The sequence below is a fragment of the Pararge aegeria genome, chromosome 24 (genome assembly GCF_905163445.1).
Source record: "Pararge aegeria chromosome 24, ilParAegt1.1, whole genome shotgun sequence".
Lineage (NCBI taxonomy): Eukaryota > Metazoa > Arthropoda > Insecta > Lepidoptera > Nymphalidae > Pararge > Pararge aegeria.
The window spans coordinates 2675275-2963632 of NC_053203.1; the positions used below are offsets into that span (position 1 = coordinate 2675275).

At 37.1% G+C, this 288358-nt stretch overlaps 6 protein-coding genes across 17 annotated transcripts in view; 2 read left to right on the forward strand and 4 right to left on the reverse strand.

Annotated features, from left to right (window-relative positions):
- Positions 1 to 11824: 11824 nt before the first annotated feature.
- On the reverse strand, positions 11825 to 69197 carry LOC120634477 (protein MON2 homolog). Its single transcript, XM_039905094.1, has 40 exons — positions 69005 to 69197; positions 67793 to 67924; positions 66185 to 66367; positions 63510 to 63639; positions 62687 to 62787; positions 61102 to 61227; positions 60157 to 60236; positions 58862 to 59018; positions 57787 to 57901; positions 56305 to 56436; positions 51083 to 51179; positions 50190 to 50318; positions 49815 to 49897; positions 49336 to 49469; positions 48683 to 48802; positions 47641 to 47845; positions 46423 to 46556; positions 46149 to 46260; positions 45392 to 45433; positions 43719 to 43846; positions 43109 to 43210; positions 42647 to 42757; positions 42116 to 42291; positions 40461 to 40623; positions 39160 to 39298; positions 37147 to 37289; positions 35365 to 35472; positions 28598 to 28732; positions 26594 to 26735; positions 25850 to 25952; positions 23883 to 24027; positions 23145 to 23315; positions 22304 to 22414; positions 21213 to 21316; positions 20227 to 20375; positions 19316 to 19423; positions 18665 to 18764; positions 17075 to 17187; positions 15937 to 16101; positions 11825 to 12318 (listed from the first exon to the last, which is right to left on the reverse strand). The coding sequence occupies exons 1-39, from the start codon at positions 69122 to 69124 to the stop codon at positions 15995 to 15997; spliced, it is 4890 nt and encodes a 1629-aa protein (XP_039761028.1). The 5' UTR covers positions 69125 to 69197; the 3' UTR covers positions 11825 to 12318; positions 15937 to 15994.
- Positions 12583 to 14505, reverse strand: LOC120634628 (piggyBac transposable element-derived protein 4-like). Its single transcript, XM_039905360.1, has one exon. The coding sequence runs from the start codon at positions 14503 to 14505 to the stop codon at positions 12583 to 12585; it is 1923 nt and encodes a 640-aa protein (XP_039761294.1).
- Positions 51803 to 54849, forward strand: LOC120634476. 2 transcript variants are annotated; one of them, XM_039905092.1, is made up of 4 exons: positions 51803 to 52025; positions 52090 to 52204; positions 53615 to 53769; positions 54664 to 54849. In XM_039905092.1, exons 2-4 carry the CDS (start codon positions 52152 to 52154, stop codon positions 54837 to 54839), a joined length of 384 nt encoding a protein of 127 aa, XP_039761026.1. In that variant the 5' UTR covers positions 51803 to 52025; positions 52090 to 52151; the 3' UTR covers positions 54840 to 54849. The 2 variants fall into 2 exon arrangements, with proteins under 2 accessions (XP_039761026.1, XP_039761027.1); XM_039905093.1 differs by having other exon boundaries at positions 53637 to 53769.
- A 7224-nt stretch (positions 69198 to 76421) lies between the features above and the next one.
- On the forward strand, positions 76422 to 144871 carry LOC120634507. 5 transcript variants are annotated; one of them, XM_039905175.1, is made up of 35 exons: positions 76422 to 76704; positions 77813 to 78005; positions 95096 to 95212; positions 97865 to 97996; positions 101346 to 101489; positions 102510 to 102594; positions 103088 to 103190; positions 104278 to 104380; positions 104852 to 105024; positions 105982 to 106092; positions 107107 to 107216; positions 107962 to 108119; positions 108306 to 108394; positions 109319 to 109462; positions 110227 to 110391; positions 122508 to 122607; positions 123389 to 123489; positions 124428 to 126412; positions 127299 to 127513; positions 128048 to 128194; positions 128827 to 129040; positions 129420 to 130284; positions 130718 to 130824; positions 131149 to 131223; positions 132378 to 132581; positions 133539 to 133724; positions 134388 to 134503; positions 135445 to 135528; positions 136540 to 136671; positions 137930 to 138002; positions 138229 to 138324; positions 139204 to 139472; positions 140700 to 140870; positions 142635 to 142797; positions 144667 to 144871. In XM_039905175.1, exons 1-35 carry the CDS (start codon positions 76610 to 76612, stop codon positions 144714 to 144716), a joined length of 7275 nt encoding a protein of 2424 aa, XP_039761109.1. In that variant the 5' UTR covers positions 76422 to 76609; the 3' UTR covers positions 144717 to 144871. The 5 variants fall into 5 exon arrangements, with proteins under 5 accessions (XP_039761109.1, XP_039761110.1, XP_039761112.1 ...); XM_039905176.1 differs by having other exon boundaries at positions 139243 to 139472; XM_039905178.1 differs by lacking the exon at positions 135445 to 135528.
- Positions 143247 to 160225, reverse strand: LOC120634508 (trypsin CFT-1-like). Its single transcript, XM_039905181.1, has 9 exons — positions 160162 to 160225; positions 157636 to 157754; positions 157281 to 157366; positions 156548 to 156612; positions 155138 to 155337; positions 153652 to 153811; positions 153162 to 153313; positions 145832 to 145915; positions 143247 to 143932 (listed from the first exon to the last, which is right to left on the reverse strand). The coding sequence occupies exons 1-9, from the start codon at positions 160196 to 160198 to the stop codon at positions 143924 to 143926; spliced, it is 912 nt and encodes a 303-aa protein (XP_039761115.1). The 5' UTR covers positions 160199 to 160225; the 3' UTR covers positions 143247 to 143923.
- Positions 160226 to 194068: 33843 nt separating this feature from the next.
- LOC120634466 (inositol 1,4,5-trisphosphate receptor) overlaps positions 194069 to 288358 on the reverse strand; it is a 105098-nt gene continuing 10808 nt past the window's right edge. The window contains exons 2-61 of one of the 7 annotated variants that reach the window (XM_039905069.1): positions 274911 to 275031; positions 274137 to 274207; positions 272217 to 272338; positions 269261 to 269380; positions 267181 to 267298; positions 264587 to 264699; positions 261221 to 261451; positions 260414 to 260523; positions 259819 to 259968; positions 257946 to 258030; positions 255946 to 256106; positions 253348 to 253513; positions 241066 to 241209; positions 240400 to 240544; positions 239973 to 240129; positions 238336 to 238462; positions 237767 to 237945; positions 236977 to 237132; positions 235476 to 235673; positions 233945 to 234051; positions 233609 to 233632; positions 232919 to 232998; positions 232415 to 232525; positions 231800 to 231951; positions 230399 to 230446; positions 228987 to 229146; positions 228579 to 228717; positions 227253 to 227377; positions 226695 to 226850; positions 226326 to 226463; positions 225328 to 225531; positions 224468 to 224583; positions 222314 to 222449; positions 221307 to 221469; positions 220868 to 221007; positions 217655 to 217775; positions 217101 to 217243; positions 216824 to 217014; positions 216304 to 216415; positions 215744 to 215849; positions 214795 to 214821; positions 213622 to 213762; positions 212969 to 213060; positions 211797 to 211923; positions 210885 to 210995; positions 210187 to 210329; positions 209691 to 209871; positions 209221 to 209450; positions 208719 to 208817; positions 207438 to 207575; positions 206687 to 206879; positions 204397 to 204519; positions 203533 to 203705; positions 201672 to 201836; positions 199336 to 199513; positions 198136 to 198353; positions 197324 to 197489; positions 196459 to 196619; positions 195811 to 195975; positions 194069 to 194559 (exon numbers count right to left, since the gene is read on the reverse strand). In XM_039905069.1, coding sequence (XP_039761003.1) covers positions 194467 to 194559; positions 195811 to 195975; positions 196459 to 196619; positions 197324 to 197489; positions 198136 to 198353; positions 199336 to 199513; positions 201672 to 201836; positions 203533 to 203705; positions 204397 to 204519; positions 206687 to 206879; positions 207438 to 207575; positions 208719 to 208817; positions 209221 to 209450; positions 209691 to 209871; positions 210187 to 210329; positions 210885 to 210995; positions 211797 to 211923; positions 212969 to 213060; positions 213622 to 213762; positions 214795 to 214821; positions 215744 to 215849; positions 216304 to 216415; positions 216824 to 217014; positions 217101 to 217243; positions 217655 to 217775; positions 220868 to 221007; positions 221307 to 221469; positions 222314 to 222449; positions 224468 to 224583; positions 225328 to 225531; positions 226326 to 226463; positions 226695 to 226850; positions 227253 to 227377; positions 228579 to 228717; positions 228987 to 229146; positions 230399 to 230446; positions 231800 to 231951; positions 232415 to 232525; positions 232919 to 232998; positions 233609 to 233632; positions 233945 to 234051; positions 235476 to 235673; positions 236977 to 237132; positions 237767 to 237945; positions 238336 to 238462; positions 239973 to 240129; positions 240400 to 240544; positions 241066 to 241209; positions 253348 to 253513; positions 255946 to 256106; positions 257946 to 258030; positions 259819 to 259968; positions 260414 to 260523; positions 261221 to 261451; positions 264587 to 264699; positions 267181 to 267298; positions 269261 to 269380; positions 272217 to 272338; positions 274137 to 274207; positions 274911 to 274993 — 8232 coding nt within the window. In that variant the 5' untranslated portion in view covers positions 274994 to 275031 and the 3' untranslated portion in view covers positions 194069 to 194466. The remainder of the gene's footprint in view (positions 194560 to 195810; positions 195976 to 196458; positions 196620 to 197323; positions 197490 to 198135; positions 198354 to 199335; positions 199514 to 201671; positions 201837 to 203532; positions 203706 to 204396; positions 204520 to 206686; positions 206880 to 207437; positions 207576 to 208718; positions 208818 to 209220; positions 209451 to 209690; positions 209872 to 210186; positions 210330 to 210884; positions 210996 to 211796; positions 211924 to 212968; positions 213061 to 213621; positions 213763 to 214794; positions 214822 to 215743; positions 215850 to 216303; positions 216416 to 216823; positions 217015 to 217100; positions 217244 to 217654; positions 217776 to 220867; positions 221008 to 221306; positions 221470 to 222313; positions 222450 to 224467; positions 224584 to 225327; positions 225532 to 226325; positions 226464 to 226694; positions 226851 to 227252; positions 227378 to 228578; positions 228718 to 228986; positions 229147 to 230398; positions 230447 to 231799; positions 231952 to 232414; positions 232526 to 232918; positions 232999 to 233608; positions 233633 to 233944; positions 234052 to 235475; positions 235674 to 236976; positions 237133 to 237766; positions 237946 to 238335; positions 238463 to 239972; positions 240130 to 240399; positions 240545 to 241065; positions 241210 to 253347; positions 253514 to 255945; positions 256107 to 257945; positions 258031 to 259818; positions 259969 to 260413; positions 260524 to 261220; positions 261452 to 264586; positions 264700 to 267180; positions 267299 to 269260; positions 269381 to 272216; positions 272339 to 274136; positions 274208 to 274910; positions 275032 to 288358) is intronic. The other 6 variants (XM_039905073.1, XM_039905071.1, XM_039905070.1 and 3 more) reach the window with 6 other exon arrangements.

A 288358-nucleotide genomic window follows, 5' to 3' on the forward strand; every position in this document is an offset into this window, starting at 1 on the left:
AAAGTACGCAAAATAAACTAGCCTAGCTATTTCAACGTCAGTAATCTGTCTAATTTTTCTGACTGCGTAGGCAGCCGAGCTTAGTTTACCCGCTAGTGAATCTATATGGGCACCCCACTGTAGCTTATTATCCAAGGTCACGCCCAGAAAAACTGTGGAAGTCTCTATTTTTAGTGATTCTCACGGGATAAGTGTATTAATAAATTAATTTGGAAGGATATTTATGATATTTATATTTATAATTGTAATACAAATCTGATTTCAAAATTGTAATCGGAATAGAAATCGTCAGCAGGATCATAATCTGAATCATGAACATAATCGTCCTACTCGCGCAAAACACAACTCTTGCTAAATCCGGCGCCTCTTGTGATTGGCCGCTAATTTTCACGCCGCCGCAGGCGAGAGTTGAACCTCTTGCTCTGGCTTAGGTTATGGGTTCAGTGACTGTATCGCAAGTTCCGTTTACGCGCCTAATTCGATGAACGAACTATTTCTGTGCAATGTTTAAGGTTAGCGGTCATTGAACCAAAGTTATATTTATATCATCTCTCCCACCGACTTTCGTGTGCATTTATACTTCCAGACACAAAAATAAGAAGTATCGTAGCAAAAGTGGAAGTGTGCGAAGTGGAATATCATCAAAGCCAAAGTCAAAGATTTCTCTATTCAAATAGGCCCATAAATGGTACTTTTGATTTGAACGTACGTTACATAAAAAATGTGCCCAAGGTATTCTCAACGTCATTACCAACCCATTACCGGTTCGCTACAGGGCATGGTTCTGGTCAAACCGATACGCGACATCGTACCGGAGCTAGTCAACGCCGAAGCCAGACCAGACCAGAGAAAATTCAGAAGATATAAACTCCCAAAATGAACCTGCGAACCACCTTCCACCCGCAAATTCTCAATCTTACCACTGCGCCAGCAAGGTTGTCAGAATTCAATTTAGTAGCGCCATTGGTATCCGAAGCAGTGATAGCGCATTGGGTAGGAGCTTGACTTCACTTCCGGGGGGCCGAGTTAAAATCCCAGCTCGCACCTCTAACTTTTCTAAGTTGTGTGCGTATTAAGTAATTAAAACATCACTTGCTTAAAGTTTTAAAACGTGTTTTAAAACGATAGCATAAGTATTACCATCTACTGCGCTCATCAACCCGTCTACCCAGCGTGGTGATTTTGGGGCAAGCACTCCAGTTGGTTGGTTTGAAGCAGTGATAGCGCAGTGGGTAAGAGATCGACTTTACATTCGGGGGCCGAGTTCGAATCCCGGCACGCACTTTTCTAAGTTATGTGCGTTTTTGAGTAATTCAAAATATCACTTGCTCAGTGGCGTGCACTTCATACATGCACAAAAGCACTGTCTACCCTATAATTTATACATAGCTCGTATAGGAGGAGGATTTTCGCCATTCTATGCAATTTTCCTGGTAAGGAAGCCAGTGCACGCCACTGCACTTGCTTCGACGGTGAAGGAAAACATCGTGAGGAAACCTGCATGCCTGAGAGTTCTACATAATGTTCTCAAAGGTCTGTGGAGTCATATAATCCACACTGGGCCAGCGTGGTGGACTACGGATGGCGGTAGTACGTACTTCCCTGAACGAGCTCTGTCATGAGAAGCTACTAGTTCTACTAAAACCATTGCTAAAACCATGGAAATTTTAAGTTACCTGTTAAGATTTATATGATGCACCACTACTGCGCTTTCATCAATGGCCTGTACGAGTCCACTGATGGACTAATGGCCTCTGCCGGTATTAGATTACTAAGCTACGAATAAATATAAAAATAATTTAATTTAATACCGGGAGAGGCCTTTTAGTGGACTAAAATGTATTAATATGTATTAATATTTATTTTCATATAATATATTCTATAGTACCTAATATTATTTGTTATATACATATGTGCCGAAAATGAAAGTGAAATTGTTCATCTAAAGACTGCATTCAATTGATAATTCGGGCGTAAAACGATTTTGAAACTTTTATTTAAACTTTACTTTTAAACTGTAAGTATTAATGCACTCAAGAATGTACCTACATTTTGTACAAAGTGTGAAGAAATCAGCGCGAAGTCGACAGCCGGCCTCAAAATAACTTGAACGTGGCATGCCGCATGGAGCCGAATGCTATACATAGGCATGCCAACTCCATACCTACTTACTGCGTCGCGCGGGAGTGCCACTTTTCTTTATGCGCTATATGTAGCGGTTGAATTGGTCTCTAAGAAAATTATCGTCTTTAAAGCTGTTGTTCTCATTCTTCGTCTGCGTTTGTAACGGTTTTTTTTACAAATCCCTTGAGAACTGATTGTTATCCTGCAGGGCAGGAGACATTTTTTCATACGAACAAAGGCCAAAAGCATATTTTCTACCACAGCTTTATTAACTCTCCGAGCATTGGCGCACAGGTGGGAAATTAAAGAAATAAATATACTACGACAGTACACACATCGTCATATAGGCTGCTTCCATAGCTTGTGTTATGGGCTTGTGTTAACACAAGCTACGCTTACTTTGGGGCTATATGACGATGTGTGTATTGTCGTAGTATATTTATTTATTAAATATGTAATACTAAGAGACCCATTATCGGACAATCAAGTTTCACTCAACATTATATATAGGTATTTTTATGAATGATATACATAAATACTTATAATATACAAATAGACTCCCAGACACTGAAAAACATTAATGTTCATCACACAAAAATGTTACAGTTGTGGGAATCGAACCCACGGCCTTGGACTCAGAAAGCAGGGTCACTGCCCACTGCGCCAATCGACCTGCATGCATGAGAGTTCTACAAAATGTTCTCAAAGGTATGTGGAGTCCACCAATCCCCACTGGGCCAGCGTGGTGGACAGTGGACTACGTCCCTAACCCCTTCTCATTGTGGGAGACCCATGCCCTTTAGTGAGCCGGGTCGATATGATGAATATACCTACGTGTTTATACAATAAAAACCGAAATAATACTTTAGATGCTTTTGAGGTACATTGTTTAATGTCTCTGAGACTGAAATGTGAAACCCAAACTATTGCCATAGTTTTTAGTGAAGGAAATCAGATACAGCCCTAACATCAAATGCAAAAGTAAAATCAAGTGACTCCTAAGAGAGGTAAGGTTCCGTGATGAGATGACGATGGGAAATCAGAAAAGGCGGCCGCCATCTTGATTTGGATATCTATACGACCGCGTTAACTCTGACACGGAATCTGTATTTAAAAATAAATGTTTTTGGTTACTAAGGAGATTGCTTTCAAAAACGATGTCTGGGCATCCGTTTGTATACTAACAACGAATATGTATTCAGAATAAAAAAAAAAGTGGGCGCCATCTTGAAGTTTTTGGTTAGTCAAAGTCAATGTCAAAAATATCTTTATTCAAGTAGGCCCATAGGTGGCACTTTTGATGCGTACATGAGAATTACACGGTAGTGTGATGATGGCGATAACCATATTCGTAAACATAAATCTAAAGCTACGAGGGTTCCAAACGCGTTCTGGTCTAAGAAGCCCACAGCAAACTTAGCGGGGTGTTTTTTTTTATCACTATCTCACATTGTCATTTAAAATTATTAGACGAGCAACCTGGTTAGAGTAATAATAGTTCACACCCTAGCTTTTTTATCGATTACGTAGTCCTTTATACTATAATAGGACTTTTCTACAAGCTTATAATATCGATAAGCTATTGAACCGATAGCTTTGAAAATCGATATCTGGGTGTCCGCTTAGACACCAACAACGAATTTGTTAGCAGAATAAAAAAAGTGTATACCATCTTGAAGTTTTTAGATACGAAGCAGATTGCTTTCAAAGTCAATATCTGGGGTCAAAACCCAATTTAAGTACTTTTGTAGAAGAAAAAAAATCCCAACATAAGTCTACTTCATATTTCAAAGCAGTGTATCTCTTTAAAGAAAAGTATGATTCACTCCGAAAATATGATATAAAATTTAAAATAGCAATACGAAACGTCTTGTCGCGCTCCCTTTTTTCAATTCGTAAATATTTGTTTATTACGATTTTGTCGTATTTATGGTCCGATTTTCCTTAATTTCACCTGCTTCCGCACCGTGTCAGATCTGTGCCGCTGTCTCCGGTGCTCTTGACGTCGTTATCTTATCAGTAAGAGGCAAACCGAAAAAAATCTTGTTTTGTTTTTGCAGAGGCATATAAAACCAAACTTCACATACAATTTTAAACCAAAATGGTACCAATGTGTCACCATATTAAAGGTAGTGTTTTGAAAACCCCGTTTATAGCACATTAGCTCTAACACTATAACACTTGCGGCTCAGGTTGATGGACATAGGGCGTGTACTTTGCATACCCTGCGATGTGTTGCTGTTTATAGGGGAGGGTTTTCAGAGACGGATCCATCAGCTTGGTCTGTCAATTATTACAATAAATAGAAAGAGTTAAATAAAACAATTAATTTTCACGTAATAATTTATTTTCATAGTTTTACATTCGTCACTTTGTCTTATTTGTTATTGATGGAAGCTTTTAGGGTTATTTTTTTACATTCAATACGGTAAACTGAGACCTATAGAGTAATTTTTCTCTCATGCGAAAATCAGAATTGCTAAGTGTACAATTTCTATTCGACTTTTAGGTGAGAAGTGGTGAGAGTAAAAAAATCTTTTGTTATGTGAGCAATTCATAACATAAACCTTCTTACACTCAACACTTTTTGAATGGTAACAAATTATAGGTAGATAAAGTTTAAAAACCCGTTGGGGGGGTCGAATTTTTAGTTAGAAAAAAAAAACAAATAAATATAAAGAAAATGTCTGGATAATTCATGGCATTGTATTTTATTATTAAGTTTGGATTCTTATATAAGAATTTACAATGCGTTTTCTCTATAGGTTCTTGTTGCTACATTTTTTTTTCTTCAAAATATACAGATAACGTGGCGATAAATTCAGGTTATACATACAAATGGAAAAATAAAAGTTGTGCTAAATCGCTGAAGTACGGACGTTAGGCGTGGAGAACCAGCGCTATTAAAGAGTGGATCCATAAAAGGCGGTCGCTGTTATATCTATCTCTTTCGCACAATATACGGACGAAAATTGCGAGAAAGAGATAGCACGACATCGAACGTTATAAATAAAGATTAAATATACTACGACAATATACACATCGCCATCTAGCCCCAAAGTAAGCGTTGCTTGTGTTATGGGTACTAGGATGTCTGATGAATATTATTATGAATAATACACACAAATACTTAGAATATACATATAAATACCCAGACACTGAAAAACATTCATGCTCATCACACAAACATTTTCCAGTAGTGGGAATCGAATCCACGGCCTTGGACTCAGAAAGCAGGGTCGCTGCAAACTGCGCCAATCTGCCGTCGAATATTTATATAACAATCAATATATATACCCTTTATTTTAAAGGTTTATTTTTACGTGTCTCTGTCGCTCGCGTACAAATATATTCTCGTCCCGCTCACATGGGATTGCAATCTATAGATTATGAATCTCATACATTTCCGTAGTTCAGGTTACACCAGTACAGTATGGTACTTAACTCTGCACAAATTTCTTTTTGTGACTTAAACATTGACTCACCCTCATACCAATCGAATAGCCAATCAATGTTTACTATTATGAAAATTAAGCTTAATTTGCTATACTCCGCGAAAAGCAGGAGATTCTCCTGCTTACCGCGGGTGCAATTCGAATGCCTTGGATTGACCTTCGCTTTCAGAAACTTGGTCGCATAGCAAATTAAGCTTAATTTTCATAATATATCATGGAAGTAACGCCTGCTCCTATCCAATAATCAATGTTTACGTCACAAGGTAACAGTTAAGAGTGCGTTTACGATTAGAATTTAATAGAAAACCAGGGGCCTGTATATCAGACTAGCGATTTAATAATCTTTATTTGGATAAGGAATCACAATATAAAATCACGAGTCATTTAAATAATATAATTAATATACAAAAGTATTATTTACGCTGGACCGAATACTGTGACAGTGTAAGTCAGCCGTAACAACTATGTAAAACAGTGGAATCTCTATAACTCGAACCTCGTTAAGTCGAAATCCTCAGTAAGTCGAAACAAAATTGCCTTTCCCTTCCGCTGAACACCTAAATACGCGGTATCTCGAATTATTTAGACTTTGTAACTGGAACAAAATGTTATTTCCCTACGAAGTATTGATGAAACATATTTATACTCTATACCTAACTAGAATTTCAAACTCCGTAAGTTGTACTACGTACGACTCCGTATTTTACTAACTGTAAAATATAATGACGTCTTACTTGGGATTCCCCGAACAATAAAATCCAAAAGGAATGTTCGGGTTCGGGGCTTCTAATCTATTGTTTTTGTCTTGTAAACGTGCAATGAATGAATACATTCATGAAACTTTCTAAGTAACACATAAAACGCGCCTCTGTAAGTTGAAATTTCAGCAGTTAAGTCATATGTATCTCGAAGTTCTTCAATAAAGGTACCTAAATAGGCTGCATGAACGTCAATATCTGAGGACTTCGTCTCGCTTAAAGCAGTATTATTTTAATCCATAGATTAATTAAAGAAACAAAATCCTAATTTTAAAAGCATCATCGTTTATCAACAATAGTCTATAACAGTCCCTGCTGGACTAAAAGACTCTAACAACGGGAGTCATATCGACCCTTTACCGGCCCACTACATGGCACGGATCTCCTCCCACAATGAGTAGGCCGTAGTCCACCACGCTGGCCCAGTACGGATTGGTGGACTCCACATACCTTTGAAAACATTATGTAGAACTCTCAGGCATGCAGGTTTCCTCACGATGTTTTCCTTCACCGTCGAAGCAAGTGCAATGGCGTGCAGTGGCGTGCACTGGCTTCTTACCAGGGTATGCATACAACAGGAAAATTGCATAGAATGGCGAAAATCCTCCTCCTATACGAGCTATATATAAATTATAGGGTAGGCAGTGCTTTTGTGCATGTATCAAGTACACGCCACTGAGCAAGTGATATTTTTAATTACTCAAAAACGCACATAACTTAGAAAGTGCGTGCCGGGATTCGAACTCGGCCCCCCGAAAGTGAAGTCGAGCTCCTACCCACTGCGCTATCACAGCTTTAAACCAACCAACGGGAGTGCTTGAACCAAAATCATCACGCTGGGCAGACGGGTTGATGAGCGCAGTAGATGGTAATACTTATGTTATTGTTTTAAAATAGTACTGCTTTAAGCGAGGGCAGTAAGTCCCCAGTGGCGTGCATAGAGGGTATGCACAGGGTATGCAGATGATACATACATACTTAAGGGTAAGCTTTTTATAACTCTTACAATGCCTATCCTTAAGTTATTAATGACTCGTACTGGTGATTTTCTTAATTTTGTATCATCTGCATACCCTGTGCATACCCTCACAGCTCAGAGCACGCCACTGTAAGTCCCCTATAATTCATAATATCCTGTGCAGAACGCACCAGGAATAATCGTTCAGCGCAAATAAACAGGCGACCAACGAGCAGGATCTTACCTACCAAAGACGCCACCAGGGCATTTCAAGGTTACGTATATAAATTATTGATCTCCATTAACTCATTTTTTTTTGTAGACACTCATCTTAAAATCCTGATTATATTTACTGTACTACTCGACTATAGTCAATTTAGCCGTGGAGCGAATGTAAAAGAACAAATGGTAGGTCGTTCGCCTAGTGAAGGGGTAAATAACATTTTAATCTTATGCAAAAATAAAATAATATATTATTTGGAATAATATATATATAAAGTAAAGAAATACATAGTATTATATAATAGATAAAAAAAAAAATCAGTAGATAAACATCAGAGTGCGAAATCTGAGATTTTCTATATACTTTAACTTATATGGAAAGTTAACTGAAAAGAGCGCCATCTATTGACAATACGGTTTCCCTTCGATACTATATGAATCGTAGTTATATAATAATAAAAATATAAATCTTTTTTTTATAAATTTTTAAGTGTTTTTTTTTCTATTATAATTTCACTGCTGAAAATTTAAAAAAAAAGTATATATATAAATTATAGAATATAATAATATCGTTAATTGAACCAAAAACTTTTACTTTCACGCCTCCGAATAAGTAAACGTAGGTAAATTTTCTTGCACTTCGCACTCTGTAATAAATTGAAATCTGACACTGCATCAGCTAGATTTTATATGGGACTGTATATAGTACATTATTGATCGCGAATAGCGTACTGATTTCATATACCTACACCGTTCTACGTAACTATACAAAAATACTATTATAACATCACTTTTAGGTTATGTTTACAACTAGCGAAGCCGTAACAGAGCGACTCTAGTGAAGGTCAAACTAAGACGTTCATTCCGTGGACGCTAGTGCAAAACTAGCGTCCCGCGTTCAACCAATCACAAGACGTTTCGTTTTGAGCAAGAGTGGTTATTGGTTGCGTGTTTGCACGCAATCGCGGACGAAATTTGAATGCCTTGGAATGACCTTCGCTTTACGAATCTTTGTCGCATTTTGCGTTAAAACTGGCTCACTGAAGTTTAATTCACACGTTGAATTTCAATGCTCTATAAATAAAATCGAATAAAAAAATTAGGCGACTGACAACGACCCTTAGTAAGCACGATCAGTCAGTGGCACTGTCAAATTTATTAGCCTTGAAATTTAACGCCTTCACTAGTGAGCAAGTTATTATGCACCTACTTCGATTTGCTTCGTATTCTAAAAACTTTAAATTTAATTTTAATTTAAAAAAGTATAACTATATATAACTATTTAATATTAAAAAATAATTAGTCATTGTTAAATCAACATTTGGCTCTAAAATACTTTTTAGCATTAACCTATAGAAGTACGTTATCATATTATATCATATATGGCTTTAACAAGAAGTAGCATGAATTATGTACGTTGACAAATAATGTACTATGTAGTATAGAGTCGTCATCACATAGCATGTTAGCGGACTACGCGTTGTTGTCCACGCTTGCTGTGACAAGATAGGATACTGGAAGTTATCTTGACATAATTATATAGTATAAACTAAGCATGAGATTTGATCACCCAGAATCGTCATTTCGTTTACGAGTATCGACTGTAACAACGTCATGAAGTTAATTTTGTTTTATATACAAAATTTTTACACCGTAGTGAGATGATGGCGATAACTACATTCGTAAACTTTAGCTAAAGCTACGAGGGTTCTAAGCGAGCACAACAAACTTAGCCGGGTGAGTAAAGTCGCACACGCAGATATTACAACGTCGAAATGAGAAATGACTCAATGTCCATTTTACTTAGACGCCACTGTATAGATACACTAAAACCAATTAACGCAATAATCTCATGCTAACGGTGTAGCGAACGTAAATATTACGAATCGCTCCGGCAAATTCAGTACACGCAGTATACTAGTAAAGATATTATTGGACCTCTCTAGAACGTAGTACATTATTCATTCATTATTCAAAGGTTATGTATTATTATTTATTGCCTATTGCTAATTAATTAGTGTGTTACTACTTGTAAAATTGTGTTACTATTGTAACTATAACAATTTTTATCATTAGCTAGTGCCTATGGTAGTTTTTATGTTATAAATACAGGTTTAGGCCGGCCGCATATTATGTAAACCTGTCTGTCGGAAAGAAAATCTGACTCGCGTCGAATATACGCTTATATATTTTGGCACAAGACCATGGAAACAATAAGAATGTCGCAGGATGATCCATTCATAAATTTTAATCGACCCCACAAAAAACCAGAAATTCGCGACAGTATCTGGTTTAAGAATAAATGAGACTTAAATAGCGACGAGATGTCCGAAATGGAAGACTTCAATTCGGAGGTTGGAAATTATCCTTTTCCAGTTAGTACATAGGTATATAGGTAGTCTCGCAGTGAAGGTTAGTGCTTAGATGGCACGCGAACTAAGCTCCGTTTAGCTGAAACTTATTTTTTGGGGAGAGTGGAAGGTTCTCCAGAGCGCGTCACAAAATTTTCTACAAAGTGGTAATATGCGGCTGTCCTTATGCTTATCTCACATCTGACCGCATCGAAAGAGTGGCATGCGGCGATTTTTCTAATGTCTTATATAAAGTTTATTTTACAAACAGTGATTTTTTTATCATGTATCATAGATATAATATAATTAAACTTTTGGTAACAACAACGTGGTTGTAAGGTATTCTAATAAAAGATGTCAAAAGTTTAATTAATACTAAAAACATTGCAAACTTCAATGTAACATTTCTCTGTGTACCCCATTCTAAAGTCCACGCAGAGCACGAAGTCGCGGGCTTAAGCTAATTAAATATAATAACAACTTACAGATTTATCTGTTTGTCACGGCGTTTAGCTTTTATTTAATGTTCATTGTATTTTTTGGGATTTCTTCCAAGAAAGAATGGAAGAAATTCCTTCTTACCAAGAATGTCTGCGATCGCGAAATGTTTAAGGAATTCTTCGAAGATCCTGGCTACGCCTGGTGGGAGGCTTCGGCTATGGCTAGTTGCCACCCTACCACAAAGACGTGCCGCCTAGCAGTTTTGCGTTTCGGTACGATAGCATGTAAAAGCATAGGGGTTTAATATAACTGTTATACCTTTAACATGCTAGAACGCTACCGCTCGACTTATGGTAAATAATATGCACTCCTAAACTGCATATAACTAACCATCAGGTGAGTTTGAATGGCAATGGCAGCCCCGTACTGGTAAGCGCAGCGTTGGTCGACCCCCAACGAGGTGGACAGACGACATTAAGCGCGTCGCAGGTAGCCGCTGGATCCAAGCGGCTCAGAATCGTGGAACTTGGAACTCCCTACAAAAGACCTATGTCCAGCAGTGGACGTCTATCGGTTGATGTGATGAAGGTGAGTTTGCAGTTAGGGGTTAACTTGTAGTAAAATAAAATAAAATAACCATCCGCGCTAGGAGATAATTATGTCTACCGTTTTCTCGTCTGATTTCTATGAGATAAGACGAGAAAATGGGCAATGGCCATTTTAAATAAATCTGTAGGAATAGGACCCGTGATCTTAGCAGCATAACTTCGCTTTCTCAGACATTCTTTGTGGAGAGACACCCTTATAAATGGTATTACGTATGTCTGAACAAATCGGCAATTCAGTACACAGCGCGTCATGTAAAAAGAGCACTGGCGATATCACTGCGCAGGGTTCAATTTACACATATGAAAACCGAGGAGCTCGGGGATCCGATGGATGATGGGGTCCCCGAAGGTGCTAGAATGTGACCCCGAAATGGAAAGCACAGTAATGGTATATCCTAAGGGCGACATTAAACGAGCCGCAGGGAGTAACTGAATACGAGTGGCACATAAACGCAGTGAGTGGAAATCCTATAAGAATCTATATCAGTGGAACTTTGGCTGAGATGATGATGATGATGCCATAAGAATAACGGTTTTTCCCCTATAATAATAAATAAATAAATAAATATACTACGACAATACACACATCGCCATCTAGCCCCAAAGTAAGCGTAGCTTGTGTTATGGGTACTAAGATAACTGATGAATAGTTTTTATGAATAATATACATAAACCCATTTTCATCACACAAATATTGTCCAGTTGTGGGAATCGAACCCACGGCCTTGAACTCAGAAAGCAAGGTCGCTGCCCACTGCGCCAATCGGTCGGTTATAGACCACCAAGCTGGCCAAGTGCGGTTTGGTAGACTAAACACGCCCTTGAGAACATTCTGGAGGAACGCACTCTGCACGTCTGGAGAGCTCTCAGACGTGCAGAGTGCGTTCCTCACGATGTTTTCCTGCACTGTTAAAGCAGTCACCGTTACATAATTGCTTAAATTAAAAATGCACATAACTCCGTAAAGTTAGAGGTGCCGTGTCGGGGATCGAACTGGGTCGCCTCGGAATGAAAGTAGAAACCTTACCCACTAAGCTATTACCGCCTATAAATCAACATACGATACATAATATAATCGCAGTCATATGTAAGCAATTTTAAGAAATTGTCTTCAGCGTAGGACGATCGTCAGAGTTCTTTTTACTTGACGTTAATTTTACTAACATAAGTTATGACACAATTTTATAAATACACGCTATTTTTTTTATAATACACAATACATTATATCATAATCTATATACAAATCAAACGTCGCTACGCAATTTCAGCTCACTTTGCACTTTGTTTAAAAACAGGACCTATTATCAGCGTCATAAGGTTCATTTATTGAATATTTGATACACTGACGTATTTCTTCTATATAACATTTTCGTTTAAGATCCCTGCGACATCATGACGGCACTGAAACAGAAAATAACATTTAACACGTTCCCTGTCCGCTGAACCACATATGGCTCAGGAAACTTGCCCTTGGAAAGCACTAATACGTTCCTGAGCCATATGTGTGTCAGGGGACATATACAACTTCTATAGCGATTATTTCTACGGGACGCGCTGGTACTGTACTAAATATGCATGGGACGTGCTAAGACAATCATATAGTAAAGAAAAACGCCAAGACGTACGGAAAAATATCTTTATTTTTTACGAAATTACACTTCCTAACTAATTATGTTTGTTTTTGAAACATGGCAAACAAAAGGTTTTTTTGCATTGCAAACACTCTGTATCTACGCGTTTGACTTGTTTAGCAGCAGTTTCCCAGCTTGTACCATCTTTTCGCAAGTCTTCGTAGCATCCATTACAACGTTTTCGGATAATTTTATTGTCCTCTTTTCGCTGAATTTTTGATAGAAAATGTTGATTTGTGATCGAACTAGTAGACGGTCTTGGACTACTCAGTGTATTGGCATTCGTATCTGATGAATTGTCCAATAGCAAGAACTCCCTGATAATCTCTTGCTGCGCCTGTAATATCGTTTTGCGAGATTTTCTGTTTGCAGTTGGGTGTAGTTTTTGATACAATAGCGTGGCGTTTGTAACCGACGCACAAATCAAAACATCCAGAGCAATCTTCTTATACCACGCTAGAGATTTTCTTTTAGGGTCGTAATAGCTTGAAAGCTGGTCCGATAGATCTATGCCCTTCTTTCTATCATTGTAGAAAAGCACTGCTGTCGGTTTTGATATTGGGCGGTACCCAGAAGACATTTGCATGCTAGCGTCGTGGCAAGTAGATATCATAGCGACGTCACGTTTGTCTCTCCATTTCAGCACAGTGACATTATCTTTCTGACGAGCAACTAATTCACCTTTTTTGGGGCCCATTTTCTTTATTTTTATTGCCCATGGAAGGTCAACCCTATTTACTCGTAGAGTGCCGCATAAGTCTGTCTTCCGCTGCAGCAAATATTTTGCTAGTCCTACACTGTTGTAGAAGTTGTCACACACAACAACCCGTCCAGTGTCTAAAAGTCCATCGCATAACTGAACTACGACACTTCCCGGCTTGTCCAGATCAGCAATTTCGGGATCGCGCCCTATGTAAATGACATAGTTCCAGACAAATCCTTCTTCTGTGCAGAGCTTATAAATTTTCAAGCCATATTTGTGAGCTTTTGATGGGTTGTATTGACGGAAAGATATCCTCCCTCTAAATGGCATCATTGATTCGTCAATAACAATACATTCACCAGGTGTATGTAAACTTTTCCAGTTGTTGATGACAAGGTCTAAAAGTGGCTTTATTTTGTACAAACGTTCCTGCGGATCTCTGGGAGCTTCATTATCGACAAAGTGCCAACAACGCAATATAGATGAAAAGCGATTATACGACATATTTACATTGTGAAAAATTGGATGGTAATAAATCGCGTCTAATTTCCAATGCGATTCCAATGTGGGAAATTGTACAATACCCATCAACATGTACAAGCCGATGAATTTCATTATATCAGCTTTTGTCACGTCTGTCCACCGATTCATACGGCTATGCATTGATATATTGGTGTTCTGTTTTATTTGTATTGCATACAAATTTGTTTGTGTGACCATAAGATCTAATACCTCATCGGTCACTATTTTTCGGTAAATGGATCCAACAGAATGTTCTCCTTGGATGTGAAGGGTTGAGCTTGCGGTATAAGGAGAACGTGACAATGGTAGTACTTCCTGCTTCCAACCATTTTCCTCATCAATGTTATTTATTTCCTGTGGAGAAAGCCGCATAACCTCACCAGCTGTCCACCTTCTGGGTCTAAGTGGCTGCGATACGCTGCTCGTAACTGGTTGGGGCGGATTTATAACGGTATCGGGCGAATCTTCAGGTGAGTTTCTACCATAGTCACCATAAAAGGCCTCGGTAACAATATTTGAACGAGAAAACTCACCTGGATCAAAGTCTGGATCGTTTATATCATCATCAGCAAAAATACTTGGTTCCTGCAAACCACCATCCGAATCGACAAAATCCGGCTCGTCTTGTACATCACTATTTCTTCCACTCGAATCCGTGTCGTTATCGCTCAATTCGAAGTCACTTTCTTCCAGTATTTGTCGCAATTGCTCAGTAGTAAGTTTACGGGACATTTTCGACAAAAAAACACACGATGATGAACTTCAAAACAACACAGAAATCAATCATGAAAATCAAAAAGTAACGGACAGATTTTTTGATGTCATTGACAGTGACATCAAAAAATATGTAACACTGACATGTTTGTAGATAAGTAGGTATTACCATAAGTTGTATAAATGTATAATTTGTACATATAAAGTGTAAAAAATCAATAAATAATTATAAAAACCACTATAAACTTCCCTGAACCACATATGGTCATGAACGTGCAGAAACAAAAATGACTCTCTACGCTCCTGAGCCATATGTGTTTCAGGCTAATAAAAAAAACCGGAAGTAGGTATCTACTTCCGGTTTTTTTTAATTTTTTTTTTTATTACTTTGACAACATATTAAAAGTATTTTGCAAAAAGTATGTTGGACTTGTCATTCAATTTTGCATTTTTGTTTGGGACAGGGAACGTGTTAAGAAAATATCTAACAGTACACCGCAGCACAATACAAATTCAAATTCAAAATGTCTTTATTCATGTAGGCCTATCACAGGCACTTATGAAGCGTTCATACATACATGTTTACATAATTGCAAGGGGATGGTGATAACTTCATTCGCCAACTTAAACCTAAAGTTACGACGGTACCAAACGCGCCCTGGTCTAAGAAGAGCCCACAACACAGTTAGCCGGGTATTTTTTTTTTGTTATCACCATCTCACAGTAAATTTATATTAAGCTATGAAGCTAGAGCAATTCACACCCAAGCTTTTTTATCGTTTTACATTTTAGTACATTATGAAACAAGTGTGGTAAATTGAATTTAACACTCGAGGCTCAACGCTACTAGTTAACTAGTTAACAAATAAAACTAGCTATATTATATAAAAAAACTATCTGTTGAGAAGTGTACATAGGAAACGAACATCTTTTGAGATGTTCGTTTCCTATGTACACTTCTCAAACACCTGAAAAAATCGCAGTAACATTTGTGTTACTGCGATTTTTTCAGGGAGTCGTTTAAAGACTTTAAATAAAAGCTATTTTTGAAAGTAAACATTAGAAAACAAATGCCATTTTGTTGTGACTAGACGGCCGATTGGCGCAGTGACCCTGCTTTCTCATCCCAAAGCTTCAGAGCGCAAGCTCTGAGCGAGTGCGATAAGGAAGTAAACAGTGGAATGATCAATGCACACACTTTTCATACGACGTTTTTCATAACACTTTGAATAACAGCCTACGCGAAGGTTGAATTCAGAAAATGGCTGACTATTTTTCTGTCTTTCCATTGTACGGACTTTTTTTTTATAATTTTACTATATGTTTATGTGGTGTACAATAAAATGATGATGAAAATCTGCCGCTGTCATGGCACAAGGTGACCGACTTGCGTGTTTGTTTATTGTCACGGCCGACACGAACAAGAAAAAAAAAAAAAAGAAAACTTACTCGTGCCGCGTGCCTACAGGCGCGTGCCCTATATGCGCACGGTGTAGAGCAGGCGGCGCTAGAGCGGCGGGCTCAGCAGGGCTCCGAACTGCAACAAGGCCTCCCGCAGCGCCGGGCCCGCGCCCCCCGCACCGCCCGCCAGCCGCACCAGCGACGGGTACACGTCTGCGGACCGCAAGGAATTAGCCGCCACACGGTAGGTGCGACGCAGCCAGTGGCGTGCATAAAGGTTATGCAGATGGTATAAAACGAAGGAAATTTCCAGTACGAGTTTAAAAAACTCAAGGATGGCCTTTTGTGTGAGTCATAAAAAAAACGTGTGTGTACTTAACAAGATAAAAATCATTCAAAAATGTTATCTTTCGCCTTATTCTACGTTTGTAGAAAAAACTACACTAACAATAGAAAAAAGATATTGTTTGAATTATTGAAAGTCAACTGTCATACCTTTTTTAGAAAAACTAAAATGTTGACTATAGCTAACGTCATGGTGTCGGTTATTTGTGACGATATGCGCGCGCATCTTAAAAATTTACTCTCACTATTTTTCCATAACGCGCCAAAAGAAGTATAACTTCAAAAACCAACCCTTGAGTATTTATAACACGTCGGTACTCAGTGGCATGCATAGAGGGTATGCACCGGGTATGCAGATGAAATAAAAATATCATTATTACTCATTTCTGATTATTGTATTTGTATTCTTAAAATATATTTTTTTTTTAATTGTATTTTTGTAATTTATTTTTTATTTTTTAAAACAGTTGCACACTGTCTACTGTGAAGGGTCTGTTTAATGAAATGTTTGCTTGTTATGTACCCACAATTTAGCAAAGAAATAAATATTATGATTATTATTATTAAAATGAAGAAAATCTCCAGTACCAGTTTTATTATACCTAAGGATAGTCATTGTAAGAGTTATAAAAAGCCTACCCTTAAGTATTTATTACTCGTACTGGACATTCCTCATTGATATCAAGTATGAATTATTTTAAATTTATTGTAACGCAAGCCGGGCTTTTCGGCTTGTATGGTAGTACCGCAACTGCCCTTCTCATTGCGGGAGGAGACCCGTGCCCTGTAGTTGGCGGGTGATGAGTCGATACGATGCTTATGTACCAAGCCTCAGACGTACCTATAAGCCGGTGCCACGCCGCCGCGTCCACTCGGGAGGGCGGCGCGCGTTTCATCGCGGCTGCCAAGGCCGCTACGGCGCGGAGCACGAACGATATCTCCGAAACTTGATGCCTGTACAACAATGCTTCATTAAGTCCAGGCCGGTAATACGGGAATTGACGCCCGATGACGACGATCTCTCTGGCGCAACGGCGCAACTGTGAATTCCGTCCCGGGTAATTTTCAATTTCTGAATTTCTGGTCTGGTCTGGTGGGAGGCTATGACCGTGGCTGGTAACCACCCTGCCGAGAAAGACGTCATTATCATCATCACTTCAACAGATTGAAATCCACTGCTGGACATAGGTCTTTTGTAGAGAGTTCCAAAATCCACGGTCCTGGGCCGCTTGCTTCCAGCGGCTCCCAGCAACTCGTTTGATGTCGTCTGTCCACCTTGTTGGGGGCCGACCAACACTGCGTTTACCTGTGCGGGGTCGCCATTCCATGAAAGACGTGCCACTGAGCAATTTAGTGTTTAGGCGTAGAAACCTATTAGGGGTATTAACTACCACACTCCCTAAAAGATTAGCCCATCACTTACCACCTGGTGAGCTTGCAGAAAAAAGATTAAATGTCACTCAAGATGTCGAGCTACGACGTCGCAACAGTGTTTTTTTCCTACCTTGTTTTATTATGTAAAAAAACCCTATTCGGGCGGTATCACCAACGGGACAACAGGCAACATCAATCAATGTGTTCTAAAATACATACAACTGAGAATTCAGTTATGCAGCTAAGCAGCATTGTAGCAATGCTGTGTGCCGGTCTTAAGGGCCGGGCGTGGTTGCTGATGTGATTAAAGGCGCATTAGGCGTAACACCTACGCCTCAAATTGATGGACACAGGGCGGCATGTTGCAGGACGTATTCCTTGCATGCCCTGTGAAGTATTGCTCCGTTTACAGGAGATGGTTTTCCCCCTACTAAGTTTCTACAAAAATTCGCCATAAATAACTTTTAAAAAAATGGTTGGACTTTAGGTCCGGAGCACAACACAAGCTCAGTGGAAGATCTTCCTGCCGATACAGGCAGTAGCTCCCTTACAATTGGTGACCCGGACGTGAACTAATATCGACGTACGCGATGCACGCATTCCTGACGCACACAAAGACGCACGCACGCACGCACACGCGTAGTCATCAACAAACTGCGACATATCGAAATCGATCCTCGACTACGGTGCGGCGTCGCAACGCAAAGACGCTTCCCTAACTCGTGTAGATGGTTGCAAGTCTTGCATGCGATAGGGCACCGTGTGGCATACCAAGGATTTTTATATGTCGAATGCCACTGTTGCTTGCCAAGTCCGCTTTCATCTCACGAGATAGAAAATTAATGTTAAATTGTTATATTATATTGGAAAAGAGCAACCGCTGAGTTTTTAGCCAAATTCTGTAGAATTTGCTTTGCGAACCGGTAATAGTGTCATTACAAACAGACAAAGACGCCTAACTAAAAAACAGATCTTGAATTTTTTGGATTATTTTATATGGTGGTGTCGAGACTGCCAAAATTAATATATGATTTTCATTAAGAAAAAGCTTTAATACCTGGGAAGTGGTTCTCCACTGTCCTCATCTCTGTTGTACCTCGTTATGACTTCTTGGAACCGATCCAATAGAGGCATTATAGCTAAGGGGTCACTGTCATCTGTAAAGAAACAATCTTAAGGTGAAATCACATCCTCGTCCGAAAGGTATACAACGGGTTCCCTGGGCGTCTAACACAGCCAACAATAGGGACATGCTGTGGTTCTTTTTAGTTCGGGTATACCACCTTTAGAGGGGGGAGTCCCACATAACCTCCGTCCAATCTCCCAAGGGTCGGAGGTAGCAAAAAAGCTTTTTCATGAAGCCAAAAAAAAAAAAAAAGTAGAAATCACATCTTAATATTGAGCAATCCTTACTTCCTTAATAATAAATGCGAAAGTGATAAATCCTATGAGACGGATTAAGCAGCCAAAGTCAGACAAACTATAGACCAAAGCGGAGACAAAAAAACAAAAATTTAAGAACTCTCTTTGCTAAGTCCATTAACGCCCGAAGTTAATTATCTGATCTTATCCAAAAAATGGCATGGCAGATTGAATTTAATAGCGCTGTCCTTATCTACAGGGGACAGAAGATAAAGGTTGGCACTACACAATTAATTGTCTCATCTAAAATTATTAAATTTTAAGCGGAATTAATAAGATAACTCACTTTCGGAGGCATTCATCGAGTCCATGTCTTCGAGCATAGAGAACTGAAGGAGTGTTTCGAAGCATGTCCGCGCGAACTCCTCTCTCTCTTTTAACTCTTGTTCATTCTCTGTTTTAAAAAAATAATACATCAGTTTATATGTTGTTTTTTCATGCAGTAACATTTTCCATAGCTAAAAAAGATAAGTTGTTCATGGCTATATTTCTGACTATATGTTTATCGATTTTACTTATAAAGTAATAAGTACACAAAATAAAAAAAAAAATTGTATCTAGCTTTCTTTAAGGTATCCTCAGTTATTTATTAAAATGTTGTTATTAAATTAACTGCAATTTGGGATTACTGTTTATTTTGGTTAGGTTTTAATTAATTTGAGCTAAAAAAAATTGCAAGAAAGAGTACGAAATCGATAATGGAAAAATGCAAAGAGCGGCCACGTAGAATTGTGGGTCGCATTTTAGTTTGCACCGTTCTGAAATTGAATCCGTTATATTTGTTGTGAGAAGTTCCGCAGGGTGATTACGTATCGGTATACGGTAATGACGATGAAAAGTGACGTTTGAAAATTGCAAGATTTACGCCTGTCGCAAGATACGTAATCACCCTGCCGGTTTAAGAATAAATAAATAAATAAATATACTACGACAATACACACATCGCCATCTAGCCCCAAAGTAAGCGTAGCTTGTGTTATGGGTACTAAGATGACTGATGAATCATTATATGAATAATATACGTAAATACTTATAATATATAGATAAACACCCAGTCACTGAAAAACATTCATGTTCATCACACAAACATTGTCCAGTTGTGGGAATCGAACCCACGGCCTTGGCTTAGAAAGCAGGGTCGCTGCCCAATGCGCCAATCGGCCGTCCTAGAGATAGAATAGAATAAGATAGAGTTACGTGTGTGCGGCTGGTGACGGTGCAACGAGCCGGCGCGTACGAGCGCCAACAACCTGCGTGCGTGGCGCGCGGGTGCCCTCGGAGTACCTCGCAGTACCTCGTCCCGCACCACTCCCACCACTTCCCGCGCCTGCGCGGTGCCTCCAACACTGGTACGCGATAAAATAGCTATTTATGCAGCTTTTTTTATTTCGCAAGTTAGCCCTTGACTGCAATCTCAGCTTGGTGGTAAGTGATGATGCAGTCTAAGATGGTAGCGGGCTAGTCTAATTGGTGTCTACGCGACATCGCACCGGAGAACATAATCGCTTAGCGGCACGTCTTTGTCGGTACGGTGGTAGCTAGTCGCTGCCAAACCCTCCCACCAGACCAGACAAGAACAGAGAAAATTTTTAAATTATATTCGGGATAAAAGGTAGCCTATGTCCTTTTCAATGTCAAAGGCTACATGCGTGCCAAATTTCATCCAAATCCGTTCAGCCGAAGATTCACACTTTCATTTTATATTATGTTATCTATATATATAAAAATGTTATGTTTGTTTGTGTACGTTTCAAAAACTCATCGAGCTGAAATTTTAGCATGATATAAAATACGCATCAAGGATTGTTTTTATCTATTTTTCTCAACCATTCAATCACAATGTGCCCCAGCGAAGCGTGGCAGAGTACAGCTAGTATATTATAAATATACATATAAGGTAGGAAGTGGGATTATGAGCACCGAGTTAAGTAATTGAATGAGCGTGGGGACACTGCCAATTGCCCAACACAATGCCTTGGAGGGCACTCAATCCATCTGTCCGGGTTATTGTCACTGATCTTAACTAATATTATAATAAAGCTGAAGAGTATGTTTGTACGATTGAACGCGCCAATCTAAGGAATTACTGGTTGTAATTTGTCATTTTGTCAACGAACTTCTGCGTGTCTGACGCCAAATCTTCTTGGAAATTTAACAGCTAGATATTAGAGTACAAAACTTACGGTGGCTCAAACATGAAAGTCTCCAATACAGTTGGCAGTATCTCCCAAAATTCGTTGTACTCGTCTGGATTTTCTCTCGCCAAGGGCAACCCTGTCGCTAGCACCTACAACATTAAAACGGAAAATTTAGAACGAAACATTATCATTTAGTCGGTCGTGTCTTGTAGTGACAAGGGGGAAACTGTAATCAAAAAAGGGGTATACTATTAAATCTGTTGCACACAAAATAATAAAAAAGAGCGTATACTGTTAAATCTGTTGCACACAAATCTCTAGACTAAACTAAATTGGCATGTCTAAAAATAGTGAGTACCTGACGCAAAAACGAAGGGGTGTTATAGGTTAGAAGTGCCTGTGTGTCTGTCGGTAACATCGTATTTCCCCGGATGAACCGATTTTGATTTTATTTTTTTGTTTGAAATGTGTATTAGTCGGGTGTGTTTTTAGCTATGTTTAATGAAAATCTAAGATGGCCACCGCTGCAATGACGGATTACACACTTCTTCACAAGACTCTCATGGGTATCAAATAAAAGAGCTTGACTAGTAGAATACTATACACTATGTCAAATTTCAAATTCAAGATAGCCGCCATCACAAAATGGCGAATTACATTTGGTTTTTTCCAGTCTCTTAATATAGGTGTCACATGAAAGGGCCTGACTAGTATAACAATGTACACTATATTGAAAGTCAAGGGCTTTTGAAGATTGTTAAAATGATGGCAATACTTTAAGACTTTTAATTTAGTTTAATTATAATGCGGTGAGCCACAGCTTTCAAGAGTTTTTGATTAATATACAATGAGTAATCGAATTACGATATACTGTTAAAGGGTGCATAAGTATATTTCATAAAGAACAACCCTGTGATTCAAGACAAGACAATCAAAGAAGCATATTTATTTTACCATACAAACTAAATCAGAACATTCAAAGTGCTTACTTACAGACCACCCTAATGAAGATAAAAGACCGACACGCGCAATTTACCTAAGCTATATGCATTTTAAGTTTTTTTTAGTTTTAGTTTTAGTTAAACACTATTTCTAGCATGGTGAATAGGAAAGTTAATTCTATAAAATCAGTGAACCTGTAGCAGTAACGAGGCGATTTGTGTGGGCTCATCAGGTTGGTCGCGCTCTCGGTCGCTGTTTCTGCGCCGCTTGTCCGGAGTACATTTCTTCACGGCTGCGTGCAGCGCCTAGAAATTAAAACAGCTTTTGTAGTTATAGAATTTTTCTGGTCTAGGATTTCTTATGAAATCGCTCAGTTAATAATAAATTTGCCTATGGTAGTGTCAGAGGAAATTCAGAAATTTTGAATTCCTATATTCGTTTGTATATCCGGCAGTATGAAAAAATATTTGGATTTGACACAATAAGTTCAGGTGAAGACATTTTTGAGAAAAGTACTATAATAACCTTGGTCACATCTATGCATTGAGGGCATGATAATCTATTTCTTCTTCTTATTATAATGTAAACGATATTTTTGTTACTTTTTAGTTTAAAGTTAAGTTAAGTAAAAGTAGTGTAGTGTAATGCAGTGTAGTGTAATGAAGTGTAATGTAGTGTAATGAAGTGTAATGTAGTGTAATGAAGTGTAATGTAGTGTAATGTAGTGTAATGTAGTGTAATGTAGTGTAATGTAGTGTAGTGTAGTGTAATGAAGTGTAATGAAGTGTAATGAAGTGTAATGTAGTGTAATGTAGTGTAGTGTACATAGTGTAGTGTAGTGTAGTGTTATGAAGTGTAATGTAGTGTAATGAAGTGTAATGTAGTGTAGTGTAGTTTAATGTAGTGTAATGTAGTGTAATGTAGTGTAATGTAGTGTAGTGTAATGAAGTGCAATGTAGTGTAATGTAGTGTAGTGTAGTGTAGTGTAGTGTAATGAAGTGTAGTGTAGTGTAGTGTAGTGTAATGCTTACGCACCTGCAGCAGGCTGGGCAGTTGGTGCGCGCTGGGTGCGGGCGCGGCGCGGTACAGCGCGGCGGCGGCGGCCAGGCAGCGTGCGGCCGCCGCTGGTTGCTCCTTGGCCGTGCCCGCGAGTGCGGTCAGCGCGCCGAACATCGCGGGCAGCAACTCGTGGCGGCTCAGCGCTTCCTGGGTTATTGATGTATACAATGCTTGTCATCTGTGTCAGATGGACGTAATAAACTAGCTACGGAGCGATACGGTAGTTTCATTCTCACTAACCGACATCCCATCAGTGGCTTGCATAGAGGGCATGCAGGTGATATAAAATGAAGTAAATCTCCGGTACGAGTTATTAAAAACTTAGCGAAACGTGCGTACATGGCCGAAGATCTGTTCGGTGTAGAGTATAAATATTGAAGAAATTATAAATTACAACTCCTGCTTTACGCGAAGTATTGCCAATTAAGCTTAATTTTCATATTATAAATAAAATTTAAATAAATAAATATATTACGACAATACATCGGCATCTAGCTCCAAAGTAAGCGTTGCTTGTATGAGTACATATAAAATAGAGATAAACACCTAGACACACATTGTGTGGAAAATGGAAAAACATTCATGTTCAACACACAAACATTTTCCAGTTGTGGGAATCGAACCCACAGCCTTGGACACAGAAAGCAGGGTTCCTGCCCACTGTGCCGATCGACCGCAAAAAGACTGTCGAACTTAGAGAAAAACATTAAGTACCTTATGAACAGTGTCGAGGCAGTGTAACGCGTGCAGGCTTACGGGCGCTCCGCCCCCGATGCCGTCGATGGCGGAGGCCGAGGGCTCCACCCCGCACACGGTGGACAAGCACTCGCCCAGCTTCTGTACGTCCGCTGCCGTGAAGCTGAAAATTATTCAGACATTTTAACTTATAATCGCACTATAATTATGCCTCATTATAAGATATGTTCTTCGAGATTTTAAATAGCTCAGCGTGCTATGAAAGAGCTATTTCTTGGTATTTCTTTGAGGGTTAAGGTCCGTAACGAAGTGATTCGCCAACGAACGAAAGTAACTGACATGGACCTTCGGGCTAGCATGCTAGTGGCAGTAGGCTGGTCGCGTTGTCAAAGGACCGATGGACGATGGAGTCGAGAGATCCTCGAGAGAGGAGACCAGAGACTGGAGACAGCGTCTCGGCAAACGGAGTATCGGGCGCCCCCCAACTAGGTGGATCGGCGACCTCCGAAAAGTGGCAGGCATCGACTGGATCAGAAAGGCCGAAAGTAGGAATAATAAATAAATAAATATACAACGACAATACACACATCGCTATCTAGCGACTAGCCCCAAAAAAGTGTAGCTTGTTATGTGTACTAAGATAATTGATGAATATTTCTATGAATAATATACATCTCTATACAATAATATACAATCTGGTAGTTTATGTGTATATTACATAAACTACCAGACACTGAAAAACATTAATAATCATCACACAAACATCTTCCAGTTGTGGGAATCGAACCCACTGCTTTGGACTCAGAGGGCAGGGCCAATCGGCCGTCAGTTTAACCTGCTAGCATCTTAAGACTGCATTATTATGAGGTTAGGAACCCGAAATAAGTTAATGGTACATATGAGCGGGAGAGGGCGAAAACATCAACACTCCACTCTCGCAGGAGATCTACAAAGCGCCGGAGGGCAATCAATAACCTCCGGCATGAGTTGCAGGCCTGTGGGCAAAAATAAAGGGGAACCCCGAAAATGACAGGCCCGAGATAGCGGCGTGCCATTTAGCATGCGCTTCCCTGGAGGATTCGGCAGCGACCGGGCTACCGAGGACGGAGGAGGTTGGTCTCAAGAGGGACACACAAGAGTTTTTAGTAAGTGCGAGTCCCACATCACTCAAAATCAATTCAAAATTCATTTGTTTCAAGTAGGCCTAGTTCATAAGCACTTTTGAAATGTCAAATCAGTCTGTTTCTAGTTACCACCGGTTTGGAAGGCAGATTCCACCAACAAGAAACTCAGATTCAGAGCAGATTGCTCTTTTTCGACATAATTTTATACTTTAACAATATTTAGAATTTTTCTATCATTAGAATTTATCTTTAGAGAGATGAGAGCGGAGTAGACCGCTTTCAAGTAGCCTTGACGTTAAGGAATTCATGAATCATGTTGTAGACACGATATTTTTTGAACGAAATTTATTTTAGTACATTGTTTAAACTTAGGTAGAGCGTTGATAGCCCCGAGAGGATTTCGACTTCACTTTCGAGGAACCAAGTTCGAATCCCAACGACGCACCTGTAAGTTATGTGCGTTTTCAGCAATTAAAATATCACTTGCACACCGTTGAGTGTAGGAAACCTGCATGCTTGCTGCATGTTCTCCATAATGATCTCAAAGGTGTGTGAAGTCCACCGATCCGTACTGGGCCAGCGTGGTGGACTACGGCCTTAACCCCTCATTGTGGGGGGAGACCCGTGCTTTGTAGTGGGCCGGTAATAGGTTGATATGATGAAAGGTAGATCTGATATTACCTTCGGTATCATGTTAAAAAAGCATATATCCATCTCCACAAAGGATTTCTTTCCTTTTCTCAGACGATATGCAGATATCACTAATTTATGTCCTCCAATACTCCGGAGTATTTCCTCCCACGGAGTGGTACGCGTCAGGTATTTTCTCTGCATAAAAAAAGGCCAGTGAATTGTACATACGTGGATCGAATATGCTGGAAGATTAGGGGGAATATCTGCACAAGCGTGGTCAGGAAGTTGAGTGTCGGCGCATACAGCTCCACCGGCTTGCCGTCTTCTTGCACTGAAAGAATAACAACAATTTGGTCGGCAACGTGTAAAACACTTTACTTTTTATTCCATTACAAGTTAGCCTTTTAGTGCAATCACACCTGATGATGAAGTCTAAGATGGTAGGGGGCTAACATGTCAGGCAGTTATATTAAACCCATAATCTTAATCGGATTCGTACTGGAATGCTAAATCTATTAGCGGCACGTCTTTGTCGGTACGGTGGTAACTAGCCACGGCCGAAGCCTCAAACGATAAACACATTGCCGAAAGAAAACGTTGCTTGTGTAATGGCTACTAAGATAAATGTTGGATATTAAAAAAAAAAAAAAAAACATTCACTTAGCTCGCAACGTAAAAATTTGGACAAGAAAAAATGTATTAGCTGTTCATTTTTCAAAATAAATATCTTATAAACGAGCAATTCTTGTATAAATAAAATTGGAATATCGGAATCGGCTCGAACGATTTTCATGAAATTTAGTATACAGAGGGTTTCAACAGGGGGCGATAAATCGATTCAGCTAGAATTTATTTATATTCGAATCTCAGAATCATTTATATTGGACATACGACTATTTTTTTAAGTCACGGACGAAGTCGCGCGGGTCCGCTAGTAAATAAATAAAGTGTCTAAAAGATTGATTATGTTACCAGGGGCATTGCTGGCCAGCCCCTCGGCGATGGTGGTCCAAGCTGCCCAGGCGGCGGGCCACACGCGCTTGGGCGCTTCGCCCTCCGCGCGACCCGCTGCTGACACCACCTCCTGGAAGGACTTGAGCGCTGCCACTGACACCTGGAGAAAACGCACTACCATTTACCCAACTCACCACGCAGACGGACATCTCTCATCTCTTATCATGCGAACTGAAAAAATATAGCCTAGAGACATAACAACATGTTGTTGTATGTATTTTAACATCTTATTTGTATATGTTTATTTTTGTTATTTATTGTTATTAGGTACACAAAACAGGTAATAACTAAAAGTACATCTAAATATAAGTAATAACAAGTTTCGTTCTAAGCTGCAACGCAAAGTATGTGTACACAACTTGGAATTAAATTAAACAAAAAGTAAAGATAAAATTAAAGTTGAAACAAAAAAGAAACACTTAATTTCCCTAAAGATAATGTGGAATATAGCTTAATAATTTGATTTAAAAAAAAAATATATTCTTCTGTTAAAAAAGTCAATATTACTTCATGCTAAATCATATAATATATAATGTATAACATATGTTCATATAAAATGTATATACATATTTATACAACGAGTAACGAACAACGTGAAGGATTAAGTTTATTTCATAAGGAATCACCCTGTAAAAATATTAAATATAATAGAAGCATATTTATTTTTTGCATACAAACGAATTCAAAACATTCTAAGTCTTTAGTTATGACAACCCTATTGCAGATAAAAGAGAGACACCTGCATAGTACTTTACGCGACGCGTATCTAACAGTCACTTGATTTTAATTGTGCATGTGATGTTTGGACTGTATATGAAAAAAAAAGGCAGTGGTTTACTTAAACACTATTAGGTTTACGGTTTCACAAATAAGTCTCAGAGACAGTACATAATGTACCTCTAAAACCAGCTTAGTATTATTTCGGTTTTCATTTACACGTTGTATATACAATATACATATCTTCAATCAAGGATCGTCGTCGAGTCATCCTAACAATGTGTTGCATTGTGCTTTCAATCTGTCTCTTATCTATTATACTATGTTACCTTGACGTACGTCAAACTAACACGCTGTAAAGAGCAAGGTTAATCTACATAAGACGGTTTTGATAATTTTTGTAAGAACTAATATACTATGCCTAAAAATGACGATAGTTAATCGCAATACGTACAAAGTATTTACGTATGATAGGTTATTTACGGGGAAGCAACTTGTTACAGCGTTTTCTTCTGGATGCTTTACTTAAATAAAATATACGTACGCTGAGAATGTAGCTTTCTATAGACAAAACAATTAAAAACAATTGTCAGGAAGTTTGGAGTAACATAACCTACTTTTTATTAATGGGAAACAAACAGTTTCCACGGGATTTGTAAAAAACTGTAATAAACGCATACGAAGAACGTGGGCAATAGAAAACTTACGTTACAAAACTTTTAGCTTTGCTCTTTATAAACGGATGTTGTAGGTCATGAGACTTCAATCCAAATCTGTAGCAACACTTAGTCAATTCTCAAAGTTGTTATCATATTTTGATTTTGATTTTAAACAAATTGTCTAAAGCTGTTAAAGATTTACCATTTTTTAAATTCACGGCAAAATTAAGTGACTTGTTGGTTGATAAATGATATTACATTACATACAAACGTACAAAAATCCTTTTCTTTTTAATATTTACACTTCCCAAACCCTTTCTTTTTAAAATTTTATTGCACTCAATGAGAATTTGTCGTAGGTGCAAAAAAGTAATAATAAAAATAATGTATGAGAAATATAAATTTTGTATGATACAATAATATCATTTTAATAAATATAATAATATATATCAACCCTTCTGAGAGTACACCCCTGCCCTGTAGTGCGCCGAAAATGGGTTGATTAACACAATTTTCTTCATAACATTAGTATAATAGTATAGATGAAGTTATAAAAAGGCGCGTGCTAACGACGAGCGAGGCTTACCTCGTGGCTTCGACGTAGAGCAAAATCGGTTATGTAGTCGAGTAGGGCTGCCCAGGACCTGTTGAAGTCCCCCACCGTAGTCAGCAGCTGGAACCTTGAGTGGAACACCCTCGATACACCTGATAAGGTCAGCACCTGCATACAAACAAAATGCTCATACAGGATTACTTAAATGATAAAAAAGCTTCGGTTTGAATGATCTCTCATGTCTCTCTTAATCGTTTTTTCTCCTTCTAAGTTATGACAGTCTCTAAGTGGGTCTACAATATTACATTTATATGTTTTTTCATTTTTTGTTTAGGTTTATAAGAGTTGTTGTTGTAACCTGTTGATTGCCCATTAAATAAATAAATTAAAAAAATATATATATAAATGATTGCTTTTGCAGAAAGCTTTTTCAATAGTTTTAAATCACAATGTGAGATTGTGATAACAAAAAAGAACACCCGGCTAAGTTTGACGACCTTAGTAAACAATTTTTGGCTTTGCATTAGTTGAAAGGACGGATAGTAACATAACCTACTTTATATTAATGGGAAACAAACAGTTTCCACGGGATTTGTAAAAAACTGTAATAAACGCATACGAAGAACGTGGGCAATATAAAACTTACGTTACACAACTTTTAGCTTTGCTCTTTATAAACGGATGTTGTAGGTCATGAGACTTCAATCCAAATCTGTAGGAACACTTAGTCAATTCTCAAAGTTGTTATCATAATATGATTTTGATTTTAAACAAATTGCCTAAAGCTGTTAAAGATTTACCATTTTTTAAATTCACGGCAAAATTAAGTGACTGGTTGGTTGATAAATGATAAATTACTTATTATTATTTTATTATCCAAGAACTCTATTACTCGGTAATAGAGTTCTTGGATAATAAAATATAATTTATTTAGGTACTAATTTAATTAATATGTTATTTTTTAATTGACATTCCATGATTATCATTTTTTTATTCCATACAGTAAATTTATGTCAAGTTTATTATATTCAGCTGAGATATTTTGATTATTTTGATGATTTTTTAGTTATTATAAAAATGAATTTGTGTAAATAAATGTTTGCATGTCATAGATTTTGACTAAACATGTATACCTACAATGTTTTATGCAAATAAAATAATGTAAGAATTGAATTGAATTGAAGTGGTGAGCGTATTTACCTACGTATCACGAGGTTCTAGGTTCGATATTATTAGTATTAAATTTTTATTAGAAGGTTTTCTGAATGGAAGCTCGGACTCATGAAATAAGCGATATCCAATGTTCATCCACAAGCCTCGGAGAGCACTGTCAGTACCGATCACTATCACTAACACGTGAGAATGATATGACTGTTAAAACCCCTCAACTCGAATTGAAGCATCGTGGTGGGTCTATTCTCTGAAACATTCTATCATGAGCGAGAAACAATGTGCTCAGCAGCTAGACTATAATAGACCGAGGATGTTAATTGTGATGTTAACTTAATAAACCTTAAGACATTCCTATTATAATGTTAAGGATTACTTAAACGATAAAAAAGCGTGGGTGTGAATTGCTCTAACTTCATAGCTTTATATTAATTTACTGGTGGCTGGATGGTGATAACAGGAAAAAAATTACCTGGCTAATTTAGCTGTGGTATCTTCTTAGACCAGGGCGCCTTTGGAATTCTCGTAGCTTTCGGTTTAAGTTGGCGAACGAAGTTATCAACATCCTCTTACAATTATGTAAACGTATTTAACGCTTTATAAGTGCCTGTGATAGGCCTACATGAATAAAGAAATTTTGAATTGAATTTGAATTTATTTATATTTACAAGAGTTTTTTGCATAAAAAAAAATACATCTTCATATTTATAATCGATCGCTAAAATTCAAAACAGACTTTGAGTATGAAGTGAAGCGATATTAAAAACAAAACTACGATCAAGTGATAATCGTTTCCTTGAGTTAACGAGTTTATTAGAGCGATTATTTATGCACTGATATCGTCAGTTATTCTTGACGGCTACAGAAGGCCAGTTCTTGTCACACTTATCGCATGAGCCATCAAATCGCGATGCGTATAACTATAACTTTAATAATACTCATCGCTGCATCATCGTTTTGTGATTTGGATTTCAATTCTAAAACGAGAAATTTTGGTGTCGAACTGTTGTATCACACTGTACAAGGTACAGATGGAAACTTAGCGATATCACCTTATGCTATTTGGTATTTGCTAACAAGCATGGCATACCAAACCATGGGAGTTACCAGGGAGGAAATCTCGGAGGTGCTTTTATTAACGGAGGACCGAAATGAAGTCCTGGAAGGGTTTATCTCTCTGAGGAGATTGCTTGTCGTGAACGAAGGTGTGAATATAACGTTATTAAATTTTCTTTTTTATGACGAAGGTTTTCTCGTAAAGTCCGATAGTCTAAGGATGTTGGAAAAGGACTTTCGCTTTATCACTCGGCGTCTTAATTTTGCCGAGCCACAAATGGCAACAAATTCAGCGCTAAGAGCTTTGCAGAAGTATGGAGTTCCGTCTCCTCGGAATTTTATAAGGACCGAGGATTTCGTTAATTCGACGATGATTATGTGCAACTATTTATCATTTCAAGCATCGTGGTTAAAGCCATTTAACGTATCAGAGACATCTAAAATTTATTACGGTAATGAAGATAATGTTGGAACAAGCATGATGTATAAAAGCGAAAGATTTCGTTTCTCAAACTTTGATTCGTTGAAGGCTTCTGTCACGGAATTGCCTTATGAAGGCGACGGCAAATACTGCATGCTTCTTATACGGCCTTACAGCGGATACGACGTCGATGAAGTGTACAGAAATATCAGGACAGTCTCAATAAAGGACATTCTTGCCAAACTACAAAGTGACGTCGAGGAGATCGGCTTGAAACAGATCCTGGTAATGTTGCAGAAGTTCAAAATCGATTTGAATTTAAGTTTGAATGAACCTCTGTTTCATATGGGTCTTACTAGTATGTTCGATCGGGATCTCGCCAATTTCGAAAATTTTGGAAAAGATGACATATATATTTCTGAAATAGCTCACAGAGTCACCATTGATATTTCTGAGACCCAAACCATAGTTTACGCGACTACGCCTTCGTATTTAGATAACAAACCAATAACATCGAATGAAACTACATTAAAACCTTTCATTTTCGTTATAATAGAGAAGTTTACGGCGACTGTACTGTTCGGTGGATCTTATTCTAAAATTCCATATGCAGCCCATATTGATGGCGTAACATCATTGTAGCGTGCCTCAAAATATGAATAAAATGACCTGAGTCATGCGGCTGCGATGTTTGCGCCGCATATAGATACTGGCAAGTGTCGATTACTTGCTGTGATAACAGACGTGTCTTAGGGCTATATAAATAAGCGTGGCATAACGTTGAAATAGATATGCAGTGTTTTTTCAAGCCTTGACATTTGAAAAGTGCAGTCTGTAGTATTGTGTAGTCAGTAGCAGTTATGCCGAAATTTTGCAAAGCAAAAGCTTGCATCTTGGAAACAGAGGCAGAAAACTTTTATGATTAATAATCTGATGCGAGCGAATCCGTGCGAAACAGTTCGGTAACATTCACAAATTAATCACTAAAAACTGTCTTACAGTGAGATAACCGCTCAAAACGTCTTGTTAAGATTTTATTTTTTTATTTTTTACTCTTATTGATAGCAAAGGTCAGTTCAGTTCATTTTATCAGAACAGCCGGTACTGTACGATGTATAAAAGAGTACCTATACTTTTAATATTATTTATCGCTGCATCATCGTATGGTGATTTAGATTTCAATTCAAATGCAAGAAATTTTAGCGTGGAACTTTTATACCAGACCCTACATCATACTGATGGGGATGTAGTTATATCACCATATGTTATTTGGTCTATGCTAATCAGCATGGCATACGAAACTTTAGGCGCCACCAGGGAGCAAGTGTCGAAAGTGTTTTCACTGACTGAAGAGAGAAGCGAGGTCGTCGAAAGGTTTATAAATCTAAGGACATCGGTGCTCGTGAATAATGGTGTATTTATAAATCTCCTAAATTTCATTTTCTATGACGAAAACTTTCACGTACTTCCGGACAGTATTAAGAGGCTAGAAAATGACTTTCGTTTTATTAGCCAGCGTCTTAATTTCGGGGAAACAAATCAAGCAGCGAATGCAGCGATGCGAACTTTAAAAGAATATCGCGTACCGCTTAGGACTTTAATAAGGACCGAAGATTTCGTCGACTCAACGATGATAATGTGTAATTATTTAGCATTCAAAGCGAAGTGGGCGAATCCATTTAATATATCCAACACAATGCTAGTACAATATGGAAATAAGACCAAAAAAATGATGTCAATGAAAGGTAGATTGCGGTCCTCTAATTTTGATTCATTGAAGGCAACAGTCACTGAGGTACCCTACGAAGGTGATGGTAAGTACTGTATGCTGCTTATAAGACCACAAAAGGGATACAGCATCAAACAAGTATACGGATATCTCAGAAAAAACTCATTAAAGGACGTCCTAGTTAAACTCGAAAGTGATGCCGACGAATTTGGATTGAAAGATGTCGAGGTCAAGTTACCGAGGTATGCAACTAATTCACGTGTAATTTTAAACAGACCACTGTTTAAAATGGGACTCTCTGATATGTTCGATAGTAATTTTGCCAATTTCGACAATTTCGCTGACGATAAAATATATATTTATGAAATCATGCATAGAGTGACAGTTGTAATCACAGAGTCTGAAACTATAGTACATACGACTACTCCGGCGTACTCTTTTAACAGAGCATTTCCATCGGAAGAGACTGCAGTAGCAGAACCGTTTGTGTACTTCATAATAGAGAAGACTACAGCGACTGTACTCTTTGGTGGATCTTACTCACGAATCAGTTTGTAATAGACATGGACATATAGATTTTTATAGATCAGTTTTGGACTTAATAATAAAATAAAATTGAGCATTCCAAGGACGCACGGCAGATGGGAATCAAAACTATTTTGTTTTTTAAACGATGTTTTTTTTTACGTTTTATTCCTCTACAAGTTAGCAATCTATCTTATAAATCGATCTGCACGCAATCTCACCTGGTGTTAAGCGATAATGCTGTTTAAGATGGTAGCGGGCTTATCTGTCAAGGGTTTGGCAGTATTATTGAACCGTTAACTCTTAACTCTTAACTACACCAAATCAGAAAACCTTGGAGTGAATTTAATATCTAAACACCTTCGTGAAAAGGTATTATGCTACCTGAAACTATATATGCGCCAGTATATATTTTATATTATATTCCACTGCAAGGGGGCCCTTGACTGCAATTTCACTTTCTGGTAAGTGATGATGCTTCCAAACCGGGAACGGGCTAACCTGTTAGGATTATGGCAGTTATATTAAACTCATACCCTTAATCGCTTAGCGGCACGCCTTTGTCGGCATGGTGGTATCTAGCCACCGTCGAAGCCTCCTACCAGATAATAATAATAATAATAAATTTATTTAATTCATAGTGGTGAAAACAATACACATACCAATTTAACATAATTTATCTAAGATACAGTTTTCTTTATCAAATGAAGCAAAATATAATAAATTAGTTTAAAATGGTTGAAACAAAAACTAAGCTAAAGTCTTGCGATTTTGTGTTGTAGCTCTTGTAATATTGGAACACTGCATGCATACGTTATACAGTATGCATTCGGGGCAGCGAGAAACCTGTCGCTCGTATCTACTGAGCGACGCGATGGCTCGCAGTACAGAATTACCTACACTGGATTTATTAGTGTACTACCTTCTGTATACTGTATTGCTTTTTAATGGTTAAAATATGATATTGTATATATTTAAACTTATTAGATTTTAGATAAATGTGCAGCGTCCACTCATGTGAGTTTCAGGATGCGAAGAATACTAATTTTAGTAGTTTGTGTAATAAAAAAATAATAAAAATTAACTGTTCCTTATAGAAGGTATCAGTTATTGCACATAATAATTTATAACTATAAAGTGTTACAATTTCGAAAAATATAATTATTTTTTTTTTGGTACCCTGGTTTTGAAAATTACAAACAAATAAGCTTCATCATCATCATTATCATCGTCATGTCAACCAATCGACGTCCACTGCTGGACATAGGTCTTTTGTAGGGAGTTCCACAACACACGGTCCCGGGCCGCTTGCCTCCAGCGGCTCCCAGCGACTCGCCTGATGTCATCTGTCCACCTCGTTGGGGGCGACCTATGCTGCGTTTACCGGTGCGGGATCGTCATTCCAGCACCTTAAGACCCCAACGTCCATCGGTTCTCTGAGCTATGTGCCCCGCCCATTGCCACTTCAGCTTCGCGACTCGCTGAGCTATTTCGGTAACTCTAGTTCTACTACGGATCTCCTCATTTCTGATTTGATCACGTAGTGATAGCCCTAGCATAGCTCTCTCCATAGCCCGCTGAGTGACTCTGAGCCTTCTTATGAGGCCCATAGTTAGCGACCATGTCTCTGATCCGTAAGTCATCACTGGCAACACGCACTGTTCGAAGACTTTAGTCTTCAGGCACTGAGGGATTCTGGACGAGAAGATGTCACGAAGTTTCCCGAACGCTACCCATCCGAGTTGGATTCGGCGGTTCACCTCTTTCGAGAAATAAGCTTAGGACACAGAATTATTTGATGAAAAATGTGGTAACTAGCCATGGCCGAAGCAACCTACCAGATCCTATAAAAGGTTAAAAAATAAGCTGCAAATTCCGTTTGTGTGTTAGTCGGGTTACCTGTGTCTCCGCCCACTGCTTCTGCGCCGTGTTCCGCGTGTGATGGATCAGGATATGCTCTCCGGTGTCCACCTTCTCCGAGCTGGCGATGTTCGACTGCTTCTGGACCTGGTGACAGATGCCTCAAAACAATGCACACTCCATTTTTTCTAACTTGTCTTTTTATGGAAACAATCTTTTTATCACTATTTAAAAGTTTGATACTAATCAAACATATTTTGTTTATGTTTAAGTGACTTTTTAAATATATGAAAACAATCAAAATAAAAAGTGATTTTCTTTATGTAAGAGTGTTTTTATTATTTTCTTTACATTTTAGACCAACAAAAAGGTTGTTTACATTATTATGGTACGGAAGCTAGCAACGTTTGAAAAGTAAGAATTTAGGTCAGCTGATTTTGTGATATGTCGTCCTTCTTGCACTTTCGGTTAGAGTCTGGGCTATCTGGCTGGCGGTAGCGGTTAAAAACATTTTAGAAGGCGTAATTTTTAATTTTTTGTTTTTAAATAAGTCTACCTGAAATACTTTTTTATTGCCAGACATTTTTGACAATGCTAACTATGTGCCATAAGCAATTTTTTTTTTTTATAAAAATTTCAAAGTTTTTTATAATGTCTGTAATTTTAATATTATGTTATTTAAAGATAAGAAAAACTTAAAATAAATTTGCCAGACATTAAATCGATTAAGCCTTAAATTAAAATTAAACAGTGAATTACACAGAATTCTTCGTGACTCTTTATGCAAAGTAGGTAGGTAGGATGCGCACTAATGGACGCAACCACTACCGCCAGCAAGATAGCCCAAACTCAAACCGAAAGTGCAAAAAGGACGACATATCACAAAATCAGCTGATCTAAAATTCTTTCTCAAAACGTTGCTAGCTCCTATACTATAAGACAGATAAGAAAAGATAGACTTTTAGACAATTAAAAAAAGGTTTTTTTGACAAAATAGTAACATTTACTTTTAACTTATTCGATGTATTCGATCGCTCAGCGGAGTCCCGATACGTTAATCGAACCTACGAAAACTCGATCCGAGGTTTACCATTGAAGCAGTCAAGGAGTTCTCTTATATTATGTCACTACAGCACTTTGGTTGGGTTTTCCATTAAAAATTAATAAAGTGGTGTTAGCCTACTAAGAACTTTCTTTTAGGGCATCGAGTTTGATCTCCGGCGCGCATCTCGTACCTTTTAGGGGTTTTAAGAAATTTAATACATATAAGATGTTAGGCGCCTTTACTTTAATTGTACATGTACACACCTATGATAAATATATAAAATAAATATTTTGGTAGTATTAAGTAGAAAGGTGAAATGTAATTTATAAGATTGTAAATAAAGGCTATATTTATATTTAAGTTTTAACGTTGAAGGAATACATCGTAAAAAACACGCATGCCTGAGAGTTCTCCATAATATTGACAATGGCGTGTGAGGTCTACTTATCCTTGTTTTTCGTACGTTGAAATATTACGTTGAATAATAGGACTGTTGGTTTTGGATTTCTTTTCTTTTGATGGCTGAGACCAGGAAAGACAGACGGTCTCTAGACAGGCGCTGTCATAAAAAGCTCTACTACAATGGTGATGGCTGGCTACAGATGATGCAGTGGCGTGCACAGGGTTTTTGACCAGGGTACGCATAAAGAAGGAAGATGCATATAAAAGAAAAATCAAATAGAAAAATCCTTAGCATCTATGAGCGATACCAAGATTTTAGGGTAGGCAGAGCTTTTGTGCATATACGAAGTGCACGCCACTGAGCTGATGATTACCTGGTCCAGCATGGGGAAGAGCACGGCCAGGAGCGCCCGCCAGGCCGGCTTGCTGAGCAGAGTGCCGTGAGCGCCGATGCAGCTAAACAGCGTCTGGCTGGCCGCGCGCCGCACCGGCGCACGGGGCTCCGTGCACAGCTCACCTGAGCGGCGATAGACAACGTGTACATGAAAACGTGTATTTTTCACAATTCCGCTCTGAGTTATAAGCGCAAAATTAAAAAAAACTGTTTGTTACTTAATCCTCTTTTATTTTTATTATACATAGTTTATAGTATCTTTTGTATATTTTTTAAATTTATCTCTTTAGTTTTAGGTTCTGTATATTGAAGAACGTCTATATTTCATGATGCATGCAGAGTTAGCCTATAAGTGGGGTATACGATTTACAATTCAGAATATTACCGTTATGTTTATAATAATTTTAAAGCATTATATAACGTTGGCTTCCTAAATAAATAAATAAAACCGAAATATTACTTCACATGCTCAAGAGATACATTATTCACTGTCTCTGAGACTTATAATATTATACTTGTACAGTTTACTAGGCTTCACAAAATTGCAAATTCATTCAAGGTCAATTGTATATTATTTTATAACAAATCACCAAATGAAATCTTTGAGATGTCTCTCAATAAGTTTGGAACCCTCGTAGCTTTAGGTTTAAGTTGGCGTACGAAGTTATCACCATCACCTTACAATTATGTAAACAAATATGTATGAACGCTTCATAAGTGCCTGTGATAGGCCATGAATAAAGAAATTTTGAATTTGAATTTGAATTTACGAGTATAGGTGAAACCGAAACGCTAATCGTTTTTGAGTAAACCACTGCCAGTTTTTACTAAAAGAAATCAGCCCTAACATCACATGCAATATTAAAATCAAGTGACTCCTGTCACTTTAGTAGGTACGCGTCACGTAGCGTAAGTACTAGGCGTGTGTCGGTCTTTTATCTTTAATATCTATCTGTCATAAGTAAACACTAGTAATGTTTTGAATTCGTTTGTATAGAAAAATAAATATGCTTCTTTTCATATAATGTTTTTGCAGTGTTATTCCTTATGAAATGTTATTATGCACCCTTCAACAGTATTTCATAATTTGGGTGCGTTATATAATCAACAATAGCCTATAACAGTCCACTGCTGGGAAAAAGCCAACGAAAGGGTCTCTAACGAAAGGGTTTGCCCGTAATCACTATAACAATTTGTAAATTTATGATATGGTGAGAGGCTTTGGCCGTGGCTAGATGTCGTGTAGAAACCGATTAGGGGTATGACTGCAATACTCCCTAACAGGTTAGCCCGCTACCATCATGCAATCAAGGGCTAACTTGTAGTGGAAAAAAAAATAAAAAAAAATATTTGGCAAGCAGTGTATGTAAGTAAATAAATAATTCTAATTTTTGTAATTTTTATTAGTGTTTTTACCTACACTTGGAGGAATTCTCAAATATATAAATTGAAAATGCATATAAAAAAAATTCTCGAATCCTGTCGGTTCCGAAAATTGTTATATGCATTTTCAATTTATAAAATAAATAATTCTAATATGAAAATTAAGCTTAATTTGTAAGTTAAATTAAGCTTAAGTTGTAAGTTTTTTACGGAGTGTAGCAAATAAAGCTTTATTTTCATAATATATCATGGAATTCCGAAAAGTAACGCCTGCTTCTATCCAATATCCAATAAATAATTCTATAGCATGCCTCACGGAGCAATCCGCCATCGCAGCGCAAGTTTGGGTAGCTGCTGTGGCGAGCTTGCTACATTTCCACACATAAGTTTCACACATTCTAGACACTTCGCTGGAATGAACCATGGTAAATTCAAATTCATTTATTTCAAGTAGGCCTACATTATAAGCACTTTTGAAACGTTAAGTCTGTCTGTTTTTAGTGACTCTACCTCCGGTTCGGAAAGCAGATTCTACCGAGAAGAGCCGGCAAGAAACTCAGTAGTAACTCTATTCCAACATTTACAATCATGGTACGTAAACATCACTCACTGAGTCGTATGTAGAGACACATCCACAGTCGGTCGAGCGGTGGCAGGTCTGGCTGTACGTCCGGCACCGACACGGCGTCGTTGCTCAGCGCCGCCGACAGTTTATCCCGATTGTGGTACAGGTAGTCCGATATGTTCCACTGGGGACAGAAGTTAACTTTCATTAAATAAATGTGTGTAAAACACTTTATCTATCACCATGATCATCGGAACCGTCAACCAATGGACGTCTACTGCTTAAAAAACGGTCTTCTGTGGTAAGTTCCAAATAAATAAATATACTACGACAATACACACATCGCTATCTAGCCCCAAAGTAAGCGTACCTTGTGTTATGGGAATAGATAGCTGATTTAATATTTTTTTATGAATATAATACAAATAAATACTTATAATATACAGATAAATATCCAGTGTCAGAAAAAAAAATCATGTTCATCACACAAACATTTTCCAGTTGTGGGAATCGGACCCACGACCTTGGACTCAGAAAGCAAGGTCGCTGCCCACTGCGCCAACCGGCTGTCGCGTTCTTATCACGGTCTTGTGCCGCTTGGGTCCAGCGGCTTCTTGCGACTAGCTTGCTGCCATCTGTCCACATCGTCGGGGACTACCAACGCTACGTTGACAGGTGCGAGGTAGCAATTCTAGTACCTTGGGACCCCAACGTCCATCAGTTCCCCTAGCTATCTACCCCGCCACTTTAGCTTCCCGACTCTTTGAGCTATGTCGGTAACTCGGGTTCTTCTACGATCTCCTCATTCCTGATTTGATCAATTCGAACACAGCTTTCGCTATCGCCCGCTGAGTGACTCTAAGCTTTATTATGAGACCCACAGTAGCTTTATCTATGTTAGTGTATAATTCTGGGACTAGTTTGAGTTTTTCTACATACGCTAATTTGGTCGGACGCGTGAAAGTTAACAACGATTTGTATGGCGTCGAAAGATTACCATCTGGTTGTAGCAACGGGAAACAGAATTGTCACTAGATGGCGCGCTTTCGATCCCATAAAAAACGTAGTTTACTTCCACGCGATCCAATCTTATACTAAACCCCCTGTGGGCCTGTACTATAACAATCGGAAAATGTTATATATAAGGAACACATGATATAAACAAGTATAGCGGCCAACGCTTGGCGATATTCGGACTGCGTCGAAACAGAGCGACTCGCGTGAAGAGGACATAACGCTTTTATCTTACGTGACGATTTCTACCAGTTACCTAGGGCAAGCTGGGTAAATAAAGTTACACTCTCAAAAACTTGTCATATAAAACAAAAGCCAGTTACAATACTCACCATAAGTCCCACGGCTGTTAGACTAATGTTGAGCTCCTTGGTCTGCCTGGCGAAGGCGGCGGCCGCGGCTAGTACTCGCCGCAAGCACCGCGGGCCGGCACATCCTAGAAGATCCCCTGCCACCAGTTGGGCGCATTGGAAAGCTGACCGGACCAACTGCTCGCTGGAAATAAACATAGTGTTATTAAAGAATCAAGAATTTTAGTGTCTTTTATGCAATTATGGCATACATTTTCACTTATGCGCCATGTTCTGGAGTTGTTCTTGAAAGTTACAAAGCAGAATTTACTCCAACTGTGAGTCTACTGCCATACACTCGGTTTAGTATTAGAAGAGGGCTAGGTTGCGTACGCATTATTCGGCTATAAAGTGTAGGGACAAAGATGTTGGGATATCTATAGAAATCTATTTTTCCTTCATCGAGTATGAAACCGCCTTCGATAGAGTAGTACTTCTTCATGTGAAATTGATGTTTTTGTGCTTCAGAAAAGGCTTAGTCTTTAAAAACTGTCAATTTATAAAAAAAATCTGTATTGAAAACAGTGTGTAAATATAAAGGTTAATGTTAAGGAGGGAGGGTCAACTTGGGAATTTGTTATTTCTTAATTTTCACTGGTGGTAAGCGATTTAGTGTTCTGGTGCGATGTCGTGTAGAAACCGATTAGGTGGTATGACTACCACACTGCCTTACAGGTTAGCCCGCTACCAGCTTAAGCTTTATCATCATTTACCCCAAGGTGAAATTAAAAAAATATCTAAATTATATAATTTATTTATTTTATCTAAATTATATATTAATAACAATATCATTTATTGCAAGTGGACCCAGTTTATAAGCACTATTGAAACGTCAAGTCAGTCTGTTTTTAGTGACTCTAACCACCGGTTCGGAAGGCAGATTCCATCGAAGAGAGACGGCAAGAAACTCAGCAGATGGCTCTTTGGTGATATTGCAGTCAAGGGCTAACCTGTAGTGGAATGATAGTTATAAAAAAAGACGGCGCCAAAATAAGAAGAAGATTATGGCATAAAAAAGAGAGTTCTCTATATTTTAACGCTTGGCCAGCGTGGTGGAATACGGCCTACACAACGCGCATTCCGAGATTCCCTGCACGGCTAGTATGGGCAGGAGACAATCACATCCACGGGGAAAGGATACAAATTTATTATCTCTTACAGCTTTATCAAATCTTAGAGCCAAGTGCATAAGTCGAAATAATATCTAAATAATATATGTGTAGTAAATAAACGGGGGTAAACTTCTCATATTCTATGTTCCCGTACTATTAGCAGATCGATAGCAGATTAACAAATTTGATCTTATAATAAAACGTAACAAGTTGCGTGCTACAATCTGGCATTCTATGGCATGCAAATTATAAGAACACGTTATTTATAAAATTATTTTTCCAATTTATACAAAATGTCAGAAAATTAAGGTTTCAAAAATTGTGAAATTAAATTACAATGCCAACTTAAAATTAAATAATGTAAAGTAAACCAAAATATAAACCTAGAAATACAATAATTTAAGCCTTTGATTTTGGATATTCGTCTACTAAATAAAATTGCTGAAGCATAATCCATTTACCCCAGTTAGGGGATATAATTTTAGTCTCTCGGCCGAGCTAGCCTAGCTAGTGCTAGTCGCGCACCTGTGGTGGTCGCAGATGGCGGAGATGATCTCCATCATGAGCGGCCAGGCGGCGCCCAGCTGGTCGCCGCGCGAGTGCAGCAGGCGCGCGGCGCAGTCCAGCTGGCGCGCGCGCACGTCGCAGTGGCGCACCGCGCACAGCTCCGCCAGCGGCTCCAGCACCAGGCGCGAGCGGGCCTGCGCACGACCAGCCGTTATAGTGCAATACATATAATTTAAGTATTTGTTTTTTTAATTTATTCTAAATGTATGTTTTTATTCGCGGTGCTAGATTCGTCAAGTTTATTTAGTTTTGAATTTGTCGATATTTCGACACAGTCGCATGGATCGTGGTCACGACGGGACTGCGTAGGTACGAGATGTCGAGTCCCATCGTGACCTCGATCCATGCAACTGGGTCGAAATATCGACAAATCCAAAAATATTATCGTGGTATGTACCCGTTGAACTATATTTAAGAAATGTTGATTAACCACGAAAATCTTAGTTTAAAATCTTAAATAAGTACAATGTTCATAAAATAAAAAATTACCTCAGTGACGAGAGCTGGATTGTTGTGATGGTACTGGAAGGCTGCTTGTACAAGATACGTGATGGCCTCCACGCCCCACTCTCTCATACGAATGTGCGGGTGTTGGCATACCTTACAAAAGGATTTATATTGTATATTTAATCAAGCTCCTGCAAAAAGATCGAGAATAAAGAGCAGTTACGGAGGAGTTCTATGAAAGATCCTAAAGATTCTATAAGCATTTACTAAGACATGATATATCAGGCGAAAAGGCTTTGATGGAAATGCTATAACACTAAAGTATAGCACTCATCATTATTCTTTATTGGTATCTTCGTCATTAGCGCATAATTTAATGTTGAGTCAGGACCAATTTGTCACTGCAGGACATAAATGGACGTTTTTCTTCAATCCGTAATGTTAATTCTTTACCGATCTTTATCGACAAGATATTGAGCGGTCTATATTTTCACAACAACTCACCTCTAGCAAATGATTGGTGATGGGTCTCCACATTACTTCTATTCTGTGCATATTCGCCAAACCTGTTTCCAAAAGTTTCGCCACGGCAAACAAAGATGGCTCCTGCAGGAAATTAAAAAAACATTTTTAGGGACGCTTACAAAAACTCCGGATGCGGTGATTACCTTGTGTATCCTTTCAATGGAATCTATTTCAATTCCCGGCAAGCAGCTCTTACTTTTCGGAATTTGAGTTTCGAAGAGCATTTTGAGGAATTAAATATCACTTGGCTTAACGGTTTAGGAAAACGTCGTAGAAACATGCATGCCTGAGATTTCTTCATAATGTTCTTAAAGGGGTGATAAGTCTACGGCCTCATTCTAAGAGGAGACGGCTTGGAATGGGCCGGTAATTGGATGACATTGATAAAGATGATAGAAAATCATAAACATTGGCTTATTAAAACTGTATTTTTGACGGCTGCGTCCAGCGAATCTCTGCGCCAGTTTTGATATAATCTGTTCCCCAACTCGGGTGTCATAAAAACATTACTTATTTATTGCTATATAAGTAAATAAATAAATTACATTTAATGTCCACCTCCCAGAGACTTAAAAAATATTACACTTACTCTATTAGAGTAAGCTAGCTCCATGGCCTCGTTGGAGAGTTTGCACAACGCGTCGATGAGGTGATGCAGCGCCTCGTCATCTAGATTCTTCGACGCCTCGAACACTCGAGACAACATGGCCGATAACGCTGAAAGAGATCACGATATAGTTCTCTCGGTCTTGTCCGTATGTAAGCTGATTGGTAGATGATATAACTACCCGGAAGCGAAGGGAAAATAATAAAAACCTGAGTCTACTTAGTTAAACTTTCCATGGTCATATCACATTTATACCAAGATTTGTATCTCATATTTTTGTAGAAGAACTAAAAGTTGTTCTCAATATATCCTTCCTACTAAAGATGTTGTGTAGCGACGTATTCATGACGTAGTTCCTTTATTTGCATACACAAAAAACCAACCTATTGAATTAGTGTCTTCTCTTAACATGGGTTGCAGTTCCATACACATATACATCGTGGCGCATAAATTGTGATAGGACAGTTCTTACTGATTTGTAATAGTATACTATTCCTTAAAACGAGGACGGGTAAAAAATTTCTATGTAACAATTGGCTGCAATTTGATTTTAAATAAGTAAATAAGCCATGCTCATTCTCGAAGCACCGCATCCCATATTTCTTCGACTAAATTTATTATAATTACGTCATAAATACTACTAAAGTAACATTTCAGATACATCCTTATTTGATTTATATGTGGTATCAAGTTATAAGCATTATTCAGAACACAGTGCGCAATAAATCAGAACGTGTTAAATATAATAATTGACCGTTTTTTAGGCAAAATAGATAATGTATGATTGGTATTGTTTTATTTCTGGTATAATTACCCTTGTATAATCTCGCATGTAAAGCGTTTTTTTATAGTAGCCACGTTGTGCATTGCATGGCCCGTTATAAGGCTTTATATTGTAGACCAATCATACAATATGTGGAAAATATTTCACATGTGAACATTTGCTATATGCGTGGCGGTAGAAAACAAATTGGTGCAAGACAAAAACAAAGATTTAAACATGGCCAGCAAGCTCCATCCCAGAGCGCGAAGACGGACAAAAGCGACCCCTAGCGGCAAGACGTGTTCAAACAATCTAAAATCTACTTTATTGTGTAGCACTTATAAGTAGATTTTACAATGCCTTACCAAACCAAAGTTTGGAATACCAATATCCCAGAATCTGTGTGTGTCTATTTGGAATATAGATTTCAAGAAAGGCATAATTTTATTTCACATATTGCTATTTTTTTGAAAACATCTCTACTTCTTCCAATTATTATATTCCACTTCTAAGTATTATATCTCAATTCTGAATAAAGAAAGATTCTTAAATCTCTATCTCACTTTGTGCGGGGCTGGCATCCTCGGCTTGACGATAGACTAGTCTTGGTTTTGGCATATTTTATACGATCGACCGCCCTGTCTAAGGTCAACCCTCCTTGAGAATGTTTGTGTTGGTGGATTCAACAACACCTTTCAGTTCAAATGGGTATAGTTGGAAATCTGTAACAATCTGCCTAGTTCCCATTTCTGGGATGTTCAAAATATCAATCGCCGTTATTACAATAGGGTGTTTCTTATTGTACCGAATGAATAAAATCGTGTATGAAAGCAGACAAAGTGTTAAACATTCCAAATAGGCACAGAACATGTAAAAATCACGTTTTGTATACCACTCATGACTCCGAGCGATTCCGCCACGGGAACTTGCTGTCCTGAAAATAATTGCTATTACTACACTGGTGAACTTTACGTATCAACTCATCCGTACTATTGACAATTTCTTTACACAAAAACTATGAGAGGGATGACTGTATATCCCTCCTAGCTGTCACTAATAATGCCATCGATGCCATAAATTTCTACCCTACGTCAGTATTTGATGGTCAGAATACATTAAAAAATAAAGGGGATAAAAAAAATAGTAGGAAATTGTAAACTCGACTGTCTAAAATCGGTAAAATATAATTACACTTGGGGAATATGGTAAGATCTGTTTCGATGTCGTTATAAATATTGATAGCTTCTAGATCTTTGTCCCGTTATAAATAAACGTTGTGTAACGTTGAAGTAGTTTACATAAACTGACTGCCATCTTCCATCTGCCAAAAGTCTAGAGTTGTCACACTCAAGACTTTTTGAAGATGATGTCAGTCTGCCCAGCGTGGTGATGATGGGTAAATACTCCCATTGAAAGAGGCCTTTAGTCCAGCAGTATAAGCTATTGACGATGTAAAAAAAAACACTACGTATCTATTGCGAAGTTACGCCACGTTTATGAAAAACGGGCGCTGAAAGAATTGCTGTTATATATGATAGTCATAGATTCTAAATACAGACAGGGTTACAGCTACAGGGTTCAGAAAAGATCGGTTAAAGAAGTATTTTCTTAGAAGAGACAAACTTAGGAATATAAAAAATGTATCATACCCGGAAGGTCGGCCATGACAGCTGAAGTGCTCATTACGGCGTTTGCGTCCGCGCTCGCCCGACTGGCTTTCATGCTACCGCCTGTCGAAGGTTTCAGGCCGAGAATCCAGACCTTAAGGAAATCTATATATTAATACGTGAATACTTTTTCGAAAATTGCACGGACGAAGTGAAGGATTATTTCGGTTTTCATTAACACGTTGAATACTTAAAAAAAAAAAAAAGTGAAGTGAAGATAAAAACTTTGTGCGTTAGGCAGCAAAGAGCACAGTACCAGATGTTGCAGCGTGGTGAGCACGGGCAGCCACGCGTGTTGCAGTGCGTCCCCGTCGCGCCGCGCGGCCGCGAGCAGTGCGCGCATGGCCGTCACGTGGCGTGACGTCACCATCACGAACGACTGCTGCTGGCCTGCGACACGTCACACTTGGCTTCACACGCGAACTACTCTGTACCCATGGCTTAAGACTGCAGATTTGCACGCTCTCAATCCTACATGTGTCTACGGTAAAGATATTTTTGTGTATATAGGTGTATAATATTATATAATATAATATAATATAATCCCTACTAATATTATAAATGTGAATGTAAGTTTGTTTGTTACGCTTTCACGCAAAAACTACTAAACCGATCCTCATGAAACTTTGTACACATATTCTTGAAAGTGTTAGAAGTAATATAGGATACTTTTTATCCCGACATTAAGCTCGGTTCCTTTGGGAGAGGGGATGAAGTAAAGTGATTTATACCATAACTATGACAAATTTTGAACCGATTTAAATAATTATTTTTGTACTATGGAGGTTATAACATGTGTTTAATTTTGCCCAGACTGTGGTTGGAGATAGAAAACAGAACTTCTCAGCGGACAGCAGCAAACCCCTAATTTAAGGCTTAGCGATACTGAATACTTTAACTAAATTTAATGCCACATGAAAAAATCAAAATAAAACGCAAACGAAGTCGCGGGCAACAGCTAGTAGGTATATAAACACAAAAATATCTCTACCGTAAAGACATGTAGGATTGAGAGCGTGCAAATCTGCAGTCCGTAAACATCATTCTAAATAGTAGACCACTCACCTGTGCGGTGGTAATTTATAACATTGTTAAATTTTTTTTTGTTTCATTACAAGTTAGCCCTTGACTGCAATCTCACCTTGTGGTAAGTGATGATGCAGTCTATGGATGGTACCTGTCAGGGAGTATGCTAATCGTACCCACACAGTAAAAAAAACTAACTTTAATAATGCAATGCTAAAATAGATAACTTCTTTTTTTATTTAAAGAAAATATTTGAAGATGCAAATGACCAAGAACACGTTCCGCACACGTGACCAATCCGTAAGCACATGAGGCTTAGCGCTTACGCCGCCTTTTTAGGATGTTTTCCTTGCATGCCCTGCGAAGTGTTACTCACAGGCCATGATGTTCTAGGTCATCTGTTTGATCTGAGAAATAAGAAGAAGCTAGCGTATCGCCACTGCCTTACCCGTAGGCTGCGAGCACGGCAGAGGCGTCCCCACCCACACCACGTGGTGGCGCAGGTCGGCGCCCGGCGCGGGCGAGGGCCGCGCCGCCGGCCACGGGCACGCCAGCGCCGCCAGCGCGCCCAGCACGGGCACGCAGTACTGCGCCGGCAGCGCGCAGCGGCACAGCGCGCCTATGCAAGCGTCGCGCGCGTTGGTCACGCCCATCTGCCCAACACACTTACTTGGAACCACATCGCGTGGCGTCACACCTATCATCATCACCATATCCACCCATTTACCGGCCCACTACGGGCCACGGGTCTCACTTAGAAAGAATCAGGACTGTAGTCCACAAACCTTTGTGAACATTATGGAGAACTCTCAGGCATGCAGATTATCTTACGAAGTTATCCTTCACCGTTGAAACATGAAGTATTCTAATTACTTAAAACGCACATAACTTAAAAAAATTAGAGGTGCGTGCCGGGATTTGAACTCGGCCCCTCAAAAGTTCCCACTGGGCTATCACCGCCTCGTCACATCTATACAAATAAAAGAAATTGAAGTTTGTCATCACATGCGGGCATTGGAAAAGGCTATGCTCCGTAAAAGAACTCGAGTTAAAATCAAAAGAACTAGCCTACTCTAAAGAATTGCTTAACGAGACGTGAAGCTACAATGGCGATGGGCTGGGCACATAGCTCGGAGAACCGATGTACGTTAGGAAGGTGCTGGAAGGACCACGCACCGGAAAGTGCAGCATTGATTGCAGCAGAGAAGAAACCTGCAGCCCAAGACTGTGGACTTTAAAATCCTCTACAAAAGACCAATGTCCAGTAGCTGACGTGAACTGTTTGATATGATGATGATCCGACACAATGGACCTAGCTCAGCGATAACGTTTCAATTCGTACCAGTTAAGCTAGCTAGATCGATAATGAGAAGAATTAACACACAAAAATTACTTTAAGTCTGACAGATTTTTGCCGCTCTTTGGAAAAGGCCTATGTCCAGCAGTGGACGTCCGCTGACTTTCATTATGATGCCACGTCTGTTAATTACCTTTCCACTAACTCTAGCCAAGGTCTGTATAGCTCGCAGAATGTTCTCCAACTCGCCGATGCTCGCTTCGGCCAGCACTGAGAGGCCCCACACTAGACCGCACCATGACGACTTTATGAGCTGCAAATAAATAATAGCTTTAAACCAGAATCGATGAAAGTTTAGCTTCTCATATTTATCCATACGTAGTTCTTTACTTATGTTGTCTTAAATTTAAAAAAAAAACGTTAAGGCTTTGTAAATATCTTCAGCACAAGACTTCGGAAGACAGTCTTGTCAAAATAATAAATTTTTCTTATTTTCTAATTGTATCTGTCCCAAAAACCTTCGGGCTTGAGGACACGGTTTAACTGAGATTGCGCTAAACTTTGTCGCTTGCTTCCCCACCAAGAACATAATAATTAGGCTACATTGTTACAAATAAAAATACTATTTTTCGACGCCTTTGATCTCGTGGTAAACGACATAATATAAAGAGACAGCGACATTGTATAAAGAGTATTAAGGATCCTAACTTCGTAGATCACTAACTGTCCTTTCTTTTCCCTGCATTTATCGCACAAATGCTCGGTTCAGACGGGTTTTTCTGACCTCTGAATGACTTAGACTACAGTAAGGATACTCTATGCCAGACCTGTGTCCAGAATTCTCACCTGTAGTTTGAGCTGCCTATCCTTGTCTTCCGCGTCGGGGTCTATCTTTTCCACAACATTGGAGTTCTGGTCTGCTTCCACGGCGTGACCATTATTCGTTATTTCAGTTTTGTTATCTAAATTATTCTCCGTTTCTGAGGAGAAACAAAAAGTTTTAAAAGCGAAATCCTAAGCGGTGCGCTACGGAACAGTTAATTGAAGCACACCCTATAATAGCCCTGGGTTCTTTCTTTGAATGGAACTTTACACACAACGGAACCAACCCAAAGGACAGGCCCAAATGGAGTTGTGGTAGAGCTTTTGAGGCAAAACTCGTCCGTAGAAGTACCAATGCGTATTTCTGGCCCCAAACAGCATTGTAGTGTCCCGATCGAAAGGCGTGGTTGCCGATGTTATTACAGGCAGATGATGGCTTAACACCTGCGCCTCAGGTTTATGGAGAATGATTAACTAGCATGTATTGTGCTTTTGATACTGACCTTTATGATTATTGGTTGTTTTATTGGAATTGACTTCTTGTTCTTCTCCGTCGTTTTGGGAATCATCGTATAGTTCTTGCAATCTACAAATGAAATTCGTTTTAGTTCGTTCGATCACAGCATCTAGAGTGATTAAAGGCTTTATTCGTTTTTTGAATGCCGGTTAAACCACGGTTGGGTAATTGTTTTGTCACGCTCTTTCAACTGAGAACCCTTGGAAGGTGTTCTCATTTGAACGGTGACGACACATTCAATAACTGTTTTTCGTTATTCTTCTACGTTTGTTTGCAAAGCCACAAGTAAGTAGCGCATAGAACAAGAAAGGCGATTTCATTATTTAAAAATATTGTGTGAAATTAAAGAGAAATTGCATACCTGAAATACTCCTTGCCTTCTAGTGAGATGGCGATGGAGCGGATGATCTCCACTAGACAGGCGTACGCCACAGAGATGCCGTACCCCTCCTGGATACTGGGCGCCTCAGTGCGATCCAGCATCTCAATACTGCCCATTATAATAAAGTCCTTTATTTTCACGCATTAAGTCTTAAAATAACTTTAGCTTATTGTGGCTCACCATCTCTTGTATTACACAAGTGTATAATACTTGTATTATACAAGTGGGACTCCTGAAAACTAACAAAATAGGTCCTAACTTGAGATTTTCTAATTAACCATTGAATACGCCACTATCCATCTCTCGGTGATGAAAGTCTATTAATACAATTATTAGACCTTAATCACCAAGTATAATGTATTAGAATGGTTAAGACAAACCAAATGAGACCAAACTTGAGGGCTTTCATAGTAACCATTGAATAATTCTACTTTCCACCTCAAGGTTACGGTATAAGACCATAATTATCAAGTGTAATAATACATTAGAATCGTTAAGGCCAACCAAATGAGACCAAACTTGAGGGGTTTATTAGCAGCTTTATGAGATTTCCAATGTCCAAATCCACGGGGCAATATGGTACTCTCATTACCCTGTGTAATGTATAAGAATCTTTAAAACTAACAAAACGAGCTGAAACTCGAGGGGTACTAGTAACTGTTGACGAGTTACACTATCGACCTCCCGGTTCCATCATCAGATCAGCACGATGGGAACAAATGATTGTATCGTTACAACACACATTCGCTAAGTACCGATTCGAGAGTAAGAAGTTGATAAAAAACGATTTTTAAGATTTGTTTACAAACATTGTAATTTAACTTAACTAAATAAGCGTGTTAGAAAAAAAGGATAAGAAAAAAGTTACTTACTAAATTGACTTTGCAGTCCCAGGTTCAAATGTTATACACAGAGGAAGCCAAACGCCTTTCCAATAGAATCCTGCTTGTTGAGGGATGCTCGATGAGCCTAAAACAAAATAATATAATCAATATCATGATTATCGGAAACAAAAGAAATTTTTAAAATAAAAATCTATAGTACAGAATTTGATACCCGTAAACGAGTGGCATAAGCATAATTTTGCTATGACGGTTTAATGTTTTGATACGCGAAAGCGACTCAAAGTGCGCGAGCGTTCAAATATTTCATAAGATTACCAATTTTTTGTGACTAGTTTGGATTCGTCTATCTATTTAGAAGACGGCTGCATTTTTCGGTGTCGATTCGCTACTGCAGCACCTTGGGAGTTGGGACACAACTTCTATAGATTCTCTGAGCTATGTGCCCCGCCATTATCACTTTAGCTTCGAAACTCGTTAAGCTATTTCAGTACTAGTTAAAGTTTTTCTACGGATCTATTGATATCAAATTTGATCACGTAGAGATACTCCCAGTCTTGAAAACTCTGAGCTTTATTTTGAATAAAGAGACCATATTTCGGAGCCATAAATAATTACTGGCAACAAGCGATTTCGAATACACTTCCAATTTTTTTATAATGTTTAAAAAAATATAGAGTGTTTTGTCAGATTAAAATCTAAAGGGCCATGACTCCCAACGACAAATATGAAATTTATTATTATAAAAGAAACGCGCAGTTTTTTATAATAGTTTTGTGTGTTTTTGCAATTGTGTCATCTTCTTATGGAGAAGTCAGCCACAGAAGTAGTAAGAAATTATTACTGACCAATAATTAATCTAATGCTATTTTATACCAACAATATCTTTGATAAGTCTTAATTGGCCCCTTGGAAGTATATTATTTTAAACTATTTTTTACAAGAACATCCTATAAAATGTGTAACGATTGAAGTATGTAAATTTAATATTGATTAGTGTTATACTAATAAAGATCAAAATTACTTTCTCCTTATAGCGAGAAGATCCAAATACAATTACATCGTGCGGTGCACGCGTCGCTTCACGCCCGGGCTTTGCATGGATCCAGTTATCCCGGTATGGACCTTCGTCTTCCACCAGCAGAACTGCACGTGGGTATTGTAGATATAGAGCAGTATTTATCGGTGGCTTTGACTCTTATGCCCGTTTTCACTAAACCTAGGTATCGCCTAAATGGAGTGCCTAATGATTTAGGCAATGTCTATACTAAAAAAAGTTTCAACAACTCTCGAGGTTGGTGCTTTGGAACTATTGGTGAAAATTTGATGTATGCCTAGTAATTTCCTTTCATTAGGAGTCACTTATTTAGGCATTGCGTTGTTCGACGTGCATGAAAACGTGCATAAGGCAATTTTTAAGATCATATAGTTAAACTTGCTCATGACAGTCGTATCGGTCTTTATACTAAACTTTTTTCCATAAACTTGGGGTGGCCCTTCTTTCCCAGAATTTTTTACTTATACACTTTATTGGTACAACACAAAAAGAAAAGGACAGCAAAAAAATAAACTTTAAAAGTAGGATACAATAAACGGCCTTATTGCTTAGTTGCGATCTCTTCCAGGCAACCTTAGGGGAGAAACCGAGGTGGATTACGTTCATTAAAATAATTACACACTAATACTTATCGACACAGCAAACATAAAATAATATGAAAAACAAATCTAATATGACTACTTATTGTTTGAGGTCTTTATTGTGACGGCCGATTGGCGCAGTGGACAGCAGCCTTGCTTTCTGAGTCCAAGGCCGCGGGTTCGATTCCTATGACAAAAAAAATGAAAGAAATGTTTGTTTGATGAACATGAATGTTTTTCAGTGTCTGGGTGTTTAATTGTATATTATAAGTATTTATGTACCTATTTTTATGAATAATTCATAAAAATATTCATTAGTCTCATCTTAGTACTCATAACACAAACTACGCTTACTTTGGGGCTAGATGGCGATGTGTGTTTTCGTAGTATATATTAAAAATAGTGAGTGAGAGAATTTATAAGCTTTAGGCTCTTCGTGCAATACGAATCCGTAGGGTTATTACTTATGTCATGAAAGTCTTGCGAAGTGATAATAACTTGGATCGACAGTGAAACTTGGCCATCGAGGCACGGCTATTAACAACAGCAATTCCTAGAAACATGGCACGATTACTATCACTTCATGTTTCGTTATGTTACCTGGTACCGAAAATAGATACAAATGTTAGGTTCGAATCGGTAATAGATTTTTATTGTTTCATTTTGTATTTTGTATTGGTGTGTTCAATAAAGGATTCAATAATCAGTCAAATATAAAAAAATATCATTAATCTTATCCAAAATCTACAGATGGCACATTGAATTTAGTAGTGCTTTCCTTTTCCTACTCTTCTCTGTAGATAAGGATAGCACTACTAAATTAAATCGGCTGTCTGGTGATTTTGGTTTTGATTTTATTAACTTTCGGGGTTATATCAAATGCAATGATGATTCTGGGATATTCTGACGCGATTTTCCTTATAGTGAACGTTACGGGTGTCCCCAGGACTGGCGCACGAATCGCTTCACCACACACGCTAGATGCATGCGTCGATGCAAACCGCTGGTCGACTTGTACTTAGAGATACTGTCTAGGGAGCCACGTAACCTATCTGCCTATATACGCTCTCAATCTTGGGGTAAGACATTTTATGCTATTCTTTACCAACCCTGTTAGCCATTCTGTCGGGTTTTTATTATTATTTTGGGGTTAAAAGGGATCAAGGCACGAATCGGGAGACCTGGGACAAAGGTAGCTTGATCACGTGACTTCGGAATTCCCAAACATTTCGTTAGTTTCCGATAGCCTTAATGATTATAGATAGTCAACAGATAATATGTGTGTTTATAAGATAATGAATATAGCAGACGTCGTACGACCAACGTTCCGTAATAAGTTAATTTGTATAATGTCAATTATTTTCCTAACTTCGGAAAGAGCAATAGACTAGTAAGATTGTAATATTTTGAATGGATAAATATACTTTTATTGCACACCACAAAAAGTACATAAAAAAAGAAAAGTATAACAAAACAACGTATACAGTTTTATATTATTTGTTTGTTATGTTACGCCCTAAGTGGGCAGCCAATTAACTATATTTTTGACATAGAGTTAGTTGAAAGAAACCCGGCTATTTTTTTTTGTTTCCTAGGGAAACAAACGGTAAAAATAGATTGCTTAGTTAGGTCGTGAAGGAAGGGCAAACAAACCGATTAACAGTAGTTTACTTTCAACAGCAAATATTGTGAGACGGACATTTTTCACGTCAAAATTGGCACTTTTAGGAAAATAATTATGGCAACATAAGTATTATAAAGTTTTTTGTATTTTTATTTGTTTTAATTTCATTTTGTTGTATAATTTTCGCTTGGTACTTAATTCCCAAGCAATTGTGGTTAATTTTATCGTTTATATATAACTAAGTTGTGGTAACTTCATTGGTTTTATGTTTTATAAAAATACGGCATTACTTTTATGTGTAATAGTACAGTTTGTTTATATTGAAAAGCTAATAAATAAATAAATATAGATAAGTCAGCCAGAAGAGATTCAGGCGACGATGCAGACGGTACCGACATTGAAGAAGATGAGTACGATCCTCCAAGAATAGAGCATAATCTAAATGGCCCAGCACCAACGTTGGACGTTAAAACCGCTGATCACAACGACTGGGCGGTGACAGTCGATATCGATGACGTCAGATGATAACATTGATTTGACGGCCGAGTGGCGCAGTGGGCAGAGACCCTGCTTTCTGAGTCCAAGGTCGTGGGTTCGATTCCTACAACTGGAAAATGTTTGTGTGATGAGCATGAATGTTTTTCAGTGTCTGGGTGTTTATCTGTATATTAAAAGTACCCTGCAACCTACCTTCCACTCACCATCAAGTGGGCCATCTGTTTGGACCGTCAATTAATACCATAAAAAAAAGACCTTGAACACGATTATTTTAATTATTAAAATAAAAAATTATACCATGTTGTTTTATAACCGCCTTTTTGTATTTATTGATACGGTATATATGTCATAAGCCTAGTAGCCTACCGCAGGGTGATTACGTATCTCGCGACAGCAATGCGACAGGCGTAAATCTTGCAATCACTGCTGTCAAACGTCACTTTTGTTTATTTATTATATGGAAAAGTGACGTTTGACAACAGTGATTGCAAGATTTACGCCTGTCGCATTGCTGTCGCGAGATACGTAATCGCCCTGCCGGTTAGGGAATGTCGCTTATAACTTTTCGAAGTTATGTGCGTTATAAAAAATAGGCATGATGAGTAATTTTCTAAAACTGCCAGATGATGTTCGGAAGTATCTACTATACCCAAAAAACATCTTATTTTTTTCAAAAATTAAATGTTTCGATATAAATTGCAAATTATATATGTTTTTAAATATTTCCCACGAAAACGCACTTGTGACGTTATACGAAAATTAGAGCTTAACTAATTCGTTGTTCCAAAGATTTTCTAAAGATAGCGAAAAATGACTTAAGATGCATGTGGTTTTTATTTCCTATCGGTAAACGTTCGATTTGCGAATTTTGGTCTCACAACACTCCAGACAGCCATTGGTATATCGACATGTCTACGTAGACCTGGCACGCATCATCTGTTGCCAAAATAAGTATAAGCCATAGAATTATGAACATACAGAACCCCCTTGCGCGCACGTCTCACTTCGCACCTGCGGAATGTTGCTAGTTCACAAACTTTTTCCCATTTTCCCAATTTATGGTAAACGTTTAGAACATAATAGGTTGAATAAATAACTGTCAACTGCTGAATGTTATGACTAACCAATTATGAAAATTAAGCTTAATTTGCTATACTCCGCGAAAAGCAGGAGAATCTGCATGGTGTAATTAAAAATTTCTCCAATCCTTATACTTCACACCAACTGATCTTCAACAATGTACCCTCTACGCACGTTTCGCTCCGAAACCGGAGCATCCTCAGGAGATGTTGACTTTACAATGAATAATTGTTAAGACTGTGACTAACCAACTGTGCGAGAAACCCTACTAAAGTGGAGTGGTTTCTGATGCTACAATATTAGTCGTGTACACGGTAACGGTACGGTTTCTGTGTGTTCTTAATTCTATGGTATATTCGTTTTTTATCAGTCTTACAGCGTCTGTACACTTTATCGACTTGAATAGACTCACCGGCAGGCGTGTTAACTTGCGAGGCGACGAACAAGCTCTGCACGTACGCGCCCAACGCGTTCACTATGTCTTGGAATATGTTCGTGGCGTGCGGTTTCATGTCGTAGCATTCGCAGAACGCTTTCAGTAGATCTGCAGGAAATATTTCGTCATCATCATCCCATTACCGACCCACCACATAAATCAGGAATGTGGAGATCCGTAGAAGAACCAGAGTTCCGACCTAGTGCAAAGAGTCATGAATCTAAAGTGGCAATGGGCGGAGCACATAGCTCGGAGAACCGACGGACGTTGGATGTCCCGAGGTGCTGGAATGGCGACCCCGCACCATTAAAAGCAGCGTTGGTAGACCAACCCAACCCCCCCGCCCCACCCGGTTTCTACGCGACATCGCACCGGAACACTTAATCGCTTAGCGGCACGTCTTTTTCGGTGGGGTGGTAACTAGCCACGGCCAAAGCATCGCGCCAGACATGACCACAGAAAAATTGGAAATTATAGATTCCCGAATTGCCCCTGCCGAACCGAACCCGGGACCTCTTACTGGTACTGGTGGTGTTTACAACTTCTCACAACGTACCTATGTCCAGCAGATGGGAGATTTTCCACCTACGCTTACTTATTCGATCGCGTGAAAGTTAACTTAATTTATATGCAATCGAAACAGCGCCATCTAGTGACAGTTTGGTTTCTCAGTATTGAACTATACGGCGCTGCTTCGATACAATATAAATAGAAGTTAACTTTCACACGATAGAATAACCTCACACTTGATACTCTGAATGAGAAGAGTTGAGGCCAGTGGCGTGCACTTCATACATGCAAAAAAGCACTGCCTACCCCAACATTTTCATATAACTGGCAACGGAGGAGGATTTTGCCATTATATATCATTTTACTGGTTGAGGCCGTAGTTCACTTTTGCTACGTGCGGATTGGTGGACATCGCACACCTTTGAGAACATTATAGATAACTCTAAGGCATGCAGGTTTCTTCAAGTTCGTTTCGTCGAGATATTAACCTTTCACCGGTAAAGTGCGTTATTTTTATTACTTTTCTCTACGAAAGGAAAGTTTATATCTAGTATATGCATGTATACAACATATAAACTTTCCTCTTGAAGAACTATATCTATTGCTGAAAACTGCATTAAAATTCGTTGCATAGTTTAATAGGCTACTTTGTCTTATACTGTCTAAAGAGTAATAAATTTTTTTTAGCAATTTAAATATCACTTGCTTCAACGGTGAAGGAAAACACCGTGAGGAAAGCTGCATGTTCGAGAGTTCTCCATAATGTCCTCAAAGGTGTGTAAAGTCCACCAATCCGCATTGGGCCAGCATGGTGGACTACGGCCCTAACCCCTTCTCATTGTGGGAGGAGACCCGTGCTCTGTAGTGGGTTAGTATGATGATGATGACGATGAAGAGTATGGAGTCATACCTTGAGCTAGTGCGGTAGCAGAGTGTAAAAGAACTAACCTGGCTGTACTGTCATTCGGTGTAGCACTTCCAGGGCGAGCGCGCGTTGCCACAAGGGTTTGTCGGGGTCCAGGAACTTGATCGTTAGCGAGAGAAAGATCTCGCATTCCGTCACCTAAACAAACGACTGATAAACACAGGCTCGCCCGCACACTCGTCAATATTATTGATAAAAAATTGCGTATCTATATTATGCAAATTAAGCTTAATTTGCTATACTCCGCGAATAGCAGGAGAATCTGTATGGTTTAATTTATAACGGCCGAGTGCCGCAGTGGCCAGCGACCCTGCTTTCTGAGTCCAAGGACGTGGGTTCGATTCCCACAACTGGAAAATGTTTGTGTGATGAACATGAATGTTTTTCAGTGTCTGGGTGTTTATCTGTATATTATAAGTATTTATGTTTATTATATTCATAAAAAAATATTCATCAGTAATCTTAGTACCCATAACACAAGCTACGCTTACTTTGGGGCTAGATGGCGATGTGTGTATTGTCGTAGTATATTTATTTATTTATTTATAATTCCTTCAACTCTCATAATCCACGCCAAACAGATCTTCGGCAATGTACCCTCTACGCACGTTTCGCCCCGCAATCGTAGCATCCTCAGGAGATGTTGACTTTACAATGAATAATTGTTATTCAAACATCCCGTTGGGGGAGGCACTTAGTCCAGTAGTAGACTGTTATAGGCACATTACAGAGGACGCTGCTGCCCCGCTCTCTGTTATATTCCCTTAGTCGCACCGTACGACATCCGCGGGACGAGGAGGGGTGGTAGTACTGTATTCTGATCTGCCACTTTTTAATAAAAGCTAAATAAAAGTGCTGGAATGGCAGCCCCGAACTGGTAAGCGCAGCGTCGGCCCCCAACGAGGTGGACGGACGACATTAAGCACGTCGCAGGTAGCCGCTGGATCCGAGCGGCTCAGTACCGTGGAATTTGGAACTCGCCACAAAAGACCTATGTGGCGAGTTCCAAATTCCAGCAGTGGACGTCTATCGGTCGATATGATGATGAAATAAAAGTAAGCAAAAGTCCGAGAGAAGGTAAAAGATTTCCCCACTCACGAGCACGTTGTGGTACTTGTGTATGATGATGGACACGAGCCGCAAGAGCCGCATCGTGACGGGGAAGTGCGGCCGCTCCCCCGCGCCCCCGCCCGCCGCCCCCGCCGCGCCCGGCGCCGCGCCGCCGCCGGGGATGTGGGGGGAAGAGAACGCCGCCCTGGAATTCATACATTATTCTTACTTCTGTAGCCCTCAGTGGCGTGCACTTTATATATGCAAATAAGCACTGCCTACCCTTCTCTATTTGTATGTTACTACCATGTACCCGCTTTATGCCTACCCTGTTAAAAAACCCTGTGCACGCTAGTAGCCCCAGTAAATGATTTGCGAGGAGTCTTTCTCGAATATGGAAATACTTGAACAACGGAGTAAAATGTATCTTATTTTAATAATAAGTACGGTTAATGTAGGGAGATTAATTTTCAATTGGCAAAATTCAATCTTAATTAAATGTCACAACTGATTAAAATAAACACTATAATAAAAACAACACATACAATAAAATTAAAATTGACAGTAAATAAATGAATTATGTTAAATTAATAAATTATCAATATAATAACCAATCCAATAAAATGTTCCATGTTTCATAATTCATATAAAGAATGCAAATTATTTACATTATAATAAATATTCTTTAACATCATAATAATATTTTTCTACTGAATTTATTCTTAAGCATACATGAAATTTCGATTAATATTTTCGAGAGTGGTTGATACTTTACTATAATTTTTTACAGCCAAAGCGCAAGTAAATTTCAAATATGTACTATTGCACCTTTTGCTTGCATTATAGGTCAAAATTGCCATTATATTTAGCTCGGGCTTATGGAGAGAACGATTGTACAATAAAAGTTCAAAATGCTGATGACGAAACGAAGTCTCCACGAGATATTTAAATAGTATATAAATTTTAAACTAAAAAAAAACCTGCGTTTCAATCCATGTAGTGTAAATCATTCTTCTAGTCAAGCCCATTCATTTGATACCCATGTTGAGGGAGTTGTGGAAAAAATCGTAATTTGTCATTTTGTGTTCTTAGCTTTGTTTTATGAAAAAGCTAAGAACACTCCCGACTAATTCACCTTTCAGACACAAAAAAAATCAAAATAGGTTCATCCGTTTGTTAAATACGATGCCACAGACAGACACACACAACAACGTGAAACTTATAACACCCCGTCATTTTTACGTCGAGGTTTGAAAAAAAACAAATGGCACGGACTAAGTTGCCGACAACAGATAGTTGTTCTAATATTATTTACCAGAACTCTGGAATATAGCCAAGCTTACCTATACTTGACATTCGGGGAAAACAATCTTATGATCAGTGCACACACATGTTCTTTTAGGAGAAACCGGAACTCTGATATCTGAAATAGAATATAACAATTAGAAATCAAACTGATATTATAAATGCGAATTTATGTCTGCTAGTTTATTTCAAATTCAAATTCAACTGTCGCTATAAATACTGATGTGAAAGGCATATACTAATTTCGGCATCGACGGTAGGAGAGCCGTAGCTTAATTGGAAAAAGCGCTCAGGCCGCGATTGCCAGAGAGTCGCAGGTTCAAATCCTATCGGTTCCGAAAATTTTTATATGCATTTTAAATTCATATCAAGTAAGTATAATAGTAAGAGGAAATGCTTTTGCAACACAGTTGAGAAGCATTATCTATAAGTACCTAACTATAAGGTTGTGAAGACAGAAATAGTCGCACTAGGGTAATCTTAGCACAAATCAATTTATGAGCTCGAACAATTTAGCTACAGCGAGGCTGCTAAAAATGGAATTTGTATATCATTCATAAAATATTCATCAGTTATCTTAGTACCCATAACACAAGCTACGGGCTTGGAGCTAGATGGCGATTTGTGTATTGTCGTAAGTAGTTTATTTGCTTATAACAGGCAATTATGAATCGTTCATACCTATATGTTACCAATTAAATTTAGAAATTTATGTCTTAATTTTTTATTACTTCAATAATTTTTAATATTGCTCAGAGTGACTGCAGATCTTATAATAAACTTTATAATAAAGATAAGGGCTGTCAATGTTAGGCGATAAAAAAAAAAGTTATAAAGATTCAATTTCCTCCAAATCAACCTGTATGGGTATGAAGAGGCCAAATACATCAAAGTTGGCCGAACAAGGGAATCGAACTGACAACCACATGATCTATAGTCGAACATGTTAATAACTATACAAAAAAGGCTGATAAACTGCTTACCTTAAAGAATACGTCAGAGAAGTCAGTCAAAACAGTGTCCAATAGCTCCAGTCCAAAAGTCTTTGGTACTTCTGATATGCCGACCAACCAGTTCGCCGCGTCGCCGTTTATAAGTTGAATTATATCCTGAAACAGCGAATAAAGGATTAGTCAAACTAGAACCATGTCAGGGCAGAGTAGTCGACTATTTTGTAACACTCATGCCATGGATGGATGGATGGATGGATGGATGGGTGGTTGGATGGATGGATGGATGGATGGATGGATGGATGGGTGGATGGATAGATGGATAGATGGATAGATGGATAGATGGATAGATGGATAGATGGATGGATGAATGGATGGACGGACGGACGGATGGATGGATGGTTGTTACGCTTGATTGATTTATGATGTTGCCCGCATGATTCATAAAATACCAAAAAACCGCGTACGAAGCTGGTATGTCATATTACTTGACCGTGTAACGTCATCGTTAATGATATCTTGTACACAATTACCCAAAAAAAGTATAGTAATGTTGGTTCAGAGTTTATATATGTGTTCATGTATGTATATATGTATGAGTTTATTTATTTCACCATAACTTCTAAATGCCATGAATATATTTAGCTGTATGGGGTATATTTAGAAAACTCATATCATCCCAGGTGGCAACGGCTATTAACCTATGGAAGCATCCCAACTATAGATATAAAAATACGGTATAAGTAATACTAAATGGCGATAGAAAGGTTTAGGCCTTAGTCCACCAAGGTGGCCAAGTGCGGATTGGTAGACTTCGCACGCCTTCAGAACGTTATGGAGAACTCTCAGGCATGCAGGTTTCTTCACGATGTTTTCCTTCATTGTTTAAATCGCTATTGTGATAGTGATATTGAAATCGCTTAAAGTGAAAACTCACATAGCTCCGAAAAGACGGTGGTCTCCACGAATGGAAAGCCGAAGTCTTACCCACTACAGCCTTACAGCAAATTAAATGGAAAACTCTTTAGGTTCTCTGGAGAGGCGAAATCAAATTTGTTTTCCAAAACATTCATCAGCGCAGTTAGGCAAAAGTATTTTTAATATAGCACCTAAGAGTTAAAATAAATTACCAGAGAGCTGACTGACAAAAATCTTAGTACATATAAGCTTAAACATGAATTAAAACAATATCGTATTGGAAAAATGTATTATTGCTAAGATGAGTACTTTGCTGGTACTTAAGGCCCTAAATTAAATTAATTGTAATTATATAGCATCGGACATAAAATCGACATTGTCATTTAATTAATTTATATAATTGACGGAATCTGAATGTTATTAATTATTTATAAGTTAGAATTTGCTTGCCATTAAATGGATTATAACATTGTTCGGTATAATTTTTGTAACATCTGTAATTTTACATGTTTTTTGCAAATAAATGATTATGATCAGTGGCGTGCACAGGGTATGCATAAAGAAGGAAGATGGCAAAAAAATTAAAAATCCTTCCCCTTTATGAGTTCTACAAAGATTTTAGGGTATGTAGTGCTTTTGTGCATGTATGAAGTGCACGCCACTGATTATGATTATAGATTTTTCTATGTCTCGAGGTTACCTGTAGGATGAGATACGCATCAACCGCGCATGGCTTGAGATCCTTTGGTGCTTTGCTGTTTGCTTGCATTCTCACATCTGCCGGATTTACTTTCAGGGTACCTGCAAAAATATAGTATACAGAGTACAAGTGTTTCATGGAGAGAAAATGGTAGCTCAATATTTAGACATCAATTAATTACAGGAGTTCAAATATTGGATAGAAGCAGCAAATTAAGCTTAATTTACTGTACCCCGCGAGAACTGAGTTTGGTGCCATGGCAACTGTTTCTTGCCACGTATAACTTGAGTACCTTCGAGGCAAGAGTGAATAGGCTTTTTCTAGGCAAGCGTGCTCCAGCTTAAACCTCAACATTGTTTCTAACGGGAATGATTATCGTCAAGCGCTGGCCTATCATTGATAAAAAAAAAAAGAAGCAGGAGAACCTGTATTGCCCAAGATCTGTTTGGTTAATACCTTTAAATAGGTGGATAGTTTTTAAGTTATATCTATATAAATTTGATTTGTTTGACGACTGATTGGCGCAGTGTCCAAGGCCCTGGGTTCTGTTCCCACAACTGGAAAATGTTTGTATGATGAACATGAATGTTTTACAGTGATTATATGTATATATATTCACTCCGACATAATAAGTATTTAAGTATATTATTCATAAAAATATTCATCAATTTACTACGCTTACTTTGGGGCTAAACGGCGATGTGTGTATTGTCGTTCATTTATTATTCATGTATTAACTATTTTTAGGAAACAAACGGATCCCATGGGATTTTTAAAAAGCCGTAAAAGACGTAGCCGTTAAGAAAAATAAATTTATATATACCATTAGCTTCAGCCAGTGCCCTCTCGAACACTAATGCCACGAGCTGGCGGACCGTCGCGGCGGCCGCGTGGCTCGTGCTTACATCGCGGGTCTCGCTCGCTGTCACCATCCGAATGCACATCACCATGGTCTGCAAAAAAACAGCAATTATTCATATAAGAGAATATGAAGTAAAACGTCTTTGGGCGCCAGATTTTTTTCTGACAGAAGCTTACGTCAGACGTCTGTGTAGTTTAAAAATAATGGACTGGTCGTAAGTATATGAAATGAAAAAATGAAAAAAAAATGAAAAAATTATTTATTTGTTATCTAAATTTCATTACAAAACAATAGGCTAAGACCTCCATTTAAGTTTGGAAAAAACCTGTATTTGGAGGTCTCGCTCTTTCCGATATAAAGTTTACACATATACTAATAACATGACTTAACCAATTTAATACATTTTATAATTTTATACTTTTTTTTTTGTTTAGAATTTTTCAAAATCAATCATGCAAGCATGCAAATTTGTGAGTGTGTGTGTGTAAGTGTTTGAGTGTGTGTGTGTTTGTTTATGTGTGTGCTTTTACTTTAGAATCAGGAAGAGAGATTCTGTCTCATCGTACGTTAATGATTGTATCCAATTTGTTACTGTTTTTTTACAGTCATGCAGTTTCAGTGGATAAATATTCAAAACTCTATTTATTCTATTATACAGCAGACAAGATTGTTTCTTTAGTTGCCTAGAGGCAAAGGCTGTTTTTGTGTTAACTGTAGAGACAATGCGACTTTTTGTTATTTTATTTAAAGTTATTGGATCAAAGTGTAGTGTTTTATGAATTTTTAAGATTACTAGGAGTATATATAATTGTCTGACTGTTAGGACATTGCTAAGGGCATATAATGAGTTAGTGGGATACCGAAAACACTTAAAATGCATGACCTAGACTCGTTGCTTCTTGACTTATACGTCAGCAAATATCATAATTATTTCCAATATTTTCAAACGGATCAATTGTGAATAGCAAAGTGAATAAAAATTCAAAAGTTTAAAAAAAAATATTTTAAAAATCTCTAAACATACTTGTTTATTTATTACTTTTGAAATAAATAAATTATGTATAATGTGGGTGGCTTTACGAATTTATACTCAGAATGGCATGGTCTCCGAAATTACATTGGTGATAGCTTAGTGTAAAGAACTTCGGCTACTGAGAATCTGAGAATTTTCCTCTGGGTCCGCACTGGGCCTGCGTGGTTGGTGGTCATTGTGGGAGGAGACCCGTGCCCTGTACATGACCGGTAATATTATCATTTGCCGAAATTACTGGCTACATGTTTTTATATGATTCCTTAGGTAGTTTTAGTAATTAACAATACATCATTCATGTTCATAAAAACATTTCTAAATTTAAGAAAAAATGTGACTGCAATAATTTAAACATTAGAAGTAAGAATAAACTTACAGTGCAATATACTAGGTTACATAAAATTCATAATTCGTTTAAAGGAAATTGCATACAATTCTACAATAAACTACCAATTGTCATCTTGGAGATGTCTCTTAAAAAGTTCAAAGTTTGTATTAAACGTAAGCTTATAGAAAAGTCCTATTATAGTATAAAGGACTACGTAAACGATAAAAAAGCTTGGGTGTAAATTATTGCTCTAACCAGGTTGCTCTTCTAATAATTTAAAATGACATTGTGAGATGGTGATAACAAAAAAAAAAAAAAACACCCGGCTAAGTTTGTTGTGGGCTTCTTCTTAGACCAGGACGCGTTTGGAACCCTCGTAGCTTTAGTTTTAAGTTTACGAATGTGGTTATCGCCATCATCTCACTACCGTGTGGTTCTTATGGACGCATCAAAAGTGCCACCTGTGGGCCTACTTGAATAAAGATATTTTTGACTTTGACTTTGACTTTGACTTCGACATTTATTACAGGGAATTAATTAATTATACAATGGATGAGTTACTCAATGGCAATGGTTGCTTCTAATTCTTAGCACACCATTTGATTTCTTTCATAAAAGAATAAATAAAATAAATAAATACATATACTACGTCAATACACATATCGCCATCTAGCCCCAAAGTAAGCGTAGCTTGTGTTATGGGTACTAAGATGACTGATTAATCGTTTTATGAATAATATACATAAATACTTATAATATACAGATAAACACCCAGACACTGGAAAATACATATGTTCATCACACAAACATTTTCCAGTTGTGGGAATCGAACCCACGGCCTTGGACTTAGAAGGGTCGCTGCCCACTGCCCCAGTAGGCCGTCAATAATGACTGTCATCATCATCATCATCATATGAACCCATTCCCGGCCCACTACAGGGCACGGGTCTCAACCTACATTGAGAAGGGTTTAGGCTGTAGTCCACCACGCTGGCCCAGTGCGGATTGGGGATAATGACTGTAAAATAGAGATATTCAGATATTGGAAAAGATCAACTGATGAGTGTGAATTCTTGATTTGTCTATATATGGGGCGAGTTTTGAAAGCACTTTATGAACAGAAAACTTTTTCATATGATGCCTCAATTTACATTTGGGGTTATCAATAAACAAAGTAGCTTTTTTAAAAGAAGGGGTCAAAGCTGTAGTCCACCACGCTGTCCCAGTGCGGATAGGTGGATCTTGAGATATATTTAAAAAATATTAAATCATTCTTACCCTTGCAAGAGTGTCACCGTGCACCAAATCTGATGTGGTCATCAACAGAGCGGCAGTTTGTAGCAACTTCAACTCGAGCATGTTGGCTTGGCCGAGGTTGTAGAGGCAGTCGACTACATGCCTTGCTCCTTTTGCATCAATACCCTGCTGGGCGATTAGCCTTCGAACTGTACCGAGGCAGAACTGAAAGATAAACATGTAATAGAAATAATTCAATTGTGCTTGAAACTTAATCTTTTGCTTCAACGTTATCTAGTATAGACGGCTTACTATCAACACTGAAAGCAGCAATTCTTATTTTAAGGACATAATATCTGTCATTATCTAATACTAGCAGACCCGCGCCACTTCGTCCGCGAATGAGACGACTTTAAAAAAACAATAATCCGATATACTTACTACATACTTCCGTCGTTTGGCGTAACGTTTACCGTTTACGCATCGCACGCATTAGAATCTCTCAAAAAGGATATTTTATTGCAGTTTAGACGGCCGAGTGGCGCAGTGGGCAGCGACCCTGCTTTCTGAATCCAAGGCCGTGGGTTCGATTCCCACAACTGGAGAGTGTTTGTGTGATGAACATGAATGTTTTTCAGTGTCTGGGTGTTTATCTGTATATTATAAGTATTTATGTGTATTATATTCATAAAAAAATATTCATCAGCTATCTCAGTACCCATAACACAAGCTACGCTTACTTTGGGGCTAGATGGCGATGTGTGTATTGTCGTAGTATATTTATTTATTTATTTATTTTAGTTTTCGCCCGAAATTCCAATATAAATGAATCCTAGCTAGATCGATTTATCGCCCCCAAAACCCCCTGTATTTTGAATTTCATTAAAATCGTTGGAGCCGATTCCGAGATTACAATTATATATATACAAGAATTGCTCGATTAAAGATATAAATTTCTCGTCTTATATATAAAATTCTAGTGTCACAGTGTTTGTAGTTAAACTCCTCCGAAACAGCTTGACCAATTCTCATGAAATCTTGGGTGCACCAGTATGTCTGAGAATCAGAGAATAACTATTTTTCATCCCCCTAAATATGGTCAGCTAGTATGTAATAAATTCATGCTAAAATGCAATATTCATTTATTTCAAGGAAGCCTTCTTATTGGCACTTTTGAAACATGGTGACGGTAGAAATACTGAACCAGAACAGAGAGATGCCTTGAACAATTTAACCTTCTTCCTCCCTGTTTTATGCTTTGTCAAATGTAGGCTAACAATTTTGACAGCTCCCAATAAGGTAGTAAATAATCGTTAACGATTAATGATTATTATTTTCATACAACTTGGTAAGTGTGTTTTAATAAATATATACAAATAAAAGGAAATTTTATTTCATGCATGTATGTCTTTATTTATATTTAATATTTTTAAAACATACTTAAAAATAAATAACAGTAATAAAATAATCAAGAGCATCAGGATAAGACAAGTAAGAAAAATTGTGAATTTTGCCATTCACAACACACTAGTTTTCACGCACTACAATCATCTGTTGGCTAATACCTTAGCTACATTGGATATGTATAGAAATCTAAACTGATAAGATTTATAACGATATAGTACCAATAGGTAGTTATTTCACAATTACCTGTATTATTTTAACATCCTTTGATTCACATCCTTGCACTAAAGGATATAAAATCTGATTCACCACTCCATATAAAGAGGCTTGTGGATTATTTGCAGCTAATGTCAACTTCTCTATTGCCTCATCACATGCCTGGAAACGAAAACCAAACTTGTTTTAATATTGGAGAAGATGGAAACAGAGAGGCTGAGAGAACTTGCTGAGAGGCACGCAATACATGATGCCTGCAGTAGGCTGTCTTGACTGTGCTTGTTTTCTACAACTCGTAATGGGCACCATAGTAATATTGACTCACTATATTCCTTTACACATATACAAATATACTACAATAATACACATATCACCATCTTGCCCCAAGGTAAGCATTGCTTGTGTTATGGGTATTAAGATAGCTGATGAATATTTTTATTAATGTAATATACATGTTCATTATACGATTTTCCAATGACGCTGCCCACTGCACCAATCTTCTGTCATAACTATTCCAACATTCTATTACTAAACATTTCCACATTGTATAGTAGCAGATAAACTTGGCATTAATCATGTTAAATAACCCTAGTGCTATAGTGGTGCCAATTCTGACCTAACAATTTAGTTCAGAGAAATCTCTGAACACATACCATTTAATGGGCACTAATATCCTTTTAAGACTACTGTAGCTGTACTTGTAACACTCTAATTTATTAACTGTATTTGGAAATTTAGGCCTCAAGGTACCAGGTATGTTTTTGTCATAGGTCAATGTGCCAACACACAGTAACTGTGTTAATTTATAGGCAAGTATATCTCTCCATATACATGCCCATACATAAATTTTCTTCTTCTATAGGCGTTTTGTAGCCTCAGCCTTTATGAATTCCAGGAAATAAATGTTGCTAATTCTTGTGCACACAAATCTCTAGAAGCTAATGTAAAATGACATATGTTCTAACTAGTGCTTTCATTATTTTTAAAATTTATCCTTAGAACACAAAAGCTAGTACAATAGCTATTTAGTAGTTTTTTTAAACTTTGTCTAATTAATTCTTGTTTAAAATATTATCCCGCAGTAAAAAGTGTCGGGTGAATTTCATCAAAATTGGCTCAGCTCAATAAACAGATAGAAAGTGAAACAAAGTTTCGCATTTATAACATCACTTTATAGAAGTGCGCATGCATTGCTAAAGTTACCAATTATTTTAGAAGATATATTTAATCAAAAAACAATACTTCTCTGATCTGAGGATATTTCTTTTTGGTTTCCAAGCTTAAAGTCCTAAAATCATTTTGTAGAACATCCATAAATTTCTTCGTGGAATCATCACCGGTAACAGCGCTGACGAAAGCCATGTTTTGATATTAGTAATTCTAATTAGTTTTCCCACATCATATTTCTTGAAAATTAAACAAATTAAAATGTGCCATGTACACAACACAACTCAATCAGTCACAGATAAAACATATCAAAATTCGAATCGACATCACAATTTTCGTTCGAAAACCTCAAGCCATTGACCCTGTTAAAAGATATTATTTATTTTGAAGTTGCTAAATATTTTATTTTATAGGGCGATTGCTTTTAATTTTATGATGAGGACGAGATATAATCTGCCTGCATACAATCAAAACTTAATAATACACAAGCACAAACACTGTTGACTGCACTATTTAAAAAAAATACGTCTTATACATACTTTTTATTAACATTAGAATTAATAAAACTTAAAAGGCAATCAATATGATAGGCATAGAATATAGCATGCTGCGTATGAGCAGTGTAAAAATTGTTCATGCGTGAATTATTAGTATTCTGTGCTTCGGGGTTACCCTGCTCTATTAAATGTCAAATTATATATATATATATAAATATATAACAAAACAAGACCGGCTAATAAACGGCTATGTGCCTTCGCTTGGTCCTGTATCTAAGGCCGATATTGAAGCTCATACCTATAAAGAAAAACTTAAAATTAAACACAGCATTTCGTTGTTTCTTTGTTATTTTTGCCTACAAGTTGCGCACGTAGGCGCCACCAATGCTTCGGTGTGTCGGGAGGTTCAAAGTTAAGTTTCTCTATAGTTTCTCTCTGAATTAAATGACTGTGACACTGACATGAGGACAGTAATCTACTCGAACTCGGACAAGCATTCTGACTGATATTCAGAATCTAGGTACGAAACTTATCAAGTTGAGCGAACATACATGACCCATTTAAAGGCTTTTGGCTCATTACAGAACTTTAAAATGAAAATTAAAACAATATTTTTCATTAATTATTCTTTACGTAAAACTTTTTAACACTCAATAATTAATAATAAGGAGAATTAAAAGTGAAAGTTCTTAACAATTCTACGTCTGACTCAAAGTAATCGATGACCCAATTTTTTTTGCACCTCATTTTTATTTCTGGCAACATTAATTCACTGATTGTGCAGAAGAAAAAACAATGGTGTGATTCCAGATTTTTATTTGTAAGTAATAAAAGAATCGAATACAATCTAGTTGATGTTACGTTTGTGAGTCCATAAAATGGTACACGCGTTCTACGATGCGGATTCAAAGGTAGAAAACATACGCCCTGACCTGAAAATGCATATATTGTCCGATTGACGTACTGTCAATGCAATTTTTACTCTATTTATTCAGCTTGATTCAGCTATGCGCCATTCTTATAGTAATAAAAGGCAATGCACGCAGTTTCTAGACCCCGTGTGAGTGAAATACTAAAGAAAGTGAGTGAAACTTATAAAAAAACCGTGTGACGAAGGCGATGGCCGTACAACGTTGGACGTCGTGTTTTTTCGGTTTGCATATCTCATTTGCCGGCACATAATTCTAGTTAACTGTGTGTCGTATGCACTGTTTTGCTATTACGTACGTGACGAAAGTAGAGTGCTGACCTCTCGAGCAATCTCGCATCTGGAGAACGTGCGAAGTGCACCACCGTACAATCGGTTCCGATAATCTATGCAACATGTGTTTTGGGTATTATTTTCCATCTGATTCAGTGTATACAAAGTTACACTGGTAAATTGTAGTAGCTACAGGATTTGCTTTATGAATCAATCGTTTTCATTGTTAAATGTCAATCACCTATAGCCATATAACTTTACTTCTTTATATTGAGTACTTGTGCATGTCTCCTAGAGCTCATTTAACTCTCATTACTGAAAATCTAGATATTAATGTCATCTTAGTTACACTAATTTAGTTACAGAGTAAAAACTGTAATGGTATCTTATAAATTATATTTTATCGTCCGAATCATAAAACACTTATAATGATTAGAGCCACGGATTGCAATTTTTACCATATCCTAGTAGTAACTAAGTAGTGCCTATGCACGTCTTTTAACAGCCCCTGTATCATTTCATTTCATAGCAAAAAATTGACTGTTGTCAATGTATTGTACTTTTATGCCAAAGTTTACTCCTCTTATGCAAGTTTCTGGGGTACAGCAGTTTTGTGCAACTACAACGCAAAAACTGCTATACAATGATGAAATTCTATTAATTTCTACTTTGGGATGAGTATTGAAATCCCAGTCTCTTGTTGACTACTGTATAACCAATCTATTGAGGTTGCCAACATTGATTAAGTGCCCAAGAAATACTGGTTGCCACCAGTGTACTCTACACGTAACTTTAGCTACAATAGTTTATAAACACATATAACAAGTATACTGTACAAATAGCAATACAGTTTTAATTCTCAGATAGTGCACCTCCTATTTACATATACATTTACACAGTCTCAACTTACAACCTGGAACAGCTGCATTTCTTTGGCTGGGAGTTTTCGTGCATACCATAATCTGTGTCATAGATAGATGCTATGCTTTATGCATTAGTGGACAGCAGTGTCTAAAACTATCTTACCGGCATTTGTCACACTTAAACTATCCTCTGTAATCTATAAATATCTAGGTGCTGATGATAATAGAGTTGTCCCAGTTCTATCATCATTAGCCAACAATGGTACAATGCTAGAAATAGGTGTTTCAGAGCATGCTTCTCCACACACTGGCCCCAGCCTTTTTCTTCACTTGGTGGTTCTAGCCATTTTCTGAACATCACTTGTCCAGAGCTTGTTGTCAACTGTTTTTCCTGTCATTCTCCATTTCAATAAATCTAACGCCATCGCCATTGCTTCTGTGACAACCAATATGTGCCTACTGCCAATTGAACATGCTTAGTCTTTGGGCTATGATGGTGACTTATATGGATTCTTATGAATTTTGCTAACTTATGTAATTCTTTGACAAGGCTTTCTGGCATATTTTCATTAGATTGAGTTCCATATATACAATAACAAAGAAAGAGACTGTGCGGACAAACTAATTACCCAACTTTTTAGTAATGAAATAGTTCTATTGATGGTTTTCACTTACATCCCTTGCTACTCATCCATGGACATACTTGGTAGATAAGCCTTATCTTTGCTTACATTATTAAGATGCTTTAGTTTAACAAACTTTTTAAATTACATCACACCCATGAATCATAGATATAAAACACAGCTGCCGCAAGTCTTTTATCACATAATTGATCTGCATAACATCTAGATGTAGACCAAAATAAACTAAAACTGTGTACTACACAGTGCAGGGATGGTGAACCAATGGCACATAATATGCTGCTGATAGATCCAGAATACATTTTATGCAAGCAGTCTTGAGTCGTGATAAAATAACTATTTAAAAAAGCATAATTTAATACAGCTTATGCCTTTTGTCTAATATTGTATTTACAATAACATCTAATTTGCTAACATAATATTTTGTGAACAACTTCTGTTCACTGGTGGTTTCCACTCCCTGCTCTAAAGTATTATGTTCAATTGATACTGATTGTGTTGTGACTTATATTTGGTATATAAAAGGCTGAATGTAGCACTAACACTTATATTGTCATTGCCTGCACCTTCTTTCTCCGCTGGATCATTTTCCAAACTGAAAACCATCTTAATAATGTGTAACTTTTGTGACCATCATATGATATGTACATCTGTGGATACATGCCTTGCAGTGAAAGTTTTAAAATTCAATGCCTCTTATATAATGTAATGTAGCTTAAAGGTAGGTTTTTTTTCATGGCTTCTACACATTGTCTCAAAAAACAAAATGTCAGCTATATGTTAAAAGGTTTACAATTCCTGCTATAATGTGTATGCATAGATAAACATAGTTGACATTGATTTGATTGATTATCATGTTATGGTGAGCGGTTTTGATTGAAATGATTATGTTCCTAGATTATGTACGCTGCAGCATGTTACGTCTATTTTTGACATGGGTTTGGCTTTAGAAAAGTGTTATCTAATTTTAATACCGAAGTTAGGAGATAGCTGCAATACTATTGGGCTTGTGCAGTTCCTATTTCTGTAATCTGCTGCAATTCCTATTTCTATAATTTATAATAAGCTCCGTGTTCATGTTTTTTTAACAAATTGATCTTCTGGGTATATGCTATCCACAACTGGAAGATTATCCTAAAAACTACTTGGTACCTAACTCCAGGAGCCCAAATTCACATATGTAAATATCTTGTCTGTCCAGGCTAGCCTAAACTAATTTGACAAGTAAACAAGTATAGCTGATAGGTAAAGGCCTCACCAGGAACTACCTTGTAGCTCTGGAAGACTGGCCTGATTTCAAAGGAACTGTTTGATTTATGTATGGAAAAATGAGGAAACCTGCATGCCGAAGAGCTCTGCATTAAGTTTGCAAAGGCATGTGAAGTCCACCAATCCGCACTGAGCCAGTATGGTTGAGTACAGCCTAAACCCTTTTCTTTCTGGGAAGAGACCTATGCCCTGTAGTGGGACGGTAATGACTATGATGATGATGATTTCATTTTTGTAGGAAGAGGACTTCGCGTCAGTGTTCTAGGCTTTATAACAGGCCAAATTGTGTGCTAAATTCTGCACAGTTGCAGGCTCTACTGCAAAATTAATGTCATATCTGTTGAAATCTTGCGTTCAGTGCAGTGTGACCACAATTGTTTGTGGTTTTCTAATTTTCTATTGTCTCTGCCTTGATGTTTTACATAATTCAATTTTACATAATACTTTTATAATTGCTTCATACTTTTGCTTAGTATTAGTATACAACTTTTATAAACTATTTTATTTAGCATATGATTAGAGTTGTTTTGCACGCATGTATTCAAACTATATTAAAATAATGTTATGGTAATATAGACTTAATGGACCTTGATTTTGAATCTTAAATTTGCCTGCATTCATCATAGTAATCCGTTACCGGCCGGGATGGGTCTCTTCTCATAACTAGAATGGTTTAGCCGTAATCCCCACGCTGCTGGCCAAGTGCGAATTGGCGGACTCCAAAGGCCTTTGAGAACATTATGGCGAAGTCCAGGCAAGCAGGTTTACTTCACCTTCATAGCAATCGATATATTTTAATTTCTTAAAATGCACATAACTTAGATAGTTTCAAAATTTTCTTCGAGTCCTAAGGCTATCGCCGCTTATTGCATGACAATAAGGTCCATTTGGCTCCGGCGTTATAGTGTTTACTCCACTCTGGTAGATGCTCATTGCTGGACACATTTCTCTAAGATTCAGGCATTCATTAGCCCCTAGCTACATTCCCCAAACCATACCCCTATGGCTGTTATATCAAACCCATATCCCGTAATCAGTTTTTACGAGGCGGCGCTATTAAAGGCATGTAAGGCTTAAAAAATAAGCCTTAGGTCGATGGGCACAAGGCGGCATTTTGAATGATGTGTTCCTTGCATGCCCTGCGAAGTGTTACTCTGTTGCTATACACGATGATTTTTCGCTAACCAATTATTTCTATAAAGAGTGTTGTGTAAAGTTTGTGGCACGTCTTTATCGGTAGAATGGTAACTACCCACGGCCGAAACTACCATCGTACAAAATCGGACCGTACAAATGATATATATCTGGACTCGGCTATAGGGATGCTGATGAATTAAATCTTGAATAATACCATTGAATGCATCGAATGGTGCTAAAAAGAAAATGACCCACAAAGCGACATTGTCCCCGAATAAATTGCATCTTCAAAATAAAACTACCTACTAAAGAATAATAAACTGCGATGGTAAACTATGACATAACACCATTTCATTACCAATTCACGTAATGTTGTGTGCTAGGCTAAGTTAGTGGCTAAATTGTGGGTGGCTTAGACAAGTAGATCTAGCATGCGCACCACGAGAAAATTATGTCTATGCATCATCGCTATAGCAAAAATAATAGTGGGTGATATAATCATAGCGTGCTAGCCCTACAGTATGAGGCTAAGATGTCATCATCTCATCTCACAGAAATAGGGCATGAAGGTTTTATATAAAATTATTTTTTGAACTACAAGTTAACCCTTGAGTGCAATCTCATTGTTAAGTGATGATGGAATCTAGTAGCCGGCTAAACTGTTAAGGGTATAGCTATATTAAACCCAGTTGTACTGGGACACTTAATCGCTTGGCAGCACATTTTTGTCAGTAGGGTGGTCACGGGCCACGGCAGAAGCTTCCCGCCTGACATATTAAAATGTCGTCGCGGGTTATGTAGCCCTGGTAGGGCTGGCATGCGCCACCACTAGAAAGTTATCACTACCGGTTTCTCGTCTTATTTATAAATGAAATAATGTGTAGACATTATTTTCTTTCGGTGCGCATACCTTGAAATTTCTTTTAAAACACTCGAAGCTTAAGTTGCAGTTTGACGAATCATATCAACCGATGGACATCCACTGCAGGTCATGTCTGGTCAGGTCATGGTCGGACAGACTTGCGTCACTTCTCTTACCGCGGGTCTTGTACATGGCGAAGGGAAATTAGCTGGTGAACGGACCCTAGCGCCCTCTATACTACTACTACCATCCGCTGCTATCACCAGCAAGTATGCCCAGCGTGTTTATGGACCTCCCGTGGAAGAGACTTTTAGTCCAGCAGTGTACTTTTATAGATACATGATGAACTAATGTACCGGTTTAACCAGCGACTGACTTTGTTCATATCTTTCTTTATGCCAAATAGGTGAGGGTCTAATAACGCTGTCTTTTCACAATCACTTCATTGTGCAAACAAATTAACGGCCTATTGGCTCAACGACGTCCGAGGTTTTGGGTTCGATGCCCACAACTGGAAAATGTTTATGTGATGAACATGAATTGTTTTCAGTGTCTGGGTGTTTATCTGTATATTATAAGTATTTACGTATATTATTGATAAAAATATTCATCAGTCATCTTAGTACCCATAACTCTTGAGTTTCTACGCTTACTTTGGGGCTAGATGGCGATGTGTGTATTGTCGTAGTATGTATATGTATTTGTTAGTATAGATCTATTTGAATAGGCTTTTTAATGGCGAAATTACAACACATCGATTGAATCGTTTTTTTTTGTTTCAGATAACAACAAGGAACTGAACAAATCCTGCAATAACTTTCCAAAATTATTATCAAGACTGTTTATATTTTAGATTAAATATATATTCTTTTCGGTTCGAACTTAGGGTAATAGCGAAAGATATAAAATAAAAGAAAAGGATGCCAACATTGCGAGAGAGAATAAAAAGACGTAAACTAGTTATTTATTTATTTTAAATATTTAATCTATAAATAGCTTTTAGTCCACTAATTTTTATTTAAAAGAAATATTGTTCGTTATTGGTGATATATTGTGAAAATTACAATGGAATTGAAAATATTTCAAACTTGATGGTGTCGGTTAGTTAAAAGTTGGCTAGTAGGTACATAACTTATTGTTTGAGATTATTTATATCGTAATGGATGTCGAGCGGTGTGGTTTGTGATATATTGGGTCTTGATGGAGCAATATGGACAGTATGGCGTCCAACGTGTCGTTACGTAGCAAACGGAAAGACAATCTTATTGCACGGAAGCAGGACAAGAGTCCGGAGAAGACTATCAGGTAATTATTTGTGTTAATGTACTAAACTTTTTTGATTTAGGGGTATGGCTACCATACTCCCTAACAGGTTAGCCCGCTAGCCAGTGGCGTGCATAGACTGTAGGCACAGGGTATGCAGATGATATAAAATGAAGAAAATCTCCAGTACATAAAAAACTTATGAATAGGCGTTTTAAGAATTATAAAAAGCCTACACTTAAGTATTTATAACTCGTACTGGAGATTTTCTTCATTTTATATCATCTGCATACCTTGTGCATACCATCTATGCACGCCATTGCCCGCTACCTATAAGTCAACGTTAGACTGCATACTAGCCCTTGACTGCAATCTTACCACCTGGTAAGATTGCAGTCAAGGGCTAACTTGTAGTGGAATATAAAAAATTAATTAAAAGAATTGAAAAGTTTATTAGTGTGTAAGGAATTACGTTCTGTTATTAAAGGCTATTTCTAAACTAGCGATGCTAAACTTACCGTAGCTGAACTCCGTTTTAGACATACTGACTGTGTCACACACTGACTTAAGTCATTCACTGACAGAAGAGTTAACTCAAGTCACTCATTGCCTTAAATCATTCACTGATTCAATCAATGAGTCAATTTACTTACTAACTTATTGATGATACAATTTTAGAAACATGCCTAAAAACTTTAATTACTAGATTTTTCGTAGTCGTACAATATGCTGTGTGATTGTGTGTGGTTGGGACACATTGTCGGTAATAATTTGATCGTCAGGGTCTTAAAGGACATGCTTCGGACGTCGCCGCCTAAGCTCGACGAATGCCTGGACCACTAGGGGGTTGGGGTGTCTGACTGCTTTCTCAAAGTAGGACTTTGATTATTTTTTAAAGTGCTGTGCTATGGTGGGAAGATCAAGGTCTCGGTGGAGATCTACGTGGTGGCCGGCGTGATTACAGGCATATGAGGTTTAACGCCTACGGATTAGGTTGATGGGCACACTGGCAGTATGAGGTGTTTTTTGCTTGTAGGCGATGGATTTCCACGTGCCATCGGGAAGTCCGTCCGTCAATTACTATGAAAAATAATATTAAAAACTAGGCTAAAACTGGAATTTTGTCTAATAAATTGTTTATTATAAAAAGGGGCACAAGAGGCGCGTACAGGGGCATCCCTTCCACATCGAAGCGCGATGAGGACACCGACGGGTCCACGGAGCGGTTGGACAGACCCAAGAAGTTCATGTCCCAGAACAAGAGCACTTATGGGCTGGGCAAGAGGCCGGACTTCTCCTTGAAGAACCGCAACGTGCATTTGGCCTCCTCACGATATGGACAGGTGAGTTTACCCATATTATATTCTACTAATCAACCAATCAATCAATCCTAACCTTATTCGGTCACGGATTCCGGCTGAGAGAGCCGCTGCATGGTGAGCTCTAAGATGGCTCGCATAACCTTTAACAGGAGTTTTGTATTGTGGTAAAGGTATTGAGGTACGGTACGGTAAACCTGGTAAGGTAAATCATAGGTAGAAGGTAAAGGTATAAGATTGGTAAAAAGTTACAAATATAGCGGGTGAGGATCACAAGGTATAGTTTAGTGGGGAACCCGTTGATGAGGTGAATATCAACGTGTCCATACCTAACTAGTGCCAATGTGGACTCGCTATAGATTTCACGGTATGGCAGGGGGTGGCCAGCTTATGGAAAACTTAATGTGGAACAAGTGTTAAGTAAAACGTGTTGCCGTTCTAAACTTGTTCCTTTCATTGCTAATATTATAAATGTGAAAGTGTGGATATTTGTTACTCAATCACGCAAAAACGGCTGAAAGGATTTGGATTAAATTGGGCATGCATGTAGCCTTTGACATGGAAAAGAACCCTAGGCTACCTTTTATCCCGGGGAATAAGAGTTCCTGCGGGAATAAAAACCTTAATTCACGCGAACGAAAGTAGCGGCGATCAGCTAGTTATGTTAGTTTAAGTTTGTTTGTTTGTTCTTATTTTACGCCGTAACTAAGAAAACGATCGATGTGATTTTTGGCATAGAGTTAGTTAAAAAGGCAGAGAGTCAGGGTTAATCTTTATACCAGGAAAACAATCCCACGGGATTTGAAATGAGTAGTCCTTACCACTGTCTAGTATTTCCTGTAAATCAGGATAGCACTACTAAATTAAATCTGCCATCTAAATATATTGGATTAGATTAATTGTAAACTTCTGGCTTTAGGTAACTAGTAATTGAAGTTAAAAAAAAGTCATGCTGCTAAAAGAAAAATATGAAGGGAAATTACTTAAAAAATCAGAAACTTTCATCCCCTATTTCCCAAATTTTAACAATTCCAACTCCAAAGGCATCAAGCCTTTCATCAAGTTGGAATTGTTAAAATTTGTGAAACACGTATTTCTTTTTTTTAATGGATTTTAGGTTATTTTTTAATGGATAACCTAAAATCAACGTTAAATAAATAAATTGATAAATGAAGGATTTTTTACGAACTTTTATGCTCTATTTAACCCTCTTAGGGTTGGAACTTGTATGGTTATGTGTATCGTCGTAGTATATTATATTTATTATTTATGACTAGCGATCCCTCGCGACTTCGTCTTCGTATAATTAAACCTTAAAACATAGGCATATTCTGTCGTGGTCTTTTTTCTAGAACACGTATACGTAGCGCACGCAGCGGAAGCTCTAAAAAGAAAAAAACCCCGTTCTTCATCATTCGTGCTATACTCCTATTGCAATAAGCGTGATGATATAGCTTATAGACTTCCTCGATAAATGGGCTATCCAACACTAAAAGAATTTTCAAATCGAACCAATAACCAAACGAACAAACAAACTCTTCAGCTTTATATAAAATACAAGTGCGGAAACTCCAGTAATATTAAATTACTTAAAACGTACATTACAATAAGTTTGAGGTGCATGCCGGGAAGGAAACTCGGTCCCAGTAAGGGAAATCGAAGGCCTAACCACGCTTACTCCATTCCCATACAACTCCTATTTTTTGAGTATTAATTTCGTGCCCGATTTTTTATTATTATGTTATCCTATAATTATTATATTATTTTCCTAAAAAACTTGTCTGTTTTCCTTTTATTAGATTTGATTCGGAATTTTATAAAAAAAAAAAAAAATTGAGAGCAGGATTTCGTTGCGATAATTCTTGTCTTAATAATTAAAAAAAAAAAAACAAATGTTGACATATTCCGTACATGAAAAGTTCCCATGATGGCGTTTTTCTATTCGTATTAACGTAATAGAAATTAATCGTATTAGAACTATTAACTAACGTCGAATAACATTAAATGCATTCGCTCTTTCTTGGTTTCCTAAGCCTGTATAAATGAGGTTTCCTATAGGAATGCCTGTTTGATGATTTCTGCAATTCCCGCATTCGTTTATTTATTTGCATCAGGCACCATGGGCTATATACAAAAACACATAAAATACAACCCAAAGGATGATTTTATAAAAAAACTAACTGTTGCCCGCGACTTCGTCTGCGTTTGATTTTGTTTATGATATGGCATTAAATTTAGTTGGAGATCTAAAAAAAATTAAAGTATGTAGTATCGCTAAGCCTTTAATGAGGGGTTTGCTGCTGTCCGCTGAGGAGTACAAAAATATTTTTTTAAATTGGTTATAATTTGTCGGAATTATGGTGTAAAATCGTCAAACACTCATCCCCTCTCCAATAGGAACCGAGCTTAATGTCGGGATAAAATATTACTTCTAACACTTTCAAGAATATGTGTACAAAGTTTCATGAGGATCGGTCAAGTAGTTTTTGCGAGAAGCGTAACAAACAAACTTACATTGACATTTATAATATTAGTAGGGAAGTAGGGATTGCTGCCTCGTTCCTCTATAGATATTTGAAGAGTTTCCTCAATTTCTCCCCATCCCTTCAACAGATCTTGACCTGATGAAAACGGGAATTCACGCGTAGTATAGCGTCTCAATCAAAAAATCGAATCGGTTTATAAATGACAAGAGTTCAGAGCTGACAAACATAAAAAATAAAAAAATGGAACATAATTGAGAACGTCCTCCACCTTTTTGTAAGTCGGTTAATAAGCCCAAAACAAACAGAAAAGTACATTTATGGAATATGAACTCTTAAGTCTCGCTAAAATGTAATACGGGTCGAAAGACATCTTCACAAAAGATTGAAGAAGTGTGGTGAAAATGGTTGTGAGGTTTAAAGAAATAAGTTAATTTTAATTATTATACTTAAAAAAAATGTGTATTTACAAAAAAAAAAATATCGTGCGTCTTTTAACAGCTTATTTATGTTAGCGTGTACTTACGTAAAATGGCTAGCATATATAGCTATAAGTCTAGAAATTTATATTTCAATCGTGTTAAAAATTACTGGTTTGCTATTTCATTGCGTACCGAAAAACGGTGTGTGGTACCTTTGACGGCCTTTTTTTTTTTTTTTTTTCTTTTTATACTATCTATGATTTGATGCGAAATAGTACTTTGTGTCGTGTGGTGACGACGGATCCAAATATCCCTTTTTTCCCGGATGTCGTACGAGGCGACTAAGGGATTATAAACAAACCAGAGTGGTGATTATGGGCAAAACCTCCCGTTGGAAGACACCTTTAATCCAATATTGGGCTACGATAGGCTACTGATGAGTATAAGTGCATAATATACAGTGGCGTGCATTTCATACATACATAAAAGCACTGCATACCCAAATTATTTTATATAGCACGTATTGGAGGGGAATATTTCTATTTTAGGCTATATATCTGCTTTATGCATACTCTGGCCGAAGACCCTGTGCACGCCACTGTGCATATATTGCATAGGTTGACTGATTATTGACTCAACTATGTAAATCTCACGTTAGAATCTTGTAAATGAATAATTGAATTGACTGACCAAACAACATTGTACGTCGTCTAGTAAACAAACAACCCAAAACATATTTATTCAATACACAATTGCGCTGTTTAGTATCTTAGGAGTAGGCTGTATACCTGAACCACGTTATTCCGGATAAGTCCGTTTGGGATTGTGACATTATTTATAATTTAATCGTCCTCAGTCTTTTAATATTTCACTGCTGAGCGCAGGCAACCTCGCTCATACCATTATTCTGAAATGTGGCTGTGGGTTTTAAGTTAGCGTTACTATCACAGTAGCCGTGCCTAAGGGCTTAATGTGAACTTTGAGGTACGGAGATTTGACAGCGCCCATTTACAAACTTGGGGCTGTAACAAAGAGTTTCTTAACAGACTAAAAAAAATGTCGTATGTCCGATATAAATGATTCCGAGATTCCAATATAAATGCTAATCCTAGCTAGATCGATTTATCGCCCCCGAAACCCCTTTTATACTAAATATCATGAAAATCGTTTGAGCCGATTCCGAGATTCTAATAATATATTTATATACAAGAATTGCTCTTTTATAAGATATAGTAACAGTTCAGCACTGGGAATCGAAGTAGGATTTGGTCCTCGTGATCTGAGTGCTAAGTGTCAGATTTTTTACCTACGTTTACTTATTCGATCGCGTGAAAGTTATCTACGATTTATACGTAACAATACTGGGAAACCATAATGTCACTAGATGGCGCTCCTTCGATACCATATAATTCTTAGTAGGTAGAAAATCTCACACTTGGCATTCGGTAGTCGAACACGCTAACCACTAGACTAACGAATCATTTATTTATGTATTAGTATACATTTTTGCATGTTTTGAAAAATATTTGATGGAAATATTTAAGTACAATGCCAAAAATGAAAATGCAAATCAAATTCACTTTATTGTACACCAAAGACAAAGCAATAAAAAAAAACAGTTGAAATAAACTTTTTTACATTCGAAAACTATCAAAGTTTTATATTACCTTTTTTACATTACGATAAGAGTTACGAGTTCCCTCTAAGTGATGTTGCAGTCGAAGATGGTGGCGCCTAACCTCTTAGGGCAGTTATAAGCCATACCCCTAATTAGTTATCGCGCAACGTACATCGTACCGGAACGCTAAATCGCTTGGCGGCGGTCGGTGGGGTAAATAGCCACGGCTGAAGTTAAGGACCTTCCACTTATAATTAATAAATAAAAATTGATTGATTGATTGATTGATTATAAGAAAACGACGCATATCATAATAGCATAATTTATAGTGTTTCGATGTAATCTCACTGAAAATGTCCTATCAGTCCTGGCAAATGTTTAATCATGGCGACTCCAGTAATGACGTAAAAATCTTTTATATTGGACGCAATAAAAGTTTTCTTGCGTTAGTTTTAGAATTTGAATGCAATAGAGTTTGTTAGTTATTTATTTACTGACTAGCTGAACACCGCAATTTCACATCGATGTACAGTAATGTAATAATATCAAAGTTTAAGAACCGCGTAAATACTCATAGGCGTTCTCACCACTCGACCGCAATATCGCCTAGTGCGAACCGTTCGAGCGATATATATTGAACAATTAATATAACTGCAGATGTTAATAATAAAATAATAATAATAAAAATTTATTGCCATACACTATTGTTAATACAAGATTTTTAACTAAATGTTTATCAATTAATATTAACAATATGGAAAATGGCAACAAACAGCCTTATGCTGTACATTAGCAATACTCAGCGCTGATTTTCAGTCTGCTCCAGTATCAGACTGAGCAAACAACCGCGTCGCCCGTTGCGTTATTACTAAAACTACGAGTTAATTTTAATACAAAAATTAAATAAGAAAAAAATGATATAAATTGTAAAGCCAACAAATGAAACTAAAACTGACACAAACAGTACATATTTAACAGTTTAAAGTAAACAAGTAAGTAAAAAAAAAGTAAGTAAAATTGTAGAAAAAATAAAAATAAAATAAAAAAGTTCAAAAATAAACAAAACAACAAATATATATAACTGATTAAATGACTTCCTGTTTGACTGGTCAAAAGCTCGTCCGGGGAAGTACTACTGCCATGTTTATTTCTGTCGTTAATTTTAAGTATGTTAGTTCAAGCATTGTTGCAATGCTGTGTTCCGGCTGTGAAGAGCGTGGTTGCCGGTGCCTTCGCCTCAGTTTTTTGAACACGGCGCGGCAAGAAAATTTACCTTTAACATACTTACTTACTTATAACTTAAAATATTATAAATGTGAATGTAAGTTTGTTTGTTACGCTTTCACGCGAAAACTACTTGACCGTTCCTCATTAAACTTTGTACACTTATTCTTGGAAGTATTTTAAGTAATATAGGATACTTTTTATCCCGACATTAAGCTCGGTTCCTTTGGGAGAGGGGATGAAAGTGTTTGACGATTTTACACCATAACTCCGACAAATTATAACCGATTTAAAAAATTATTTTTGTACTGTAGAGGTTATTTTATGTGTTTAATTTTGCCCAAACTTTGTGTAGATCTGATGAATTTGGTTGGAGATTGAGGACAGAACTCCTCAGCGGACAGCAGCAAACCCCTCATTTAAGGCTTAGCGATACTGAATACTTTAATTTTTTAACTACCACTAAATTTAATGCCACATCAAAAAACAAAATCAAACGCAGACGAAGTCGCGGGTAATAGCTAGTCAGAAATATTACACTGATGATCCATTGAAGGATTTGAATCAAATCCTCTAATGGCGCAATGCAATCAAAATCTTTATATATATATATATATTTCTTGTGTGCGTGTGTATGTCACTGAAGTCGTCCTAAACGGCTGGACTGATTTGAATGAATTTTTTGGTGTGCGTTAGGGTGGCACCCTGGATGCTTTAGATTCACCGACAGATAGCGCTGGGGTCCGCTAGTCTAACCCCATAAATTCACTAAAGATTAGCCCAAAACCTGCGAACGTTTTATTTGGGTTATACTTTTTTTATTTTTTTTATTTTTTGGGGACAACAGACAGTCACGCACAAAAATAACAAAAAAGACAAGACCCACATCATTGTCCACGAATTACTAAACTTATATTAAAAAAAGGGCTACACAAAAATTTAAAAAGTAATTTAAGTTATTATAAAAACTATAATTCATCATTTATAATGCGAACTACTGCTTAATACGACTTATTATTTCATTTCTTTTAAATATTTAAGCGTAGCTTGTGTTATGGGTACTAAGATGACAGATAAATATTTTTATAAATATTATACTTCAATACTTATACATATACATAACAACACCAAAACACAACATTTATGTTCATCACATAAATATTTTTATGTTCATCACATAAATATTTTCCAGCAATGGGAATCGAACCCATGGGACTCAGAAACCACTGCGCACCGGTTGTTTCAAAACTCAAAATTCATTTATTTCAAGTAGGCCCAGTTTATAAGCACTTTTGCAACGTCAAATCAGTCTGTTTGTAGTGACTCTACCACCGGTTCGGAAGGCAGATTCCACCGAGAAGAGCCGGCAAGACGCATGATGTCAATGATGAATTATTTTCTTCGCAACTCGGCCGTTGGTTAAAATGCGGACTGCGGTCACAATGCGGTAAAATAAAGCCTAGAATAAGACCGACATGATGTAACAACTTCGAGGCAAGCTTTTCGACCTAGTATATGTTCTATTATGTCATAAATTTTTTCGATACACAAACGTCAGAGATAAAGGGGGAAAGCTATTTCGTTTTAGTATTTTTCACGATCCGAAAACTATAATAGTTAGAGCTCGTCCGGGGAAGTACTACCGCATGCTTATTTCTGCCGCTAATTAGCATTGTTACAGCAGTTTTCCGATCTGAAGAGCGCGGTTGCCGGTGTAATTACAAGCATATGAGGGCCCAGTGGCGTGCATAGAGGGTATTCACAGGATATGCAGATGATATAAAACGAAGAAAATCTCTAGTACGAGTTATAAATACTTATGGGTAGGCTTTTTATACCTCTTACAATGCCTATCCTTTGGTTTTTTACAACTCGTACTGGAGATTCCCTTCATTTTATATCATCTGCATACCCTGTGCATACCCTCTATGCACGCCGCCGTTCACAGGGTATGCAGATGATATAAAACGAAGGGAATCTCCAGTGCGAGTTATAAATACTAAGGATAGCCTTTTTAAAACTATTACAATGCCTACCCTTAGGTATTTATAACTCGTACTGGAGATTTTCTTCGTTTTATATTATCTTCATACCCTGTGCAATGACGGCCGATTGGCGCAGTTTGCAGTGACCCTACTTTCTGAGTCCAAGGCCGTGGGTTCGATTCCCACAACTGGGAAATGTTTGTGTGCTGAGCATGAATGTTTTCCAGTGTCTGGGTGTTTATATGTATATTGCTATTTATTTATAGAAAAATCATAAAAATATTCATAAGTGATCTTAGTACCCATAACACAAGCTATGTTTACTTTGGGGCTAGGTGGCGATGTGTGAATCGTTGTAGTATATTTAATTATTTATTTATTTATTTTATACCCTCTGTGCACGTCACTGGGCTCATGTACCTGTAATTACACCGGCAACCACGTTCTTCAGATCAGCACGCCACTGATTGATGGACACGGGGTTGCACGTTGCAGGACGTGTTCTTGTATGCCCTGCGAAGTGTCGCTCGGTTTATGGGCAATGGTTCTCCATCTCTCATCAGGTTGGCCATCAGATTGGTCCGACGATTCTTACTAAAAAAAAATATGCGTTATAAAAACAAAAATGTGTATAAAATATTTATTTTAAGTTATGATTTTTTTTTTACGGGTATATGTATATATGCACCGTGTACCTATTTTCTGTATTCGTTTTATTCGCCATTGGTCGCCCGGAAGAAATCGTTATGAAGCGATAAGGCCGCCAAATTGTATACGTTGTTTTGCTTATACTTTTAATTTTTTATGTACTTTGTGGTGTGCAATATAAGTATATATGTACCTACATTCATTCATTCAAATGTGTTTTTAAATCCAGTAGTAAAGCCCGTAATTTTATGACCATTCCGCCTAAATGTCTAAGGCTCTTAAGGTTTTGTATGACCGACTCAAACTTCGACAGATCGTTATAATTTATATTCTAAAATGTATTATGCTGGGCATGCAATAAATTATTTGAGACCAAAATTCTTAAACCAACTTAAAAATAAGTAGATAACCTTGTAACGGGTGAACAGATATAATATGTTTGAACTTTATGATTAACCGAAAAACAGAAAGCATTAGCTACAAATAACAGTGTATCTGACTAAAATAGGTAAATTGCAACCTTACCGCAAAATTCAAAAAATTCAAAATTCATTTATTTCAAGTAGGCCTAATATAAGCACTTTTGAAACGTCAAGTCTCGTCTGTTTGTAGTGATTCTACCACCGGTTCGGAAGGCAGATTCTACCGAGAAAAAGCCGGCAAGAAACTCAGCAGTTGCTCTTTTCCAACATCAACAATTTACATTTTGCATTTTAACATTCATTTTTCTATCTTGTGAGAGCTGAAAGCGGAGCTGGATGCTTCCAAGCAACCTTGTCATTAAAAAATTCATCAATTGTCTAGAAACCTCGCTGTAATAAATGTGTTTTAACAAATTCTTTAAACTTGTGCATTGGCAGGTCCAAAATCACCTTAGGAATCATATTATAAAAGCGTATACTCAATCCCACAAATGATCCCTGTACCTTACGCAGACGATATGCAGATGACACTAATTTATGACCATTTCTTGTAAGTCGACTGTTTATGTCCACTTTTTGTTTATAAAGACTAATATGTTGTCTTACAAATACTATATTGTTATAAATATATTGTGAATATATTTATAAAAATATAGTAAAGATCTGGAATATCCTTATGTCTTCCCCGATAGTTTCGTGACGCGAAGTGAGCGTTTCAGTTTTATATATTGAGGTACCTCGTTGGATCCCAGCGATCCAGGAGCACTTTGATTTATAATTTTTGAATTGTCTCTGGTCTGGTGTGAGGTTGGTTACGACCATGCTGACAGAGACATGCCGCTAAGCGATTTAGCATTCCGGTACGATGTCGCTTATAGACAGGGATATGGATTTGACTTAACCCTAACTGGGTAGCCCGATACTTTAGACTTGTGGAGAAATAAAAAAAACATAAGAATATTTATAATTTGGGATACCTCAAATGAAGAGTGAATAGATTTCTTAGCAATCAGGTGTGACTGTGGTCATATAACGGCGCTGATCTATATAAAAAAATTGCCGTTCTTTAGTAAAAAATAGTTCACGTGATAGCAAACACGCTTTTATAAATGACTTGTCGAAAAAAATCCGTAAGACAAGTAAGTGAGTAATTGTACTATTTTAGGAAAACTTCTAGCCGATCGTAGCCTTCGGTCACGTAGGTTGAGAAATAGGTATTAAACAGGTATATAACGCTATTTACCTGAGATACGAGTGTTCTAGGAAAAACTATAAAGTACCACAGCCATGTTTGTTTGTTGATACTTCTTGGTATTTCTCGATTTATTAGGATTTAATGGAAATCACCACAAGTTATCTGATTTATTTAGTTATTTAGATATTTGAGAACACTACGAGGGCGCGTAATCCAGTAACCGGTTTATTAGCGGTAGTTCTTTATAAGCGTTGACTGGGTTGATCGACCGATCGGTTTCGTTCTAAGCAGCGCTACGATCCTCATATACGTAAGCTGTGTTCAAAGCATCAGTTTTGAACACAGCTTATGCATATGAGGTTGTATGACAGTGCGTTTGCTTTTTATGAACCGAAAATATACTTGTGAGAATGCAGGATTTTGTATTATGTAGCAATTTCTGGGAAGGTACTAGGTGCAAAATATTAATTCTGTTTTTACCGCTTAGTTGGCAAGTAACAATTAGCGCGCTTCGTTAATGGTGCCAGCAGCGTCCCATACAAGCCAAATCTACAGATGTTCACGCGTTGACAGTATGTCCGTAAGCAGGTTAGTTTAGCGCTCTATAATCCAATTGGTATAGTGTTTAGTTTCAATTTAGCACACACGAATGTTACGTAGGTTAATGTAAAGCTACTGCGAGCGAATTTGATCTTATCGCCCCGCTGTTAAAGTAGCTATTTTATTAACACTGCCATGATGCGAATCTGGTAGTGTTAAGTGCTATTATTCATTCTGTGGTTTAGATAAGGATCTGTATACAACAGAATTTGCACTATCCATACTAATATGATATATGCGAAAGTGTGTCTGTTTGTTTGTAACCTATGTTCCGCTCTGCACCCGACGAAATTTCGCCAATTGGAGAAACCTTGCATCCTGGAAACTGGATAGGAATTTTACTTGCGGAAAATACATATTTTCTTAATAATTAGCGGACTAAGCAGATGGCCCATCTCATGGTAATTGGAAAATCATAGTCTATAAACAGAGCAACAGTGCGCAGGGCATGCAAGGAACATGTCCTGAAACATGCCGTCCTGTGCCCATGAAACTTGGGCGTAGATCTTAAGCCCTCACGTCGCCGGCAACCACGCCCTTCCGACCGGAACACAGCATTGCGACAATGCTGCTTAGCGGCAGAAATAAGCTTGATAGCAGTACTTCTCCGAACGAGTTCTAAACATCGAATAAATTAATTTGTTAGACAAGACAAGATAGCAGTGAGTGAGGGAGTAAGTGGTATTCTCTTTTATATGTTCCGTACGGTTTATTGCACAAGGGCCACAAACCAAAGCTACTAAAGTAAAATGTCCTTTCTAAACAGTTATGGCGTATACGTATTCGTCTATTCATAGCCGATGCCTTATCAGAGTCCTTTGCGACTACACTCGTAGAACAGCGTTGCAACAATGCTACTTATCGGCAGAAATGAGCATGGCGGTAGTACTTTTCCGAACGAGCGCTCGCTCAAACATCGAACGAATTAATTGTTAGGACAAGACAAAATAGACAGTGAATGAGGTGAGTGGTATTTGCTTTCATATGTTCAGTGATTTTTATTGCACAACAAGGGCCGCAAGCCGATGTTGTGGCTACAGCTAGTTTTGTATAATGTCCTTCTCATTTCCCCAAAGTCGAAAAGTGCCCCAAATTGTTATCGCCTATTTGTACTCGTCTATTCATAGCCGAGATAAATCCTAATTACGCCAGCACCACGTAATATTACGAAGCGGCGCGGAATGCCGTTACATCACGAGCGATAGGCGATAGTTCTGACGCCTTATCAGAGTCCTTTCCGACTACACTCGTAGAGATGCCGTCATACACTCCGTCAGCCATAATGCACCGTCTCAACTATTAGGCTGCAGTGGAACGTCGCGAAAATTTTCGTGCGCCGCTAGACCGCCTCGTTCACGCACACTTGAATGAAGACACTTTTATTATACCCACACCAGCAGGGCTAGCACGGGCGGGAGATAGAAATTAGATCCCTCGATTATATCCCCTGACATGGGATATAATTAACGTGCCCACCAGCTAAATCATTGAAATATGGAAGTTTACCCCCGTTTTATGACACACATATATTATTTGGATATTATTTCCACTTGTGCGCCAGTGCTCTGAGAGTTGATAAAGCTGTGGGATAAGATAAATTTATATCCTTTCCCCGGGGAGATAATTATCTCCTTCCCGTGCCAGCCCTGCAGCACGGCTAGCATGGACAGAGGATCAGAGTTTACATACCTGTATCGGGAAAAGTTATATTTTGTAAAAGGCGGTGAGCAGTTGACATTTGCTTAGTATAACTTAGATAATAATACAGTCGAATTCTGTTTTTGTGTTTGGAAATTTAACGATCTTACAGGGACAGTGGTTTTATTACTGGTAGGTACCGAATTCGATTCCCGGCGGGGAATATTTGGGATTTTATTATTTCGCTGATCTGGTTAATGGGAGGCTTTCGCCTTCGTTATTTACGACCCGACAAAGACTTGCCGGTACGTTGCCTTGTAGAAATTCATTCCCCTAATCAGGGGCTCTATGGGTTTAATATAACTGCAGTATATTAAACCCATAGAGGAGGGGGAGGGGGGGAAGTACCAGTCCCAAAACCTTCCAACTTTATTAAGTGAGGTGCGTCTTAAGCAATTAGAATATCACTTACTGCAACGGTGAATAAAACATCGTGACGAAACCTGCATACCTGATAGTTGTCCATAATGTTCCTAAATGGTGTGTGGACCAATCCACACTGGACCAGGGTACTAGACTACGGCCTTAACCCCTTCATCATTTTGATATGATGATGATGATTTTTTTATTAAGCTCAAAAAAAGGCGTTTTCCTGCAAAGTGTGTCGGATGCCTTACGCACTGCATTTTGTGCTCCTTTATCGCTCGTTGTTATGAATGAAGTATGAACCAGTGTCACATTAACGCTCCTCGATTTAGGATTGCTATTTCGCGCGCTTTTTTTTTTGTTTTTGTGTATCAGTTCGGATAAAGTCTGTGCTAAATTAGAATCCGTTTTAATATTACTTTAGGTTTAGTTAATAGTTGCTTAAAATATAATATTTTGTAACTTAGAAAGAATATTTATAATTTTCTCGCGATTTTTTGCAACACGTTTCTGAACGGAAAGAACCAAGCATCACATGGTTTTATTTATCTACCAACTTCACGGATTGATACCTATGGGAAGTCGGCAACTGTTGATATTTCGCGCGCTTTCTTCCTTCCCCCATTTTAAATTTTTGAGTTCATTGACGGTAAACTAATGTTTACCGTCAATGAACTGCTGTGAATGTGCTGTGGTTGATATTTCCTGAACTTTTTTTTAATACTTCTGTGTGGGTGCTTCAAATATTTACTTTAGAAAATGTTCGTAACTGGTCATTGGATGGATCGTGGGTACGTATTTAATATTTCAACGTCAAAGTCAAATTGATAGTATTTATGATGTACGTTACATGAGGAATGGTAGTGAGGTGATGGCGGTAAACTTTAAATTATAGCTACGACGGTTCCAAACGCGCCCTGATCTAAGAAGGTCCCACAACAGCCGGGTGTTCTTTTTTGTTATCACCATGTGACAGTCATTTAAAATTATAATAGATAGTAAAGCAACTTGGTGAGAGCAATAATTCACAACTAAGCTTTTTAAATTTATTATAATCCGTGAAAAGAAAGAAAAACTGTCATTTGTAATTTTTTAATTTTTGATAAATATGGAAAAAGATAGGACACTAATTTATATGTCAACGTTATGACTTTTTGTTTAAAAACAAGAACTTCTTCTATGCATACTTTTTTATAAAGTAGCTTAGATTTCTCTTCACCAATTCCTCAAAAAGTTTTATCGATATATCCTACAGGAAAGTAAGAAAGAAGCTTAACCATAACTATTGTGTCTGTCATGGCTTCACATTGCTAAAGATAACATGCGTTTCCCTGCTATGAGGGACCAGATAAAATAACAGCTATATGGATAGCTTAAATCAAAACTGTCTCACACGCTGTTCCCGTTATTTATTCCCATCTTACATTTTTGTCATTACAGGAAAAAGTTATCCTAATACGACAATGTAGCATGTTATGTAAATTTTAATAATATATGTAACTACTAGCTGTTGCCCGCTACTTCGTCTGCGTTTGATTTTGTTTTTAATGTATTCAGTATCGCTAAGCCTCATATTATATCATAGCCATAGTAGTATATATATATATATAACATGTGACTGTCGATTAATTATAGACAAATAATTTGCAATAAAATTAAATTGCGACTATAATTAAAGATCTAAGCTATGCTATCTCTTAAGTTGGACCAGACTGCTCACGGTGAGCCAATTTAATTTAAAATCGGTTAAGTAGTTTAGGAGTCCATCGCGGGCAAACATCGTGACAGGAGATTTATATATATTAAGATAGTGTATATGATAAAATCCAAATCGCTATATTTGTGAGTTCACTCAGAGTGCAACAAAATAAATCCGTCTTCTCGGCTATCACATTGAGGGTACGGAGTGCGCGCGTCAGTGGCGCCTACTTCAGTAGCTTGGTGCGCCCGTTCGGCACCGCCAGCAGCGATGGTAATCTTAATATATATAAATCTCCTGTCACGATGTTTGTCCGCGATGGACTCCTAAACTACTTAACCGATTTTAAATTAAATTGGCACACCGTGAGCAGTCTGCTCCAACTTAAGAAATAGGATAGCTTAGATCTTTAATTATAGTCGCAATTTTATTTTATTGCAAATTATTTGTCTTTAATTAATTGACAGTCACATGTGATACATATATATACTACTATACTCATTTAAGGCTTAACGATACTGAATACTTTAAAAACAAAATCAAACGCAGACGAAGTCGCGGGCAACAGCTAGTAATATATATATGATGATAATATCAATCATTTATTCACAAAATGTCCCTGCCATCAGAAATTATAAATTCCCAAGTTGCGCCTGCCGCAAATCGTACCTGAAACCTCTTACATTTAAGACACGGCGCTAAGCACTGCGCCGGAGGTCTTCAAAATTGGATTTCGACAATTGAGTCCTGTCAGCATAGTTCCTGCCGCGAGCGAATTTAATCCCGAGCGGAATCATGTCGACTGCGACCTCGAATGTCGCGGAGAATAGTTGTAAACAGGATATTCGATATTTGCCATAAATTGCTCTCAATTTAACTACAGAATTGCGCTTCAGATGTTGGCCCCGTGTGTACCAATATAATAGCACGCTGATTGGAGCGGCGTGGTGGGTGTACGCTCTAAGTACCTAGTCTCTCCTAGAAACAACTGACGACCTCTCAGTGACTGGTTTTCTTACCAGGGTATGCACACAGATGAAGAATTGCATAAAACGGCTAAAATCCTCCTCTTATACGAATTACATATAAATTTCAGGGTAGGCAATGCTTTTGTGCGTATATGCATAAGTGCACGCCAAGGTTTCCTGTCGCAATGGTGAGCGCTGTGAATTTAAACAGGAGGTCCCGGTTTCGATTCCCGGCAGGGGCAATTTGGGAATTTATAATTTCTGTATTTCCTCTGGTCTGGTCTGGTGGCTTCGGCCGTCGCTAGTTGCCAACCTACCGACAAAGACGTGCCGCTAGACGATTTCGTGTTCCGGTGCGATGTCGCGTGGAAACTGATTAGGGCTATGATATCCATACTTAATAACAGGTTAGCCCGCTACCATCTTAGACTGCATCATTACTTACCGCCAAGGGAGATTGCAGTCAAGTCAAAAAAAAAAAGAAAAGGGTGCCATGAGGCTTCCTGTCACAGGTATTTTAATGCTTACTAGGAGGTTCCTTAACATATATAATTTATTGTTTAAAAAACTAAATAAGCTAATGTAGCAATATAGTCAATAAACAAATGTTATTCTTTGGTTTTTATGATATTACTTACGCCGCGCCGTGTCTTTTTTCTCGTTATAAATACGTTAGGAAATTTTAAGGTATTAGTTTTCTAGTGAAAAGCGGGGTCACAGGCGGGGGTTTTTATTGTATACTACTTGTTAGCCGCGATTTCGTCTGCTTTTGATTTTGTTTTTTGATGTGGCATAAATTTAGTTGTAGATCTAAAAAAAATTTAAGTATTCAGTATCGCTATTCCTTAAATGAGGGGTTTGCTGGTGTCCGCTGAGGAGTTCTGTCCTCTATCTACAACCAAAGTTTGGGCAAAATTAAACACATATTACCTCTATAGTCCAAAAATAATTATTTCAATCGGTTATAAATTGTCGGAATTATGGTGTAAAATCGTCAAACACTCATCCCCTCTCCCAAAGGAACCGAGCTTAATGTCGGGATATAAAATATCCTATATTACTTGTAGCACTTCCAAGAATATGTGTACAAAGTTTCATGAGGATCGGTTAAGTAGTTTTTGCATGAAAGCGTGACAAAAAAACTTACATTGACATTTATAATATTAGTATAGTATGGATTAGTATGGATTCTGAGAGGATACTCGTTCTCTATAATCGGCCGGTAATGGGTTAATATGATCTAATATGTATACATATATATATATATATATATGATTTATAATATGTATTATAAGTATGTTAAGTACATGTATAATAATAATAATAAAGTTTTATTTACATTCCTTACAATTAATTACCTTACTGGCTAAATATAATAGAGTTAAATACAATTTTCCTTAATCCTAATTTCTTATTTTCTATTTATAATGTTTTCTTAACTAAGTAATATATTGCCCTTATTGTACTTATACTATCTAATTTAGAACATTTATATAAGGACTGCCAGCGGAGTATGTTAAGTACATGTAGTGTATATCAATTATTTCTTTTTAAATTGAATTTTGCACTATCCCGTTTTCCGTACCAAAATGCTTCATCAACCAAAGGTTGTCTGGAGGAGATCGCTTCAAGCGATAAGGCCGCCTTTGCGCATGTCTACTTATTTACCTTTTTTTATGTTAATTTGTGTTTTTTTCTGTATGGGCAATTAAGATTTATATCTATCTATCTATCTAAGATGCTGAAATTATTATTAGGTTATAACTCATGCTTTTCCGGTTCGCAGATGACATCAGGCCTGCACGGCCACGGCCACCAGATCTCGCAGCCGGCGCATCACCTCGACTCCACCGTCTTACCAGCCAAAGAGAAGACCGTGCATGGCAAGGAAAAAACCTTCAAGGTATGTTATTATTCGCCATGCTTATTACTGCCGCTAAGCAGCATTGTTGCAGTGCTGTGGTTGCCGGTTTGATTACAGGCATATGAGGTTGATGTACGCATCAAAAGGGCCACCAATGAGGGCCTACTTGAATAAAGATATTTTTGACTTGACGGGCACAGGGCGGCATTTTGTAGGATGTCTTCCTTGCATGCGCTGCGATTTGTTACTCTGTGTGGCGGTCTCCGCATTGTCTAACTAGATGGCGCCACAAACATCCTGCATCGCGCTTGCGATTCACAAATAATGACAATATGTACAACTTTCAAAAGATGAATGGTCGGTCCTCGGCTCCCGAGCACGATCATCCGCTCGGAGGAAGATCTACGTATTGTTACGGTCAAGCACATCGCCATAGCTCCCGTACTCTCTCTTACTAGGCGCTGGTTTTCCACTTATCAGCAAGTAGGCCATCCGTTTGGTTTATCAATGAATTTATAAAAAGGCACAGGTCTTGACAGCTTAACGTGCTCTCCGACGTCCAATTTTAAAACTTCTGGCTGGTACCGAGAATTTCTCGATACAAAAACCGTTTCTCGAACTCTCGTGATCTGCGGTTGAAAATGCAGTTTTAGTGATGGTGATATGTTTCTTCTCCCCAGCAGTTTAACATAAAAGTTCTGAGGATGAAATCTAGTCCAAGTTCTCTGTAATGTTGTCGATTCTGCTGTATACAAATTTCTTAACCGAAATAAATTGATATACAACGTGTTAATGAAAACCGAAATAATACTTCACAAGCTTTGGAGACATTAGTCTCTGAGGCTTATCTGTGAAACCGAAAACCTAAATAACCTGGTTTTTGAGTAAATCACTGCCATAGTTTTTACTGAAAGATATCAGATGCAAAATTAAAATCATGTTACTTCTGTTTCTTTATAAGTAGTAGCGTAGGTACTATGCGCGTTTCGGTATTTTATCTTCAATAGGGCTGTCACAAGTAAACACTAAGAATGTTTCGAATTCGTTTGTATGAAAAAATAAAATTTGCTTCTTTTGATAAAATTTTTTTACAGGGTGTTCCTTCATGATAAATTCTTATGCACAGTTCAACATTATTTCATAATTCTGTTACACGTTGTATAAAAAGTTTGTTGTCCTGTTCGCACTTTATCCCCTTAGAAAAGGATAGCTCTATTATTCACACAGAGACATCTCAATTTAAATTAGTCGTGAGATTCGGCACCACTATCTAGGATGGTTTACAATTTGCATGGAAAAGTTACAGCTATACTATACCTTCTTTATCACTTTTTGCACCTACTTTTAACATTTTATTGGCTATAAACTGGGGAAGTGAAAGACCTCGCTCTCTGATAAGTATATGGGGACCGATAACAACAAGATTTATTAACTTTCATGGTACGCGAGTATAATATTATTATGTAAGTTATTATACTCTGCTAGTAATAAAACACTACCCTTGGCATAGATAATAGACAAATATCGATTAACGTAAATCAAGATTTTTGCAGGTAGCCAGGTCTAATGGAGAATTTGCTTCCCTTTTTTTGATTCTTGTTTTGGTACAATTATTATGCGTACTTTATCCGGGTCCGGGGTATAAATATATATATAGAACCAAATTCGGGCATTGAAAAAGAGTCCGATATTCAAGACCTAGTTTTGGATTATTGGAAATTCTCTACAAATATTATCGCAGAAACGTTATATGTATTGAAATTCAGTGCATTAGCATCAACGATCTAGTATCACAGAGTTTAAGGCTGTTGTTCCGTATATCAAATGATTCTAAAGTGCAAGCATAAATACTTTGTTTTTATTTTTATTAATTTCTTATTTTCTATCTTATTATATAACACTGAAAAGGAATGTAAATGTCACTATTCCGAACGTTCGCTAGCTCCACCTACACCAGTTTACAAGTTTAATTTTGTTCGAAAGCTTTAACCGATATATTTACGTAGGTGGGGGCGTACCATTTAAGCCCTAATATAGATAATTGAAAATTATCTACAAATGTTATCGCGAAAACGTTATATTGAGGTGCTATTTAAATAACCGCGCAATTGACACTTCTTCACGTCAACGTCAACGCAGGGATAATGAAGTTTATATTTTCTATGGCGCCCCTATACTGAGGATTAATCTACATTACCATTTTTTCATTACATTATAACCAACAATCTACAAATTTCCCAGGCTTTTTCCACTACAAGTTAGCCCTTGACGGCAATCTAACCTGCTTGTAAGGCAGGATGCGATCTAAGATGGTGACGGGATAACCCGCCAGGGGGGTAAGGCAGTTATATTAAACTCATATCCCAAATCGGTTTCTACACGACATCGCTTGGCGGCCCGTCTTTTTCGAACGTTTACTAATATGGTTAACGCTATTATCTCACTACCGCGTACTTCTCATGTACTTGAATTAAGATATTTTTGACTTGACTTGATTTTCGGTAGGGTGGTACCTAGCCACGGCAGAAGACTCCCACCAGACCAGAGAAAATTCAGAAATTATAAATTGCAGATTCCCTGCCGGGAATCGAATCCGAGATCCGCCGAATGTCGTGAATTAAAATAAATAAATAGTGTTTTTAAGGTAAGTAAATGTGTTGTTCGAGAGCTGTAACCGGTGTATTTCCGCAGGTGGTGATGGGAGGTGAGGTGGGTGTGATGAAAACTCCGGTGCTGGGCCAGCGGCCGTACAACGCGCTGGCCATCATACACACCCAGCAGAGCAACACCTTCGACATGCTCAACTCGCTCACCACCAGCGTTGTGAGTATACCATCCGACGAGTAGCAGCCATCTTGACTACCCACATTGTGTGATGATTGAGGCTGGCTTTTCTCACCTTTGTTTAAGGGATTCGTAATCACCGAGGCACCTTTATAGTTTCGCCATGTCCGTATTTCCGTCTGCGGGTTAGCTCAGTGACTCTTTTGTACTAGAAAGCTGCAATATGACAATATTGTAGATATAGAAATTGGAGTTTAAAGTTGTAATGTTAACAATATTTTTCTAAAATTTGAGTGTAAAATTTGTTTTCTTATTTTTAAGAGAATAACATAAATACACTCGCGTCTAGAAATTATGGTTTTAGTAGTTTTGGTTTGGTAGTTTCTTAATTTTATCACACTTGTTAGAAAAAGTCTTTCTTAAATGCGATTGACATATACACGTCTCTTTCTCGCCTGCTAAGGTAGCATAGCCGTATAAGGCAGTTTTACTTTTTAATGTGTGAGAGAATGTGATTCGTTCGTGTACGTTACTAACGGGGAAACTTTCAGACGATGACAACAAGTTCACTTCGCTATGTTAAACCAGAAACAAAAATCATGTTTCAACATGCGGGCAATGTACTGTTTTTCAACACGCAACCAAAAAGCCGTCATCCACAATTGTAGAATTTGCCGAGAGGCAAAACTTTTATCGAAATACGAGCATTGGCTAGATCGATCACACGTGAGTAGTTCCCTACAGCGCACATTCACGGTCGGCTCAGTTTCAAACAAGCTCGTATGAGATAGACATCACAAGAATATCTGCCGCTGCTGTAACCGTAGCATTCGCTGCAGCATATTATAACTATTTGGTTACCCATGAAAGAACCAGTGATTAAAAGACGCTTTTGTGCATCTTGAACGTACTCATCAATCCTCTTATTTTTTATTTCCATAATTGGTATATCCAGATAGTTTCGCTTATGCCCAACATTTGACGAAACTATTCGAGAACACTTTGTGTACGGGTACATGGAATGGTTAGAAGGCAAATACTCGTGTATATTCGCCTTCTATTCATACAGTATGAGACGAACATAGGAGAACATACAGCATCACCGTATTGGGCAAGTTTCGTGTAGTTTCGCCGGGAACGTGTAGCACGTTTTACGCACATCATTATGCAAACTAAGCACGGCCTTACGCCCACATCGGCGCATCCTCAGGAGACCCTGATTGGACTTTGAACACACCGCTGTTAAAGCTACTAATATTGTTTATAAAAAAGAGTACCTTAAATCACTACCTGTCGGAATTATATGTTTCCTTTCGGGTAAATATATTGGTAATATGGAAGATTATAAAAAACAGTATCCTCCTAAAACAATTGGTATAAAATCAATCTACGATATCCCTAGGTGATATCCGATTTGTAAACTTTAAGCAGACTTCATTACCACCACTTGAATGGCTGCAATTTCTTGGTTCGTAAAAAAATTAACTAGACAGTTTATCCCACTTCTGATATTTGAACAAATGTATTTAACGTCCAGTGGCCTCAGTGCAAGATTTGCTCGCTCGCAATCGAGCAGTTGTTTTCGCATATCTATACAGTAAAGGTGAAATGGGCCTTATTTTACTGGTTTTAGAGTCGCAAATCTCGTACTCCTTATTTTTATTTTACAAATGTTCTGCTTAAAGGCCCTAAAGAATTGCAGGCAAATTTCAGCTTTAAATCAATACCAGTAAGATCCGTTTTAATCTGATGTTCAAGTGTTTCAATAATAGAAAACGACTCCCCAATTGCGATTGAGCAAATCTTGCACTAAGGGTTCAGTTGTATTAGTCCCTTGAAATATGTTATAACTAAGAATTCGCCATTTGACCGGAACCGATGGCCTTAACACACATTTTAAATCAAGCTTGTGGTATTTCAAATAACTAATGACCCTCTAAAAAGCATTACAGCAAATCATAGTACTTATCTATAAAAAAAATATATCAAAAAAAATATCGTGGATTACCAGCACCAAACGGCTTGAATATTCAAGAACCGTTAAAACGATTACAAATAAATCATTACATTTGCGGTTTCTCGTGTGTTTTTTGCACTTCAGTCTAGTATGTAAAAAATGTGAGTGCCCTCTTATAATTTTTTCGTACAAGGCTCCGCAGCTTATTTAACACTAGCGGTCCCCCGTAACTTTGTCCGCGTATGAGTCAACCTTTTAAGAGAGAGATATGCTTCGGTGAACTTCTTTTTAGAACTTCTAAAGGGGAACAACTCCGTCATACATAATTTTGGCATAACTTTAACCGCTTACGTGCCGCACTCAACGCTAAAGAATATTTTTTTCCCGTTTTTGTCATATTTTTCATTGATGATCCGCGCCTATTGGTCGTAGGTAGTGTAATGTAATGTAATGTAGCCTATAGTCTTCCTGGATAAATGGACTGTCCAGCGCAGATGGTTTTTTCCTCGACCTCTGGTTTCTGAAATTTGCGCGTCCATCCCAACAAACTTTCCAGCCCGGCCGACTATAGGGCCTTGGTCTCCTCTCAGTGAGAAGGCCTTAGTCCACCACGCTGGCCCATTGCGGAATCATGGACTTCTGGTTGGAACTCTGGCATGCAGGTTTTACCCACGATGTCCATTCACCGTCAAAGCAAGTCATATATAATCGCTTAAATTAAAAACGCACTTAGCTCCGAAAAGTGAGAAGTGAGTGCCGATCTCTCCCTCCGAAAGGGAAGCCAAATTCTTACCCACTTTTTTATAAACAACATATACAAACATAAACCTTCAGTTGTTGTATATGTTCATGACATCCCTACTTCCCTTCTAATATGATAAATCTGAATGTAAGTTTGTTTGTTACGCTTTCACGCAAAAACCACTTAACCGATTCTCATGAAACTTTGTACACATATGCTTGGAAGTGTTAGAAGTAATATAGGATACTTTTTATCCCGACATTAAGCTCGGTTCCTTTGGGAGAGGGAATAAGTGGTACTCCTCAGTGGACAGCAGCAAACGCCTCATTTAAGGCTTAGCGATACTGTATACTTTATTTTTTTAGATCTACAACTAAATTTAATGCCACATCAAAAAACAAAATCAAACGCAGACGAAGTCGCGGAGAACAGCTAGTATACAATAATTAAAGGTTTAACATTTCATGACAATATTGTCATTATTCACAATATTTCTGAGCGCAATTTTTCTTCAGCGCTTGTGAAGTCTACCGATCTGCAGTTGGCGAGCGTGGTGGACTGCGGCCTGAACTCTTCTCACTGAGAGGAGAACCGTGTCCTAGTGGGCGGATAATTTGTTGATGATGATGTTTTGTTGTTTAAACCACATTGTGGTATACTCAGCGTCTTACAAGTTTGTTTTATTGTAGGCCAGCCAACCCGTGGTGGGAGTGGGCGGCTACCGACGCCGCAGCTCCGGCCAGGGCGCGATGTGCGACCCGGAACTAGATGACAGCGGCAACAAACTGGTCGCCCGGCTCGAGGACGACGCCTTCATTTCTGAACAAGATCTGGTAAGTTATTCCTGTTACGTCTAACTATTTACTATATAAAATGTTTTTTTTTCTTTTATAGTACCTAAGTATTAATTGACGCACCAAGTAGATGACCTACCTTATGGTAAATTGAAACCCTTCTTCTTCTTCTTCTTCTGGGCAGTTTCCGCACGTAAGCGCTTCGCTTGTTGTACGTGAATTCCCAATGTTGCTCGCTACTCCAGCCATCCAAGCTCGTTCCAGAATCCCAGCATGCCGCCCAGGTTGCTGAGGATTTCTGGGATAGTGGCTGGTGATCCCAGGTAGATCTCGCGTTGCTCTGTCACGCCCGTGCACTCCAGCATCACGTGCGTAGGTGTTTCATTCTTCTCCATGCATGCTCTGCAAAGAGGGCTGTCGGTGACACCTATAATGGAAAGATGTCTGTTTAAGGAGCTATGTCCTGTTATGAGTCCCACCACCTTCCTAAGTTTGCTTCTATCCAGGCGGAGTAGTTTGTTAGTTAGATGTTGGTTTAGGTTAGGGAAAGCTATTTAAAAAATAAATTGAAACCCTATAATCATATATAGACAGAGCAACACTTCGCAGGGTATTTCTAAAAATTACATCGGTCGGTTGTCTCATTAAATAGGAAAATAAAATTGTATTGGCTAGAGCATGCGTCACTTTGCGGAAATGCGTGACACCGCTCGCTAACTCGACACCGGTTCGCTGCGACTAACTTAACAATTATTCATTGTAAGGTCAAAATCTCCTGAGGATGCACCGGTTTCGGAGCGAAACGTGGGTAGAGGGTACATTGACGAAGACCTGTTTGATGTAGAGTATACGTATTGGAGAAATCATACAGATTCTCCTGCTATTCGCGGAGTATGGAAAATGAAGCTTAATTTTCATATCAGACAGATACATCTGCCCTGTGTGATGATTGTCGGAGAGGCCTTGGGTCCAGCCGTGGACTATATATGCTTTTGATGAATGCCAATTTTGTAATATTATGAATCAAACGTTAAATTACAAATGGCTCGTGATTCACAGGAGGAGAACATAGAGGCCACAGAGAAAGGCCTCCCCCACGCCCCGACCGATACCACAGAGGAACAAGAGCAGAAACCACAGAACGGTATGTATGGATCTTGTTACAAGTGTGAGATTCGCTACCTATTTATTCGATAGCGTCAAAGTTAGCTACGATTTATATAGAATCGAAAGAGTGCCATCTAGTGACGAGTTACTACATCATTATCATCATCATGTTTTCCTTCACCGTTGATTGCTTAAAACGCATATAACTTAAAAAAGTTAATTGCGTGCTGGGATTCGAACCCGCCCTCCCCGTACTTTTTTTTTTACTGCTTTTTAACTTCACCGTAGAAGGTGAAGTTAAAAGGCAGTAAAAAAAAAAAAAAGGAAGAAGCATAACCATATCACGAGAATCGTGAGCTGTCACTTATTTAGAGCAAAAGTCGCATAATGAAGGTCTCTGACACCATGACAGAGAGGATAACTAACTGAGTGTGAAACAAAATTAAAAAAAAACTCTCCCCCGGAAAGTTACCCTCTGGGCTATCACCGTTGTGCTATACTATACTATAATTTCAACGTGTTTCTTGCAGGAGTTTACGATCGGTTCGAGCTAGAGAAGTTAGAGGATAAAGACAAAGAGAAAATCGACAATGAAGATGAGGAAGAACCTATAGGAGTGTCCCCATGTGGAAGGTAGGCGATGTTTTCTGGAATGTCTCCACAAAAAGTATACCCATTCCATCAATTAATTCAAGCAACAAATATGCAGAAATACAATAAAAAAAAAAATGGTTCTAAACGCTCCTACTGGATTCTCTTCCTGTTAGGATCACAAGGATTAATATTGTATAATGCTCCAGCTGTGACTTTACAAGCATAAGCATGTTAATAATGATGTATGGTACAGGCACAGAATTAAGAACATACAGAAGCCGTGAACACGAGTAATATTGCATCATCAAAAACCTAATAACTACACTCTTTAAGGTAATAAGTTGCCAAATCGATGAGTTTATCATTATCAACCCATCACCAGCCTACAATACGGCGCGGGGTTCTACTCAGGTGTCATTCTGACGGAAACAGTGCCCTTTGGTGGGTCGGTAATGGGTTGATGATATACAACTGGCAACATTCCCCGGGTTTGGGTATACTGTTTTTGGATACAATGCACTGCATGCAATAATGGCTGAATGTGGGTTCTGTATATTTTTAATTCTATGGGTACAGGTACCCTTTTTTACTATGTTCATGGTGATGCTCTCACTACCACTGCACACCTTGTAAGGTAGGTACGCATCAAAAGTGCCATCCAGAAACCGCGTGTACGACTAATATGGAAGCATCATAAACGTGTCCACTTTAGTAGTGTTGCTCGAACAGGCGGCTAGTCACAGTAATTATCTTACCTCTGGACTGTCCTGGACGTTTACCATAAAATTGAAAAATTCGAAAAAGTTTGTGAGCTGGCAACATTCCCCGGGTTTGGTATGCTGTTTTTGGAGACAATGCACTGCATGCAATAATGGCTGAATGTGGGTTCTGTATGGTTTTAATTCTATGGGTACAATAATGTACATTGACAATTACTTAATCCCTGTTTCAATGTACATTGACACGTACCTGCCATTATCGGACTTACGCATGTATAACGCACACATTTACACGTTCGTCCGTGAATGCCTCTTATGTTTGCCGCTGCAGTAATGTACTATTGTTTTTAATTGATGTTACTTGGTCACAAGTGACAACCCTAATCTTTTGTCTCTTTCTTCTGCAGGTTTTTCAAATACGACAAGGAAGTCGGTCGGGGGTCTTTTAAAACCGTCTACCACGGTCTCGACACTCAAACCGGAGTCGCCGTTGCTTGGTGCGAGTTGTTGGTACGTTTTGACTACTTCTTTGTACGTCTATCCATTATTTTCAAGGTCACGAAAATGTTAACGCCATACTCCATTTTTTTTAAACCATTGATGTAGAGGTGGTGTCCACAGCTGCACGCAAACATGCGACGCACGAGTATTCAGTTGCCATCATCATTTATTGCAGTTGAAACCGGTTTCTTCCACTTCTGGAAATTAGGATTTTGTAAAGATCTTCACAGACCTGCGCTATTCATTGCAACCAACTAAGAACAAGCTAAATTTTCATGACGCTTTATGGAACACCCATAGTTCCATACCGCCCTTATAACCTCGGACTATAGTATTCTTACGTTTTAACTTTTGAACTGTGCTGTCAGTTGAAGTGTGACGGAACACAAAATAAATTTCTCCTTTATCATTATTCTAAAATGCGTAAAGTTGATAGTTAGAAAGGTAGTTATGGATGGACTTTCCTTATCTTCATTGCAGGAGAAAAAGCTAAACAAAACCGAGCGACTGCGCTTCCGAGAGGAGGCGGATATGCTAAAGAAGTTGCAGCATCCCAACATCGTACGGTTCTACAACTACTGGGAAGGCACGGTCGCCAAGAAGAAGAACATCGTGCTCATCACGGAGCTCATGGTCTCCGGCACTCTTAAAACGTGAGTACATACAGTGACGTGCACTGGGTGTCGACCAGAGCGACTAGTATGAGATTATCTACCTAAAAGCCTGTGCACACTACGTTTTTTAAACGCGCAGTCTACACCCGTTTGTTGCGGTACGCATACCTGTACAAATTCAATGTCATATGGAGCCGAGACCTGGACACTGACAGTCGACCTGATCCACAAATTTAAAGTCGCGCAACGCGCTATGGAGCGAGCTATGTTTGGAGTCTCTCTTCGGGATAGAATTCGCAACGACGAAATCCGTAGAAGAACCAAGGTCACCGACATAGCTCAAAGGATAAGCAAGTTGAAGTGGCAGTGGGCGGGTCATGTCTGTCTTAGGACCGATGGCCGTTTGGGCAGACGTGTTCTAGAGTGGAGACCGCGAATCGGTAAGCGCAGTGTGGGACGACCTCCAGCCCGCTGGACGGTTGACCTTAAAAAGGTGGCTGGATGAGAAAGGCGGAGGACCGTCTGTGGTGGCGCGCTCTTGGAAAAGCATATCTTAAGCAGACGCTTGTAGGTTGTTGATGATAATGAAGATGATGATGACAAATTCAAAGACGGGTTTAAATCGATACAGACGCATGTGTAGCGATGCAGTCGCGATACAAACACGCGTGCGATATACACGATATTGCGTTTTTAAGCAGAGGCTCGTCAACAGTAGCAAGATGGCGTCGTTCGCTCGGTAGTGACGCGCGTTTAAATCGATACAAACGCTATGCTACCACGAGTGTGTATTTATACAAACGACAACAAGCTGTGTAGGATAAAAGCGTTTAGTATACGTGGTGTGTACAGGCCCTAAGACTACCTATTCAGTTTAGTAAATTTTTATGGAATCGAAAGAGAAATTTGGTAAGTGATGAACGACGGCGCGGTCTCTAACGTAGTATCCGCGCGTCCTTTTCTTAGCTTAATTTAATACTTTTTTTTTTGCCTCAGATATCTTCGACGCTTCAAACGCATTAACCCGAAGGTGCTCAAGTCGTGGTGTCGACAGATCCTTAAAGGGCTTAACTTCCTACACTCCAGAACGCCGCCTATCATTCACAGGTAAGGAGTTGTAGTAGTGGTAAAGCTTTTTGTGACAGAGCTCGTCCGGGAAACCCCACTGGGACTTACTGTTGCCTTATTCTACTTTTGTAGAAAAAACGACACTAACAATAGAAAAAAGGTATTCAATACATTGAAAGGCTTATTATAACGCATTATCTAGTTAGATAAACTTTGTTTAAATATCACAAAACAAATATTTTTACATTATTAAAGAAATGGACATAATAAACATAATTAAATTTGGAATACTAATAGACTCATTATCGGACAACAAAATTTCAATCATTACAATTTGAGATTTTTTACAATTGAATAAATTAAATCACCAGAATAAGCCCGCAGACTTTGACAATTGAAAGTGGACACTGTCAAACTTATAGCTAACTTCAGGTGCATCGTAAAATTTACCCTCATTATTTTCCCTAAAGCGCTAATAGAAGGATAACTTCAAAAATAAAAATGGTTGCAATGCTGTCTTCCGGTCTGAAAGGCGCGGTTGCCTGTGTACAGAATATGAGTTTTACTATCATCGTGCCTTATGTTTTTTGTCTCTGTCTAGCGGCAACTTCATTGGTTAATTAGACTTTGTTACCACGAAATATAGCCAATATGAAAATAAATAGATAGTGGCGGGAATTGTTAATATCTGATGGCCACTAGGCGCAGTGAGCCGCAACCCTGTTTTCTGAGTCCAAGGCTGTGGTTCGATTCCCACTGGAAAATGTGTGATGAACATGAATGTTTTTCAGTGTCTGGGTGTTTATCTGCTTATTATAAGAATTTATGTATAGTATTCAAAAAGATATTCATCAGTCTTATTAGTACCCATAACACAAGCTTAGCTTACTTTTGGGCTAGATTACGAGGGCGATGTGCGTCTTGTCGTAGTTTATTAATTTATTGACACTTAATGCTGCCTGCAATCAAAAAGCGGTGCATGATCAACTATGCGGTCATTCACCCTACCGCAGATTATCGTATGCTATTTGTAATTAATATTATACTTCGCAGAGATCTAAAATGCGACAATATCTTCATAACGGGCACGACGGGCAGTGTGAAGATCGGCGACTTGGGGCTCGCTACTCTCAAGAATAGGAGTTTCGCCAAGTCGGTTATAGGTATGTATGGAATCAGTTTAGCAAAGAGTATGGGCAAGTGAGATTTTTTAGGTCATACCGTCCGCGGCTAATCTGTCATACGCACTACACGAAGGAACCTACATGAAACATTAGGTATATGTCGTGTACTGTGTAGGACAAACAGCCACAAATGATTCGGCTTTTAGGACCTCGAGTAAAGGGTCCGTACTCTGCTGGAGTGCGTATATTTTTCTAAACCTTGAACATTAGTTGGTTTGGGATCACCACTTTAGACATTCGAGTAAAAGGTAAGAAAGAAGTCACTTCCCTTGTTGTAAGTATATTTAATCTGCGTGTTCACCGTGTATACAGCGCAGTGTACCGATTGCAACTCTCTTGTAAAAATATAAAATTTTCCTATTAAAATAATCGGTCGACTCGCTGAATCAGCAACAAGGGTCGTGTTGCGCTATGCATGTGTCCCTACAGGCTTTATAGGGTCTATACTTATAATAAAACTGTAACGGGTCGAATTCTGTACATTGTTTATAGAGGGCCCTCTTCTTCTTTCCCTGGGTTTGTCTCCGTACTTGGTCGGCCGGCCCGTTGTAAGTTAGAGAGCCCTCTATAATCGATACCAAAACTATTTATTTTTAATTTTTGTCCGTCTGTCTAAGACTGTCTGTAACTTGGATGCCATTCATTTTTAAGAGGCACACAGATGACGTCCTTTCCCCCCCTGGGTACGCCCATGATTAAGATAACAAGGTCTGCTTTGTTCCAGGTACGCCGGAGTTCATGGCGCCCGAGATGTACGAGGAGCACTACGATGAATCCGTCGACGTTTACGCATTCGGAATGTGCATGCTGGAGATGGCCACTGGGGAGTACCCGTACAGCGAGTGCAGTGGGCCCGCGCAGATCTACAAGAAAGTTGTCTCGGTCAGTATACAACTATATATATATAAACTGGATTTTTGGTACAGATTGAGTTGAAAAGGACGGAAAGCAACCTAGGCCTTGCTCTGTTCTGTTCTTTCTATTTCTATATGGGGACAACTGTGTTTTGTTTTGCAGTCAGTACACGCCATAATATATTATCATATTGACATTTATATGGTCTTTCAGGGCGTGAAACCACAAAGCTTGGAGAAGGTCTCAATACCAGAAGTGAGAGACATCATCGAGTCTTGCATCAGGCCTAATAAAGCTGACAGGTAATTTTGTTGTTATTGACAAGAATAATTGTTGTTTTAAGTTTTAAATCAAGAGTGTTCCTCTTAATTGGAATTCATAAAATGAATAAATCCGTGGAAGTAGTTCCCTTCCTATATTTAAGAGTCGTCTGAAGGACTACTACCTCTCTTTGAGTGATGGAATTTGAATGCATTTTGATTTGAATGGATTTCTTTCTTTTAAATTATGTATTAATATCTACTTATATATATTATGTTTGTTATATATTTTTAAATATTACGTATACCTACCTTTTCTTAGGGTCGATATATTGGCGTATTTATTTAAGTTATGTATGTGTTTGTATCTTTACATTTTGGTATTTATGTATATCTATCAACACTCTTGGCACTATCCCGTTCTCTTGCTGTAAGTCCTATCTAAAAAGGTTGCCTGTAAGAGATTGCTTGTAGTAATAAGGCCGCCTTTACATTGTGTACTGTACACTGTATCTTATATGTGCAATAAAGTGTTTCTTCTTCTTCCCCTTAGATTAATCTCTTATTCATGCAAGTTTCCACACGATGTTTTCCTTCACCGTCGAAGCAAGTGATATTTTAATAATAAATCTTGGATCAAAGTGGTTCACTAAAAAATTAAAAAAAAGTTAAAATTCATTTATTTCAAGTAGGCCTAATATAAGCACTTTTGAAACGTCAAAGTCTGTCTGTGTGTAGTGACTCTACCATCGGTTTAGAAGGCAGATTCTATCGAGAAGAAGCCGGCAAGAGACTCAGCAGTTGCTCTGAAAACTATGAGATTATAATAATATGAGTTTGATTAAAATAGATAATTCAGTTATAGAGTTTTACGTAATACGTAATCAATCACAGTGTGTAAACAGTTCTAAACAATCGGTAATTTTAATTATATACTAATTCTGAAGTCTTGTCTCCAAAATCTAGGCCAAAAGTAAAGGATCTGCTTAACCACGAGTTTTTCGGCGAGGATATTGGTCTGCGGTTGGAGATCGTTAGCCGGGACCTCGTCACTTCCTCGGACATCACCAAAATACAGTTCCGGTTGAAAATCATCGACCCTAAGAAAAGGTAGGTATACATCGACTTGAAACAGGTTCCAGCCTAGAATACTCTTTTGACGATGCACGTAAGAGTTATCTGGTATAACGGGTGATCGAACAGTATTTGTTGATGCGCGTCCAGATTTTGAAATTTGTGTTCACTTTATCTCCAGGTAAGGTGTTTATATAGTGCAATATTAACCACAAGTCACCAAGTATGCGTCGGATATGCAAAAATTACTTATACAGACTGCTTTCAAACCTGCCATCGGGTAAGGTACATAAACATAAATAACACCAAGTTTACGCATAATGGGGTGATGATGGCGATCTAAGTTGGACATAGGTAATCCGCGTGTGGTTGCGCAGTTATAGCTTTTAAGAATTTTATGTTATATTGTACCATAAAGTTATGTGGTCATTTGCGAACGTTCGAACTAAAGAGCTTGGCTGCCGGTGAAATACACACGTGAGGCTCAACACCTACGCCTTAGGTTTTGAGAGACAAGGCGATGCGCTTGCATGTTTCTCCGTTTATAGACGATGGTTTTTCCACTTACCATCACGTGGATCAGTGGCTTGGTCCTGCAATCCATAGGTTATCAATTCAAAATCGTGTTTGTTGGTTTGTCCTTCCTTCACGCCCTAACTAAGCAGCTAATAAACTGGTTTTTGCCGTACGTTTCGTTGAAAGGACCACGGACCTACGGGTAACCGCTAGATGTTACTACAAGAAAAGCAAAGCGTTCCTCCGATTATCTAGAACATTCTAACGTGTGTTTTTTTTTCAAGGTCGTACACACACAAAGAAAACGAGGCGATCCAATTCGAGTTCGACATGGAAAACGATGATTGCGAGGAAGTTGCTAAGGATATGGCTAAAGCTGGTCTCATCATGGAGGAAGACGCCCGGATCGTGTTCAAGCTGCTCAAGTCGCAGCTCATCAGTCTCAACCGGTAAGACATTTCAGATTATCCCTCGAATGAACCCCAGAACTAAGCTTAGTGGTCGACACCGAATGTTACATTTTGCATGTATGCGAAGAATTTACACCCGTTATACCAGTTCTGAGGTATTTGATTCTTTTTTATAATTTTTTTGGTACGTAAACTTGATGGAAAGATCAAATATGATTCATTTTATACCAATTTATAAAGCTGAACAGTTTGTTTATTTGTTTGTCTCTCAGGAACTACTAGTCCGATTTGAAACATTCTTCCAGTGTTGGATAGCCCATTTATCGAGGAAAGCTATAGGCTCTATATACCATGAGGCTGAGACCGATAAGAGAGAAATCGGGGTTTTTTTTACTTTCGAGAGCTTCCGTTGTGTGCGCTGCGTTAACGGTTAAAGTTATAAAATCATGTATGACGTAGTTGTCCCTCTTTAAAAGTTCTAAACATCGAGTATACGAGTGATCGCAATTTTATTTTAATAAGCGGTGACAGCCATGTGATATATAATATATATATATTTGAATAAATACCTACACGACGTATAACAGAATTACGAAATAATATTGAAGGATGCATTAGTATATTTCATAAGGAATCAACCTGTAAAAATACTAAATCAAAAGAAGCAAATTTACTTTTATACTTTGTGTAAATTTTTTCTGTATTTCTTTGCTGTCACGAAAATCTGTACTACCGACGTTTACGGAACCCCTGTGTTTAAGCCCGACCCGCACTAAACCAGTTTTTTTTGTATTGTAACTGTTTAACATTGTCCTTGACATTGCGAAAAGATCCCAACAATGGCGTGCACGGAATAAATTATCTGCAGACTTTATTGTACCAGTGACATGTTTTATTTAAACCACTGTGCCGCACGCCAACCTTTCACCCGACACCACGTGTTGAGGAATCTCTAATCTAGATATTCTAGCCAAAATTGGTAACCTTAAACTTTCATTCTGTTTAGCGAAGTAATTTTTTTATTTATTAAGAGCACTAACAACATGCATATTACACGTTTTTTAGACATAGCATACACACAAAAACATGGAATAATATGCACGTCAATTACAAGTGCACATAGCATTGACAAAGCGTCATGTAAACTTAATTTAACTCTCCGATAAGTGTTTGGTGAGTTTTTTTTCTAAAAGCTGTGGGTGATTGATGGAAGATCTTTCTAGATAACTTGTTGTATTTAGCACATATTTATAATAGGCGCTTGTTTTCCGAGATGGGATTTAGCAAACGGTTTTTGAATTTTTTTTGTGAATCTTGCAAGTTTTTTATATACTTTTTTTTGGAACTTTCATAAATAAATGTACTACGACAATACACACATCGCCATCTAGCCCCAAAGTAAGCGTAACTTGTGTTATGGGTAATAATTTTTCAAATTGGACCAGTAGTTCCTGAGATCATCGTGTTCAAGTAAACAAACAAACCCTTCAGCTTTAAATATAGGTATAAGATTTTTGTTAATATAGTGGAAAAGAAACACACTAACATATCACAGAAAAACTAATGAATCTATTTAAAAGTGATGAAGCATCACTTATCATCAGATGAGATTGCAGCCAAGGAATAACTTGTTGTGGAATAACACGCTTATTAATTCATATTATTAAAACTATATTTCCATTTAATTCTATCACTTTGATTCTATAATATATCGCACTTTTTAAATTCACTCATTCATTAAGAATATATTATAAATGTGTTCGGTTGAGATAATACAAATGTCCCATTCATAAAACATATTGACTATCGGCAATATATGTCGATAACTTTGAATTGTGCATTTACATTGATCGTTTTATTCATTGAAAATTATACACATTGTTTAGAGAGCGTTCAATGCATAATTTTTGTGCAAGATTCGAAAGTATGACAAACAAATTTTGTTTTCCATTGATGGTTTTATTCGTATACATTAAATTTAATTAAGCTTTTGTTTTGAATAGCGTTCAATGCATATTGCTTTTGATTTATGTACGGAAGTGATGGCCCGTAGATTATAATTCGCGACCCTGAATTCGTATTTCTAATCACGTCGAGTACTTGTAAACATAAGCTTTAACCGCTTTATGCAGTAAACATCAATTTTCACTTAAAGAAAAGTTATAAAAACTTTTAATTCCACCTTGCAGCACGCTAAAGTAAATTACATAGAATATATTTTAAACCCGGTTAGTATGTAGATGCAATAAACTCTCGATTACTTCAAGCATAATTACTACGAACTTTCTGTTCTCAACTAATGCTCATTTTAATCAATATATCTAGCGCGCACCGCAGTTTCACCCGCGTGAGTGTCGTAACGCAATGTTACATTGACCACCTGTTAAACCGGCTATTGTGATTTAACTGATAGCTAGTTAGCGGTTTTCTTGTAAGTGATAGCGTGTACTTTAATTATGTAGTACATGATTTGTATCTGCAAGAAAGAAAGAAAAACTTATTTTTTACATTATCAATCAATAGTTTTCTGCAATCAATAGTTTTCTCAGCGCACGCAAGATAATGAATTATAGGTAAAATTTTGCCGCATTGGGTTTCGCTGTAACCATTATATTAATTAATTATTTCTATTCATATAAAAAATTCGAATGCTCATTTTTTCCCTATCGTATAGAATAATGAACTTTAAAATTTTACTTACCATTTAATTTATACAAATGCCAGTATGCATTTAAAACTAATGTATCGCACTAACATTATTTTGTAAATTAAATAAATTTAATTTTTTGTTCATAAACTAGCTCTTAATTTGTTAAATATGCAAATATGCGTTCGAAACTAGACGCCTTCGATCAGCTCTCGCATACCACAGACAAATTATTATACAACTCATCAGTGGCGTGCATTGCATATATGCAAATAAGCAGTGCATACCCTACCCTCAGGGTCTTAAAGAACCTTCAGATAGGACCATTAAAGTTTTGTAATTAAAAAAACACTAAGTAAAAAATATATGAAAGCGCCATCTAGTAATGAGCGGCCAAACTTCTAGGTCAATTGTCGCTAGACAGGCGACAGCGCAACCAGCGCGCGCGATGCGTAGGTAAAGCTTATAAAATAAAATTTTCTACTTCGTATTTTAATTTTTAACCGTAAATGCTAAACATTTACCTTTTAAAACACGTAAAAATACCTATATTATCATTTAAATCTCATGTTATCGATCGATCAAATCGATTGCAGGGTAAATCAATTATTATGAATCACTCGACATATGACGCCATCTACTGTTGCATAGAAATATCAAATAAAATAAGCACGCCCAAAGAAAGAATCGTTCTGCTAGATGTGTGCGTGCAAGTTAGTAGTGTGTGTCGTGTAATGTTATAATCGTGCGCTTGTACTTACAAGATTAGCATCGGTCTTGTGTGAACAGTTTCATTCATAAATTCTCTATGTATGGGTGTCTATAAGCACAGCTTACGGAAGTGGATAATCAATTACGTGTTTGATTTTTTTATGAAAAGTATTCCAGGAATTATTGGAAAGTGAGAAAGTTATCAATAAATATTGTTTCTATTTATTGTTGACATATCAAAATAAAATAGCGTTCGTACCCATACTTACAAAAAAAATTAAAGACATATTTTGACTAATTTCGATTGCAATATTATCATTAGCATATTCAATCGCCATTATTGTTTACCTTCGAATAATGCTCTATGGCGTTGGTGATAAATAAACGGTTAAAGTACATAAATTCAGCAACTTATAAAAGTTTGAGTAGTGATAGTTTAATGTGTTAACGTTATTTTATAGTTTATTCATTCATTTTTATTCGTGCGGTCTTTGTTTGGGTTCAGTGTGCCTGGAAAAAGTACTTAGAAACAACTTTAATTTCTATCCCTTTATCGTAAAATTAGAAATCATGCACAAAGGAAGGTGTGTACCAATGTTACAAATATCCACAAAAAAAGGTGATAAAGTAAAACGTATGTGTAATAAATATTACGAAAACTATTCTTGACTAAGCGGCTTTGTACACACCAATCGATTATTTTGCTTTCCTTTTGTTTTATTGTCCAATATACGTAAAGTTTGAAATGATAAAGGATATTGTGATATTAATAATTTTCATCAAGACGCTAAAAACATGTTGGAAAAAAATATTATCATCTTCAGTGTGCTTAGAAAATGCTGCCGAATGGTGTGTCATAATTTTGTGACGTAAATCAGGGTATGTACTTTTATTCAATTAGCAGTAGATAGACGATAGTAATAAATCAATCAAAAATATAACTTTCGTAAAGTAATTTGATTATAAACCGACATATCTAAAATATAAATTTTACTTTATGTTTGTGCTGAACACCTTGTGCATACCCTGGGTCAAAGGGCTATGCACGCCACTGCAACTCATAATGAATAAAGAATGAATATACTTTTATTGCACACCAAACAAAAGTATAGAAAAACACAAGTGTGGAAAATAATTATAATTAAATAAAATACCTCACAGATACATTATTTTATGATACCTATCCAACCAACATATTTCGAATGCACGTTTGCAGTGTTAAATTCATTTTAAATAAATGAAATAGCTCGTAATTCGTTGCATACGCATGTGGGCGTTTCGAGCCCATCAGACGAGACGCGCTCGATAAACTTATACCACTAACAAGAACTTCTGAGTTTCCTACAGGTTCTTTTCGGTAGAATCTGCTTTCCGAACCGGTGGTAGAGTCACTATAAACAGACATACTTGACGTTTCAAAGTACTTATAAAGTAGGCCTACTTGAAATAAATTAATTTGAACCAATATCGTTTTCTCGCATACCTGCATTGTGAGAATGGTGACTTTTGTTTCGTTTTATTTTAGTTTATAAGAGGAATGTGAGGTACCCAGACAAGTCGAAAATGCTTAAGGGTGCGAATAATCTATAAAGTATGTTATTTTAGTGTCAATATAAAAATGAATACATAATTGTTTTGTCGAAATTTTCACTAAATTCTGCCTTAGCGAGGAAATCTTAACTTAAAATTATAAAATTCCTCATAGATACATTTATATGCATTTAAGTATAGTAATATCATGATACATATCTTAATATATATAAATCTCCTGTCACGATGTTTGTCCGCGATGGACTCCTAAACTACTTAACCGATTTAAAATAAAATTGGCTCACTGTGAGCAGTCTGGTCCAACTTAAGAGATTGGATATCTTAGATCTTTAATTATAGTCGCAATTTTATTTTATTGCAAATTATTTGTCACATGTTATATATATATTTATATATATACTACAATACTCACTTAAGGCTTAGCGATACTGAATACTTTAAAAACAAAATCAATCGCAGACGAAGTCGCGGGCAACAGCTAGTCACAACTATATATTTAGAATTCACGTCTGCCAAAAGCCACTTTACATCATGATAATGCATGATGTAAAGTGACTTTTGGCAAATATATTTTAATAACATAAAAATAGCTCATAATTTGCTAATATTAGATTATGTAACTAGTATGCTAACTTGTTTTTACACTCGCGGCGGTATAAAGCCGATTAGATATGGATAAGTTTCATAATCAATGCAAACGCGATTTATGTTAGATTTTTTATCACACTTTCTGAGAAAATAACTGATTATTTTTGCTGTTTTTACACGACACGGAAGTTTCGTAGGGCGCTCTCTAAATGTTGGTGTCAACTGGCTATTCACTCGTGATTTGAGCCTGGATTATTATTTCCGGTGGAATCAAATACACTATTGCTCTGCTTTCCATTTTAAATTATTAATAATTGAAAACAAAGCGAATGCAAACAGACATGCAAGCCTCTATTAAAAATATAAGAAAGGAATATTTTCGTATTTAAAACAAAACTCATTAACTGTGAATAATTTGGGCAATTTAAACGTTTCCTTATTATAATAATTAAGGTCTAAAATATATTCTCATTTAAGAAAATGCGGAAGGTTTTTAGACGCATAAAACTCTTTGTTGATTACATTAAAAATAATAACTTCATACATATAACTTTAACTTGCAGTGAGGTACAAACTTAACTTTAACCTTACACTATTAATAAAACAAGTGCCGTAATGTTAAATAACAAACGCGTGTCTAATATCTTGTTTGAGCTTTGTATCGAAGTAATAAGGTCCACGTTACGAGCGAGTGTGATGAAAAATATGCTTTTGGAACTCATCACGCGAATCGCTCGGTCGTGTCTCGCATAACACCAACATATTTCAAATGCTCATTTTGATGCTCCATTGCGCGTTATTAATTGCTCTGACGCGATGTAACTGCACCGACATAATGTATGCCACGGATTTGTACAACGTATCGGTCGGTAATACGACGCTATCTATATCTTTATTCTTTCTTTACCACATTAAACAATGACTTCTGAGTTAGTGAATTGTGATAGTAAGTTAGTGAACAGTTTAGTGTAAGTGCTGTTTTAAATCACACATGAAGAAAGTGACATTAATTTATTATCATAAACCATTCCGAATTACAACATCAAAAGCATGAGAGTTATAAGTGTTAAATAAAGTTGCTATAGATCGACGAATTATTTACACGAAGCAGGTAACTAATAAATATGTATTTATGTATTATTTATTTTTTATACATTATTGGTATGCAAAATTTATGTTATTAACTGAATGAATTAATAAAAAATATTGTACACCACACATAAAATAGAAAAGCAATCATAACACCGTATGTAACGGCTTCAAGCCCCGCCGGGATTCGAACCCAGAACCTCTCAGCTTTAAACTACAGCGCTCGACACACAGCGTCGTCAAAATAACGACAACCGCGCGATATAACGATTAATGAACTTATGTTCTCATTTCCTTGTTGGGATTGACTTAGTTGTGTTTATGTTCTTACTTTTGTTTTGTGAAATTGTAACTTGTGCTGCACGTCATCATCCTCATCTAGAACCCATTACCTGCCCACTAGTGGGCACGGGTCTCCTCCCAGAATCTGAACAGTTTAGGCCGTGCCATGCCATGTGCGTATTGGCAGACTTCACACGCCTTTGAGAACATTATGGAGAACTCTCAGGCATTAGTCATGCAGTTTAAGTCACGAAGTTTTCCTTCACTGTTGAAGCAGAAATCAAGTGTGTGTAGTGCACAAATCAAGTGTTATTAAACAAATTATTCATTTATTTTTCTTTCAAACGAGGTCGTTAGTAATCAGTTTTATTTTTGAACACTCGCGATTAACACGTGCTTTGTGTGCGTATTTTACTTCAAATGTTTTTGATGAGTGAATTAATTTGTGCCGTGTGTTTAATTATTCCGAGTAAGTTTTGTTAACTTCTCTTGTAACTTTCTCGTTTATTAATCAATAGTGAATCTTTCGAAATTATTATTTTTACTTCAAATCATTTAATTTTTAATTTGATGATGAACAATGTAAGCAACATTCTTCGACCTCCTTGGCGCAGTGATGAGGGCTATATGCTTTATGCTTTTATAATTTGGAGGTCCGGAGTTCGATCTTCGGTGTAGACAATTATTGGAATTTACAACCCTACCGACTGAGAACATGCCGCAAATCGATTAAGCGTTCCAGTACCATGCCGTGTAGAAATCGATTAGGAGTATTGCTATACTCGAAACAGGTTAGCCCGCATCTTAGACTGCATCATCAATCACCAACAGGTGAAATAGCAGTCAAGGGCTAACTTAAATAAAAATAAAATAAATATACTACGACAACACACATGGCCATCTAGCTACAAAGTAAGCGTAGCTTGTGTTATGGGTACTAAGATAGCTGATGAATATATATATTTTTTTATGAATATAATACACATAAATACTTATAATATACAGATAACACCCAGACACTGAAAAACACTCATGTTCATCAGACAAACATTTTCCAGTTGTGGGAATCGAACACACGACCTTGGACTCAGAAAGCAGGGTCGCTGCCCACTGCGCCACTCTGCCGTCTAAGTGTAACTAAAAAGCTAAAGTAACTTGTAGAGGAATAAATAAAAACTGTTTGTTAATGTCATATTTTAGAAGCATGATGTTTTGCCGGCGTTATTGTAAGTTTCTTTAATTGCCTCAACCGGAAAATATTCTCTTGATTGCAAGACCGACGTTGGCAGTGTTGCGTCGAGTTCTGTAATCTAACCTTATTTATAAACGACACAAATTATTGTTATTATATGTGCTACATGATTTAAGGAAAAAGTTTAACTTATGATACGATTCTGTTGAATCTGTGATCATAAATCGTGTACAGGCAATTATTTTTATAATAATAGAAGAAATTGCTATGAAACGATAAGGCCGCCAAATTGTATACATTGTGTTATACTTTTCTTATTTTTTTTTTAATGCAATTTTGTGGTGTGCAATAAAAGTAGATTCATTCATTCATAATAATTAAAAACCTTCAAAGCTTAGGTTATAGAAATATAACCATAGTAAAATAAATTGAAAATGAATTACATATAGAGGTAAAAAAATAAATTTAGTTTTTTGTTTTATAACCTTTGCCTTGTGCTTTTGTGTTTTATAAAATATGTCGACATATGTATCCTATATCTTGTTTTATTATACAATTGATGAATTTCTGAATGAAAATATGAAGGAAAATTAATGTTAAATTGCAAATTGTTAATGTTGGAAAAGAGCAACTTCTGAGTGTAGTGGTATGCCGTTTTCTGCTCTGTAGAGTCTGTCTTACGAACCGATGCTAGAGTAACTACCAACAGGCAGATGGCTTGACGTTTCAAAAGTGCTATAATTTAAAGTCTACTTGGTATGATATTGTTTTTTTTGTATTTTGTCGCAAATGAGCGCTATTACACAAGATAACACAAATGTTGTGATAAACAAATTGTATAGCACAATTTCGTGTTCACAAACTTGTCCGTTGCCATGGCTACAATAATCGCGTAGTATTTTCTACGGTTTAATGCCAATCAGTTGTTAACCTTGCGTGCGCCCGGACGTATACCTCGTTTACTGTTACATCTGATTTGTAAAAGTTTAAGGTACAATTTTATTTGACAGATTGTGATAAATTACAATTTCGTAGTTAACTTCACGTACAACGGTGGCTCATGTGATTGCTTCTTCTGATTCGCCCTTTAGTTAGAACTCGAGTTGTATCAAACAATCTTACTAGGTACTAATTAACTTCACGTACAATGATGGCTCATGTGATTGCTTGTTCACAAAATTGGAACTAATCTTGTGATTCGCCCTTTAGTTAGAACTCGAGTTGTATGAAATAATTGATGAACTTTAGACGGCTTTTTAGTTACACTTAGACGGCCGAGTGGCACAGTGGGCAGCGACACTACTTTCTGAGTCCAAGGCCGTGGGTTCGATTCCCACAACGTGAAAATTTTTGTGTGATGAACATAATTGTTTTTCAGTGTCTGGGTGTTTATCTGTATATTATAAGTATTTATGTATATTATTCATAAAAATATTCATCAGTCATCTTAGTACCCATAACACAAGCTACGCTTACTTTGGGGCTATATGGCGATGTGTGTATTGTCGTAGTATATTTGTTTATTATTATATTTATTTAATCTTAATAGGTATTTGATTCTCCAAATCGTAAAATTTCCATCTAAATTCTTGCCGATGAAAAAGGCGTGCTAGAAGTTTGTCAGTGTGTCCGGTTGTCACAACGCTTCTTACATCGAATTGGTAATTGACGGCGAGTCTGTATGGATTTCATATCATCATAAATCTTTGCATTAAACGGGGGGGGGGATACAACTTGCGTGCCTGCCTCGATCGAACAATTACAGCTTTAATACTTGTGTAATAATTATGCTAATAGCGAAATATAATAAGACCTTGCCCACGTTTTTAAGGGTCATTTGGAATTCCATACTCAGTCCGATGAACTCGTACTCATTGAAACAATTTCTAACTAGATCTCAAGGTGATTAAAAAGAGAACATCTGGTTCAATTTGTTGTGGGCGTCTTCTTAGATCAGGATGCGTTTGATACACTCGTAGTTTATTGTTTACTTATGTAGGTATCGCCATCATCTCGCGACCACGTACAAATTCATTGTTTTATATATTCATATCGTCTGCGAAAGGTACACGAGTCATTTGTGGGATTGAGTTATACGCTTTTATAATATGATTCCTAAGGTGATTTTGGACCTGCCAATGCATAAGTTTAAAGAATATGTTAAAACACATTTATTACAGCGAGGTTACTATACAATTGATGAATTTCTTATCGACGAGGTTGCCTGGAAGCATCCGATTTCATCTTTCACAAGATAGAAAAATGAATGTTAATGAGTTTCTTGCCGCCTTCTTCTCGGTAGAATCTGCCTTACGAACCGGTGGTAGAGTCACTAAAAACAGACAGACTTGACGTTACAAAAGTGCTTATATTAGAAACGAATTTTGAATTATGAATTTTATAAAACTTGGCTAGATTTGACTTCGACTTGTACATGAAGATTGTCCAAAAGCATAAGAAAAAAAAGAGGGCATCTCTTTACGCCTAGTGTAATTTAAATCTTGCTTAGTTCGTATGAATAAGCGTGAAAGAATCTTGCTTAGTAAGTCTTCCAGTTCCGTGGTAGCGACATAGGTTTTGAAGGTTGCCAAACTGCGAAGCAAGTGATTTCAGCCGCGTACCGTTGTTATACGTATCTTATAAACAGTTTTATATTATAAGCCGACGACGCGTCTGAGTTAACAATGGGTGCCGCGAGACACAATGAGACGCGCGGAATACGGGAACGATAAATGAGAATATTGTGGAGTGATATAATTTTTCCACATATAAATTTCAACTGAATGCCACGGAGCAGTTTGTCAAAATTGAAAGAGTTTCGCCTCCGTCCTCGGGCAGTTGAATGAAACGCAATAGTTTGTAATAAACCGGCCAAGTGCGAGGGATTCCGCATCATTATCTATATAGGTACAAAACGGCAAAAAAAAATATATATATTTTATTCAATTATAGAATTTGTTTTGATCAGAAATACGTCATCTGTGAAAATTTTAACTGTATAACTATCACGGTTCATGGATGGTGATAGGCGGACAGACAGACAAACAGACGGGCGTACAGCAATAACTTGGTAATAGGATGCCGTTTTACTCTTTGGGCATGGAACCCTACAAGATCCGCGCGTGCATAAATGTGAACGCGGTAGTGGATAAAATCTAATCTAGGGCTAATTAATTAACTTACTACTATCGCTTAAAGCAGTACTATTTTAATAATGTTGACGCTCTTGTCCTTTAATTATAATACTTATTTTAGATACGTCAAGGTATGTCATATAATACTGTCATTTGAATATAATATGTACTGCTTTTGGGACATGGTAGTGCACCCTAAAGATCACAAACAACTCTTTCTTATCATGTTTACGTTATAAAAGTAATAATACATCGATATTGTTCACTAAAATCTGTTTAAACATTTTTATTATTCGATTTTCGAAAGAGTGTATTTTATAGTTACCACGACAGGCTTATACACTTTGGGATGCGAAGCTTGCAATTTTGTCGAAAATACTTTCATTAGATCTTCTTATTTAAGCTCATTAAGTCTTACTCTTGCTCATTACTATAAATACTCGCGTTAACATCAGATTATAATATATTAAACCCTTTGTCCTATGTGTCTACAAGAACAATACTTCTTTTTACAATCCCATCATTCGCATACGCCGCCTTTACAATGATTTACTATCAAGTAATCGTAATATTGACATTTTTAATAAAATGATAAATATTTTTAAAAATCAAATTATTAAGCTCTATCCACATAATCTTCAGGGAAATTATATATATATATATTATTATTAACTTTAATTTTATCTTTACTTTTTGTATAATTTAATTCCAAGTTGTGTACACATACTTTGGGTTGTAGCTTAGAACAAATTTCGTTATTACTTATATTTAGATCTACTTTTAGTTATTACCTGTTTTGGGTACCTAATAACAATAAATAATAAACAATTATAGGTCTCGTAAAACAAGACTAATTTGTGTTGCACGTTGATTCTGACTGAGCGAAAATATTTTGATATATCAAGTCCATAGTTCAATGGGTTGATATTCTCATTAATAACAAAAATAAAACCTGTTGCAGCGAGAGGAGTGAAAAAAAGGCCCAAATGCTGTTCAACCAGGAGATCATCAACGAGCAGAATCGACAGCAGCAGTTGCTGTTGGAACAGCAGCTGAGACAGGTTGGTCTTTTTTAATAATTATAAAGTCTCACTAACTTAAGAAGATTAAGAATGTCAGGCATTCCTATTTAAGTGTATCTCTTCCGTAACTTAGGCCTGGTAAGCTTTACAGAAGAATTAAGGCTTGTCTATTGTGGTATTTATATAAATATATTTGTTGCGATGGTTAATGGTTATTACCTTTTTTCGGATATTTATGTAAAGAAGCTACGAGTCCCTTTGTAAGAAATTGTTTGTATCTTAAGACTGTGAGATTACACCTGTAAGTTTAACTTTCGAAGCCAATTACGAAAGTCACTTACTATTAATTAACTAATGCTAAAAACTTTTTAAGCTAATTACTGTGACTTATGTAAGCTGAAAGTCGCTATGAGCCGTTTAAAAGTTGTTTACATTAGTAAATTAATCGTAAGTGACTTCCGTTATTGACTAAGGTAAGTTAACTTACAGGTGTATTCCCAGGCTAATACTAAACGCAAATGACTAATGTTCTATAAATATAAATGTCGCTAAGAGATCTGGTTAAAAAAATTTGGAGGGAATTTTAAGGCATTAAAACAATATCTACTCGAAAACAACATTTTCTGTGTAAATAAGTCTAAGAGCTTATTTCACCTTTCGCTATTAAAATCTAGTTTAAAAAAATCCACGTATCCACAATGTAAGTTTAAATGATTAAACTGCAGTTCCGAACCCAATTTGTAATGTAAATAGTATTTAGCTTGTTTGATCTCGTTACGTTACAAATTTAAATTAATCCTGGTTCAATCTTTTATTGTAGGTAAAAATGATCCAGAACCAACAGCAAGCCGGTCCTGTGGATCAAGTGAAGGCAGGTCTTCTTAACGGCGTGGGCTCGCAGCCAAACCTAACATCCGTGCAGTGAGTATTATATTAATTTTATTGTTTGTTTTACATAAAACTATCTAGAATAGTAGCGGAAACCACAGAGATTTGACCACACCGCCTATCGCTCTTACACATATAATAGTGTAAGTGGCTATTGGGCAATGCATTTTATTCAATTGATGAAATTCTGCAATTTAAGCCTCAAAACAAGATTATTTAACTTGTGTTACATAAAAAAACCAAAATTTTGTATGTTGGGGGTTAGATTGTCTGACTGGATATGTTGCGACTTTTATTTTCCTAAGAACTTATCACAAATTCACACAAATGAATTCATTTAATTGCAAGATATATATATCACATAATAAAAAACGTTATTATGGCTTGGAAAGATACGAGTAACGGGACGCATTTCTTCGACGAACTATGGGTGTTATAAAAATTAATATCTCATGCTTTAAAAGGTAAGAAAAACATCGTGTGATTTTCCCACTCTTTGCCTCGAAAAGTATGTTAAGCCCCGACGGCTTTGACATGTATTTTCTTTGACAAGTATTTTAATAAAATATGGTTTTGGACGTTTGCTATTATTAAATACAATTCATCGATAACATATATATAAATGTAACCGAAATATCCTAATCAATATATATAGGTATGACATGTTATAAGATTAAAACATAATTATTTATTTATTAAGTACCAATGATTAAAATTATTACGAAAAAGGTCAGGAAGTACAAAAGGACAACTTATCCCTAGAGCGATTTCTTCCAAACGCCCTCGAATGTCAGAAAAAATAACATGTACTTGAAAAAACCGATTAAGAGCGATACTTTATAATCCTACCGTGAAGAATACAGATACACAATAAATAAATATACATACATATACAATAATACATGAAAAACATAGTTTTCTTACTAAAAGTCTAGTCCATTACTCAGTTGGATTGGCTGGTTTTATTTCAGACTGGATCAGCAGTCCCAACTGCTGCAAGCCCAGCAGCAGCTGTTCCAGCACCAGTTCCAGCAGCACCTCAGCAACGAGGAAAAGGCCATGAAGCTGTTCCAGCAGAACCTCATGCAGTCGCGCGCGTCGCCCAGCCTCTCCGCCGACCAGCAGCTGTTCCAGCAGCAGCAGCAGCTGCTCGAACAGAACCTCAAACAGCAGGTGATGATGGAACAGAATCTCATTAACCAGCAGATGTTGGAGCAGACCGTCACCAACCAGGTGCTGATAGAACAGCAACACCAGAACCTCCTTGAGTCCCAGCAGACCCCGCTGCAGCCGGGCCTACTCAATCAGCAGCTGGTGGCCAACGAAATCAACAACCAAAACCAGGTGTTGCAGCAGCACATAATACAGCAACAACAGAACATCATCGCCCACCAGGCGGCGGCCATACAGCAAAAACAGCTGGAGGAACAGCTCACGGCCCAGGAGAACATCATAACCGGACCGCAGCCGAGCCAAGTTTTGGATCCATCTCTTCAAACGTTACAAAATATACTGGCACAAATCATACACAGGCCGGATCCGTTGCAGGCGAGGAAGGATTCTGAATCGGAACACCTGCAACAGCAGCATCAGCAGCAGCAGCCGGTTCATCAGCAGGTCGTCAGTCAGCAAACGGAAAGCGTCGACGTCCAGCCGACGACGCAGCAAGAGACGGACGCCGCCCACCAAAGTAAAAATTTCGTTAACGCCCCAGTTCATCAGCATCCCACTAGTCAAGGTGCTAGTTTCCAACCGAATCAGCAGTTCATCCAGCCGAACCTGCTCACCGCGGTGGTGGACCCGGTCATTATGGTGCAGCAGCAGCAGGTTGCGCAGGCGCAGCAGCAGGTGGCGCAGGCGCAGCAGCAACTCAACATGCAGAAGCAGATGCTGGCGCAGCAGCAGCTCATGCTGCAGCAGCAGCTGATCACGCACCAGCAGCTGACGATGCCCGGCCAGACGCTGTCGCCGCAGCACATACGGAACCTGCAGCAGCAGCAATACCTGGCGCAGCAGGAGATGCAGTTGCAGTCGCAGCAAAACTTCATAGACCAGCAGAACCTGGCGCTGTTGGCCCAGCAGCAGCAACTCATGGGCCAGCGGCAGCAGGTCGAGGAGATGTTGCGCTCGCAGCGGCCCATGTACACTCGTCAGGGCTCCGAGCAGAGCCAGATGAGTGCTGCCGACGTTCACGATCAGCAGCAAACATTAGTGTCGGATCAGTACCAGCAAAATCCACCGCTGCAGCCACAGATGTCCGTAGATCAAATGCAATTCCAAAATCAACAACAGCAGCAGCAGCAGCAACAACAGCAGCATCAGCAACAACATCAACAACAGCAACAACAACAACAGCAGCAGCAGCAACAACAGCAATACGTTGAAAAACAAATGCAAAAGCAGCCGTCGGAAGAGCAATACCACCAAGTGCATCAGATGCAGGGTCAGTCATTACCGCACAATATGGTGGTCCAAAATTTCAACCTGGTACAGCAGAACGAGAGGCAGATATCTAGTCATGAAGGCACACCTGTGCAGAATTACCCTGCCAACCCTCTGCAGATGTATCAGCAAAATCAACCCGTTCAAACTATGCCCAATATGGCATATCAGGTTGAGTCCACAATAGCAACCTCAGTTCCTACTTCATTACCTCAAAATCCGCCCGCGACACATTACCAGCAAGTCGAAAACGTTCCGGCGACTTTGCCCGCTCAAATACAGGACGCCCCAACAAGCCAACCCCCCACTAGTCAAGTTCCTCAGACCGGCCAAGCGCCGGAGATGGTCCCCCAGCAGCTCAACATCCAGCCCGAGGAAGGAATGGCCAACGGCAGTCAGAAGGAGCAGTTCCATACGCCATTGACGGAGTTTCCGTCCGGCGCTACGCATCAAGAGGCTATACGGCAACCGGAATTGAGTTCTGTGGACGAAAAACAGGCGGAGCAACTGGAGGGTGAGTTGATGTGCTATATATATTATCATTATTAAGACTACAGCTGTGTGTTTACAAACATTTTCATTTCTAATACAGTGTCATAGCTTGTGATATAATTATTGCGTGTATTTTATTGATTTAAACTCTTTTTGAAGCGGTATTGGCCCAGTGGTAGGGACTTCGGCTTAACTTTTGGAAGAGTTCGAATCCCAGCATCCACCTCTTAATTTTCGGAGTTATGTGCGTTATTAAATGAGGGAATTTAAAACATCGATTGCTTTAACGGTGAAGGAAAATATCCCGAGGAAACCTGCATGCCAGAGTTCCCCATAACATTCTCGAAGGTGTGCCAGTGGATTACGGCCAAAACCCTTCTCATTCTGAGAGGAGACCCCTGTAATGGGTTAATAAGGATAATGACGATTTGCCAAATGGATCGCATTAACGGGATAAAAATATTTAAATCATTATAACACAAAACCATAGCTGATTATTTTAGTATTTCATTGTGCTTTAAATAGATTTTTTCTTCAATTAGAAACAATAATTGCTTGTCACCTAAAAAGCTATTCATCATCAACATCATATCAACCCATTACCGTCACACTACAGGGCACGGGTCTCCTCCCACAATGAGAAGGGGTTAAGGCCGTAGTCCACCACCACGCTGGCCCAGTGCGAATTTGTGGACTTCACACACACACTTTTGAGAACATTATGGAGAACTCTCGCGTATGCAGATGTCCTCACGATGTTTTCCTCTACTGTTGAAGCAAGTGATATTTGAATTGCTGAAAACGCACATAATTTAAAAAGTTCGCCCCCCGAAAGTGAATTCGGAATCCTACCCACTGGGCTACCACCGCTTCAAAAGCTATTACTTTACATAAATTCTATTCCACAGCGGGCACAGCGGTGCCTTCGCCTATATCGGGCGAAAAGAAATCGCGGGGTTCGAAAAAACGTTCTCGAGAGAAAGAGAAATTCCCGCGACTCACCATTCTCACTGTCAGCGACGATAACACCGTGGTCGAGTGTTTGCTCGAGTCCAAATCTAAGACTGTCACATTCAAGTTCCACGTGCCTGATGTAAATCCCGAGGATCTGGCCAGCAATTTTGTGAGTAGACTTCGATATAACCACTCATGCATATGATAATGAAGATATTGTTACATTTGATTGTCTCACTTCACAATATCAGAATACTTGTATACCACTGATAACTTATTGTGTGGTCAAAATAGCCTTCTTTTCCTTTCCATCCAGAAAATTTTACCTTATACATATTTCTGACTAAATGGGTATCGCCTGTACACTACAGACAACAACCATTTAGTCAGAAATATGGTCAATAAGAACTTCACCTCGATAAAGAATTTTCAGTCATGGATTTGACATTCTATGGGCTCGAATTGGGGTAATCTAAAAAGTGTTATAAGATCTAAAGATAATAAAACAACAAATTACTAGCCCTTCATCTGTCGCAAAATTAACATAAAATGCTGATGCTATTAAAGAGCATCTAGAATCTACCTTCCGCATCTATAGTCGTGTCACTACAAATAGACACACTTCATCGGTCATAATAGGCCTACTTTAAACAAATAAAATTTGGAATACAATAAAAACGACCGTATGTGGACCGTTCGCTAGGTGGCGAACAATTTACTACCTGAAGGGCACAGCAGCGCATTCATGGAGTTGCTGGGCGACATCGTGCGGCAGCTGAGGGACCCGGGCGCGGCCAAGCCACCGCTGCCCTTCGCGCAGTCCGAACGACTTAGGCTCAATATAGACAAGGTATTTCCCTGGAGGCCATTCCCATATCCATATATAACGTGTAAATGAAAACTGAAATAATACTTCAGACGCTTTAGAGGTACATTATTTACTGTCTCTGAAACTTATCTGTGAAATCGAAACGCTAATAGTTTTTGAGTAAACCATTGCCATAGTTTTTACTGAAAGAAATCAGATACAGCCCTAACATTGCATGCAAAAGTAAAACCTAGTGACTCCTGTCAATTTATTAGGTACGCATCGAGTAGCGTAGGTGCTATGCACCTGTCTGTCTTTTATCTTAAATAGGGTTGTTAGTGTTTGGTCAGTACAGCAAATTCGATTTTTCTCGAATCATAATTGTTTACCAACGATGACCAATGAGGACCAATAATGCTCAAAGTTACAATCATGTTTAGGAAAAGTATTTAAAATATACAGTAAAATACGACACGTAACTGTTTCTCTTAGATATAAGTTACTGAAGGTAGACCAGTAACTTACAACTCCCTCTCTACTTTCGTTCGCTTACGCCCGTACACACCCTTGGTAACGCTCCCAAGTCAAGTGTGCGTAAAGAAGTTTCGCTTCAACATCGAACTATTTGCACTCCAAACGGAAGTGCGTCGCTAAGGTCACTGTGTTTTGCCCAGTCCGACTACGACTCTGAGACGACGGAGCGCGACGACAACCTGACGGACTCCAACCAGGACAACTCGGAGTGCACCACGCCCACCGCGTCGCAAGACAGCATCGCGCTGGCGGAGCTGGTCGACGAGCCCGAGCCGCCGCCTCTCGCGCACGAGCCCCGCCCACCCGCGCCCATCCCCGCCGTAGCCCGGAAAATCAGCACCGCGTCTTCCATAGGTACGACGATGTTTTACGACTTGTTAATAGTTTTTAAAAGTTGGCTAGGTTTCTTTTTAATGGCCACAGTCTACGTCACCTTATTTAGGATGAAAAACAAGTTGTAGCACTTTTCACTATTGTACTCTTATTTGCACTCACTTGTATTTTATTTTTCTTATGGTTAAAGCAGCAGGTTGGATTTTCACGAATGTTAATTGAACTTTATAAAATTGCAATCAAGAATGATTTTACCAGTCTAGAATAGTCAAAAGCCATATCCAAACCAAGCTTTTGTTCCATTTTTGACCAATCGTAACACTTAATTTAACCGACTTTTCGGGGGCTATTTATCGGGGGAATTTTATTTCGTAAATAAAATGTTATGCATAACCCACAGGTTCTAATCAATCCGACGGCGGGTCGGTAGCGGATCGATCGGGTAGCACAGAGTCGAACGGAGAACGAAAATCACAAAAACCCACTCGTAAGATATCGAGATTTCTAGTCAGCCCCGTCGTGGACCGCGGCGAGGACGTACCTGAGGAGAAGGGGCCCGAGCGGACCGCCACAGATATGGAGAAGCCGGTCGAAGCGCCCAAACTCGTCGAAACTACCAAAGAACCGCCCCGGGAACAAGTCAACGGCTTACCAGAACCGGAAATCGCTCCCACGCAACCTGAAACACAAATGATACAATCGGAACCAATACAGAAACCTATACAGGAACCGGTACAGAAATCGGTGCCGCAAACCGTTCCAGATAACTTCGTTCCTACGCACCAGTATTCTCTTACAAACCAGTTATCGCATACTCCACAAACGATGACTGACCATAGACCTGAAGTCAAGCAAATGTCCACTGAACAAAATGTGCAGATGCCTCAGAGTACAGCGCCGCCGATTTCAAGCTCTATGCTCAGTAACTTGCCGTCGACAATCCCTCAAACGATGCCTTTTCAGGGTATTAACCACACGTTACTCAATGGTGGATTACAACCGAGCCTGACAAACTTAACTACGCCATTACAAATAGCAACGGACACCCCCTTACTTGGCTTAAGTCAAGTGGGGACGCCGGTTGTTGGCGGGGACTTGGGGTTGAACTTTGGACTGGCTCAAGTTGCCCCAGGGCTCGTAGACCCCATGGCACTGAGCAGGCTTCAGTTGGGGCAGCCGACGCTGACGCCGAACACGGGGGTCAATGACACGTTGGCGAACGCGGAAAATATTCAGCGGATGTTGTTAAAGCAGAATATTATAAAGTGAGTATAATATTTATGAGCCATCGACAGTCGTCATTAATAGCTTATATAGTTAAATAAGTACTGATAATGATTCAGAATTTCTGGAAACAATATATAAAAGGCATTTCGTATATTGATAAAATACTATATGTTTATGTGGTGTACAATAAAAGTGTATTCATTCATTCATTCATTGAGTAACAAGTATAATTATTTTAAAACTAGCGCATTCGTAAAACAGAACAAATTAGTCATTCGAAATTCGACTGTCCCGCTTTTTATAAAATGGTTTATTGGCTAGAAAGAGTCTTCTTTCGTTTTAGCATGGTCATTATGGACACACCTTCCGCTGAGGCTTTTAGCCCAGCATTGACTTGTTATAGGCTATTTGTTACGTCGTTTTTACCACTTTTTTTATCACAAAAATGTTTAGTCAGTTTTTTTCCAACAGTCAACAGCAGAATCTCTCTGGCCCCAATCTTCTGGGGCTCCTCAACCAACCGCAATTCCCGCAACCAGAACTCGGGCTCCATAACAACTTGCTGAATACACAACCTGGTATGTAAATTAATTGTTACTTAAAGTATAGTTAATCTATCTCACGAACGCAGAAACTCTACTTAAGGTAAACTGTCAAAACTATCCATAATCCCTCCTTAAACTAGGCTTATTTATGCTAGTTTAATAAAGCTGAATTGCGTAAACGGCAGTTTAAGTTCCCTTGCACCTAACATTAATAAGAACTTTGAGAGCTTGAGAAGTGTAAAACTATAGCGTCAATGTTGTGTTACCTCTCACTCGTACTAATACCCGCTGCGCACGTACCGTGCACGTACTGTATGCGTGTATATGTGTGTAACTAACAGCACGTGTGTGTATCAGGCGCGGCGGGCCGGCTGCCGTACGCGGCGCCGCGGTACTACCAACCGATGCTGGCGACGGCCAACGACCTTATAGGTAACTAATAATTAAGTATTATTGTTATTTTAATAAGCGGTGATAGCCTAGACTAGGGGACCGAGATAGATCCTCGGCACGCACATCTTATCGAACTTTCCCAGAGTTGAGTGCATCTTTTACGGACTTTCATACTATGCAATAACTAATTTAGGGTGATAATTTTGGCAGGTGCACTCTCGTAAAGTTTCGTATTTGTTTTCGTATAATGTAATACTTCATTCATGGGTATCACCCACTTAGTCCATTATTTTAGTTAAAAATAATGCACTAAGTGGGTGGTAAAATTAATCTTTAAAAAGTAAAATTGGCAATAATTTAATCAAAATTAAATGATTTTTTTTTTTTTCCATCGTAAATTGTAATCTGACCATACAGTATTGCCATGTAACTATCGATTCTGATAATCGTATATGTTCATTAACGATTATACAACACCTCAACCGTTCTGAGAGCTGTCAAAATAATCATCCTAAGTTAGACCAAGCATAGGTCAAGCATCCAGATGCCGACTTAAGCACTGTTCTGATTTGCCACCACCACACCCAGTTTTGACAGCGCTATGTGAGGTCGAAAAATCTGGTATTCTCCTCACATTCATCAGTTGCCCACTTAAAATCCTCCCTCTTTCACACATATCTCTATTCACACCGTCCAGCTATGTTTTTTGGTGTTCCTCTAATTTCTATGAAAACTACTCTCATAAATAGGTTACAGATGATCGACTGCTGAATTGTTTACTGGTGCATTCTCAGCATTTAATACCGTTGGTAGAGACAGGTTTGATTTTCAAAAAAGTCTGTAAGGTGGGCTGCATTATCATGAGGGTAACTGATGTTTAACCACTGCCGGAAATAGATCTTTTGCTCGGGCCCAGCGGCCCTCTGCGTTTGATGACATCGGTCCACCTCTTCGGAGGTTTAGCGTTTACCAGTGCGGGTCGAGATACACTTAGCATAGCTTTCAATCTATTGCCCGCTGATTGACTAGGAGCCTACTTATGAGATCCATATATTCAGGGACTGTTTGCAGACTTTGGTGTTCAATAACTCAGTTCAGTATATCAATACCTCAGTACCTAAAGGTAGGCTTCCTTGAAATAAGTTAAATGTTTAAAACTTTGAAAGCTTTGAAGTAACTTTACTTTTTTTCAGTTCAACAGCAAGCGCTTCAAACGACTGTCAACCAATTCAACCAGCCTATGGGTCCCGCTTTCGCGCTGGGCCTGGGCCTCGGGTCTCCGCTTCAGGCAGGCCTGGGCGCGCAGAATCTAGCCCTCCAACAGAACATAGGCCTCACTAGTCAGAACTTAGCTCTCAATCAAAATCTTATGGGGCAGAATCTTGGACAGAACTTAGGTACGTTGTATTCCTGATCAAGTTTATGAATGTCTTTTCTTTAGATATCTCTGTGTATCAGAACAGCGCTGCTATTACATATTACATCACGTATAAAGCTAGATCTCCACTGAGATCATGCGCGATGAGCATGTTCGATTGACACATTCGTATTTCCTTGAATAAATTTAAAAAGACCGCAAGTTTACGTACTTTACTAAGAATAAATAATAACAAAAGTTACCGTTAACAATAAAAAAACATGATAACATTTCGAATGTTTTAAATCGTCGGACTAATTATAATAAGAAACCGTGTTAAATGCGCATGGCATTATTAATCTTGAAAATACTTAAATCACTTGTAAAGAAGAAATTCTATCAAATCCATTAGAAAAAGTATTCACAACATGCCATGGAAATATGAATTGTATGTAATGGAATTACAAAAATAATTAGTCCGACGAAATATGATTAAAAAAAAAATCAATTTGTGGTTTATGCTATTCATCAGTAAGTCTTGCGGGCCAAAATATCGGATCATTTTATATTGGGTTGCAGGACATAGGATCGCTCGGACAAGTCATTCAGTTCCCACCCCCCGATGCTTAGGAACCCTTTGATACCTCACGTCATTAGAGCTAGTCTAAAGTACCTATTTTTCCAAGGTAGTTGTAGCAGTTCATTAATTTCAATCCTTAGGCGATCAAGATCCAACGGTACATTATCGATCTCCGTAAACAAACTTAAGGATGTAGAGACCCGTAATTATTGTTTTGATGAAGTTGAGGTATAACTTCACTTCCATAACTCAGTACTGCGATGGCGTAGTAAACCGTTTTTTTTTAAATCATTTATAGAAAATATCACAAATTTCTTACTCCGTCAAAACTAACCTATATCATACTCCGCTCGATATAGTCCATAGCTCTTAAGCTTCTTTCTATACTGTAGTTAACTCTGCTATTTTCCACCGTAGGCCTAGCGGGCCAGAATTTAGGTTTAGGTCAGAATCTCATGGGGGGGCAGAGCCTGGCACTGGGTGGCCAGGCTTTGGGGCTCGGAGGCCAGAACCTGTCCCTGATGAACCAGAATCTTGGCCATCTGGTGGCGCAGAGGGCTGTACACAACGCGTTGGCGAAGCGAGCCGTTGATATGGAAATTGGTAAGTGATATTATGGATGAATTTAAACTAAGCGATCTAAAGTTGGGCTAATTAGTTGCGGTAAACTGTCATATGTTGGGTTGCTGCTTTTTTCCGGAAAAAGCTCTAGATGTTGTAAAGTTATTCAATTTTTCTTATTCTGAATCATGTACAAAAATAACAAAATAGACTTAGCTAAAAATAAAATATCACTAGCACAAGAACCATATAATAACGATGAATAAAATTCAATCATTCATATATTTATAATTCTAACACATATTTATTTTTTATGAATGTAGTTACAATTAATTGCTGGTGTCTTATGAATAAATAAATGAATAAATATTAAATAATCTCAAAAAGGTTATAATCTATAACTTTATTCAGGATCCAAGCCAAAAATTTTAAAGAAATTTGTCAAAATCGGTTGAATTGCTAAGTTATACCTATTGCACATAGTGTATTATACACAATTACGCGGGTATAGTGTCCGAGCTTTTTCCGGGATAAAAAGTTTTCCATGGTCAACAAAGGGTGTGAAGGATTAAAGTCTCTGTGACAAATTTTATCCAGATTAATGCAGCGATTGAGCCGAACAGAGGTAACAAACACACTTTCGCATTTAAAATAATGTATGGTTATAAAGTCCGCTTCTACATAATACTTTTTCCAATATAACAGGTATGACAAACCTAAATTCAACAAGTTCGACGCAACCCGGATCGCCCAACAAGACCCAAACCTACAACGAATACATGATCACGCTACAGAACAAACGATCCTCTATTTCCAACAGCGTAAGTGTTATTATTGATTGAATTAACCAAATATCCCATAACGATTTAATAACTGCTTTAAAACATCGATAAGCGAACCAGAAGGGTGCATGTAAACGCAAAGTATATACACGCTACGTTAGACAGACTTTAACATGAAGTTGAATTGATTTTTCGTTATAATTTAGCGGAACAAACTTTTCAACTGACAACTAAATTATTGTGGTTTTATTACTTTTTTACTTAAAGGGTAAGATAAATATTTATTTATGATTTATAAGATTTTTATTTACTTTTAACATTTTAAGCCAAATTACTATTCAAAGCATTCATTTAAATTTTCATTACTCATTCACAATTTTTCTCCTCATCATCCTTTCTTGACCATCTGGTGCTTGTACAGTTGTTCGGCTCTCACCTGCTAGAGTACCCAGTTGCACGCCAACTCACATTCTTAGGCGACTCTAAGATGAGATATTCGGTGCTGTCTGGGGTATTCAAGGTTGCGCTTGACCTTCGAGCTTTTAAATTAACTGTCCTTATTTATCTGCTAACCGTGCGCTAATTTACATTTACTAACATTTATTAACATTTACACGCTTTTGATGCGTTGTCGTATACTAACCGTGATCGTGTAAACGATATACACAACACTGCCCTTTGCTCCAAGGGAGTTAACCTGACCCAGGAATAAAGTATACACGCTACGTGGATGAACCCACATCCACTGCATGTGGGGGCTATGCCTCGAGTATGTTTGTGTGAGCAAGAGGTTTCTCATTAGACACCTCTATGACAATGCACTGAACTGAACGTCTTATGCCCACACTATCTGGTTTTTAAGTGCAGTTTACACTATCTTGATGTCATGCATAGATGAACTTGGTACATTTAATCGAAAAATGGATCTGTTTCGAGGGGAATCCTCCCTCGGTGAATTTAAGTATTTGTCGTGTTGTCAGGGCCCACTATCACCTCAATCCCCGCTGGAGTACAGTCCGGCGATGTCGCCTACTCAGCGGCAGTTACACGGGATCGCTCACAAGGTACCGACAGCCACATCGGCTTGGAGGCGTTTTTGCGTTTGTAGTAGTGTGCGGTCAGCAGATAAATAAATAAACAAATGTTTTTTGATTTTTTTATAGGCAGGAGAATGACCGGACTCGATTAAAGAACGCAAACTAAAATGCTACGTGGCCTTTCCATGCACTATATCATTTCCATTTTTATTTATTTGTTGCAATCATTAGTTGCTTAAATTAGATTAAATATATCCAAAATTATCAGTAAACCTGTATATCGTATTTTTTCGTTTCATCCCAATAGTTTAATAAGTTGAATTAAGAAAACCAAAATTGCGTTACAGGTAACTTTGAAATTTTTAACTGATTTCGAAAAAGGGAGAAGGTTCTTTTCCTTCCATTGAGAAAGTATTACTCAATTGTTGTACAGCGGACAACCATATAATCAGGAGTATTGTCAAGAATTCTTATCTGTTTTTTGGTTGTGAAGAACTTCATAGATTTAATAATACTATATGTTGTTTTCAGTGAACTAATAAAATCTATGACACGTGTAACGTTACTTTTATGCAACTGATGCGTGGCGCGTAGCAAGCGGAGGTTTATTTCTTTTTACTTACTGTTTATATCACACTACCAAGGCAAATCGTCTTCAAGCTGAAAACAGTCAATGACTGTGTTTGTTTATTTATAAATATGAAACATAGATCTACTTTTTGTAAACACCGATTTTATTGTAAACAAATCGTTTATTTACAATGCAAACATTGTATTTTTATTTCTTTCAAGAATTTTTTTTTTTTTGTTTTGCATGTCATCTTTCACACAGGTGTCAAACCTGTCACTATCATATCATAGTTACAGTACGATACTTAAGTGTATCGACCCAAATTGGAACAGCGTGGTGGGTTTAAACTCTATATGCTTATGTGAGAGGAGACCCACCAGTTGAAGATTAATTAGGCTGATTATTATCTATATATATATTTTTTGGACAAGTCTAGGAATGGGGTGTCAACGTTATTTTTTTTTCAGCGGGAGGTGTTAGATGTGGAGGGGGTGTCGGCAGCGGGAGTGGAAGCAGAGGTGAGCCACGCGGAACAGCTGGCCCGGCTCGACCACCAGCTGAGCAAGATCAGCTTACAATACAAGCATGGCGCACCTAAGGCATGTGACAATCAGTCGATATCAATCAATGTAGTGATAAATTGTTCTTCTCACCTTCGACGCTCATATTTAGAGGTAGTAACCACGGCTGCCTCTGCATCACACAACTCGTGGTCGAAAAGGGGATAAAGGCCAGACCATCGTGCTGACCATAGTACTGACGTGCTGTCAATGTGATCGCACATTTAAAACAAAGAGTGGTTATACCAGTCACTTGAGAGCACATCAGGTACGCTCATAATTGCTAGGATTCGCTGTGGTCGGATGAGGCCAGGAGGATATATATATATATTAATTTGTTGTGAATAAACTTTGCATTCATTAATTCCTTTATTCTTTCAATCAACAAACAACGACCTCATACCGAGAGTGCCACCACACAACCCTCCCTCTTCTTAACCAATATAACAAGTGACTTGATTTTTCTGATAGTTTTGTAGTATCGTGCCTTTACCACTGAATTAGCGTAACCGACAAAAAAAAATATTCCCAAAAGCAGCTTTATTATAACATACATATAAAGCTTCTTTTCTAAAATGTATGATTTGTGCAGATACGCTTATTCTACGGTAAAGGCTCGATATGTTGCAATTTGAAGTTATATTCTTGTTTTGTATAAGCTAACTGGTCAGGTTTTTGAAACCACTGATTATGAAATAGATCCTGTGTTCGTCAACAAAAAAAGATGTTGGATTTTTCTGTAAAAAAAAAAAGTCTCACAACCAGCATGGAGTTGGGAAATTTGTGGCGTCCACCCCTTGTGCATCAGAGATGCTACGCCGTCTGTCTGGATTAGTAATATCGTATACAACATGTAACATAATAACAAAATACTGTCGAATGGTGCATAAGTATATTTCATAAGGAATCACAGCAGAAGCATATTTATTTTTCCATACAAACTAATTCAAAACATTTTAAGTGTTTACTTATGACAACCCTATTGAAGATAAAAGACCGACACGCGCATAATACCTACGCTACGCGACGCGTAGATTCTAATTTTTCATGTGATGTTAGCGCTGTATCTGATTTCTTTCAGAAAAAAGTATGGCAGTGGCTTACTCAAAGACTATTAGCGTTTCGGTTTCACAGATAAGTCACACAAATAGTAAATATTGTTTTTTAAAGCCTCGAAAGTAATATTTCGATTTTCATTTACACGTTGTATATATTAAGTAAAAAAAAAGTTTTGTTGTACATATTCTTGTGGTTCAATATACATACCCGATGTTTTTAATTATTTATTTTTTTGCAGGATGCTTTCGGCGAACACAGCGAAGAAGTTCTAGCCGGTGAGATCGCAGGCCCTAACGTTCCCACATATGAAGGTTAGATAAATCTCTAGTCAATGCACTTCCATACACAACTTATTGTAGTCTTTTAATAATTCATCTTCAAAGTTATTTTATATAATATAATTAAAAGTGAACAAAATTAAATCCTTTTTGGCTTTGTTAACTCTTGTTAAACGTTGTCGAGAAGTCACTCTTAGAGCAGATTGACTAATAAGATTCTTTGTAACTGGATAAATGAATGTAAGGTCACGTTTTTCAGAAAAAGATGGGCGGTGGGTGGTGTCGCGTGCGACGCCGCTGCGCAACTACGCGCTGTGTAGGCTGCTGCCCGAGCACGCTGGGCATCTCACGCACGGTACGTACAACCAATAAGCAGTCGGGACTTACAGTGGGCGGGTCAATTAGAGGGCGTCGTGAATAGATTGACATATTGATATGGGAATTGAGCTAAGGAACGAATCCATTAACCGATTAGTGATTATCTCTTTGAGGGCGTTGACAGGGTGGATTCAAAGTCAAACTCAAAAATATATTCATAAAATAAGTAGGCCCATATATTGGCCCACTTATGATACGTAGATTACATGAGAAATGTGTACATGGTGATGTGACAACGATATACTTATCGAAACTATACTCGTAAACTTAAAACTAAAGCTACGAGGGTTCCTGGTCTAAGAAAAAGCCCATAACAAACTGAGCCGGGTGTTCTTTGAGCTATCACCATCTCACATTGTCATATAAAATTATTAGCTCTTTCCGCTCCCGCCGCTCAGGTTCCGATTTACCTATTAACAATGCAGTACGGACCGACTAGAACGTGTGGTCGTTTCGTTTTCCCTCGTGTTGATCTACAAGAAAGTGGTATAGCAATTGCAAAGTTACTGCAACTTTAATGGGAGCTATTCAGACGTATCTCTAAGGAAATTAAGAAAAAAACATAAAAAGACAAGAAAAGGTGGAGAAGCAAGTGTACATAAAAAAATATGCAATGAATTAAACACCACCGTCTGATTTGAGAGTCGATAAAAACATTGGTATTAATGAAACTCTAAATTCAGCCTGCTAAGTCGATAGATACCTCAAAATACACTGTCGGGCGTGCGTAAAGCTTCGCACTGAAATTAGAACATCCTCAGGCGATGTTGACTTCAAATTGCACTCTACTCACGTTTCGCTTCGAGACCGGAGCATCTGCAGTACATTATTTAAATGGAGTTTTACCTTTTTTCAGACAAAGAAAAACTCGATCTATCACAGACACAATTCGCAGGTGAAGCCGACGAACTATCGTGCGACAACACGTCGCTGTGCGAGGAGGGCGCGGACGCGGGCGACGCGGGCGCGCGGGGGGAGGCCGAGGCGGACGTGGGGGAGAGCGAGGCGGAGGACTGCGAGACCTACGTGCTGACGGACCGGGCGCGCGCGCGGTGCTACGTGCTAGAAGACGCGCTCGCCTCGCGCCGCCACACCATCCTCGACCCCGCGCCACGCCCACCCACGGTAAGCGAAAGAGAGAGAGATATATATACAACTTCTTATCAACACATTACTTTTTATTGTTTTTTTTTTGGTGCCGCAAATTGACCGTCAATCCTGTATGTATAATCGAGTATTAGAAATATCACTTGTGCTAGTGTATTTCTCTTATCTTTCAATGTAAAAAATTTTTTTTTCTTCTTTTCCTTATAGATTATTATTTTTAAATATTATTATATAATTTATTATCTCGCAAAACTAGAAAATATATTATAATTTTTTCTATAAATCATAAAAGGAAAACATTTTTTCCGAGCCAAGGTCACATGATCACAGTTATATTTTGAGGCTAACTCTAGTTTGTTCGGTTGTCCCTATTCCCTAATAAATAAAATATAATATAAAAATTAGCACCAGCATATAAGATGGCTCAGAGTCACTCAGCGGGCGATGGAGAGAGCTATGCTAGGAGTATCTCTACGTGATCAAATCAGAAATGAGGAGATCTGTAGAAGAACTAGAGTTACCGACATAGCTCAGCGAGTCGCGAAGCTGAAGTGGCAATGGGCGGGGCACATAGCTCAGAGAACCGATGGAAGTTGGGGTCTTAAGGTGCTGGAATGGCGACCCCGCACCGGTAAGCGCAGCGTAGGTCGCCCCCAACGAGGTGGACAGATGACATCAGGCGAGTCGCTGGGAGCCGCTGGAGGCAAGCGGCCGTGTGTTGTGGAACTCCCTACAAAAGACATGACATGACGATGACATGACGATGATGATGATGATGCTTAACACCTACGCCTCATGTTGATGGCACGTTGCGTGTTCGTACAATTCACAGCATTCCACATGGGCAAGGCTGGCTTTCTATTTTAGTTTCGTTTAGAGTTTTATGTACAACGTAATTACCACCATGTCTTTATTAGTAGACGTGCGATTCTTAACTTCGACGGCCGAATGGCGCAGTGTGCAACGACCCTGCTCTCTTAGTCGAAGGCCAAGGGTTCGATTCCCACAACTGACAAATGTTTGTGCGATGAACAGGAATGTTTTTTAGTGTCTGGATGTTAATATGTATATTATAATCTTAGTACTCATAGCACAGGGCTAGATGGCGATGTGTGTATTGTCGTAGTAAATTAATTAAAAAAAAAAAACTTCGTACCATACGGTTTTCAACTGACCCTAAGGTGGGCCCGTGTAAATATAAAAAAAAAATATATTGGAGTTATCAGTCTCTCCTTTGAATTCCAGTCAAAGCAGAGTCCCGCGGAGGCGGTGGAAGAGCGAGACCGCAGCTACCTGATCTTGGACCCGCTGCGGGACATGACGTGCACGGTCATCGAGCGCACTCTCAGCTTAGACGAAGAATTCCTGCCCTTCGTGGAGAAGAGGTATCAACCCGCGCCCGTGGAGGGCGAGAAGGTGAGAATTATACGCTGCCTTTGTTGTAACATTTGAACTTCCAAATGTCGTTTAACAGCTTAGGACCTGTTACCAAGTTATGATGCTGTTAGGGTTGAGGAAGTTGGGTAAGGTTAAAGAATATTAAACCTATATAACCCCAACCGGTTAGTACCGGACGTCCTTGTCGGTAGGGTGGTAACTAGCCACGGCGGAACCAGAGATAGTTCTGAAATTATTAATTCCAAAATTGCCCCTACCGCGGATGGAACCTGGGACCTCCCTTTAAACACCAGCGATCACCGCTGCGTCAGCGAGGTCGTAAAATTCGTATGTTAAGTCGGATAAAACAGATGGATTCATTAAAAACCCATTAATGGCCTACTAAAGGGCGCGGGTCTCCTGTGACAATGAGAAGCAGATGGATTCATCATCATCATATCAAACCATTACCGGCCCACTACACTTCTCCCACAATGAGAAGGGACAAAGGCCTTTAACCAATTAAATATCACGTGCTAAAAGGTTAAGGAAAAAAACGTGAAGAAACCTGCATACCTAAGAGTTCTCCGTAATGTTCTCAAAGGTGTGTCGAATCCACCAATCCGCACTGGGCCAGCGTGGTGGACTAAGGCCTTAACGCCTTCTCATTGTGATCAGAGGCTCGTGCCCTGTGGTGGGCCAGTAATGGGTTTATTTGATTATGATGATGACGTTGGAAATAAAAGAATACATCGTTATATATAACAATTTAATTATTCTTAAACTGAATGATTATTTACATCACGACTTAGTTTTTAACCTCGTATTTATTTTATCACTCTCACTTAATAACAATTATGTGTTACTTTACAAAATATAAACCCGATTCGTTTAACTTACACCACACCACAGAAATAAGAACATACAGAACCGTACTTCAGGCGTAATTGCATGTAGTTTATTGTGCCCTAAAACAGTGAAAACATCCTGTGCACGTCTCAAAGTCAAAGTCAAATATTTCTTTATTCAAATAAACACATATATGGCACTTTTGATGCGTACATTACATGTCAAATATAACGTGGAAGTGAGTTGATGGCGATAACTAAATTCGTCAACTTAAAACTAAAGCTACGAGGGTTCAAACGCGCCCTGGTCTAAAAAGAAGCTCACAACGAACTCAGCCGGTTGTTTTTTTTTTTTATTACCATATCACATTGTCACTTAAAACTATTTAAGAAGCAACCTGGTTAGAGCAATATTTTACACCCAAGCATTTTTATCGTTAATACTATAATAGGTAGTCTATCTTCACACCCACGGTATTTTGCTAGCTCACAAATTTTCCCATTTTCTCTATTTTATGGTAAACGTTTAGAACATTAGAGGTAAAATAACAACTGTCAATTGCTAAATGGCATGAAGTGAACTTACCTGTTCGAGAAACACTATCAAAGAGGAATCGTTTTTGACGCGGTTTGTACGCGGTTTCTGTGAGTTCTTAATTCTGTGCCTTCCACTTCGCAAACACTGCGACTTTTAATGTGTAAATCGGTTTTTGTTTATCGATTCATTATATTTAATTTTAGTACGCGAAAGGGATTCTATTATCAATTAGGATAATAAAATTATACAATTCTAAAGATACGATACTAAATTCAATAAAACCATTTTTTTTTTTAAATTACAGTGGTCGACCACAAACAGTGCTGGTTATATTGGATATCACCACTTAATACAGTCTGAGTCACATAAACAACATTATACACAGTAATTTAAGGAATAAACAATATTTTGTTGAAGGTTTCCGTAAGCGAGGAGCTAGGCAAATGGCGGGAAGTGGAAGGAAGCGGATGGGTCGAGGGGGGATCCGTTGTGGGCGCCAACCCCCCTCGATTATTGAAAGATGTTGCGGTCGCGGATTTGCGAGCCGACCTCTTTATCGACGAGGCGCTCACGGACAAAGGTAAATTGTGCATCCCTTTCTAACTTATGGCTGATGAGTGTGACTGAAAGGGAGGTATATACATTTTGACGGCCGATTGGCACAGTGGGCAGTGACCCTGCTTCCTAAGTCCAAGGCCGTGGGTTCGATTCCCACAGCTGGAAAATGTTTGTGTGATGAACATGAAATGTTTTTCATGGGCGTTTATCTGTATATTATAAGTATTTGTGTGTTTAATATTCATCAAAATATTCATCAGCTATCTTAGTACACATAACACAAGCTACGCTTACTTTGGGGCTAGATGGCGATGTGTGTATTGTCATAATATATTTATTTTCTTTTTCTAACCTGCCTTAAAATGTAAACAATCTTTTCATTACTTTTTAGTGCAAAGTATAAGAATATAGAAAACAAGTGCAATAAAATAAACAAAAAAAAAAGTTATTTTAAAAAAGTGTGTTTTTTTTTCAATTTAAAATAAACTTAAAAAGTAGATTGTAACGATTGTTAAAATTATAAGACAGGAAAGAAAAAATTGCCACACAACAATGTGACAAGGATATAAAAATGCTAATAAATAACTAAAGCTTTGAAAGAGGTTTAAAAATTTTCCATCCTTTGGCATATTATCGTGCCTATAACTCGGTCCATTATAGAATGCGTTCTGACAGCTGGTGATTCAATGGATTTTGAATATCGTTCAATTGCAACACTTTGCTCTACTTAATAAGATTATTATTAAAAACTATGTATATCCTTATAGATATCGATTTTTTTCCGTAACTTACAGTGTGCTTTTATTGTTATATAAATAAGTAAACTATTTTTTTTAGTCATACTGTGCTGTAAAAGCTTATCCCAACTGTTTTCTATGACCGGCGGCAGAAATGCATTCTTTAAAGGCCTGGATTATGCACTTTTAGAAATCTTGACAGATTATATTAGTAGTTGAAATGGTCTAGTCATAGTTTGAATACATAATTTCCAAGAAAAAAAAAAGGTTCTTAACTTAAAATGTCTACGTTTTTCGTATCTCATAACGACGATATTAAATGGTATTGAGCAAATCCCGCGTAACTGCAGCAAACCACCTGGGACGTTGAAGATATTGCTTTCGTTCTTACGTCAAACTGGACGTGGTCATTTATCTTATCTGTAAATATAATTAGAAGTAAAATAAAAGAACAAAAGATCCTGAGTAAAGACTTATTTTAAGAGGAAATTAAATTTAGAACGAAAGTTTTTTTTTCTTTCTTTATCATATTCCGTTTCTTTTAATGTTTACAATATTTTCATAATTTTATAAGAGTAAAAAAAAAACAACAAAATATAAATTGAAAGAATTTCTTTACGAATTTAAAATAACTTTTACACTAAAAATAGACTAGTATGGAAAGTTCCATAGAAATCTTAATAACAAGTCTAGAAATGTTGTGTACGCATAACCAAGTCGCCGCGAATGAGACTCAGAGCACTCGAATTATACCAAAACATTTGTAACAGTTAGCGAATTTGTTTTAATTTTTAAACTGTTAAGCTCCAAAACAACTAGTGTACGCCGTTATGAAAAACAAAAATTTATGACTCGCAGTCATTCGAGTACGCGTAGTGGTCGGCCGCAGGGAGCCGACATCCGTCGACATTTTTTTTCTATTCTTAAAGTGCCAAAGGACATTTAAAATTAAGGTTTCTATCAGTGGCGTGCACAGGAATTTGGACCAGAGTAAACATAGAGCATTAAAATGGAATAAAATCCTCCTCTGTTGCCAGTTATATAAAAATGTTAGGGTAGGCAGCGCTTTTGCGCATGTGTGAAGTGCACGCCACTGGTTTCTATGTGCCCCTGTCGGCGACCACAGAGCAATGTGTTGTGTTGTTGTGTTGCAGCGCTGTGCCGGCAGCTGGTGCTGGTGAGCGTCCGCGGCGCGCGCTCGTGACGGGGCGCGGCGTCTGTCACCTTGTACCTTATACTATATTTATTGTGACGTACCTCCTGTAGCGTACTGTACCATACACCTACACTATATCTATACTATACTATATCATTACAACGTTACGTTAATTAATTAAATATTCATATGTGATATCCTGATTGGGTGCTTTCATTTCTACTCCTCCCCTCCACCTGTCTATGATCAACAATGTACTATATATGCGGTTCCATACAAAAGGAAAAAAAAATGACCGATTTTGTGGACTAGGTTATATGACTATATTAAAAATAATACTTCTTCCGTTGTAATATAACCTATAGTTAATTATTTTCAATAATATTTAACTAGCTGATCCGTGCAACTTCGTTGCACCAAATCGGTTATTACCGGAAAACACAAATAAGAAGACATTTTCTAAAAATGAATCCTAGCTAGATCTATTTATCGCCACTTGTATACTAAATTTCATGAAAATCGTTGGAGCTGATTCCGAGATTCCAATTATATACATACAAGAATTGCTCGTTTAAAGATTTAAGATAAGATAACACAAAATTAGAAAATAAAGTATATATTTTTTTATCATTACATTGAAAAAATCCGAGCCATGGATGGTCTCGTGATTACAAAAGCTAATTATTGGTACTATTAGTTTACAGTCGTGGTAATGCTATAGTTACAAATTACTTTATTCTTATTGTTATGAATTTAAAGATCAAAACAAAACGAATTCTCAGAACTATAATAAAAGATTTCACTGTAAGATGGTGATAACAAAAAAAATACCTGGCTTAGTTGGTTGTGGGCTCTAAGACCAGGGCGCGTTTTTAACCCTCGTAGCTTTAGGTTTAAGGCTAACGAAGTTATCACAAATATGTATGAACGCTTCATGTAGGCCTATCACAGATACCTATCTGTGATAGGCCTACATGAATAAAGACAATTTGAATTTAATTTGAGCAACTGCTGAGTTTCTTGTCGGCTTCTTTGTAAAATCTCGCTTCCGAACCGGTAGTAGAGTACACAGAGTTGACGTTTCAAAAGTTCATATATTTCTGGAAATTAATGTAAATTTTTTCTTTAAAAGGCATTTAAAGCGAAGCCTTCTTATTACTTACAAATATAAGTGCAACGGTGACTATAATCAGGTTTAGTTGCACCGAAACCGCCGCGTTGATCCGAGCTTGCGGCACCCCGGATACCTGTAACATTGGCTCGTCATAATAACATCAAACGACGTGTCCATGGGCCCCGGGCGACGCAAGTTAGGGTAAATGTACTTTTTATCCCGGAAAAGGGCAAAATATATACATTTGTTACTTTATTATTATTTATTATTTGACGGCCCATTGGTGCAGTGGGCGGCGACCCTGCTTACTGAGTCCAAGGCCGTGGGTTCGATTCCCACAACTGGAAAATGTTTGTGCGATGAACATGAATGTTTTTCAGTGTCTGGGTGTTTAGTTTATCTGTATATTATAAGTAATTAATTCATAAAAAATTTCATCAGCCATTTTAGTACCTGCTGGTCTTAGGATGAACATCTCGAAGACCAAGTTCATGGTCATATATCTAAAAATAAAGTAGATAACATTGACATCACAGTAGCAGGCCAAAAAGTTGAGAGAGTGCGAAATTATAAATATTTAGGTACGTGGCTTAATGATACCTGGAGCAGTGATCAAGAAATTAGGTCTCGGATTGAAATAGCTAGAAGTACCTTTACCAAGATGATAAAAGTACTCTGCAACCGCAGACTTAAGATCCCTTTGCGCATGCGACTCCTGCGTTGTTACATCTGGCCCATACTGCTATATGGATGCGAGGCTTGAATTATTAAAGAAGACCTCAGGAAACGCATAGAAGCATTTGTGGTGATGTGGACATTCAGACGTATGTTAGCCATTATAGTCGTAAAAATGTAATAGGCCCGTTTTGACATTTGTGCAAGACCATAGAATGTAACTTGGAACGAAACTGTAAGAAACAATAAAATAAAAATAAATTACATACAGTGTTTTAAAAAATACCCAAATTTTTTTGGGACGTTAAATAATATGACGGGGACGGGGTGTAAGTGGGCGTGGCTAGTACCAGTCAGCCTCCCAAATTGCCAACCTCACCTGCACGTGGTGCACCCTGCCGTTTAACCGACGAGGCTCTGGCTACCGACAAGTGGCGGTATAACCACTTCAAATTGGCTAGGCTGAACAAATGGCACAGACCGGTGTCGGGCAGCAGCGACGCCGGGGCGATCAGTCTAGCTCTGCGATGACCAACCCGCCTGCCCAGCGTGGTCATTATCGGGCATATCTTTAATGGGAAGGAGAAAAAAACCACAGCCCCTAGTTCCCGGCGGCCCCGCTATTCCTGGCTCTGGCAGCGGTTATGGTAACGGCGGGGCAAGGGGTGTTAAGAATCTCCGGCAGAGATTCCGCTGCCAACCCCGACGACTTGACCTGGCAACATACAACGCACGCACGTTGAGGACCGATGGAAAGGTGATTGAGCTGGAAGAAGTGGTGAGCAAGTTGCGCTGGGATATTATAGGATTGTCTGAAGTCCGGCGAGAGGGGGAGGACTCGATAATCTTGGAATCCGGCAACTTGTTTTACTACCGGGAGGGTGACCAACAGTCACAGGGTGGTGTCGGGTTTATCGTCCACAAGTCTCTCGTCAACAATGTTGTAAAAGTCGAAAGTGTGTCGAGCAGGGTAGCATACCTTATACTTAGAATTACCTAACGGTATTCGTTGAAGGTCATACAGGTATACGCGCCGACTTCGGCACACCCAGACGAGGATGTAGAGGTTTTGTATGAGGACATTTCAAAAGCCATACATGCCTCGAACACCTACTACAATATTGTGATGGGGGATTTCAACGCGAAGCTTGGCGAGCGAACTGGTTCAGAGTTGAGGGTGGGGCAATTTGGGTATGGGCAACGGAACCACAGGGGTCAAATGTTGGCTGACTTCATGGAGAAGGAGGGCCTTTATATGATGAACTTCTTCTTCAAGAAGCGGCCACACAGGAAATGGACCTGGATAAGCCCCGATGGTTCCACGAGAAACAAGATCGACTTCATCATGTCGACCAAACGGCATGTATTCAATGATGTCTCTGTGATCAACAGGGTTAAAACCGGAAGTGATCACCGTATGGTAAGAGGCACATTGAGTATAAACGTTCAACTTGAAAGAGTCAGACTGGTGAAGTCTACACTCCGGCCTACTCGTGCCCATATTCAAAACCCCGAGAGCTTTCAACTAGAACTACAGAACCGGTTCGGTTGCCTAGCAGATTGCGACACTGTGGACGATTTGAACAACAGGCTAGTGGAAACTGTCCAAACAGTCGGGTCCAAATTCTACAAGACCCACCGTAGAAACAAGGCCAATAGGTTCTCAACCAATACACTCAAGCTTATGACGGAGAGGCAAGAGATGAGACTACAGTCTACAGCAGACGCGTCCGCTTACCGGCGGATTAATAGGCAGATCTCTAAATCACAGACTCGTGATATGCGGCACTTCAATACAGATACGTATTAAAAATGCCATCGAGCAAAACAGAGGCTCTAAAGTGTTCGCTAGAGATCTGTCTATCGGTCAGAGCCAGTTGATGCGACTGAAGACCAATAATGGTAATCTTGTCTCTTCCAAACCTGAGATCTTGGGTGATGTTGAGAACTTTTATGGACAGTTGTACACCACAGTACAGACGCCTGTTGAAGATTTGGCTAAGGATCCTAGAGCCAAATTAACTCGACACTATACCGAAGATATCCCAGACGTCAGCCTATACGAGATTAGTGTGGCTCTCAAGCAGTTTAAAAATGGCAAGGCGCCGGGTGATGACGGAATAACGGCAGAACTCCTGAAGGCAGGTGGAAAACCGATACTGAAAGTCCTTCAGCGATTGTTTGATTCCGTTATTCACCAAGGCACAACGCCAGAGGCATGGCACAGGAGTGTGGTGGTTCTGTTCTTCAAAAAAGGTGATAATACCTTGTTGAAGAATTACAGACCCATCTCGCTGCTGAGTCATGTCTACAAGCTGTTTTCGAGAGTCATTACGAATCGTCTCGCTCGTAGGTTTGATGACTTCCAGCCTCCCGGTTTCCGTAAGGGCTTTAGTACCATAGACCACATTCATACGCTGCGGCAGGTTATACAGAAGACTGAAGAGTATAACCGGCCACTTTGCTTAGCGTTTGTGGACTATGAAAAAGCCTTTGATTCGGTGGAAACTTGGGCTGTGTTTAGGTCACTGCAGAGATGCCGAATTGACTACCGGTATATCCAAGTGTTGCAGTGTTTGTACAAAAACGCCACTATGTCAGTTCGTATACAGGATCAGACTACGAGACCAATCCAATTGCAGCGAGGCGTGCGACAGGGAGATGTTATCTCCCCGAAACTATTTACCGCTGCGTTGGAGGACATCTTTAAGCTTCTGGATTGGAACGGACTTGGCATCAACATTAACGGCGAGTACATCACTCAACTTCGGTTTGCCGACGATGTAGTCATAATGGCAGAGACTCTGGGAGACCTAAATACGATGTTCAATGGCCTCAGCAGAGCTTCTCAACAGGTTGGCCTACGAATGAACATGAGCAAGACGAAGATTATGTCTAATGCTCATGTTCCGCTTCAACCAGTAATCGTTGAGAACACTGCACTCGAAATTGTTGACGAATACGTATACCTCGGACACACGATCCAGTTAGGTAGGTCCAATTTCGAGAAGGAGGTGAACCGCCGAATCCAACTCGGATGGGCAGCGTTCGGGAAACTTCGTGCCATCTTTTCGTCAAAAATCCCTCAGTGCCTGAAGACGAAAGTCTTCGAACAGTGCGTGTTGCCAGTGATGACCTATGGCTCTGAAACATGGTCGTTAACTGTGGGCCTCATAAGAAGGCTAAGCCTTCTACAGAAGTCACTCAGCGGGCGATGGAGAGAGCTATGCTCGGAGTATCTCTACGCGATCGAATCAGAAATGTGGAGATTCGTAGAAGAACCAAAGTTACCGACATAGCTCAACGAGTCGCGAAGCTTAAGTGGCAATGGGCCGGACACATAGTTCGGAGAAAGGATGGACGTTGGGGTCCCAAGGTGCTGGAATGGCAGCCCCGTACTGGTAAGCGCAGCGTTGGTCGACCCCCAACGAGGTGGACAGACGACATTAAGCGCGTCGCAGGTAGCCGTTGGATCCAAGCGGCTCAGAATCGTGGAACTTTGAACTCCCTACAAAAGACCTATGTCCAGCAGTGGACGTCTATCGGTTGATGTGATGATGATGATGAAATAATATGAAAGAATATATTGCGAGTATTATTTTTGCGCTTACTTCATAGTAGCATGTAATTTATAATAGTTGCGAAACGTTCCGAAAACAGTTACGTTCTCAGTCTTTTTTTTTTTATACTAGAGCTGTAACCATTTTTTTACTGAATATCGAAATTAAATATTGTGTAGTTATCTTTACTGCAAAGAATGAGCTTGGTTCTCAAAATAGGTTCTAAATAAAGAGTCTGAGTTGATGTATCTGACCAAGCGGCACATGACTGAAGCGTCCCCGCGCGCACTGCGCAGTTTTTCGTTCCTCATCTTGTAAAGTTGACTATTTTGATTTGTTGTTGATTTGATATATTATATTGTTTACTATTAGGTTAACTATGGCTCTTCTATTTTGGACATTAATTTAAACATAGTGATTTGACTCGATTTTTGTGTTTGTTGTTAGGTATATAGTACTTACTCTGTTTCAACATGTTGAAAAGTAGACGTATAATCAACAGCCAGTCACGCGTATTGGTTATGAAGTTAAAGGAATACTTTGAACGAACGAACACTTTACAATACATAATAATATCAATCAAGTACTGATACAAACTTGAATTGATTTATCGTGAGTATCGAGTCCCGAGTCTTATGGTTCCATAACTAGTTACGTCGCGATGACAAATGTCAAAACGGGCCTATTACATTTTTACGACTATAGTTGGACTCTCAATGTCAATCAATGAGGAAGTTCTGCGACGCGTCAACCGCGAGGCGTGAACTTTTGCACACCATCAAGATCAGAAAAGTTGCATATCTGGGGCACGTGCTAAGGCACGAGAGATATGATCTCCTTCAACTTATTATGATGGGAAAGGTTGCAGGAAGAAGAGGCGTTGGTCGCAGAAAAAAGTCCTGGCTTCGTAATATCAGAGAGTGGACTGGAATCGCGAGTGCAGCAGAATTATTTCGCCTCGCGAAAGATACACAAGAATTTACGAAGCTGACTGCCAACCTTCGCTAGTTGGAGAGGCACCGCAAGAAGAAGATTTTAGTACCCATAACACAAGCTACGCTTACTTTGGGGCTAGATCGCGGTGTGTATTGTCGTAACATATATATTTATTTATCTAAGTAATTTATTTTAAAATTATCTATGTGTTAGTATGTAAAATGTTTTTTATATGTAGATATATTTTTAGCACTTATCATTTATTTTATTGTCACTTTATATGACCTATTATCATCATCATATCTACCCATTACTGGCCACAGTAACAATGCCTATAAAAAATAAATGGGCTGAAAACGTGATACGAAGAAAGGACAATATGTGGACTACAGAAGATAGATAGAAAGTCTTTATTGCACATACAGAATAAAAAACAGATCAAACAAAACAATAGGTAAATAAATATATATGCGCAAAGGCGGCCTTATCGCTTGAAGCGATCTCCTCCAGACTACCTGGGGAGAAGTTACTGCATGGTGGCCGAAATATAATACGAGAAAGAGAGGAAGAATCTGTAGATGGAGAGACGATACTGTAGAGTACGCAGGCCCAGAACTCCTCAAATTCCCAAACCTGGAAGAGACTGGGAGGCCATTGCCCCGAAATGGGATAGGTTATTGTGTAATTGCTTCTTTACTATGTTAACTAGGCTTATAATAATAAAAGGTCAAATAGTCCACCGATCCGCACTGAGCCAGCGTGGTGGATTTTATGAGGATGACTAATACAGCGGACGAAGCCGCCTGCACTCATAATCTCTTTTAAATAAATGTTTCAATTTTTTCCTTGATATTTGACGGCCGATTGGCGCAGTGGGCAGCGACCCTACTTTCTGATTCCAAGGCCGTGGGTTCGAATCCCACAACAGGAAAATGTTTGTGTGATGAACATGAAGGTTTTTCAGTGTCTGGGTGTTTATCTGTATTTCATAAGTATTTCTGTATATTATTCATAAATTTATTTATCGGTCATATTAGTACCCATAATTTGGGGGTAGATGGCGATGTGTGTATTGTCGTAGTATATTTATTATTGTTATATTATGCCTGTTTAGTTTCTTCAGTCATTATCTTCATTAAAGAACCAATGATATATAATTGCTTATTTTATTTAATAAGTCAATTAAATAACACGTCCAATACATCAAAATCAAAGATGTAATCTTTTAAATCAATTTATCAAGTATTATGCTAATTGTCTGTATCGATCACATCTAAAGATAGCGAATAACACAAATTCAGTGTTATCAAATACTATCAACAACAATAAATATGATACGTGAATGTTCTGATTACATCAACTCCAAACGGTATCCACTTTATATTACTGATTTGGTTAATCTAGATACAAATGCCATGGAATGATTATCGATTAAAATCCCTGGACAGGCAGTGCTTTTATACTTTTATGGAGTGCAAGTTGCGTGCACTAAATGGCGTCGATAAAAAACCCACACGCACGGTTTTACGTCTGTTTCTGCGGGCTAATGTTCGGAACTGAAAAATTAACGGGACAAATACAACCAGAGAACAAATACGGTAGAGATACTTAGTAGATTTTACATACAAGGTCATAATTTTTACTGTGGGAAGGGCTCGACCAGTTTCGGCAACATTTTCAGTAAGGAAGAAGAGGACATTGTGATTTACAGTATCAATACTCTATATTGATAATAAACTAAAGAATTTCTTTATTTGTTTGAACTCTCTAATCTACTAAAAAGTATTTGCATTCTATTTCATAATTCTTGAGGAAGCTACGACCCAGAGGAGCCAGCATATGAAGGAGTAGCGTGGGCGGGAGATTTGACGCGGTGGGTATGTTATTCAGTATAAAGATTGAAGAAATTATAAATTATACGCATTGAATTAAGAATATACAGAGTCCTCGTTCAGCCATTATTGTATGCAGTGTATTGTGTTGGTATATAGGTGACAGATTTAGAAAATGCAGATCAAGTATCGTAATTTATAAAGTTAACTGCAAGCGCCATCTAGTGATCACCATCTAGTAACATTACGGTTTCCCGGTATTGTAAATAGATGGCGCTCTTTCGATTCCATACAAATCGTATTTAACTTTCACGCAATGGAATAAGTATAAAATCGTATCGTGCCTACGATAAGGCTATCCTCATTGTTTCCTTACCGTGCTATTAATCCACGTGGTGAAGGCGGACACCCGCGTGTACACACCGGGGAACACCGGTTGTGCACAGCCCCAGCCCCACGACACCACGCCCACGAGCACGTTGCCGCGGACCAGCGGCCCACCGCTGTCGCCTTGGCACGCGTCCTTGCCTGGTTCACACAACGACATGGGTTATCAAGGTGTAAGTTAACATAGCATATTACACGAGACGGACATTTTTCATGACAAAATTGGCACTTTTAGGAAATTTATTATGGCAAAATAAGTATTGTAACCAACTAAATTTAATGCCACATCAAAAAACAAAATCAAACGCAGACGAAGTCGCGGGCAACTAGTTAGGAAATAAATATGTAATGTATTCTACATCATTATTTGTCATACATTTGTGTGTCTTTCTTTATACACGCATTTAAGTTTTATCGAGTTTAAAAGTACAATGATTCAAAAGAAGTTTCATTACAATGGGGTATTTGATATGCCCTACCTCCCTCGTCGATGAGGCCGGCGCACAGCATGTTGTCTGAGATTGGGTAGGGGTCGCCGGTGATCTCCTGCAAATAGGCGTAGCGCGCCTCGCACACCGAGTGGTTCACGGTGTAGATCTGAACCTCGTTCAGCACCGACGATGCTTGTGACACTGTCGACTGTGAACAACTTTTTGGTCAATTTTATAAATTTAAAATGCGTATAAAAATTTTGTCAATTTTATAAATATAAATTGCGATTGTTTTTTTATCATTTTTATTAGTGTTTTTACCTACACTTGGAGGAATTATCAATTTTTACAAAATTAAAAATACATATAAAAATTTTCGGAACCGACAGGATTTGAACCTGCTACTCTCTGGCAATCGCGGCCTGAGCGCTTTCTCCAATTAAGCTACGGCTCTCTAACCGTTGAAGCCGAAATTAGTATATGACTTTCACATCAGTCTTATAGCGACTGTAGCGCCATCTAGTAGGAAACGTTGCAGTTTCGATCTAAATTGCGACTCTCTGGCAATCGCGGCCTGGGCGCTTTAACCAATTAAGCTACGGCTCTGCTACCGTCGATGCCAAAATAAGTATTTGGCTTTTACATCAGCCTGAAGCATATGCATTTTAAATTTATAAAATTGACAATTACTCCAAGTGTTGGTACAAACACTTTTTATGTCCTTTTAACCTTAGCTCCGTGACTCGATCTCAGCTATTAGATATTAATACTTATCACTACAAATTACTAAATAGAATTAAGAACATTCAGAATCCGTATACACGATTAATATTGTAGCACGTAAAAACCACTCCACTTTAGTAGTGTTTCACGAACAGGCGATTAATCACTTTATTCCATTAAGCAGTTGACAGTTCACCATGATATGGGAAAAGTTTGTGAGCTAGCAACATTCAGCGGGTGTGGGTTAAGAAGTGCGCGGGGCATGCAATAATGGGTTATGTATGTTCTTAATTCTATTGCATCAGCTTCCCTTTCGGGAGGACCGAGTTAGAGCTCCGGCCTTTTAACTTTTCGGAGTAAGTGCGTTTTTTACTTGCGCCGGTGTGTGTTTTACATATAGGTACAATAAAGCCCAATTAAGTTTTGCGTAAGAAACAAAAAGAACTTTTTACAACCAAGTCGTCAAAAAATTAATTTTACTACTGCTTTAGTGAAATTCTTGAAAAATTGAAAATGTATAATGTTTACATAGCTTAGTAGAACATAGACAAACTTTTTAGTAGTTTTAGTGCTTTCGGTGACAGAGCTCGTAGGGGGTAGTACTACCATTCTTATTTATGACGCCAAGTAGCATTGCTGAAACGCTGTGTTCCGATGTTAAGGATGCCGGTGTAATTACAGTCACGTGAGGCATCAAACCTACGCCTCGAATTGATATTAGGCGGCACTTTACAGGACGTTCTCCTTATATGCCCTGCGAAGTGGGCTCTGTTTATAGGCCTTTATTACATACTTTTCAAAAAAACCTTACGTTGGTCCTGCCCCACCCCACAGTGGTGACCAGCGCGTAGTCTGCGACCACCGCGTCGGCTACGGGTATGTAAACCGTGCCGACTGAGCTGGACAGCGTGACTCTTGTCGCTAGAGTCATTACAGCGATGTCGTAGTCCCGGACAGGTGTATTGTAGGACCTGTGGACTATGACTTCAGACACCGCGTGTATTGTACCACCTGGAATAGATAAATCGGGATTTATAAAATGGAATATATATAATTATAAGAATATAGATAAATTAATAAAAAGGAAGCGGTGCCTAGTGGAAGCCTAGTGATTAGAACTTTAATTGAGGTAAAACGCACATAACTTAGAAAAACAGGTGTGTGCTGGGATTCGAACTTGGACCCCGAAAGTGAAGTCGAAGATTGGGCTAGTGTTGCCTCTTAAGGGTTGTTAATGATGATGAGTATAAGATAGACTTGATATTGGATTTTATTTTTAAACTAGATAGACTTGCGCTTGACAACAATCATGCCTGATATAAAGCATTGATGCTGGAGCGCGCTTGCCTAGAAAATGCTTATTCACTCTTACCTTGAACGCATTCAAGAATCACGAAACACCGAGCGTTCCAAACTTTAGCGGCACGTATCAGAAACGTATAAGTATTCGTTTAAAATATGGTAATTCTAAACAAAACCTAATTCCTGTGTCTAAATTATCGTTAGGTATACTTAATTACACTGTGTGAAAAGGTTTACACTAATTTTTAAATTAAAAGTCCACAACGTACTCTAAGTTGACTCAAAAGGTTCCCACCATTTTTTATGAAGTCTTAGCGGTTACGCCCTCTTCTGAGTTGCATGTGACAGGGTCGCTGCTTCTGCTGAGTTTTGTTCTCTACTTATCTGCTTTAATATTCATCATATCTTTACGGGCACAGCTAAACTTATACTATCTTTCCATCAGAAATTTCATTAAAATCGGTTTAGTTACAGAGTTATGGTTTAACATCGATCAAATCTATCATTGTCTATCCAGAAGGAACCCTTTTATTTTTCGGGATGAAAATATTCTCAAGTATTAACCCAGATAGCAGCGATAAGTATACCAGACTGCATTTAAATCAGTTCAGTAATTTCCGCGAGATGCTTTAACAGACAGACGGACAAAAATTAAATAAAAATCAGATTTTCTATATAGATATTATAAGCCCGAACAAAATTTCAAAAAAATATAAAATGTATCAAAATCGTCCAGTTGCAGTTTAATTATAGATAAGTATAGATATAGGTAGATTATAGAGCTGAATAAAAACGCGTAAATCTCAGGAACTGCCAGTCCGATTTGAAAAATTGTTTCTGCTGTAGAGATAACATTAGTTGAGCAATATTGTAGGCTTTTAAAATATCGACCGGGTAGGTAAGGTTGGTAGATACTTACCAGTATTTAGATACGTTGATCCGACTCGGACGCTGAAGTATACGGGGCTAACTTGCTGGCCGTTTCTACAGGAAGATAGTAATAGGTAATACAGTTAAGATTTAGTTAAATTTATTCTTCCACTAAATCTAGAAGTGATGATGTGTATAAACGCGTCTCATTCTTTCACAGACTGAGTAAGTAATGGTCTGCTGATATGCGTTCACAGTCTGTAAGCTGTGTGCCAGTGGAGTGGATTTTACCAAGCGACCCGGATAATTAGGGCTATATCTATTAATTTCATCGATTACTGTTACTCTGTTTTGCGTGTAACCCAAGAAGCATTAGCAATCATTGTGAGGATTCTATTTTGGGCTCTTTGAATGGACAGAATTTTAGATTACTCAGTACTCCATACCTGAATACCATAGAGCCAGATGGGTTTAAGAATGACGCAATACATAAATAAATAAATGAATATACCACGACAATACACACATCGCCATCTAGCCCCAAGGTAAGCGTAGCTTGTGTTATGGGTACTAAGATTACTGATGAATATTTTTATGAATAATAAACACCCAGACACTGAAAAACATTCATGCTCATCACACAAACATTTTCCAGTAGTGGAAATTGAACCTGCGGCCTTGGACTCAGAAAGCAGGGTCGCTGCAAACTGCGCCAATCGGCCAATACCTACTTATGCAGATAAGCGTCAAAGAATAAAACAATAAGTTTGAATAGTTCTTACGTGGCCACGAAGCAGTGCGCGGCCGACAGGACATGCCGGCGAGTGATCAGAGAGCCACCGCAGGAAAGCTGGGAGTTGTACAGGATCTGCGGAGTACAACAGTCTAGTATAGGGTAATGTGGAGAAGTATCAATAACCTGCTTTGAAAATACATCAATGGAAGATATGCCCAAAAACTCTCACCAGATCACAAAAATTCTAAAATTATTATTTTTTTTAAATTTTGAACCCGGGATTTGAAACTTAAAACCACCGCTCATCGCTGCGCCATGGAGGTCGTCAACCTTAAGCGTATGTGCCTGTAATTTGGTTTTTAACAGACATATATCGTACTAGTGGTAAAAGAAAAAAGTACCTGCACCGCGAAGGGATATTTGTCTATCGTGGTAGCGTTGCCACCAATGATCCTCGTGCTGGGGTCTTCCACAGCGGTCGACAGGTCGGACGTAAGAATTGTATCCTGCGCGTGCAGTGCTGTGGATAAAATTATACACGTAGACATTCCGCGATTACTATTCAGGCAAATTTTCCCAGAAGGTATAATATAATAAATCGTTATTTTTAAAGTCTAGCTTCTGGTAGCACATTGGTAAACGGATTTAGAATCTGTCAAATTCAAAAAAATTGTCAAATTAGACAATTAAAACAATCATAGGTTATTATTTAAATAGCTAATAGGTACCTACCTGCATATTATGGCTAATGTAATAATGCATCGTAACCACCATTCCGCACTGTGCCAGTGTGGCGGACTTGGACCTAATCTTTTTAAACTTTGGGAGGAGACCCGTGCCCTGTTGTGGGCCGGTAATAGTCAGTTGCGTGCACTTCGTATATGCACAAAAGCACTGCATACCCTAAAATCTTTGTATTACTCATAAAGAGGAAGGATTTTTAAATTTTATGCAATCTTCCTTCTTTATGCAAACCCTGTGCACGCCACTGGTAATAGTTTTATGTATGTGATAGCCTAGTGGTTTGGACTTCAGCTTCCCCGTCACTGGTACCAAGTTCGTTCCGTTACACACCTCTAGCTATTCGGAGTTATGTGCGTTTTAATGCGTTCTCTGTGCTACTACTACTACTACTCTACCGCGACCACAAACCTGTCTGCCCAGCGTGGGGATTATGGGCAAACCCTCCCGTTCAGAGACGCCTTTAATCCAGCAGTGGACTGTTATAGGCTATTGATGCGCATTTTAAGAAATTTATATACTACGACAACGCACACATCGCCATCTAGCCCCAAAGTACGCGTAGCTTGTGTTGTGGGTAGATGACTGATAAATATTTTTATGAATATAATACACATAAATACTTATAATATACAGATAAACACCCAGCAACACAAACAATTTTTCACACAAACATTTTTTTCCACTTGTGGGAATCGAACCCACGGCTTTGGACGCAGAAAGCAGGATAGCTGCCCACTGCGCTAACCGGCTGTCAAATGGTTCCGAAACATGGTCGCCAACTAAGGGCCTCATGAGAAGGCTCAGAGTCACTCAGCGGGCGATGGAGAGAGCTATGCTGGGATTTCAAATCAGGAATTAGGAGATCCGTAGAACCAGAGCTACCGACATAGCTCAAGGAGTCGCGAGGCTGAAGTGGCAATGGGCGGGGCACATAGGTCCCGAAGTGCTGGAATGGCAGCCCTGTACTGATAAGTGGACAGACGACATTTAACGCGTCGCAGGTAGCGGCTGGACCCAAGCGGCACATAACCGTGGAATTTGGTACTCTGGACGAAAGATGTTTATGTTGTTCTATGTCCAGCAGTGGACGTATCGGTTGATATGGTGATGATGATGAAGACTCAGGTCCAGTGAATTATCTTAGATGTTCACCTTTGAGATTATGGTTGGTGGTGATGTCACAAACATTTATCACTATGCTTAGTATTTTGGAAAACCCATCTACGACACTTGAATGGCGAATCTAATCTAAATTGCTTTCATTTAGAGTGGAAGAAGTATACGTAGATACTCTATATTGTATCTATATGTTATAATGCAAAATAAATAAGTAGAAACAAATTGGACCATAACACAATTTTGATAAAGTCTAGTATTCATTAATAAGTAATAATGAATATTATGATCTAATCGGGTTAACTCGAGGAAACTATTTTTCTCGAGTGGAATGACTATTGGATCCGTTATTAAATAAAGAATAAAGAAATTCCATGATATACTAACAATCAATAAGCTTAATTTGCTATACTCCTTGAACAGGATTATCTGTACAAACAAAATACAAGCTAAACCGAAAACCGAACCGAACCGAACCGAACCGGTGTTAGCTCAGTGGGTAGGACTTCGACTGAAAGGTTTAAGGTTTAAGGTGAAAGAAAACATCGTGAGGAAACCTGCATGCCTGAGAGTTCTCCATAATGTTCTTAAACGTGTCTGGAGTCCACCAATCCGCTCGGGGCCAGCGTAGTGGACTACAGCCTTAACCCCTTCTTAATCTGAGAGGAGACCCGTACCCTGTACTGGGCCGGTAATGGGTTGAAATGATGATGAAGATGATTATGAAACAGAAAGTGTTAACTTTTAATTTCAAACACAAAATCTTGCAAGAATGCTCCGGCGTCGGAGCGTAGATAGTCCACAGAGTATAAAGATTGAAGTTATATAAATTGCACCGTTCCGATTCTATAGCTTTTTGCGGAGTACAGCAAATTAAGTTTTATGTTCATTAAGAATTTAAACTTACGAAGTTACTGTCGGTACGATGAACCGCTCCATACCCTTATATTCATATAGGCACATACCAAACATGTTAATTTTTACAAACCTAAGAGTAAGTTAGAACAACACTTAATGCACTAAGGACACCATGAAGCAATCGATCATAAATGACAAATTATACTTACTCGCGATAAGTATGGATATCACACAGACGCGCCACATTTTCGCGATCAGCAATCATCGACTGCCGATCGTGTTGTCTCTTATCGATAGAATCATAGATAAGTAACCTAGTAACGTGGCCCATCAAGAGGGAGAAGGTAGAAGGTGCACGCAACTTTTCTCTACCAATATACTGGACCACTGGGTCAAAAATATCATAACGTGTGCTGAATTTTTGGAGCTTCTTCGGCAGTGTGGCTTTTGAAGAAACAGGCTTATGCACCTAAGTTTGTCAGTTTTAATGTATAGAATTAAATAATTTGACAGTCTAAACATCGCCTACTCTCATTATCGTGCATTCACAAAAATTGCTATGAAGTCACTTCGAATCAAAAAGCCAACCAGCTCCCATTGCTTATGATATTTAAATCATAAACAAAATTTGTAACGAAAAAAATTACAGTGAACTTGTATACAGAGATGCCTGAACGCAGTTATGTATGTGCTGCGTTGGCATAAACTTTACATAAAGTGTGAAGGTGGTGAAGAATTTTTTCTTTTAATATTTACATTGTATGAACCTTTCAAATATTGTTCTGTGGTGATTGATATAAAATCATACTAATTAATGCGAAAGTGCCTTTTAAGTTGCGAAAGTGCGTTTTTTGTCTCCATTAGAGTTATGCCCGTTTTCACTAAACCTATCCATCGCCTTAATCTATAAATAATAACTAGCTGACCCGTGCAACTTCGTCTGCACCAAATAGGTCATTACCGCAAAACACGAATAATATGACATTTTCTAAAAATGATCAACGGATGATCCTAGCTGGATCGATTTATCGTCCCCGAAATTCCCTGTATACTAAATTTCATGAAAGTCGTTGGAGCCGAGTCCGAAATTCCAATTATATATATACAAGAATTGCTCGTTTAAAGATATAAGATAAATATACTACGACACTACACACATCGCCATCTAGCCCCAAAGTAAGCATAGCCTGTGTGTTATGGGTACTTGAATGGCTGATGAATATTTTATGAATAATATACATAAATATTTATAATATAAACACCCAGACACTGAAAAACATTTATTTTCATCAACAAAGATTTTCCAGTTGTAGGAATCGAACCCACGGCCATCGACTCACAAAACAGGGTCGCTGCCCACTGCGCCGATCGGCTGTCTAATGCCTAGTCGAATTGAATTAAGGCGATGTCTGTAGAAAAAAAACACCCAAGCTTAGGTGATAGCTATTGTTATCACTAAGTATTAGGTGAACTGTTGATGTATGCCTATGATTCTCCTAAGATTAGGCGTTACTCATTTAGCCATTGAAGTTCGTCTTTAGTGAAAACTGTCATCAGTGTCATCAATCATTAGACAATCATCTTGATTGTTTAATGATTTTTAGGCCAATGATTTGAATCGTGAGACGAACAGGTGTCAGCTCTTACGCGTGAAGCTTGAAGGCTGATAACGTATATCAACCTGAACCAATTCTATTGCATCTTCCCTAGATAGAAACCCTTCAACGGATGATTCACAACATTTTAACATGTTGTCCATGCACTATTGATAACAAAAGCCTTTCCAATTAATTGTGCCCAGTCCGTATCAGCTGATAACCTCGTCTGTTGCACAAACAGTGCTGCATGGCGCTGCAACTTTTATAACTTGTAAAATAAATTATTATCACATGTCAGTGAACTACTTTTCTTTATTTTATTAACACCCAACGCAAAAACAACGAGCTGTTATAAATTTGACGTGTCTGTCTCTGGCATCGTAGCTCCCGAACGGATGAAACGATTTTGATTTAGTTTTTTTTGTTAGAAAGTACTATGTACTTACACATTTTTTATGTAATCAACGGATCAAAAGTGTCATCTATGTGCCTATTTAAATAAATAAATATTTAACTTTGACTTTGGACTTTGAAAGGTGAATTAGCCTGGAGTGTTCTTCTGTCAATAGGGGTATCAAATAAAAGGGCTTGAGTCCGATCGGAGATATAAAGGAAGGAAGGGAATCATAAAGGCGTGATCAGTTCGTATGAATTGAGAAAAAGATTGAAACTGAAATAAAAAAGACAGCAAATCAAACGGCCCTATACTATATATATAACTAATATAATATTTACGGCTAGGAATTCTTGTCTCAGAACATGAAACTTTTTGTTCATCTCAAGAATAGCATATTTTTTTTACGATGTGATGAACTATACATAGATTAAATAAATAAATACACACATCGCCAACTAGCCCCAAAGTAAGCGTAGATTGTGTTATGGGTTCTTAGATGACTGCTGAATATTTTTATGAATAATATACATAAATAAATAGTAATATACATATAAACACTCAGACACTGAAAAACATTCATGCTTATCACACAAACATTTTCCAGTAGTGGGAATCGAACCCACGGCCTTGGAATCAGAAAGCAGGGTCGCTACAAACTGCGCCAATCGGCCGTCAAACCTCATGTAATACGCAGCTTCTTTATAAAAGTACCTAACTTAATTAAAAGTACCTCATACAACTCCTGAACATTTTACATAATATTCGAGATGAAAGCGGACACGCTTGCATTCAACTTCGCCATAAAAAAAAACATTAACTTTTTAATAAACCTTCCTTTAACAACGCCGTATACATATGAGCTAGGAGAAAAGTAGTTATTTTCATATTACCTGGACTATTTAAATTGCTGAGCTGGTTAATAAGTTCAACGGATTACGCATACGAGGTCCTGGATTCGGTTTCTGGTAGGGCCAAAAATAATAAGATGTCGGTTTTTTGTTTAGAAATTCTCAGTATCGGTCCGGAATTAGGAAAATGGTTTAGTCTGAGCCTTCTTGTGCACGATAAGCTGTTCAAGATTTGTATCACAGTATGAGTTATTAACTAATATATTGTGATAAAAATGGTCAAAGCCCGCCCGACAATGGAGCATCGTGGTGGTTCTATTCTTTAATACCCCTTCTCCGATGAAAAAAGAGACCTATATAGAGAATAGGAGAAGTTTACTTCCGTTTATTATTACAATTATATCATTCAGATTAAAAATAAATAAAATAAAACAATAATAACAATAACCAAAAATTCTAATTCAAAATAATAATATAAACAAAACATTCAAACATATAATTAATATCTTAGATATCTAATAACATTTTAATTTGCTTTTGGAAATTAAAATGTTATTAGAGAGTTACCGAATTACTACGAGGTAGGTCATTGAGCAAGCGTAGTGCACGAGTCAGTGGGGCGTGCGTGGTCAATTTATATAATAATAAAATCATTTATTCACACGATTATTAAATTGTGACAGAAATCATAGCTTAGTACTATGTATGGTTGAATCACTGGTACCTAAACTGAGTAAAAACTCGTACTATAGATATCAGTGCACTCCCCTATATAATTTTTGATACAACAACATAAGACTACGACAAGTATATTTTATTTTGGATATAGATTTAACATGCAACATGCAAAAATATTAAAGAAAAAAAAAATTTAGGTCTGCAGCATGGTAAAGCAAACAAATGACGACGACGCCCACTGGCATAACCATCCGGTACATGCAAACCTATCGACCCTAACATAAAGGAGTCACTTGTTTTGGCCTGAACTAGATTGATCACGTATTGGAGCAACGCTACAGTACGCCTCAGTTCCAACCGGCCGGTCCACCATACCAAGAAGAAACATACTTGGATATATTGTTATTATTTCCACATGTGCGCCAGTGCTCTGGGAGATGATAAGCTGTGGGAGAAAATAATTTTTTATCCTTTCCCCGGGGAGATAATTGTCTCATGCCCAGGCTAGCCGTGCAGGTGTGCCATTTGCATTATTATCCCAATAATATTATAAATGTGAAAGTGTGGATGCTTTTGACTCAATCACGCAAAAACGGCTAAGCGGATTTGGATGAAATTTGGCAAGCATGTAGCCTTTGACAAAGGAAAGAACATAGGCCACCTTTTATCCCGATTCCTTAAGTAGTACCCGAGGGAAAATTGAAAATTGTTTACGATCTAAGCCGCGGGCAGACAGCTTTGAAATTCGGTATGCATGTCACCTATGCTATGGAAAAGGACGTGTAGTTTCTATACCAATCTCTCAAATAGTTTCCGTGGTAGGATTAAAAATTGTCAACGAATGAAGCAATTGAATGAATTTGAAAACAATTCTGAAGTCCACGCAGACGAAGTCGCGGGCAGAAGCCAATTTTATGCGGGTTATTTGTATGATCATTGATCTCAAAAATACCAATTTACAAAGTATAAGTTGATTTTTCGATAGTTTAAACTATAGGCCTATTTAACCTCCCTTAAGGCCGACTTCGAGAGTAAGATCGAGTTTTAAAAAAAGTTTAATATTGTTCTAGTTTTGAGCAGAAGATGCTACTTTTCGTTAAAACTCTGTTAAATTTAAGTAAATGACTGATTACTAACTTGTTGATTATTTTGGAAACATTTCATTTGTCCACAAATTTCCCTTAGCTAGCCCTTTTGCCACCAGGTACCTAAGTATAAAATAAAATCTATAAAAACCGTGCTTGTTACGAAAATATAGGTCTATAATATTTACAGGTTCATAGCCCGAATGTTTCCAGTTTGTTGTGCGGTCATATCTATACCTTCAGCCGGTATCCTGTTACAATGAATTGATTTCCCAAGCAAATGTATGGGGTAGGGAGCTTTCATGGCTTAAACGAATAGCCACCTTAAACGTATCGAAGTAAAATTGAATTTTAATTACCACATGAGACTCTAATCGCGCTGGAAATCTATCTCTCCATCCTAACACTCCTTGAAAAGTCCTTTACCTATTTATCTTAACAAAAGAACTTCTTAAGAAAATTTCCAATTCAATTTATTCAGTACATATGTACACAGGTATATTCATTTATTCTCTATCCTAACATCACCACTATGTAGCGATAAGGCCACCAAATTGTTCTCTCTTGATATGTATTTATATCTTTGTAACTACTTTTTTTCTTTGGTGTACAATAAAAGTGTATTCATTAATTCATTCATTCATTCATTCATCAGCACTAAATTGCAAAAAAATAATTAAAAATGATAAAAATTGTAATTATAAGAATATCATATATACTTTCTGCTATTGATAGACTAAGTACTCGTATAAGATACCCAGGCAGTGATTACGTAGCGGATTCAATTCCCGACATTATTAAGAAGGCGTGCGGTAACGTAATTACCACACGAGTTACTACATAGTAATGGGGTTATAACTCCGTTTACATATTAGTTTACTAAAGTTACTGACATGGCCCAACGAGTTGCGAAGCTGAAGTGGCAATAGGTGGGGTAAAATAAATAGGAACAATTATTAAATAATTTCGTTAACATAATTAAATTAATCTTAATCCTATATTTGTGGACATATGCCCGATTTCACTAACGACAGAATACAAGTAGTAGTAGTAGGCATTGTATTCTGTCGTAGTAAATTGGTTAAGTTAGGTGTAGTAAGCAGCATCCTATATCGAGCGTAAGCAGCGCGGTGCGGCGGCGTTTTCTGCTTCCAAATTTCTGAATGCAATTGTTAGTGTATTTATTTTTTAAGTTAACGAAAGATAAGTTACTGTAGATCGGATAGATAAGTGGGGCTGTCGGTGTTCGGTGATGAAGTAATAAATGTGTTTGTTTGTCCTTCCTTAACGTTCTTACTAAGCAGCCATTCAACTTAATTTTTGGCCTAGGGTTAGTAATAGGTCTATCGGAAAGTTCTGTCTGCTCTGGTTACAATCAGTTTCAACAAGTATGCGCATATTCCTGGGACACATATTTGGCTCTCTCTTTTGATCGCTAACAATGTATACACATTTTCGTCGCAGATGAACTAAAACTAAGATCTTGTTAGTATTTAGTGAGACGCGATCGTGTACCCATGGCTACCGACAAAGTTCATTTACGCCACTGTATTTTGTACGAATTCCAACAAGGAAGAAATGCTACAGAATCGTATAGAAATTTATGTGTTTGGTGAAGGTACAGTTTCTGATAGAACATGCAGAAGATGGTTTCGGATACGAAAAATTTCATGTATGTGATTTCGACCTTTCTGATAAGCCACGCTCTGGCCATCTTTGATCGACGACGATACTGTCAAGATCATGTTAGAGGAAATTCTGTCGCATCCACCATACTCCTCGGACCTAGCAACATCTGATTTCTGTTCTTACAAAATTTCTTGCGGGGCAAACAATTCATGATCGAATAAGATATCAGACAACAGAACTTGTTAAATTTTTGGTCTCTAGAGATAAGACATTTTTTAAAAATGGAATATAAGTCAAAGTCAAATATTTCTTTATTCAAATAGGCGGCATATACAAATTACCATCACGCTGGCAAGAAGTCATAAATAATGATGCCAATTATATTATTCAACTAGCGGACCCGCGCGACTTCGTCCACAAATGAGTCAACTTCAAAAAGTAGTTGTATGTTGTCGCGGACTGTTTTAAAGAACTATAAAGAAACAATTCCGATATACTTACTACATATATCCGTCGTTTGGCGACACGTTTACTGTTAACGCATCGCACGCATCTGAATCTCTCAAAAAATATATTTTTTGTCGTAGCGTGGTGTTATACAGCCTTAATTGATAGTACCAATCCAAAAAAAAAAACTAAATCGAAACAGAATTTTCTGAGATTAGCGCGTTCAACTAAACTGTTCTGTGTTCTTCGGATTTTTCCTATAATTACTCCCGTCGTTCCGATGGCATAAGCTATTTAAAACTGTTTTATCTATCAAGTCTTCTTTAGGTTTATTCAAAATTTTAATCTCGGTTATTTTAGCATCCTTAATCTTAGATTTGATGAAGTTTTCTAAAATTGCATATACATTTTGTTAGTTGGTAAGTTCTGAGTTTTCCACTGATTTATACGGAGAGGCGTAATTTGTTACTAAATAATGATGTCTGTCTTTCTTTACCTCAAATTTTTTACTCTTAATGCCTCAATAAATCTGTTTGTGATCTGACAAAGGTGTCTAGAAGGGCTAAATGAAATCTACATTCAGGAATATTTGATGAAATATGGTCAATAGTAGATTTTGTAGTTTTGGTTTCGCGTTTACAATATTCTTCACTCAAGTGATTGAGGATTTGATAGCCTGCTTCATCCAAGATCGATTTGTAATTATATAGTATTACGATCATTGTCGTTCAAAAGGTTGAGGTTGAAATCACCGAAAACCAGTGCTCTTCGTTTTCTTTCCAGCTGTTCACTATAAGTTTGTAGGAATTCTTTATGTTAGTATTTGGCGGTCTGTATATAATTCCAACGTTTAAAGCATATTTTTTGAGATGTAGCCAAAGATATTCATTATTATTTTTACTGAATACGCCATTGCTTTCAAATTGTATACTTTTATGGATAAACATGGATACTCCACCTCCAACACGACCCTTTCGGTAGTTATACACATGATTGTAATCGGGAATTTGAAGTGATCTTGCTTCTAAGTCTGATTTAATCCGTGTTTCTGTAAGGAGTAATGCTTGTAACTGTTTTTAAAATGCGTCGGAGCTCATCCAGTTTATCAGCTTTGACCAGGCTTCTTATGTTTGTGTGTAAAAATTTGAGTATTGGTTTGTAATTGTGTGATTTAGGTACGTAGTCTAAATTGGCATCTAGACTTTCGCTCTTGTCTATGTTGTTGTTGTTGTTGATGTTCGATGCGATTCGTTTCTTGGATTACTTTTTTATTATTTTAGGCTTTCCTTTGACGAATTTGATTGTCAGATCGGTTTCTCCCTCCTGTGCTCGAGATTTTAATTCACTGCGTAACTTTTGTATCTGCTGTTGTTGAAACGGAGTTTGATCAGCGTAGATGATGGTTTTATTAAGTCCCGTAGAGTCCTTCATTTTATTCTTAAGTATATATTTGGCAGTTTCGGGTCTCTCAAAACATACTTTTAAAGGCCTATTTTTAGTCTGGTTATACTTCCCCAATCTTAGAACCATACGAGGCTCTGGGCACTCCGGGAAAGTTTCAGTTATAATTTTCATGACCTCTTTTTTATCGTATTCGCGTCTGGAGGTGCGGTTATTGTTTTGTGGCTTAGGTACTCCTACTATGATTATATTTTTTTCTCGGCGGAATCGGTCTTGTACTTCTAAGATAGTGTCATCATATGAGAGAAGACTTTGTAAAGGTGTAGTATTGGTACTTTTATTTTTGAGGCGATTAACATCATCTTCAAATGAGCACATTTTCTGTTGTATTCAGTTTGTAAGTTTTTTCATGTTGTCTAGTTCGGATTTTAAGAATTTTTGCTCTGTAACTACTGACTACAGTCAGTCCACACTGTATCTTTTTATTTCACTTTTTATCTCTTTAATTTCTTGGTACAACGATTCTGATCTTGCTTGTTGTGTTTTGGTGAAATCTTGAAAAAAAGACAACATCTCCGTACGAAATACGTGTTAAAACATTACATTAATTACATTATAAACTTACTTACATTATATACTTAAGTACATTATATACTTAAGTACATTATTTACTTAAGTACATTATTTACTTAAGTACATTATTTACTTAAGTACATTATATACTTATTTACATTATATACTTAAATACATTATATACTTACTAAAATTATATACTTAAGTACATTATATACTTACTTACATGATATACTTAAGTACATGATATACTTACTTACTTTATATACTTAAGTATAATGTAAGTAAGTATATAATGTATTTAAGTATATAATGTACTTAAGTATTTAATGTAGATAAGTATATAATGTAAGTAAGTATATAAGATTAATAAGTATATATAGTTATTAACATTATATACTTAATACATTATATACTTACATTATTTACTTAAGTACATTATATACTTAAATATATTATATACTTACTTACATTATATACTTAAGTACGTAATTTACTTACTTACATTATTTACTTAAGTACATTATATACTTACTTACATTATATACTTAAGTAAATTATTTAATTACTTTCATTATTTACTTAAGTACATTATATACTTAAGTACTTAAGTATATGTATAATGTAAGTAAGTATATAAGATTAATAAGTATATGTAGTTATTAACATTATATACTTACCTACATTATATACTTAAGTACATTATATACTTACTTACATTATATACTTAATACATTATATACTTACTTACATTATATACTTAAGAACATTATAATTTTACTTACATTATAAACTTACTTACATTATATACTTAAGTACATTATATACTTAAGTACATTATTTACTTAAGTACATTATTTACTTAAGTACATTATATACTTAAGTACATTATATATTTATTTACATTATATACTCAAATATATAATATACTTACTTACATTATATACTTAAGTACATTATATACTTAAATACATTATATACTTACTTACATTATATACTTTAATTTAAGTAAGTATATAATGTATTTAAGTTTATAATGTACTTAAGTAAATAATGTAAGTAAGTAAATAATTTACTTAAGTATATAATGTAAGTAAGTATATAATGTATTTAAGTACATAATGTACTTAAGTATATAATGTTAGTAAGTATATAATGTACTTAAGTATATAATGTATTTAAGTATATAATGTTAGTAAGTATATAATGTACTTAAGTATAAAATGTAAGTAAATATATAATGTACTTAAGTATATAATGTAAGTAAGTATATAATGTTCTTAAGTAAATAATCTTAGTAAGTATATAATATATTTGAGTATATAATGTAAATAAATATATAATTTACTTAATTATATAATGTACTTAAGTAAATAATGTACTTAAGTATATAATGTAAGTAAGTTTATAATGTAAGTAAGTATTTAATGTACTTAAGTATATAATGTAAGTAAGTATATAATGTACTTAAGTATATAATGAAAGTAAGTATATAATGTATTTAAGTATATAATGTACTTAAGTATATAATGTAAGTAAGTATATAATGTAAGTAAGTATATAATGTCCTTAAGTGAATAATGTAAGTAGGTAAATAATTTACTTAAGTATATAATGTAAATAAGTATATAATGTACTTAAGTATATAATGTAAGTAAGTTTATAATGTATTTAAGTATATAATGTACTTAAGTATATAATGTAAGTAAGTATATAATGTAAGTAAGTATATAATGTACTTAAGTAAATAATGTACTTAAGTATATATAATGTAAGTAAGTAAATAATGTACTTAAGTAAATAATGAACTTAAGTAAATAATCTTATTAAGTATATAATATATTTGAGTATATAATGTAAATAAATATATAATGTACTTAAGTATACAATGTAAGTAAGTATATAATGTAAATAAGTATATAATGTAAGTAAGTATATAATGTTCTTAAGTAAATTCTTAAGTAAATAATCTTAGTAAGTATATAATATATTTGAGTATATAATGTAAATAAATATATAATTTACTTAATTATATAATGTACTTAAGTAAATAATGTACTTAAGTATATAATGTAAGTAAGTTTATAATGTAAGTAAGTATTTAATGTACTTAAGTATATAATGTAAGTAAGTATATAATGTACTTAAGTATATAATGAAAGTAAGTATATAATGTATTTAAGTATATAATGTACTTAAGTATATAATGTAAGTAAGTATATAATGTAAGTAAGTATATAATGTCCTTAAGTGAATAATGTAAGTAGGTAAATAATTTACTTAAGTATATAATGTAAATAAGTATATAATGTACTTAAGTATATAATGTAAGTAAGTTTATAATGTATTTAAGTATATAATGTACTTAAGTATATAATGTAAGTAAGTATATAATGTAAGTAAGTATATAATGTACTTAAGTAAATAATGTACTTAAGTATATATAATGTAAGTAAGTAAATAATGTACTTAAGTAAATAATGAACTTAAGTAAATAATCTTATTAAGTATATAATATATTTGAGTATATAATGTAAATAAATATATAATGTACTTAAGTATACAATGTAAGTAAGTATATAATGTAAATAAGTATATAATGTAAGTAAGTATATAATGTTCTTAAGTATATAATGTTTTAAGTATATAATGTACTTAAGTATATAATGTTAGTAAGTATATAATGTACTTAAGTATATAATATATTTGAGTATATAATGTAAATAAATATATAATGTACTTAAGTATATAATGTAAGTAAGTATATAATGTAAATAAATATATAATGTACTTAAGTATACAATGTAAGTAAGTATATAATGTAAATAAGTATATAATGTAAGTAAGTTAGTAAATAATGTTCTTAAGTATATAATGTTTTAAGTATATAATGTTAGTAAGTATATAATGTACTTAAGTATATAATATATTTGAGTATATAATGTAAATAAATATATAATGTACTTAAGTATATAATGTAAGTAAGTATATAATGTAAATAAATATATAATGTACTTAAGTATACAATGTAAGTAAGTATATAATGTAAATAAGTATATAATGTAAGTAAGTTAGTAAATAATGTACTTAAGTATATAATGTTTTAAGTATATAATGTAAGTGAGTATATAATGTATTTAAGTATATAATGTAAGTAAGTTAGTAAATAATGTACTTAAGTATATAATGTTTTAAGTATATAATGTACTTAAGTATATAATGTTAGTAAGTATATAATGTACTTAAGTATATAATATATTTGAGTATATAATGTAAATAAATATATAATGTACTTAAGTATATAATGTAAGTAAGTATATAATGTAAATAAGTATATAATGTACTTAAGTAAATTATGTACTTAAGTATATAATGTAAGTAAGTATATAATGTATTAAGTATATAATGTAAGTGAGTATAAAATGTATTTAAGTATATAATGTAAGTAAGTATATAATATAAATAAGTATATAATGTACTTAAGTAAATAATGTAAGTAAGTAAATAATGTACTTAAGTATATAATTAAGGTAAGTATATAATGTACTTAAGTATATAATGTTAGTAAGTATATAATGTACTTAAGTATATAATGTACTTAAGTATAAAATGTAAGTAAGTATATAATGTACTTAAGTATATAATGTAAATAAGTTTATAATGTATTTAAGTATATAATGTAAGTTAGTATATAATGTAAGTAAGTATATAATGTACTTAAGTAAATAACGTACTTAAGTATATTATATACTTAAGTATATAATGTAAGTAAGTAAATAATGTACTTAAGTAAATAATGTTCTTAAGTATATAATTTAAGTAAGTATATAATGTACTTAAGTATATAATGTAAGTAAGTATATAATGTACTTAAGTATATAATGTAAGTAAGTATATAATGTATTTAAGTATATAATGTACTTAAGTATATAATGTACTTAAGTATATAATGTACTTAAGTATATAATGTTCTAAAGTAAATAATCTTATTAAGTATATAATATATTTGAGTATATATTGTTAATAAATATATAATGTACTTAAGTATATAATGTAAGTAAGTATATAATGTAAATAATATAAAATGTACTTAAGTAAATAATGTACTTAAGTATATAATGTAAGTAAGTAAGTAAATAATGTACTTAAGTATATAATGTAAGTAAGTATATAATGTATTAAGTATATAATGTAAGTGAGTATATAATGTATTTAAGTATATAATGTTAATAAGTATATAATGTACTTAAGTAAATAATGTAAGTAAGTAAATAATGTATTTAAGTATATAATGTACTTAAGTATATAATGTCCTTAAGTAAATAATGTAAGTAGGTAAATAATTTACTTAAGTATATAATGTACTTAAGTAAATAATTTACTAAGTAAGTATATAATGTATTTAAGTATATAATATACTATATAATTATATAATGTAAGTAAGTATATAATGTATTTAATGTATATAATGTATGTATATAACTATATAATGTAAGTAAGTATATAATGTATTTAAGTATATAATATACTTAAGTATATAATGTTAGTAAGTTTAAAATGTACTTAAGTATATAATGTACTTAAGTATAAAATGTTAGTAAGTATATAATGTATTTAAGTATATAATGTACTTAAGTATATAATGTAAGTTAGTATATAATGTAAGTAAGTATATAATGTACTTAAGTATATAATGTAAGTAAGTATATAATGTATTTAAGTATATAATGTACTTAAGTATATAATGTAAGTAAGTATATAATGTAAGTAAGTATATAATGTAAGTAAGTATATAATGTACTTAAGTATATAATGTAAGTAAGTATATAATGTATTTAAGTATATAATGTACTTAAGTATATAATGTACTTAAGTATATAATGTACTTAAGTATATAATGTTCTAAAGTAAATAATCTTATTAAGTATATAATATATTTGAGTATATATTGTTAATAAATATATAATGTACTTAAGTATATAATGTAAGTAAGTATATAATGTAAATAAGTATATAATGTACTTAAGTAAATAATGTACTTAAGTATATAATGTAAGTAAGTAAGTAAATAATGTACTTAAGTATATAATGTAAGTAAGTATATAATGTATTAAGTATATAATGTAAGTGAGTATATAATGTATTTAAGTATATAATGTTAATAAGTATATAATGTACTTAAGAAAATAATGTAAGTAAGTAAATAATGTATTTAAGTATATAATGTACTTAAGTATATAATGTCCTTAAGTAAATAATGTAAGTAGGTAAATAATTTACTTAAGTATATAATGTAAATAAGTATATAATGTACTTAAGTATATAATTTAAGTAAGTATATAATGTATTTAAGTATATAATGTACTTAAGTAAATAATTTACTTAAGTATATAATGTAAGTAAGTATATAATGTATTTAAGTATATAATATACTTAAGTATATAATGTTAGTAAGTATAAAATGTACTTAAGTATATAATGTACTTAAGTATAAAATGTAAGTAAGTATATAATGTATTTAAGTATATAATGTACTTAAGTATATAATGTAAGTATGTATATAATGTACTTAAGTATATAATGTCCTTAAGTAAATAATGTAAGTAGGTAAATAAGTTACTTAAGTATATAATGTATTGAAGTATATAATGTACCTAAGTATATAATTAAAGTAAGTATTTAATGTATTTAAGTATATAATGTAAGTAAGTATATAATGTTAATAAGTATATAATGTGCTTAAGTAAATAATGTAAGTAAGTAAATAATGTACTTAAGTATATAATGTAAGTAAGTATATAATGTATTTAAGTTTATAATGTACTTAAGTAAATAATGTAATTAAAGTAAATAATTTACTTAAGTATATAATGTAAGTAAGTATATAATGTATTTAAGTATATAATGTACTTAAGTATATAATGTTAGTAAGTATATAATGTACTTAAGTATATAATGTTAGTAAGTATATAATGATCTTAAGTATAAAATGTAAGTAAGTATATAATGTACTTAAGTATATAATGTAAGTAAGTATATAATGTTCTTAAGTAAATAATCTTAGTAAGTATATAATATATTTGAGTATATTATGTAAATAAATATATAATGTACTTAAGTAAATAATGTAAGTAAGTATATAATGCAATTAAGTATATAATGAAAGTAAGTATATAATGTATTTAAGTATATAATGTACTTAAGTATATAATGTAAGTAAGTATATAATGTACTTAAGTATATAATGTACTTAAGTAAATAATGTACTTAAGTATATAATGTAAGTAAGTAAGTAAATAATGTACTTAAGTATATAATGTAAGTAAGTATATAATGTATTAAGTATATAATTAAAGTAAGTATTTAATGTATTTAAGTATATAATCTACTTAAGTATATAATGTAAGTAAGTATATAATGTTAATAAGTATATAATGTGCTTAAGTAAATAATGTAAGTAAGTAAATAATGTACTTAAGTATATAATGTAAGTAAGTATATAATGTATTTAAGTTTATAATGTACTTAAGTAAATAATGTAATTAAAGTAAATAATTTACTTAAGTATATAATGTAAGTAAGTATATAATGTATTTAAGTATATAATGTACTTAAGTATATAATGTTAGTAAGTATATAATGTACTTAAGTATATAATGTTAGTAAGTATATAATGTACTTAAGTATATAATGTACTTAAGTATAAAATGTAAGTAAGTATATAATGTACTTAAGTATATAATGTTCTTAAGTAAATAATCTTAGTAAGTATATAATATATTTGAGTATATTATGTAAATAAATATATAATGTACTTAAGTAAATAATGTAAGTAAGTATATAATGCAATTAAGTATATAATGAAAGTAAGTATATAATGTATTTAAGTTTATAATGTACATAAGTAAATAAATAATGTATATAATGTAAGTAAGTAAATAATGTACTTAAGTATATAATTTACTTAAGTATATAATGTACTTAAGTATATAATGTTCTTAAGTAAATAATCTTATTAAGTATATAATATATTTGAGTATATAATGTTAATAAATATATAATGTACTTAAGTATACAATGTAAGTAAGTATATAATGTAAATAAGTATATAATGTAAGTAAGTTAGTAAATAATGTACTTAAGTATATAATGTAAGTGAGTATATAATGTTAATAAGTATATAATGTACTTAAGTAAATAATGTACTTAAGTATATAATTTAAGTAAGTATATAATGTATTTAAGTTTATAATGTACTTAAGTAAATAATGTAAGTAAGTAAATAATTTACTTAAGTATATAATGTAAGTAAGTATATAATATATTTAAGTATATAATGCACTTAAGTATATAATGTACTTAAGTATATAATGTAAGTAAGTATATAATTTACTTAAGTATATAAAGTTCTTAAGTAAATAATCTTATTAAGTATATAATATATTTGAGTATATAATGTAAATAAATATGTAATGTACTTAAGTATACAATGTAAGTAAGTATATAATGTATTTAAGTATATAATGTACTTAAGTAAATAATGTAAGTAAGTAAATAATTTACTTAAGTATATAATGTAAGTATATAATGTACTTAAGTAAATAATGCACTTAAGTATATAATATATTTAAGTATATTATGTAAATAAATATATAATGTACTTAAGTAAATAATGTTCTTAATTAAATGATGTACTTAAGTAAATAATGTTCCTAAGTAAATAATGTAAATAAGTATATAATGTACTTTAGCAAATAATGTTCTCAAGTAAATAATGTACTTAAGTATATAATGTACTTAAGTATATAATGTAAGTAAGTATATAATGTATTTAAGTATATAATGTAAATAAGTATATAATCTACTTAAGTAAATAATGTAAATAAGTATATAATGTACTTAAGTATATAATGTAAATAAATATATAATGTACTGAAGTAACTAATGTAAATAAGTAAGTATATAATGTACTTAAGTATATAATGTACTTAAGTATATAATGTAAGTAAGTATATAATGTTTTAAGTATATAATGTAAGTTATATAATGTACTTAAGTAAATAATGTAAGTAAGTAAATAATTTACTTCAGTATATAATATAAGTAAGTATATAATGTACTTAAGTATATAATGTAAGTAAGTATATAATGTATTTAAGTATATAATGTACTTAAGTATATAATGTAAGTAAGTATATAATGTACTTAAATATATAATGTATTTAAGTATATAATGTAAGTAAGTATATAATGTATTTAAGTATATAATGTACTTAAGTATATAATGTTCTTAAGTAAATAATCTTATTAAGTATATAATATATTTGAGTATATAATGTAAATAAATATATAATGTACTTAAGTATATAAAGTAAGTAAGTTTATAATGTAAATAAGTATATAATGTAAGTAAGTATATAATGTTAATAACTATATATACTTATTAATCTTATATACTTACTTACATTATACTTAAGTACTTAAGTAAATAATGTACTTAAGTATATAATGTACTTAAGTAAATAATGTAAGTAAGTAAATAATTTACTTAAGTATATAATGTAAGTATATAATGTACTTAAGTATATAATGTTAGTAAGTATATAATGTACTTAAGTATATAATGTAAGTAAGTATATAATGTGAGTTAGTATATAATGTTAATAAGTATATAATGTACTTAAGTAAATAATGTAAGTAAGTGTATAATGTATTTAAGTATATAATGTACTTAAGTAAATAATGTAAGTAAATAATTTACTTAAGTATATAATGTAAGTAAGTATATAATGTACTTAAGTATATAATGTAAGTAAGTATATAATGTTAGTAAGTATATAATGTACTTAAGTATATAATGTACTTAAGTATATAATGTAAGTAAATATATAATGTATTTAAGTATATAATGTAAATAAGTATATAATGTACTTAAGTAAATAATGTACTTAAGTATATAATGTATTTAAGTATATAATGTTCTTAAGTAAATAATGTAAGTTATATAATGTACTTAAGTAAATAATGTAAGTAAGTAAATAATTTGCTTAAGTATATAATATAAGTAAGTATATAATGTACTTAAGTATATAATGTAAGTAAGTATATAATGTATTTAAGTATATAATGTAAGTAAGTATATAATGTATTTAAGTATATAATGTACTTAGGTATATAATGTAAGTAAGTAAATAATGTACTTAAGTATATAATGTAAGTAAGTATATAATGTATTGAAGTATATAATGTAAATAAGTATATAATGTACTTAAGTAAATAATGTACTTAAGTGTATAATGTAACGTTTTCCTATTATGAACCATTACCTTGATCACTCAGTGACTAATAGATGTTCACCGGGGGCTAATTTAGATTATCTTATTAATAGTTTGAATAGTGACTATTTAGATGTAAATAAAAATGTTGTTCTCTTAATAGGAGACAGTTTGAATGTCAAAAAGCATCAAATTATAAGATGCATTGATAAATTACTAGCTTTACATAGTAAAACTCAATGTAAATTCGTTATGTGTGCCTTTTCTTACTGTGGCACATTTAGTTCAAAGCAGAATAAACATATTTATAATTTAAATTTATTAATTTATAACCTGACATGCCGTCATAGTGACGCAGTTTTTTATTTTGACATCAATAAATCCATGTCATCCCTATTGTCTAGAGATAGTTTATCTAAGAAAAGTAAGCATCACTTGGCATCTTCACTAGCTTACAACTTAAATGATACTGTTACAAGTAAGTCTATTGACACCTCTACATATTGTACTTCAAGTACCACCAATATTTCTAATATTGACCCTAGTACTTGTTCTAGTACTATAATTAATTCAAATAGTTATTTAAACTAGACAGTGAGACAACGGGGAAGCTCTGTAATATGAACATTGTACATCAAAACATACAGAGCTTCACCGGCAAAGAATTAGAAATAGAACTGTTTGTTGAAAAATTCAATATACACATATTGTGTATAACTGAGCATTGGCTCACTGGAGCACAAATAGCAGTTAACATCAATAACTTCAAAATGTCAAGTGTGATCTTTAGAAAGACTGCTATTCATGGTGGATCCTTAATTTTTGTACGCAATAATATAACATGTAAGGAGCGAAAAGATATAGTTAGTCTTTCTGTGGAGCGCATAATTGAACTGTCTTGTGTGGAGCTGGAGCGTTTTATAATAGTGTGTGTGTACCATCCCCCCTCAGGTGATTTCAACCAATTCGAGGATGTAATGGAAGACGTCCTTAAGCGATTGTGTATGTCTACTAAAAATGTAATAGTATGCGGGGATTTCAATGTTGATATCTTATTACATAATACTACTACGACTAGGTTGTTAAACTTATTTAAATGCTTTAATTTGAATAATGCTTTCGATGAACCTACTAGAATCACAGCAACTTCAGCATCTTGTTTAGATAATATTTTTTTTAACTGTGATATCTTAGGTAAATCGATATTAAACAATTTAAGGTCAGATCATTGTGGCCAACAAATTACTGTTGTTGGTACAAATAGAAATAAACATATTGTTAAGTACAGGCCGATAACTCAGAGTAAACTGACGCGATTTGAAGGTGAAATATCATCCAAAATTCCTGCTCTCTTTTTTGAAAACTGTCATCCCGACAATCTTTATCGTACGCTTTTCAATGAAATAGAAAGTTCATTTAATAAAGTATTTAATATTAAATACATAGATTCTAATAAAAAAAATGAAGTTTAGTGATTGGGCGACTATAGGCATTTACAAAAGCAGGGATAAGTTGTATGAGCTATATGATGAAAAACAATACAATCAGACTCCAACTTTCCTTGAATATGTAAAAAGTTACTCCAAAACATTTAAAAATGTTTGTAGACAAGCTAAGTCGCTATACATTAAAGGTCGGATAGTAAAATCTGAAAACAAAATACAAACAACCTGGAAAATTGTTAATAATGAATCTGGGAAAACTAAATCTCGAGACGGAAATTTTGAATTAATTATTAATAATAATATGATAACTACTGATACAGAAGTTGCAAGTACTTTTGAAAACTTTTTTCAGAATGTTCCTATTTTGTTAACAGATTCAGTAAATTCCTCACCTACTGCAGCTCAGAATTTATTAAGAGGCAACATTAATGAGTGCAAAGTTTTATTTTATTTCAAACATATAGATGCATCGGATATCAGTAAAAACTTCAAGTTGTTAAGATTAAAGAAAACAGGTGATATATGGGGAATGTCGGTAAAGGTAATATCTCAAATTATTGACGTCATTGCTCCTCTTTTAGCCATAATTTATGAATGTGTTGATTTAGGTACTTTCCCGAACCTAATGAAACATAGTAAACTCATTCCTCTATTTAAATCTGGTAATAAAAATGATATAAACAATTACAGACCTATCTCAATCTTACCAGCTCTTAGTAAGATATTTGAAAAAATTATATTAAATCAACTTTTATATCATTTTAATGTAAATAACTTACTACACCCTGAGCAGTATGGCTTTACTAAAGGTCGTAGCACAACGGACGCAGGCGCTAAATTTATAAAACATGTTTATGATGCCTGGGAATGTTCACAGAACGCCATGGGTGTTTTTTGTGATCTATCTAAAGCTTTCGATTGTGTTGATCATAAAACCTTGCTTCGTAAGCTAAGTCACTATGGTATCCAAAACGTTGCACTAAATTTGGTTGCCTCTTATCTCAGCAATAGAACCCAAAGAGTTTGCATAAATGATGCAAAGTCTCAGGGTTCAAATACCTCAATGGGTGTCTCACAAGGCTCGATTTTGGGTCCTTTTCTATTTTTAGTGTATATAAATGATCTACCGTACCATGTCAGTGGAACATGCGACATTGTATTGTTTGCAGATGATACATCTCTAATTTTTAAGACTGATAGGAGTAAAGATAACTCTGACGAAGTAAACCGTGTTATGTCACATGTGTCGCACTGGTTTACAGTTAACAACTTACTTTTAAATGCAAAAAAAACAAAGTGTGTCGAATTTATCTTACCAAATGTAAAGAAAATTGATAAAAATATAATGATAAATGGTGAATCACTAAAAATAGAGACTTCCACAGTTTTTCTGGGCGTGACCTTGGATAATAAGCTACAGTGGGGTGCCCATAGTGGGTGATTCACTAGCGGGTAAACTAAGCTCGGCTGCCTACGCAGTCAGAAAAATTAGACAGATTACTGACGTTGAAATAGCTAGGCTATTTTATTTTGCGTAATTTCATAGTGTTATGTCATATGGAATCTTGTTATGGGGTAAAGCAGCTGATATCGAAACTATATTTATATTGCAGAAAAGAGCTGTACGGTCAATATATAAACTTAAATCACGCGAATCCCTCCGTGAGAAGTTTAAAGAAATAGGCATACTTACTGTAGCTTCACAATATATTTATAACAATATAGTATTTGTAAGACAACATATTAGTCTTTATAAACAAAAAGTGGACATAAACAGTCGACTTACAAGAAATGGTCATAAATTAGCGTCATCTGCATATCGTCTGCGTAAGGTACAGGGATCATTTGTGGGATTGAGTATACGCTTTTATAATATGATTCCTGAGGTGATTTTGGACCTGCCAATGCACAAGTTTAAAGAATTTGTTAAAACACATTTATTACAGCGAGGTTACTATACAATTGATGAATTTTTTAATGACAAGGTTGCTTGGAATCATCCGGCTCCGCTTTCAGCTCTCACAAGATAGAAAAATGAATGTTAAAATGCAAAATGTAAATTGTTGATGTTGGAAAAGAGCAACTGCTGAGTTTCTTGCCGGCTTCTTCTCGGTAGAATCTGCCTTCCGAACCGGTGGTAGAATCACTACACTAACAGACAGACTTGACGTTTCAAAAGTGCTTATATTAGGCCTACTTGAAATAAATAAATTTTGAATTTTGATTTTTTTTTGAATTGAAGGATATAATGTAAATAAGTATATAATGTACTTAAGTAAATAATGTACTTAAGTAAATTATTTACTTAAGTATATAATGTAAGTAAGTATATAATGTATTTAAGTATATATTATACTTAATTCTTACATTATATCCTTAAATACATTATATACTTAAGTACATTATATACTTAAGTACATTATTTACCTAAATACATTATATCCTTAACTTAAATACTTTATATACTTAAGTACATTATATACTTAAATACATTATATACTTACTTACATTATATACTTAAGTACATTATTTAATTAAATACATTATATACTTATTTACATTATATACTTACTTACAATGTATTTAAGTAAATAATGTACGTAAGTAAATAATGTACTAAAGAAAATAATGTAAATAAGTCAATAATGTAAGTAAGTTATATTAGTAAATAATGTTACTAAAATTATAATGTATTTAAGTAAATAATGTATTGAGGTATACTTAAGTAAGGTAATACTTAGGTAAATAATGTTAATAAGTAAAATACGTATTTAAGAAAATAATGTACGTAAGTAAATAATGAAATAATGGATTTAAGTAAATTATGTACGTAAAGCTTGAAAATATTTCTACTATGCCTATCTTAAAAAACACGTCAATCTAAAACTCCGTTGCGGGGATTTTGAAAGACAAATGCGGAAAAAATAGCGATGTTATCCTGTAGGAGCTGTTGGCTTTTCCCGGATACAAATAAGTCTATGAGCTATTCCAGGATACGCATGCATTCGATCGTACTGTTATCTGTGAAGAGTTTTGTCCTTTATCTCCGACAAAATTCATCAGATCTTCATTAAAATTAGACAGTACAATTTCACATAAAAAAAGAATTATTAAAATCGATTCAAATTTAACGGAGCTATGAAGTAAAATTGATTAAAAAATTTCATAGTATTTCCCGGAGGAAATTTGCTGTTTATCGGGATAAAAAGTATCCTATACCCGGATGCCGGTTGACCCGGAATATCAGGTACAACTATACCAAATTTTATTTAAATCCGTTCAGTAGTTTCACGTGATGCCCGAACAGACAGATAGGCAGACAGACAGACGGACAACAATTCAATAAAATTCTGTTTTGGACTCAGTATCGATTAAAACACATCCACCGGTCAAAATTTTCAAAATATATTAAATGTACAGAAATCTTCCAGTTACAGATTTATTATAAGTAGGTATAGATAGTCTTTGTTACACAAAATAATATTCTCTTTATAAACAAAAAGCTGATATTAAGAATCAACTTAACAGAAACGGACATAAATTAGTGATATCTGCATATCGTCTGCGAAAGGCGCAGAACTTCTGTGTGGGGTTGAGTATACGCTTTTACAACACGATTCTTAAGGTAATTCTAGACCTACAGATGGATAATTTTAAAAATGTGTACACATCAACATCATCGAGCGAGGAGCATACAGCGAGGTTACATTTGATGAATTTCTTATTGAAATCATATTAAAAACAATTTTCTTTAATCGAAGCATGTCTAAAATTAAATGACCGCATGAATGACATAACAGCATGCTGATACTGTCAACATTGAAAAAAGTTTCAATTTGACAGCACAATCAGAAATTAACAAAATGATCCGCCATTTATTGAATATATTAGTTACAAAAAAAGTGATAAATGAAGAACCGCTCAACCGATTTTGTGCAAACTTCACATAAACCATCTATTTAATAGTCCAAACAAAGCCTAAACATTTTGGTTTGGATAGGTGAGCCCGTTCCTGAGTTATAATAATAATAATAAATAAATATACTACGACAATACACACATCGTCATCTAGCCCCAAAGTAAGCGTAACTTTTGTTATGGGTACTAAGATGACTGATGAATTTTTTTATGAATATATACACAAATACTTAGAATATACATATAAACACCCAATAGCAAGGGCGGATCCAGCTTTGGCGCCAGGAGGGGGTCACATAATCGTGGTCAAGTCGAGAACTTGTGATTTAATTTTGAGGACAATAGATAGAAGTAAAAAGTATGTATTTTATTAATGTACCTAAAAATTTTAAGTACAGTACTTACTGTACTTAAAATTTTTTATTCTTTATTTTAAACTTGAAAAACTTAACACATAATAACTTTTACATATACACACACATAATGCCTTCTTCTCTTGAAGACATCCGGAGAAGAATTATCACTCACGGAATGAGGCGGCCTAGCTATATTCCATAACCGTGGTGAATGATTTGCCATAACAGCTAGAGATATTTCGAGGGGTATGACGCAAAACTCCGCAATAGTGAAGAGGTGGGTTCAAGAAGGGTTTCGGTTTCGACAAGGGTTTCCAAACAAAATAGAAACAGACAAAATACATATATTTAAATAACAAAATCAAATTTTCTTTTACGTTTTCTCCCGAACCGCGTTATTACGTCATTTATGTCAATGGGTACGTTTTTAGAACGAAGTGCCAATCCGGATAGGCAATCTTCAACCATTAAAAATCTTAGCCACAATTTAATTCTGCGCAACGTAGAGAAAGAGCTTTTTGCTGTCGCTACACTGACAGGTAGTGTAGCCATAATACATAAAAATGTTCTCTTATAAGGATACATATCGATGTCACAATGCTCCTCCTCCGTGCTCCGTTATCCGTTCCAATTAGCGACCATATTGAGCTCTTGGGTGTCAAAATCTCATCCAAGCTCAATTTTGGCAAGTCCATCGAGTCTAAAGCCAAAGTGGCAGCTAAAAAACTTGGTATCCTCAATAAAGTTAGGCGGTACTTCACGCCAGGTCAACGCCTCGCACTGTACCAGGCTCAAGTGCGAACAAGCATGGAGTACTGTAGCCTGTGGGGTGGCTCTGCCAAGTACCAACTTGAAGCTTTGGATTCGGTGTATCGTCGCGCCAGGAGAATTATAGGCGACAATTCGTTAACGCAGGCGAAACTACATAGTCTCCAGCACCGACGCAACGTTGCCTGTTTATCGGTTTTTTATCGGATATACTTCGGTGAGTATGCTCAGGAACTTCACAATCTTGTTCCCCCTTCCCCGTTCTACCACAGAACAGCGAGACACCGAGAGCGGTGGCATCCTTATGTGGTTGATATCCCATCAACACGCACGAAACGTTTTTTTATCCACGTTTCTGATACGTGCCGCTAAGATGTGGAACGCCCTCCCGGTAACTGGGTTTCCTGCCACGTATAATTTAAGTACCTTCAAGGCTAGAGTGAATAGGCTTTTTCTAGGCAAGCGTAGAAAAAGCCTATACCTAGACCTCATCATTGCTTTCTAACGGGCATGATTGTCGTCAAACGCTGGCCTATCGTTAATAAAAAAAAAACGCCTGCCACTTCACCCACGGCTGACAGAAACTGGAGTGTTATCTAGTAATAAACAATCGGTAGCTAGTTGTTTTACAATTTCCCTGTTTTCATTACTAATAGGTTGGGGAAAAAGTCTTTTCGCATTATAGTATGTATGAACTTGTAATAAAATCTCTTTGGCTATACTGTTTGTAGCTGGCTGTTTTTGGTATCATTAAAAGTTTATTAGGAAAATGTGCGATTGCGAAGAAATTCGATACATTTTAAAATTTTACTACAAAAAATCGATTCCGATTGGGTTAGCCCCCCCCCCCCCCCCCCCCCTGGATCCGCCGTTGGGCTTGACTAGTAGAATAATGTACACTATATTAAATTTAAATATTAGTACTTCTGGGCTAGCGGCTGACGATCATACCTGATGGAACGCAATGGTGATATTGGAGCGCGCTCGCCTAGGATAATAATTTTTGTTCTTGCTTCGAAGGTAATCTAGTTATACTCACTTACTAATAAAGTAATTTGGATAAAATAAAATATAATTTATTAAAATTCAATATTAATTAAATAAATTACTTTTTTTAAATTTGAAGAAGTTTTAACGTTGTATCTATCTTCCGGGACCCGGAAATCGAGCCTCTCACGTTCATTGAGGAGCAAGGAATCGAACTTTTCACTCTCAGATCCTGCCTAGATTGGGTATTATTACGTTAATTTCACTCTAAGATTGGTAATTAAGAAGTTTAAGAACTAAATCAACAACAGTACATCAACACATTACCGGCCCACTGCAAAGCCTGAGTCTCCTCCGCAGTGCATATTGCTGGACTCCACACACCTTTGAGAACATTATGTAGATCTCACAAACATGCAGGTTTTCTCACGATGTTTTCCTTCACCGTTGAAGTTATATTTTAAACCCTTAAAATGCACAGAACTTAGAAAAGTTAGAGGTGCTTGCTGGGATTCGAACTCGGCCCCCGGAATGTGAAGTAGAGCTCCTTACCAATGCGCTATCACCGCTTAGAGGACAACGCACGGTCTTTATTCGAGGTTCTACAGTGGTTGTCATTTAACTAGGCTTGACGACGAACCGTTGACACCCACTGCTGGACACAAGAATCTGGTACGGTGGTTCACAAAATAAATGCGAGTCAGTTATGGTAACATAATATATGAAAGCTTAGTAGGTAAAAAAAAACCAATAACACAACCAAAAATAAACTCATTTTTGCTGTTGGTAGGTACACTAAATACTATTTTGTGTTGAAAATTTGTCGCCTTTAATTACTCTGGCACGATTCACAGAGTTTAAAGCTTCGAACTAGTACTTTTAATGCGCGCAGCAAGATACAATCGCTATACATAAGGGGAGAAAAATTAAAACAATAAGGATTTTGTGCCATATTTTTATTTTTCCATAAACAAAAACTCATTTGCAGCCACCGCAACAAACTCCTAACTTTTATAACAACGCTATCACACTACTTACACCTTAATCATAAAACTGAGAACTATGTAAAGATTCTAAGACACAGATCATTTGAAATGTAAAATTAGTTATAAGATATAATGAAAAATACGTTAGGAATGTATAAAATACGAAAGGGGTTAATTTACAACGCACTAGACACAATTCTGTTGTACACAAATCTCTACTAAACTAAATTAACCGAGCTCGTTCGGGGAATTACTACCACCGTGTTATTTCTGTCGCCAAGCAGCAATGCTTATATTATTATATAAGTTTATGTATTAGTTTTTATTATTATTATATCGATTTTCATTTTTTTTTTAATTCTTAACAATGCTTACAAAACAAAAAACAGTATTAAAAATTTATAAGAAAAAAAACCACCCTCCGCTTGCGGGGTTTTGAATGCCCAAAACCGGCGGCTCCAGAGTGAGGAACCTTCTCACAATAGGCGCCGTTTCAAGAACTACTGCCTTCTGTATCCGACCCTTGATCCAACAACCAAGCGAAAGCTTCTTGAGATGTTGGTCGAAGCGGTTATTATTATTAAACTCTTTATTTGTATATCACAACATTAACATTATGAAAACATAATGAAAGTATTTAGTATATGTATGTATTTTATATTTTGTACCACCTGCAGTTAGTTCTCCTTTGTTTTTCCTAATTCTAAGGTTGCCTGAGATCGCTACTAAGCGATAAGGCCGGCTTTTGAATTCTGCTTCTATTTTTATGTTTCTGTTTTCTAGTATAGTTCTTTTGTGTACAAATAACTGGATTCCCACAGCAAGAAAATGTTTGAGTGATGTATTAATGGTTTACAGTGTCTGTTTATATGTATTTTATATGTATTTTATAAGTATTTATGTATATTATTCATAAAAATATTTATCAGTCATCTTAGTACTCACAAGCTACGCTTAATTTGATGCTAGATGGCGATGTGTGTATTGTCCTAGTATATTTATTTATTTATTTATTTCTTATAGTAATAATAATTACTGTGTTCCGTTATGGGCGTGGTTTCCTGTGTAATAACCGGGGCATGAGGTTGATGGACGCAGGGCGGTACTCTGTACGACGTATGCCGAATATTCCGAAGTATTACTCTGTTTATAAACGATGGGTTTCAACTTACCATCAGGTGGGTTTAAAATATTCCCCATGGAGAAGTGTAGCACTGTTAATTTTAGTTTCTTTAAGAGTTTCGTGTACAACCATGTCTTATTAATAAACGTAGGAATCGTAGAAGGGCCCCAAATCTGCTATTACAATAATTCTATGTCAGTCGATCAATTACAAAAAGTGCTCATGAACAAAAAGAAAACATTTTACTGAACAATTTGACATTTGTCAATAAAAAAATAAAATTATAATTTTATCAACTCATTAAACCAGTTCTTTTGCACAGAAGAATATGATTTCGGTACCAATGATAAGAATCTTATGACGGCGTTTAAAAGACATATGTAGACCACAAACTTATACGGGCGTGTACATACGTACTAGATTAAGTACATCAAACTATTGGCTTACTACGTATGTACTACGTAAAGTACATAAACATATTCTCGCCAGGATAACTTTGTGGTCTATATATGTCTTTGAAACTTTACTCTATTCTTAACCAATCCTCTTTTATTAACAAGACAGAATTATTTCATGAAAAGTATAACATGTCCAAATTAACTATGCATGTCGTAGAATCTACTAGATGACGTCGTTCAGTATAAAATTGGTTTTAGAGAAACTCCTATTATCCAGGATTTCCATATCAAATAACGCGAAGCTTATAGTGGGGATAAGATAGGGCCCTGTGAGTGTTACTGTACAAAGTGATTCCGGATCCGATTTCTGAATTTTCTCTGGTCTGGTCTGCGACTTCCCAAACCCCTGATCAGTTTCTACGTGACATCGTACCGGAACGCTAAATCACATGGCGGCACGTCTTATTACAGACTAGGTTTTATCAGGCGACTCTATTTCGCACCCTGCCTACAAAGACGTACCTCTAAACGATTTAGCGTTCCGGTACGCGTAGAAACAGATTAGAGGTATGGTTTTAATATAACTGCCATACCCCTGACATGTCAGCCCGTTACCATCCTAGATTGCATCATCACCCACCTAACTTGTAGTGAAATTTAAAAACATTCAAGCAAGATGCAGTTTGAACATGTTACAATATAAAATTGTATTAATTTATAATTCTAATAGAAAATAGGAAATGAGTTTTGGCCAATCAGTGACTGAAGTACAATAAATTCGTATAAGGTAGTAAATATACTACACAATAGATTTATAGAACCCATTTTTTTTTAAATCCAAAATTGTATCTAAGAAGGTTAATCTAAATTTTTGTACATCAATAAAATATATTCAAGATATAAGAAAGTTTATATAAAATACAGATTTAAGAAAACATAATTCTATTACTTATTTTATTATTTTTAACTGTGGAATATATTAGGTAAATGAGTTTTTTTGTACGGGTGATAAAAGCAATAAAGATTATAAATTCCATTAACTAACGAATTTCTTTAGATGCTTGATTTTATAAGCTTTCCACAGATATAATATTTTCCAGAGGAGAATAATATTTTTTATATAGAGGTTTTGACAGTAGAAGATAACCCATTATGAGATATATTCCTCAGTCAAACCAATAGAAAATCAACAATAGAAAGTTATTCAAGGAGGAATGTTTGAAAAAGCTTTCACAGAAAAGATAGAGAAAATAGTAAAATAACAGTTCAATAAACATTTCGGAACATAAAATATAAACGAATGATTTAAGTACAATATAAAGATCATTTTTATAACGTAAAACCTAACAGTAAATAGATTTTTATTAATTTACAATATACAAATGTTCACTTTACAAGTGAATTTAAATGTTTTAAGATTGATAAAAAATATAATTTTTTTCCTATAAATTTGAAGTAATAAAGAATTCTCTCATACGATTCAAGTAAGCCCAGGATGGTCTTTACATTTGAGTATTTTTATAATATTATAAAATTAACAAACTATCAGTATACATACGAGCGCGGTGTGATCGTAGATCAGAAGGGGATACAAAGGGAATACAGCAGAGACCTCTGTGCTACTCAGTGGCATGCACTTCATACATGCACAAAAGCACTGCCTACCCTAAAATGTATATGGCAACCCAGTGGTGGTACTACAACCATCTACTGCGATAACCGACCCATCTGCCCAGTGTGGTTATTAAACAATCTTGTTGGAAGAGGACTTCAGTCCAGCAGTGGACTGTAGGGTCGCCTGTAGCATGCACATAATATAGGCTATAAGGCAATGCATATTCGAAAAAATTTTAGTTCACTAGAGAATACTATTCATTTTAATTATACATCAATTTCATCCAATTGTTTACGACCTCCCTGGCGCAGCGGTGAACGCTGCGGTTTTAAGTGGTATGTCCCGGGTTTGATACCCAACAGAGGCAATTTGAGAATTCATAATTTCTTACATACTACTGATCTATGCGACACCGTACTAGATCTCTAAATCACTTTACGGCACGTCTTTGTACGGATTCATTATTTGGATAACTGTCACCTCTTCTTCGCCTCATTCCTAAACTATGTGCACAATACTTTATGTCACTGTCATTTCAGTATATTAATAGTATGTCACATTCACATTGTTCCAGTTACTGAATTAATAATTCGATAAGATAGTAGTAGATAGAACTATGTGAACTGGGCATTATAAACAAATATCACTTAAACATATTTATAAAAACTGTTACAATCTATTGCTACTTATATTAATGGCACTATTTCATTTAAACTAAAAAAGACAATTTGAAAAATAAAATATGAAGTATAAGTTCTACAAGTAACAAACAAGAAACAAGAATATAGATTTCAGTTAGTTTTTACCTAATAAAATTTTTGGTTTCTATTTACTATTTTCGAAAATGTGAGAAAAAAAAATAATTAAGAGATAGTTTTAAACATCATGTTAATTAAAAAGCTTAGAATTAGATTAACATTTTCGTTTTCAAAGCGTCGTATAAGGGGGAAAAAGGTCAAGAAATGTAGATAAAAAATCTTATCTTAAGCTGCTCGCGCACACGTCAATATGACAATATTCTGTATATTGTTAACTATATTGCCTATGTGTGGGCGGTATTAAAGAATTGCAGTGTTGGTAAAAAATATCGTCAACGTTTATATTGTCAATAATATTGACTGTATTCGCGCAGCCTTACATACATTAAATATTTTTTTTACATATACGAGGCGCTATGTACGGCGTTTACAACGTTTATGACGCCACGTTAAAAAAACAGTTTAATTTTAAAACTTACGCTAAAAGTAGTAGAAAACAATGAATAAAATCCCCTATAATTATAATATTTCAATATAGATTCTATAAGGACATCAGGGTCTTTCTGTTCCCGGACCACAATAACTCGTCAGGGACAGGGACAGTTGTGTTCACAATAATTATATTTGATTATTTAGTATATTATTATGGTTCCCGGACCACAATATATTGTCCGGGACATACAGACGGTTATGTGAAACTGTGAAGTTCACATATATCACGGCCAGTGGCGTGCACTTCGTACATGCACAAAAGCACTGCCTTCCCTAAAATTGATATATAACTCGTATAGGAGGATTTTTGCGATTTTATGCAATTTTCCTGCTGTATGGACACCTTGGTAAGAAACCAAGTGCACGCCACTTATCACGGCTAAGGAAACCGTGTTATTAATTGTGTAATTTTGCACGCAATTATTAAGAAAGGGGCAAAATTTGATAGCATAGACAGAGCTCATGTACCGATAAGCGCCGGAACACTATTGGTCCGGACGACAATGATACGGCAAAGGTTTGATAAATTATATTCAAGAAAGGTAAAGGTAGAAGAGTAAGCACTGAAGGATAATGTGCGTTCAACAAATCGTATGCAAGCAAAGTGTTACTCCGTCCCTGACATTGACCCTGACATGTCCGGCTAGCTATGAAACACACAACAGATCCTAACAAATTCCAGATCTATAACAAAGGTTTAAAAATTTAATATAACATTTTACCTAACTACCGCGTAGACTTTGAGCTGTAGAATATTGCACAGTAAACAGATGATACATACGGAATACATTTTAATGTATTGCCCCGTCTCACTCCCACCCCACTAAGTAAAAATGCAATAAAAATAAATCATACTAAATTTTTCAAAGTCGATTGTTATTATTTCCTAGTAAATTATCTTACGATACTATACTTTGTAAGCAAATTAAAACCTAATAAATTTATTATAAATTTGAAACAAAAAACTCCCCAAACAACAATTAAACCCCATTGACGCTACGGTAAATAATATTGTTCAACCAATAAAATAGACCTTTGAAAAATTGCTGTTTGCTTCTCAAAGTTGAGCTTAAAAATAACTAAAGTCATGCCGTCCTGTTCTAGAAGTTAATATTTTTCATTTATATAAAGGCTGCTTTGTTTATGCTTCTACCGAGCAAAGGTTGATAAAACTTATGCCTGTGTCTTCTACTATTCTGGAGTTATAATATGCTTTATAAAAATAAATATTTAGGGCCTATTTATATTATATATTTCACGCTCTGACATTTGAAAGGTGACAAAACATTGCACACGTTATGTCACTTTTATTTTCAATGCTTTTACGAAATGTACGTAGTAAAAAAAATAACTAAGTGTATTCATGTATAAAATCACGTTGAATGGTAAGAATTTTAGTATACAACCAAGGCGACACCGTTAATTGAAAAATATTTAATATACAAATACTTATACTACAGACAAATATATTAGATTAAATGGTCAAAACTTTAATTGAAAATATTTATATATTATTATTGCTTATATTTGGCTGTGCAACATTTTTTTAATATTACAAATGCCTGAAGACTTTTCTATTTTGCTTATTATTTTTAATGCTCTTAAACAAAATTAACGTGGTTTGTCGAAATAATAATAGATTGAATAGAAAACTAGTCGTAATTATTTGGAATTATCGATATTTCGACCCATTGTTTTTCATTACAATCCATTAAAATGGTGTGTGAGATTCCGATATTTTTTGAAGTTAGAGGCATAAAAATTCACGAAGTATATTCCCTTTAAGACGTTCCGCTTAGAGTTCCTGATCAATCTACCCCTAAATGGGTGAAACAGAGTTTGGAAGATTCTATAAAAGATTTTCGTATAAAAAACTTCACTTATTACAAATTACACGCGGAAGAAGTCGCTGGCAACCGATAGTTGTAAGAATACAATTTACAACAACCTGCCGCAAAACATGTCAATTTAAACTACAAGAAAAATCTAGAAACTTCAAAACAGTAAAATATTCACTATCAAATCCTTTACATCACACGATTCCTAGAAGGCTATTCGAAGATTCATGATCGTACATAACTCGCGGCTATTTTATTTTGTAGCTAGTGTAGGTACTCAAGTCAAAAAAATGAAAAAATCGCATCGCATTACAGCATTTACGTAACAGCGACATCGGCATCATAAAGGTAATTGCTGCGTAATATCTGCGTAAAATATCCTGCGCCGGTATGAATCTAGCAATAAGGCGAGTTAGTTATTGTTTTTAATTAATTCAAACTAATCAATACTAAAATAGTGGTTAAGAAAAAATTGTTATTGACATATGTACTAATCTTCTATGGATGGAAACGTCTGAATTAAATAATAATTGTGTAAAGTATTTTTTATAAATTTTTAATAGTGTTTTTTTGTAACTAAGCATTATTAAAAAAAAAAAAAAACAATAAATGACAGTAATAATAATAATTATTAATAATCTGCACAATTTATGTGAAATTATCGAATGTATACAAATTTCTGGTAACGCCAATTTGGCCTTTTGAATCTTTTTGTCACTACCAGTTACCCCTTGACTACAATCTGACCTCGAGTAAGTTATGATGCAGTCTAAGGTGGTAACCTAAGGTATTGCAATTATGTTAAACCTAAAACAGTATTCACAAAAAAAAAAAAAAAAAAAGGGCACGGTGGTCGCGAGTTAAAGTACGATCAGCTTCAATTGAAACAAATATTACATTGAAATATATTATACTTTTAGTTAATATTTCTACTTATTCGGTTGTAAATAAAACTTAAGCTTTAATAAATTGAGTGCAGTTCACATCTTGCTGCTGTCAATGCCATTACCAAACATTAAGAAAAGAAGTTCGAGAGATTTGTTGAGTTAAACTAAGAGAAAAAAGCGAGACTCCAACCCACAATGAGGTAGTTGTGATGCATTTAGAGCCTTGTGTGGCATAACGTCGGAATAATTGCAGTCTTTTTCACGCTTTGAAAGGTGCTGTCGATTGAAGTGTGACAAAATACTGCGTTACTACCACAACGTTAAGCCTGATTGATTTGTTAATATCCTTAATGTAACTCGTCTCATTGTAATATGGACCTTTGAAAAAGTAGATCGAAACGTTTCCTACTAGATGACGCTACAGTCGCTATAAGACTGATGTGAAAGGCATATACTAATTTCGGCATCGACGGTAGGAGAGCCGTAGCTTAATTGGAGAAAGCGCTCAGGCCGCGATTATCAGAGAGTCGCAGGTTCAAATCCTTTCGGTTCCGAATTTTTTTATATGCATTTTAAATTTATAAATTGATAATTCCTCCAAGTGTAGGTAAAAACACTAATAAAAATTATATAAAATCTAAATAATAACTCTACACATTTAGAATTCCATACGTTTTCCGTTTGATCTCACACTCACTTGGGCTCTGAGCAATAATCTTATATTAATTTAATTTATTATTATTGTGCGATTCCTAACCGTTACCACTGAAAAATACCACACAAAAACACAGGATATTATTCTTTTAGATAGTGTTCTCCCAAAATACTTTGATCAGGTGTTATTCTTGGCACTCATGCGTAAGAAAATTCGATATTCCATTTTCGTGATATCGAGCTCCAACGTGAATACTTCGATGACAACAACAAAACATTAGCTAAGAAAAATGGTCGGGTAAAGGCCGACCGGAATGCACGTAAAATACAGTATGTATGGAAGAATGGAGTATTTCTCTCACGGCGGTAGATTCATTTGCAAGTTCTGCAAGTAAGCGGATGTGGAGTTCAGGAGACCGATACGTTGCTTTTGTTTGCGCTGTTCCGTCATCTGTAAGATTGAGTAGTGTTAAACATATAATAATAATAATAAAATTCATTACTAAAAATAGAGTGAAAAAAATAATAAGTACAGGATTTGCATAAGGACAATTTATCCCGAAAGAGACTCCTTCCAGAAGCCCTCGAGGTTTTATACGTAGATCTTTCTGTGACAGAGCTCATGCTTACTTCTGCCGTCAAGCGGCAATACCGTGTTTCTGATATAAAAGGCGCGGGAACATGATGCTTAGGACCTACACAGGGCGGCACTTTGTAGGTCGCGTTACTTGCATGCCCTGCGAAGCGTTGCCAAAAAAAACCAGGTTGCGATCTCCTTGGTCTCCTACCCTTATTAATATAAAAAAAGCAAGTGATATCGTTATAATCGTAACAGGATGCTGACTGCGGCACTCGGTCCCAGACTGACCGTTCTATTGAACATATCAATTATAACACATTGGATAAGGGCTTGGAACCGGTTAAAATATAGTTTTTGTTTAACCGGTTCATTGACTTTACGTTTCTAAGGGGACAAAATGGTTACCGATGTAATAAATAAATCGAGCGATTTTATTACGTTGAATTACTTATTTTACTCTTTTTTTTTTTTTTTTTTTTAATAATAATAATAATAATAATAATAAATATACTACGACAATACACACATCGCCGCCTAGCCCCAAAGTAAGCTTGTGTTATGGGTACTAAGATGCCTGATGAATGTTTTTAAGAATTATATACATAAATACTTAGAAAACACATTTAAACACCCAGGCACTGAAAAATATTCATGCTTATCACAGAAACATTTTCCAGTAGTGGGAATCGAGCCTCGGGCTCAGAAAGCAGGGTCGCTGCAAACTGCGCCAATCGGCCGTCCAATAATTATATAATTTTTATACCAATACAATTTAGCCCTTGACTGCCATCTCATCACATGATAAGTTATGATACTTTCTAAGATGATAGCGGGCTAACTTGTTGGCGTGTATTGCAGTTTATAAGCCCATACTCCTAATTGGTTTATACGCGACAAAACGTACCGCAACGCTAAATCACTTAGCGGTACGTCTTTGTCGGTATGGTGGTAACTAGCCGCAGCCGACTTCTTGACCTTGAATAGTTTTTGGGTGTATGTAATCAAACAACTGTTCCGACGATTAATTTAACTAGTTTAAAACCAGCTTTAGTCGCAATCTTCCAGCTCAAATTAACTATTTCACTAAAAATGAGGACGCTTAGGGACATAAAGTGACGTCACCTGATCTCGCAGGTCTGTCAGCAAGTCGGTGAGCGCCCGGACTGCGCCCTGCGCTCGTTCCAGCTGAGCTTGCAGGTTCCGGAGCTCCAACTCGCCGCCCTCGCCCTGACCCCCGCCCATCAGAGACAGCGCTCGCAGACGCGGGAACCAGTCCAGGTTGTTACTCTGTACAAAGACAGTTAGTTATTCCCCTATGCTTCAAACAGGCAAAAACGAAGAATTGTGAAAAGAGTTAGTTGTGTGTCAGAGCTTGTCTGGGGAATTTCTTCAGCATTGTTGCAATGTTGTGTTCTGGTCTAAAGGGGCAGTTGCCGGTGCATGAGGCTTAACAGCAACGGCTCAACTTGATGGACACAGGGGACGTGTCCTTGGATTCCGAGCGAAGTGTTTTTGGGTGATGGTTTTATTTACAGGTGTTCCACCCGCCTGGTCTGGATAACATTTTTATAGGGTAATCAAAATATAATTTTGGTCGATAGCTCAAGGTCGTCAGCTATAGACACCGCATGCCCGTTCATCTTTACCTTTGTATTCTCATACAGTGATCATAAGCGAAAAGTACTTCTCTGCATAGCACAGTAATACACCGAGATAAATTTTGGCTATCGATGCTATACAAGAAATAGTCAGTTAATGCTTGATCAATACCTTGATCATAGAGTGAACGTAGCTCTCCGGGCCGGTGAACTCCGTGGGGTCTTTGACTCGCACTAGTACCATGAAGTACAGGTAGTGCCACATGTTGTGCTCACTTTTTATGTGCTCTTCGAAGGACACCTTTTTGTTGTCGAAGGCGGAGCGGTTTAATCCTGAAACAAAAGCAGCCCTTAATCTTATATATTTAAACGAGCAATTCTTGTATTTACATAATTGGTATCTCGGAATCGGCTCCAACGATTTTCACGAACGAAGTTTCATCACGTTTCATCTTCCAACGAAGTTGCACGGGTCAGCTAGTTTTCTTTTATTACGTATTTCCAAACCGAAGAAACGCCCACTGCTGCTCATATTTTAAAGGAGTTTCCATATTCCACTGTCTAGTGCCGTTATGACCTTACGCTTCCTGTGATTCGTTATAATTTAATCACTCATTTAAATTATCTCATTGATCTATAATATTCGCTTTAACGTACAGCAAAGCTTAGAGGATAAATTGTATCATAGCGTTACTTATTAATCCGATTGAATGATTTCATTTATAAGGCCATTGATCCGCTCGTTTCCACTTATTAATAAATAAAATAAATAATAATAAATAAATAAATATACTACGACAATGCAAACATCGCTATCTAGCCCCAAAGTAAGTGTAGCTTGTGTTATGGGTAAGATGACTGATGAATATTTTTTATAAATAATATATATAAATACTTATAATATCCAAATAAACAGCCAGACACTGAAAAACATCCATGTTCATCACCCAAACACCAGAAAGCAGGGTCGCTGCCCACTGCGCATGTCAGCCGTCAAATTTGGAAACATTGTAAAGAGATATAAAAATAACACTCACCACAAATAAAACACGTGTTTTTCAGGATGAGCTCCTTCTGCTGCTTCTCGCTACGCAGGTCGGCGAAGGTGTCGATGATCACACCGAAGATCAAGTTGAGCACGATGACAATCACCACGAAGTAGAACACCAGGTCGTACACCACGCGGCCCACGTATAATGGCTCCTGTTCAAATTAAATTGGTATCCTCTTATGTGCACTTTTAGCAGATCAGCATAAACTCACCGCGCGTGGCGTACGAGGCGACTAAGGGAATTCAACTTTAGATCGGGCAAGCAGACTCCTCTGTGCACTCACACACACTCACGCACGCACGCACGCAAGCACGCACGCTCGGACGCACTCAAGCACGCACGCACGCACGCACAAACTGCCGATTATCCTTTACATTCCCTTAGTCACTTCGTACAGCATTAGGATTAGTTATCTTGTTTAAGAAGCGGTGCAATTAAAATATCGTGAGGAAACCTGCACGATTGAGAGTTCTCTATTATGTTTTCAAAGAAGTGAGGAGTCTCCCAATCCACACTGGACCAGCGTGGTGGACTTCGGCCGAAGCCTTCTTATTGTGGGAGGAGATTCGTGCCCTGGAGAGTGTCGGCATTGGGTCGATGATGATCATGAATGAATGAATACACTTTTATTGTACACCACAGAGAAAATTTACAGAGATACAAATACAACAGCACAATAAGGTATAACGTACAATTTGGCGGCCTTATCGCTAAACAGCGATCTCTTCCAGGCAACCTAAAGCCTACAAGAAAATGCTATAATAAATTAGTATGATGATGATCTTGTCCAAACTTACGAAGCTGGCCGGCGAGCGGAGAATATCACCGATCCCGCCCCCGTTCCTCAGGCCCAGGTTGAGAGTGGTGATGATACACATGATGAGGGAGTCGCAGCTCCTCTCCCGCAACTCGCCCCCCACGGACACGAAGCGCGTCTGCGCGGCGCGGCGGTACTTGGCGGCGGGGTCGTCGCCCGTTTCACACTTGTCCGGTTCGAACAGTGGATCGTCATCATCTGCAAAAATAGAAACATCATTCAGGAACCATTTGCAAACATCGCTTTAGATTTAAGTTTACAAATGAAGTTCAACCTAGGAAAGCCCATTAACAGAGTATCACTTGGTGTGCGTGGGACAAGTGCAGCAAAGTGCCGCCCCATAAATTAGAGGCGTCGGTGCTAAGCCTTATGAGCTTTTAATTACAACACGGTTCCATTCCCTTCAGAAAGGCAAGATGATTACGTATCTCGCGACAGGCTTGCGGCAGGCGCAAATCTTGCAATCACTGCTGTCAAACGTCACTTTTCCATACAATGAATAAACAAAAGTGGCGTTTGACAGCAGTGAATGCAAGATTTGCGCCTGTCGAAAGCCTGTCACAAGATATGTAATACCTACCCGGAACACAGCAATGCGATAGCACTGCCCCGGATGAGCTCTGTCAAAAAAACTCTAGCTCTGCTTAATAAACCAATAAAACGTAAATTTTCATGACGATAAAATGACCCTACCGACAAATTCGTGCCACTAAGCGATTTAGCGTTCCGGTACGATGTGGCGTAGAAACCGATTGGGAGTATAGGTTATATATAACTGCCATACTCCATAACAGGTTAGCGTGCTACCATCTTAGACTACATCATGACCAGGTGAGATAACATTTAGTGGAATGAACAAAAATTTAATATGGATGTGAAGATGAAAAATTTTACTAAGATAAGTTAAGCTTTTTTTAAAACCTGCACATAACTTGTTCCAATAGTTTTCCCGGGATAAATAATTTCTATATCCATCCATCTCCGGGATGCATTTCTGCAAAATTTCATCCAGAACGTTTTAACAAACAAACAAACAAAACCTGGGAGGTAGTCAAAAGGCCCTTTCTTATCCCCAGTTTATTCGTCGCGTTTGATTAGGAAATCCTGGATAATCGTACCGCAACGCTAAAGGCATGTCTCTGATCAGAAGCCTCCCAGACGAAAGATGAGTTATACGCACCATCAAGCCTGTCCACGTTGACCAGGAAGTCGTCCCGGAAGAACATGTAGCCAACGATGGAGAACATGTACACCAGTACCAGCGCCAGCACCGCCGTCAGCAGAATGGACCGGCCGTTGCGGGTCACTGACCGCATGACGTTGAGCAGAGTCTCCTCGCGGTATACCAGGTCCAGCAACTGGCGGGCGTTAAGACAGCGCCGTTAGTGCCATATTTCCGCGCTCCAAAACAGTTTCGCGTATCGCATAAAAAATCGGAAAATAAATAAATAAATAAATATCCCTATCCCTACTAATATTATAAATGTCAATGTGAGTTTGTTTGTTACGCTTTCACGCAAAAAGTACTTAACCGATCCTCATGAAACTTTGTATATTCTAATAATATGTGTATATTCTTGGAAGTGTTAGAAGTAACTTTTTATCCCGATATTAAGCTCGGTTCCTTTGGGAGAGGGGATGAGTGTTTGACGATTTTACACCATAACTCCGACAAATTATAACCGATTTAAATAATTATTTTTGTACTATAAATAAAATAAATAAATAAATAAATATACTACGACAATACACACATCGTAGTCACACAAGTAAGCGTAGCTTGTGTTATGGGTACTAAGATGACTGATGAATATTTTTATGAATTATATATACATAAATACTTAGAAAATACATATAAACACCCAGACACTGAAAAACACTTAATGCTCATCACACAAACATTTTTCAGTTGTGGGAATCGAACCCACGGCCTTGGACTCAGAAAGCAGGGTCGCTGCCCACTGCGCCAGTCGGCCGACACTAGCCGGTACTATCTAATATGTGTTTAATTTTGCCCAATTTTTGGTTGGAGATAGAGGACAAAACTCCTCAACGGACAGCAGCAAACCCCTCATTTAAGGCTTAGCGATACTGAAAACTTTATTTTTTTTAGATCTACAACTAAATTTAATGCCACATCAAAAAACAAAATCACACGCAGACGAAGTCGCGGGCAACAGCTAGTATATAAATAAATTTACCCGGCTAAGTTTGATGTGGGCTCTTCTTAGACCAGTGCGCGTTTGGAACTCTCGTAGCTTTAGGTTTAAGTTGTATGAACGCTTGATATCATAAGTGCCTGTGATAGGTCTACATGAATAAAGAAATTATGAATTTGAATAGAAAAGCCATTAATTTCTCATCACAAATATATAAAATTTACATTGATTTTAAATTCTATTTTATTTAAAATATACAGATAAGTCTTCTTAGCACTTAGCATAAGATTCATGTTTTACATGTCACTATTTTTTTTTTACTTAATATCTTTATATTGTTTACAATTATACATATATATTTTGTCGTAATATTTTCTCATTAGTTTTGTCATTTGATTTTATTGTATTAAATGTATTTTAAAATACTATTGAAAAATGTTTTGTGTGATGAACATGAATGTTTTTGAGTGTCTGGGTTTATATGTATATTCTAAAAATTTATGTGCAGCATTCATAAAAATATTCATCAGTCATCTTAGTACCCATAACACAAGCTACGCTAACTTTGTGGCTTGTAGTATATTTATTGTTATTACTGTCGGAATTTGAGGCAGAAGATCGGTCGCGATGGAGACACTCCGTAAACAAAAAAGTGTCGGAGTTTGAAGTTAAAAGGCGCGCAGAGCAAGATCCTAGGCGTAATGAGATAAAGGCCAGACCGTCGCCGGCCATATATTTACAATTGGTGGAGTACTGTCGTGCTGTCAATGTGATCGCACATTTAAAACAAAAAGTGTTTTTGCCAGCCACTTCAGAGCACATTAGAGACGCTCATAATAGTATCTATAATGAGTCGCTGTGGTCGGATACGGCCAGGAGAATGAATGAATATACTTTTATTGCACACCACAAAAACTACATAGAACAAAGAGACAAGTATAACAAAACATCGTATACAATTATATTATTATAATTATTTAAATATCAGGATATTTATTATTATTTAAATCCTATAAAATTTACTCTTATCTGATTCTCATTACGCACCAAAAGAAATAAATACCCACTTACTGAAAGTAAAAAATAAGAACATCATCAAGTTTGTCTTACCCGAGCAGAAATATCATTTCTTCCTCTTTTCCTTTCTTCAACAGCAGATGTAGTAGTGAGGAAAATTACAGTGATGATAAAAGAACTCGTGAATCATTTACCATAATTTGAATCTTCCGTTAACAAATGGACGTGGATAGGATGTTCTCAAGTGTGTTAATCTTCCTAGATAGATCATCTCGATAGGTAGAAGCTACTGCATGTGTATTTTATTACTAAGTACCCGAATAAAAAAACACAGTCTCACCAGAACAGAAAAGAAGAACGGATGCCAGCATATGCCCAGGAAGCAGAAGATGAGGTAGACTCCGTGGTACAGTAGCTCGGGGTCGGTGACCACACTGCGAGTGGACTTGGACAGTGTGCCGCGGTTGCCCATGATGCTCACTAGGTGGACGCCTTTCACCACTATCTGGAATAATTTGAATTAATGAATAAACTTTTAAATAAATAATAAATATACTACTACAATACACACGTCGCCATCTAGCCCCAAAGTAAGCGTTGCTTGTTATATGGGAACTAAGATAACTGATGAATATTTTCATGAATAACATACATAAACACTTATAAAATACATATAAACACCCAGACACTGAAAAACATTCATGTACATCACACAAACATTTTCCAGTTGTGGGAATCGAATCCACGGTCTTGTACTCAGAAAGCAGGGTCGCTGCCCACTGCGCCAATCGGCCGTCTAAATTATTGTACACCACAGAGAAAATTTACAGAGATACAAATACAACAGCACAATAAGACACAGCACAGCACAATAATTATTTATTTATTAATACTCTTTATTTGTACACCACATCGAGTTCAGAAAAAAAACAAACAAACACTTCAAGAATGTAGTAGAATAGAATAGGCGGCCTTATCGCTAAGTAGCGATTATTGTGCGAGGGGTTTATTAAATATGTTTTAACGACCTTCATGGAGAAGCGGTGAGCGCAGTGATTTTAAGTTGGTTCGACTCCCGGCAGGAGCTGTTTGGCAATTTATAATTACGAAGTTTTGCGTGGTCTGGCCTGGTTGGAGGCTTCGACCGTGGCTAGTTACCAGCCTACCGACACAGGCGTGCCACGATTTAGCGTTCCGGTACGATGTTGGTTAGAAACCGATTAGGAGCATGGGTTTATATATATTATAACTACCCCTAACAGGTTAGCCCGCTAACATCTTAGACTGCATCATCCCTTACTATCTATGTGATTGCAGTCAACGGCTAACTTGTCGAGGAAAAAAACAAATACGTGTTGTGTGTTTGCGTGTAAAGTCTTCTTCTTTACACGCAAACACACAACACGTATATGTATATAATATTAATTACAGTATTTGTAATTATTTATTCACCTAATTTTATTAGCGAACAATTGATACAATAAACATATTCTTCTTAATCCTATTTATATTTCACAGACTAACAATACGCGCGGCCCCATCTAAAACTTGTTCCATATACGCATACGCAATCATGCGCACGCACGGCTCGCGTACGTTATACGTACGGAGACAAACCGAGAACAAAAGAAGAAACAAATTCCATCGTTACCATGGATGCCTGGTATCCTAGCCACTGAATATATATATATATATATCTGGGTCTCCTGGTACAATGAGAAGGGGTTAAGGTCTTAGTCCACCACGCTGGCCCATTGCGGATTGGTTGACTCTTCACACCTTCGAGTACATTATTGTTAGAACTCAGGCATGCAGGTTTCCTTACGATGTTATCCTTCACCGTTGAAGCAAAACTATATTATAGCGTTATTCAAGGGAGGAGAAAAGCCGACCACGCCTTTGGTGCTGCAGATGATCACGGGCCGTCGTGATCACTTACAAAATTTCAAATTCAAATTGTCTTTATTCATGTAGGCCTATCACATGCACTCATGAAGCGTTCATACGTATGTGTTTACATAATTGTAAGGGGATGGTGATAACTTCGTTCATCAACTTAAACCTAAAGCTACGAGTTTTCAAACGCGCCCGGGTCTACACGGAGCCCACAACCAACTTAGCTTAACTTATTGTTTTTGTCGCCATCTCACAATAACGTCAGGTGACCGCTTTTAATATGAGACAAGCAGTTTCATACTCACAGTAAGCATCCCCAAGGCCCAAAGAGTGGGCTCCGGTCCAGCGGAGAACAGCAGACGCACTATGCCCGTGGCCAGCAACGCGCGCGCTCCCGAACTGCGAGGCAACCACGTGACCAGCGCGCCCGCAGCTAACGTCGCACACCACACCACGAGGGAGAGGTGTTGGCCTAGTTCTGGACAATATCACAGACTTATCAACATCATCATCAACCCATAACCGGCCCACTACAGGAAACTCAGATTCATAGACTTCACACGTCCTTGAGAACATTATGAAGAACTCCATGCAGGATTCCTCGAGATGTTTTCCTTCACCGTTGAAGCAAGTGATATTTAATGGCTTAAACTAACGCAAATGGCTACGAAAGGTTAGAGATGCGTGCCGGTCCAAACTCGATCCCCCTTAACGTGAAGCCGAGGCTCACATATCAACGCCTTAACTTTTATTTTGAACTAGTGGACTCGGCAAAGGTCGTCCGGCCCGTTAAACAGGGCCATATACCGGGTCCAATTGTGTTTTCAAACCATCAAGAAACCCATTGAAATATACACACTTTTATCAAAAACCAATTACACCAAAAACAGTCCAGCTGTTTAGGAATGTTTCGTGACAAACACACGTACAGATGAATTATGTATATATTATTGTCGTTTTAGTATTTATACCACCGTTTAAACATTCCCTAGACTTTCACGAATATTTCAAAATCTAAATTGGCTAAATCGGTCCAGCCGGTCTCGAGTTTACTAGTGAGACTAACAAACAGCAAGTCATTTTATATATAAAGATGTCGATTGAACAAACTAAAGAGATTGTATCGGCATTATAATACAACGTTATTTGTGTAGTACATATTTACTTACCAAGATGTTCCTCTCGAAACGGATAGAAGAAAGCGACGATCACGTTTATTAGAACGGCAAAGTTGAACAACACGGTGCTCCATAGAGACATGTAGGAGGATACCCAAAATAGAAATGGTTGACCTGGGTAACAGAAAAAAATACTGTTACTTCTTGCTGTTATGACACCAATTTTTTTTTAGTACTTTGGAAACTCCTCGCCGTGCAACACTTCGCAGGGTACGCGGAGGTCAACTCCTGCAAAGTGCCGAAATGTTTTCAGCAATCAGAGGCGTAGGTGTTAAGCCTTGTAATTCAGACTGAAATAAATATCGCGGGAGTACTTCCTCGGACGAGCTCTGTCACACAAAGCTCTCTGCTACTAAAATGTGCTTATTAATTTTTGTAACTATGGATGGTGAAAATGTAGTTTGGAGACTATTCCATACTTATTTTTCATTAGATGGCCTTGGAGGTAGGAAACGAAGATATCTTTTAATGAACTTAAAAAAAAAAATTATCTTTTAGTAATGAAAACTGTAATGCACGTGTGATAGCATCAGACATATTATATAGATATAACATTATACAAATAAGGCTGCCAAAAACTTCTTACATAACTAGAAAAATATTTAAAAAACCCAAATTCTCGGACCCCAAATTTTCCCGTATTACTATGGCACGGCATTGTGACTAGTTTTTATTCTCTTTTCGAAACACTTTTAATCAAACGACTTTTAATGCTGGACAAAGGTTGATACACTATTAGACTGGGGCATCAAGCCCCTAGTAGGGGATCTACCAACGTTACAGGTTTCGGTTGGGATGTCGCTTAAATCACGATAACATAAAGATACGTTTAACAATGGTCACTCACTAATCACAAAAAACGTTGTAAAGCGGTTGCATAGTTACGCAATGATACGTCTTCTTTTTTCGGATGTCAATTTACTGATGATAGGGAGAAGACATTGTAAAACTAATCACCGGCTTTACAACTTCTATTTAGTGAGGCCCTAATAATATTGATATGAGCAAGAAGTATTAGTAACATAAAACATGCAAAAGCAAAAAAGTTTTGAGATTAGTCTTAACTTCCATTCAGTCAGTCTAGTCATTAAAGAAGTTACGGCGCGTACACACAAGCAACTTTTGTCTCTGTTACATAATGTGATGTGTGTATTAAAGTGCGCGCCCGTGCAATGCAACTTATTTCAGTGGCTAGGACACTTTTGGTTGATTGATGTGGGAGACGAAACTGTTGCGGAGACACCAGTTGCTTGTGTGAACGGGCCCTTACGCGCAAAAAGGATAGTAAAACATTGGCAATACGCCACTGGTATTGAAACAAAGCCACGCGTTTTTGATCACATCAAATTTAATTGTCCTGAGAACATTAATACGCGTTAATCGGAGTGGAGCGTTTGGCGTTTGGAGTAGCTTTTGCTACTTTCATTTTTTAATATATCTCTGTAAACAATCACGTAGCTGCGTAAAAAAACCATCAAACTCCTTTTTGGATATATAGTGTTAGTATTGATATGTATGAGTTAAGATGGAGGTATTCCGTATGTGCAGTAGCGAGCATAGGGTGTTCGACCAGGATTGTATTACACCTTAATCAAATCAAAGGTAGCAGTTAGACATGACTCTTATGCCTGTCTCGATACCATAAAGTTTGGTATAACATTCCAAAAAAGAATACCCGGTATCATAGCAAAATCATTATTTCTGCGAAAAATATGCTAATAAGTATTATCACTGCTGGGCAGGGTAACAGTATCGTTTTTTTTTAATATAAAGGATTTTGCCATTAGATATCATCAGATCTTGACGCCTACTCTAGACGATACCAACTTTGTGTTAAAGGCTTTTCCGTCATGATGTCGCGTCGAAACCATTTATTGTTAGGTATGGGTTCAATATAGCTGTCATATCCCTAAAAGGGAAACTCGTTACTATCTTAACGGAAACTCACCTACATTTACTAGCAGGTGAATTGCGGTCAAGGGCTAACTTGTAGTGGCATAAAGTAAAATATTTTCTCCGGTGACTGGTGACAATTATGCTCGCGGAAATCGTCTATATTTATACCGTCTTTTCGGTATATTGGATTCTTCACTCTTCCTCGATACAATCTCTTCATCTACTAATGTAATGTAGTGGGAGCTTCTACATATCTAACTACACAATAAACGTAACCCTTGTCGAACATCCACGCTAGCGTGCATGAATGCAGGTTTAGTAAGCGTACACACAAAAACGTGGACGTGTAAACCTGTATGTATCCCCGTACCTTTGGAATACTTACCGCGCAGCTTTTTCTGCCACTTCATCTCGTGGAAAAGATTGTCCAGCCGCGAGAAGAAGTCGGCCACTTTGCTGCCCTTCTCGTCCCGCTCCGCCGTTTGGAGCACGCGGCTTTTACTGTCCGCGGGAAGGTACTCGCATATCTCCGGGATCGGGAACACGATTTGCTCCATGCTGCGATCTTTGCGGACTATCTACATCCGACAGAACATAGTTGAAAATCCTTTTTCAAACTAGCACGGAATTTATACATCAGTAAGTTAAAACTTTTAAAGTGCTGCCAACAAAAAGAGATACGTGCGAGAGAGAAGGACAAAGATACTAACAGTTATTTTCACTCCCACGCTAGTTGACATAAATTATCTTGTTTCGATGGTTGCAGTTCAGGCTTGTGTACTTTATGGTAATGAGAGCATTATGAGCATTATGTCATATATCTGGTATTTTATTGTGGAACAATATTCATATATATATATATATATATATATACTTTATTCGTGCTGCGGCCAAAGTTAAATATCTATAAAAGACAAACACCCAGACTCAATAACAAATGAAGATTTTAGTAAACTTTTAGAGGTAACCTTAATCAAGGTCATCTTAACCTTGTTAAGTTGAAAACAAGTTGAAAATTCTTCAAGAATTCATTTAGGTAACCAGTATGTCCTCCAATTATTCTTGGTGCCCTTCGTCCTATCCCCAGATGATGTCAGCCTCCTTAATAAAGAAATGTGTGTGTTGCGTGTACACACCTCAATCTGCGCTGTGTGTGTGCGGTAGTACTGCAGCGCAGGCGCGGCGGGTCCGGAAGGCGAGGCTCGCACCAGTGTGGCCAACTCCTTGTTGTGCTCCGCTAGCTGATGGCACAGTATGTAGATGTTGTGGCCAACCTGTACCCCATACAACGCACTGTTAAATCCAATAAAATCTCAAACTTATCTTTTGTAGGTTTATTAGAATTTACTTTCATCATCATCAACTCATTACCGGTCCACTACAGGACACGTGTCTCCTCTCAGAATGAGAAGGATCTATGTCGTAGTCTACTACTTGGCAAGTACGGATTGATAGACTTCACACGTTTGTAACATGCCTTTGCATTCTTTTACATTTTAATAAATATTAAGCTTTTATTTAATTGTTCTGGTACATCTTTACGTATTTCGGAACGTTTCTCTTATGTCAGTGGTGATTTTTCAAACTCAAACTGTTAATCGCTATACTTATTAAATAATTCTCTGAGATTTAATATCCTTGTGGCTTAACATTCCCATACTGGGTGAGTTGTGCGATTCTCCTATAATATATTTATAAAAGAATATCACTGAAGTTGATTGTAAAAGTATTCATTGTATCAATTGCTTGTCGCTGTTATTTTATTCATTCGTAGCTTAAGTTCGTATGTTCATCCTAAGTTACATAATGTGTTTAGGACCTTAAATAATAAATCAAGTGTAGATACATTTACAAGCATAGTAACATTACAATTTACTTGTAACATAATTAAGTACCTACATTGTTGTCTATCAAAAAATTACTCGACTGCCACCTGCCTAGAAGCCTGTAGAAATTAGGTAGTAGGTGCCCCTCTTGCCTTTGCTTTCTAGAAACCTGAACTGGCAGTCCTTGGCCATACCAGTGCAAGTCAAAATAATTAAGGCCCTATTATATGGATATTTCAGGAACTTCGGTGGGATAAGAAGTTGCCTTGCTTTTAGACTACCTGTTAGCAGACATAATTGCATCTGCGGCTGGCACAGCACTGAAACCCCTGACTGCCTGGAACTTGATGCTGGCCTACCACAAAAGGAGAGTGCGGTACCGAAATACAGTCGAGCTTAGACTGGTCTGGTTTTATCATACTATTAGTTGCAAATATACTTGATCTTTAAAATTGTGCCGGTATTCTTTATTTTACCTTTAAGATTAAAGAATAACGTGACACGTTGTTGAAAACTTTGTTCACCGTTGTAGCAGATGATATTCTAATTCCTTGTGCGGTGCTGAGATTCGAAATCACCAATAGAACTTACTTCTTTAGGAGATACACCTTGTATAGGCGCATCATCCTCTGAGTCTGAATCTGCGTCCATTGAGTTTTCCTGATGGAATGCGGAGCACGCGACATCGACCTGCGGACAATGTTATCGTAAAATAACAACTTTTCGTTGAGAAACCTTTGTACAAAATCTATTATTGGGAACACATTTTACGAGATACTTTTGATTGATTGAAAGACATTTTCTTTCGCGGATAAACGATACATGTTTTAATTATAGTTATGGATAGATAGAGCATATATTTAAATTATAAATTCTACGGGAAGTTAGTCTTAACGACGTTTTTAACATGAAACGAAATTTACAGGCATTCCATCTTCCAACCGTGCCATACTAAATGATAAATGGAAATTGAGGATTTTGGCTAATAATGGAGCGATACGGCTGCTACATTGTAGGCTCTCTCGATATCCTGACTTTTATATGGTATACAATAAAATAACAGAATGTTCTGAAAATAAAATTATGGCCTTACCAACTGTTTAGGGTTCATGTTGTACAGTATCCGTTCAGCATTATTTTCAGAATCGTTTCTTGACTCCATGATGGCCAGCAGAAGTTTGGAAGCGTTGTTCTTAAGCTCGAGTACAAGGTCCATACGTGTTTTGCCGAGGGGATTGATGTCGTTCAGAATTAGAGCTGTTATTATATCTAGACCATTGCTATCGTGCATCGCTATACAGTTCTGGTTCTCATGACAGGGGCCTGTAAATGATTACCTTTGTATATTTAAAATATTTTGTTTTATAAGTTTAGTGTTTTTTAGTATAAGCAATGTCTTGATCGTCGGGTTCTATCGAGCATCACAAGTAGCTTATAAGCTTTTAAAAAAACAATGTAAGGAGATACTGTATTAACCCACGCCAATCGGCCGTCAAATGGCTAAGATACACAAATTTACACTAAAAAAAAACATTTTTGGACGGAGATCAGTAAACCCAATACCTTGACAATATTCCGTAAGGGTCTCAAGAGTTTGGTTGATAAGAGCCACGTTTCCTTCATTGATGTAGAGTCCCAGAAGGCCTAGACCTCCAGTGGTGGAACCGCAAATACAATCCAAGAACATCAGTGTCTCAGACACGAGGTTGTAGTTCGATTTGTTGTTTTGGTTGCGAAGAAGATTCTAGAAGTTAAAAAAGAAAGGCTACCTTTGAGATTCGAGCTAGATTATTTCCTTGACCGAATCAAGAAGACAAAATGTCGTCGGGTATATTTAATTCTACACTGTGACGTGCAAATTTAGGAGATATATCAAAGCATAAACTAACTGTTTTAAAATACATTGACGGTATAACTAAATCTTTTTTAAAAGCAGTTCTAAGCAAACTTTAGGCAAACATTATTTGATCCATTTAGTAACTTGTTTTGTCAACGAATCTTTAAGGTTAATTCTAAAATAATCTCAGGAGCAGTATAACATTTCGGAACAAATTGATACCTGTAAATTAGGATTGTGGTTTTCACACAGCAGCTGTAGGAAACGCAAGATTGGTCTCATAACGGCAACTTTGGCCGGTAACACGTCCGCGTTGCCTGACTCGCGTTTCTTCTCAGCCATAATTTCTTCTAGGGCTGTTGTACCTAAAGAAATCATCTATATCAATCAGGCGGTATGGTGACGGCAGGTCAGGATACACTTGTCACCACCCTCTTCCCGCTGATGTCGTACGAGGTCACTACGGGAATAAATAACGGAAAACGGGCAGCAGCTTCCTCGGTGCTACTACTAGAATCTACAGCCGACACCAACCCGTCTCCCCAGCGTAGTAAACACAGTTTGGAGAGGCCATTAGTCCAGCAATGGACTGTTGTATACATCTATATCATTTACATATTTTTAATTATTAGTTGAGAATCAGAATTTAAAATTTATCTCTTTTTCAGACGCAAGCTTAATTCCTAATGAATTAAAATAATTATGATTTTAGCTGTTTTCCGCATTCTTCGTCCGCATTAATGACAGATCGGATCCGTTGGTTTTCTTTGGATAAAAAGTATCTTTTGTTACATTCCGTCCTTTAAACTAACTTTACGCCAAAAATCAAGTTGAATCGTTGCTTAGTTATGGCTTAAAGCAAGGACAAACAAACAAGAACATTGTTGCATTTATAATATTAGTAAGGAGAAACTACATACCGTGAGACATGGTGTGTATATCTGAATACGCGTGCACCGCAGACCCGCAGGCGTTTGCCACTTCGTCATCCATATCCTCGCCAACCACCATGGGCCCGGGCGCCGTCTTACCTGACCGAAACAACACAATACAAGGAAACCGTTCCACTTTATTTAGATAACTAGTGGTCTCTCGCGACTTCGTCTGCGTGTAAGTCAACGTTAAAAGTTACACATACGTTGTCGAGAACTTTTTTTTGAAACTTTTAAAGGGGAACAACTTTGTAATGATTTTATCGAAACTTTAAGCTCTTCAAAAGGAAAAAAAAACCCCGAATTTTGTGTGCTATGCTCCTATTGGTATCAGCGTGATGATATATAGCCTATAGCCTTTCTTGATAAGTGGGCAATACAAGGTAACACTGAAATAATATTTCAAATAGAACCAGTATTTCCTGTGATCATCGCGTTTAAGTAACAAACAAACTCTTCAGCTTTATATATTAGTTTAAGATGTACCTACTAGAGATAGTGTAGTGTGTTGTAAGTAACTTTACCAAAAAAATACAACCGACCTTTTTTTGTACACACACATAAATAATTTGGCAGTAATTAATAGTCATTTTGAGTATTAGATAATGAAAGTAACTTTTTAGGATCTTTTAACATAATACGAAGTTGTCTACAACGATTTATGACTTTTATAAATTGACAATCCATGGACCATCTTAATCTTACATTGTCTCGCTCCCTAACCTCGAAATATGCTCAATATAAACTGACTATATTAATTCTGATTGGTTATCATATTTATTCATTTACGATATTCGTTCTGTCATTAGATTATTAGATGTATGTATTTTCGTCGTGACATATTCGAGGTCACAGAGCACAGGGTATATTAGCACTGTCAGAAGCAAAAAGGATAGTTACCATCAGTGTTGTTGGGTTTATGCTTGTCTGTGGATGAGGAGCGCTTGTCTGTGGTGGTAGTGGTTGTGCTGTTGACGGCTAGCGAGCGAATCTCCTGTTGGGCCTCGCGCATTTTATCATAGAACACCTAAGACCCATAATAAGCATAGTAAGATTTATTGTACAGTGAAACAAAAAAATCGTCAGCGCGTAGTTAGCGATGTTTTAAAAGTTAACTAGCTGATGCGCATGACCTTTGTTGACTTTACAATGAATTTGTTAAGTCAACAATTCTTAACAATTAATCATTGTAAAGTCAACATCTTCTAAGTCATTGTTAAGTCAACATCTCCTAAGTCATTTTAAAGTAAACATCCTGAGGATGCTCCGGTTTCGGAGTGAAACGTGCGTAGAGGGTACATTGCCGAGGATCTGTGTGGTGTGGATTATATGGATTGAAGAAATTATAAATTGCACCATACAGATTCTCCTGCTGTTCGCGGAGTATAGGAAATTTAGCTTAATTTTCATAATATATTATGGATTTCCGCAAAGTGACGCCTGCTTCTATCCATTTTATAATCTTTATTTCTATTAATTTTATGGTAAACGTTGAGAACATTAGAGGTAAAATAATTACCGTCAACTGCTAAATAGTATGAGGTAACTAAACGTCTGTTCGAGAAACACTATTAAATTGGAGTGGTTTTTGATGGTTCAATATTAGTCGTGTACACAATTTCTGTATGTTTTTAATTCTGTGAGTATATTAGCATGGTTTAAATTGCGAATAACAAAACCTGTCTACAAACTTTCCCCACCCCCTTTCACCCTCCCTCTGATGGATACCGAAAGTATTCAAAATTGAAATCTATTGTTTTAAGCTATAAATTTGCCAGTCAGTGAGCCAGTCTCGAATAGTAGATCTGCCTGCGGTTTTATTCGCGTGTTCTTGTCAATCAAATGTATTCTATAGTAATGTAGAATCAAATTTACGGTAGCATTTACATTACTCGTATTTCGGGAGACAGAGTGTCCTGTTCTTATTCCTAATCCTAAGCTTAGAATGAAGAGACGACATTTTGACCAAAAAAAGTATACTAAACTTTAAAAAAATCAACCAGACATATGAGACATTTTAGCATGTAAAGCAATGTATTTTATTTGAGTGTAAGAATCTAAATTTTAATTACCTTAAGAAATGCGTTAGATATTTCGCCATTTTGTAGCTTTGTAAAAATGCTACGCTGAATGATTGGATTACCTCCTTCCAGGAGTGCGATACCTAAATAGAACAAAACAATTTTCCATTCAAATACATTTCATTGAAGTCTGATACTTTCTAGGATGTCCGCAGTGAAACGTGCGAGTCCGAGATAAACGAAAAATATCAAGAAGCACATTGATCCAGTACCATCGACGCGATATTTTTTTTATCCCGCTACAAGTTAGCCCTTGACTGCAATCTCACCTATGGTAAGTGATGCTGCAGTCCAAAATGGTAACAGACTATCCCGTTAGGGTGATAATAAACCCATACCCTTAATCGGGTTCTACGCGACATCGTACGTAATCATTAGCAGAACGTCTTTGTCCGTTGGGCGCTAACTAGCAACGGCCAAATTTTTTCCGGTGCACGTCGCAGCTGACAAAATTAAATAGTTACCAAAATTAAATAAGTTGTAGCTTGCTGAATTCGTTGCAGCTGGGTATTTATTGTACACTGTCCATAAATACTTTACTAGCTAAAGCTAAAGGTCTATTATCCGGTCGAAAGCTTTAAATGAGCTTGCCTTGCTAGCACATTGCCTTGATCGTAGCGACCTTCCATGTACCCTTAACTTACCTAGCTGTATCGCTTCTAGGAAGATGGCAGGTCTGTTGGTGCTGTTTATCACTAGTTCCACTACCAGGTCGGAGGCGCCCTCCTTGTCCAGATGCGCCTGCACCTGTGCCAGACTCTGCCCCGTGCGAAGCAACACCTTCGCTGTACAACCATCAATGCAATCAGGGCTCCAATTAAAGCTTCAGACATAATCGTAATATTATTGTGTCATGCTGGGATCCGCTGAGGTGGTTCGTATATAAAATGTAAATAAAAACCGAAATAATACTTAGTCAGCTATAGTTACATTATTTGCTGTCTCTGAGACTTATCTGTGATACTGAAACGCTTATAGTTTTTGAATATACCATTGTCTCTTTATTAAGTAAGCATCGCGTAGCGTAGGTACTATGCACGTTTCAGTCTTTTATCTTCAATAGGGTTGTCATAAGTAAACACTAAGAATGTTTTGAATTAGTTTGTATGAAAAAATAAATATGCTTATATATCTTTTGATTTAATATTTTTACAGGGTGATTCCTTATAAAATATACTTATGCACCCTTCAACAGTATGTCTTAATTCCGTTACATGTTGTATAATAAAAAAATAAATTGGTTATATCTAAAGTCGATTTACGGACGATTTTACGTGATATCTCGCGTCTGAGTAGGAGGGAGATAGATGCGTCACAAGTCGAACTTAGGCCGATCGCGTCTCTCTATCGCTTACTCCGCGCTCTCGCATGCACGCTCGGCTCAAGGCGAACGTGACAATGAGTCATGCTTTTTCGTGCATGCAGCCGGCGTTCATTGATTTATAAGAGGTTATCACGTTTAAGATAATCTTTGGCACGTTATCAAACTGTAGAAACAACCACTATGTTATTGACATACGATTTGAATAGTAATTTTATCATTAATTTAATTAGTGGAATCGACTCTTCTGTTGTACACAAATCTCTAAGCTAAATTACATTTTCAAGTTTATAAATGGTGCTTTACTTTTCCACAGATAATAAAGTTTTAAAGATGCCACTTATTTTTGACCCTTGAATTTAGTTTACTTTAAAGATGTTTGTTCAACAGAATTGGCACTTTTTATAATATAATTGTTTTATAGGTGTTTCAAAATGTAGATCAAACGTCTAAAACACATAAAGCAGGTGATACAGGTTAAATGTGATGGACCCACCTGGTTTCGGCTGATGTGCCACTGTTTCTGCGGAGCATGCGTCGTGAAACAAACCAAATGTTTTGCTAAACTATTATAGCATCTAAGTCTAGTACAATAAAGTGTAAGATCGCACTTTGTGAATTATTTTTGTATCTTTGTGCTTTGTACACCGTTTTTTTACTATACCAAGTAAAAAAAAAAACCCGACATAGTTCATCTATACCAAGACTATGCATAAAGTGAGATCTTACGTAGAATAATTAAAAAACTAGAAAATAATAATGTTTTACGCATCTATTTTTACTGCCAATAATCTAATCCTCCGTAAGAATTACTAGCTCAAACTAACTGACGTAGTTATTAGAAACCACTTTAACTTATAAATTTTTATATCTTTCACTCTTTAGAATAGGAAAGTCCTTTGTTATTACGTTAAGTTAGGATGTAGATTGAGGTTGGGATATGAAAATTTTAATTAAAAGGTAACAAATGTCAAAGTAGAATAACCATGTATGTCAACATTTAGAATAGGGCATGGAAGGTTTTTTGGTTAGTATTTAAAAACCTTATACGACCTTCATTGATACGATCTTGAAGAAATTTGGCATTTCGCTTTCTTTAACCTATAGCATGCTCAGGCTGACGAAAGAAAATTACTCAAAGGACATTTGAAGTGTTTTCGAGAATTGAATCACTGTTATGCCAGAGTGAAATAGAACTTATAAACCTTTAAACCATTAAAGCTTAATTTTTTTTACACTTTTTGAGGGAGCTCTCAAGACATAAATAGCAGGATTAACATCTCTAGCATGAGTTGGATAAGGACCAATTTATTTAGACGTTTTAGTTTCGAGCGAGCCAAAGTTATAATTTAGGGTATGGAAATTCTATATCCTTATTATAACCTTAGGATGAAGTCGCGGGTTACTGTTACTAGTATTTTGGTAAAAATTTAGTTTTGACTTACCACCAGGTCCGTGGGTGACCATAAGGCTGGTCGGGCTTTGTATCTTGGGCTCAGACTTGCGATCCACAAAGTATTGCGACAAAAGTTCGCTGCGTAACTGATTGCCCTAAAACATAACGATTGCGTTTACAATGATTGTGGGAAGTGACCCTGCTTTCTGAGTCCAAGGCCGTGGGCTAGATTCCCATAACTTGAAATTGTTTGTGTGATGAGCATGAACGTTTTTCAGTGTCTGGGCAATTTTCTGTATATACTACGTATGTATGTATATTATTTATAAATTACGCATCAGTTATCTTAGTATCCATAACACAAGCTATGCTTACTTTGGATCTGGATGACGATGTTTGTATGCACAGAGGTAGTTAAGTTCGACTGGAGGTTAGGCCCTGGGTTCGTAGTAAAGTAGTCGCTATACCTCTTGGAAACTCAGTCATATAGCTAACCAGCCCAATTGAACTTGCGTCGTGAGTCTAAGCTCTAGGTCGCGTAATTCTGATCTCTAACAGGCAAGGCCTGTGTACATCAGTGGTAAAAAAATATACATTTTTTTGAGTTACCTTCTCGCCGTATTCCGGATCTGTGGCCATCATTTCTCGCAGCGTGCGCAACACTTTGACGCACAACTTCTCTTCTTTTTCTTCCAGAAGCTTCTCCGTGTGTCGGATCAATCTAAGTATTTTTTTTTTCATTTAAATACATCCCATAGTAAAATAAAAACGTCAGGTCATTCAGGTAACTAATATAGCAACATAGTAAATCAATGCGTCATGTGGTATTATAATCTGTATATTTTGTTTTGAATTTGGGCGGTTAGGATAGCTTTTTTTGACATACAATAAACAATCCCCATATATAATAATAGATATTAGATTATACAGATAGATAGACCAATTATAGATTTGCGGTACATACTCCATTTGCTTTAAAAATATAGTTCACTTGATATTAAATGATTATCGCCCCTGAAAAATGTCTAAAGCGAAACCTCATGAAAAACATTGTATTAGAGAGTAAATTAACTGGTTCCATAATTTTTATGGGAGGTCGAGAAATAAGTATATAAGAGTCTTAGCTTACCTGGATATAAAAATTCCGCTAGTGTCTGGATGTGATAACTCCCCAGAACTCGTGAACAGACGATGAGGCTTGTATAAAATGTCTACTAGAAGTGACTGCTCCGCTTGAAGCAATGGTCGGAGTTGTTCTTCTAGAAGAGCCACAATTTCTTGCAGACCTTCCATCACTGATCTATCGTTTTGTAGATTTGTCTGCGTGAAATAATTTGCTATGATTTATGGACAGTTTCATTTTACAGTTGTAAGTGTATTAACAGAGATGTATCAATCAAAAATACCTGCGAGGCCATCTTTTCCAGTTTTGCTGTCTTCGAAGCCAGAAGCCATTTACTGGTTTGACGCGATAGTGCCGCGGCTTTCTCGAATACCGTTTGGATTTTTGCTTCTAACTCTAGTGGGATTGCTATGCTTCTGGTTTTTGCTATAAAAAATAAAAGGTTTAAATGCCGTTAGAATCAAACAATGTTTGCATTGTAAGGTCTTAGTTACAGTGGGATTTCTGTTGTTATAAATTTGGCTAATATAAATTGACGAATTTGTGTGGTGTTTTTCACGTATAACATAAAGGAGAAGAAACAGTAGGAAGAATACAGTAAAACACAATGAAGACATGCAAAGGCGGCCTTATTGCTGCAAACAATCTCTCACGGGCAACCAGACAGAACTTACAGCAAGAGAACGGGATAGTGCGAAGAGTGTTATTGTGTGTTGCCAAGTGTCAGTCTTAAAGTATGTCTAAGTAGAGGATGAAAAAAAAACGCTTACTCTTACTCTCTACTTCCTATTATTTCCTGACGAGGAAAATAATCAAAGAAATTTTGCTTTCACTCACCAACTTCGCTTAGTGTCCGTATACATTTCTCTACATTTAGCTTTTGCGGAGGAGTGAGCCAGGGACATTTGTAGATGCTGAATGTCGTTTGTAACAGTTTCACGAAAATTGACTGCCGGGTCTGTTAACAAACATGTCGATTGAAACTATGGTCGATTAAAAAAAGATTGATGATGGTGAGGAAAGTCGTTAGAACGATTTTAGGATGACTGCTTCTGTACTGACTTCTGCCCGCTAGACCTGCTACCTCAGCCATCCAAGTGCGTTCGGAATTTAAAAAGGGCATCATGAAAATTAGAGGATTCAAAAAAAAGTTTAACAAGCTATTCAGTTAAGGTAATATGTTACTATTTTCTTACTCTATTTTTATGGTATAACACGAGAAAATGGGTATACATTGCTATCACGTAGCAAGAATATTACTTTCTTGATACTACGGGCTATCGAGAACTTCTTAGAAAGAGAATCATGGTCCCAATTAGAAGACAAGGAAAAAAATAATGAGAATAACAATATGTGAGCTTGTCCGGGGTAGTACTACCGCCATTCTTATTTCTGCTGCTAAGCAGGATTGCTGTGTTTTGGTCTAAAGGTCGTGGTTTCGAGTATAATTACAGGCACATGAGGCCCAACACCCTCAGATTGATGAACACTGAGCGGCTCTTTGTAGAACATGTACCTTGCATGTCCTGCGAAGTGTTTACAGGCGATGGTTTTCCACTTACCATCAGCTTAATCCGGCAATTATATAAGAAAAAAGATTTTTGGAATTTTCGGAAAGTTTTTAAATTGGAATCCATTAATTGAAAGTGACAGACACATATTTTACTTGGCGAAATTTCATGTTATATCTTAATTTGCTTCGCGAAACGCAGGAGAATATGTATGGTGTGGTTTCTTCAATCTTAATACTCCACACAAAACAGATCTTCGGCAATGTACCCTCTACGCACATTTCGTACCGACCCCGGAGCATCCTCAAGAGATGTTAAAGAAACTAATTAAGCTTAATTTTGACGCTGCTGTTTTCCCCAAATATAATTTCACTTACATTTAGATTATTCCATTGCAGCGGTATGGTGAAAAAATTGAGTATTAGAAAAAAATAAATGATTTTGATCGCTAAAATTATTACAAATTGCTTTAGCGAGATACTTCATAAAAATCGAGCAATTACATTTATTTATTATTAGCAAACACCTGGCGTATAGAATGTTCAATGATTGTGCAGAAGAAATCTTCTAGCAAATTACAAATTGCACTTACTTTCCTAAAAACTAGCATATATACCAAAATATAACTAGACCAAACAAATGTTTTCCAATTACTCAATAAATCAATACTCCAAGCGAAGTACCCTATACCTACAACGCACTTACGGGGTCTCCAAAAGGAACTGGCGTCGTCATGTATATCAATAAAGTGGCTATTTGGGTTTTTCTGATGTCTTGTGACACCTTGCAAAAATGTAAAGAAGTACTTAAATTAACGCTCATACGATTTTAAAAGAATATTTTTTTGCCTCGCATTTGCACAGATTGCATAGATTTATTAGAATGTCAAAAAAAATATTTTAAACATTGTACACAAATTAGATTAAGAAATAAATCAGCCTCAGAATGCTCATGAACGTCCAAGATATGTTGTAAATGTGTTTCGGGGCAAAGCTGCTGATATTGAAACTATATTCATATTGCCGAAAAGAGTTGTACGGTCAATATATAAACTTAAATCACGTGAATCCCTCCGCGAAAAAAGTGGATATAAACAGTCGACTTACAAGAAATGGACATAAATTAGTGACATGTGCATATCGTCTGCGAAAGGTGCAGAAGTCATTTGTCGGACTCAGTCCCAATATAGTATTATAAAAGCGTATACTCAGGTATACGCTTTTATAATATGATTCCTAAGTTAATTTTAGACCTACCAATGCATAAGTTTAAAGAATGTGTTAAAACACATTTATTACAGCGAGGTTATTATACAATTGATGAATTTCTTAATGACAAGGTTGCTTGGAAGCATCCGGCTCCGCTTTCATCTCTCACAAGATATAAATATGAATTTTAAAATGTAAAATGTAAATTGTTGATGTTGGAAAAGAGCAACTGCTGAGTTTCTTGCCGGCTTCTTCTCGGTAGAATCTGCCTTTCGAACCGGTGGTAGAATCACTACACACAGACAGACTTGACGTTTCAAAACTACTTTTATTAGGTCTACTTGAAATAAATGAATTTTGAATTTTGAATAAGCTTGTGTTACATAGTAATTATAGTAATTTTATAAAGTGAGTAAATATTTTCACTTTCGATAACTATAAATTCATATTGAACAGATATTTTATTATATTGATTAGGTTTTTTACAAATACGCTAATGATTATTATTTAATTAATAAATAGTTTTCAAGAAACAATTAAAATTATATTTGATTGTTCATGACATTGAAATGGTGGGTATTTCCATACAAATCTCCATACGGCTGAATTCTCGATACACTTTAGTCCTGTGTGGACTCGATCGATGCAAAGATAATTTCCGGTGTCTTAGTCGCTATCACTAGTCAGGACGACTTTTCTCGAGAATGCCTATATCAGATGGATAGCTTATTGTATTCAGTTGAATCCTCCCGTCAATTCAGCAGTACCAGGTCAATGGGGTAACCTTTGGTGGTGCTCGTTTGGTGCTCTTATAATGTTTAGCGCCAAAGTGTTGGTGCCAGTTCTGTGAACCATGCTACGCAGTTATATAACAGTTTTATATACAAAGACAAACTTCATTTGCAATAAGTCATAAGAAATAGAAGAATCAGTGTCCAAGCTTTGCGGTGGTGATTCGTCACCGCGTAAGATGTGGTAATATGAAAAAATATAGCTTTGTTAATAAATTGAAATTCAACTTCTTGTAAACATTAAAAGTTGACAAAACTAATATGTTGGAATGTTTCTATTTATCGTAATGTTAAAGCGATTTATAGATTCTTCTATTTTTACGGACTATTGCCGAAAAAAAGAAAATGTACAAAAAAATAATTTCGCTTGCGTGAAGTTTAATAAATAAGATACGTTTGGTTGCGGACTTTGACAAAATCAATTAGCTGCAAGAATTACCGTTAACGGATTTATCAAATATATATAATTGCTTGAATGATGTTTCTAGATTGCAGATGCCATTTATTTCCATATCTTTTAAGTATCAATCTACTTCTCACCTGAACAGTGGTGCTCTGGTCGCTAAAAGGGGAGTTGAAGAAGGTACATATCGTATGCATAAGTACATCAGTGACGTAGTTTACCCACGCTTGCTTTGCGCTGTTGGACGTTTTTATAGGCCTGATTTCTGTTGATGACCCTGAGAAATATGACTTAATTAATTTTCCGTAAAGACTGAAGTTGGAAACGTTTTTAATTATTTATATTATACAAGAAAATAATTATTTATTAGACAAGGAGTTATTAGACAGTTTTAGTATTTTATTTTTAATAACCGTGAGATAATTAGATCTTATGGAAACTGTTTCGGGATTTAATAACTTTCATTTTAATTTTTAGGGTTTCCATTAATTTCTTTATTCTTAAATTTATCAAGCACGAAATATATTAAAATCATTTTGATAAATTTTTACATCCCAAATGCTACGCATTTTTTACCTGGTACGGAAATCTGAAGATCAGGTTGTAATATTGCATTCATGTCCTCCAGGAATGACCTCTCGAACAGATCCCACATGTAGTTGCTGGAGTAGATCTCCTTCATTTCCACTTCAGTGTCGATGTAGCAGTGGTTCAAGAATCCTACGTACGCTTCTTTAACCTGCGTAAATGTACAATTTCGTAGATACGCTAAAATAACTCAACAAGGTGATGATGACCTTGACAAAAAATAAGCTGACTCAACTTGAAAGTATTTTTAAATTTTATCCTTCCTTATTTTCCTTTTTACTAATATTATTCTTGTTTTTTTTTTTGTTATTATTATTTTTATGTAACTAATTAATTCAATAATTAATAATTTTTAAATAATTTTAATGTTAGAGCAGCAACCCAACGTTAGTTTAATATAACTGGAAAGCTGCTTAAAAAAATCTGCCAGTCTTTGGAGATAACTCTCACGGTTCGGATTATAAATGTAAAGTGTAAAAGGCCTTTTCGTGAGAATATTGGTGCACACGAACTGAATTAACAGCGCTTCATACTAATTTTTTTATTTTCCTATTCAAAAAATTTCAAAACGAAATAACGACAAAAAACGATATCGTAAAATTAATTTTATGAATATAGTTTAAAGTCACAAACTGGTTCAAATTGTTTGCTTTTGGCAAAAACAGAACAGAATTAAAGAATTCCTCTTGCGAATTGCGACTCTAAAACGAGTAACATTAGATCCACTTTGCTTTGACGTTACAGTGCTTTGAAACAACTTCACGATTTCCAGCACTCAAATCTAATAGAAAGAATACAGCCATGTACACTGCGAACGCGATGTTGCCGCAGTCAATGCGGGGTCGCATTTCATTATCACCTAGTGTTCTTTTTAGTTTCATTACAAGTTGACTGCAAAATTTATGTTGTAAGGGATGGTGCAGTCTAAGAAGGTAGGGAGCTAACCTGTTAGGGGTGCAGTTATATTAAACCTATAACCCTAGTGCTTATTGTACCTCTGGTATGCAGTCAGGATGCGTGATCATAGCTACGATGTCATCCAAGGGCAGAAGGCTGTGGCACTTGATCTCAGTGTATACATTCTTGCCCAGCGTGCAGCAAGTCAGCAATTTTACCAGGTCAATGTGGTATCTGGAAACATTTATTTGTTAATGCCCAAGTTTATTTATTTATTTATTTAAGAGCACTATAGTCGTAAAAATGTAATAGGCCCGTTTTGACATTTGTGCAAGACCATAGAAAGTAACTTGGAACGAAACTGAAAGAAACAGTAAAATGAAAATCAATTACATACAGTGTTTTAAAAAATACGTAAATTTTTTTGGGACGTTAATTAATATGAAAGAATATATCGCGAGTATTCTTTTTGCGCTTACTTTATAGTAGCATGAAATTTATAATTGTTGCGAAACGTTCCGATAACAGTTACGTTCTCAGTCTTTTTTTTTTATACTAGAGCTGTAACCAATTTTTTACTGAATATCGAAATTAAATATTGTGTAGTTATCTTTACTGCAAAGAATGAGCTTGGTTCTCAAAATGGGTTCTAAATAATGAGTCTGAGTTGATGTATCTGACTTAATGACAAGGTTGCTTGGAAGCATCCGGCTCCGCTTTCATCTCTCACAAGATAGAAAAATGAATGTTAAAATATAAAATGTAAATTTTTGATGTTGGAAAAGAGCAACTGCTGAGTTTCTTGCCGGCTTCTTCTCGGTAGAATCTGCCTTCCGAACCGGTGGTAGAGTCACTACACACGGACAGACTTGACGTTTCAAAAGTGCTTGTATTAGGCCTACTTGAAATAAATGAATTTTGAATTTTGAATTTTGAATTTTGTATTTCAAGCGGCACATGACTGAAGCGTCCCCGCGCGCACTGCGCAGTTTTTCTTTCCACATCTTGTAAAGTTGACTGTGCGCTCGTTTAAGTTTGATATATATTGTTTACTATTACGTTAACTATGGTTCTTCTATTTTGGACATTAATTTAAACATAGTGATTTGACTCGATTTCTGTGTTTGTTGTTATATAGTACTAACTCTATTTCAACATGTTGAAAAGTGGACGTATAATCAACAGCCAGTCACGCGTATTGGTTGTGAAGTTAAAGGAATACTTTGAACGAACGAACACTTTACAATACATAATCATATCAATCAAGAACTGATACAAACTTGAGTGGATTTTTGAGTATCGAGTACCGTGTCTTATGGTTCCATAACTAGTTACGTCGCGATGACAAATGTCAAAACGGGCCTATTACATTTTTACAACTATAACAACATGCATATTATACGTTTTTAAACATAGCACACACACAAACACATGGACTGATATGCACGTCAATGACAAGTGCACATAGCATTGACAAAGCGTCATGTAAATTTTATAACCAAGTTCTCCGGCCGCGTTTATTAAGGTTTTAAATCCTGTGGGTTAATCCTAGTTTTCCTGGGATAAATAGTAGCCTATGTTACTCTTCGTCATTTCAACTAAGTCTATGTCATAAATCAAGTTGATTGGTTAGGGCGTAAAGGAAGGACAAAGAAATAAACAAACACACTTTCTCCTTTGTAATATTAGTAAGGATTCGTTGGCGAGTTTGTTATCTACTGCGAGACCCGACCTAAGATGATGATAAACTTACATAGAAGCACGCTTATTTTATTGGTTGTCACGGGGTATTTTACCGGAATAATGAAGATTAAGAGAGGTAGCTAGCCGTAGCCAAAAACGAAATGTCAAGAGTCACATATGAATTTCCAAACTAGCAACCTTGATGTATACTTCGTGTTTCCTTAGTAATACACTATTCTTAGTAACTGACGATCATTTGCCCTCATTATTCACAGTGGCGAAGAGGATGGGGCCCCGCCATGATTAATGTGGTTTGAGAGTTTGTTTTACCTTTCCCCGTGCCATGGAGCCCGTCAAGCCGTTTTCCTCCATAATAAGATAAGCGCTAGGGAATGTTTAGAGTTAGCGCGGAGACCTTGGCGGCACTATTACGAACAAGAAACACGTTAAGGTATCGAAACTCTACGAAAAAACCAGAGTGAAACAGTTTTATATCTATAATCTTATTGAGATTCTTGAATGTCACAATTACAAGAAGATAATGTACTATATTCTAATTAAAAACTCACGTCAAAGCTTCCGGCATTTCTCCCGTTCGTTTGAACGTCCGCATCATTTGTATAAAGTAATTGAAAGTGACTTTGTCGTTGTAGAATACAAGTACGTCTTCTCCGGAGTTCACCATCTGAGGATGTAAAAGGAAAGGACATACAAACTTTTAGAATTGCTAACCAGTGCGGATGAAAACACAGCTCAGTCAATAATTGATTGAAGCAGCATGAAGCATTGAAGCTCACATCTTCACATCAATTTACTGAAACGCACAAATTCGTAGAGTCGGAAAGTGACCTATATCTAGGCCTATATCTACAGATTATATGCTCTCTCTTAGACCCCATTGCCGATCAAATATTAATCGCCATTGCACATCATCTGTCACTAATCTGTTGTAATGCACAAGCAACACATACGTTTAGTGAAAAGATCGTCATCGTACTTATTCAGGAGTCTAACCACTCCCAGCTCTTGCCAATTTTTAATTGTAAAGCCAATACCTCATGGAGCTTCCCTGGTTTGGAGAGAAAAGTTGCGGAAAATCTATCCGGTGTGGAGTATAAGGATTGAAGAAATTACACCGTACAGATTCTCCTTTGTTTTTGAGGAGTAAAGAAAATTCCTCTTCTCACTGTGAGAAATTTAGCTTATGAATGAACATAAGCTAAATTTCTCACAGTGAGAAGAGGAATTTTCTTTACTACTCCCAGCTCTCCTAGATCGGTATTGGGCGACGTGACCTGAACAACTTGAACATAGTCCAAGAAGAATAAGAATTCGATCTCCAGCAAAAGACATCCACTGGCTTATTACCTACTAATAACTTTCCAATGTCAAGTCAGAAGTATTTAAGGTACTTTAAGAATTTACTAACCTCCTGCATAACCAGGTCTTGACTACGACGTATGTGCTGTCCCCCGGCTTTCACGATAGTCCTCAAAAATCGTAAATACGCCGGCCGTCGCCCGTGCGACTCGATGCAGTGCACGAAATGCGCGGCCACTTTATCGTTGCCCTCGTGAGCACATAGCGCCGCATTTTCTTCAAAGATCGCGCACACAGTTTGTGCTTCGCGAATCTGCAAACAATATTTTGTTACAAATTACCTTTGATTTGTACACCTATACTACCGCAGGTGGAGGGTAAGAGACCACGTGGCCGATCACCTCGTAGCTGGTCTGAGCAGGTAAAGTCGCTCACAGGCATTCTTATTACAGAAGCTATCAAAAAGGCCGAGGATAAAACAGTAAGGAAGGCTGTAATAAAGAACGCTACGACACGACCTTCAGTAATGGAGTAAACGACGAAGAAGATTATCGCAGATAATGTATAAAAATTTTAAGAAACGGTTTTAATACGCCCGTATTAAAACTGCTTCAACATTCAATCTAAAATTCAACAAATCTTGGAGTTGTTTAATTAAATCGTCTAAATGACGCAACACTTTTTGCCACGATCCAAAATTTGTAGAGACACTTCCCGTAATTTATTCCATTTGATTTTTTATATTCCTATACTTCATGTAGGTCAGAGTGTCAAGTTTGTGATTTTCTGTATTAATAACCCTGGGAAATAGTACTGTCACTAGATGGACCTCTTTCCACACCATATACATGGTCTTTAATTTTCACGCAATCAAATATGTTAATGTAGGTCGGAAATATCACACTGTTGTGTTCACATCACACAAGCTGTTTGTTGACTGTAGAAAAATTGACTAAAAACCCGAATGTACCCTTCGGATTACGCGCGCATCTTAACGAACATACGCTAATGCGAACATGACGTACGCAAAATGGGATGCACGCATTGCGTACGGTACGCGTCGCACACATCACATTGCTGTTTTGTTACAAAATGTAATATACTCACCCCAGCATTGAGGAATAAATCAAGATGCTTATGCAGTATAGCTTGGTTCTGTTGATTGCCGTGGCAGAAGTGCTGCAGGAATTCATGCGCAAGCGCAAGTAGCTCGTCCATCGCGGCGTCGTTTTCATCGTGAGGTACCTGCAATAAATCACCATCAACCCATTACCGTCTGACTACAGGGCACGGTGATGAATGAGAAGGGTATAGCCCATAGTCGAGTTCCTCACGATATTTTCACCTTTATAGCAAGTCAAAGAAATCTTCTGAAGGTAAGTAATCGTGTGAAAATATCAATGCTTCCAGTGAATGATTTCAGGAGTTTAGATCTCATACAGGTTTTGACAGGGACTAGATTGACGGTCAGTTTACCTGCAGCAAATCAAGAACGATGTTATGCACGCCGATGTTGCGTAGAAGGCGTTGCTCGTGGCGCCGCGGCCGACCAGAGTTCGAGGTCACTTCTCCCGTCGCATTATCCAAGCTGCTGTTGCCTTGGGTGCAGTACTTTATCATGCGGCCCAGGATCTGTCGTTTAAAAAAAAAAGTTTTTAAAATTCTATTTAATAACAAATAATTCTATTATCACTAGTGGAACAGTAGGATGATTAAAATAATAAAAAAATATATTACGACAGTACACAAATCGCCATTTAGCTCCAAAGTAAGCGTAGTTTGTGTTGCGAGTATTAATATCACTGATGAATATAAATTTATAAATAATATACATAAATACTTATAATATACAAATAAACACCCACCCACTGAAAAACATTCATGTTCATTACACAAACATTTTCCATTCGTCTTAATTTACCAACAAAAAAAAAGTGTAAATATCAATCTATTGTAAAGATTTACCTTCAGAATGAAAAGAGAATCAAGCTAAATATTAAGGTACAGCCAACGCAGAAAATATGTAAAAAATACCTCTTTGATTTTCTTGTACTCGTTCATGTGATCGTATTTGGTAGTTCTGGATGTGTCGAGCACATTGTCCAGGGATGCATTCCGCTCCAGAACGGCACCTCCTGGCCCGACTGTGCCTTTTATATCTGTTAACACGAGATACCTCGTCTTTTATACTGCCTGGTATAAAAAAGCTGGCTATTTTCATTTCATAAGGACATGCAATATTTCATCAAGGTATACGGTTGAGCCAACTGTAGCTAGCACATAAGTAAACCATCAGACACTCTTTCCCCATTTATTACATTAGTATGGTTTTTGTCGGATAATAAACCTTTATGCAATTTGTACATTGGTCTTTGGTACATTGTAATATGCTATGGCTGTATTCGTTGCCTTTTGTACCTTCCCTTTTTGCCTTGACCCGCAACTATTAACTAACTGTAATTATTATTCGCTCCGAATACAAAACAAAACAAAATAACTGTTTCACTGATCGATTTCGGTCACAGTGGCCAATCTCCAGAGAGATTTTCCAACTACGCGGGCGATATTATACTGCACAAGTGTGTGCGCAGACAAAGGCGCACTCTCTATATATCGATGGGACGGCAAATCCGACCCGACCGGACGGGACCTACGAAAGAATCAGTCACTAAGAATATCTTGATAGAAAAACCAAATAACTGGTCCGATCCGGGAACGAACCCAGGTTCTCGTGATATGTAGTCAAACGTGCTCAGCACTAGACCAACGAAGCAGTTTAATATACTCCTAATAAACCAATAATCTGAAATGACTAGTGTTTCTCATTTTCATTTGAGCCCGTCAAGTAAAAATTGAAAAAAACATATTTACCATTAAAGAAAACAACAACTTAACAACTAATGATATACCCGTTAGTACCCACGCTAGGTTATCCTGTTTTGTGGGTGCCTGTTAAGCATTTAACAATAAATATTACAGTTGTTACTTATAATTAAAAGTTCAAAAATCAAGAATTAAATAACATTTGCATGCATTTCTCAATAAGTAATAAGGCCGCCTTTGCACCCTAGCACTAAGTACTATTACTGTTTTCCTTGTATTTTCCTTTTTTTGTTGTGTTACAATAAAGTTTTTCTATTCTATTCTATTCTAAGTAACTTAATACTTCTGCCTCATATTTTAAGGAAAAGGCGAGGAAATAATTTTCGTTTTGGCTTACTTTACGGAGCAGTGTCTAATATAACAGGCTCAGACTACTTTGTTAAGATCAGCTTTAAATTCATAGTAAAGCATTGGATTCCGTAAAGTAGCACCTCGGAGAGATTCAAACTATCTGAATAGGCTGATTAGAAGACGTACCACTGTCGTCCATAGCACCATTGCGCCCTTTGTTGAACACCCACAGCTCAGACTTCTCCACGCTTTGCCGCAAGATGTCGAGGTCCGCTTTGATTTGCTTGTAGGATTCCACGTCTGCGTCGGACACGAGGAGTTGTACCTGAATCAAACATGAACAATAAACCATCTTCAAACTTCCGTAGCTGAGATAGATTTATACAGGGAGGGGCCAAAGAAAGAGCACATCCATAAATTGTGTCGTACGAAAAGGGGAGAAAGGGGATCACCAAGGTGTGTCGGTCGACATAGTGAGGAGGGGGTCGACAAAGTGAGGAAGGGGTTGTTAAGGTGGCGGCTCAAGAGCTATAAAAAATCTTAAACCTGGGACTTGTCGATCTTTTAATCTAGATAAGGAAGTATAAAGCATACCTGTTTAAAAGCAGCCAACACTTCCTGCCGTTGACTGAAGTGTCTGAACAGCAGCGCTAGGGCTCCAGAGACTAAAGCCGCGGAGGCACCCTGAGAGCATAGCTGAAGGAGTACCCGCAGAACCATTCGACCGCCGCAACCATCCAAATCCAGACCGTCTCTGGTGATAAACCAGTACATCTTATTGTTATGCAAATACTGATTTGCTTTGAAGCCAAAGAAAAAAGCACACATACTGAGAAAACTCGGTGTCGCTTAAATTATATTCATTGCTAGCTGTAACCCGCGTTCTCCATCCGCGTTTATTACGGTAATGAACAAATCTCGCGGGAACAGTTCGACCTTTCATCTGTATAAAAAGCAACAAACACACTTTCGCTTATTAGTATTGATCTCCGTTTTAAAATAACATAAGCGGTGAAAGACTATTTGTTAGGGCTTCAGTATCTCTATCGGGGGGCCGAGGTCGATCCCCTGCACGCACATTTTTTCTTAACATTTTGGATTTAATAGTTTTTATAATTGAAGCAATAAAAATATCATTCGCTTTAATGGTGAAGGAAAACATCGTGAGATAACCTGCACGCCTTAGAGCCCTACATAATGTTCTGAAAGGTGTGTGGAGTCCGCCAATCCGCACTGGGCCTGCGTAGTGGACTACAGCCTTAACCATTTCTCATTGTGGGAGGACACTCGAGCCTTGTATTCGGCCGGTAATGGGTTGATATGATGATGTACAAAAGCTTCATTGGTTTTGATAATGTGATTTTAAATGTGTTGGTGAATTGAATAAAAAAATACATGCGTGAAAGTTTTGGGTATGAACATCAAACAAACAAACATGCCAAACAAAAAAATGCGTTATTAGTTTGCAATTTTAACGGAGTATTACTTTAATCACGTAATCTTAATATCAAAAAACACTTATCACGACATAGACGTACAACACGAACAATTTTAAGTTGAGCTGTACTATTTTTAATCTATTTACTAGGGCGTTATTACACACTAAGTTCTTGTACACATTAAATCAAATCAAAGTTTGTTTAAAATGAATATAACTGTACATTTAAATGCCTCAACATTAAGGTTTGCATTTCCGGGGCAGGTAGCTACCTCTCTTCTTGAGCTGTGGTTTACGCCATTGGTTGCCTAGAAGAGATGGCAATGAAAATTCATAAGGCCGTCAAATAGTATACTTTGTGTTAAATTTTTATTTACAATTTTTCCGTATAAAAGGGTATAAATTCCTTCATTCATAGGTAACCGTTGCAATAATGTCTTAAATTATGTGTAATAACACCCTAGAAGTTATAAAAGCAGATAAAGGGTTATTAAAAACCGAGTAAACACGATTAGAGGCGATTTAAAACAGAGCATCGTGCACCATGCAATATATTGTTCTTACTAACAAATCTACATTTTTTGGAAGACAGTGGTCAGGCACAGTCTGTATCGCTCTGAAATAATGCCATTTTATGAATTAATACATAAATCAACACAGTCAACAAGAAATCTTTATATAACTTGACCTTAAATCATATGTATTTATTGTTCTCACTGTAGGTTGCATACAACAAACCGATTCATTAGTAGAAAATTATCGCATAATATCATCTAATTATTTGTAAAAGTAAATGAGTGTTTATGATATAAACTAAACCAGATAAATATATGTATTTCTAGCCATTACAGATTGAAATCAAAAGAAAATAATCGATGAATAAGAAATGATTTAACTAACTGTGTTGATGTTAAATTTGATGTAATCAACAGAAGATATTAATCTAGATCAAGAAAAGTGTAATAAAAATGTTAATAATAGTTTCCCAGCGTTCCCATCACCTGTATGATGATATGTGTTAGTTACAATGCATCATTTATTTACTCTAGATGATGTTAAATAGTCCAAGAAATACCATCATTGCAAATTTAAAGCTGGATATCTGCTCTAGTTTCAATGAAGCATGATTTTATTAGATTTGCAAGCTCTAAAACGTAGAGTCGCTTTAGTACATCGAAACTCTAAGGCTGGCAATACAAGTAAGTTGCTGCTTCCAACGCTCTGATCAGAATATCTGGTGCTTGCATCAGGCTTTTTCTGTACACAGTCGTTCCCGAGCTATCATCCCTACAGAATCAACTAAAAAAAAAATGGACATCCCATTCCTCCCTCCTAGGGAGAAATGAGATCCTAGGTCCATTTTTTCTCTGTCCAGAAGCCTTAAGACCTTAAAATCGTGAACGCCTTGCTCCACGCCATGTGTTGAATGTCCAAAAAGAAAATTGCCTTCAGTGCCTTCCAATAAACTCAATAGACAATTGGGTTTGACTGTCTGATATAGGTATATTCGCGGAAAATATGGCGTATATTCCCGGCCTAAGGGTCTTACAAAAAACGTGGTATGGTATGGTATGGTATAAAGCCAGAATAGTTACGCAATGTTTTGTCACACTTAATTTGAGAACACATTTCAAGTTTCAGAGCATGACAATTACTAAATAACTATTCCGATGATATGCCACGTTTATTTGTAAGACCCTATAACATCCAAGTAAAAAAGACCTAATCGTACTATAAATAAGAATAATTTATTTCCTAGAATTGTAAACCGTAATGAATTGTTTTATAGTAATAAAATACATACAATCTATTCTTAGCGACAGTGTGCTAATATTATTTTAATTTAATTATTTGCTAGACTAATTTAGAAATAACATAGCATCTGAATATAGCAATTATCCAGCTTCAAAGATGGCCAGAGTTTAAGTAATGTTGTCTTAATAGAGAATATAGCAGGAATATAACTCACCGACAACTAAATATGCCTTCAGCCTGTAGACCTATAGCCTCTACGTCTGCCCGACCGATGTTGTCGGTTTTCTCACCAGATTGCTCGAACTCCTTCTTGAATATAGACAGCAGGCAACTAATCCGATAGTCTAACCGGACGTCTAGGATAAACTATATAAGATAACAAAAATTAGAAATAGTTTTATTCAGAAGTGATGGTGATAATTCTTTCTACTCGGTAACATTTCCTTTTTGCAAAGTAGGTGTAGAGAATCCAATTTATTGTAAAAAGAAAAGTTAATTCATAAAACAAATCCAAAAATTGTAGAAGAAAAAGGAACAAATCAAATCAAATTATTATACGTGAAATCGTTATTCAAAAAAAGATTTTTTAAATATAAACGGCTAAAATGTGTGCTAAAGCACACAATATAGCTTCTCTCTATGGTAGCCAATTTCCTTTCAAGGTCATAAATTAAGTTTTTTATCACATATTTTTTTTGTGTGATATTATTATTTTAATCCAAGACATGGCACTTCTGCGTGCCAAACTGTTACATTCTTTCACCATTGCAACAGACATCTAAACTTCCAAGCCAACTTTTAAATAATATGATTAAAGTAATGACTTTACCTGTAAAATTTCTATAATCTTCAACTTGGTCTCCATTACTAGGGGGTGTTTCCTCGCGAGCGCCAGCGCCGAGGGGTTCCGCTGCGCGCCGCCGCTTGACACCTGCTGCCCCTTTACAATACATATATAACGCTCTACACTACACTAAAATATGTTCTCGTGAACCGAGTTAAACTGGGCAGTAGTTGATTTTAAGGGGGCTTCGACAATGGTCAATATTCCACTGGCGTGAAACCTTCAGAATACTTTAGTTTATTTTAAAAGTCAGTTTTACATTTATTGACAGTGTTAAATTTATTTTAAAAGACAGTTTTTTTTGTCAAAAACTAATATATCTTGTTATATACATGCACACTTGATAACAATTATAACCCCGATCGAAAATCGCTCCACGGACCTCAATGCCGTTATCTCAAACCTCTAGACCAAAGAGGCGATTAAAAACAAATCGATATAAGCTTATGTATGAAAAATGCATAGAGAAATAACATCAAGAAGCCTTACATTACGTGGCACGGTTCCCAGAGTAATAGATGTCACCACTGCACCCATATCCCCGATGCTGCGTAACACTCCGCCTTCCGCTAAATTGAAAAAACGAGTATCATCTGCATTGAATACTTTCATGACACTTATTACTATCATCTTCATCGAAGGACGTCAACTGCAGGACAAAAGTCTAGTTTCCCAGTCTGTCAATGGTGGCCTCCCCGCGACTCATTTGATGCCAGGCAACTTTGACAGACCTCCTAGTGGTCTCTCAATGTTGCCAAATGACATCGCGACTCGATGAGCTAGTATAAACTGTTTCAGGTTTTTAGTACTAGTAGATATTTTTGTGACATTGCAACCACGCTGTGGTCCGGTCTGAAGGGCATGCTTGTCGGTGTAGTTACAGGCATATGATGCTTATTACGAACGCCTGGATGTGTTCCTTGCATGACCTAAAAAGTGTTGCTCTGTTTAAAGACGAAATAGGAAATATATATGTATCAAATTGGCAAGACCGAAGTACTGCGGAGGGCAAAGTTCTTATGAAATGTTAGCTGAGGTGTTAAGGGCATCTTGTACGTATGAAGAAGTCTAGGCAAGACTTCTTAAGGCCGTCCTTCCTCTTCTCTTCTGAGTAGAACTCAGAACTTAAAGAACATAAATTTATCCGCATCATTTTTTTAATTAACAAAGGTTACTTACGTTGTGCTATATCAGCTTCCGTTGCTGCATGCAATGGTATTAAATGTACAATTGATTGTTTAGGTTGTATTAAAGACATGTTAAATACGTTTTATTTAAACACATATCAAAATTGCTGCAATAAGGCACCTCACGGGCTTTTTTTAACTTTTCAAAAAATTAAATTCCATAGATTTTACATTTTTAGGAATTTCTAATTAAGTATCAACTTAGAGATAACAAACCGCGCGCTTTCTATTATATCTAAAATTGAATCACCATTACCTACATGTGATGTCAAGTCAAGATCGAGCGCAAACCAGAATAATCGAATTATAAAAAAAAAAAAAAACTTACACTCAACTTCACCCGAAAGACTGCTCGTTTCGTTCAACAAATCCATCGCCGTTACGCAGTCCAATATGCTGAGCAAAGTTTTTGTCAGCCTCAAGAGATCGCTAAAGCTGTTGAGTTAATATGAATAAATTAATAGAATAATAAACAAATACACTACGTCAATGCACACATCGCCATCTAGCCCCAAAGTAAGCGTAATTTGTGTTAGGTGTACTAAGATAACTGATGAATATTTTAATGAATAAAATACATCACCCAGACACTGAAAAACATTAATGTTCATCATACAAACATTTTCCAGTTGTGGGAATCGAACGGCCTTGGACTAGTATTAGGGTCGCTGCCCAATGCGCCAATCGGCATTCAAAATTCAAAATTCATTTATTTCAAGTAGGCCTAATATAAGCACTTTTGAAACGTCAAGTCTGTCTGTTTGTAGTGATTCTACCACCGGTTCGGAAGGCAGATTCTACCGAGAAGAAGCCGGCAAGAAACTCAGCAGTTGCTCTTTTCCAACATCAACAATTTACATTTTGCATTTTAACATTCATTTTTCTATCTTGTGAGAGCTGAAAGCGGAGCCGGATGCTTCCAAGCAACCTTGTCATTAAAAAATTCATCAATTGCATAGTAACCTCGCTGTAATAAATGTGTTTTAACAAATTCTTTAAACTTGTGCATTGGCAGGTCCAAAATCACCTTAGGAATCATATTATAAAAGCGTATACTCAATCCCACAAATGATCCCTGTACCTTACGCAGACGCTATGTAGATGACACTAATTTATGACCATTTCTTGTAAGTCGACTGTTTATGTCCACTTTTTGTTTATAAAGACTAATATGTTGTCTTACAAATACTATATTGTTATAAATATATTGTGAAGCTACAGTAAGTATGCCTATTTCTTTAAACTTCTCACGGAGGGATTCGCGTGATTTAAGTTTATATATTGACCGTACAGCCCTTTTCTGCAAATTCAATAGATAATAGGACTTAAATATGCAATTGAGTTTGAACTCACGTGAATTATCATCGGAGATTGCCCGACTAGTTTCAATGCCATTCGGCCATCTCCGATTTAAATAACGAATTATATATATATATTTTGGAGGCTGGGCAATGTCCTTTATTTTAGTAGCTACGTATTTTTTTATCACTTGAAGTTTGATACTACTAATGACCGAGGAATGGGAGACCTGTTATAACCACACAAAAATTTGCTACCGTTGTTGTTTATTTGTATAATTGGCTTAAAACCAAACAATCAAAATACATAATTAAATTGTATTTAATAAGTGCGAGTAGAATTTTTTATAAAAAAAGCACTTTAGGTTAGGCAGAGTTGGTCATCGCCACGTTTCTGCTGTTTCATTTAGGATAGGTTTTAAATTTAATTTTTTTTTAATTTTTTTTCTTTGTAATGGAAGTTAAAAGCAGAGTGTAATTAATTCTTACATACGATAATAAAACCGATTTCAGTTTAAACATATATATATTCTCAAAAAAGGAACATGCATAATGGCTTACCTATAAAACCCGAAGTAGATCAATTCCCTCGCCAGTTTGACAACTTCGAAGGTCAACTTGTTCTGGTCGTGATCACTGATGTACCAGGTCCCGGTGACCACGTTGCACAGGTAGTCTTCCACGAAGCGGATGGTTGACGCGAATTGTTTTTTGACTATCTCCCTTGTAGCATCGGGACCACATTTAACGCATTGGTAACTGGAAGATAACCATTTTATAAGGTATGTATAATATGTCCCATTCCTAATCAAATCGTTCGCCTAACTTTTGGGGGAAACTAGTACGATTCCCGGCATGCATCTTAACTTCAAATATAAGTGATATTTTAGCTATAGCGGCGAAGGAAAACATCGTGGGAAACATTCTTGACTGAGAATTCTCCTTCCAAAATGTTCTCAAAGACTCTGCGAAGACTACAAACTTGGGCAGCCCTTTTCATTCCCAAAGGAGACCCGTACCTTGTTGTGGGTCGGTAATAGATGTCGGTCCATGCCCTGGATAATTCTTCGCAATACAGTTCTACCATTTTATAATAGTGTATTTATTTTTCCATAATCTTGGCTTTAATGGTGCACATTGATTTAATTATAATTAGTATAAAAAGATATAATAAGATAATTCCGGCCAAGATTATATGTAACTATTGGTTCGTCGAGTCGGATTTAAGAGCATCTGGTAGGTGGGACCCAGCCGTTCTTACCTAACAAAAGATTCTAAAGATATTTGACCTTGAGGACGTGAGATGGTTCTATTTGAGAGATTACTACAAACTTATAACTTTGATATTATGTAGGAAGGTTATGAGAACTCCAAAGAAATACTCGTGTCTGGAGGATATTTTAAGGGCATTTTGGATAAAGGCCACTTTTCCTGTTATACAATTTGCTGTCCGCGTGCAGATCTGGTTCACGTGCGCGATGTCGCGTTAAGTGCATTCCGCATGAGTGCAGCCATGTGGTAAGAAAAAGGTATATGAAATGATAGGGTACGTGTGGCCCCAATGCGAATGCGGATCTGATCAGGCGGGTAGAAATCTGCATGATAGGAAAAGGGCCCTTACGTCCGTTTATACTAATCTAGTGCAAAGTATGAGTTACGTACGTACGAGTACGTTGACTTATTCGATTGAGCTATTGCCCGCGGCTACGTACGTGGGTTTTTTGAAACCGGGAACAGTACATTGTCCTGGGATAAAAACAGCCTATGTGTCAATCCAGGCTATAATCTATCTCCATTCCAAGATTCAGTCAAATTGGTTCAGTAGTTTTTTCGTGAAAGAGTAACAAACATCCATCCATCCATACACACTTACGCATTTGTAATATTAGTAGGATTGAAGGAAACCGTACTGTCAGTAGATGGTTCTCTTTCGATACCGTACAAATCGCACATTACTTTAACGCGATCGAATAAGTAAACTTAAGTAGAAAATCTCAGACTTGTCACTTTAATTCTATTCTCTCTGGAAGTAAAGCAACATGCCAAACTAAAGTATACCGACTCGTGCACGTGGATGGTGCCCGCGACCTCCGCCCACAGGCGCGCGTACTTGACGGGCGTGACCGGCTCCTGCGGGTCGCGGTCCGCGTGCAGGTGCAGCATGAGGCGGCAGAACGACGCGCGCAGCTCGTGCGACAGCGCCGCGTTCGACATGCACCTGGGGACGCGCGAGCCGAAGTCATGTAGTTTTTATTCTTTTATCCCTCTACAAGTTAGCTCTGCAATCTCACCTGATGGTAAGACGATGCCGTCTAAGATGGTAACGAGCTGAACACGAGTGTCCAAGGAACTAAAATGTGCTGTACTAAAAGGACTAGTACCCTGGGTCAACATTATACGTGTTCTCATTTTGTTTTCGCACTAGCAAATTCACGAACATAGGTTAACAATTCGTACTTACGAATTTTCACTTGAAAACAAGGCGTAAAGTTGTCTGATTATTCTAAGTAGAATACCTAAGGTTTTGTACCGTGTGTCAGTTGTGTGATATAACATGCTGTGTGGTGAATTGTTTCCTTTTATCCTAGTACTCTGTATTAGTTACTATTTCTCACAAGGATAAGTTCAAACTGAGAGCATATGTATAGGCAAGTTTATCGGCGGAAGAAAGGAGGTTCGCCTAGTGAAGGGGTAAACAACATTTTAGTCTTTCAGCAAAAGAAACAAAAAAAATAAGTAGTTTACTAAAATAACCTAACCTTATTTAAAATGTTAAGGACTTATTATTTGTCTGCTATCATTTGATCCGTAAAAATTAAGAGCACTTTAGTGTAGCACATTCTTATACTCACTTCAGTATGAGATCAATATGCAGCTGTTGCGAGAGACTGTTGAGCGCGAGATACTGTCTGTTGAGACACATATTGGAGAACAGGTCCAGCTGGTGGCGATAGTAGTCCAAGATGGCCGCCGCCTCGCTGCGCGGGTCCGCTGCCGACTCCTTGGCCAACGCGGACAGCAGCGCGGAACACTGAGAATATTCCATGAATGACTGAAACATCATGGAGCTTTTGGGGAAAGAGATCGTCCGGGGAAGTACCGACGCCATGCTTATTTCTGTCGCCGAGCACTATTTCTGTGTTCTATTGCTGTGGACTGGTACGAGTCCGTAATAATCACCGTGCCTCCCCTTGGCGCGGTGGTATTCATTAGGAATTTCCCCACGTGAAAAAAAAAAAAGACTGCGACTTTTTGCACTGCGCAGTGTAGCTCTGTAGGCGTATAGGCGATGGTTTACCAGGTGGACCATATGTTTTTTCCTTCCATTATTACAATAAATAAAATTTGAAAAAAAAGTTGTTGATAGAGTAGTCCACCAGGTGGAACTTAGGAAGTTTTTAGTTTGAAACATTCGTACTACCTTTTTGTTGTTCCACAGAAGCATGACGTCATCTTCGACGGAGACCTTGCTACCGGTGTCGTCGGACTCCGATACGGTCTCATATTTCGTCGTCACCAATCTGGGAGGAGACACTTTACTGCATATTCTAATGAAACAAACATATTTTCGAAAACCTATAGTTTTAATTTGAATGGCTCGAGCTTTTTCAGGATAGGCATAAACGGCACCTTCTGTTATTGGAGGCTCAGATCCTCTTTGGGTGACTGAGACAGCGATATAAGCGGCTCTGATGATAGTACAAGTGGTTCCCTTGGATGCATAAAGCTCGATACTTTACAAAACGACTCGGTGATTGTTCGTTAATTGGGAAACATGTTCGAATAAATGTTTTTTTACTTTTATTTTACCTTGACTGCAATACCACCTGCAAGTAATGCAGACTAAGATCCTAACGGCCAACCTGTTAAGGCAGTTTTACATCGAGCGAATGCTCGTTCTATTCCCAGTCTATTAAATTATTTTAAATAGTCGCATTTGTAAATAGACGTATAGAATTCTGTCATTGTTCTGTCTGCATTCACAAGATTCTATGGAATATTCTTAGAATGCTCGTTTACTTGTGATAAAACATTAGAGCGTGCGAACAGTTGCCTAGAGCATTCTTGCTTGTTCTTGTGTGCTCGTCCCCGGAGCGGTCTCTTCAAAGCGTATTTATGTTCTAGCAATGAGCATTTGTTCGGCTGATCTAAACATTTGTCCCAGGATTCTTGTTCTTCTTGATCGTTTTTATTTTGGTGGTCAACGCTTTCGTTTACACTAAAAGATCAAGACATAATGCTCTTATTCTAGCTCTAGCTCCATGTAGATACGTAGAAAGGCAGCGTTTCGTACGTTGTTATATTGTTCGTACACGTTACAGAAGTAAAGAAAACAGAACAACAAGCATAAGAGACATAATGTATATTTGGATGATGAATTACGCATAACTGTACTGCACTGCATCTTCATGGTGAGTAATGTTGAATGAATATGCCCTAACCTAAAAGGGTTAACAAGAATCATGGGTCAAGTTTACTTGTTTATATCTTTCCCCAAGGCTTTATCAACTCTCACAGCACTGGGGCACAAGTGGAAATAATATCAAAATATTATTCCCTGTTCCCGTGCGCTAGTAAGTCGACACGTTAATTCAATCCCTTGTATTTTAATTTGTATATATCGTTTATCTCCTGTTTGTGCTAGCTCTGCTGATAAGGGCTAGAATTAACGTAATCCACCTGCCAAAGCAGGGCAACAGGGAATAAAATTAGTTTATTATTACACGCATATTTTTAGGATATTATTTATACTTGGGCGCTAATGCTCGAAGAGTCGATAAAGCTGTAAGAGAATAACAAATTATTTTATCGTTGGGAGAATTTTTATAACAGTAAAATAAAAATTCTCCTAACCATCCTAGCCGATGTCTACCATTCCGCACTTGACCAGCGTGGTGGACTACGGCCCTGTAGAGGGCCGGTAATGGGTTGATGACGATGCTAGCCGTGCTGACTGGGTGGCATTCAACCGCGGCCGCATCTTCTCACTATAAAATAAGAAGTTCCCAAGGGAGTCGTACTCCGGACCAGTCATTTACTCTCGTCCCGAGAAGTTACCTGGTCTCAATGAGTATGTCAGCGTTGTTGGCGCAAAGAACGCTCTTGCAGATGAGCTCCTGTGTGACTGCGATTGCCTTTTTGTTCGAGATGCACAAGTCGCTCAGGTAATCCAAGAATCGAGACTGCCAAGTTTTCATGTTCTTGCGCACCAAACCTGAGGCCAGCGGAAATGAATTTAGCAACAATCCATACGTCGGTATTACTTGCGAATGTGTGTTTGTTTTTTTATCTTTTACTTTCATTACAAATTAGGAATGCAATCTCTCAAGGCAGTCCAAGATGGTAACGAGCATTAGCCCGATACAATCTTTCAAGATTACTTTCATCATTGCAAGAATTCTGCCTAGCGGTAGAAATAACGATGTGATAGTATTTTCCCAGATGAGCTCTGACGCGAATACCTCTAGAAAATTATGTTCCTCACCAACAAAGGTCTCAATCTCGGAAGCTGTGATATGTTTCTCGAGCAGTTTCCGGTTGTTGTGAAGGAGTGCCGTGATGGTGTCCTCAGCAAGTATGTCGTAACCGATCTGTTTCTGCATGAAACCGAAGTGCTTCGCTATGTATTCCTGGTGGAAAAAATAAGTATTTATGGATAATGTTTGATTCGATCTTCAGGCAAATTTTTTTGCGTTTGAATGCATGACCGCAAACTATATTTATGTAACCTAAAATATACTTTCGAATATTTTTACACAATTGGTCACTGCCAGTTCTGCCTATCTTAGATTCCCGCCCTACGCACCCAACGCGCGCAACGCATGCACCGACCGACTCAAGCACGCACGCACACGCGTGGTCAGACAGATACACATTACAGCACTGTGTCCATCGACGTCAGGCGATCCATGAAACATATATATTAAATGCAAAAAAACACAAAGAAGCAATCAAGTAAAACGAAGACATAACATAGTGTTGGGTGCAAAGGCCTTATCACTTAGTGATATTTTAAACACAATCTGAGCGTGAGAAGCTAGAAGTAAGGTGGAGTGTGGATTATACATCTACTCTCCACCTTACATTAAACACTTTACATATGAGGGTGATGTAAGGACACTCTTTTTCTAGTTTGTGTTGCAACATATACCTGGTTTTTCCTGTAGTCCTGCTGGCTGAGACGTAGGATCCGGTAGCATAGTCGAAAAATGAACTTGTAAGGAGCGTAGCGCGGGTCATACAGTTCCTCAATCTTAAGAAACGCTTCCCCTTCTGACGACTCTTGGAATGGACCCTGGGGTAAGAAAAGACATATGGCTTATTAAACATTATTTATTAGCAGTTAGTTTATGGTTATCGCTAGATTATTAAAGTTAAGTCTCTTTCACGGCGGCTCAAAAGGCTCAAAAGGCAACATCGGAAATGTTGCCTTTTGAGCCTTTTGTAACTAACAGTAAGAGTAAGTTCAAAGAGTTGATGAAATTGTTGAGTTGTCGATTGTCGTCTTCACATCTATGAGATGATTTAGATGGGGTGTCCGCCCACTAAATAGCTGAGTTACAGTGTCCCGTCTCCGTCCCCCCGTCCCGTCCGTACGAGTCCCGTCGTGACCACGATCCATGCAACTGGGTCGAAATATCGACAAATTTAAAATATTATCGTGTTATGTACCCGTTGATCTATGCTTAAGAAATGAGTTACAGTGGCTTCATAAATTATCAAAATCAGTCAGTTGCAATAATAGTGCACAAATAAATTGCGTTATTGCTCGAAACTTGGGAAAATTTCAACAGCTTACTAAAATAACAATTTCTGTTTAGGGCTTTATTGTTTTCATCTTGTTTACGATGTGCTTCTTTTAAGATTTTGAGGATAAAATAAATAACTATATTAATTTGGTAGTTCGCATTTCTCCAAACTTTGTGGAAGTGACAAGATTTATATTATTGCGTGGATAGAAATGACTGCTGAGGAAATACAGAAAACCAAATAATATAATAAATAATTATGTGCCAGGTGAAATATTTATTTGGTTTTGTTTAAATTTATAATTTCGTTTCGACATTCGAAATACAAAGGCAAGGCAAAATTTTCAATTGACAATACTGAGCTTGAGTTTAGCGATTCTGTTTTTATTTAACTATAAGCTGCTTTATGTTCACGTCTTTGTTCGCGTGGAGTTAATTTAATTTATGATATAAACGATCTGTCTTTTATTTCACGTCCAATTACCACTGTCTTTCTCTATGACTAGCTTGATGGCGTCTATACACCTAATGGGAGGTTTGTGCATTAAAATCAGCCAATTTCATTCCTGCACCTTTGGACGACAGCGTCCTTCAGCTCACCAAGCAAAATGCAAATAAACGCAAATTGTTGCGCTGTGTCGGTGAATTCTCTGGTCGGATCTGGTAGGAGCCTTCGGCCGTAGCTAGTTAGCACCCGACCGACAGAGTCGTGCCGCAAAGCGATTTATTATTCCGGCACGATGACGCGTAAAATAAAAAAGGTTTAATAAAACTGCCATATTCCCAAACAGGTTAGACCGCATCCATCTTAGCCTGCATGCATTCACAACCAGAGGAGATTGCAGTCAAGGGCTAACTTGTAGTTTAATAGAAAAAAAAAATTTAGGCATCTAAATTGTGCTTTTAGGTATTTTTATTAAAACAATATATAACTAAAGCCATGGAAGGATAACTGTTTACGTGCGTACATACACACAAGTACTTTAACAAGTTTTTTTCATTATATTAAATAAATTTACCCACATGGTATTAGTATGGATACATAATTTGATTGCACAAGTGTCGCAATACAAAAGATACATAGGTAAAGATACAGAAAAGTCATACAAAAAATTAAAACGCTTACGTATTAAAATTAACTATACTTGCTAATCTTATTTTTATTTCTTTGTATGTCTGTTACACCGAAGTCGACAAAGTTTGGCACGGAAGCTGTATCATGAGTGACAACCCTAGCTACTGGCCGCATATTGCTGACTTGCTATAAGATAAGAAAACGACTGACACCGGGAGGTATCTTTGCATTGTTAGAGTCCATGTAGGACTGCGATGCATCGATAATGCAGTCGTATTTATATCAAAATACCCACCAACTCAATGTCAAGAACATTGGATGTCAATCAAATATAACTTTAATTGTTTCTTGAAAACTATTTATTCTCTATTAAATAAAATATCGGGCAAATATGAATGTATAGTTATCAAAAGTTTAATTATTTACCCACTTTATAAATTTACTGTAACACAATATTAAATTGTCGATGAGCAATATGAGCCTGACTCTCTTGGGGCCATAATAAAATGCCGCAGGACATATGCTGTGAATTAACTGAAATACACAAGCAGTTTCTATATGTATAAAAGACGAATCTTTATAGCCGCGTATGCTGCAGAACTAAGTTATCATCATCATCATCAAAGCTCTACAGCCCTCTACCAACTAAATGTCAAGAACAATGTCATGAACTACGAATTTATGGTTATCTAAAGTTTATTTATTACTTTATAAATTCACTGTAACATACGTTATTCCTAGAAAGATTGTCCTATCCAACATTAGGTAACTTGTATTTAATACACATAGTATTTTTTCGTTAAGAGCTAAATTGTTAGCCTGAAGCCAATCTGTGTCCTACTTTAGCGAGATATCTTTGCATTGCATCGTCATGATTTGTTTCACGTCCTTTAATTTTAAACATCGGTGATGTATCATCAGCAAACGATACTATTTAGTGATTGTCGTTAGTCCTTTTCAAAACATTAATTTCTGTTCTAGACCTACGTATCCGTATCTTGATGCTTTTTACTGTGTTTCATAATTTCACCTAAGAAAAATAAACGCGATCATCGGAATATTATAATTAACTTTTTTACTAGAGGCATTTAAATCCATATATCGGCTTTTATATACCAAGAAATCTAAAATTAAATGTATACATTAAAACTAACTAACTATACTTTATCATCTAAGTTAATAAACTTATTTCAGATGTCACAGGTTCTTAGTTTATTTTCTGTTCCAGTCTCGATGAACAGACAGCCAATAGTCTGAAATAGGACTCGGCATACCCTCACAGACGACCCTGATATTTAACTCAAGACAAAGTAGCGAGCAAAACATAGTGAATAAAATTGTTGGCGGCCTATCTATTAAACACCGTACAGACGAAGTCATTTGAAAAAAAAATTACTGTCTTTTCAATTGCATTGGTAACAGTAAGACTTTGATAGTTAGAGTCTGACTGCAATCTCACCTGCACAGCTAGTATAGGCAGAAGACAAAAATTAAATTTTCTGACAAGAGATAAGGTTAACGTGCCCACCGCCAAAGTACGGCATGCCAAAGTGTAGCGGCATGTAAAGTTCTATCAAATCTATGAGCGTACCCAAGTTCTGGCCTAGAAGTCGTTCGCGCTCTTTGTCATACACACTACAACCTTAGAGACCTAAATGAAACATAAGTTATATGAAGTGTAATGTGTTCCTTTATATGTACATACAAACAGCCGCAAATAATCCGGCTTTATAGGTAGTCTATACTTATAATAAATCTGTAACGGGTCGAATTCATTACAAGATGTTTAAAATTTGTTTTAGAGGGCCCTCTATAGTAAATACTGAATTTTTGTTTTTTGTCTGCTCGTCTGGCTGTATCTTGGTCGCCTTGACGAAAGATAAATTGTTTTTTACCTCATATTTTATTCATTTATTTGTTTACATTCCCGCCACTTTTCAGAAAACTAAAGAATCTTAATTTGGCAAAGCATTACTTACGAGTTCTCAGTTGTCAGAACTCAAAATAGCTACGTCTGCACAGCGCCTTACGTTTCCGGTCCTATTTGCTATATCAGTAATCCAAATACAGAACTCAAGAATATATAAGTTCCCTCCGTTCGATTTATTAGTATAATTAATTACGAATTACAGTACAATAATTCAGCATAGACACATAATACTGAGAATGTTTATTCCATTTTTAATGATGGCCGCATCAGCGGTGGCGATGAGAAATAATCCAAGTGATCCTGTTGCGGACCAACTTATAAATTACAAGAATGCAACTCCGGTAAGTTTGCTACTGTTGTATTTTTAATAACACTATATTACGGGACCCACCGAGTCTACTCGCTCGCCTCCCTTGGTCAAGCGCAGGACTATCGAATGCAAAATTTTTTTTTATTAAATCAGACTGATATCTCATGAACGCGTTTTTACAAATATTCTGATATTGGATTTAGGTATTGTGACAAACTTAAACTTTGACCTGTTATTTTGTTAGTGGTAGTATTTCCCGCTATCCCAAACAACACAGACCCACTGAGTCCACTGAACGAACTAGCATATTTTTAATTAAAACTCTATGTAGATTTAATGTGTAGATTTGCAGCTTAGCGGAAAAATTTTCAATTTTCCCTCGGGAACTACATAAGAAATCGGGATCAAAGGTAGCCTATGTTGACGTATACGTAACTTCCTTCGCAGACGATTATAAATTGAATTTTGTTCATGATAGAGTCGACTTTTGTAGAAACAACTTATGATCATAGACAAATATAATAACTATTCTATTCATACCAACATTCAAATGTCGAGTGGCAGAAAAAAAAGCTATAGCCTGCAATCCAATCTATGGCACCGCCAGTCACCGCGATTATGTTTGTGATGGTTTTTATTCAATTTTTGCGGAATAACTAGGTTCATGTATGATGATAAAGTAACAATAAAGTTATTTTAACAATTGTATCTGTGAATGTATCAAGATGTTTTAGCCCGTTGAGTCACTTACGTTGTCCAGTCTCTCTCTAGCTTTAATTTCACAACCAATTAATTTGTTGAATAATTAAAGTGGGTAGCCCACAAACTCAAAATGATTACATTTTCAGGATCCCATAGGAGTGTTGACTACCAGTAGTGGATCACCGGTTCCCTACAATGAAACTTCAACGTTGAATACCCCGTTACTTCGTAACCAATGGTTTTTGGATTCTCTGACTCAACTTTTTCGATCAAGGACTCCTGAACGTCTGGTTCATGCGAAGGGCACTGGAGCATTCGGTCACTTTGAAGCAACACATGACATCTCACATATTTGTGGCGCCAGCTTTTTGAAAAAGGGAAAGAAAACGCCAGTTGCAGTGAGATTCTCAACATCTGCAGGACAACGGGGTAGCACCGATCTAGCGTTAGATACACGAGGCTTCGTAATAAAATTTGGTAATGGAAATGGATATAGTTGGATTTAATACTCCGATGTTCAGTTTTAAAGAACCACTTCATTTTCATACTATAGTTCAAACAGCGAGGAGAAATCCAGCGACCAATGTTCCGGATTCTAACATGTTATGGGATACGTTCACTAGAATTCCTGAGACTTTGCAAATGATGATATTGGTATTCAGCGGTCGCGGTCAGCCGATCAGTTACCAAAATATGCCGGGCTTTAGTATCCACACGTATCAGGTGGAAAACAAAACTGGGGGCCTCCACTATGTTCGGTTTCATTTCGAACCTAACGCTGGTATCAAAAACCTAACGCCAGAGAAAGCAGATAGTATTAGCATTACGGATCCAGACTTTTTAACTAAAGACTTATATAAAGCAATTGCGAATGGGGATTGTCCATCATGGACGGTTGGTGTTCAGATTTTAAACGAAAACGACGTAAAACAAAATGAAAAAGACGTATTCGATGTAACAAAAACTCTATCTAAAAATAAGTGGCCCGTACATCCGATAGGACAGATGGTTTTAAACAGAAATCCCAAGAACTTCTTTGCAGAAGTAGAGCAATTAGCATTTTGTCCGGGTAATTTAGTACCTGGTATAGACGGAGCGCCAGACAAGTTATTCGAATCGCGCCTACTGGCATACAGAGATGCTCATAACTATCGCTTGGGGGCAAATTTTAACAAAATTCCAGTTAATTGTCCATTCCAGGTAAATGCATTAACTTATAACAGAGACGGTGTGCCTCCGGTGGGAGACAATGAAGGGGGCGCTCCTAACTACTATCCTAATTCATTCAATGGACCTGAACCATATACTCCGAAACATTATTCACCTTTAATTACCATAATGGAGGAAAAGGCAAACAATTTTGATCAAGCCAGGGAATTGTATGCCAACGAACTGACAACCGAAGAACAAACTCAAGCCGTTCAAGTTATTCGCTCCGAATTGAAAAAAGTGACCTATAAACCTATTCGAGACGAAGCGATAAAAATTTTCAAAACTATTCATCCAGACTTAGGTAATCGTATAGCACGGGGATTTTAATAAACGAGAGTAGATACAATTTGGTCATAACAATAAAAATGTTTTTTACGTGTTTTTTTATATTCTACTAGCTACTTTGTACCCTAGCTCCGATAAGGTAATTTAAGAGCGGCGTTCTCATAGACGTGCGCATACGACTTTGCCTCTGTCATGCCTAGCATAAACGGCGTTGCGCATCACAGATTTCTTACGACGAACTTATTTTAGTTTTCTTCTAATTATTGCATCCATCACCATCTAGCCCCAAAGTAATCGTAGCTTGTTTTAGCGGCACCAAGACGACTGATGAATATTTTTAAGAATAACAAACATTAATACTTGTGTTACAGTAGTTTTATAAAGTTGGTAAATAACCAAACTTTTGATAACTATAAATTCGTATTTGCCAGATTTAATAAAATAAATTAATAATTATTAATTACTTAATAGATAGTTTTCAAAAAACAATTAAAATTATATTTGATTAATAACCATTGTTCATGACATTGAGGTATTTTGATATAAATACGACTGCATTATCGACACACTTCAGTCCTACATGGATTCGAACGATGCAAAGATACCTCCCGGTGTCTTAGTCGTTTATCACTTGTAAGGGAGCTGTGGTGATGCGCTCGACCGCAACAATAGGAAGATCTACCTCCGAGCGGATGATCGTGCTCGGGGACCGAGGACCGACTATTCATCGTTGCTAGTTGTATATAGGTATATATATGATACATTTTTGTTAGCGCGATTCAGGATCTTTATGGCGCCATCTAGTTTAGTTATGTGGAGACCGCAACATATATCTTCCTTCTTTATGCATACCCTGGTCAAAAACCCTGTGCACGCCACTGGCCGCTAAGCAGCATTGTTGCAATGCTGTGTTCCGGTATGAAGGGTTTGGTTGCCGGTGTAATTACTGGCACATTTGGCTCAACACCTACGCCTCAAATTGATAGACGCAGGGCGGCGTGTTGCTACTTCTATGCTCTGTTTATAGGAGATGGTTTTTGCACTTACCATCAGATTCCATACTAATCTCAGTTAACTTTCACGCAATCGAATAAGTAAACGTAGAAAAAATCACAATTTAGGCAACTAAATCCTAGTTGCCGAACCACGGTTTTTTTTTTAATTTCCCCCACAAGTAAGCCCTGCTTACGCATAGAAGGCACGAGAAGCCCCAAAGAGGTTGATGGAGGGCACTTTGGCGGGGCGTAGAGGCCGAAGACGACTAAGAGGTCGGTGGAGTGATGGAGTTGAGAGGGATATGAGGGTTCTGGGAGTTCGGAGCTGGAGAGAAGCAGCTTCTGACCGCCTCAAATGGAGAAATACGCTTGACCAAGCCAAGGCCCACCCAGGGCTGTAGAGCTTTGATGATGACAAGTTAGCCCTTGACTGCAATCTCACACGGTGGTTACTGATGATGCAGTCTACGATGGTAGCGGGCTAACCTGTTAGGAAGTACGCTAGTCATACCAGTAATCGGTTTCCACGCGACATCGCACCGGAACACTAGATCGCTTAGCGGTACGTCTTTGGCGGTAGCGTGGTAACTAGATTTGGCCAAAGCCTCCCACCAGACAAGACCAGACCAGAGAAAATTCGGAAAGTACAAATTCCCAAATTGTCTCATCCGGAAATCGAACCCAGGACCTCCTGCTTAAATTCACAGTGCTCGACTTCGCGCCAGGGAGGTCGTCGAAATCAAAATTGCAACGTCTGCACAGCGTCTTATATTTTCATTACTATTTGCAATAACAGAAATATACAAATAAGACCGAACTGAATATATACGAAGCATCGTTCAGTTTATTGGCAATACAACGTACAATAACTCAGCGTTGACTCATAATACTGAAAATGTTTATTCTATTTTTAATGATGGCCGCATCAGCGGTGGCGATGGAAAAAAAGTCAAGTGATCCAGTTGCCGACCAACTTATAAAATACAAGAATTCAACACCGGTAAGCTTATTACTTATTTCTTCTCAGTCGGTTCGCTCTTGTCAGAGCGGTCGTGGTCGTCATTTAAGGGTTGTGGCACGCTTAACTATTCGTCGCCACTCCTCTCTGGCAGCTGCCTTTCTAGCACACTCATGTAAGGGGACAGCCACTGCAGCCTTTATTTGGTCAGCCCATCTCATGGGCGATCTTCCGAATGATCTGGTGCCCTCGATTCTTCCTTGGACAACCAGAAGTTCAATGGAGTCGTTGTCACTTCTGGATACGTGACTAAAGAACGTGAGAATACGAGCCTGTACTTTACTAAAATAAATCAGATGCAGCTCTAACATCACATGCTATATGAAAAATACGCGTTACGTAGCGTAGGTACTATGTAAGGGTCGGTCTTTTATCTTCAATAGGGTTGTCATAAGTAAACATTTTAATGTATTGAATTCGTTTGCATGGAAAAATAAATATGCTTCTTTTGATTAAATATCCTTACAGGGTGATTCCTTATGAAATATACTTATGCACTTTTCAACAGTATTTCGTAATTCCGTTACACGTTGTATATTTTATTTGAAGACAAGTTACTGAACCTATACAGTCCAGCAACTTAGGGAATGAGATGGTAGATATCAATCGGAGGCGAAACACACATTTAAGAACGTGTCTCGGTTATGCTATCGTTCAAATAATCATTAGGTTTAGAAGACAGAGGGCCTCGTTGTTATAGTGGTGAGGATGATCAGCTACGAATCAGGAAAGATACTGCGCCAGTCGGCCTACATTCCAAGAAGTTCCGCAGGGTGATTACGTATCTCGCGACAGGTTTGCGACAGGCGTAAATCTTGCAATCACTATTGTCAAACGTCACTTTTGTTTATTTATTGTATGGAAAAGTGACGTTTAGTGGCCGGTTTAGTTTAATAAACTACATAACCTAAATTTGAATACCTTTCAGGATCCCATAGGAGTGTTAACTACTAGCAGTGGAGCACCTGTACCCCACAATGAAACTTCAACGTTGAATACCCCGTTACTTCGTAACAAATGGTTTTTGGATGCTCTGACTCAACTATTTCGATCAAGGACTCCTGAACGTCTGGTCCATGCGAAGGGCACTGGAGCATTCGGTCACTTTGAAGCAACACATGACATCTCACATATTTGTAGCGCCAGCTTTTTGAAAAAGGGAAAGAAAACGCCAGTTGCAGTGAGATTCTCAACATCTGCAGGACAACGGGGTAGCACCGATCTAGTTATGGACGCACGAGGCTTTGCAATTAAATTTTATACCGACGAAGGAAATTTTGATATACCTGGATTTAATACTCCAATGTTTAGTTTTAAGGATCCACTCCATTTTCATACTTCAGTTCAAACGGCGAGAAGGAATCCAGCGACCAACGTCTTGGATTCTAACATGTCTTGGGATATGTTCACTAAAATTCCGGAGACTCTACATATGATGATATTATTATTCAGCGGTCGCGGTCAGCCGGCCAGATACCAAAATATGCCTGGCTACGGTATTCACACGTATCAGGTCACAAACGTAACTGGGGGCATCGGTCATTTGCGATGGCACACAGAACCTAATGCTGGTATTAAAAATTTAACGCCCGAGAAAGCAGACAATATTAGCATAACGAATCCAGACTTTTTAACTACAGACTTATATCAAGCGATAAGTAATGGTAAATATCCATCGTGGACAGTTAGTGTTCAGGTTGTGAACGAAAATGACATGAAAAAAAATGCGTCTATAATATGCGATCCGACAAAAGTTCTCTCTAAAGATAAGTATCCGTTGCAACCGATTGGACAGATGACTTTGAATAGAAATCCTAAGAACTTCTTTGCAGAAATAGAGCAATTAGCATTTTGTCCAGGCAATTTAGTACCCGGTATAGACGGAGCGCCAGACAAATTATTCGAATCGCGCCTACTGGCCTACAGAGATGCCCATAATTACCGTTTGGGAGCAAATTTTAACAAAATTCCAGTTAATTGTCCATTCCAGGTAAATGCATTAACTTATAACAGAGACGGTGTGCCTCCGGTGGGAGACAATGAAGGGGGCGCTCCTAACTACTATCCTAATTCATTCAATGGACCTGAACCATATACTCCGAAACATTATTCACCTTTAATTACCATAAGGGAGGAAAAGGCAAACAATTTTGATCAAGCCAGGGAATTGTATGCCAACGAACTGACAACCGAAGAACGCACTCAAGCCGTTGAAGTTATTCGCTCCGAATTGAAAAAAGTGACCTATAAACCTATTCGAGACGAAGCGATAAAACTTTTCACACGTATTCATCCAGACTTAGGTGGGCGTATAGCACAAGGAATGAAATAAACGCTTTCGTTTATATGGAGTACTACATAGTACAGTACATTATATAACAGTTTTGTACAAATATTATCAACCGACGCAGTAAATTTTAGTTTTAAAACGCATTTCAATTGAACTTCTACCGTTCTCAAAGAGTATTTGCGTGTTGTGTAATTTTTATTTAAATTAAAATGAATAGGACCCTAGCCGGCAAAAAACGTCCGCAACGAAACTGGGTTGAGTAAGTCTTTTATGTTCGTTATTATTATATCGGTTGATAATTCCATCGTCTGTCTGGTGGTCAAAAGTAGAACCATCTGATCGGTGTTTTAGTATTTTAAAAAAAAACATAATAAAAAATTTATACCCGCATCATTATCTTGTTTTTCTTAGACTAACTTGAAATTAATATTTATGTAATAAAGACTTTCGTTCCTTCAGTCTTTATCATTATAAACTTCTGAAGGCTATATTAAATTTATTATCTTATAACATCAATTTTACAATACCTCGCTAGTGTTTTATGATAAGTATTTGAGTTACGTTTGTAACTCAGTGCAGGCATGTAGACGAAGCATTCTTAATTTATCCGGGTAATATCTTTATTTCATTTTAAAAAGGCACCAACAAAGAATTTTTACATTCTTATCATGAGGTCAATAAACGTTTAATTTCATCTAATTATTCATTATTTAGTGAACAACAAGAAGCATTTATAACATAACGGTATGATAAAAGACACGTTTTAAAACAGAAAGGCGTAATAATTTTACTTGTTGTATTAATTGTACTAAAAGATGTAGTAAGTCTTTCTGTTGTTGTAGACCTGTATTGTGTGGAGCTGGAGCGACTTATTTTTGTGTGCGTATACTGTCCCACCTTAGCATGGGCAGCAATTATATCCCAGGGTAAAAGCATATAAATTTATCTTCTCTCACAGCTTTATCAACTCTCAGAGCACACAAGTGGGAAAATATAGAAACGGGGGCAAAACTTCTCCTATCGACCCCCCCCCCCCCCCAACTATGTGGACACGGTAATTCTATCCCTTGTCAGGGGATATAATCGGGGGATATAATTTTGTCTCTTGCCTGTGATAGCCCTGCAGGAGAATGTAACCATTTTGATGATATAATGGAGAATGTAAAGTTATTTTTTTCTTACTTGTCGTATAATGCAAATAAATAAATAAATAAATAAATTTACTACGACAATACACACATCGCCACCTAGCCCCAAAGTAAGCGTAGCTTGTGTTATGGGTACTAAGATGACTGATGAATATTTTTAGGAATTATATATAAATAAATACTTAGAAAATACATATAAACACCCAGACACTGAAAAACACTTATGCTCATCACACAAACATTTTCCAGTTGTGGGAATCGAACCCACGGCCTTGGAATCAGAAAGCAGGGTCGCTGCCCACTGCGCCAGTCGGCCGTCAAATGTAAACCATCTTTTTGCTATACAAAGTACATTTTCAAATTGTTAAGGAAATAATGAAAAGATGCCTGCATTAAGAAAATCTCGTTTCATTTTCATCCGCGCATTCAAAATTCATTTATTTCAAGTTGGCCTAATATAAGCACTTTTGAAATGTCAAGTCTGTCTGGCTGTAGTGAATCTACCACCGGTTCGGAACGAGAAGAATTTTTCATTAGCTATATATAGACGACGGTTCCACTTACCATCCGGTGGGTTTGCTTGGTCCGTCAATGATTACTATAATGTATACTAGTGAGAGACGGATGAAAATATGTTAATTTTGTGTTCTTTTTAATTCTTTTTAATTTGACTCGACTCGCCTCGCGTTGCGTTATAATATGCAAGTGATAAAGCTTACCTGAAGTATTTTGAACAACTGCCGCAGTATGTACTGTTCTCTCAAAAGTTTCTGTCTGTCTCTGTTGGGGTTCTCCACCACAAGATCCAAGGCTTTGGATTTATTGGGCTCGTTCTCAAAGCCGGCTATGAAGTATACTATATCTTGTAGCAGGCAGGTTAGGGCCCTGGGAACAGAAATTTTAACCATCGTCAGCATCCTCAAATTATCGGATTTTTCATGGGCACAGCTAATTATAAAAGGTATTTTTTTAGCCGAATATGGATTTTCTCTTTCTCTTTATAATCTCTTTATTTCTTAATAATATTTATTTATTGGCCAAATTGTGGGTACATAACAAGAACACATTTCATTAAACAGACCCTTCACAATCGACTGTCACAGACAGTGTGCAAATGTTTATATAAAAAAAAAAAATATAAAATCCATTACAATTTAAAGAATAAAAATACAATAATCAGATATAAGTAATAATGTCATTTTAAATTAATTAGGCAAATGTTGTTATACAGTTATAAAAGTTAACTAAGTAGGTATATTGCAACCACTAAGGTATTCTTTTACACTATAGTAGTTTTTTTGTTGAGAGTATCAAAAATTTCTCGCTCTTTATCTCTTTATTAAGACAACTAAGGTCCACCTTTGTTAGCAATACAACTTAAATGACTATGTTAGTATTAATTAATTATATTATATTATAGGTATGGAGGGTAGAGGTAAGGAGAGTCATCTTATATGGGAGAAAAGTTGAAAAAGTGTCCAGTGTATGCGCTAAATAACAGTTCAAAAATCCTCCACAATGGCGCTGGTGGATGCACAGGGCATGGTATGAATGTAGCAATCGTAGATGAATTGAAGTATGCCGAATTAAAAATTTTTATGTCATTTTCGACTAAAGTAGTTAATTATTGAGAATTTCAACAACTTACGTTGTACAAAATATTGTGGTAAATATAACCTTACTTCCTTGTATCTCCATACTTCCTTGTTTATTTTCCAAGCCTACTCCAACAATATTTATATTTGGCGCTTCTTTTAAGAGTTACCCTGATGCAAATGTGTCGCCATCCTAATTTAATACATTTTGACGACACTTTTTCATATACACAGATGACTCTCCTTACCTCTACCCTCCATAATTATAGGATAAATTCAAGACAGTTTGCTTCACCGTTCAAGCACCGACATGAAGTGTTGCAAGATAGGTGAATCAAACTTTCCCACTGTTCGAGCTCGACCTCAACCTTGTCAGGAGAGATGCCGTCTTTTTCCTTATAATGGCGTAAAAATCATTGATTCGCTCCTGAGCGAACATCCCAGACGCTGAACAGAACCTCGGCAAACCCAACAGTATCCTAAACCCATTATTATACTGTACGCGTAATGTGTTCAGTGCCCTTTGAGTATAGTTAGTTATTTTCATTCAACTAACTACAGCCGGCCGCTGCTCGCATGTATTGAAGTAGTAAAGCAATTTAGATTTATCAATATACATGTTAAGTAACAAAGAATCGCTAAAATATTGTATTTTTCTAATGATATAAGATTCATGTATGATCAACAACATATTTTTATTCATATTCAAAGTGAGATTGGTATTTGTTTTCAATAAATAAAACTGCAAAATGTAGCGATTCGCCATGACAGGTGAAACACCGAATTCAAAATTATGACGTCACGTCTATATAAACATAATTTCGTTCCGCTTGAAATTCGAAAACATGCCTATTACCACAGAATTAGGAACGTACAGAACCCTCATTCAGCCATTATAGCATGCAGTGCATTGAGTCCAAAACAATGAAAACGCCCCGCGCACGTGTCACTTTACACCCGCCGAATGTTTCTAGCTCACAAACTTATCCCGTTTTCTCGATTTTATGGTCACACATACGACACCTACCCACACACTCACAGACACTTAAACTTTTTTTAAGTATATTTTTAATTTCTCCTTTACTGCGCAATAAAGATGTTTAAATAAATAAATAAATAAATAAAATAGTTCGTAACCGGTCGAAGAGACACCAGGGACCAGGCGAACCTGAGCCGCAATCAGAAGAAGAAGAACCGCCTGTTCGAGAAACGCTACTAAAGTGGAGTGCTATTTGATGCTTCAATAATTTCAATTTAAATTTTTATTTGGTAAATATTACGGTTGACGGCCGATTGGCGCAGTTTGCAGCGACCCTGCTTTCTGAGTCCGAGGCCGTGGGTTCGATTCCCACTACTGGAAAATGTTTGTGTGTGTGTTGAACATGAATGTTTTTCAGTGTATAAATACTTATAATATACAGATAAACACAAAAGCACTGCCCATAACAGATAAACTGGGTGTTTATCTGTATATTATAAGTATTTATGTATATTATTCATAAAAAAAATATTCATCAGCTATCTTAGTACCCCTAACACAAGATACGCTTACTGTTGTGGCGATGTGTGATGGCACTACAATAACGTGGTAAGCTCAACAGCATTCTGAAACCATCACTATACTGAACTCGTAGGGCGTTTAATATTAGTTCCGTACACGTTTTCTGTATGTTTTTAGTTCTGTGACAACCGAAAGCATGTATGGAAATAAAAGTTACTAACTTCATCTCATTGTGTTCGATATTGCCAGTCTGCAGTTTGGTGGAGAGTGCCGATAGCACTTTGCAGGCGTCGTTGGCAAAGTCCAGGTCCCTCACCTCGCTTGGCGACACCGAAATGAGGGCGAAGGCCTCTTTATCCTCCTTGATTACAGAACAGCCCACCTGCAAATACCATTGTGATTGTAGGACTTTTATTTAACGAGAAATATACATTTTGGCGCAGTTTGCAGCGACCCAGAATATATCTTAATATATATAAATCTCCTGTCACGATGTTTGTCCGCGATGGACTCCTAAACTACTTAACCGATTTTAAATTAAATTGGCACACCGTGAGCAGTCTGCTCCAACTTAAGAGATAGGATAGCTTAGATCTTTAATTATAGCCGCAATTTTATTTTATTGCAAATTATTTGTCTTTAATTAATTGACAGTCACATGTTATACATATATATACTACTATACTCATTTAAGGCTTAACGATACTGAATACTTTAAAAACAAAATCAAACGCAGACGAAGTCGCGAGCAACAGCTAGTATATATATATATGTCGGCGCGAAGGTGTTCTACACCTCATTTAGCGGCGTCAAAATAATTAAGATTTATTAATTAACTACTTTTATACTGTTTCAATCACAAACTAAACTTTTACTGACAATCATGTGTTAAAACTGGCAACATAATTTTGTAAACACAATTAGTCGGTGTCAACAAGTTTTTACAACAGATGACATGACATGTACAAGCATGCTTTGGTAAAAGTACCGGTGGCCGATATCTCGCAGCTCATATGACTCGAGACGTCGGACCGTCCTGACGTCTGAAAGTATTCTTATTAAAAACTAAAAACTGACAAGTTGTGATGGACGGAAATATTGAAGTTAGTGACGTCAGTATCGCTAACGCCACTCTTTCTAAAAACAACTCGGAGGCTCTTGAGCCTATGCTATATATATATATATATATATATATATATATATATTATTTTATTTATTTTTATTTATTTATTAGAGACAACAGACAGTCATGCACAAAAATAACAAAAAAGACATCTAAAAATAAAATAGCGTTAGCACAAGATCCACATCATTGTCCACGAATTACTAAACTTATAATAAAAAATAGGGCTACACAAAAATTTCAAAAGAGATTAAAGTTATTACAAAAATAAAAAATAATTAATCACTTATGATCCAAACTACTACTTAATACGACTTACTATTTAAATTTTTTATTTTTTATTTTTCAGATTGCTTATTACCAACTTCTTGAAATTACTTACACTAGTTGCATGAATGTCAACGTCACCAAAGTGTTCGTTATACATCTGTGTCATTCTAAACATTGGTGACCAAAAATCTGATATTTTCTACAACTACGTATAGAAGTTCTAAAAGGCACACGCTAGCAGAGCTTACGAGTCAAAGCGATGCAGTCATATTTGTTGTGACACAGATCATACAAGAACGTGGCTTCTAATTGTTTACGCCTCTACTTTAAATCAAGCAGTTCGTATTTTTCAAAAAGTTGGTCATAAGTGAGGCGTCATATATTAATAACAAGTAAAATTTTAATAAAGTCTCTCACAATTTACTCATTTAAATTAGATAGATAGGTTTTTTTATATATATATACATATATTACGACAACGCCATCTTGCCCCAAAGTAAGCGTAGCTTGTGTTATGGGTACTAAGATGAGTGATGAATATTTTTATAAATAATATACATACATACTTAGAATGAACACCTAGACACTGAAAAACATTCATGCAAATCACACAAACATGTTCCAGTTGTGGGAATCGAACCCACGGCCTTGGACTCAGAAAGCAGGGTCGCAGCAAACTGCGCCAATCGGCCGTCCAATTATACAATAATCAAAATAATTAGGTATGTTATTTATTTATTTAAATTAATTTGTATTGGGACGGTAATGGACGGATAATCGTAATCGTCATCACCCGGTCCATAAACAAAATAAAAAGGTTTAATATACCTTCGACATGACAGGTTTCTCTTCTTCCTTGTCTATGGGTATCGAAGTTGAGTGGACCCATGTGTGCGTGCACAAATGCTGTAACCTGTGAAGCAAAGTAAGTTTTAGAAACATGTATGTAGCGGTTATAGCCTTGTGGATAAGGCTTCGGCTTCGCTTTCGGCAGGACCGAGTTCGATACCCGACCGACCTATCGGAATTATGCGCGTTTTTAATTTAATTTAAGCAAATAAAATGAAGCGGTGCTAGCCCAGTACGTAGGACTTCGACTTCACTTTCGGGGGGGCGAGTTCGAATCCCAGCACGCACCTCTAACTTTTCTAAGTTTATTTATTTATTAATTTATTTAAGAGCACTAACAACATGCATATTACACGTTTTTTAAAAAAAACACACACGAACACATGGACTGATATGCACGTCAATGACAAGTGCACATAGCATTGACAAAGCGTCATATAAACTTAATAAGTTATGTGGGTTTTAAGCAATTATAATATCTCTTGCTTAAACGGTGAAGGATAACATCGTCAGGAAACCTGCACGAGACTTCTCCATAATGTTCTCAAAGGCGTTTAAAGTCCGACAATCCGCACTGTGCCGGAGCGTGGTGGACAACAGCCTAACCCCTTCTCATTGTTGGAGGAGACACGTGCCCTGTAGTGGGCCGGTAATGGGTTGTTATGATCATTTTATAGGACTGCACTTCATACGTGCCCAAAAGCACTGCATACCTTAAAATTGATATATAGCGTATCGTATCAGTGGCGTACATAATGGGTATGCACAGGATATGCAGATGATATAAAATGAAGAAAATGTACAGTACGAGTAATAAATACTTACGGCTAAGATTTTTTATAACTCTTTAAATGCCTATCCTTCAGTGTCTTTAAACTCGTACTGCAGATTTGCTTTATGTTATTTCACCTGCAATCTGCATATCCTGTGCATACCCATTATGGACGCCACTGATACGAGCTAAATAGCAATTTTATGGTAGGCAGTGATTTTGTGCACGTATGAAGTGCACATCTGTGCATGCCACTGGCTCGTATAGGAGGAGGATTTTTCCGTTTTATGCTATTTTCCTACTGCATGCAAGAAACCCAGTGCACGCCACTGAGTAATGCATGTGTTTTCGGCAAAGAACGACGTGCCGAGTGGCGCAGTGGGCAGTGACCCTGCTTTCTGAGTCCAAGGTCGTGGGTTCGACTCCCACAACTGGAAAATGTTTGTGTGATTTGCATGAATGTTTTTCAGTGTCTGGGTGTTTATCTGCTTATTATAAGTATTTATGTGTAATATATTCATAACAAAATATTCATCAGCTATCTCAGTACCCATAACACAAGCTACGCTTAATTTGGGGCTAGATGGCGATGTGTGTATTGTCGTAGTATATTTATATATATCTTAATATATATAAATCTCCTGTCACGATGTTTGTCCGCGATGGACTCCTAAACTACTTAACCGATTTTAAATTAAATTGGCACACCGTCAGCATTCTGGTCCAACTTAAGAGATAGGATAGCTTAGATCTTTAATTATAGTCGCAACTTTATTTTATTGCAAATTATTTGTCTTTAATTAATTGACAGTCACATGTTATATATATATATATATATATATATATATATATATACTACTATACTCATTTAAGGCTTAGTGATACTGAATACTTTAAAAACAAAATCAAACGCAGACGAAGTTGCGGGCAATAGCTAGTATATATATATATATATGTTTCTTGTATTGTTTCTAAGTTAAGTTTGTGCAGTAAAGTATTCTAAATGAAATGAAAAACTTACTGTTTGATGCATGCTTCGGCTCTTCGCTTTATTTATAAAGAAACTAGCGAAAGATATACCTCACGTAACTGCTTTGCGGCACGGGCGTGTCCGAATGCGTCATAGTGGTGGGGTCGAGCTCGAACAGCGTGGCGATTTCCGACGAGTGCGGGACCGATATCAGCTGGTACGCCGGCTCCTCGCCTTCCGCATCATCACCAGCGCCTTCCCTAAATGTAGTAGTTTGATTAGACATAAAATTAAATTCAAATATAAAAAAAAAAAAACATTAATAGACAGATATCATTTGATACCCATAAAACAACATTGATGTATTAATGTAATATTGTATCGACGGCCGAGTAGTGCTTTTAATTCCCACAACTGGAAAATGTTCGTGTGTTTTTCAGTGTATAAATACTTATAAAATACAGATAAACACAAAAGCACTGCCTATAACAGATAAACTGGGTGTTTATCTGTATATTATAAGTATTTATGTATATTATTCATAAAAAAATATTCATCGGCTATCTTAGTACCCATAACACAAGCTACGCTTACTGTGGGACTAGATGGCGATGTGTGTATTGTCGTAGTATATTTATATATATGTTTCTTGTATTGTTTCTAAGTTTGTGCAGTAAAGTATTCTAAATTAAATGAAAAACTTACTGTTTGATGCACGCTTCGGCAGCCAAATAGTGTCCAGTGGCGAGGTGCTTGAAACGGAATATGGAATTCCAGTGGCCAGCGCCACCGCGGCACGGGTCGTGTTGGACTACCTGGGAAGAACAGAATACCGTGTTTTCATTAGAATTTTGAACATACAGAACCCTCATTCAGCCATTATTACAGCCATATTACCGGCTCACCACAGAGCACGGGTCTTTTCCTACAAAAAGAAGGGGTAAAGGCAGTGGCGGGCATAGAGGGTATGCACAGGGTATGTAGATGATATAAAATCAAGAAAATGTCTACTCCGAGTAAAAAAAAACCTAAGAATAGGCATTGTAAGAGTTAATAAAAGCCTACCCTTAAGTATTTATGACTCGTACTGGAGATTTTCTTAATTTTATATTATCTGCATACCCTGTGCATACCCTCTATGCACGCCACTGGGTAAAGGTAGTCCACCACACTGTTTCAATGCGGATTGGTGGACTCCACACACCTTTGAAAACATTATGTAGAACTCTCAGGCATGCAGGTTTCCTCACGATGTTTTCCTTCACCGTTGAAGCAAGTGATATTTTAATTTCTTAAAACGCACATAACTTGGAAAGGTCAGAGATGCGTGCCGGGATTTAAGTGAAGCCGAAGTCCTACCCAATGGGCTATCGCCACTTCTTTCTTAGCATCAGAGTGCAGTATGATAACGCATACCGCACTTAGAACGCACATAACTTGGAAAGGTTAGAGATTCGTGCTGGGACCACGGCCACGATCAGTGTGACGGGCCTAAGACGACTTGAGCCCTACCTCAATCTCCCACAAGGCTTTGCTGCTGGTGGCGGCGGTGGCACTGGAGCGGCCGGTGGTGCGCAGGAACACGTGGTGCCGCCTGCGGTACTCGTCCATGGTGAGGAACTTCTCCTGCTCGGCGTGGAACAGCCGCACCACGTCTCCCCCCTTCAACATCTCCTCCTGGTTCTCTTTGTGCTCCAGGAACAGCGTCACCTTCCAGGATGTGGACGAGTTCACCACGTTCACCTTTTGGATAAGTTCTCAATAAGTTCAGCTTACAGAAAAATCCTATTATAATATTAATAGTTACTAAAACGATAAAAAAAGCTTGGGTGTGAATTGCTCTCGCTTCATAGCTATAGTCGTAAAAATGTAATAGGCCCGTTTTGACATTTGTCATTGCGACTTAACTAGTTATGGAACCATAAGACTCTGTACTCGATACTCACAATAAATCAATTCAAGTTTGTATCAGTACTTGATTGATATTATTATGTATTGTAAAGTGTTCGTTCGTTCAAAGTATTCCTTTAACTTCACAACCAATACGCGTGACTGGCTGTTGATTATACGTCCACTTTTCAACATGTTGAAACAGAGTTAGTACTATATAACAACAAACACAAAAATCGAGTCAAATCACTATGTTTAAATTAATGTCCAAAATAGAAGAGCCATAGTTAACGTAATAGTAAACAATATATATCAAACTTAAACGAGCGCACAGTCAACTTTACAAGATGAGGAACGAAAAACTGCGCAGTGCGCGCGGGGACGCTTCAGTCATGTGCCGCTTGGTCAGATACATTATCTCAGACTCATTATTTAGAACCCATTTTGAGAACCAAGCTCATTCTTTGCAGTAAAGATAACTACACAATATTTAATTTCGATATTCAGTATAAAAATGGTTACAACTCTAGTATAAAAAAAAAAAAAAGACAGAACGTAACTGTTTTCGGAACGTTTCGCAACAATTATAAATTGCATGCTACTATGAAGTAAGCGGAAAAAGAATACTCGCGATATATTCTTTCATATTATTTAACGTCCCAAAAAAATTTACGTATTTTTTAAAACACTGTATCTAATTGATTTTTATTTTTTTGTTTCTTTCAGTTTCGTTCCAAGTTACATTCTATGGTCTTGCACAAATGTCAAAACGGGCCTATTACATTTTTCCGACTATAATTAAATACTGTGAGATGGTGATAACAAAAACAAAATTACCCGGCTAAGTTTGTTGTGGGCTCTTCTTAGACCAGGGCGCGTTTAGAACCCTCGTAGCTTTAGGTTTAAGTTGGCGAACGAAGTTTTTTTTTTTTTTTTTAAGTATATAGACAAGTGCTTGACTGCAATCACACCTGATGGTAAATGATGATGCAGCCTAAGATGAAGCGCGCTTGCCTAGAAGATGCCTTTTCACTCTTGATTTGAAGGTACCCAGATTATAGGTATCAGGGAAGACGGAAGATGGGAGGGCATTCCAGGCCTTTGCGGTGCGGATCAGAAAGGAAGAAGCAAAACGCTTCGTACTTGTTGATGGTATTTCAACCACGTAACGGTGCAGATGATGGCGAACGAAGTTATCACCATCCCCTTACAACTATGTAAACATGTATGTATGAACGTTTCATAAAGCCTTCAAAACGCCTGTGATAAAGGCCTACATCTATAAAGAAATTTTGAATTTGAATTTGATACGAGATACAACATCAAAACCCAAATAAGACAATGGTGAGAACTATTTGCGGCAGTACTCGTCCAGGGAGTTACTACCACTATGCTTATTTCTGCCGCTAAGCAGCATAAAAGGAAGGTTCTCGATGCAGTTCTTTTTTTTTTCTTCACATAAAAATCTACTAAATATAGTGCTAACTACGAAATTTTTTACATTTGATTTGGCACCAACTTAAAAATGTAGAAAATATGTTATTTGTTGTATTGTTGTTATTGTTGTTGAAGGAAAGTAGTTTTTTTATGTAAAAAAAAACGCTTTTTAGAGGGTAGTTTTGCAACTATCCAAGTTATAACAGCCAAATGTCAACTGCTCATAAACCTTGACAAGATATTGCTTTTCCCGAGGCTGGGGTGTTAATGGTTGAGGAGTTCTCCCAACTCTTCACCATCAGCATTTTTATTGTGACGGCCATAGAGTACTTAGCAGCCATATACCATGATCGAAGCGTAACGTGTAATGCCGGAACAATACGTCATGTTCTGGTGACCATCGCCGCTTCGTCATCAGTTCCACTTCACTTTGTTGCTTTACGAAAGATGCACGAATTCCTTTAAAAAATACTCAAATAGGTTTAAGTGTGCCTATAATATTTGAAGAGTTCCCTCGATTTCTCCAGGATGTGGAAAAAGAGCAATCTGCTGAGTTTCTTGGCGTCTCTTCTCAGTGGAATCTGCATTCCGAACCGGTGGTAGAGTCGCTACAAACAGACTGACTTGACGCTTCAAAATTGTTTTTAAAATAAGCCTACTTGAAATTAATGAATTTTGAATTTGAATTTTAATCCCTCCAATAAATCTCCACCAAATTAAAATGACACCACCTCTGAAATATAACATATCAAAAGTAAAATAAACATCAAAATCGAGTAACAAATATACCAAAAAAACAAACGTTTGTGTACTTATGTACACGCGATAGACGTTACTTCTATATAGGATTAAAATCTATTCTAAAATTTTATCTTTCGCCTTATTCTGCGTTTGCAGAAAAAAAACTACTCTAACAATAGAAAAAGGCATTTAATACATTGAAAGATTTATTATTACGCATTATATACTTTTCATATTATCGGAAAACAAAGTTTCATCATTAAAATTCGAGATTTTTATTTTTACAATTGAATCAATTAAATCACCGGAATGAGCCCGCAGACTTTGACAATTCAAAGTGTGTCAAACCTTTTATTGAAAAACTAAATTGTTGACTATAGCTAACTTCAGTGTGTCGATTTCTTGTGACGGTGTGCGTATCGTAAAAATTTACTCTCATCAGTTTTCCCTAACGCGCCAAAAGTAATATAACTTCCTCCTTCTTTTAAGTCGATTGAAAAACGCTAAAAAAGTAACACGAAATTCTCAAATTCAAATTCAAATTCATTTATTTCAAGTAGGCCTACTTTATAAGCACTTTTGAAACGTCAAGTATGTATGTTTGTGTGACTCTACCACCGGTTCGGAAAGCAGATTCTCCCGAGAAGAGCCGGCAAGAAACTCAGTAGTTGCTCTTTTCCAACATCAACATTTACAATCATTTTGCTATCTTGCGGGAGATGAGAGCGAGGCTGGCTGCTTCCATTCTACCTTGTCATTGAGGAATTCATCAAATGTATAGTAACCTCGCTGTATGTGTGTGTGTCTCACCTCCATACATCCAGCGTTATCAGGCAGCTCATGGTTAGAGGACACGTGCAGTACTTGTTGACCTGCGTTCACTGGGTTCAGTATCACCTTGTCTCCGACCACCACATTGTCCCCTGCGAATACATTTAAAGACCAAGATCTCGTGAACTGTATTTGAAGCTGCTAATTTTTTTTTTTATTCCACTATAAGTTAGCAATCTCACAAGCGCGGGTAACATGGGCAGGACTCAGGAGACAACTATATACCCGGGGAAAGGATAAAAAAATATCTTGTGCCACAGCTTTATAAATTTATGACGGCCGATTTGCTTTCTGAGTCCAAGGCCGTGGGTTCGATTCCCACTACTGGAAAATGTTTGTGTGATGAGCATGAATGTTTTTCAGTGTCTGGGTGTTTATATGTATATTCTAAGTATTTATGTATATTATTATTCATAAAAATATTCATCAGTCATCTCAGTACCCATAACACAAGCTATGCCTACTTTGGGGCTCGGTGGCGATGTGTGTATTGTCGTAGTATATTTATTTGTTTATTTATTTATTCTCACAGCACTAGCACACAAGTGGAAATAATATCCAATCAATATATGTGTAATAATAAACGGGGGTAAACTTCTCCTATACCATGTTCCCGTGCTTTAGAAGGTGGACACGTTAACTATCTTCTGTCAGGGGATATATTTTTTGTCTCTAGCCTGTGATAGCTCTGCTGGTGGTAAGTGATGATGCAGTCTAAGATGGTAGCGGGCTAACCTGTTAGGGAGTATGGGGGTTATACCCCTAATCGGTTTCTACGCGACATCGCACCGGAACTAAATCGCTTAGCAGCACGTCTTTGTCGGTAGGGTGGTATCTAGCCACGGCCAAAGCCCGCAACCTAATTAACCCGACACCAAATTAGCCCGATAAAATAGGGGTTTATTACTATTATTTCCGCCTACCCCAATAATTTAGTTTTATAATATTTTTAGGTCATCCCAGGTTCCGGCAATGGTCTCCACCTTTTTCTTCCTGGAAATCTTTTTTGGGGCTAGCCCCAAAAAAGATCGAGCGTGTCCAAATAAGGCCAAGTACGAAATAGTGGTACCTACTTGCACAAATACCCAAGAAACTGAAAATTAACTCAATCTCACTACCGTGAGTACTTACGTACTTCTCATGAATTAACCCATCAAAAGTGAATAAAGATATATTTAAAAAAAAAATTATTCAAAACTCATTTTTTTCAAGTAGGCCATTAGGCCTTATATTAATAAGCACTTTTGAAACGTCAAGTCTGTCTGTGTGTAGTGAAGGTCTACCACCGGTTCGGAAGGCAGATTCTACCGATTTTGACTTTGACTTTGACCAACATAAACGTTAAGCATTGTATTGTATTTATTGAGGGGACGCCTGCCATTGCGAGACAAGTGATCTGTTCTATGTAAGAACCATTCCACCCTATTCCCCATAAACGTTACATATACCATTGAATACCATAAACTTTTTGTTAAAGGACAATATTCGGTATAATCGGTTATTTAGATTTTTCAGCGAAACGGTGTTTTATAACAAAAATAGTTCGTAGAAAAAGCGATTCTAAAATTTACTCAACTTGTGACTACGCTATCAGATTTTTTGACCAGGGTAGGTATAAAGCAGCAACACGGAATAAATTAAGAAGAGCCTCCGATACGAGTTATATACACAAAATAATAAATAAATAAATATACTACGACAATACACACATCGCCATCTAGTCCCAAAGTAAGCGTAGCTTGTGTTATGGGTACTAAGACGGGTAAATAATTTTTATGAATAATATACATAAATATTTATAATATATAGATAAACATCCAGACACTGAAAAACATTCATGTTCATCACACAAATATAGTACAGTTGTCGGAATCGAACCCACGGCCTTGGACTCAGAAAGCAGGGTCGCTGCCGTCGGCAATATAAAAATGTGAGGATGTTGACATCTCGTGCCTACGCAGTCCCGTCGTGACCACGTACCATCGGGTCGAAATATCGACAAATCCAAAATATTATCGTGGTATGTACCCGTTGAACTATACTTAAGTAATGTTGATTAACCACGAAAATCTTAGTTTAAAATCTTTAAAAATGTGAAGGTTAAGAATTTCTGAATTTTCTCTTGTCCGGTCTGGTGGTAGGCATCGGCCGTAGCTACTCGCCACCCTACCGTCAAACAGATCCGGCACGGTGCCGCCTAGAAACCGATTATTGGTATGAGTTTGATATAAGTGCCATACATCCTGCCTCTCTTACCACCAGTGAGCCAGTCAACGGATAATTTGTAGTGGTTTTAAAAAAGTGAGTGTTGGCTCGGTTGGGCAACGATATGAAGAGAGTAACAGAAAACAGATGAAATAGTATGGACTGGTTGAGAATGGTCCTATGTCCAGCGATGGACGTTCGCAGGCTTTAATGATGATGCCGGCAAGGGTATTACGTATCTAGCGACAGGCTCGCGACAGGCGTAAATCTTGCAATCACTGCTGTCAAACGTCACTTTTGTTTATTCATTGTATGGAGCCTGTCGCGAGATATGTAATCACCCTGCCGGAAGCAGAAGATAAACTTACCGGTAGACCGGAGTTTGTAGAACGGTATCACGTAAAACCACGAGCCCTCGTTCCCATTCGCGTCCAGGTGTACACGCATAGCGTTTTTTTCCAGCAACGCAGGCAGCCTCTTGTTTACCTAAGCACACAAGAATCTTATTAATCTATACTTATAATAAAACTCACTACCGGTGGTAGAGTCACTGCAAACAGACTGACTGACTGACTGACTTTACTTGAAATAAATGAATGAATGTGCGTCAACCAATTAAAAAAAAAATTGGTTGTCTGTAAAGTCGGCTTACTGACGATAGTTGAACGTGACAACGTCGTGAGAAAATACTGATGGAATGGTTGCATTTATCAAAAGAAAATTTTTAATTTTATTTGTTTGATAGATATTATCGTTGCTATAAACAATTGACACCACATTCACTTTTCACTGCACTTCATCCTTGCCGAAAACATGTAAATGTATTATTGTATAGAAGCTGTCCACGCGGACGCATCGCTCACTCAAGTAGGAGAGAGACAGATGTCGAACGCGGAGGCCGACTGTGCCTCTTTGTCGCTCGTTCCGCGCTCTCGCTTGCACTTCAAGCCTTGAATGGAACGCTTCAGAGCGAGGTAACGCCGCATGGGTCATGTTTTTTCGTGCGTGCAGCCGGCTCCATCGAATTATAAGACGTTGTCACGTCAAAAATCACTTGCTTCAACGGTGAAGGAAAACTTCGTAAAGAAACTTGCATGCATTATGAGAGTTCTCCATAATGCTCTCGTAGGAGTGTGTTATGGAACGGTATGATGATGATGATGTATATACAGATGAGAAGCGGTGATAGCTCAGTGTTTAGATGTTCAGCTTCACTTTCAGGGGGCCGAGTTGGATACCCAGCAAACACATCTAACTTTTATTTGACAAAACGGAAAGCATACGTTTAGTCCTGGAAAAACATCAAACTCCTTTCTTTCTTGTACTTTTGTTGTGAACTTTCTTTCATGTCCCAACAAAGCAAACCGACTTATTCGGCGCGGGTAACACCGCGGGGCGCAGCTAGTAAAAAAAATGAAGATGGCGCTATTGAAAATGCTATGTATACCCTATTTTTCTCTGCAACAATCTTTTCATTACTTTTTGTGTAACGTATGTTTAAAAAAAAGGAAGTTAAACAAGTAGGTATGTTATGTAAAATAAATTTAAAAAAAACGTGTGCGTACTTATGTAAAGGCGTTAGAAGTTATATTTCTTTGGCGTAAAATGATAAAAATCTTTCGTCTATTTATCTATCTTTCGTCTTATAATACGTTTGCAGAAAAAACTACACTAACAAAAGAAAAAGGTATTTAATTTAGGTAACGCATTATCTAGTTAAATAAAGTTTATTTAAATATCACAAAATAAAAAATCTGCATAATTAAATAAATGGACATATTAAACATAATTCAATTTGGAATACTAATAGACTCAACATCGTACTACCAAGTTACACCGTAATGAGCCCGCAGACTTTGACAATTGAAAGTGTACATTCAAACCTTATAACTAACTTCAGGGTGTCGGTTATATGTGACGGTTTGCGCGCGCATGGTAAAAAGTAAGCTGGCGGACGATGTATTCCCTCTCACTCGGATTTGCAACTACCATCATCGTGTTAAAATCGTATAATTTCCCTCCCATGATTTTTCCTAACGCCGCTAAAGAAGTATAACTTCAAAAATAAATGAAATAAAAAGATACATTCTTTATTCTTCAATACTTTTTTAATGTTTTCAAGTGCCTGTAAGATTGTTTACATAATTAGACATACAGTACAGAAAAAATTAAGTTCATGTATTTTTTTTTATAATTTCCATTAGTGTTTTTACCTACACTCGGAGGAATTATTAATTTTTAATTTGTTAATTTTAAACGCATATAATTATGTGTGTTCGAAAGGAGGTGATGACGTTGATAATAACGACAGAAATGTTCAGTACGATTCAAACTTAAATGCGTCTGCGTGAAGTTAGCAGACGTGCGCTGTGTGCGGTGCGCAACGTCGTGCGCAAACTTCAGGGCGTATTTACGTTTGAATCGTACTGCAAGAGTTATGGTACTTACAGTGAGGTATTTGTTGGACTTCACGTGCAGCAATTGTAGAACGCTGCCGTACTGGACCAACGACCCCAACAGCTTCTTGTTCTCCATTTCATTTTGTTTCTTCTCTATCTCGGCGGCATGCTAGACAACAGAACAACATTTTTTTATAAGGATATTGTCACAGAGTTAAGAACATACAGAACCCTCATTCAGCCATTATTGCATACAGTGCGATGACGATTATTATTAAACTCTTTATTTGTATACCACAACATTAACATATTTAAAATATAACAAAAACAGAAACATATCGAAAGAAGTAGTAATACAAAAGGCGGCCTTATCGCTTAATAGCGATCTCTGCCAGGCAACCTTAGAATTAGGAAAAAAAAAGAAGAGGAGAATAGACTGCTGGTGGACGATATCGCGTAGAAACCGGTAAGAAAATAATTTTCTTTGGTCTGGCGGAAAGCTTCTGCCATGGCTAGTCACCACCCTACCGGCAAAGACATACCGCTAAGCGTTTTAGCGTTCCGGTACGAAGACGTGTAGAAACCGATTATGTGTATGACTACCATACTTTTAGCTTTTTTTAGGTTAGCCCACTACCATCTTAGACTGCATCATCATTTACCACCAGGTGAGATTGCAGTTAAGGGTTAACTTGTAGCAACGTTCCGTTTTACCGAGGCAAATGGGAAGTTTTAAATTTTTTGATTTTCTCTGCTCTGTTCTGGTGGGAGGCTTCTGCCGTGGCTAGTCACCACCCTACCGGCGAAGACATGCCACTAAGCGTTTTAACGTTCCAGTACAACGTCGCGTAGAAACCGATTAGGGGAATGTATTAAATATAGCTGCCATACTTCCTTACAGGTTAGCCCGCTACCATCTTAGACTGCATCATCACTTACCACCAGGTGAGATTGCAGTCAGGGGCTAGCTTGTAGTGGAATAAAAAAAAATGCTGCGATATGTTTTTATCACTTGTTTGCAAATCACACGTGTTTTGCAGCAGCATGGTGGGTTGATGCTCCAATTTATTTTTCTTGAGAGAGGGGAGACCTGAGAGAGGCTAACATTTTTTATTCCACTATAAGTTAGCAATTGACTGTAATGATAGCTGTTAAGTCATTCATAATGCAGTCTAAGATGGTAAAGGGCTAACCTGTTGGGAAGTATGGCAGATAAATCAAATCCATACCACTTATCCGCTTCTACTAGGCATTTTACCGGAACGCTAAATCGCTAGGCGGCACGTCTTAAACGGTAGCGTTGTACCTAACCAAGACCGAAGCCTCACACCTGACATCACGATAGAAAATTCAGAAATTAATTTCCGAAGCTGCCCCTGCCGGGGATCGAACCCATTACCTCTACCACAAAGCTTATCACTGCGCCAGGGAGGTCGCCAAAATGATTAAAGAATATGTATCACGTACCTACATGACGTTTAAAGAAATAAATAAATATACTACGACAATACACACATCGCCATCTAGTCCCAAAGTAAGCGTAGCTTGTGTTATGGGTACTAAGATAACTGATGAATATTTTTTATGAATAATATACATAAATACTTATAATATATAGATGAACACCGAGACACTGGAACGAAATCATGTTTATCACACAAATATTGTCCAGTTGTGGGAATCGAACCCACGGCCTTGGACTCAGAAAGCAGGGTCGCTGCCCACTGCGCCAATCGGCCGTTTGTATTTAAAGCGCGGACAAAGTCTTGTGCGTATGCTAGTCGGCTATATATATTGGAATTCAAGATAGTTGCCACTTATTAAAACGGGTCAACTGTATCATTTGAAATGACTTCGATGAGAGAAAAGAAATAAATAAGATTTAATGTTCGAGACGTTTCTATGCAGTTTATTTAAAGACGTAGACGAATATCACAGTAAGAATTATAGTTATGGCCGTAAAACGGAACGTTGCTATTCGTTAAAGCTTCAAAGGGCTTCGCAATGTTTAGATAGTTACATTGTGATTTCATATTTCCGTCGGGAAATTTTAGGTGAAAATTGCTACATTTAACATTCCTCAATAACGTTGCGACTGAGAGGTTGCCAAGACCTCGCAGCTGCCGAGTACCGTACAAGTACCCACTTCACTTTGTGAAGCTCATCACTTAATTTTTCTTGGGTGTGTGTGAAGATTCTTTATACTTACCTTAACCTGTTAGGGAGTATAGCAGTTATATTCAACCAATACCCCTAATCGGTTTCTACGCGACATCTTACCGTAACGCTAAAACGCTTAGCGGCACGTCTTTGTCGGTAGGTCAGTGACTAGCCACGGCCAAAGCCTCCATCCAGACCAGACTAGGAAATTCGGTCATTATAAATTCCCACATTGTCACTGCCAGTAATCGAACCTCCTGTAATGTAATGGGACCTCTAACTTAAAACCTACGTTGTTATCTTTATATATACATTTCTTGTGTGCATGTGTATGTCACTGAACTCCTCCTAGACAGCTGGACCGATTCGAATGAATTTTTTGGTATACGTTTGTGTGGCACCCTCGATGGTTTAGATTCCCGACAGATGGCGCTGGGGTCCGCTAGTATATATATCTTAATATATATAAATCTCCTGTCACGATGTTTGTCCGCGATGGACTCCTAAACTACTTAACCGTAGTAGCAGTCTGGTCCAACTTAAGAGATATGATATCTTAGATCTTTAATTATAGTCGCAATTTTATTTTATTGCAAATTATTTGTCACATGTTATATATATATGTATATATATACTACAATACTCACTTAAGGCTAAGCGATACTGAATACTTTAAAAACAAAATCAAACGCAGACGAAGTCGCGGGCAACAGCTAGTATATATATATATTGCCATACCTCTATCAGGTTATCCCGCATTAAACTTACAACTAAATAAGATTGCAGTTAAGGGCTAAATTGTAGTAGAGTATTAAAACTAAACTAGAGTACCTAGAGTGACTTACGTGCAACCTCTTCAGCAGCCCCGTATCGGTGTCGGAGTTCGCGTTGGCAGACTGTTTGGCGGTGTTCCAGAACTGCTTTTGTGCTGAGTAGCGGTTCATAGGGCATATCTTGAACAGGCAATCTGAAATAAAAAATAAATTATGCTTTGAACCGATTCATAATAATTCTCAGCATATTTTAACCGGTTTACGCAAGAAGCGACACAGAACCGTGGAATTTGGAACTCCCTACAAAAGACCTATGTCCAGCACTGGGCGTCTATCGGTTTATATGAAGATGATGATGACGCAAGACGCGCTAGTCCTTTTGACAAATGCCTAGCCTATTTTGGGGCGCGTGCGAGTCCTACTTCGCTGCAAAGAACAAAAATGATATAAATTATACATATTTTCCTTAATATATCTGTGTAAATTCTTATAAATCAAGATAAAATCCAAAAAGCTTCATTTAAGAAATAATAAACACTTTTAGCTAATTTCTAAGAAAAAGCAAGCAATCTAAGAAAAACGTTGTGCCTTGAATAACTTATGACCATATAAATTTTCTGCCGCTTCAGATAACTTGTACTTATAGCAAAACGTGCAGCAAATCCCGAAAATACTTGAAATCAAAGTTCGCAAAACCGGTTAATTTCAGTCAATTGAAGAAGAAGAACGGAGATCTCTGTTTAACCGGTAAGAAAAACGAAACCGATACTTTAATGATCGAAACCGGTTTGAATTTTTTTCCGGTCTCCGGGCCCTGTATGACCCAATGTACGCATCAAAACTGCCATCTATGTGCTTTTGAATGAAGAACTATTTGACTTTGACTTTGACAATGCTGAACGCAGGCCTCCTTTCTTATAGGAGAGAGGGATTCAGAGCTTTGCCTAGCAACGTTAGTGTAACAAATTTTATTGCATTGTCCACCCGAGTGCCAATTAATATTAATTGGGGTGGGCTCACTTGGGACTTTTTTGGATCGTTTTGAGTATATTGAGAGTCGGTTCCAGTTATTATGATTAACATGACGAAATCATGATAGTTAGAACCAGTTCTACTCTAACTGAATCTGCGTGGTGGGTACATGCTTCAAATTTCTGTCGGCTATAACAAGCAGCTCACTCAGCGCTGGGGGAAATAATATTTTTTTAATAATAACTAGCTGTTGCCCGAGACTTTGTCTGCGATAATTTCGGTATTTCACAAATTCCACGGAAACCTTAAATTTTTCTGCGATTTGTTTTTGGATATTAATGAGTAATTTAACCATGTGGTACACAACTTTTATTTGTCAACAATAGCTTCTTAGCGCAAGCCATAGAATTTTGTAGGCAAAATATTGCTACTTTATGCTACACTAGATCTGCCCTGCGGCTTCGCCCGCGTAAATTACGGGACGCAGCGTACTGCAGCATAGTCTACACTTACCTCGATAAATCAGATACCAAACGTAAAGTTTATTGACTCGTACTGGAAGTGCCAATTATAAAAATTATGATACATCGATTACAGTTATGAGCCCACCTTAGGGCACGGGTCTCCCTCCCTCAATGAGAAGGGGTTACAGCCGCAGTCCACCAAGCTGGCCTAGTGTGGATTGGTGGATTCCACACGCCATTGAGAACATTATGGAAAACTCTCAGGTGAATATAAGCAAGTGATTTTTTGTTACTTATAAAAATTTGTGGTGCGGGCTGGGTCCTAACCCGGCTTGACGAAAGTGAAGTCGAAGTCCTACCCACTGGGCTAACACTGCTAATGATATTATGTAAGTATGATATATATGTACAAGAACGTATAACATGTGGGTATATAAGCAGGAAGGCGGGAAACGCGGCGCAGTGGGTCGGGTATATTGTGTACAATAGAAGAAAAAGTTGTCAGAAATTATCCGCGTTGAAAGTAGCAGGGAGCGCTAGTTAAATAGACACTGACCTCGGAACTTTTTTGGCGGATCCGTCAAGTCGCCAGCCTCGGGGCACACCACGCATCTGTCGTCCACCAACCTGTAACAATATTTTCATTAGCAGCCGCTATAAAAAGTTACGTATCTATTTCAATTTAGCTAGAACGGTATATTGGAAGTTTTTGTAATTTTTAAGCAACTTTGACGAGAGCAGGGTAATATATTTGAAGTATATGTATGTAAGTTAGGCTGGTTTCAGTCGTATCTGATCGGTCTTCAACTATTAAGAGCACTAACATACATATAACAAGTTTTTAAGTATATAGCACAACCAAAATTACATGATATGCACGTCATTTACAAAAGCACATACGAGTAGCATTGACAAAGCATCACGTAAACTTAATTTGACAAAAATTTTTGTAGAAAAAAAACAACATAACAAAAAACATTTGATGGCAAATGTTCCTGGTTTTCTCCCCTTAATGCACCTGTTCTCTTTTCCCATTTTTATTATCTCTTGTGTCAGCTCCTCTTAAGTTCATTTCTTTGTTGAAGATCTACTGATTTACGCTTACGGACGGAACCACTGACGGAATTTCCTCTGCTATCTGTATATCCGAAATTTGTAACATGCAATACATTATAATTTTTATTAGAGTTTCTACCTACACTTGGAGGAATTATCAATTTTTATAAATTTAAAATGCATATAAAAAATTTCGGAACCGACAGGATTTGAACCTGCGACTCTCTGGCAATAAATTAATGGAATACATTTAAAATAATCGGACGTCACTTACCCCAAAGTGCTGAGGAAGCCAGCGACGGATCCCTCGGCGTACAGCGACACGATGTCGCCGAGGTGTAAGAAGCTGTCCCCCATTTTGCCGCTTCTTCCTCAGCCCCACCATGCAATGACACCTGTTAATAAATAAAAGACATAAGACTCGAGAAATACAGCACATTATTTGAAGTGAAAATGGAGCGTTGGGCAATTTTTGGGTGAACATAAATAATAGTACATCGTAACCTAACGCGATCCCCGTCCTTACCCTTCAACCAAAAAGAAAACTTAAATGTGTTGGTACTTTTTGGGTGACCAAAAAGCCTGAAAGTAGCGTGATCGTCACCGCACACTCCTGATATGTACATTTATACTCGGTATACATATGTATGTGTGTGTGTGAATGGGTGTTTGTGTGTGTGTGTGTGTGCACATACACAGTATACATATGTCAATATTATCACCTCATTATTGGCTCACTGCGGAGCATAGGTATTATCTCAGAATGAGCAGAGTTAAGGTCATAGCCTACACTGGACAGGTGCAGATTGGAGTACTTACACGCCCTTGAGAACATTATGAAGAACACATACGTATGCAGGATTTCTCAAGATGTTATGTTTCGCCGTTAAAGCATGTCATATTTTTAAAACGGACATAACTCTGAAAGGTTACGAGGTGCCGGTGATCGAACTCTGACCCCCGAAAGGGAGGTCAGTTCGATCTAAACCTAACCTAACTAACCACCTAGGCTAACACTGCACGTTTTACCTATGCTCTGTTTAGCGGCGTGCACAGGAATTTGGACGAGGGTAAGCATAAAGAAGTTCTCCTCCGCGCCACTTATATGAAAATTTTATGGTAGGCAGCACTTTTGTGCATGTATGAAGTGCACGCAATTTTCCCTTTTCCACACATTAAACCTGACTGTTTATAGAGCTTAGAGTATAATAACGAGGCCTGGAATATCTCAGATATAATTTGTTTGGATAATTCTATTAACATTCAAGTATGGCTGCTGTCTAACAGTGTTGCGTCTCACAGCATCTTTAGACAAACCAACTTGTCGGTAAATGACCGTAGCTAAGGGACGTGGTTGGCCCGTCCTAGGCAGTGCACATTACCCATTACAGTACCTTTATTTCTTTTTTATTATAGTTAGCCTTTTACTGCAATCGCACCTAGTGATTATTGACGATGCTAAGAATGTAGTAAACACACCCTTTTAGGGTGTCACGTTCATATTAAACCTTTACCACGTCTTTAACTATCGGTAGCGCAGTGACTAGTCACCACAGCGGACAAAGCCTCTCACCACAGCAGAGTAGATTCGGCAGATTTCAAGAGCCCGGGTCCTCCCTTGATGATAGCATATTGCAATAATAGAATTTTCAAAATCTATCTACTAAACTCACTAACACAGCAGGCGAAGTAATTATATGAGTTTCTGCTACGTTATTGCAACAACTAATTGTAGATTGTGTTGGTCACGACTCGCGCCTTTCAAAACGGTTTACCAAAATCGGGTATGCGATATTTTTTTGCCTCAACATTTTAAAATTCTAGTGCTAGGCCGTCCTAGTGTTGGCACGTCTGTAGATGCTCTTATAACCAGCTGAAATTCGTTGTTAAGTTATCTGATGCCAATATATCAATATGAATGCATGATGAATTAAAAAAATAAATGTTACGTCGTCCAAATAAAAAGCTGTTAGGTGTACGTAAACAGAAGTGTTTTGAGTGCTATGCCTTGAATAAAAACAGAGATCCAGATGAGTGTGGTGTCCACCAATCCGCACTGGGCCAGAGATGTGGACTACGGCCTTAACCCTTTCTCATTGTGCGAGGAGACTCGTGACGATTACACACATTGGATAATATTATGGAGCACTTTCAGGCAAGCATGTTTCCTCACTATGTTTTCCTTCACGTTAAAGCAACTGATATTTTAATTGCTTAAAACGCACATAACTTAGAAAAGTTAGAGGTGCGTGCTGGGATTCGAAACCTGCCCCTCGAAAGTAAAGTGGAAGTCTTAACCACTGAGCTATCACCGCTCCGCTATTTTCAATATAATGATATCTAATATGAGTATAGATCGAAGTCATAATAATATGTAATCCGTCTCGTATGTAAACGATTTACAGCGTGACGTCAAAAGCGACTATATCCGGGGAGTGTTCTGCCAGATCCTTTTTCTTTTAGCATGAATTAAACAAAGAGCCATGTGTTCAGAGCGCGGAATTTCATGACGGCTGTTATCAAATTAAAAAAAAAATTATGTTTAGTGCCATCAGAGACTTTAGTTTCACAACAAAGGCTACATCAATGGATTCCGCGTAAACTAACGTTTCAGTTTATAAACACTGCGAATATACTATTAGATGTTATGATATAGAAATTTTAGTGACAACTCGTCCGGGGAAGTACCACCATGCCAGTGGCGTGCATAGAGGGTATGCACTGGGTATGCACTATGCAGATGATCTAAAGTAAAGAAAATCTGCAGTACGAGTTTTAAGAAACCAAAGAATAGGCAATTTAAGAGTTTTGTAAATTTAAAATGCATATAAAAAATTTCGGAACCGACAGGATTTGAGCCTGCTACTCTCTGGGAATCGCGGCCTGAGCGCTTTCTCCAATTAAGCTACGGCTCTCCTACCGTCGATGCCGAAATTAGTATATGCAATTCACATCAGTCTTATAGCGACTGTAGCGTCATCTAGTAGGAAACGTTAGTGTAGTAGGAAGCGCTCAGGCCGCGATTGCCAGAGTCGCAGGTTCAAATACTGTCGGTTCCGAAAAATTGTATATGCATTTTAAATTTATAAAATTGATAATACCTCGTAGTAGGTAAAAACAAAAAAAAAATTGAGTTATAAAAAGCCTACTCGTACTGGATATTTTCTTCATTTTATAGCATCTGCATACCCTCTATGCACGCCACTGCACCATGCTTATTTCTGTCGGTAAGCAGTATTGTTGCAATGTTGCGTTACGGCCGGAAGTTGCCGGTGTAATAACAGGCACATCAGGTTTAACACCTACGTTTTAAACCCGAGAACATTACGAAGAACTCTAAGGCATGAAAGTTTCCAAGAGATGTTGTCCTTCACCATTGAAGCAAGCGATATAATCCCCCCCCCCCCCCCCCCCCAAACGTTGACAACAACGTCAACGTCAACGTCAAATATTTAATATATAGATATATACAACAAATGGAATTCAGTATTTAAAACTACGTTTCGGAACAACCAAATATACCCAGCATTTTCATTGTTCTTAGGTAGATACTTGTCTTGAACAAAACAATCTGTTTCTCGCAACTTCGTCGGCTTTGTTTACCCGGTACAATAATTATAGTTAAAAGGATAATTTAACTATAATTATTGTACCACAAAAAGACTGATCGATCCGTTTATCCGTTGCTGCAAGAAATAAGGCTCAAAAACAAAAACCCAAGCGCATTTACAGTATAAAGTATAGTAATAAATAAATATAGGCCATCAAGCCCCAAGCGTAAGCGTAGCTTGAGTTATGGGTACTAAGATGACTGATGAATATTTTTATGAATATAATACACATAAATACTTATAATATACAGATAAACACCCAGACACTAAAAATCATTCATGTTCATCACACAGACATTTTACAGTTGTGGGATTAGAAACCACGCCGTTTACTCAAAAAGCAGGGTCGCTACTCACTGCGCCAATCGGCTGTCAAAATATGATGCAGGCGTCCACCAATCCGCACTCGACCAGCGTTGTGGACTACGACCTTAACCCCTTCTCATTGTGGGAGGAGACCCGTGCCCTGTATTAGGCCGGTAATGGGTTGATATGATGATGATGATGACCTATGGTTCCGAAACATGGTCGCTTACTATGGGCCTCATAACAAGGCTCAGGGTCACTCAGCGGACGATGTAGAGAGCTATGCTCAGAGTATCTCTACGTGATAAAATCAGAAATGTGGAGATCCGTAGAAGAACCAGAGTTACCGACATAGCTCAACGAGTAGCGAAGCTGAAGTGGCAATGGGCGGGGCACATAATTCGGAGGAGGGATGGACGTTGGGGTACCAAGGTGCTGGAATGGCAGCCTCGCACTGGTAAACGCAGCGTTGGTCAACCCCCGACGAGGTGGACGGACGACATTAGGCACGTCGCAGGTAGCCGCTGGATCCAAGCGGCACAAAACTGTGGAATTTGGAACTCCCTACAAAAGACCTATGTCCAGCAGTGGACGTCTATCTGTTGATGATGGATGAATGAATGATGATGCACGCGTATATTTTCGACTTACCCGTTAAATCCATCTTCAGTATAGTTCTACTAGTTTGATCAAGAGTTTGAACATGTCGCACACGAAGTAAAATAGGTGCAGGATCAGTTTATAGAACGCGCGCTTCAAGTCTATAAGGTAGTAACCGACCACTAGGGCGACCACACACGCACAGTAACATAGCACCTTGCGGTTTTTAGTTATAACCATCTGTAATTATTGGTCGGCGTAAGTCCGACTTGATTAGAATCCACCCTATTACTAATCTGGTTTATATTGTAGCCTAGGTAATTTTAAGATAACAAAAATACAGTGTATTAACATGCACGCGTTGTCGGTGTATGTCCGACTTGATTCGAATTGACCCTAATAATAATCTAGTATGTGTGTGACATTATAAATGTTTACACGCCTTAAATTGTACTTACACTGGTCGGATATGCACCAACCTTCTTACGCGAGTTGAAATCTAAAATTTTTTGCTAAAATCACCGATCTGTAGCCATTTTGGTTTAAAATGAGACAGATTGCTGTCAGGCAAAGTACTTTGTGTTTGTCTGATGCACTTAAATAAACTTTGTCACGTATTAACTCTTTCGGCGAGAGTATAGACTGAGGTAAGACTAAAATGATTAATAGATCTCAGCTAGAATTCTGATATCAGGCAGCCGCTAGCCGTTGGTACCCAAGGTAGCTCTAGTTTTAATTTAGGAATTACGGAATTTTCAATATCGCCTCACTACAGAAGAGAAGTATGTGTTAAAATATCAAATGACAAGGTTGCTTTGAAGCACTCGGCTCCACTTTCATCTCTCACAGGATAGAATAATGTGTATATTGTGAATATTAAAATGTAAATTGTTGATTTTGGAAAAGAGCAACTGCCGAGTTTCTTTTCGGCTTCTTCCCCATAGAATCAACCTTCTGAACCGGCTGTAATATCACTACAGACAAACAGACTTCACGTTTCAAAAGTGTCTATGGAATAAGCCTACTTGAATTTTGAATTTGAATTTCTTTATTTCAAGTAGGCCCACTTTATATGCACTTTTGAAACGTCAACTATGTATTTTTGTAGTGACTCTACCAACGGTCCGGAAAGCAGATTCTACCGAGAAGAGCCGGCAAGAAACTCAGTAGTTGTTCTTTTCCAACATCAACATTTACAATCATTTTTCTATCTTGCGGGAGATGACAGCGAAGCTGGCTGCTACCTTGTCATTAAGAAATTCAACAAACGTATTATCTCAGCCATAGAACTTTTTTTTTATAATTCTAGGGTGTATATTTAAAAAAAGAAAGAGTTTGACTTTAAACTGCTAGTGGTTCGATCCGCATTCATTACGCCGTATTCTCAAAGAACGTTACGTTTTTATTTGCTTCTTTTCTATCTCAGCCATAGAACAATTATTGTTGTTATAAAGATAAATGTGTCAGAGCCAAAAAACCATTTTAATAAAGATAAATATAGATATATATATCTATATCTATCTTAGCATCTCTCTATCTCAAGATGTATCTATCTTAGCCTATGAACTGATCTTTTTTAGCGAAGATATATCATAGATTTTTGCAACTAAACGACAGGGTTTATCCATCAAAAATTTTGATCAACATTACATTACACTTTTAACGAAGCACTTAAGGATGTTTTTTTTTAAATCCTGTTATCAAGCAAAGAGCTTTTATAATAATTTAACCGTGAGGCCGAAACCAGCCAGTAGATGTCGAGTTTTATCTGTTACTAACTTTCCTCTATAGATAGCGGGGCCAATCAATATGCGGAGTGGATGCGTATGCTAAACCTAATCAGGCAAGTAAAGGGCCTGATATATTTAGCTGGCTCCCCTGAAGCGTGGATGCTTTAGAGGCTTACTGACCTGGATACTAACTAGGGAGGTAATATTCATTAGAGGGAAACTCCTTCGCGCGACTCTGTTCAAGAACGCTTGTTTTTTTTAAACCCGCGTGAAGCGATGCTTTTCCCGAGCTATGCCGGTTGAATGCAAGCAACCTTTATGTTAAGCCTTACCATACTTTACCTAACCAGGGGAATTGCATAGTAACTACTATACAGTTTCCCTGACAGATTTTGGCCACGTTTGCCAATCTCCAGAGTTTTCGGCGCGGAACATAATATAGTGAAAATATAGTAAAAATCGGTTTATAATTGTTAGAGAAATCGTTTAACGAATATACAAAAAAAAACGACCATGAATAGAGAACCCCCTTTTTCTCCCCCTTTTCCTTTTCCTTTTTGTAGTCTGCTAAAAAAAACGACCTCCCTGGCGCAGGCGCATGCGCGGTGATTTCTATGGTCTTGTGGAGTTCCAAAAAGCCCCGGCTGGGGATCGAACTCCGCCGGGGCTATTTGGGATTATCTTAGTGGGTGCGCAAACGCAGGTGCACTCCCCATTCCCTCACTCGCATTGTCCGAGGGGAAGGCAGCTCCAACGCGACCGGAAAGCGATCAAGCGCAAGAAGCGTTAGAGTTACGTAGAGCACGTTAAGCTGTTGCTAAACGTACTCTTCGAGGTGCGGGGATGAATCCCCACAAATTTCCAAACTCCGGGCTGGAAACTACTAAGAATTTATTTAAAAAAAAATATTGATAGAAAACCCCAATACTATTCATCGGCCCTAACCGGGAGTCGAACTCGGGCCCATGTGCTGAAGTCGAACATGCTCACCACTAGACCAACGAGGTAGTTTCCAGATAAGGCTTGCCATTCCCTCGTTAATAATTTTATGCGAAAGATACATCTATACAACAGTAACAGATTTACAATATTATATTGAAGGATGCATAAGTATATAAAAAAGCAAAAAAAAAAATCTACACAGTCGAAGTTGCAGGTATCGGCTAGTAACTTTATAATATAAATTTTCCTTTAAGCTTACGGTAAATAAAACGTTTAAATATAGTATATAGAGTAAAATGGCATCTTTCAACGTTTAATACAGGAGTCAGGCTCTCAAGTATCTAGGTCAGTAGATCTAAAAGAAATTGCATTAGCGTGGAAAATATTTGCACATTCAAGCTCGGGAGTTAAAATGGCTGAAATAAAATTCCCCAGAGAGCTAAGTCAACGAACACATGTGCTTTCAATGAGTAAACAAACACTACCTTCGTTCATTACCGCACCAGAGACAAAATAGAACCGCGAAACCGCTGCAGTCAACATTTTTGTTGTGTTTTAGTGTAAAAAATAATAAAAACGTAAATCTTGTTAGCCCTCGACAGCAATCTCACCTAGTTAAAAGTGATTATGCAGTCTAAGATGGAAGCGGGGTAAACAAGTTGGAGTGTGGCATTCCAATCGGTTTCTACGCGCCATCGTACCGGAACGCTAAATCGCTTGGCGATAGGGTTCTATCGGTAATAAGCCAGACCGTAGCTTCCCACCACACACTACACCAGTGAGCATTTGGAAATGATAATCCTAAATAGCCCCGGCCGACTTAGATCCCCGGCCGCGCCGCGCCGGGACTCGGGTAAAGCTCGTTTTTTTTCAGCAGACTTAAAAAAAGGAGGGGGTTCTCAATTTTTTGTATATTCGTCGTTTTTTTGTATATTCGTTATTCGATTTCTCCATCAATTATAAACCGATTTTTATGATTCGATACTTTCCTTGTTAGGAACAAAGTAGATTTACACACCGACTTAAAAATGTTTGTTTGAAAATATTTATTTTTGCGTTTTAGTTGTTTTACAAATTCATTTTTTTTTTTGTTCTTTCATTCAACACACTTCTGTTTCATTCTTATTTGAAACAAATTTTACACTAAATAGTAATCAAAAAATTGTTTATAATATATAGAACATAAAAAAAAAATATATACAAGTACACTGTATATAAAACCGCCCATCCACATTTTCTCCTCTATATATTTTTAAGTATTTGGTTATGCTGTTAAAGATTCTCGGCACAAGCGAGTTAGGAAATCGGGGTTTTCCACCAACATGCCTCGGAGAGCACGGTAATCCGTTGGTCTCAGTTGTTATCATTGGAGCGGAAGCCCGCGCCCAGCAATCGAACATAAGTAAATGACAATGATGAAAGAATGAATACACTTTTATTGTACACCAAAGAAAAAAAAAGTAGTTACAAAGATATAAATACATATCAAGAGAGTACAATTTGGTGGCCTTATCGCTACATAGCGATTTCTTCCAGGCAACCAATGGCGTAAAAATTGTTGATGTTGGAAAAGAGCAACTGCTGAGTTTCTTGCCGGCTTCTTCTCGGTAGAATCTGCCTTCCGAACCGGTGGTAGAATCACTACAAACAGACAGACTTGACGTTTCAAAAGTGCTTATATTAGGCCTACTTGAAATAAATGAATTTTGAATTTTGAATTTTGAATTTTGAAAAGGAAAAAACAGAAAAGAGGTAGGTGGTGCAATAAATAAGATTTAAAATTATACAAATTATATATATTATATATATATATATATATATATATATATATAAAATATACAAAATATATTACATATAAATACAAATAAAATATGTAACATAAATACCTATATAAATATATAACATAATTATAACATCCTCAGTTTATATGAAATACATAAATAATTAAAATTACACACTTAAAATGATCCGCTTCAGCGTTGTTCGGCTGAAAGAGACAAATAATGATCCTTCACTAGTTTCTTGAAGGTCCCAATCGATTGTGCCTCACGGATATCTAACGGCAAGGCGTTCCATATTTTAAATAGCCTGAATCGTAAATGATCCGTTGAAGAAGGAGGATTTGTGACCAGGCACCTTCAAGATTAACTTCCTCGTAGAACGAATGATAGTATCATCACACATCGTTTACTACAGATACTAACATATTAAATCGATGGTTTACGAACACCAACGGAAAGTAGTGAGAGATAATGCAGTAAGTATCTCTGTCCTTTTCTCTCACGCGCAAATACCATAGTTTGCTTACAAAAATTTTTGTTTCCGTTAGCCTTCCTTTAGTCGGTTATTGTATATATATTTTTTAATTCCATAAAAGAATTGGATAATTATATTAAATTTTAATTTACATATTGTACACGTACCGTACATAAGTAAACTAATAATAAATCCCATAGGATCTTATTTTAAATCCTGTAATTTCGTTGGCTTTTGTTTAATCGATTAATATTTTTTTGATTCGAATTCGAAAAATTGGATTATTAAATTAAAATGTAATTTACTTATTGTACACGTAAAGTACATAAGTAAACGCCTTGGTTTTAATAATTCCTATATTATCGTATTTTAAATCCTATTATTTCCTCGGCTTTTAGTTAGTTGATAATTATATTTTCACACGTGATTAAATTCAATTTTAATTTAAATACTTGTACACGTACAGTACATAAGTAAACACGTTTTTTTTTAATAATTCCTATGTTAGCTTTTTGTTCTTAATCCTGTATTGTATCGCTCGTTCTTGTCCCTAGCTAAAATATAAGTCAAATGTTCACTTTTCGAATAACTGTACACTATTTTGAATAAATAACACACTCGTTTCACCGAGCAGCGAGGCGTACTGAGGCATTACCTAAAGTTTTCATGATCCGCATAAAAAGTCCGCAATGACTGATGACTGGAACAGCCTTGCCTTTGTCTAGAGTGTTTGTTTATTTTTTCTTCTCTACGTATGTTCGTGTCATTTTCTGATATAATATATGTATTTAAACAAAAATAGTGTTAGGTTTACGTTCATTTATTCATCATCATCATCAGCCGACTGGCGCAGTGGGCAGCGACCCTGCTTTCTGAGTCCTAGGCCGTGGGTTTGATTCCCACAACTGGAAAATGTTTGTGTGATGAACATGATTGTTTTTCAGTGTCTGGGTGCCTATCTGTATATTATAAGTATTTATATTACATTCATAAAAATATTCAACAGCTATCTTAGTACCCATAACACAAGCTACGCTTACTTTGGGGCTAGATGGCGATGTGTGTATTGTCGTAGTATATTTATTAATTTTATTATTTACATTTATTATACATCAGGGCTCGGGTTTCCTCTTAGGTATAGAGTTTTTGTCAGCCACGCTGTCCTGTGGCTCGCTGTAGAACAAACCTTCACGATGTTTTCTTATATAACTCTGAAAAGTTAGAGGTGCGTGCCGGAGTTCGAACTCGATCCCTCCGAAAGGGATGCCGAATCACTGACCACTCGGCTATCACTGATTTATAGATTTATTCACTGGCCCCTAAGATACGGGATTTCCTAGTTTAGGGGTCAGGATTCCAAAGACTTATTGTACTGAGTTTTTTCTAATTACTAGAAGCAAACAGAAACCAAGGTATCAGTTTTCTTCGCCCCTAGTGTAAATTACGAAACAAACCTAATGCTGGACTCATCATCATCATCGCATACAGATCACTTGTCTCCTTCCACAATGAGAAGGGGTAAGGCCGTCAAACACGCTGGCCCGATTGGTGCACTCCACGCACCTTTGAGAACGTTATGTAGGACTCTCAGGCATGCAGGTTTCCTCACGATGTTTTCCTTCACCGTTGAAGCGAGTGATATTTTAATTACTTAAAACGCAAATAATTTAAGAAAGTTAGAAATGCATGCTGGTATTCGAAATCGCCCCCCGAAAGTGAAGTCGATCTCGGACCCAATGCGCTATCACCGCCTTAAGCTTGGAGCAAGTAACATTTTTTTTAAAATCCCACTGTGTAGGTACTTATTATAGATATCCCTATCACTATCCCTACTAATATTATAAATGTGAATGTAAGTTTGTTTGTTACGCTTGCACGCAAAAACTACTGAACCGATCATCATGAAACTTTGGAAACATATTCTTGGAGGTAATAGAAGTAATATGGGATACTTTTTATCCCGTAATTAAGCTCAGTTCCTTGGGGAGAGACAAGGAATTTTAGACAAGGACTAAAAAAATGGAAAAAATGTTAGAAATATTCTTCGTTAATATTTAGCATATAAATCTATTAACAATGCGATTTCGATTCGTCCTATAACGATTACTATTTTTTGTAAGTGATAGGAGGACCTGAGACTGGTCAGACAGTTCTTTTCAGATATGGTTTTAAGATTTTTTTTTTTTAATAAGAATACACAACTTAAAAATTGTCCATGTGTCTCAAAAACAAAAACAAAAGCAGACGAAGTCGCGGGTAACAGCTAGTATTATATAAATATTTATTATATTATTTTTATGTATTTTGTATATAATATAGTATCATTAAATTTTATTGTATAAGTATGTAAAATTTTGTTATTATTTATATACATTGAATATCCTTAGTAGTTATTATGTAGTATATTGTACTTTTATTTGACCTATACCATAATTACGAGTAAATCGTCTTACTCACAGCTGGAACAGATCTCGTATAGAGATAAGCTTTCCTTTGTACACTTCATGTATCTTATGTTCACAATCACAATTTATGGTACGGTACATTTATAAAAAATAAATAGGTAGGTAATACAACGTGGCCAGGTCCCCTCACTTTTATGTTATGTAACATCTCGTTTACCTTTTGATAATTTTGCAGGATTAGATATCCCAGAGTCCGGTAAATGAAGGTGTACTACAAAATACATCAGACGACCGACGCGTCGGCGACTCAGGGTAATCTTAAGCTTACCGAAATAACTAGATTCGGAACGTAAGCCGTGCGGATTAATAGCTTAAGTCAAAGGTTAAACTCCAATTAGTTACCAATACAATCTCATAGCCTATTGTTAAAGAACGTGGGGATAGGATTTTGAATAATACTATGTTTCACTTTTTACATTTGACATATAATCGAGCAGAGTTTCCCCCAACAACTACAGAATGAATGCTTGAGAAGGTAATGCTTCTACTGTTATACGGCTCAGGTACCGTTTACAAAACAAAACGAACCAATTATAATATTTTACAATATTAGTTTCCGGTAAATTATTTCACAAAATGTATTGTTATTTTTCTATTTGGAAAACATTAAATATTTAGAGAAGTATTATTACGAATTGTTATTAATGAATCTTGTTTATGGCGTAGCGTAGGTATCAGCCAGGTGATCAACCGCTAACATTATCTTTCGATTAGAGTTAGATGTAAAGTTTTAAAACCACCAATCCGCAATGGGCCACCTTGGTGGACTACGGCCTATGCCTTTCTCATTCTGAAAGGAGACGAATACGCGACGGAGCGGTAATAGGTCGAAATTATGGTGATATTTTAAAAATATCAAAAAAACTATATGATAGCCGTAACTTCGCCCGCGCTAAGATGGTTTTATGTCGTCATGTTATAATATTTGGCCACTCAATTTGGCATTTTGGCAGGGCGTGCATGGAACACCTCTTACAAAGTGTCGTCCTATGTCCATCAAACTGAGGTGCCGGGATTACAGGCTCATGAGACATCTTCTCATGCGCCCGTGATTCTACCAGCAACCACGCCCTTCTGACCGGAACAGAGCTATGCTGCTTTGCAGCAGAAATAAGAAACAAATAAATAAATACACTAAGACAATACACACATCGCCATCTAGCCCCAAAGTAAGCGTAGCGTGTGTTATGGGTACTAAGATGACTGATGAATATTTCTATCAATATAATACACAGATATACTTACTTATAATATGCAGATAAACACCCAGACACTGAAAAACATTCATGTTCATCACACAAACATTTGCCAGTTGTGGGAATCCAACTCACGGCCACGAAAGCAGGTTCGCGCGCCAGTCGGCCGTCATTCAAGAAAGAAACATTGTTACTGATATTTGGAAAAATATCGCATAGGGAACGTTTTCAACATTTTGGTAATGTACGGTAGTAAGTAGTAACATATAAAACATTATTTTGGTAACCTCAAAACTGTTGAAACCGAGTATCCGTATAGTGCAGTTTCAGTTTAAAGCGGCGATAGCCTAGTGGTCAGGAGTTCCCCTTTCGATGGGACCGAGTTCGATTCCCGGCAATCACCTCTAACTTTTCGGTGTTCTTCTTCTTCTTCTGTTCCTAGGCCTTTTTCGCACTTGGTTGGTCTGGAACCTTCCGTTGTACGTATGACCACTGATGCGGCTCCCTGCTGGATCACTCCAGCCAGCCGAGCTCACCCCAGAAGCTTAGCCTGCCGCCCAGGTCGCCGAGAGCTTCATGGAGTGTTGCTGAGGAGCCAAGGTGTGCTGTGGTGTTT

Excerpts from the sequence above, each read along its gene's own strand:
- LOC120634628 (XM_039905360.1), bottom strand. The coding sequence starts at position 14,505 with ATGTCCCGTAAACTTACTACTGAGCAATTGCGACAAATACTGGAAGAA.
- LOC120634476 (XM_039905092.1), top strand. The coding sequence starts at position 52,152 with ATGGATCCAGTTATCCCGGTATGGACCTTCGTCTTCCACCAGCAGAAC. Across the intron at positions 52,205-53,614 it reads TTCCACCAGCAGAACTGCAC|TGAACGTTACGGGTGTCCCC; the intron begins GTGGGTATTGTA and ends TTTTCCTTATAG. Across the intron at positions 53,770-54,663 it reads TATACGCTCTCAATCTTGGG|ATAAGTCAGCCAGAAGAGAT; the intron begins GTAAGACATTTT and ends AAATAAATATAG.
- LOC120634477 (XM_039905094.1), bottom strand. The coding sequence starts at position 69,124 with ATGGCTTTCGTCAGCGCTGTTACCGGTGATGATTCCACGAAGAAATTT. Across the intron at positions 60,237-61,101 it reads TCTCTGACGTATTCTTTAAG|ATATCAGAGTTCCGGTTTCT; the intron begins GTAAGCAGTTTA and ends ATTCTATTTCAG. Across the intron at positions 49,898-50,189 it reads GAAGGCAAGGAGTATTTCAG|ATTGCAAGAACTATACGATG; the intron begins GTATGCAATTTC and ends TTTCATTTGTAG.
- LOC120634507 (XM_039905175.1), top strand. The coding sequence starts at position 76,610 with ATGGACAGTATGGCGTCCAACGTGTCGTTACGTAGCAAACGGAAAGAC. Across the intron at positions 108,395-109,318 it reads AGGCCTAATAAAGCTGACAG|GCCAAAAGTAAAGGATCTGC; the intron begins GTAATTTTGTTG and ends TCCAAAATCTAG. Across the intron at positions 130,825-131,148 it reads CTTGCTGAATACACAACCTG|GCGCGGCGGGCCGGCTGCCG; the intron begins GTATGTAAATTA and ends TGTGTGTATCAG.
- LOC120634508 (XM_039905181.1), bottom strand. The coding sequence starts at position 160,198 with ATGTGGCGCGTCTGTGTGATATCCATACTTATCGCGA. Across the intron at positions 157,367-157,635 it reads AATATCCCTTCGCGGTGCAG|ATCCTGTACAACTCCCAGCT; the intron begins GTACTTTTTTCT and ends TGTACTCCGCAG. Across the intron at positions 145,916-153,161 it reads CCACGTGGATTAATAGCACG|GTATCCGGGGTGCCGCAAGC; the intron begins GTAAGGAAACAA and ends CCAATGTTACAG.